The sequence below is a fragment of the Pteropus medius genome, unplaced genomic scaffold (genome assembly GCF_902729225.1).
Source record: "Pteropus medius unplaced genomic scaffold, Ma_sr-lr_union100, whole genome shotgun sequence".
NCBI classification, from domain to species: domain Eukaryota; kingdom Metazoa; phylum Chordata; class Mammalia; order Chiroptera; family Pteropodidae; genus Pteropus; species Pteropus medius.
The window spans coordinates 6,808,062-7,096,419 of record NW_024340696.1 but is presented as its reverse complement, the minus strand read 5'-3'; the positions used below and the strand labels follow the sequence as shown (position 1 = coordinate 7,096,419).

General features: G+C 34.4%; 1 long non-coding RNA gene and 2 pseudogenes across 2 annotated transcripts; 2 read left to right on the top strand and 1 right to left on the bottom strand.

Annotated features, from left to right (window-relative positions):
* The first annotated feature begins 3,641 nt into the window (after window positions 1-3,641).
* Window positions 3,642-4,493, top strand: LOC120609244 (glyceraldehyde-3-phosphate dehydrogenase-like; annotated as a pseudogene).
* An 80,369-nt stretch (window positions 4,494-84,862) lies between these two features.
* LOC120605273 (uncharacterized) lies at window positions 84,863-241,028 on the bottom strand. 2 transcript variants are annotated; one of them, XR_005653576.1, is made up of 3 exons: window positions 240,822-241,028; window positions 231,229-231,308; window positions 84,863-84,969 (listed from the first exon to the last, which is right to left on the bottom strand). It is a non-coding gene; the product is annotated as an uncharacterized LOC120605273 (long non-coding RNA). The 2 variants fall into 2 exon arrangements; XR_005653577.1 differs by lacking the exon at window positions 84,863-84,969 and adding an exon at window positions 215,660-215,737.
* Window positions 171,447-171,565, top strand: LOC120610312 (uncharacterized; annotated as a pseudogene).
* Window positions 241,029-288,358: the final 47,330 nt, after the last annotated feature.

Genomic DNA, 288,358 nt, shown 5'->3' with positions numbered 1-288,358 from the left:
GAAGAAAAATTTAATTTTAAATCTCTAAACTTAAGAATACAATTAGATACATTTATTCATTATTGTTGAACTTTTATCCTTGAAAATTTCCTTTTATCATTCTAATTTAAAGAGAGTTACAAATACCTACTTAAATTGAACTCTATATTCCCTCCTGAATATTGACTCTTAATTTTACTTTAGGGCCAATAATCCTAAATTTTTCTCAGCAGCTCCTAACTGGGAATTCTCTCTCCCTCCACTGTCCCTAGAAAATGGGATGGCCACCAACTCTCTTCACCCATGGACCTAAAACAAATTATTTAATCTCATTTTGTCTCAGTCTTCTGAACTAAAAATTATAGATGATAATAGTACTTCCCTTACAAATTGTGAGGATCAAATTAAATAATCCATGTAAAGAGCATACATGGTCTCTTATGTACAATATTTACTCAGTAAATATCAGCAATCAAAAAAATAATTTCACAGGTTGTGGCAGGTTGGGTTTCCAAGCAAGCAGATTCTGAGTTAGAGATTAACATGCAGTAAAATTGACTTGGAGACATTCTCAGGATCAGCACCTATGAAGGGGAAGGGACATGGAAGAAGCAGAACTGGGCACAGAAAGACATTGATTACTTCTCAGCAAATGCTGCAGCTGTCTCCATAGGGAAGCCCTCAAAAGTTACCCCACCTCGAATCCTGGCCTCTAGCTTCAGAGAGCCACCATTCATTGGATACAGTCTGTTCTTGCCTTGAAGCAGCTCTTTCTAGCTTAGAAATTTTTCTGGAGAGGATTCATAATTAAGAGATGCCCCAGTAGCTAGGGGCATGTGATTCCTTCGGTCTTGGAGAAGGATCAGTGTGGCTCACCACAGCATCCTTTACAATGTGGAAGAGAAAGACAATATGTTCTGTGTTTTTCCTTTCTCTGGATTCCTATCTGAACTCGTTTTACCTACAAGGGACTAAGTCTCTTACATTTTTTTTTTTAAAGGAGATTTTGTCACACTTTCACTGCATTTTCCTCTCTATTCATCTCAACTAATTTTTCTTCTCTATTCCTTCCATATATATTTTTCTGGACTTGGGTTGCTACCATAATTTACATATAATGCAGAGATTATTCATCTTTTTAAAAATGTGATTTTCTTAACAGCTTCTCACCTTTAAAACCAATTGTACAAACAGCCTCAGGATATTAAACAAGATTCATTCTTACTTGGAGAGAAATGTGTAAAATATAATTTAAATAAGTAGTTAACATGTTTCCCTGAAGGTTGATATTATTCAATAACTTGATATTTTAATATCAAATGTAAATTCTTGACATCACCTGCCCCTTCCCATGGAGACTCATAAAAATAACGAATGTCTCTGAACAATTTCCTAGTTAAAGTGGATTTTGTTTTGTGTCCCCTAATATAATTATCTTTGTTGTATTGTAAAGAATCAGTGCTGTACACCAAAATCTCTATTAACAATCACAACATGTACAAATTATCTTCATTCCAAAACATCCCAAGGGTCCAGGCTGTTTGTATGTGATAGCAACTCATTGAGATCCAAATTATGAAAAATTATAAGAAATGAATAGGAAAAATACTGCTGTTTCTCCATCAGTTTTTTTTAAAGGAATGTGTTGCAAACAAATGTAAGGATGGCTCTTTGGAAGCAAAAACCTCCCTAGTCAGATGAAGAAGCACAAGCAGAAGCAGAAATGGAGAAGGAGGAGGAAAGAAAGGATATACCCCAAGGGAGATCTTTTTCTTTTTACTCTCCATCTCAAAAAAAAAAAAGAGAGAGTAAGTAAAAATGTTTTAAAATAGGGACTCTTTGTCCAGAAATAAACCCCAGTACATATGGACATCTGAATTCAGATGCCCAAAAGTCCTTATCAAGACTAATACTTGCTCTTATCATCTCTTGGCTATGCTGTGCTATGTGTGGGTTTCCTTCTTAGACTACATTCTTCCTCTTGTTGGCCAAATAGATGTCCAGGGTTCCACCTTGCATTTTATTTTCTCAATAGCTACATGAGAAAGAATGTCTTTTTCTCAGTTCATTAAAAGCTCCCAGTACATCAGAAGTTTTAAACAGATCAGCTTGAGTCAAGTGTTATCCCTGCACCAATCTTTACAGCCAGAGGGAAGCCATTCCTGTGTCATCGTTCATCCAAATCCCACAGACAGAGAGAATGCAAAAGTGCTACTTTCTCAAGGGGAAATCGGGGTGCTACAACCAAAAAATGGAACCAAAAGAATACTTGTTCACTACCAAAGGTAAGAATAAAAGAATTCATCCTGATTTTAGTAGAGGGTATTGAAAAAGAAAAAGAAGTAAAAAATTAATTAACTTCCTTCCTAGTGTTGCCTCTTCATTCAATTTCACTCAAAAAACTAGATTCAGATTTTTTCAAGGGGAGAAGTATGCCTAGATAACATTTCTTCTTCTTTTTTCTTTTCTTTCTAAACAATTTACAGCTAAGTATTACATGTTGATACCTTACATTTTGTATTTTATGCTTTAGTTGAACTATATCAAAACTTTAAAGAAATGGAAACACATACAAAACAACAATAAACAAACCACACCATCTAATGTGCAAGAGAAAGTCATCATAACACTTCCTTGGATGACTTTAATAAATGGCTTTGTTGGATTGTTATTTTATTTTTTCCCAATTAGCTCTCTAATATGTGTTTATCTTGATGATAAACTTTGTGTGCTACACAATTAAATGCTTCTGTTACTGAGATGTATGAGGCACGAAGCCTAAGCATAAAGAGATTGACAATATCTCTCCCTGACTGCAATTTAATAAGGCTTGTTGAGTTAAAGATACACAAGGGAAACATTTTTGATTCAATTATTTTCAAAACAATAGTTTTTAAGGAGTACTAACAAAGTAAGAACTATTAATAAAAAAAGATTTATTGTCATAATTGACCATATCTTACTTTGTATGAATATAGGTACTTCTAAGATAAAGCCTCAACAAGCTAAGTTATAGTGGCTTCATAAGAGCAGAGAAGAACATTTGTCTAAACTCTGCCTGGTGCAATCAAATAATTAAACTGGATGTGGAAGAGAAAGAAAAAATACACAGATAAACCTGTGAAACCAATTGCTATTATGGAAGACCGCAGGTCTCTCTGATATGAAAACAAAGTGTAGGCAGTGTCCAGTGATTCAGTCTTAAAACCAATTGAGAATAAGCAGGAAATAGGATTTATAACCCTAGATGCATGTATGCCAATTTTTAGAGCATAGATAATAAAGTGAACTTGAGATTTTGACACTAAATAACATTATAGGAAAGCACTGGTTGAGTTAAATGAGGCTGAATTTCAGACTACTAAAAACTTGTATTTGAAATTACTGTGCTGTTTTCAATCATCTTGAACCCTCATAGAGAAATGGGCTTGGTGCCACAAGGCTGCAAATAAACAGCAGTAGTTCTTATTTTTTTTAAAAGGACACTAATTAGCTACATACAAACTTTAGACTTCTACGCCTGAGGTGCATCTTAAGCACAATTAGATAATTGTTAAAGAAATGGAGCTCTCTGCTCTTCTCTGTTCCACAGACAGCTGCATATTCTTTTGCAGTGCCAGCTGCATCCCTGAGACACCGTGATAAAGTTCTGAGTAAATGGATTTGGCCATGTTGGGCGTCCAGTCTCCAGGATTGCTTTTAACTCTGGCAAAATGGATATTGTCATCAATGACCCCTCAACTACATGGTCTACATATTTCAATACGATTCCACCTGTGGCAACTTATGGCGTGGTCAAAGCTGAGCATGGAAAGCTTTTTATCAATGGAAGGCCTATTTCCAGCTTTCAGGAATAAGTTCTTGCCCACATTAAATAGGGTAATGCTGTGCTAAATATATTATAAAGAGGCATAAACCATGAGCAGTATGAAAATATCCTCGAGACTGTCAGCAATGCCTCCTCCACCACCAACAGCTTTGCCCCTTTGGCTAAGGTTATTCACAACAAGTTTGGCATCATGGAGGGAACTCATAACCACAGTTCATGCCATCATGGCCACCCAGAAGACCATCGTGGTTCTTTTGGGAAGCTGTGGCATGGTGGCCATGTTGATACCCAGAACATCATCCCTTCTTTTACTTGGCACTGCCAAGACTATGAGCAAGGTCACCCCTGAGCTGAATGGAGAGCTCACTGGCATAGCCTCCTGGGTCCCAGCTCCAATGTGTCAGTCATGGCCTCCTGGGTCCCAGCTCTAATGTGTCAGTCACGGTCTGGAGAAGACTATCAAATATGATATTAAGAAGGTAGTAAAACAGACATCAGGGGGCCACTAAATGATATCTTGGGCTACACTGAGAACCAGGCTGTGTCCTGTGACTTTAACTATGACACCCATTCCTTTACTTTTGATGCTGGGGCTTGCATTGCTCTCATTAACTACTTCGTTAATCTCATTTCATGGTGTGATAATGAATTTGGCTATAGCAACAGGGCGGTGACAGCCCCCTGAAGTAATCAGCCTCAGTGAAAGCACAAAAAGGAAGAAAGATGCCCAGAGCTGCTAGAGAGTCCTTGCCCCAACTCAATCTCTCAATGCACTTAGAATCTACCATCCTCAACAGTTTCTATCCCAGACCTTCTGAAGAAAAGGAGGGGCTTAGGGAGCCCTACCTTATCATGTATTATTAATAAACATCACTGTACCCAGTGGGAAAAAATGAAGAAAGAAATAAATGGTTTCCAAACATTTAGAAATAGAAGTAGAGACCAGCAGGAGTTAGGATGAGTTCACAAAGAAAGGTTCAGGTCAGACTGGCTTTATTCTTCTCACAAGAATTCTTAAAAAATGGATTGTGTTCACCTGGATTTAGCAAGGCATTTGTCAGTCACAATGGAAACTCAACCTGAAGAATCATACAGAAAAATAGATTCATAAGTTCTTAAACAACTGTATCAAAGATCCTAGTTAATGGACTGTTTGAATCTTAGAGTGCAATTTTCTATTGTTTTTCAAATATCTTCTTTTCTTTCTTTTTAAAAACAGCTACCACATTTCAGCACCTACTTACTGTGCGCTAGGCTTGTGCTATTCCCTTGACATGAATCTTATACTCACAATGAACGAGATAAACGCTCTGCAAATTTTGCATCACCTAAATTGAAAATTTTACTGAAGATTATCAAACTATAAATAGAAAGCATATGTTTTTTTTTAAATTTGCAAATTACATGAAACTGGAGAAAGAAGAGATACTTTGAATTACAGAATCAGGCTGTAAAAGAATCTAACCTCATTAGTTTATCAAATGAATTCATAGATATTTTATTTGTTAACAATCTTGTTGTGAGTCAATAGTGTTGATTTGGCTGCTAAAAAAATTAAAAGATTCTTACATCATATTGTAGGATAACTATCTGAAGTGAGGGAGGTGGCATGCTTGCTTTTTCAGTATTCTTAGTTCTAAATTCTACAACTTAATATAGGATATATCTATCAGGATTTCTTCTTTTGTGAATACTAGAAACTGCATGCAAAAAGAAAAAAGGCATTTCTGTCTTACAGAGCGGTGAAGAGTTCTCAGGTAACCTACAAATCTGAAGAAAGAACTGGAATCTTTACTTTAGGAATGAAAAATAGGGTCTCGGAGCCATCAACTCTCTCTCTGTTCTCAATCTCTCATCTCTGTTTATTACTGCTTCATTTTACATGTTGGTCTCATCCTCACACAGGCCTATTTCACACAGGCCTTCACCACAGTCAGGAAGCATGACTACCACTGAGAGCTTAGCTGTTCCAGCTGAAAGAGAAAGCTTTTTTTTGGTCCAATAGTCGTATATCAATCTCTGAAAAGAATTCTGTTTGGCCATACTGTAGCCATTTAAAAACCTTTTCCCCAATTACTATTGTCAGGGAAATGGAGTAATATTGTTGGCTTGATTTTGTCATATGATCACTCCCAGGGCCTGTGGCTAAACAGAAAGTGGAGTTGAGCAGTATCTGTTATTAGAAGAAAGAAACTGGAAGACCTGGCTGAGCAAATCACACTCAATATATTAACCCTGGACTAGTGCAGAGAGGAACAGGGAAAGGAAAGATAATTGAAACTCTACACCATGAAGACCAGTTAAAGAATCAGAGGCAGTATTGCTGAAAAAGGCATGGCAAGTTCAGAGAAGGCAAAAGTATTGATTTAAAAAAAAAGTAAACAAGTTCTATATGGTCAAGGGATAGAATCTGAACCATCCTCATTGGAAGGAAAATTTACTTTAAGAAGAATTAAACTTTATATTTTAACTTTCAAAGCTCAGAGCAGTCCAAGGTGTCTCTAGATGAAATAAGAACCTGACCACTTCTATTCTGAAGGCATAACTGTTTTACCATCTGCCTGGGAAGTTGCAGACAGTTTATGAACATTAGGTGAATGGTTAGACTAAAATATCTTAAGCAAGAAAGAGGCAATGGCTAAAAACCTAGATTTTAAAGTAAGATATGAGTCTGACTATAATCTTTGGTGCTTATTGTCTGTGACTTGGAAAAACTGCCTACTCCCTCTTAGCCTCATTTTTAAAATGGAAATAATTATTTTTACCTTGCAGAATTGTTATGTATAGTAGAGATACCTAATGACTATGTGCAGAGACAGATGGGTGATAGGCTAATCGGGGGGATCATTTCATAAAATATATAAATGTCTAACCATTGTACTGTATACCTGAAACTAATAAAAATATAAAAATAAATTAGATTATGTGTATAAATATTCATGAGGGCACACAAATGCATGTACACACACATACACACACACATGCAAGTATATTCTGAGATTCTCTGACATCTTTGAACAATGGAAGCACACTATATCCAAGCCACAATAAACCCTTAGTTATGCACAGATCATGGCTGTATACATATCCGTGGATTTAGAATAAGAGAGAGACCAGGAGTGAAAGGGTAGCTGAGTGCATATAGTAAGAAAATTTCATGAAAATGTATCAAGACTGCTTAACATCGGCGAATTTACTGTCTTAGAAGGCTTGCATCTTTATGGAAGATTTCAGAAAATTTAGATTAGCACATAGTGTGTAAACATGTATTTCAGGAGGCTTGAATGAGGTAATAAATGTAAAATTGCTTAGAATAATTCCTAGTACCCAATTACTACTCAATAAAACTTTATTATTATTTTAATTAAAGGTTCATAATATGGTCTCCTACTAGATTGTGAGCTTCTCGAGACATGGATCATATCATACTAATATTTTTCCCTAGACTCCAATATAATGCCTGGTGCTTTATAGGCACTGACATAAATGACAGGGAAAAAAGATGTGGTATCATTAACTAAAAACACATGATGATGCCACAAAATAAAACTTATGACATAAATCAGTGTGTGGCTCATCTATCTGCAAGTTTGAAATAGAAGTGAGAGAAATGAACTCTAATAGGTAATAGAAAAGGTGAAGTAAGCTTGGTTAAAAAGATGAGGAACAAAAAGGATGAAGGGTCAAGGGATAAAACCAACAGGCAGAAGTATGGCATTCTAATTCTGAAAATTTCAGAGGCTGATATATGTGTAACTCAAAGCAAGGATACATAAGTAATTTCATGAAGATGTTCACTTTCTATACTATACATTCATGTCTGATGCCTTCAAGATTTAAGTTTCTGTGATCATTTCAGTTTGATATAATACTTTTTTGGTCACTGTATTTGCTTCCTAAATCAGGCCTCAAACTAGCCAGCTAGCCAGTACTTTCACCAAGCTTAATTAACTCAAATTACCTACAAAATGTCAACATTTTATGTTTATCACACTTATACCAAAGAATAGCTTTCCAACATTTTTCATGCTATGGCACACAGAGAAAATGAAAATACTTTATTAGTGTAGCCACCGAACTAATGAAAAAAGCTGCTAAGAGATTGCCTCAAGAGTTCCAGCTGCCCCAGGCCCTACCCTGTTGCCCTCAGGACTAAAGGGAATAATATTTCAGCAGACTCATAACCAAATGGAGCTTTCACTGGGATGGGTCACTCCAGTTGAGAAGTTCTGTTTGCCAATTCTCTCTGTGGAGAGACTGACAAAGCAGGTTTTACAGATTTGTTTATTCAACAAATATTTAGAATAGTCACTCTTCTAGGCACTGAGATGCAGCAGCAAACAGGACAGAATCCCTGCTCCCTGGATAACAGGCTGACAGTGGCTAAGTCAATTCCACAAGACTCATTGGGGCCAGGACTAGAATCTGTAACATCTGACTCAATCCACAGTTTTTGTCAAGGAAAGAAATGCTCAAAGCTCTATACTATATATTTGTTCTTTGATGAAGAAGCTGACTGCCAAGTTTTCTGACTTATGTTTTTCAATTTGTGCTCTACGAATTTGGAATGTGAGAGAATTTTTCTTGGGTTAAAGTTTTTCATTGGAATGTTTTGTCAATTAGCGGGTATGTTAAAAGAAAAAAGATCGTTGGGGTCAATACAACTCTGATGCAGGCTCATCTTTTTCTTATGGGAATGTCAACATCTGACAACACCTTTTGGGGTGGCTGACACTTCAGCTCACAGTGCATTCTAGAAGGGAGATGATAGACACATTGGCAACAGCATTGACCAGGTGAGAAAAGATACTACTATCACTAAGACAAGACAAGCTTAGCAGAAAGCACATTTAAACTGCTTAAGGAAATATAATTTTAATGCATGTGATTGCTAATTACGGAGGCATCTTTAGTTTTCATTAAAGCTGGTCTCTGAGGATCTCAACTCAGGAACACTTTGTTAATGATTAATTGAATCACTGTATATATCTGAATATAATAATCTTATGGCATTTACTTATTCAACAATTGAAACATTTCTAATTCTTATAATCAGAGGTAATGAAGGGTAAATTATAGAACTCTTTACATATCGAAGGACTTTTTATATATCTGTATTTAGGTCCATGCAGATGCCTGTCCAATTAAAAATCAGTTTTTAAGAATAATAATGGAGGGGCAAATGTAACTATTCTCACTGACCCTGGATTAGGTAGTTCATATTATTTCTATTACATTTTTATAAATGGTAGCAAGTAATGAGCTAGAAAGGGTCAAAGACAGAATTTGAATGTGACTCCAAAGGCCCTCAAACAATCCAGACTTTGTAAAAATTTGGAATTTACCCAAAACCTCCTCATTGTTCAATTTACTTTTCAAATATTTAATTGTAATTTTAGCATAAATATGCCATCTTAGATTTTCACGGTTTAGATTGGAATATAATGTGTTATAATACTTCCAAAAGCTAAGCAATTCAAATTAGTTAATGATGCATGTAATTTTACTAACTAAGCATACTTTGGAGTTAATGCTTGATTGAAGTGTTCAACTGCAAAACAACAACAACAAAAAGGACAGAACATCAACCCTGTGAAAATCTACAGTGACAAAGGGAGTTGGACAGCCATTTGGGTTTTTTATGTAGCCTTGAAAATAATGTCCAACTGTTTTGAAGTAAAGGTAGAGACCAATCTGTTCAATGGAAGGAAAACAGGGATGATCAATTTCTGAGAGTTTTCCATGAGCCAAGACATGGTGGTAGGATATCCACCAGTGTATCTCAAATTACATTGTGTATCTCAAATTACATTGTACATTTCAAATCGCCTGGGGACCTTGTTACAATGCAGATTATGATAAAAAAAATCTGGGGAACATGAGACAATTAGAGTAGGGTTAAAGCTGGCCAGTGCACTCGAAGGTTTTCTTAATAAGCTTCCATATAATACTGATACTAAGCCCTGTTTCTCTATAATATGTGATAGCGCTTTCATTGTACTCATGAGTAGATGTTGGTTCAGAAGGCACAGTGCTTCAACAAACATCTCTCAATTCTAGAATATTCACACTTATATTTGGGTGATTAAAAACCCCCAGCTGGTTCTACTATCTAATGCTTTTTCCAATTCTTAGAAGTCAATGAGCCGAAAAGAATAATGTGATGAGGAAACACCTAACAGGAATTTTTGGAGGAGGAGAATTTGAAACGTTGCTTATATCATCTCAATTAGTTTGCACTTTCTCCTTTGCTTTTAGGAAAACGTCTCCTGCTTCTTCTGCAGTTGCTTCTTTTGAGTTGTTGTGCCATTTTAAAAAATTAAAAGTAAAAATAATAATGACCAGAAAATGGTGTGACTAAAAAAATTATGTTATTCTAAAGCCATCTATAAAAGTCATAAGAATCTGATCTATACTTAACCTAACTTAATTTTCCCTGACTCCACTACAAAGCACAAGAGAGTAAAGTAACTGTTTTGTTTCCCACCTAGATGCTTAGTAGCTTAGAGGGTTGCCAAGGTAACCATAACTTTGGTTAGTATCATAGTAAATAAGAACCAAAAAATCACTGAAATTTCATTTTCTGTGTTACTATGTCGCTTAGGGGTAATAGTAATGCAGGCTTTCTCTTTTCTCTCTCATCTTCCAGCTGGTTTTTTTTCCCCAAATCACTACATCTAATGATTTATTTCTCAGGAAAGGATATTACAAGCAAGAAGCATCCAGAATTTTTTAACCTGGGCAGGCAACGGGTTCAAGAAAGGTGACACTCTGCCCACAAAAGTGCTTCAGCAAATAAATAATCTGCTCTGGCTGATTACCATGGCAAAATACCATGAGAAATATAAAAGGAAATACAAGACCTATCCACTGAATACCAGGCTTCAGGAGAACACATAATTAGGCAAATAAAATTCCAGATAAATAAAAGCCAATTATTTTAGTTTCTTATATTATGTGACAGGCAATAAGGTGCTAAAAATAAAATTTAAAAATAAAAAATAAAATTCAGGGCAATAAGTATAATCTCTTAGATAGGTGAACTATAACTTTTGGGGATTTGATTTGGTTTGGTTTAGTTTGAGTTTCATATTTATAAGCATTTGGTTTTTAGAACTATAATCCTGCCAACATAATAAATGAAAAGAATTTCTTAATAAGTTATACTAGATTTATTAAGTGTATGCTACTCTTTCATTAAAAAATCAATAATCTTATAAGAGAAAATTTAGAGAATATTGAATAGAAGTACCTAAACAAATCTAGATTGCCAAAATAATTACAATATTTTGATTTAAATCTTTTTATTTGTTTTCTTTCCAAAGAAAAGTTTACGAGCATTGTAAACTTTTAATGCATTTAAGTGCATTTAAGATCTATTATTTACATAATGTTGAAACATGCTTTTTACCTAAAAATATAATAAAGTATTTTTAATGTTAGAACTCTTCTCAGACATGCTTCATGGCAATCATATGCACTGATGTTAACTTATTTAACCATGTCCTTACTATTGAGTATTTACATTATTTCAAAATATTCTTATTTTAAGGAAACATTGTATTGAACATCTTCTGTTAAGAAACTTCCTCTGCCGTTTGTGCTCTTTTCTTTGTGTGTATTTCTAGAAGTAGAATTACTGAACCAAAGGTCACAGATGTTTGATAAGAGTTATTTTTTTCCAAAATAATTTGTCACTTTATATCCCATAAGTTTTGATAATATGCATAAGTATGTGTCGTAAAGTCGTTTTAAAAAATATGTGACTGAGGCACTGGAAAGTATAGTAGTAAATAAAGAGCAACAAATTCGCATTCAGATCAACTCAACATATGAATAGAAAGCTTGTAAACTTTCTTCCAGATCTTGCCACATATAAGTATGACAAGAGTCCATGATTCTAGGATCTAAAACTATCAGAATAAGGTCTATTAATTCCATTTTATAGAGGAAAAAATAAAAGTCAAAATAAAAAGGCTAAACGAGTGGTGAAACCTCCTACCTCCCAGGTCAGGTGCTATTTCCAACGCCCGGTGCTTGTTGAGATTGCACACGGACTTCAAATGTTGATTTTCTGATCTAACCTTCTTCAAACTATTTTGAAACGCATGCCTTATGTGATTTACCTTTTAAGTTCACCAAGCTTTGATGAGATAAATAATGCTTTCCTCTTGTCATGATGTCATTACCTACTCAATGTATTTTTTTCCCCCTTTTTTGGAATCATGTCATGCAATTCAATTCTCTAAATCCTATAATAGATGCCTATTCTTTTTAACCTCATGTGTGCTCTATTTCGACCTTTTATCATAAAAGCCTGTTTGTTCACCTTCTGACAGCTCTCCACAGCTCATCACCCTGCCGGCTGCAGCTAAACCATACAATTGTATGAATTTCAATATATAGAAAAAGATGAAAGATGGAAAAAAGAAGAATAGATAATAGATCTATGATAAGTCAAAGAATTAACAAAAAGGGTCAAATTACCCGAAGTTCAAACTAAAAGACATCAAAGAGAGAAAGCCAAGTACTAAAATAAGAGATAATAGAAGATGATTAGGGGAAAAATCATACTAAAAGGGAGATAATAGTTTGTAACTGGGAAGAGAAATTGTAAAGAACTAGAAATAAATGGGTAAGATAGAATTAAAGGTATACTAATGAGAACTGAAAAATAATAATGGAAGTAGTGAGGGATAAATCTGTCATATTATCCAGCAAAGACGGGAATGGAGAGAACTGTTCCTGTGGGAAGTTTCCAAAGCCTTGGTCTGAGTAGTTATATTCATATGTGGAGAAATGTCTTGGGGTTATGAAAGTAAAGTGGAATAACACTAAAACTGGGTATTTTTAATGGTGGCAAACCAGTCTTATGACTTAAAACAACAGGATTCTAAAAAAAAAAAAAAATCCTTAGGATTCTTCTTCCATAAAGAAAATGCATCCCTTTTACAAATCTGTATGATTTGCCCCTCGATTCATTTTATTAAAACCAGATATTCTATATTATAAATATGTTCATTGGGATATGTGTCATATGTGTACTTGTGTGCAGTTTTCTCTCAAAATATCTTTATTTTAGAACTCTGTGCCTTCAATTGTTTTGCTCACGTCTGCCTCCTTCACTATTCCCTCAATGCCACTACTCATGTGCTTTGCTATTTGAAAATTTCGTTCTGACTTGATCTGACTGATCATTTGGGTACACAGGTTTTACAGTACAATTATATTTACAAAATTACCAAAATACATCCAAAAAGTTATAACATAGCCTGCATTTGATTCTTTGTAAATCCTAGAGGTATACAAGGAATTGTATTTTCTTTACTCAAACTTGGACTGTTTCAAAAATAAAATGACTTTTAAATGTATCACTTTCTTATGCAGCTAGAGGCTTACTTGACCCATATGGTGAAATTAATCCAGTTGGAATGGGACAACTGCATTTGAACAAGAAACAAATGCAGTATCCTAGAGGTATTAAGCTCTGCTCAGAATAAAATATATCCTTGGTCACAATGTAATATACAAGTTGGGAACACAATACTATTAACTTAGTGAATAAATGGATGAAAAAATGAATTAGTTGTTACAATTTTTGCTCCTTCCAAGTCTGGACTCAGTATATAACAGAGATTGTCAATAACCTCAAATTCCTGAATTTCAGGAATATTATAGATAAGCACCCCCAGCAGTTGACATAGGAAATATATTCATCTACATTTTCTTATCTAACAATTTGATTACAGTTCACAAATCAAGGCCATTTTCATTAATGCATTAATTCGTAAGCATATGATATAAGTGGCATTACATTCAGCTACTGAAGTGTTATTATTCACAAAGTAATACCATCAGCTTTAGCATCTCTCCTTTTTATTTGGGCCAAAGACCCTGAAAGAGCCAGTTTTTCAGTTTGAGTTCAACAGCAGAAAATAAGCTAATGTACCAGTTAGAAGGCAGACAAGAAGGAAGAATACACCCTTCTTTGGGGGAGTGTCAGCCTTCAACTGATTAAACTGATTAGATGAGACTCATCTACATTAGGGAGGGCAATCTGCTTTTTTCTGTCTACAATTTAAGGATTAATCTCATCTAAAACACCCTCATAGAAACATCTAGAAACACCAAATATCTGGGCACCCCACGGCCCAAATAAGTTGACCTAAAAATGAACCATCACAAAGCACATTGTGTAATTTTCTTCATTTCTTGTGCTTTAGGTTCATTAAGCAGATTAGATCTCTGGATTTATAGCTTTCATGGCATTTGGAAGATTTTTGGTCATTTCTCTTCTAATATTTTTGTGCCCATACCTTTATAGACTCCAATTAAGTAAACATTAGATCACTTGTTGTCCCACAGTTTATTGGTATTTTCAATCTTTTAAATTTTTTTTTCCTGTGTGTGTGTCATTTTAGATAATTTCCATTGCATGTCTTCAAATTTACTAACTGTTATTCTTCACTGTCTAATATATTAATCCCATCCAGCATATTGTTCATCTTACACACTAGATATTTCATTTTGAAAAATTTGACTGGATCTTTTTTATATTTTACATGTCTCTACTTAAAATTTTAAACATGTGGGATATAGTTATAATAACTGTCTAATGTCCTTATCTGCTATATCTAACATCTAACTCAGATCTGGAATGGTTTCAATTGATATTTCTTCACATATGATTCATATTTACTTGCATGTCTGAGAATCTTTGATTGGATGCTAGACATTATTTGACTTTGTTAGATGCTAAATATTATCATATTCCTACAAACAATTTTGATCTTTCTTTTGAGATAGAATTAAGTTTCTTGGAAACTGTTTGATCTTTCTGGGTCTTGCTTTTTAAGATTTGTGAGGCAAGATCTGAGCAGCATTTAGTTTTAAATGAAATATCCTCCACTGCTAAGAAGGCAAGACCCATTTGGGTGTCTTTCCAATGCTCCATAAATCATGAAGTATTGTAGTCTGGCTGGGGGAAAGCTGACACTATTCTCAGTCTTGTTTGAGTGCTGAGAGCTCTTTAATGTTCTCAGCTAGTTCTTTTCTGGACTTGGATAATTTCCATACAAATATGTACTGGTAAGTACTCTGCTTCATGCTCAAGAAAAATCATTTTGTAAATTTCTGTGGTCCTCTCTCTCTGCATTTCTCTCCATTGAACTGTGCCCTGAGAATTTTAACTTCCTTTGTCTCCACAGACACTCAGATCCATTTCCTCAGCTTAAGAATCCTAAAGATTCTCCTGAGTTAGCCCTTCTTGTGCTGTGGAACAATCTCTGGACAGTGAGCTAGGGCCATCTCCTCATTTTTTTCCTACAACAAAGGGAGGACTATCATTCTTCTTTGTTGACTGACCTCCAGTGTCTTATAAATCAGTGTTTTATACATTCTCTCCCTTTCTTTCATTTTCCTTTCCTCCCTTCCCCCCTACTTCTTTTTTTGGAGGGAGAGAAGGGGCAAGCAGATAGGTAAATCCAATTCTTTTCCTCTATTTTTGCCTACAAGCAGAACTAATTTTTTTTTTTTTTTTTTTTAATGGCTTATAGAAGGGGTGATCATTGGGATTTTTCTAGTTTTTTTTTTTAATAAAATAAATCATCACATGCTAAAGTCTCCAAAAGAATATTATGGTTATTTTACTATGCAATTAAAAATGGGAAGATATTGAAGAAAATAATGTAGTACAGAGAAAAGGGCCTGGCCTAGGAAAGCTTCATGGAAATTCAGCTTTAAGACATAGCATAATAAATTTTCATCCTTTTTGGTGATAGGCACCATCAGGTCAATAGAATATCTTAAAATTAAGTGAGCGAGACTAGCCTTAGGTTTTTTCCTATCACATCCCAACCCCATAAAGTATTTGGGGCACACAAAGTAAAAATAACAGATCCAGCTGACAAGTATAAAAGGCAAGATAATAGGCAGGTACTATCATACCTGTATAGACACCACCCTATTTCTTTTGAAGGGTATTTACATCACACAAGATGCAGCAGAATTGTGCACATGCTTTGAAGTTTATTTTCTAGAAGTTTAAATGTACACCCCCTTCTCTACTCATTCGAACTTTTGAGGAAATTTATGAAAAGTGAAACTTAGGTCATATATTTTAGATGCAGAATAAGTGCCAAAAGCAACAGTAGAGAGAAGGGAATATATGTGCGTCTGTGTGCATGTGTGTGTGTGTGTATAGAAACTTGCTTGTGCCACACCTCAGTCTCAGTATTTATGCAACAATATCAGTATAAGTAATACTGTGTAGAGATGCAAAGTAACCAATTTTTGTTTATGCTTCTCTGTAAGAGCACAAAGAGCTCCCATTAAAATTACATAAATTTTTTGAATTCACTAAATTATCATGAGAACATAGAAGGAAGGCTTTTTACTATGTGACTTAGAGTAAAAATCAAAGTATCTCAGGCCAATGCCTTGATATGGGCACTAAAGCTATATGTTAAAGCCCAATGGGTTTGTGTATATTTTGCCTGAGTTTGGGCTCAGTTCACTTATCTGTGTATAAGTTGGACCAAATCAAGTAAAAAAAAAAAGCTTTCCTTCTTTCCTTTCTCCCTTCCTTCCTCCCTTCTATTTACTCTCTTTTATTTTATTTTATTTTTTTTTGGAGCAACAGTAGGAGCATAGGTTAGCAAGTCACTTGTTTGAAATATTTACTTATGAATCCACAATATAGGTATAAGAGCAACACAGGATTCTATTTTCTTAAATCTAATTTAATCAATACTGAACTTCATGTCATAAGCATAATAGCATATAACATTTAGTGTGTGTATATGTCCTGTGACATGAATGTGTTTTCCAAAAATTCATGTTGGAGCCCTAATTCCCAATGTGATGGTAATTTGAAGGTAATTGGGAGGTAATTAGGACATGAGGGCACTACCCACATGAATGGATTAGCGCCCTTATAAAAAGAGGCAATGAAGAGATGATCTCTCTTCACCATCAAGTGAGATTACAGCAATAAGGTGGTCATTTACAAACCAAAATAAGGGCTATCACCAGGCACCAAATCTGGCACCGTTATCTTAAACTTTCCTGTCTCCACAACTTTGAGAAACAAATGTTTGTTGTTTAAGCCCCGTATATGGTAATTTGTTATAGTAATCCAAGCCAACTCAGTCTGTGTTGTGTGTGTGTGTAAAAGTGGTGTGTGTGTGTGTGTGTGTGTGTGTGGAGAAGACCGGCTACAAAATTTTGAAGCCTAGTAAAATGAAAATGCAGACTCCATGTTCAATAATTTTAAGAATTTCAATACAGCAACAGCAGAGCATTAAACAAGCATTGGGCACTGTGAGATTATACAGAAAGCATGTCCAAGAATCTGGCCCCAGTGTGAGACAATAATGATCATGATGAATGTAACAAAGAGTATCTATACTAAAGTAGAGTACCTATATTAAAATAAATATATACTAAAATAAGTATATATAGACAATAATACCTCCCCCTGGTAAAATATTCAAAAAGATAATAATCTTGTAATCCTGTCATTACCAATCTCATAAACAAATTGATGAGAAAGAAAACCATTCAAAAATTAATATCAAGAAAATGATGAGCAGAGAAAATGATTCATTGAGTAGGGTAAAATGATATTGGGACATCTATTGTTTGGGGGTTTTTTTGTTTGTTTGTTCATTAGGTTTTTCCCTCTTTGAGCAATGGCTGTAAGATTAAATTGCAACAAAATAAGCCAAACAAGTGGAATTTAAAGAACATGTAGAATTATGTAATTACTTCTGTAGCTGATAAAATGTAAATGCTTAAAGCTTACAAAGTAATTACAAGGCAATTATGGAGAGAAGTACTGTTTTATTCACTTATTTCAGGTACCACGGAAAAAAAATAAAGTGTGTCAAACTATTAACTGTGAGTAAGTTAATTACCATTCTGAAAGCTAAAATAAGATATATTAGTGTCTTACCAAAAAAAAAAAAAAAAAAAAAAACTACAGCAACTATAGTTTAGATTTCTGTGTAGAGAACTATATTAATTTCTTGTTACAGTTATTTTCCTTGGTGTAATAGGACAAATAAATGTAAATTGGCAATGCAAGTAAGTAAATCTTTGTTTCTTTAGGCTGATTCTTAAGTAAATGCCTGCTTCATTGCTTAGGGAAATTCAGTAAAGGATAATATTTAAACCTGCTGAAGAAGATGCTGAAGAGAAGAAGATGAATAAACAATCACTTCATATTGTTTGAAATATTTATTTATGAATATTAATAAATTCATAATAATTGTAATGATCAAATTAATTTTATGATAATGCAAATCACTAGAATTAGTTTATGATGTATATTTATTTTTTAAATCTTCTATTAGAATGAATATGCCTTGGGAGTATGTTATTATGATTCTTCCACATATAAATAGTTCTATTAGAAGTTTCTAAACCATTAAGTTTTACAGTTCTCTCCCTAAAATACATATGCTATGCCTACAGGAAGGAGGTCATTTTGGCTTAGTGCTAGAACATGTCATCTATCATGTTCTGTTTTCTGATTACAGCAGATAATTAAGAATTTTTTTCCTATGAATTCAGTTTTTATTCCTTCTTATGAGAAAGGGTCTTATTATTTTTATCTTTGTGGCTATGTGTATGTTTTCATCTTACAACTATAGATACTATTTATAATAATATAAACCATTATTGATAACTTCAGCAAGTTGACATGTAATTTTTGCCAAAGACATGTGATTGCCTGTTTGATTTCCTCCAGGATGTTTCTTATATAAGGTGGCGTCTGAGTTACAATCAAAATCTTATTTAAATCCTGGTCATCAATTTCATAATCTGAATCATTATCAGAACAATCAGTAAATGTGTTTTTGTTTTGTTTTGTTTTGTTTTGTTTTGTCCTTCTATGTGTTCCACCTATTCATCAAATAAAAAAATCAAGTTTTTCTTGTTCTTGAGCATCTGGAAAATATAGTTAATTTGATAAGAATTTTTTAATGAGCATACAATCTTTCATGTTTTCTAATTGGCTTTAGTGCACTAAACATGGAGCTGTGTGACCTTACTAGACCTAAAAACAAATTTTTTCTTGACTTAGGTGTGTACTTGTATAGAAACTTTACTTCAGTTTCTTCATCCAATTGCATATCAACTATAGGATTTTTATGAAAATAAAATTATATAATAATGTCTTAAAATCTTCTTATAAGATATCATATAGTTCAAGTTTGTTATTGCTATTTCTATTTTCAGAAGTGTAATAAATTGCCTTTATTTCTTCTAATATGTAATTTATTAGTCATCTATCTGCCTTTATTATTATGCTGTAGACTACCTTTCTGAAGACCTGCAATACTGTCTTTTGATATATAGTATGTGTACATGCTATATATTTACATGTTGATCCTATGAGGATCATGAAATGTTTGAAAGAAAAAAATATTCTCATATCTTTGAGAGGACATACTGGCCTTCTATAACAAAAAAAATATTGGGTACTTTTACCAGCAAATATTATTTGAATTATATTATTTTTTACAAAGGCATATGCCCCCTTAGACATTTGACCTATATGATCTAATCGTGGCAAAATTAATTAATGCACATTATATTAATTTCAGCTGTTGTCATGGAACCTCCTGAGGAAACACAGTAGGAAAGAAAGTAGTAAATTCTGTTTTAAGACTAAAAGATTTTAGCTATGATTATGGTGTACAGTAAGTATACCACTTAACATCATTGATATGTTCTTGGAATTTCAGTGAAAGGATGTATAACGAAACCAATTTTGTCAGAGGCTAATAGATATAAATAAAAATTAAGTTCCTAAGGCATCTCATAAACATTATAATGAAACAATGATGAACAAAATGACATTATTTGAGGACCTGCTCTATGCTCCAAATCTTTACACTTAAAACAGTTAATGCATTTTACCTGACAGAATTGAACTGAAATATTAAAAATTTTAAAAGATTTGTAGCTTTTGAGAAAGTTGAATGATTTTAGGTGCACTGGAAGAAGCATTCTATATTTTCATTGGACTCAAGCAGAAACTTTCTGCAGGAACCAGTGATGGGTTAGGAAAACCTAGCAGTAATAGACAAACTGCCAGTAGTTAAGTATAGACAATTCATAGAGATTAAAAATGCAGGAGGACCCAGTCATTTGGGAGCTCTCATTCTCTTGTGAGTTCTGCCTATAGGAGCTAGTCCAGTTTCTTGTAGTGAATATCAGAGAAAAAATCCCTCCTGTTTCTGGCAGGTGGAGGGGAAAAGGTACCATTTTGCAGTACAACAGAGCATACTGTTCATCTTAACAAGGCCCACCTTAAGAGAAAACTAATTTACCAGAGCCTAATCTGCTGGGGTATTATCAGACCCCAACCGACTTTGAGAAAGGGAAATACCCAACTCCAGTTCCCTCTAGCCTTCCACGCAGGAGAAGGGAAATCTCCAGCTACAGCCAACTCTACTTATTCTGTTTCAAATAAGGGGTGAAAATAAATAAGAAGCACTTATGAAGTTCACAGTCTGGAAGCACAGGCTCACTGAAAAAATGAGACCTAATCATAAGACGGGAACACTGTCCCTTCCCTGACACTTTACCATCACATTACCAAAGGCCTATCTATCTACAGCAGTTCCTTGTACACAGCACATCATGTCTAGCTATTGAGAAAAAATTACAAGGTATACTAAAAAGAAAAAAAACACAGTTCAAAGAGCAAGCATCGGAATCAGACTCATATAACACAGAGATATAAAATTAGACCAGAAATTTAAAACAACTGTAATTAATAAGTTAGGAGCTCTAATGGATAAAGTAGATAGTATGCAACAGCAGATGGGCAATGTAAGTAGGAAGATGGAAATTCAAAGAAACAACCAAAAAGAAATGCTAAGGATCAATAACATTGTAACAAAAATGAAGAATGCCTTTTATGAGCTTATTAGTAGACTAAACACAGCTAAGAAAAGAATCTGTGCTTGAGGATATCCCAATAGAAACTGCCAAAACTTAAAAGCAAAGAGGAAAAAAGGCTAAAAAACAACCCAAACAATAAAATACCTAGGAATAAATTTATCCAAGTAGGTAAAAGACCTGTTTTCAAAAAATTATAAGACAATGAAGAAATCGAAAAGAATATAAATAAATGGAAGCATATACCATACTCATAGATAGGGAGAATTATTCTTAAAATGTCCATACTACCCAAAGCAATTTATAGATTCAGTGCAATCCTTATCAAAATACCAATGGCATTTTTCACAAAACTAGAACAAATAATCCTAAAATTTATATGGAACTACAAAAGACCCTGAATAACCACAGCAATTTTGAGAAAGAACAAAGTTAGAGGTGTCAGAATACCTGATATCAAACTATACTTCAAGGCTATAGTAGTCAAAGCAGCATGGGACTGGCATAAAAACAAACACATAGATAACTGGAATGGAATACAGAGTCCAGAAATAGACTCACACCTGTATGGTCAATTACTCTATGACAAAGGATGCAAGAATATACAATAAGGAAAAGACAGTCTATTCAATAAGTGAAGTTGGTAAAAAAACTAGATCACTTTCTTACATCACGTACAAGAATAAACTCAAAATGGATTAAAGACTTGAATGTAAATCCTAAAACTATAAAACTCCTAGAAGAAAATATAAGCAGTCAACTCTCTGATGTTGCTCTTAGTAATTTTTTTTTTTTTGGCTATGCATCTTCAGGCCAGGGAAACAAACAAACAAACAACAAAGAACAAATGGGACTATATCAAACTGAAAAGTTTTTGCACAACAAAGGAAACCTTCAACAAAACAAAAAGGTAATATAGTGAATGGGAGAAGGTATCTGCCAAGGACATATCCAAGAAATGGTTACTCTCCAAAATTTATAAAGAATTCATATAATGTCACACCAAAAAACAAACAATCCAATTTAAAAATGGGCAGAGGAAATGAATAGACATTTCTCCAAAGAGCATATACAGGTGGCCAATAGATACATGAAAAGATGCTCAATGTCACTAATCATCAGAGGAATACAAATTAAAACTACAGTGAGATAGCACCTCATACTTGTCAGAATGGCTATCATCAAAAATCAACAAACAATAAGTGTTAGCAAGGATGTGAAGAAAAGAGAATCCTCATACATTGTTGGTGGGATTGCAAATTGGTGCAACCACCATAGAAAACAGTATGGAGGTTCCTCAAAAAATTAAAAATAAACCTACTTTATGATCCAGCAATTCTACTTCTGGGTATTTATCTGAATAATCCAAAACACTAATTTAAAAAGATATATGCATCCCTATATTCATTGTCACATTATTTACAATAGCCAAGACATGGAAGCAATCTAAATGTCCATCAATAGACAACTGGATAAAGAAAAGGTGGTGCATTATACAGTGGATTATTACTCAGCCATAAAAAGGAATAAAATCTTACCATTTGCAACAACATAGATATACCTAGAGGGTATTATGCTAAGTGAAATAAACCAGACAAAGATAAATACCATATGATCTCACTTATATGTGGAATCTAAAAAAATAAAATAAATGAACAAACAAAATAGAAACAAACTCATAGATACAGAGAACATTCTGATGGTTGCCAGATGGGAAGGAGGCTGGGGGATGGATGAAAAAGGTGAAGGGGTTAAGAAGTACAAATCTGTAGTTACAAAATAGTCACAGAAATGCCAAATACAAAATAGAGAATATAGTAAATAATATTGTAATAACAATGTATGGTGCCAAGTGGATACAAGACTTACAGGGGAATCACTTTGTAAGTTATAACAGTGTCTAACCATTATGCTATTTACCTGAAAGTAATAACATATAATATTGAATGTCAACTGTAATTGAGAAAAAAGAAAAAAACAGGATAGACTATTCAAGGACTGGGACTACAAAAAGTGTACCATACATAAAATGGAAATATCAGAGGAAGGAGAAGGAGAAAAAGGAACAAAAAAATATTAGAAACAATATTGACTGAGAATTTCCCTCAAATTAATATCAGATAACAAATTACACATTCAAGGAAATTCAGAGACCCCCCCACCACCAAGCATGATAAATGCTGAAAAACAAACTATACTTAAGCATATAATTAAACTACAGAAAATCAAAAATAAAAAATAAAGTAACAAAGAGCATCAGATAAGGAATAATAAAGGTAAAATAAAAACTTCTATTTTTTTATATTTAATTGATAGTTTGTTGAAAATAATAGCAACAATGTAGTTTAATGAATTATACACACACACACACACACACACATATATATATGCTTATGTATAACTGAAATGTATGGCAGCAATGGTACAAAGGACAAGAGGGAGGAATTAGAATTATTTTGTTATCATAAAGTACTCACACTACACACAAACTGGTACAGTATTACTTTAAATTACTTGTAATTTAGACTTGAATTACTTGTAAATGTGTACTGCCCACTAAAAAAAGTAAAAGAAAAAAATATTTCTGTATATATATTTATATGTACATATATACATATACATATATCTGATATATATCTGATATGTTTCTTATATGCTAACAAAGGAGAGAAAATTGAATCATATACAATACTCAATTAAAACCAAAAATGGCAGAAAAAAAGAATACAAAAAATAGGAACGAAGAACAGTATAACAAATAGAAAACAATAACAAATATGGTAGATAGTAATCCAAGTACATCTATAATCACTTCAATTGTTAATAATTTAAATGCACCAATTAAACAACAAAGATTTTTAGAGAGGAGCCAAAAGCAAGACCCAACTACATGTTATCTACAAGAAACCCACTTTAAATATAGTCACATATAGATTAAAAGTAAATAGATGGAGACAGATATATCGTCCTAACAATAATAAAAAAAAGTGAGAGTAGTTATATTAATTTCAGATAGAGCAGATTTTAGAGCAAGGAAAGTTGTCAAAGATAAAGAGAGGCATTACATAATGGGTAAGGTCAATTCTACAAAAAGATATAATATTCTTTTACATATATGCTCCTAAAAACAGTGTCAAAATAACATGATACAAAAAATTGATTAAGCTGCATGGAGAAATAGATAATTTACTATTATAGTTGGAGAATTCAACAGTCTTCTATGAGAAATGAACGGTTTTAACAAGCAGAAAATCAATAAAAATATAGTTGTACTCAAAAAAATCATCAATCACCTAGATATAATTGACATGTATAGATGACTTCATAGAACAATAACAGAATATACATTCTTTTCAAGCTTATATGGAACATTCATGAAGACAGACCATATTCTGGGCCATAAAACACACTTAAACAAATTTCAAGATCATAAATTATACAATGTTTGCTCTCAAACCACAGTGAAATTAATCTTGAAATCAGTAACAGAAATATAGCTGAAAAATCCCCAAATACTTGGATATTAAACAACATACTTCTAAATAATCCATGGATCAAAAAACAAATCTCAATAGAAATTAAAAATACTTTGAATTAAATGAAAAAAATATACAATTGTCTAAAATTTGTGGGATTCAGCAAATGTGGCACTTAGAGAGAAATTTATAGCATTGAGTGCATATATTGAAAAAGAAAGAAGATATAAAATCAGTAATCCAAGTTTTCACTTTAAGAATCTAGAAAAAAATGAACAATTAGACCCAAAGAAAGCATAAGAAAAGAAATAATAAAAGTTCAAGCAGAAATCAATGAAATTGGAAGAAAATTGTCAGAGAGAATCAAGAAAACCAATAACTATGTTTTGAAAATTTCAATAAAATTGATAAGCCCATAGCCCGGCTAACTAAAAAAGTAAATAAGAGAGAGCATATATATGTCTAATACCAGAAATAAAAAGGAAGGCATCTCACAGATCCCATGGACATTAAAAGTATAATAAAGAAATACTATGAACAACTTTATGCCCACAAATTTTTTGCCATAGATGAAGTGAACCAATTACTTGAAAAACACAATCTACCAAAACTCAAATAAGAAGAAATAGATAATATGAATAGGTCTATATCTATTAAAGAAATTGAATCAATAGTTAATAACTTTTCAAAACAGAAAGCACCAGGCCCAGATGGGTTCACTGGAGAATTCTACTACTTTAGGAAGAAATTTTACCAATTCTCTATAATCTCTTTCAGAAAATAGAGCACAGAGAACACTCATTGTATAAGATCAGCATTACCCTAATACCAAAATCATGCAAAGATTTTACAAGAAAAGAAAATTACAGGCCAAATGATTATTGATTTCTTATAAGTAACCATGAGAAATAATACTAGAAAGAAAATAGAATCTATATGAAGAAATGAAGAATATAGGATATTATAAACAAGTAGGTAAATATAAAAGATGGAGATTTTATTTTTGTAATTTCTTTACAAGTAGATTGATTTCGTAAAGTTAAAAGAAAATTATTGGTAAGACAGGCTTTATATCAGATGGAGATGCAAAACATATCACTATGATACAAAAATAAAGGATAGTAGGTAAATAGTATTCTATTTTAAGTGAGAAGCTTCGTTAAGAATTAGGGAGCATACAGTGTCAGAAGTAAGATGTGTAAAGTGGTAGATAATATTACTCTGAATGGTCTTTGATAAGGTAAGAATATAAATTTTGAACCATAGAGCAAATAACAAAATGGTGGAAAGCCAAGAAAGAAATAGAGAAAATAATATAAAAGTCTCAAAAAATTGATTAATCCAGAAGAAGTCAGGAACAGGACAGCAAAAAAAACAAAAAACAAAAGGGACAAGTAGAAAACAAATACTAACATGGCCAACTCAAAACCAACCACATTGATAATTACATTAATTATAAACAGACTAAGGAATAATTAAAATGAATATCAGACTGAATAAAAAAGCAAGACTGAAATATATGTTATCTATGAGAGATATACTTGAAATATAAAGGTAAACATATATTAAAATAAAGAGCTGGTATGGTAGTTCTGTTAATACCAGAATTAAATTGTAAGGTAGAGTAATATAAGGTTAAAAACACATTATAAGAGATTAAAAGAAATCATTCATCAAGAAAACAAAGTAATCCAGAATATGTATATACTTGGTTATAACTATAAAGCAAATTTTACAGGATTAAAGGGAGAAATAAACAATCTACAAACATAATTGGAGATTTTAACTCTTTTCATAGTATCTAATGGAAAAAAGTAGATAAATCAGTAAAGATTTAAAATATTTGAACAACACTATCAATTAAACTGACTGATATTTATAAAACATAAAACACAAAAATGGAAAAATATACATTTCAATCTTGCATGAAATGTTCATCAAGATAAACCATATGGTAGGCCATAAAATAAATCTCCCAAAATGTCAAAATATTTTCATCTTACAGAGTATGTTCTTTGATCAAAATGGAATGAAATTAAAAATCAATACCTATAAATATCTAGAAAAATCATGAAATATTTATGACAAATAAAATAGAATAAAATAAGTAAATCATGGCACAACAAAAAATTTCTAAGTGAAATAAGAATTATTTTGAATTAAATGATAAACAAAATAACATATCAAAATATGTAGGCGTAAGCAAAAGCAGTGTTTAGAGGGAACATAGCTTTACATGTCTATATTAGGAAACAAAGCATACTGTGAAATCGTTTATTTAAGTTCTTACTTTAAAAAGTATAGAAAAAATGAAATAAACTCTCAGTAAACATATGGAATGAAATAATAAAAATAAGAACAGAAATAAATGAATGGGGAAAAAAGAAAAAATTAAAGACAAAAGTTAATACTTTAAAAATATTAATAAAATTGATAAACTCAACTAGAATAATTTTAAATCAGATGAAGAAAACAAATTAATAATAATAGTAATGAAAAAGGGATATTAATACATATCATACAAACACTGAAAAGGTTTACAAAGGAATATTTTTAATAACTTTGTGCTAATATATTTAATGACTAAGATAAAAAGGACAGATTCGTTAAAAAGCATAACTTATAAAAACATTATTAGGAAGAAATATAAATTCTGAATATCTCTAAATCTATTTTTTTAAATGTAATGCAAAATGAAACATTTTAAATTTTAGATCCTAATGGTTTTACTGACAATTTATAATACATATTTAGAAAAAATGATATAAATTTTATACAATTAATTCCTCAGCCATAAGAAAAAATAAAACACTGTCATTTGTGACAACATTAATGGAACTTGAGATAATCATGCTAAGGGAAATAAGTCAAACAGAAAAAGTTGAAAACCATATGATTTCACTCATGTGAGATATAAAACTGAAAGCAACAAATGAACATGACAAATACTCATAGACACGGACTGTGGATTATTGGTTACCAGAGAGGAGGTGGGGGGAGGTGGGAGAGAAGAGGTAGGTAGGGTTAAGACGGATCATATATTTGGTGAGATATGGAAATCTAACTTTGGGTGGTAAACACACAATGCAATATATATATGACATATTGTTGAATTGTACACTTGAAACGTATTTGATTGTATTAACCAAAGTCACTCCAATAATTTTAATTAAAAAAACTTCAATTTTAAAGAGAGTAAAAAATAATAATAATAATAATTTCTTTATAAATCAGAGTCAGAAAGAACATTTCCAACTAATTTTATAAGGCCAGCATAACTTAAACATAAAACCTGACAAAGCTATTACAAGAAGAGAAAATCATAGGGCATAGAAGTAAAAAGCCTCAGAATAATGTTGGCAATTGATTTTGTAGCAAAATATTAGCAAATTGAATCAACTAGAATTTTAAAATATTGAATCCAGCAATATGTAAGAGGATTACCTATCATTGCACCTAGTGCAATTGATCTCAGCAACACAAGGTTAGTTTAACATTTTAAAATCAATCAACATAATTCACTACCATAACAGAACTGCTGGGAATATTCAAATAATCATCTCAAATTCAACATCCATTCATGAGAAAAATTGTAATCAAAATAGGAATAGAAAGAAATTTTTTCAACTTGATAAACAGCATTTAAAGAGAAAATAACAGCTAATATCATACTTAATGGTTAAGGACTAAATGTTTTCCCCCTAAAAATGGGAACAAAGCAGCAATCCCCACTCCTGACACTTTTATTAAATTATGCACTGGTGGTATAATAACATATGTTAACCTATTTACAGATGACATGATTTACTCTGTAGAAAGTTGTGAGGTATCTAAGAAAAGCAGACTTCTAGATTGTATTAACAAATTTAGCAAGGCCTCTCATGAACTTCACAATAGCCAACACAATTTTGAAAAAGGAGGGAAAAAAGTGGAAGTTCTTAAGGTTTCTGATTTCCAGGCTACAGTTATCAAAACAGTGTTGCATAGGTACAAATCTAGATCAATGAGAAAAAAATAGAGAGTCGAGGCATAAATGACACATATAAGATCAACTGATTTTTGAAAAAGGTACCAACAAATTTCAGTGTTGAAAGTATAGTCTTTTCAACAAATAATACTGTCAAAATTAAATGTCTGTATGAATAAAATTTGACTCCTCCTTCACACTACACAGAAATTAATTTGAAATGTAATATAAACTTAAACATAAAAACTAAATATATATATATTAGAAGAGACATAGGAGAAAATCTTTTCAACCTTGTGTTAGGTAAAGGTTTCTTGGAGAATAAAAAACATTAACTATTAAAAAGAAACAATAAATTGAATTTCACTAAAGTTAATTGTCTGCTTTTCAAATGACATCACTAAGGAAAGAAAAAAACACTAGCCAACTAGAAGAAAAGATTTGTCACCTATTTTCAAATAATATATATAATAAATAGATATATATACATAAATGCATATATTTACATTAAGTGGTAAAACAATTGTATGAAAATATGTAAAGATCCTTTACAACTTAATAATTTGAAGACAGAAAATTCAATTGAAAAATCACAAAATATTTGAAAGAAGATAAGAATTACCATTAATTACATAAAAAGAAACTAAACATAGTTAATAACTGTGGATGTGCAAATTAAAACCACTGAGATATAAATTCAAACTCACTAGAATGACTAGAATTAAAAAGACTAGCAATACCAAATGTTAGTAATGATATAGAGCAAGCAAGACTCATACATGGCCAATAAAGGTGAACACATAATCACTTCAGAAAATAATCTGGCAGTTTCTTAGTTATATGGTTCCCATACAACCTAGCAATCTTACTCCTAGGTACCTACTATAGAGAAATTAACTTGTATTCATGCTAAGACTCATATGAAATTATTCATAACAATTTATTCATAATAGTCAAGAACTAGACACAGCTCAAATGTCAATTGACAAGTAAATGGGAAAAACAAATAGCGAGTTATTCATGCAACAGAATATACTCAGAAATTACAAAGAACAAACCACTGATATGTGCAATAACATGAATAAATAAAAAACAATCCCAATTGCAACCCAATCATATACACAGATAAATAGCTGTATTTATGTGTATCTCAAGTACATAGAGTCTAACACACAAAAAATGATATCTTAATTTATTTACATATATCAGGTATTTTCCATCATACAAACGACAGAGGCTTTGCTCACATGGTTACTGTGACACAACCAAAGTCCCTTAGTATCTATTCTTCTTTCTACTTCACAACTCACATCAATTATTAATGCCTCTTCATGTCATGCACCACCTACCTCTTCTTTTACGATGTTCTTACCCACTGTGTGTGTCTTAGGAAACTTCTCACAGTACGCATTTGGGAGTCAAACACTTCCTTTTCTATTCTATTTCACAAAGTCCAAAGGGAAGCACCCAAATTAGCCAAGATGCTCATTTCCCACCAACGCTGACAAAGGTGTCTGCCACTGAGAGACAGCTCAGCTACCCAGGTGGGAAATATTGCTACAGAGCAGACAGCTGCTCTCAATGCCAGAATAAACAGGTGCAGATTTTATTGATGCAACAGAAGTGAAATAAACAAGACAAAATACGGTTCCACTTACAAATATAGATTTCCCAGAGTAAAAGCAGGGAAGTGGACTTTCAGAGTAAATAATAGTGTCTTTTCTCAATCCTACTCAAAGTCATGCCCTCTGTCTCTCACCATATTCCACGGTCTTAGAGCTCTTATGACATTTTTGTTCCATAATAGTTTCATTAACATGAGGTTCTTTCCTGATAACAAAAAAAATGTTTACATAGAAAGAAGTACAAGTTTATAAAATCTATTCAATATTTTGGAATAAAGAGTTGATATAGTAAATTGAGAAAAAACATGGCTTCAGCATGTTATAGCATCTATTATCAAGTGATAGAATCTATATCTTTACCCTTTAAATCTGAATTTGGCCTTGTGATTTGCTTTAGTTAATGGGACATTAGCAAGCATGATTCATACAGAAGCTTAAAAAGTGCTTGCTTTTTCATTGGGACTTACTATTTTGGGAACCCAGTTGCCATGTGAAAAAGCTTGAATGATCCTACTGAAGACATGTAGCTTATGCACCCTAGCCAAAAGCCAGACATGGATAAGGCCAACCAGGCTCAATCAACTCTCCATATGATTCACAAACTGACTACAGTGGCTTGAATGAACCCAGACAAGATAAATAGAACAGCTCAACTGAGCCCAGGCCAAATTGTTTACTCACTGAGTCAGGAGCTAATAAATTATGTTTGCTGTGTTTGTTACACAGTAACATTTGACTGATACAGATGGCATAGCTAGCTCAAAGCTGCAAAGGTATTAGAGTGGGGATCATTTTCTGCTGAGTTCTGAGTCATAATGCAGATCATATTTCTTACCAGAGCAGTGACCTCATTCCTCATAGCATTGAGTCTTATTCTAAATGTAGGTAGAAGACAAAAGGAGTTTATAAAAATTGCCTAACATATTCATCATACCAAAAAAATTTATGTATTTTTTCATTTTCACTTCTTTGTATGTTTATGTGTGTATGCATGTGTATATAGCCCCAGATCTGATCTCAATTAGGTATTTGAAAAGAGTGAATCGATGAACTACAGAAGGCTAAAAGATCTATGTTCCCATTCATGCAGCTTACCTAAGACCCATCACATTTATAACTCAAAACGATTGCATTTTCTTGCCAAAAGACTCATTTTAAAAACTAGGGGGGGAAATCCACCTATGGTGGGAAAAACCCACATATATAATACAGAAACTTATAGAAAGAAAGGAAGGAAAGTAGAGATCATAACTGAGTCAGGTGCTCTATAAAAGTTCCTTTCAACCTCTCCTGTTCTCAATTAACCTGGGATCTAATTAAAATGCAGATTCTGATTCAGTGTATCTCAGGTCCGGCCTGTAAGTCTGCATTCCTAACAAGCTTCCAGGAAATACCACTGCTGTAGTTCCACAGATCACACTTTGAGTAGCAAGGCACTAGGAACTCTCCTGGTCTTTGGGCAGCATCAATAAGTTTGACAAGATTTATAATGTAATGCCTAGCCATTCATTACTGAATACTGAAAGTAACATTTTATTGGAAAAACATACTTAGTGCGTAAGCCTACCACTATCACCACCACCAAATATAAGACTCAGTGAAAGCTCCTGATTTCTTTACTTGAAATTTTTTCACTTTAAGTGACATCTTGTCTCAGGGCTTATTCCTATTAAAACCTAACATTCTATGCTTTCTTTCTGAAAATGTTAATAACTTGATAAAATGATTACATGTGTAATATTGACATCAGAGGGTGAGCTAGAAGCCATGAAAATGATTGATGTTGCTGTTCTCGTGTGTTTTTTCTATTGTTTTTCTTATTTTATTCTTACTTTAATTTTACCTTAAGACTATCTCTCCCTTAAGATTTATCAGGTAAAGGTTGATATTTGGGGAGAGAAAATACTTCTAGTGCTTGAATGTGAGGTCCACCTGCAAGTTTCCTTCCTCTGGAAGCACCTAATGCCAAAGCCATATCAATTTAAAATCTGTAATATATAGGGTTTTATTCCTACTTAGCTAACATCTGCTTAGTTTAGGATAAAAAAAAATGCTGATTTAAACTCATAAATTTCTATATTTTGTTTTTAGTATCTTGTCGGGAGGCTATTAAAATAGAAACACTAATAATTCCTATTTGTCTTCTAATTTTTCTTGGCGGCTTCTCAGAAAGCTCAATGTCTTCCTTGAAATCTTAATTACTGTGAAAGTCTTTCCTCACACTCTAAGAAGTACCATAGAAAAGAAGACCCATTCATAGGCATCAAACATTTGAACATAGTCATTGTGTATCTGCTCTCAAACCCTAACTTTCTACTTCCTATCTGTGAGACCATGAACAACTTAGTTTAGCCTTTCTTAAACTTGAGTTTTCTCATTTGTAGAAGAAATATAGTAACATATTCCTTATAGCTCTTGGTATCCAGTAATCGTTCTTTTAAAAATAAACTGTAGTTGCCTTCTTACTTTTCAATATTATGTCATCTATGGCAATAGAGAATGAATCAACTTCCTCTTCTATAGGACAGCATTTCTGGTGTTCATTCTTTTATTTTTTCATTCAAAAAATATCCCATGAATGGTTAGTTCTGGGCAATATACCATAGGTGGAGGTTAAATATATGAATAGGAACAGTTTTAGTTGCTATAACAAAATACTGTATACTGGGTGGCTTGAACAACAAACCTTTATTTCTCATGGTTCTGGAGGTTGGAAAGTCCAAGATAAAGGTGTCAGCAGATTCAGTATTTGGTGAAGGTCTTCTCACAGATTTTAGAGAGCTGCTTTCTTGCTGTATCTTCCCATGGTGGAAAGAGAAAGGCTCTGGTCCTTTCCTCTTCTTTTAAGGCCACAAATCTCATAATGGGAGCTCCATTCTCAGGAACTCTTTTAAACCTAATTACTTCCCAAAAGATTCATCTACAAATACCATTATAAGTGCAGTCTTTCTCAATGTAAACACATAGTGACCACTGCCTTCTTTCCTAAACTATACCAACCACACATTAATAAATTGAATATCAACAGGAAATGGCATCAAGCTTACAGAAATGTAATTTCAATAATTCATGTTCTTTCTTTCTTTGTCAACATATGCACATTTTTTTTTTTTTTATTTTTTATCCCCAACCTTTTGTACCACTTCTCTTCTCCAGAATCCTTTCAGAGATTACTGACAAGTTTCCTACAGGTCTTTCGCTAATCCTTACAAGGCCCTGGTCCTAAAATAGTTAACTGATAGACCTGACATTATTCCAACACCTTATTATCTTGAGCCTTATTCATTTCTTAATAAAATACTCTCTTCTCTTCTGGTTTCAAAGATCATTGTCAATTTGCTCTGCTTTCTTTTTGCCATTTTGTATTACTCTGTCATCTTCCCACAAGCAATATACCAATCCTATGCTTGTTCCTCTTCTCAGTTAAAGCATGAGTTCAAAATACTTTCTTGTTTGTATTATACTAAGAAAATGTCAAATCCTTCTGCCTTTGCTTTCTAGACACTCTTTTTTGAAGCCCCTTCTATATTTTTTAAACTGTATTTAACTCCTTCCAACTTTAGGTTATTTATTTTTTTTAAAAAAAATCTGATCTCAATAAAAACATTCCTCTGTATTAAAGTATGTGTACTTATATTGACAAGTAATTTTATCAAATCTCTAAATACTCTTGAAACAAATTTCCTTTTAAAAATTTCCCTCATCAGAATATAGTTATACTTTTATGCTTCATATTTTCACAATGTATTTTCAGAAAGATGAGCATGTCATCTAATAATGTTCAGTAGTTTCTTCTTTGCTGTTTGTTTCTCCAGTATAACATGATTCTTTTCTACTAAGAGATGTCTGACATTTACATGTCTAATCATTTTCTCTATGGTTGTCATAATTACTCCAAAGTAGCTGTTTTTTCCATGTTCTGGTTACTTTTCAAGAGAAGTTAAGCATTTGTCAAATCTTCTGCTATTAGTAGAGTGGTACATCCAGCATATGCTTAAGTCTTCCATTCTCACTACCTTACTTCTGTGATTAGAGAAGCCTGGATCATAGCACCAATCTGATTAGGCAGACCATATATCACTTCCTTAACGACTCCATATTTGTGTCTTTCTTGCCATCCTGATTTGTGTATGTGCATGTGTGTGTGTGTTATCTGCCATATTACTCTTAATTGCTCAGCTTTCCAAAGAGGATTATAACATTAATACTTAAATTGCTGGCCACAATCTATCTCTCATTTTATTTCTATAAGAATACGTTATTTCTTATATTTTGTGATTTTCTGAACCACTCTAGAAAATTTTCATTTGAAAGAGGAGGAGGAAGAGGAGGCAAAATAACCTCCCATGAATTGATTTATGATTATCCAGGTCATTCATGTGGACTAAAAATGCCTTCTAATGAGCCTACCACTGGCTTCCTTAATCTGTCTTTTCTTTCTTAATTTTCAGTTCTCTCCATTCTGTACCTTTATCCAATCTGCAGGGTCTCATGTTGATAGCTTACAGCGTGTACTTGAATATATTCCATTCACCACAAACACTCATACCAGTGAGGTACTCATAGCCCATACCACCTTGTATTTAGTTGTTTTACCTTATGTCTCCTACCAAGTCTAAGTTCTAAAGGGATAACCATCTAATTTTCACTTGAATACCCTAAATAGCACCCAGTACATATTCCAGGTGCTTTATAAATATAAACTAAAAGAATAAATAAGTCTATAACAGCAGCCATCACTTTTTCTGTCCAACTGTCAAATCAATTGCATTTGAAGTGAAAAATCAGTCATTCACTTCACAGTGGTCACTTACTAATTCACATGCACTGAATCCAGAAAACAACTATCAGAATAATTGATTAAAACATTGAATTGGAATCTATTACTGTAAAATATTAAGCAGAAATTTAAATTGTTTCCTGTATCGAACGTCAACACAAATCCAGACAGACGTAATCATGTTAACATCTTCAATGTATCTAGTCAGATGTAGAGAATAGCTTGAGTCATTTAGTTTAGTCAATACTTAAAGAGGAAACTGACTCCTTAAAATGCACTCTTTCAATTTTCTATTTGCATAATTAAAGTTATGGAAGAAGCTCATTTGCACTGTTTGTTTTCCCATGATAGGTAGTTACCATGACAATGGTTATTGTTTGAGGATGATCAGGATATTAGTATGAGTATTATTCAGTGCAGAATTATCAGAGAATGATCCCACTCAATAGTCAGTGCATCTGAAAAAAATATATATAATCATTCTGTGCTTTCTTTAAATGAGATTTTTAAAATTACATTTTAGAAAAGATGAAACTTTTTTTTTTCAGAATGCACAGTATTACTAATTTATTCAAATGTCACAAAACAAACAGGTAATGCACAAGCTCTGTTCCCTATAGAAGGACATTGTCTTCTGTTCCTGATAATTACGTGCTATGACAATGTCACAAAAAGAACATTTCAACAGATACTGCATCACTTCTAGAAAAATTCACTGCCAGAATTCTGATTATAGGATTAGGAACATGTTTCTTTTTCCATAGTTAAATAATTTAATTCTGTAGAATGAAATATATATATAATATGTAGCAGGTAACAGGATTAAAAACAATATAACAACCTGGGGGTTCTGAGCCTGGTTCTGATATCATTCTTCTTTGCAACTTTAAGCATGGTATATAGAGGCTTAAGATTTCTTCCTTCTAAATTGAGAGAAATTATTCTTAATCTATTCCACAGATGTTTGTGCTGCCCACAACATATGCTTAAAACTGTCAGTGACCACATCTTCTCTCATGTCTCTGATAGTAATTATATCCTCTCTTGTCAACCGGCAAGGTAGCCATGTATGGTTAGACAAGATGTTCACTTATAATTGCAAAAGATATATACATATAGAAAATAATGTGATAGCCCTGCAATTTGGCTACTCCTGTCCCATTGGGGTTCGTTACTAATTATATAATAGATCTTTATTCATCAGGATGTAAAATTGGGTCAAAATGAAAAAGAATATTGAATTCTAACTTATTTGCTCTTTGAAGTCCTTAGAATTTCCAGAAGACATCTTTCTGGTGTTTCTTGAATGGTTTGTATGATTTCTATATTTCAAAATAGCTGGTTATCTAGTCTCATGCCATCTGATGTTTTCAAACTGAATTACTTGCACTTTTTGAGTATAAATAATTTGAAGCAAAAGTATAATAAGAAAAACGTGAATCATTACTTTCAGATTACAAATATATGTAGTTCTGACACAAGATAGAAAGCAAATATCAAATAACTTTTAAAATAAAATTTGATTCACAAGAAATGTCTATTTTTAATGAGTTTCACTGCTCTTTGTACCACCTCTCACATCCCAAATGGACTCATTCTACCTCTCCCTCCAGTTAGGGATATTTTGTTGTAAAGTTAGAGACTTTGTCTTACCTATAACTGCTTAGAATTGAATGATTTTCCTATGACTTTCACATTACCTATCCCAAAGAAACCTAAAGCACTAGTTAAAAAACTTAACTTTCTCTTTTGAAAATGAGGTATGAGCTTTGCCTCAAACTAAAAACATTTTTTTAAATGATAGTATTCAAGTCTAGCAAAATTTACATAAGATCAGTTCCTATAGAAATAAAGGGTGCTCATTTTTAGAGGGTAATTGAGAAATGGATATCAAGAGTATTAAAATCATTCATCTTTCTTAGCCCACTAATTCCATATTTAAGAATCTCTCATATTTAACAATTGTATTATTAAGAATCTCTCTTATATCTCTCTTAGGGAAATAATCCTGAAATACAAAGAAAGACTTCTACACAAAGCATCATTTTTAACATTGATAATTATTAGAAAGACCAAAGAAATCTAATATTATTCTAATAATTAAATAAATTATGTTAATTTCATGTATCAGGACACTTTCCGTGTGACAGAAAACCCAACTCAAATAAAAAATACATACATCAAAGAGAAGAAATGTGTCTGTTTACATATATGCAAATCATCAGAGATATATCAGGAAGACATGTAGGTACTAGGGAGCAAAAAACTTCATTCAAGTGGCTCTCGGTCCCTTAAAGCATCAACATGGCTGCCATTAGCATTAGAACTAACAGTCATTCAAGTTGAGCATAAGATAAAAAGATCTCTTGGATTTTATATGGGTTCTAGAGTTTATTCTGATGATACCACCTGTTTCAGAGAAGCATTACTGAAGTAACTATCACAGCTAGCAAAATTATCCCAACTGGCGAAATGGTCAAGTGCCTTGAATGAATCATTATAACAAGAGAGATTCTGAGGATTATTTTTGTTTCTTTGTTTTTGTTTTGTTTTGTTTTGCTTTTGCTTCTCAAAGTTGTGTGACCTCGGAAAAGCACACTAACATCTTAGGAACTAGTTTCTCATCTATTAAATGAGAGAATTGGACTAGAGAGATTTGAATCATTTTGAAAACTTTTAACCATGACTATTACGATACTACAGTGTTGACTCTGGGCTGACTTGTGACATAAAAACATTTCCTGGGCAGGAACAAACATTTCAGGATAAACTGAAGGATGTGTTCTGTTATCCAGCAAATCTTGTAAAAAATATTGGTTACTTGAGAGAATTGTGCCGAGAAGGATAAGAACTATATTTTAAAAATAATAATAAAGTACTGTAAAATGTTGAGATTTGATCAGACTAGACTACAACCTTTTTGATGAAAGCATTAGAAGGATACCTATCAAAGCCTAAAATGGACCCAATCTGTGGATTTTTCTAGATGCTTACGAGGGTGCACCAAAGTGAAACAACCTTACTAACCGGCAAGCAGTGGGAATGACATAACAATTTGCACCTTATATAGATTTTCACTTGGATTTTACGCTACATTTTTATATCCATTCACGTTTCCATACTTTGTCATGCAACTGGGGAGCTGAGTATTCATAAGACTACTGGTCTAAGAGATTTCTCTGTCCCTCCTAACCTGATTCTGTTTCCTAAATAGGAAATGTTAATGCTAAGATACATTGTTAGGGTCCTATCCTTTGGATATACCAGCATGAATGAATTCTTGTATTGATATGAAAGTTTCATCCCAAGAAATTTTTTAAAAGATTGTTCTCATTGTGTTAATGATTGATTTTTCCCCTATTGTCAGTACACATCAGATTGTATAAATTTCCAAGAAATGGGGGTACAGGGGTAAAATGTGAGACAGCAGAGCAAAGGGTAAAGAAAATTAAAAATTTAATTTTCTTTATCCTGATATTCATTTACTAGTTTAATTTTTTTGGTGCATAGTGTACTGTGTTTGATGTAGTACAGTCGGCAACTTTATTCCCTTTTTTTTAGATTATGTGATATTTTATATAGTTATGTATCACGATTTACCAAAAGTGGAGTCAGAGATATAAAAGGAAATGTCTCAAGTGAAAAATTACAGCCGGTATCAAATCTACGAGGGCCCTATTTTTAGGAATGAGGATTTCTTCACAAGCCTTTGAATGACAAATGATTCATCACACGTATACTATGTATTCGGCAAATCTTTCTAGAAACTGTATTGGATAATTAGAAACCCTTATTAAAAAGTCACTGTAGTTTATAAAATATTTAAAATAATTACATATTATGAAATTACTTCATAAAGCACAAAGCAAAATCATAAAGTTCCTGTATGAGTCATTCAATCCTAGACTCATTTTTTTTTTAGGCAAATTATTCATATTCACTGATTATAAGTTTTGATTAAGTTGGATGAATAAAGAATATCTTGTTAGTCTATTGGGTTTGCCAAAGAAAGCTTTCTTTCTGACATAAAAACAAGGCTAGACACAAAAGCTTACAGATTTCATTCTACCGATGAGAATAATCATGACTAGTAGAGAAATATATGACTTAAGAAAAGATTTTAGTGCAGTATTTTAGAAAATTTATACTTCTATAAAGATGAATACTTCCCCCTGCCCTGTATATAATGAGATTTTATCAAATGTGTCTAATAGAATGCAGCTAACTTTACACCTACTTGTTCGTATTGACTTACCCAATTGAAGTTGGCCCCTCTGAAGTAGCCATCTTAGTAGGCTATGCATTGATTTCAACAATATTAAATAGTGCCACTGGGAGGAGGAGAGAGGAAGAGAGGAAGAGTAAGAAAAAGGGAGGGAGGAAGAGTGAAGGAAAAAGGAAAGAACATATTATTTCTTTTTTAAGAACCTGCCATATGCCTGGTACTGCCTGGCAGCACTAAGGTAAATAATATTAACCTTGTTTTATAGATGAAGAAACTGATCTTAAATAACTTCCTTTAAGTCATATGTATCTGTTATCTATTCACTGTGTAACAAACGTTTATCCCAAAATCAGGCGGCTTAAAACAAGTTTTATTTGCTCATAGTTCTCTGGATTAGCAATTTGGAATGGGCTCAGCAGGGCAGGTCTTCTGCTAGTCTTGACTGGGTTCATTCAAGTGGCTGCAATCAGTAGACAGCTTGCTTGGGCTAAATGGTCTAAAGGAGCTCACTCCCATGTTTGATTGTTGGTGATGGCTGTTCAGCAGGCTCTCTTAAACTTCTTGACACAGTGGCCACATTCCAAGAGAGTAAACTCTAATGTACAAATGTTTTTCAAGACTCCGCTTATGTTGTATTTGCTAAAAGAGTGTTATATTGTAAGTATTGTAAGTTTTGTATATTTAAAGAGTGATATGATTAAGATTCAAATACAGGTCTTTCTGATAACAATCCTTCTGCTCTTTCCATTGTCTTTGTTGGTGTGTGGTGAGATAAGCTTCCCCCTTTTCAGTAAATGCTGCAGAGAACAGTCAGGAGGAACAGCTCTGCATGGTATGGTAATAGTAAAAGCCTATCTTATTAAAGGTCTGCTGTTTTTAAAAATATTTTTAATATTCCTTGCATTAGTTAGCTTTTGCTATGGCAACAAACAACTCCCAATATCTCAGCAGAATACAGTTATTACAATTCTCAGACTGCTCTCAGACTACCATAGAAAGTTAAATGGTAAATTTACATTTCGAGAATCATGGTCTCCTTTAATTCATTCTGACAACACAGTTCTCTCAAAAACATTGTTGATTTGTGTGTGTGTGTGTGTGTGTGTGTGTGTGTGTGTGTGTGTGTGTTTTATTCTAGTTATTTCTTTTACAGGACTACATCAACAAATCTTTTTCTAGCATTCCTCACTCTAGAACTCTGTTATCCAGCCAGCCATTCATCACATATAGTTATTGAACGTTTGAAATGTGACTAGTCTGAATTGAGATGTGCTATAAACGGAAAAGGTCTCAATATTATTTTTATATTGATTACATGTGGAAACTGTGTTATTTTGTATATGTATGTTAGATTCCATAAAATACACTTACTAAAATTAATAAAATTGGTGAAATTAATTTCATCTGTTTCTTTTTACTTTTTAAAATAAGGTTATTAAATATACTGTGATTTGCAGTATATTTCTATTGGATAGTGCTGTTTACAATTAATTTTGGTTGCCTCTAGATTAATATTATTACTATGTAAGATCTTTTCTCTTGAGAACTTTAGTCCAGCTGAAAGGATTTTCAGGCTTTATGTTAATCCAATAAGAGGTCTTAACAAAGGGTGTGATAGCCAAAGCTTTGAATGTTTTTTTTTTCCTCCTGAGATTGTCTTAATTTGAGAGCATTTTACTGACAGGAGACAAGAAAGCATCACATCTTTCAATTGGCCATCTCTAGAATGTTGAAATTATCTCTCTTTTTTTATTCTTGGAAACAAGCCAATTATTCTCTTAGCTCATTCTTTCTTGTAATATCTAATCAAATTTAGCTAATAACAACCAAATGATGCTATGAAAGTTCTGCTAATATCTTTGTCCAAAGTTACAAATGTTTTAAATGCAGTTTTTGCTTCCAATTTATTGCAGGCAATCATTTGATCAAATATTTTACCAATTCATAACTTAGATTATTATCTTTCCTGCCTCTTATATCAGTTTACTTGATGTCTACTTCACATTCCTATATTTTAGGGTTATTTTTGGCATCATGCCACTTCTGGCACCATTTACTTTACCAGTCTGTCTTTGTAGTCATAAACAACTCCTGTATATTAGAGGCTTACAAAAATAATAATAATTTCTTGTTCATGTAGCATGAGAGCACCGGATGGATTATGGCTCTGATCCATTCTGCTGGGCATGACTGGACTCAATTAGATGTTATGTTTCTTATCATTCTGGAACCCACGACTGAAAGGGTAGCTATTATCTAAAAATGTCATTGTTTCATGGCAAAAGGCAGGAACGAAGAGACTCAGAGCCAAACCATGAAGGTATATTTAAAGCTTCTGCTTAGGTATGGCAAATGTCATTTCTGCTTACATGCCTTTAGCCAGTTCATGTTATATGACCAAGCCCAAAGCCAATGCCTACATAGAAGGATGAGGTAGGTAAAAAGGAAATAAATCCTTATGAATTTATAATTCAATCTACCATATTACTCTCTCAATATTATCTCCAAAACCAATTTTCATACAAAAGAAGAAAATCAATATTTTTAAAGTCCGCCAAACATTAATTTCTAAACTAGTATTTCCTAGCCTAGTCAATCTTTCTATATATTTGGGAAGAATTTATCAATATGCAAAATATAACTGTAGAAGATGGAAATTTGTTGTCAATGTCAATATTTCAAAGACTATACCACAGACTGTGAGGCCAACACCTTTCAAAAGCTATATCTAATATATTTCGTGCATTGTCAATACCATAAGAAAAAAAAATTTAGGTCTCTCTTAAAAATTTAGCTCTATTAAAACTTTCACTGTTTTGCCTTATACTTGCATGTTGTCTCACAAAACTACAGGCTAATTTTATTTTTCTGTACAGTTTTTGAATATATCCATTAACACAAACTTTTAATTTTCCTAATCTGCTTCTACTGTCTTTGCATTCACCTATTAATAAAAAAAAAGTTTGCTAACTTTTTAGTGTAGCATACTTTCACATAAAATATAATGCATTCTGGACTTTTCAATTTATTTCTGCATGTAATATGCTCTGATTTAATTATATTTGGTTTACATTTATACCACACACACACACACATACACATACACACACACTGATTTGTCTCTCTTTGAAATTATCTTCCACAATTGGGCACTGTAAAGGCCCCAATTTCTCAAATTGTACATGATCCAGGTAAAAGTCCCCCCTTGAAATTGGAGGTCCCAGGCACCTTTTGAACAGTCATTCTCCAAAGAGAAATGCCAACTATTCTTGGTTGCTAGATACTTTGAAGTTATTGTTCTTAAATGTAGTATAGAAGGTGTAGGCGAATAAGAGGAGATTTAAAAATCTATCTTAAACATCCAATCCTTCAAGCTCTGTTCTGGCTCCTCATCTTCTAACTGGGACTGTCCCCTGCAAGTGAAGCAGCCTTTCATCTAATTCTAGCTGAAACTTGACAGTCTCATTAGTTTTTTGATGACATTTCCTGTTCCTTCCATCACTGAGGCCTTTAGCATGACAGACACCGTCTGGCTGGGGCCCTGAAGTTTTCTTCAGAACTTCAACCCTCTGGTTTCCAGATGGGAATTCTTTTATATGCACATCAGCTCACTGCTCAATTGATCTGTTTGAGGTATTTCTTTTATCCTGTTTAACTATTTTCATGCTCAGTGTCATTATTAGTATTCCCTGGACATAATCTCTTCTATTGTCCTACATTCTGCACCGTTGGCTCTACAATGACTTACATAGAGGACACAAAGGAGGCAAAGCCTCCCTCCAGACTCACATGATTTTAGAAACATTTCTGGGAAAGCTCATCGAGTAAGAAAGAATTTCCATCCCTTTTTGCCTACTCCTTATCCGTGGTCTTGTGACTCTTCTCTGCAAGTGCTTTGGGGACTTATTCAAAGTTCTGAAAGAAGGAGTTAGGAACTCAGGAGCAACTTAGTCAGGCAGTTCTGATTCGAGGCATCTAAAACTATCAAAACATCATCTGGGGCTTAGTGATCTGAAAACTTGTTTGAGACTAGAGGATTTACCTCCAGGGTAGACTTCTCACATGGCCGGCAAGTTAGTGCTGGCTCTTGGTGGGAGGCTTCTTTCCATGTGGGTTTCTGCCTCAGGCTGCTTGAGAGTCCTCAAGACACAGTGGCCAGATTCTCCCTGAATGGATGATCCAAGAGACCAAGGAGGAAGCTACAGTGTCTTTTATAATACCGAGAGGAAGTTACAATTTAATTTATGACCTTACATCAAAAGTCTCATATTATTTCCATCATATTTTAGATCACATAAGCCAGATGTGATTCAGTGTGGGAAGGAACTACACAAGAGTGTAAGTACCAGCAGGTGGGATGGTTGGTGGCCATTTTGGAGCTGACTATACCATTGTTTAGCACTGGTCCTAGCATAAAGAAGTCTTATTTAATAATAGTTCATTCAATTAACATAAAATTATTTAATAACATATGAGTTTATTACACATTCTTAACAAGTTTCTTTAATTTTTTATTCTTATAAATGATCTATCCTTTATAATGCCACAAAATGAATGTTCCTTAAACATTACTTTCTTTTTATTTTTCTTTATCAAGGTCTAGCTTCAAACTCTCAATGACAAGTCACAGTTCTTAGTTGTCAGATGTCAAGTTTAGGAGGATTTCTATTAAGCTCCTTTTAAATGTAGGATAATAAGCCCTATATTATATTTAGTTACTGACAAAACTATTTTGAAGATAGTTGGCTCTTTAGTACAATATTATTTTTAGGAAAAAACTGAAACAAAAATGACTAAGTAAACAATGTAGTTACTCTCTATCCTAGTACATTTGACCCATCAGGTGTGTCAGAAGAGATCCAAACAATTGCTGTACAAGTCAAGGAGAGAAGAGGCCTATTTATGTAACAACAACAACAACGAAAAATTTATACATTTTTATCAGCTTTCAATTTACTCTCCATTTACTCAAATGTCTGTGAACTGACTGGAAAAATTAGAAGAACTGATTATCTAGACATGTACATTTATACGTACTTGTCTCATAACATGTATTTTTTATATTATAATATGTAATGCCAGATGTTCTGAGACTTTATTTTGTATCATTTGGTGAAGATATCTCTTGGAAGAAAAGAGATTCTCTCTTTTAGTTATTCCTAGGACTATTGCACTGTCAACTGCAGAGTTACTTCTGCCTCTTCACCCAAGTCAGTTCCATGGCTTCCCTCCTCCAGAAAGTCTCCTATGATCACTCCTGCCCAAGGTAATGTCTCCTTGCTGCAGGATCCTGTTGTCTCTGCTATTTGTACCAGTTGTGGTATGTAACATTCCATGTATTATGGTTCCAGCTATTTTTTTTTCATGTGCATTTGTGAGCTATTTCAAACACATTGTGAGATTCTTAATAGTTTTCTACTTATAAAGTAAGTTAAAGAGAGTAAAGGTCTTGGCACATACTAGGTGTTCAATTAATATCTTCTCCACTTTCCATATGCTTCTTGCCTAGACTACCAAACACACATTCACATTCAAAGACACGAATTAAATGTCTGTGAACTGACTGGAAATCACAACATGATAGCCTCAACATGGGCATATTATATTATACTCTGTATAAATGAAACCAGCATGTACAATATTCATAAGAACCCAAAGGTTCCAAATCAATCGTTCCTACCTCAGAAAGTTCGAGGGGTGTAAGGAAATTGAGCTTGCTCTCTCTCCAACTAGACAGATGTGTAATTTCTATATACAATTTGACTTGCACACAGTCCCACTAAGACTGTCTATAATGTGGCGCCATTAAGACAAATGTGGTTAGAAGAGCTGGTAAATATAGAAACCTATTCTCTAATCCATGGGTGGGAAGGTAGGCTTAAATATGTGTGGGAGTAGAAGCAGACAGTCACCATGCAGCCTTGGAAAGGAAGAGGAAGAATTGTTTGTTTATTCCTTTCTTATTTTTATAAACATAATGCTCTAAAACAAAGTTACAAAGTGAAAGCCCAGGCCCACCATCAGGCTACAGATTTATTTTAACCAGTAAAATGAAGATTTTTTAAAAAATTAAACCACCACTTAATAATGAAGAGAGACACATAAAAGCCTCCTTATCAGCTTCTCAAAAATCTCTGACAATCTGCCACCATGGTCACTAATGTTTATATGGTGACTATAGGGTAGGGCTGAGCAGCACTGTCCTTTACCAGAAGAAGATTCACATAAAAATAGCTGATAAATAAGGCAGCATCTTAAAAGTGGATGTCATAGGTGTTCTGTAAAGGAGGTTGTCACTTTGAAGCAAGAGAATCCATTAGAGTTTGTTAAAGAGACAGCATTGGGGTGGGATCTAAGATTTTGATTTGTATACATGGAGAGGTAATGTAGGTGGAGAATTGGCAAAAAGGGAAACATGAAACTTTTCTTGTGGCTAGTTAAGTAGCAGTTTTGGCTGGAGCAAAATCTTCTCATAGTGTCAAGAGAAAAATAGCTTGGGAAGGAAGGAACAAATTTTCAAGGTAATTTGAATACAAGATAAAAGAGTTTGCACGTAGTTTTGTAGGCCATCAGGAGTCATTCAGTTTTCTCTCTCTCTCTCTCTCTCTCTCTCTCTCTCTCTTCATTATTTCTTTCTAATTTTTTATTGCTCTCAGTTCTTTATATTGAAATATTTTGTTTATTTTTGTTACAAAATTTCTCTCAAACACAATCTCCTGCTAACTCCTTAAGAATGAATAGAATATGAATCTATGATATTTATAAGACTATTACTAACTCCACATAACCTATATTAAAATAACTTCTTGTTGGTTAAGCCTGCTTAATTTCTCTTTAGATTATAGCCCCAAATCAATAATATAAGATACCAATCTATCATAGGAAATTAGACTACACTTGGTGGAAACCCAGGGAGAAATGGAGACATGATATCAAAATTGTTAGTCATTTCTGTTATGTGACAACAACAACATAAATTTCATACTTTAGGACATGCATGTTTCTGTCTTTGAATGCTGAGATTCCTAAGTTCTGGATATCATAAACAAAATTCAAGCCAAGCAAATTTGCTAATTATAATAAAAAAAATGAATATGTGCCTCTACTTCCTGTTTTTATTTGGTTGTTATAAGTAATCTTAAGATTGTGTAGTATCCAATCAGGTTTTTATATGTTATTTATATGCATAACAATGTCACAACAATTTTGCTCTATTTCATTTTTCAAATAAATAGACAAGAATTATGTCTGCTCCTGTCCAGACTCTACCATGACAAGGAAAGATTTATTCCAGAGAGGACCAGCTGATATTCAACCACCTCTAGCCCCTCTGGTTGTGACTTAAATCTCAGTCTAAACAGTATTTTATAAACCTCCTTGCCATGTGCAGAACATTTTCTGCTTTGTGTAAGGACTGGGGTCTCTCCACCAGAAGCATACTAACAGGTCAAATATAGTGGTATTAAAATATGCCTCCCTCCCATTTTGTATACTTCTCCCATCAAAAAGCAGAGGCTATAGTCTCTTCCTCTTAATCTGAGTGATCTTGTGACTGCTGTTACCAACAGAATATAGTGTTGTTAAGTGGCTTCTGAGAGTAAGTCAGAAAAGGCCATGCAACTTGATGCTGTTGGGATGTTTGCTCTGAGTGAAGACAGTCACCATGTAGGAAATCCACCTATACTCTGAGACCACTATGCAAGAGAGACTACATTCGTAGGCTCAGGTTAACAGTTCAATTCATCCTCACTAATGTATGTGAGATGTAAATGATGCCATTGTGGTGCCTCGGACTACCCACCCACCACCTGGATAACTTTAGCCTCAGTAGATGCCACAGGAAACAAAAACATGCCCAATGAACACTCCTCAAATTCCTAACTCACAAAATTACATGCAAGAGGTAACATTTGCTTTACACAGCTAAGTTTTGGTGTGGTTTGTTATGCAGAATATACACTGACCGCTGTTTTTTGTACAGTTGCAAGGATAGAACTAAGATTAACTAATGCAAGTTATGAATAGGCATACAATAATTTAATATGAAGAAAAGTTTTCTAATATATTCTATAATGGAATGCATTGTTTTGAAAGGCAGAGATTTGACACTGGACATAGTGAAACAGAAGCCACATGACCACATGCTTAAGAGGTTGTTCTAGGAATTAAATTATCAAATAAAGAGAAAATAAGAAAGGATTCCAACTCTGAGAATAATTGGCATATGCAAAGCAATCTAAAAATGATACCTCATTTTACTTAGCCTTCAAAGTGTCTTAAATGTGCATTTATTTAATTTAAATCTCACACAACTGTAAAGTAAGTTTGGACATTTAGTGTCCCTATTTTATAATAGCTATAGCTAATATATTTATTAAGTACTTACTAAGTATCAGAATTAGATTAAACACCTTATAATTGAATTAAATCCCAAAATAACCCTATAAGATACATTCTATTGTTATTTTTATTTTACCCAACAGGCAATTCAGTCACAAAGAGGGTAAGTAACTGCCCAGGGACATACAGTAAGTATATGAGGGGAAGGCAGAAATCAAGCCCAAATAGTCTGACTCCAGAGACTATACCCTTAACCACTGTCATGAAGCATCTTAGGTTGGGTGCATAATGACAGATATTGCATTAGTAATAATGTTTAAAATAATTGGCTTGTTTTATAGACTCTTTGGGAATTTGTTTTGCTTTGTTTTGTGGTGTGTGTGTGTGCACATGAGCATATGTGTGTGTTTATGTTTGATTAGACAGTTGAAATATAGATTAATGAGAATTTAGATTGATTAAAGCCTTTATAATTTTTCATAATCATCACTTCTTGATGTTTAGAGTATGTATTTACTTAGTCCGCTTAACACAAACAGTCCGCTTAACTCAAAAGAAGGGGAAGATTCTCTTTCTCTCTTCTCGTTTATGATAACAAGCTAATATTTTCTTAAGTATTTATTCTATGCCGAGCACATTGCTGAGGGATTCAATTCTTTCAGTCATTCCAATGAGGTAGGATGATATTATCACGAGCAATTTCCCAGTGAGAGACTGAGGTTCACAGGTTACATGAACAGACCAAAGACAAAGAGCTTTAAAGTAACAGCTCATGATTTGAACCCAAGTCTTTCCAGAGGAAAGGACAATGCTTTTAACTACCCAATAGTATCACTATTGAACTAATTTATATAAAATCTAATCTTCTACTACTAATTCTTCTAGAAAGAGTCCACATTTTCCTTAATAGCCCATTCCAATGTAAACAAATCCTTCTATTAATAAATCTCCTTCACATTTTAATTTCCTATTACACCATAAGGTTCATCTCTTCTCTGATTTAAGTGGTGACAGAAATGCTAGCTTTCCTTGTCTATTAAACAATCTCTCATTCTTCACATTATTGATCTACACTAATTTATTACTTTGTTTAAATATGGTACCATATTTTGTTAGAAGAAGCATTCATGTAAGATTCAATGTAATAATTGTAATGCAGGCAATCCTAGGTTAAAATCCATCTCCAAAATGTTCTAATCTCCTCTCTCCTATCTAAAAAAAAAAAAAAAAAAAAAAAAAAAAAAAGGATATTACTGTCTGCCTCTGTATAGGATTGTATGAGAATTAAATGAGATAATGAAAATGATTGGCATGGTGTTATAACAAAGGTAGCTATCAGGTTCAATGCTTTATACACAGTAAATCACTTAATCCTCAAGTAAGCCTATGAAGTACATGTCATTATTTTCACTATTGCCATTTTACAAACAAGGAATGAAAGTACAGAGACACTAAGCATGTTGCATAATGTCATCAAACCAGTAAGGAGTAGAGCTAGGATTTAAACACAGGCAGTCTGGGTGCTCTTGATCACAATGGTATGGCTAGGTCTTGAGGAGGGAGATTAATCATAGCAGCTATTCTTTATCAGTAATAAGAGTAGGATTCAATAATCTGAATTCAAATGTAGTCCACTTGCAGGAACACCTATAAATGACTTATCTTCATTATCTGTAAATATGACATTCCTTATTTATAACATGAAAATCAGAGCATTTATATCTAACATGAAGGTCTTAAATAATGCAAGTTTATAAAAGAAATACTGAAATATATTATGGTAAACTAATATAATTATTTGAATTGGTAAATTCATATTTAATATTCTGGTCAATAACAATTTAAAATATTTTGATACCAATAAGTAAAATCAATACTCATTAAGCACTTAGTACTGAAACTTCTGAACACATCACAAGGCCTATCTTATTTAATCCTAACAACGCCACAATAAACTAGATACAGAGTAGTTCCATATGCACTTTTAATTTATTCAGAATCAAAAACATTTACTCAATAAGTAATAAATTGAAGTAAGAGAGATGGTAACAACATAAATGTAAAAACGACCTGCCCTTATTCCACTCAATGGACGTATGTCTTAGAGGAAACACAATTTTGAAGATAAAAATATACTTTCCCTTGTTTAGTTTCAGTTCCTCTCATAGTTTCAGTTAGTTTTGCTCATCTCATAACAATGGCATCTGACTATGCTCAGTATATTCCTAAAAATACATGTTTTTAATTTAACATTGTTTGTAACCATAAACCAGTTTATCTGTGGCTTAAATGAAGAATCGGTGTTCCATTCCAATATAGAAGAAAAAAATTGCTACATTGGAATTATTAAGGAACAGTATGTCTATATACTATATGTAGTATATTATAGATAGGTAGATGATAGATAGATAGATAGATAGATAGATAGATAGATAGATAGATGTATGACAATATATCAGACCAGTTGGAGTTTATCTTGTTTGCAAAGATGCTTTCACTTTCTAAAAAATCCATTAATATAATTAACAGAATAAGAAGAAAAAAAACATTTTCAAAAGAGTGATATACAGCTTTAAATAAGATACCATGTGTATTATAATGAAAAGATTTTAGTAAACCAGTATTTACCCCATAAATCTACTGAAATAATTAGAAGAGTTAACCTATATTTTAAAAACTTATAAAAGTGACTGGTATATAGTAGCACTATATTCCTAGTTATAAAATAAAATTTGGTCCAAGGTCTAAGCAAAATAATACTTACTAGTAAAAAAGAAAGAAAGAAAAAAGAAACACTTAATTTGAAAATGCAGATCAAGACAAAATGCCAAATTTCACCAATTCTATTTGATCTTGTACTACATAGGTACTAAATAGCATTTAAAAAAGAAAAAATAAAGTTGACTATATTAAAAATCTAGACAAGATTCATATTGGTAGCTATTAACAGACTTTTTTCTACTTGTATATTTAGAAAACTCAAAATAATCCAGAACGAATGAGTGTTTAGAAAAGTTGATAAACATAAAATCATTTTTCCAAGTCAGTGATATTTCCATATAGCAGCAAAAATGTAATTTTAAAACTGCAAAAAAGTACATATGAATGAATAAAACAAAATATTGTGTATATATGAATGAACATATGCAAGAGTCTTATGGAGAACATCATAAAATGTCAGAGCAATAACAGTGAAGATCTAGAAAACAGATTTATTACTTTCTTGGACAGATTGACTAAATATCATGAGACATTGATTCTCCTTCAAATGCTCTCTAGAGTAAATGAGGTTCTAATAAAAATTTCAATGCATTGTTTCATGAAAATTTAACAAGATAACCAATTATTTTATTTTTTAAAAAAAACATGGTCAATTTCAACAGTAATTGGCAAAAATTAAAAATTTTGACAGCACCACAGCTTGTAAAGTTATAGAACAATAGGAATACCCACAAACTGTTGATGGCACTATAAATTAGTAAATCTTAATCTGGTATTTTCTTGTAATGTTTAACATTTGCATACCTTGTTGCCTAGCAATTTTACCCTAGAGATGCTTACACATGGAAAAGAAACATGCATGCGGGAACACATACAAGATATTTCACAAAAGCACTGTCACTCAAAAAATAAATAAATAAATAAATAAATAAAGGCAAAACCTCAAAAATTTAAAAGTTTATTGACAGGAGAATAAATAAACCAACTGTGGAATCAGCCCCCACTCATTTGCCACCCGATATGATATTTTTGCATAAAATCCAAGACTCTTCCTTCTGGGTACACAATTACAAAAGCCATCCCTTCTTTGGGTTGGTTCTTGGACTTGGTGAGCAGTAATCTGGGCCAGATTTCAGTCTCTACTCCTACTGGCTACCTGTGACTAATAACCTTATAGGTTCAGAAAACGTAATTCCTCATATGAATGAAAAAAAAAAAAAACTATAGTCACATGTAGCAAAATGAACAGATCTTAAAAATATGTTTTGACTGAAGAAGTGTATTGCAGAATATGATAAAATACATTAATTTAAAAAGTTTAAAACTATGCCAAACTAAACAGTATAGTGTTTAGGAATATGTACTTCATAAAATTACAAAAAAAAAAATTTAGAAGTCATCCCATCTACAGGGAGAAAAGATGTGAACTAGACCCTAGAAAACTTCACCAGTATTGGTAATGGTTTAGTTTTTAAGTTTGGTCATAGATTATTATAATACTTCGAGCTTTACCTTTATATTGCATATAGTTTTGAATATATCAAATATTCATTTGATTGAAAGAATATATGAGAAAAAAAGAAGAAAAAGCATAAGAATATTCTTAAAAGATATAAAATAGAGAAATCTGAAGAGACAGAATCAACTGAAGACTCAAGGTCCATGCTAAAGGTATTTCACAAATAAAGAAAAGAAAATATGGAAAAGAGAAACTAATACAATAAAACAACCTAAAAAAATCCAATAGTTGAAATAAAAATAACCTTATATATTCAAAGCAATGGAATACATAGATGGCTAAGAGAGGCAAATGTAAAACACTCTAACCCATTGTTGTGAAATTTAAGTATACTCTGAATAAAGAGCAGCTACCAAAGATTTATAGTAGAGGAAGGAAACAGGAAAATAGGTGAAAATTACACGTAATGAGTGAGAATTAGCACTGAAAGTCTCATTAGTAATATGAATTCAAATGCGGTTAGAGAGTTCTGAGAGAAAATGGTTTTGATTTGGAAACATATATGGTCAGACTTTCAATCAAGTTGTGGGCAACAAAAACATTTATCTACAATTCATTTATTTTATTTTTACTCGAAGATATATTTAAGCGAATTGCAATGAATGTCAATAACATGAAATGTAAGGGACCAAAAAACAATGGGTTCACATTAGGACAGAAGAGAAAGAACTGCCCTGGATAAACACCTCTTCATCTATTATTAATGATCTTTCACTCTCTTTTCCCTAGTTGACGTTCTCTGGCTACCTGCTCATGTAACGCACTGCAATTTTCCTTCTCAGCAGTGATCATGATTATAAATAAAGTATGGTGAATGTAATTTTGGTAACTTACCTGTCTCTTGGACTAGATGTCAAGCTGCCTGAGAGAAGGATCATGCCTACAACGGTCACAACTGCATTTTTAATGCTTAGCCTAGAATAGATCAATAATAAACATCCAAAAACACTTAAATAATGAAAGAATGCCTACAAGCATGTTCATAAAAACTCCTTTCAACTAAGTCTCATCTTTAAACTTCTGCTAATTTAGTTTTCCTCCACTGCCTATATTCTGGAACCAATTATAATCCAAGTATCTGTGGGTATGAATAGACCACATTAATATCTCTACTTTCTTCCTCCAATGCTGATCAGTTATGGAATGCATTCTTGGGATATACCCAATTCCTCATGTCAAGGTAAGAAAATTTAGTCTCAATTTAGTTAACTATACAACTGCCAACCAATGCCTTAATTTCATTACCTCTCAGTAATGAAATCGTTTTACTCCCTGTACCTAAACCTGTTCTGTGAGTTTACTCATGAACTTCATAATAGACACTCCTTGTGCATCTGTGTCATCTTCCTTTAGCCCACATTTAAATTAAGTTTCAGTTGGATGTATAGCTTCTGTTCACCGTAATGACTTTCTGCCTCATGTGGATACTGTTTCTCAGCTGTCTGACTCAGGGCTTTCTCTGAATCTGTGACTGCTGCTTGGTCCCACCCAGAAGTTGCTGAGAGTTAACATCCCTTGGGACAAGGCAGTAGTAGCCCTCAATTGCCTGTCCTTTGCTGAGACTATTTCGAGGTGTCTGCCACCTGCTTCCTCAGTGGGCTGAAATGAGCCTTAGTGAGCCAGAGCAATAATCCTTATTGACTTGTCTTTGCCTGTTACGTGCTCTCTGTATATTTTACTTAGCTTCCTGAGATCAATTCTCAGTAATTTACCTGTAAATTAAGTCCTTATCGCAAGATTTGATTCAGAGGAACCCAAAGATGAATTCCTATTAACAATTTCAGTGAATATATTTCTGTTCATATCTTGCTCTTAGAGACCTTAGTGACCTACTCCTATAAAATTTTCTTACCTTGACTTTTCTCACAATGTTATCCTGGTCTTTTTATACTTTGTGGATTTCTCTTTTGTTGGCTTCTAGTCTTCTCTTTAAGCTAAATAACTCTTGCATCTGTTTTTAGGCTTCCCTGCTTTATGTCCCATGAACTCTTCCTGCATGATATCCACTCATGAACTCAGCAGTTATCTATAAATACATCGATGACTATCAAATCTACTTCTACAGTTCATGTCTCTCTAGAGTTGCAGACACGTGTTACTTATTGCGTACCCCTACTTAGGTAACCCCAAAGGCACCTTAATATTCTTATAGAAACATATACATGTTATAACTTTATTCGTTACATTTCTTTACCCTAAATACACTTCTCTTTCTATGATTTTGAGTCAATGTTCTCCCATTGTCCCATTCTCACCCATTATTTCTACTCTTGTATCTTTCTTTGTCCTCATTTCCTATAGAAATCAGCCCTACAATTCCATATGCTGTGTGTGTGTGTGTGTGTGTGTGTGTGTGTGTGTGTGTGTGTGTGTGTATTCTGTAATATTCTTACTGTGCCTCCTGGCTAATGCTTTCATCATCTCTTACCTGTACCATTACAACAGCAATTTACTAATTATACTGTTTAATGCATCCAGCTTACTTTCATCAGAACTGTCTTTCTAAAACAAAAGCAGAATATGAAACATTTCTGCTTAAAATTATTGCATCATACATTAGCATTTTTCATTTATTAAAATTATTCCCTATCCAGAAATCAGGAATCTGGGGAAATGGTGCAGACATGTAACATTTTATGATTGGTATAAATGAGGCTGTTTAGTAGGAATGGATAGAGTGTGATACTTGAATGGTGATCCAAGGAAATAAGCAGAAGCAGGCGCCTAGAATTTTAGGCAGAAAGAAGCTGATGCCTAAAGGCAAACTTTTATTCCGGAGTGAGCTATTTTTAACACAGCTGTCTCTAAAAAATGGTTTTTTAAAAAGATATCTAATAAATTCTACATATTAAAAAAAATAAATAAAATCATACCAAATAATTTCCAAGTACCTGGATGATTCAGCACGTGATATTTGCAGTCCACTCAAGAACAGATTATTTTACTTCATAATGATAAACCATGAAAGAGTAAAGACTGTAACTTTTCTTTCTTCTTTTATACTATAAATAGATTTGTTTGAAATACTTTCATTTCTTTTTATTTGGCTTATTTCTGATTACAATCCAAAGAAGTTAGTTAAAATAGGCCATTGACAGAGCGATGATTCTTATTTTCTCAACAATTATCTTTGGTAGGTGATAAAATGCTACTTCCCTTGTAAAAGGAAAGGGCAGCTACCTACAAAACAACAGTGATCTTCTAAGGTGTTAGCAAAATAAAATGTATTGTGCAATAAATCTATGAAGCAAGGAGTTATTTTGGGACTACTGGGTGACGTCAAATGTAATCTTTTGAAGGTCAGCAGTTTCGTGATCTATGTTATTAGAAATTTCAAGGAGTACTGCAATATCTTAATCTGAATGATTTTTATGCAAATTATTTTTTTGGTCTTTACAACTGAATTTTTAAAAAAAGTTTAGGCCCATATTTATTGTTCCTTATCTTTGGAAGTTCCAGAATTGACCATAGGACACAACAGAGAGAATCTGAAGAGAATTGCCATCATTATTTAAAAGATTTCCCTCTGATTAAAAGATAAAATTAAGATTTATTAAGGTGGCAAACAAAGCCAAACGTTTAAGAACTGACAGCTCACAACCTGTCCAGGCTCATTTCCAGTGCTCTCAAAACATCACCCAGCGTAGTATCCTGCAGGAACACACTTGAAGTACGCCATACTCAGAGCATCCTTAGGTACTTTTGCATCAATGTGCTACTGCATTGATGTCTTACTCATTCTGTGATAGAAAGCTCTCTTCAAAGTGTAAGTAACACATAAGTCCTGATGTAACTCTTCTCAGTGACTCTCCAGGCAGCATATAACTTTGCAAGTATCTACCTTCGAAGTAGTTATTAGTATACGATTCAGATATATTATATACAAAGGCATTCCATTTCTCCTAGGATCAGCTACATGATACCAGAAATAAATTCCAAGCCCTTCTCCAGCCCAAACTACCCTTATCCTGACCATCCATTTGGAATTGTTCAGTTCTTTGAATATGCCATGCTGGTTCTCAATTCTCTCTCACTTTATTTTACTCATCCCCACAGGGCTCAGCTTAAAGGTAAACCTGATAAGAAAGGTAAACCTTGATCCTTAAACTAGGTTAGGTCAATTTGCTCCCACATTTTCAAGAGTCCTCTCAGTCTCTATTATAATGCTATTTAGTTTTAATTGCTTGTTGGCTTTTGCCAGCAGGCTATAAACACCATGAGAACAAAAGTGATGTCTCTCTTACTCACTGCTGTCTTCCTAATGGTATGTTTCCTGGAACATTAGAGGTGGTTTATAAATATTAATTGAAAAAACAAATAATAAATTTACCACTTCATGGCACTATAAGTGTTTTTCAATCATGCATTTGGCTTTCATGAGTCCATGAACTCACTCATTCATCCCTTTGCCAGTTCAACATTTATTGAGAATCTTCTGTGCCTGCCATCATCATAATCTTCAAGGATGCATGAGAGCATGAAATGTAGCTCTGATATTGAAGAAATTTATAGAGTGGGTAGGTGGGTGTTTAAATAAGTTCACTGCTTAGTTAGACTGATTTGTTCAAGGGTAGACTCTCTTAATCCAACCCTAACTAGTGTGCATTCTTTCTCCCCACAGACCACAATAATTGCTTCAGGAATGGACATGTGATACAAATGGCTTTGATCAGAGTAAATCCAAGAACCTACGTAAGAGCTACAGAAAAGAAACACTCTGTGCTGGCCGTGAACTCAGCAGGTCTAGTGTTGTAGGCAGTCCTATTGCCACCCTATGAGACTAAGGGAATAAAGCAAATGAGGAAGAACAGAACTAAGAGACTAAGAAAGGCTACCTGAGCCCCCAGATACTGATGTATATGATGTACTCCTGAATATCTGTCAATAAATTCTCTCTTATTAATGTGTTTTTTGTTTGTTTATTGTATTGAGTCTGAGTTGGACATGCAATAGAATTTCTTACTGATATGTGGAATCACAAATAAGGCAATGTTAATTGAATTTTGAAAGTTAAGGAGCAGTTTACCAAAGGGAAAATAACAATATTAACAGTAATAACATGTTAGCTCTTATTTTGTCACAGCACTGTGTCACTGTTTTAAGTGATGTGCATATATTAAGAGATAGCATGTGCAAAAGCTCAAAGGTATAAAAGACAGTGCATTTGAGATATATATTGACCAGCTCAGTGTCTTATTAGGATATTTACTGGGAGAAGAAGGGGATCAAAAGGCAGAGATGAGAATGAAATACCCGGCTACACCAATAGCAGATAATTCCACTATTCCTAATAGCAAATCTGAGTCAATTTCTATTTAATAAATACATACAAATGTAGCCTGTCAAGTCAGTCACAATGTCTCATAACTAAAGTTCTTAAAAAATAAAACCGAATTATATCCAGATTTCATTTCATAAAAGCTCCAAATGGTGTGTTATAGTGGAATTCCAGGGAGGTTAAATGACACGTTCCAGGTAAAATTAGGCACCTTAAATCTGAGCTAAAATAAAATGCAACTGTCAGCTGCAAATCTGTAACTCTTTCCACAATATCCCACATATCCACCAGTTTTCTTAGTCTCCACAGATACAATTACATAGGGTCAGAGAAGTATAGACATTAGCATTAAGTAAAATTCTTCTTCTCAGTTTTATGACATAGGGTCAGAGAAGTATAGACATTAACATTAAGTAAAATTGTTCTTCTTCTCAGTTTTATGACTTAATAACTAGGTGACACCTAACACGTGGATTAATTTTACAAAAAGTGTCTGTTTCTCATCTATAACATCGGAATTCTATATCTTTTATTCTCTTATTTTGAAAATTAAATGAGAAAGTACTTAGCATAATGCCCAAAATGCACACATTTAGTCTTTACCTAGTAATAGCTACATAAATATTTTATAACTATAATAAATCTCTCTCCTATTCCATTCATATCCAAATGACATTGATATAATACCTTTTGAGCAATACCTAAGTATAAGTCTATTTTGTTCTAGAATGTGATCATGTTTTCTTTATTAGTGTTCATATGAGGGTTGGGATAATAGGGCTCAGATAAGTACTAAGGACAAAAACATACATTAGATAATGTGGCTTTCCCTAAGTGGAAATAAACACAAACTTGTATTTTATTATATTAAGTTCATTTGAGAACTATGAGAAATCTGATCATGATAAAACAAGTCAACACTTGCTATATGCAATAAATCATATGTGAGTGCTATAAAAATAGGATTCTTTGTTGATTCTAATGAGATCATCTCCAAAAGGCCTTTTGTTACCCCCAGTGAAGTAGCCACCTGTGGTTCTCAAGTCTCTTGATTAGAGGCTTGTTTGAAGTAATGAATCAGATATGTATGGATCAATTTCCAGAACCAGATTAGGGGGAAACAAATTGGTTAACACCATGTTAGTGTGAGCTTGCCAAGTGGCAGGCCAGCAGCTGGCCATAAAGAACAAATAAAAAGACTGCAGACATATAAGGCAAAGAGTAACTAACAGCTGATGCACATTTGCACTGTTGATTGTTCCTTGGGCCCAAGGCCAAAAGTTAATCCCCTGATAGAGAAGCTACCTTTGGACTCTAAACTTTGCTCCAGTAGAGTGATGAGAAACAAGAAACTTACTCTGCTGGGATGGTCATCAGATTGCTTCACTTCAGCTTTAGTCCATCTATATCATCTAGCTTGTGTTTTGGGATCCGGTAGAAAAATAAAGGAATAGAGCCATTTAAAGATCCAGAAACATTTGGTTGGGAAGGATAAAATGTAATAATTAAGATGCTGTGCAAGGATCTGAGCAAATAATGATGAATATGCAGAGAATCTTAAATATAGAGATATTAGGCTCCTTATAATAGGGTCAAAGATAGAGTTCAGACACTCTAGAAGTCTTTTATGATCCCAGGAAGATTTAAAAAGTGAAGAGTGATATGAGAAGAGAGAAAGATAGAGGAGAAACAATAGAGAAACATGAAGAAAAAGGGAGAGTCAGACACATCATAAAATGATGCATTTACTCAACAAATATTTTTGAAGAACCACTATGTTTAAGTCCTTAAATTAGGCACATGGGGTAGAAAGACAGTTAAAATTCACATCTTTGAAGAATTCACACTCTAGAAGGCAAGAAAAATGGAAAAAACTGGTAAATTCAATACAAAATGATGTGGGGTGAAGGAGTAAATAGCAAGAAACAGACTACTATTGGGAGTAATAGGACACACACACACACACACACACACACACACACACACACACACTAAGTAAAGTTACCAGAAAAATCTAAGTTATTTAAGGAAGTACAAGAAGAATAAAATTTGATAACTTGTGTATGATGATATATATGATTTGTGGCTTTTCGAAAGATATTATGGAAGGTCTACTAGTTTTTAGACTGCAAGGATGCATACTCAGACAATAAATTAAAGTCAGAATTTTTTTAACTATAGCTTATTTTTAAATGTAAACTAAAATGCATCCAAAATATCATTTAATTATCAGATATGCAAACGGCTCTTTATTATAGCATCCCTGCTAATATTACATCAGGTAATATCTATTACAAGGAAGAGCCAGTAATGATGCATTGTTTAAAAGTCTGCAGTTTACAGATAAATGTTTTGAAAACATTTATCAACATTTAAAAACATTGCTCCGGAAGCACACATAATTTTGTTTTCTTCTGGCTCTGGATTATAAGGATCTATGTTGACTTATTTTGGCTTGAACTGAAATCATTAGGATCAAAAGTATTTATTGGAAACGAAAAACACCTATAAAAGTTTGATTATTTAAGCTCAGATAACTCTTTAGCCAATGCTATTTAGTTTGACATACTACCAGGTGAGTCAGCAGCACCTTCCTTTAAAACAAGAGTCAGGATAGAGATCAGTTTGAGAGGAGAATTTTATGTAGAAAGATTGTTAAGCCCGATAAGAATCAGAAATTTGTAAGGTTTAAATTTTAACATTGATGCTAAGGTTTAAATTGTATTATTTAACTTGAACCACCTGACAGAAGAAGAAGATAAAAGAGGGCTTAAGAGGAAATGAAAAATCCAAGCAGGAAGAGAGAAAATTTCCCAAAAGTTGCATTGGTAAATTGGAGGTGAGTGGGCATGCTTTGATATCTGTCACAGGCTCTAAGTTATGGACCATGGATACAGCTCCTGAATTGTCCCTGGCACACTCTGCAGGGAGATCTGGGAATCTGGAATCACTCTATGAAGAGCTATAAGTGAATAAAGTAGGGTGTTCTTACGTCAATGCCCCAAGCGATCTAAGAATTATACAAGGGTTTCCATAGTTGGTTTGCTCCTTGAAACTTGGGCCTCTATTTCTGGAATACAATAGTATAGTAGTTCAGAACCCAGGTTCTGAACTCAGAAAAACCCAAATTAGAGGCTAAGTCCTGGAAGTTTCCTCACACAAAAAGTGGTGACAGTAACAGTGTCTATTTCATACGGTTGTTGAAAACTTTCCAAGAGCTAAAATGAACAAAATGCAATACATATCAATTCCAAATCCCTTGATTAATATAAGCTTTTATATTTTTTCTTATTAACAATAATAGAAATAATGATATTTGAGCCACCTGATGTTTTGCTGTGGGAAATACAGGAATGGCCTTACTGCATTGTATTGGATATCAGAACAGTATAAACTGGGTGAGAATTTTACCATATTAAATTGATATAGTTGCTTAATAGAGAACTTAGTTTAGAAAAAAAATAGAATTATAAAAGCAAAGCAATAACAGCTAATGTTTCAGAGCTTGTAAACTAATTTAACATTCATTATTACACTTCATCTGAAGAAGTATTCTACAGATAAAGAAAATGAAGTCAAACAGGTAAAGTTAATTATCCAAGGCCATACAGCCAGGATACAGTAGAGATGAGATCCAACCTAAGCCTTTGAAGTACAAGTGAAATATCCCCGACTTGCTAATTCATTTAATAGCCATCGTACCAGTTGACTTTTGCTCTATAACAAATCTCTTCAAAACTTAGAGGTTTAAAGGAACAAACATTTATTTTTTCTCATGATTGTGGGTTGGTTGGGATGTTCTTCTACTTTGGACAGCTTTGACTGGGGCTGGATGGTTTCGGATGACCTCACAGTTTGGAAGTGTGATTAGTTTAGATCTCAGCCAAGATGACTCATCTCTGCTCCATCATCCAGCAGGTTAGACTGGGCTTTTCCCCACTGCAATCTCAAGTATACAAAGAGCAGGAGTGAAAGAGCTCAAAGCACACTTATTGCGCCTATGTGTGTGCTATATTTCCCACTGTTTCATTGACTAAAACAGGTCATATGGCCAAATCCAGACTACCTAGGTACGGGAAGGCATGTATGTAAACTTGCCAACATTTTAATATACCTTAGCTCTGAGTGGTAGGGGCCCAGGTAATTTTTATTTTTATAGGTTTTTTACTTTTCTACACTTTCAAAATTTTCCAAAATGATAATTTATTACTCTTTGAATAAAATCAACATTTCTTAAATAGTTTAGAAAATGGAGCCATTTTCTGGAGAATCAGAAGTTCTGGTTGTGAGCTGATTTCTTTTTGAAACAGGAATTAGACTTCCATCTAACGCACAACAGATAATGTAACTGCTAGTGCTTCTCAGGGGTCACTTTTGTCCTTCTCATCTTACAGCTCTACATACTCTTCCAGTGTGATCACATGAATTCTTGTTCCTTCAATTATAATTTACATGCTGATAATTCCCAAATCCATATATGCAGCACAGTTCTCACATAAGCATTTCAACCTGTCTCTCTGCTTACCTGCAAGACATGTACCCTTGGAGGGGTGCCTGCTTACTCTTTGAAAAATGCAAATGTGATTGTCACTTGCAAATGTGATTGTCACTCTTGCCCTTTCCTGCTTAAACCCATGTACAGAATCTGACCTTGCCCCTCTCTTCCTCCTTCCACTCACTCATTCTGTATGCCTATAGGCAGTTTTCTTGCAGTTTATATTTGTATTTTTTTTCCAGTTTTTTCAGAGCTGCAAGTTCTTTTTTGCCATAAGCTATAGCACATGCAGTTTCTCTTGCTTGAAGCTCCAGAAGTACCTTCCTCTCCTCTTAATGGAAACTCATCTTTAGATCTCAGCAAAAAAGCATCACTTTTGTAATGCTAACCTCAATGTAGCTTACGTTCCCAAACTTCAGAACGTTTATCACAGAATATCATTAGAAGTTATCAATTCTTCCATATCTCAGCTTAAATGTCACTTGCTCTTGGAAGCCTTCCTTGACTATGAACATGGCTCATATAATCTTCTTAAGTGTTCTGAAAGGACGTCGGACTTCCTCTGCTGTGCAATTTACATCATATTATATTCTTCAGTTAAGTTTTCCGTGTTCCCCCCCATTAGACTATGAAACTGAACTGAAGTTAGGGACCGTATTGATTTCTTTCATCCTCATATTCCTGTTCCCTAGTACAAAGCCTGGTACATACATATGAGACATTCAATAACTATCCTTTAATTTGTCCAACTAAAATACATTCCTGAGTAGCTACTCCAATGGAGAGAAACACTGATAAGGAAATGATGACAAGCATATACCATATAAAAATATTTTGCTTTTAAATGCATTATATATTTTAGAGAATATTTTACTTCTTAGCTATGTTGATGTAGGGTATTGTGAAATTAGATTTCAACAAGTGATATTAGGAACACATGATCCAATACCTTCAGAGTGATCAAGCCTAGAAATGAAGACTGTATGAAGTTATGGAGAGAACTCACATTATTGATCGCAGAAGGCATAATCTCCCAGAGGACTCCAGAAACAAATATATCTGAATTCTTAAGCATTTTGTTCTTTATATTTATAGGGGGCAATAAAAATAACTTTATTGGAATATATCCTCTCTTCGTTCATGTCAAAGAGAAGAGGGATTGGTTTCCAGATAGTTTTATCCAAGAAACATTTCTAAAATAAATAAATAATTCTAAAATTAAATGTAATTATATGTACAGATTAAAAACTTATGCTTATTAAATATATCCAGTTATATGAACCTCCACATCTTAACAATGAAAATAATTTAAAGCATGTTTAAAAATATATTTTTTTAAAAAAGGCCAGAGTTAATCTGGAACAGTTGTGAAACATTGTAGATGCTTTTACTTAAGGAAAACTTCTTAGTAGGTTAGTGTTTCATGAAAGAATGAAGAATAATGTGTTAGTAGTAGGATCTTTTTTCCACAGAGAAATTAAATTGAAAGTTCTGTCCAAAAAAAGTTTACCTCTGATGAATATTTCCATCTAATTATAATGTAATTAAACCCATGGGCTTTGGAGTAAGTAAGGGTAAACTTCGGGAGTTTTCAATCTCTCTACATCTCATTTTTTCTCATTTGCATAATAAAAATAATTATGTCTTGAAAGGATATTATTCTTTCACTCAACTAATATTTATTGAACACCTGTTATATAACAGGCATTAACCAGTAATGAACAAGGTACCTGCAGTCTAATCTACTGAGCTTACCACTGAATGGAGAGTTTATTAGTGAACTTAGCATAGCACTTCGCACATAATAAACATTCAATAAATGTTAATAATTATTAATGTTGTTATTCCTTCTCAAAGAAGTAATAGAGCATGCCATCACAAACTAAAGGAAAAATGGTGACGCTTGTTAGTTTAGTTGCATTCATATGTTTACACATACATACACACACATTCACACAGAAATATTTATACATATACCAGGATTTGCAAATACATAAATATGCCAAGGATTCTTCAGTCCCCACTACAATTCTTCCTTTTAACGGTATGAAATCCAATACAGGTTCTTTTAACACAGAAGGCTTAGGATTCAAACTAATTTAATAAAGATTTTAAATGAAGTAGGAATAGTCAGTGACTCATAGGTCAGAAGTGGGTGGCAGGTGACAGAGGGAAAGGCCTCGGGCAGAAAAGAGACTCTCAGTACCAGTTTCCCATTCGGAATGTGAAGAGGTATTATTTATTCTGTTATTTTAACCTATGGCTGATGCATAGGTCACATTTTCCCACACTTCTACTCATGAAAGTATTTATGTATAGAGAATTTCTGAAAAAAATCTTGTAAGGCACCTCCCCACAAATCAACAAAACCAAAGGTTAAGTAATTTTTTTAAAAAAAGAGTCGTTTATGTTTAAAGATTCTTAAAAACTCTGCTGCCTCTTGCTTTATCAAGAATGATGTAATTTTTATAATTTAACTTAATATCCAAGATTATTGTAAAGAACAAAGATATTTTGTCTTAATTTTAAGATGTTTGTTGATTGTAATTTGGTATTCTATAGAGAATTCCAAACAAGAATTATATTTTAAATATACTTTTAAAACTGTACAATAGTAAATAAAAGATTTTCACAGTTTTCTTGTGCTTTTCTCAGGATTATACTCATGACTATATTAATATCTGAGTGAGAGTTCTCTGGACTATGATTTCAATACAGATGTACTGGCTGTCTTCCCATCTTTAATTCAACTGCTTTAAATTGTATAAAATGTTTTTGAGGGACACGAATTATCCCAATAATAAATCTAAGCCTAACAACCTACTTTGAAATTCTTCAGAAGCTATGTAATAAAAATAATAATAATAATAATAATAATAATCATCATCATCATCATCAAATACATAGCAAAATAAACCTTCTCATTTAATTTAAATATATTAAAAAGAAAAGCTTCACTTGTTTTCAAGCATAAAATCATAAATTAGCAATATAAGTATAGAATAGTATGCTTGGTCAATAACATGAGACTATATAAAATGTAGACAGAAACAATTAGGAAATATCTTTGCTGAACTCTAATAAGGGCAATGATGGAGAATAAAACAGCAAAGTAATATTGTTCCTCTTATAATCACCATAATACTTCCTTTTATATAAATCCATTGAAGGTAAACTCTTAATAAACTTTAATTACTAAATTTTTTTTTGGCAATTTGGTTGTACAGAAATGATATTATAGACATTTGGAAAAGAAATAAAAGCAAATATAAATGTGGGTGTGTTTAGTATAAATCTACTGGATGAAGTAGTACTAATAACAAATATCATTCAATATGATTAAAAAGGAAAGTCTGTACATTAATTAAACAGCCAGAATGAATGGAGAGCATAGTATGTGACACTCAGTTGACTAGATCCTGTATGTGATTCACAGCTAGGATATTTATCTTTCAATATATACTGAGAACTTGCTAAATGACAGACATAATACTAAGCAATGAGTATACAGCAGGAAACATAATAACAATGTCCTTATATACTATGAGTCTAGCAAGACTGATGAGTAAACAAGAAATTGAAATTTAATGAGATATGTACTATAGTACAGGAAATGTAGGATTACATGGGGAAAAATAAGCAAGATCTAGAAATCAGGAAGAGTTTGGTGTACATTTGAAAAGTTAAGGTAGAAAATGTGAGAACACAAATTTATTTGTGGCAGAGGTAGAAGTTAGTGTTTAAAGAGAAAATACTAACTAGGTAATGTGAGGTAAGCTTATCAGCATATTAATCTAAACCAGAAAGTATGAACTTGATATGTTAGGCAAGTTAATGATGGGAGTGACAGGTTAAAATTTTAATTTAATATTAGTGATATGGTAATAATCTAATGACAGAAAAACAGTGAAATAGACAATGAAATCAGTGTGACAGTATCTAGGTTGAGGTGTTAAAATCCTGGGCTCTTTACTTTAGTCAACAATGAGAAGGAGAAAAAAGAATCCCAGAGATTTTTCAAAAGAAAAATCGACACATAGTGACATATTGTGAATGACAGAAAGAGAAGACTGAAAGGCAAGTCTATGATTTGAGTTCGGGGGCTGAGAAATATGAAAAAGCTACTGCACACAATTTTATCTAGAAAGGAAGGGCCATTTGGAGACCAAAATTTTGTATTCATTTGGAATACACTGAATTTACATGCTAGCCACAATTCCATTCAGGCTAAGCTATTGCTAGTTGAGAAAAAGCACAGGAAGAATGCATGCAGGAGCCAAGGGCTGAAGATGTCATTTGGGAATTATCTGCCTAGAAATCAGAAATTAAGCCATGAATATGCTTTAAAAACAACAAAGGCTCAGGCAGAAAAGAGATTTAAGAAGGAGATGGTCTCAAATATCAAATATCTAAGTGAATCCAAGGAAAATAAAAGCAAAGGTACTGTTACTGGCTGTACGGACACAAATGTCGCTCATAACCTTTTGAAAGTATTTTCAGACATTTAAGGGGTTGGAAAATAGGAGAACCTTATTTCTCATAGTTAAAATGTGGAGTGATTAGATAAGAAGTGGAAGTGATAGTGAAAATTCTTTTTTTTTTTTTTAAGATTTTTATAATAAATGGAAAGATTAACCAGTATCTAGAAGTAATGGGGTTAAGGAAAGTGTTCATACCAGGAATACAAGAGTGGTTCAACATTTGCAAAAACAATTAATGTGACTCATCACATCAATAAAACCAAGGATTAAAACCATATGATTATCTCAATTGATGCATAAAAAACATTCAATAAAACCTGAATTCCATTTATGATAAAAACTCTCAACGAAGTGGGTATAAAAAGAACTTACCTCAACTTGATAAAGGCTATGTATGACAAGCTCACAGCTAACATCATATTCAATGGCAAAATGCTGAAAGCTTTTCGTGTAAGATCAAAAACAAGACAAGGATGCCTATTCTCACCATTATTATTCAACACAGTACTGGAATTCCTAGCCACAGCCATCAGACAAGAAAAGGAAATAAAAGGCATTTAAATAGAAGAGGAAGAAGTAAAACTGTTACTATTTGCAGATGACGTGATACTATATAGAATTTATAAAAGAATTCACTAAAGTATTGGGGAACAAAATTAATATACAGAAATCAGTCACATTCCTATACACTAATAATAAACAATCAGAAGGAGACATGGAGAAAACAATCCCATTCGAAACTGAATCAAAAAGAATAATATACCTAGGAATAAACTTAACCAAGGCAATAAAAGATCTGTAATCTGAAAACTATGACATTGAAGAGGACACAAATAAATGGAAGAATATTCTGTGCTTATGGTTTGGAAGGACTAATGTTAAAATAACCATACTACCCAAAGAAATTTACAGATTCAAAGTAATTCCTATCAAAATACCAATGTCATTCTTCTCAGAACTAGAACAAATAGTCTTAAAATTCATAAGGAACCACAAAAAACTCTGAATAGCCAAAGCAATCTTGAGAAAAAAGAACAAAGTTGGCAGTATCATGCTCCCTGATCTCAAACTATACTATAAAGCTACAATAATCAAAACAATATGGTACTAGCACAAAAACAGATACATAGATCAATGGAACAGAATAGAGAGTCCAGGAATAATCCATCACTTAAATGGTCAACTAATCTATGACAAAAAAGATAAAAATATACACTGGAGTAACAACAGTCTCTTCAACAAGTAGTACTGAGAAAACTAAACAGATGATACAAAAAATAAAGCTGGACTACTCTCTCATACCATATACAAAATACACAAAATGGATGAAAAACTTAAATGTAAGGCCTGAATCATTAAACTCCTACAAGAAAACATAAGAAGTAAACTATTTGGCATCATTCTGAGTACTATCTATTTTGATAAATCCTTTCGAGCAAGGAAATCAAAATCAATAATAAACAAATGGGACTACATCAAACTAAAAGGCTTCTGCACAGCGAGAGAAACTTTCAACAAAACAAAAAAGACAACCTACTGAATGGGAGAATATATTTGAAAATGATATATCAGATAAGGGGTTGTTATCCAAAACATATAAGAAACTCACACATCTCTATAACAAAAATAAATAAACAATCCCATCAAAAAATGGTCAGAGGACATGAAATTTGTCCAAAGAAGACATACAGATGGCCACCAGACATATAAAAAGATGCTTAATATAAGTAATCATTGGGAAAATGCAAATCAAAACCACAATGAGATATCACTTTACACCAATCAGAATGGCTATTATCAAAAAGTTAACAAATAATATGTGTTGGTGCGGATGTGGAGAAAAGTGACCCCTTGTGCACTGATGGTAAGACTGAAAACTGATACAGCCCCAGTGGAAAACAGTATGGAGATTCCTCGAAAAACTAAAAATGAATATACAACTCCTCAAATCAACTTCTGGTGAGTATTTATCCAAAGAAAACAAAAACACTAATTCAAAAAGATATATGCACCCCTATATTCATTGCAGCACTATTTATAATAGCCAAAATATAAAAGAAACCTAAGTGACCATTGATTGATAAAGAAGATGTGTGTGTGTATGTGTGTGTGTGTGTGTGTGTGTGTGTGTAAAATGGAATATTATGCAAAAATAAAAAAGAATGGAATATTGCCATTTGTGACAACGTAGATGGATCTAGAGGATGCTATGTTAAGTGAAATAAGTCAGGCAGAGAAAGAAAAAATACCAAATGGTTTCACTTATATGTGGAATCTAAAAACCAAACAAAACAAAAACAGACTCATAGAAACAGAAACCAAAGGTATGGTTACCAGAAGGGAGGGGATGGGAAGGTAGGTGAAAGGGGAAGGGAAATGTAATCAATAATGTTGTAATAAGTTTGCACGGTAATAGCTGGTTACTAGAATTAAGTGAGATAATTACATAGTAAGGTATAGAAATGTCGAATCACTGTATATTGTACACTTGAAACTAATATAACTAATATAAGCTTGTATACCACCTATACTTAAATAAAATGATAAATTTTAAAAAGAAAAGTGGTTTTGACATTTTAATTATGGATATACTTAGCAAGTTTGGAAGCAACCTTTACATTAAATAAAATTGGTTGGGCATCAAAGTAGAAGGTTGACTAAATTTCATGATTATCATCAAGGAGCTCTCAGCCCAATGGACTCCTCCAAAGAGCCTGAACAAAAACATGAGAATGTTATGTTGAAGATGAAAGAATATGAGAGGGTTTCAGCAAAATTCAATTTGCAGCATAAGAAAGAGGAAATATTTTCACTAAGAATCAGGGCAGGGGGAGAAAGTGTAAGATTGTTGGATGTTTTAAGGAGAAAAGAATAATAAGTGAGGGAATAGCTTTGTGACATTTGAGAGGTGAATAAAAGGGTTGATGTGATGATAGGCATGATCATGATGAAACTCCACAAAATGAATCTATAATTGTTACACCCTTGCGCATTTTCTTTCATCAGTATTTCATGGCCTGACAGCCAAAACAGAGTGAGTAAGCAATGAGGATACAATGTTTGAGGAATGATGTTTGAGGAATAAGAAGAATCTTTGAAGATTAAAAAGAGCATGTAGTGATCTAAAGTTGGATTATACATCTAAATAAAGCAAAGTGTGGCAACTTTAGTGCTGTACATGATGTTCCTTAAAGACTAATCACGTAGTAGGGCTATATTCATTATTGCTAATTGACAATAATAATATGTATGGAAGATATAATTGATAGATATCTCAATGGTTTATTTCTGGTATGAATCTTGCATGTTATTTAATATAGAACTTGGGAAATAATAAAAATAGCTTTCAATTATGCTTAAGAACTCATAACTATTCTTGTTAAATGTCTGCCTTATATCTCACAGGGAAACTGATTTCATGGCTAAAAATAGATGAAAATGACTTACCGAATATCAAAAACCTAAAATAAGCCTTGGTACCAGAATCCTCAATGACAAGATCAGAAACAAAAGCATTATCCTACTAACAGGGTCTCCTGATATTGAGAGCATAATTGTTACATCAGCTTTATTCACTTTACTCCTGAACCGTATACAAAGCTCTGTTCTGTGGGAATAAGAAATGACGAATCTGGAGGGCAGAAGACAGATTCCTGCTCTTGGTAGCTCTCTTAGCTAGAAGCCATGTTTGGTAGCAACAGAAAAAAGGACGAGAATAAGCTAAATTTAAAAATAGATGTTCTTATGGATGTGTAATAGTCAAACACATATTCACTTATAACCAAGAAATGAAGGGCGTTAGACGTCATAGAGACTGAGCAAGGGACCTGAAAATTCAGAAGTTTTCTTTCTTTCTCTCTGAATTATCTTTTATTCCTACTTCTTGCTGCTGTTTTTCTATTTTCCTCCAATCCTCCTTATCTCTCTGAAGGTCAGTTATTCTGTATCCTTGAATATGATCAATCATGAGTAGATCACTAGCTCCCCAGTTAACTAATTTACATTTCTCTCTGTAACTAGGAGAGATCAATTAATTGGTTGCCAGAGTTGTGAACAGGGAGTTTCCTCAGAGAGGTTGGGTGAGGAAACCATTTAACATCTGCAGTATGATAGCCCAGAACTTCACTAAGAATATGGAATCCAGACCATGCCTAAATAGAGCAGCTGACTCCAGTGTTTTGAACAAAAATTCATGAGTAGATAGTCCACACAGCATCAACTAAAAGGTTTCATATATACATTACAATATAGGCTGGGCTAGAGAAACCAACTTAGGATATTGGAATATGCTGTCCTGTGTTTTTATGAGTTCAGATATAAAAATCATAAGAATAAGTTGGGAATGCATGAACTTGCAGTACACATCCCTTCTTTAGATGACTAATAATCTACTTTTTTGAATATTTTAATTTTATATTTTTCAATCAAGTATTATTATTACACATTTTAGGAAAACCAAAATCAAGTCCCTTTGACTTTCAAGTGTGGCAAGTGGAAGTAATGGAAAATATTGATTGCCCTTCTATAGAAGGACAAATTATACCTATATTTTTAAGCTCCTACCTAAATCAGACTTATATTCAGCTGTCTTCAAAGAGGATATGACTTGTTTCATAAAAGTTATTTGTACTTAAGAAAGTTTAAAAACTTCTACAACTTCCTCCCCTTTCTCTATCTTGATCTAAGCAAGGAGCTGATTTTAAATTGAATCCTCACACTTGAGTCAGATCTTTATAGGAACACAGCAAGAGAGGAAACTTGTCCTGTGTGAATCATATCTTCACCAATTGTGTTAACCTGTGAAGATGGCGAAAAATGATTGAGTGCATCATGTTGAAAATACAGGTCAAATCCATTTAACTGATTTCCGAGAAATATATTTTATGTTCCTTAAGCACCCTTGATTTGTATAGAATATTGCTACAAGCAAGCAGCCCATTAACTATGGCAAGAAATCTTCCTACCACATGAACCTCTGGGATGTACCAGAACGTGTTACAAGTTTAAGACCATATTTTATGGATTAAATTATGTTTCCCCAAAATTTATATGTTGAGGCCCTAACCCCTAATGTGACTATATTTGGAGATAGGGCTTTTAAAATGTAATTAAGGTTAAATGAAGTCATAGTGGTTGTGTCTTAATTTGATAGGACTGGTGGCTTTATGCAAAGAGGAAGAAAAAGAGAGATCACTATCTTTCTGCATGCATGCACCATCTGGGAACACAGTTTAGAAGGTAGTCATCTGCAAGTCAGGAACGAGTTCCCACCAGAACCCAACATGCTGGCACCTTGATCTTAACCTCCATTCCTTCAAAATCCCCAAATTTGGCGCTAATCACCAAAGAAGAGAACGTAAGCATAAAGAAAATTGTGAACTTGCAAATTCTATGGTAGCCTTTAATTAATTAATCAATCAATCAATCAATCAATTATAAACGTGCTACATTTGGCTATGTTGTGAATACAGTTATTTTATTTTCTTGTAGTTGAAGAATAAATGCTAAAATATAACTTTAAAGATAATTACATCTTGAACTGACACTTTATGGAAATAGTTTTGATTCATGAGAAAACCCAACAGCTCTTAAGATAACCAAATTAATCATGAAGTGATTTTATTATAGTATAATTAAACATGAAGATGAAGTCATCATTATATCATTAATTTATATACTACAAAGATGTAACTAATGTTTGTGATTTTAAATTACAAGTTCCAAATACCAGTAAAGCCTGCTGCTAATTTGGGTCTTTGGTTTAGCACTTTAGTTGCCTCATTTTATATAATGCCACCTAACTTAATTCAGAGGAGAATTTCTAAATATTAACAGAGAAGGTATTTTAGAAATTTAATTAGTGATCCCTCCCACGCCATTGATTAAGTCTGGCTTTGGATAGTTGATTTTCCTTAAAAAAAAAAAAATCTCTAAAAAATCCTTGAGCTACAATGTATACGTAATAAATAAAATTAGTTATTATAACATCCCTATATACTACATACTTCTCTTACTATGTCAGATTTATTTCTGCTATTTGTTAATAAAAATAGATTTTTGTAGGTATAATATGGGTAGTTTTAAATGGAGTATTTCTTTCAAAGGCTGCATGGTATTTTATTGAGGACTTCTAATGTTACTTGTGTAATAGAAGAAGATGGGGAGAAAACATGAAAAATTTTATATTCTTTGGGATCTTGAGGAGCTATAAGTTTTTCATATTTTCCTGAGCTAGAAGTACTTTAAGAAGGTCACAACTCTATTTTTAAGTCTCTTTATTAAAAAGAAATACATGGAGCTTGGAAAGTTGGAAAATAATTACCCTATGGACATGTTAAGATATTGGAGATTATAATGTTGAACCTAGATTGCTATTCAAAAGACAAGAGAAAGAATAAACTATATTCTTCCTTTTATAGATTCAACAAAATATTTATTGAGTACGTACTGTTAGGCTATATGCCAGAAATTGGAGAGTCAATAATGATTAAAAATAGACTTGATTTCTACTCTTATGGAACATATGGTCTAGTGGGGAGAATGGCATTAATAATTATATAAGTCAACATGAGACTGCAGATGTGGTACATGCTGTAAAAGAAAAATTATATGTTACATTGAGAGTACTTTGAATTAAGGGAAAAGAATTGAAACATCCTAAACTAGAAAGCTCTGAGTGAGGAAGCTCCTTAAAGCTGGGAAAATGAGAGGGAGCTTGGTGAAAGATAGCATTTACCTTAATCCTAAATTTACTTTTATTCTAAAACTAATAATAATAAAAAAAACCTTTAAAGTATTTTAAGTAAGTGGAGATAGAGGATTAATATAATTAAATTTGTATTGTTATAATGTGTGTAGTCTGAAGAATATTAATGGAAGAAAGTTTGGACAGAGGTAGACCAGTCAGAAAGTTATTTTGGAAGCTCAAAAAAGAGGTCTTACTACATAGAGGTATTTATGATGAAGGTAGGAAGAAATAGCAGGAAATCAACAGAATTTGGTAGTGTATTGGATATATAGAAATCATAAAAGGTGAGTTTCCTGTTATAAGAGATTATATCAGTGTTAAAATAGGTAAAGAAAAAGAAAACTTCTCAGGTTATACTATGGAAACTTTTCCAGAGTTTGTGCCAATGAGATAAGCACCCTGAAATGTGGATAAACAATTCTTCAATATTGATATTTTCAAATCTATATGGACTCCAAATATCAATATTCTTTTTTTCTAGTTCATTACAATGCTGCTTTGGTGTCTATAGAAGTCTTGTCCTGGTCTGTATTATCCATCTGTAATTTTTGTCTCTGAATTCTCACTTAAGTCTAGTTTTATAGAAGCTATTTCGCTCCTTGAATGAAAAGTATTCCTAATTTGAAGGATATCACTTAGGGCTTATCATTCATAAGAAGACTGACATTCCACCAGGGAAAGATAACCCTTGAATGCTAAGGATTTCAGATTGCTTAGTAACCCAACAAAGTAGTCCAGAAACTCTTAGAAAATAGATTGTATGTTAACCTCCCCAAACAGTCACATTTCCAAGCATAACCTGAAAGCCCTACATGTTTTCAATGAAACATTCATTCTAACTTCATGTCTCCTTTTAGTTAATAATGAAGAATTCTAATATGAAGTCTGGATCTACTAACAAACACTATGAAGATAACACATCGAGTTAAATAATTTTTCCATTATTTGAATTAACTTAAGTTTATGATAGAGCTTCTCTTATCCTTTTAATAGAGTAATTGTTACCCAAATAATTTAAGGCATGATCTCAATTATTCACATCATCTGAATGATCTATTTTTTAACAGTCAAAAGTAGGCTCTCAACAATTTTTATATGAATAGTTCAACTACTGAAGAACTATCTATGAATTCACAAAGACAAATTCTTCCATTCGTTTTGAAGTTGTTTAGTTTGACTTTTCCTCTCACAACAAAGCTCTTACAAAATCAAAGGAAATAATAAAAATGTCAGATGTCAAATTGGTTTTCTTGTCAACCTATTCCCCAGTGACTTCTTTTTATTTCTTCTAAGGAAAATTTGAAACTTTATTTCAAAACAGAAAAGCTAAATTCTTATTGTAAGGTCTTCAACTATCAGTATATAGATATGTATGTAAAATTACATAGATAAATGCATAATTTATGTACAAGCATTTACCATTTGTTCTTCTTAAAAGAATAAGCAATTCTATTTACCCCAGCTTTATTATATCTATCTTCATCTGAGAGCACCCACCTCCTCACAGTGCTGCTGACAATGTCACCCCTAATATGATAATTCCATTATTTTATCCACTGTCTGTGGGTTGGAAAAATTAGACCTATTCTAAGTTTAAATAAACTTCAGATTAGAAACCTTAAGAGAAAACATCATTTCATAGTAAAAAAATTCAAATCAAAGATCTTAGACAAGATATAAAATCATAAGAAAGAAAAACAATATGACACTGAAAGCCTAACACCCCCTCTACTTCTATATCAGTTCTGACCCATATTTTGAATTGTACATGTATTTATTTCTTTTGCTTATATTTGTCTTTTGTAGTTTTTTGGGGGTTGGGGAGGTTGTTGGTTTATTTGTTTTAGTTTTTTAGCAGTTGTCTTCTTGCACTTCTTTCCTTCGTATTTCCGTGTTGGGTGTCTAATTATTTTGCTTTGTTTTGTTGCACTTTTAAACCAAATGCTGAACTTATATATGTAGTGTAACTAGATTTATAAGTTATGGATAGTAAATTTGTATATGAAAATATGGAAAAAAATAACTATTATCGTGACCACTAACTTACATGGTCTCCCTTTCTTCATCTCCTGTATCCTTTTTTCAAATTGACCTAGCAGCAGAGCCTGTGATATTCCACAGCCTAAACTGGAATATCTAAAATAAAGTGAAAATCCCTCCCAAGGCTATGCTTCACCCATCTCTAGATTCCCTCTGTGTCCGAAGTCATCAGTGTCTTGGGTTTGGAAAACCCTTTCTAACATATCCAAACAAGGGAGGAAACTGGATGAAGCAGAAGTTTCTCATGAAGTCCTAGACCTGCAGCTGAGGACATCAGTTTGCTGGTGCCCCAGGTTCAAACTTTGAATGCCCTTTCCCACATTATAAAGATGTATAATAGTGGAAGAAGAAGATTTCAAACTCAAGAGGAAGAAAAAATTCAACCACTTTATGGGGGGATAAAAATCAGAGAGAAATTTGGAGAGATCACTAATAAAAGGCCCAGTGTCCTGCCTATCCCCCTCCAGTTGAAGTCCTAAATGGGTTATATCTGTGTGTGTACAGGAGAGAAAGGGTGGATAGAAATCTTGGTGTCTTATGTGTGGTTGAAAATAGGAGGTGTGATCTAGGTAACTTACTGTTTTGATTGTTCTTTCTGCTCTTACAATTTCACAAGAGAATAGAGACATCCCAGAGGGAGAGTAGGAAAGAAGTTCATGAATTATCTATATTCTATTATATAAGTATTCATATGTTTTTAGAAAAAATACATATAGTAGCAAAAGGAAAATAAAAATTTAAATCCTCTATAAATACTAAGATAACTATTTTAGTATTATAATTATTCTATTTTCATATATTTAACATAGTTATAACAACTGTCTAAGCCATCCCTATATAGATCACATATCTATATATCACATATGTTTGTCTATAAATACGTTTATTTTTACAAACGTAGAGACACTAAAGTTTTCTGTAGCCTCTATTTCCCTCATAATGACATACTATAGAGAATTTTCATGCCAAACCCATAAATGTACATAATTTTAATTTTACATAATAGTTTATTGACAGATCACTAGAAACATATTTAAAGTCCTCCTGTAAAAATTTTCAGTTATTTAATTTTTCTATTGTAAATAATATTGTGATGAACATCCTTAGCATTTGTCTGATTAATTCCTGGAACAGACTTTTAGAATTAGACTCTAGTTCAAAGAGTATGTCATCTTTGATACACATTGCCCCCCAGGAAATGTTGTATGGGTTTAATCCCAAAAGTAGTATGTGAAGGTGTCCACTTTCCAACACCCTTTCCCACAATAGACCTGGTTAATTGTATATCTAAAAACTAACTTGTGGCATGATACTTATGTGTAGAAAGGAAACTTTAGTATTAAGAGTTAATGTTGAGATTATTGCCTGTTTGAGTGAAAAAAATAAGATAAGTTATCTATAGCTATTGTTTTATGAAGGATAGATTTACTAAGAAATATTAACAATTAAAGGTAGATTACATTAGTAGTAGGAATATTGGCAAATTTGGAAGATTACCATAAATGTTTGCTCTCTCACAGCATTCTTGGATTACAGTTTCTAATAGCATCAGAAACTTTAATTTTAATGACTTGAATGACATTTGTTAACTTTCCCATTATTAGTGAAAAATAAACCAGCATCATTTTATAGCCAAAAAAATAATTAATCTGCACCACAGTTCCTCTTTTGTGAGTCATCAAATGCCACCTACCTGTGATAAATTTCATGAGCCATTAGAAGGGATTTTCCATCCTCTGCAATGGTTTGCTGATGAAAAAAAATATATATTTATATAAAGTACAAATTAGTTTTATTTTCCCAGAAAAGGGATTACATTTATTTAAAAGGTGGTTTATACCTAAAAGAGCTATGTGAGAAATCTCTTTGCTTTTTTTTCACACATATGGACCTATTTCTATGATTGAAAGGCAAGCTAGATATTTTGCCTCAAACTTAGAAAAAGAAAAGGAAGAAAAGATCTATTTGACACAATGTGTTAAATGTAGTCATTGAACGTTTATCAGTTGCTCAAGGGCAGTGAAAGAGTAAAAATATTCTGTACAGTGCACAGGGCAAACTAATCTAATCTTAGTGTTCCTACATGTTCATGGATGATGCATATGCTGCCTCAGGTTCATCTACACAGAGATCAGCACCAATGTGTTCTTTGCCTAATTTGGCATTATGTCACCACCATGAGATTATCAAAATTTTAGGACAAAATGATTCTACTTTAGAATTCTGACTAATACTTTATTTTGTTTGATTGCATTTTTAGCATCCGTTGGAACACTTTTGCCTCAACTATTAAGAAAAGTTAAAGTCCTCAAACAATACCACAATGCCAAAAACCAATTTAATGTACAAAGTTAAATGGAAGTCCCATCTCTCTGCACAGCATGATTTTTTAGAGGTTTCTCATATCAACTCTGATTAAGATCCAGTATATAATTGTCTAAATCTGAAAAAGTGAGTGATATGTTTTATTTTGGTATATATTTCTGAAAATTTCTTTCTTTCTTTTTATTTTTTTGATCATAAGAATTCGATACTTAAGAATTTTTCTAATTCTTTCTAAAATAACATTTCAAAATATCAGATTGCATGAGATAGATCCTCCCATGAAGTCAGAACTTTGAGCTAGAATTACACTTAAATTTCGTGATCCAGTGAGCAAGCTCTCCAGGAAAAACTCAGAAAACTTTCCTCATGAGTATTTCACCTTTTTAAAATTAACTAATAATAAATACTTGAGAATCTACTAATAAGACATGAGGCTAATGTAAAATAATGTGAGACGACATCACATATATCATCTCAATGTGTAGTCAGTTATTAACTGGTTATTGAGTTGGGCAATTGGGTGGGTGTAGTCAAATATTAAGATCATTACAGGGATCTAGATCATTCCAAGTAGAAGGCCTTTGTTCCAATTGCAGAATTTACTAATTGTAGCATACTTGGCTAATTCCTGAACCCATTTGGGACTCTATTTTATAGTTTGCAAATGAAAAGGCTTTTTAGAGGTAAATATGACAATAGGCATTAAAGTAGGTAGCACAGCGCCTAGCACATAACAGGTACAGAATAATTATTGGTTGAGAAATGAGTAATCAAATCTCAGGAATTCAAGAATTGACCGAATCTTCTTGCAACTCTACTGAAGATGAATTGAACAGGACAGTTTTGTTCTCTTTGAAGTTACTTACATGATATTTTTCTTCTTTTCTTTCTTTCTTTTTTTTTTTTTGTTTAAGAAACTTTTAGTTTGGATCTCTACCTACTAAATGCTTCCAAAATTGATGCCTAAAATTATTTTTCCCACATCTATGCCAAACTATTAAAGAATAACAACCAAAAAAAAATTTGACCTCACCGTTATTATATGAACTCAGACACTTTTCTTTCTGCCTATGTAGTGAACTTCTTTATGGCTCTTTATTCTTGAAAATCATCATAACTTCAAGTATCGTTAGTATACCTTAAATCCTACTATACCTGAAGACATGGGAAACTTTCTGAGAATACGTGACCTTCCTTAAGCTAGAGGAAGTGGAAGGTGGCAACAAAATTTATGTTTACATCTAGTTTTTCTTTTGCATTGTAGTGTCCTCCCAAAACATATCTGGCAGACATATCTTTCAGGTGTAATGGCAAATCACATAGATTGTCTCATTAAATACCCATTTCAAAAGGCCCCTTCCCTTGCCTCCTGTTATTATCATTCCATACTTCCTCAAACCTAGGGTGGCACAGTTCTGGTCAACGAGGTAGAGGTATGAGATTGCTGGGCAACCTTTTCTACTTTTTTGCTGTCTATTCCTGTAACTCAGACTAAATTTCTAGAGAAGCAGCAGCCATCTTGCAGCCAAAGGAACAAAAAAACAAAAGAACAGCAAGAGTCGAGTTAGCCTCAGTTCTTGATGATGTTATTGAGACACACACATTCCTAGGTTGTTTTTCTTTCAATGAACATAAAACCATTTTTAAGCTACTAAAGAAAGGGATTTTCTGTACTTGCATTTGAATGCATCATGGTATAAGGTCTGACTTCAGATCCTCCCTCTGAGATGATTTCCTTGATGTCAGATATTTTGTCTCTGCTATTGCAACATAACTTTGTGCATGCAGTTCAACAATAAATAAAACTTTTTGATTGAAGTATAAATCAAAAAGTGTACAAATCAAAAGACAGATTGACGGCCTATTACAAAGTGAGCACCAACTTGGAAAGAAGAAATCAACCATTTGCAGAAACCCAGAGTGCCCCCTCGTGCCCTCTCCTAGTCACTATCCTCTCCGTTCCCCCAAATTAATCAGTAACTTCGGCCACTATAGAAGACTTTCTGTTTTCTAATTTGTACAAATATTATATACACAGTATGTATTTTTTTGTGTCTTGTGTCTTTAGGAAAATACATTTGTTAAATTCATCAAAGTTGTTTTATGTAGCAATAGTTCATTTTTCTTGTTGTTTCGCATTCCATTATATAAATATACCACAATTTATTGTTGATGGATACTGGACTGTTTCTAAACTTTAGTAATTAAGAATAATACGTTTATAAACACTCTTGTGAATGGATTTTGGTGCATATATGTACAGATTTCTGTAAACTATATACCTAGAAGAGAAATTGCTGGATCATAGGGTATGTATATGTCAACTTTGACAGCATTACCACTTTTCCAAAAAGTTTGTACAAATCAGGTTTCTATCAACAGAGCATGAGAATTCTAGCAGCTCCACATCCATACTAATAGTTTATATTTCAGTCAATTTTATTTTAGTCTTTTTTGTGGGTATGAAGTGAAATTTCATAGTGGTTTTACCTTTGCATTTCCTTGACTACAAATAGGAGTCAAAATATTTCATATATATATCATGGCTATTTAGATAATGTTTTTTGTGAAGTAACTTTTCAATTATCTTGATCATTTAAATTTTTTTAAAATTTTATTAAATGTATTGGGGTGACACTGGTTAATAAAATTATATAGTTTTCAAGTGTAAAATTTTATAACACATCATCTGTGTATTGCTTTGTGCATTCCCCACCCAAAGTCAAAGCTCTTCCATCACCATATATTTGACACCCTTTACCCTTTTCTACCTTTCCCCACCCCCTTTCCCTCTGGTAACCACCATAATGTTGTTTGTGTCTATGAGTTTTTATTTGTCTTGTTCATTTGTTGCTTTCAGTTTTATATTCCACATATTAGTAGAATACCGTGGTTGACTTTTTCTGTCTCACTCAATTAGCGTAGCATGATATTCTCAAGAGCCATCCATGTTATCACAAATGGCAAGTATTTCACCTTTTTATGGCTGAGTAGTATTCCATAGTGTATATGTACAGCATCTTCTTTTTCCAAGTATCAAAGGGTACTTCAGTTGTTTTCATGTCTTAGCCACTGTAAATAATGCTGCAAGGGTACATATATCTTTATGAATAAATGTTTTCAAATTTTTCAGGTAGACACCCTGAAGAAGGATTGCTGGGTCATATGGCAATGGTATTCTTAATTTTTTGAGAAATCTCCATACTATTTTCCATAGTGTCTGTACCAGTTTACATTCCCACAAGCAGTGTATGGGGGTTCCTTTTTCTCCACAACCTCTCCAACACTTGTTATAGATGTTTGTGTATAGTGTGAGGTATAATTCAAGATTTATTTTTTGAATGTAATATCCATATAGCATGGTTTCTTTCTATGTGACACAATATGTGGCATATTATGGAACAGAATTCAGAGCTCAGAAATAAACTTACATATATATGGGCAAAAAAAAAATTTGATGAAGGAGCCAAAAACACACAATGAAAAAAAGAAAGCCTCTTCAAAACACAGTGTTGGGAAAATTGGCAAGCCACATGCAAAAGAATGAAACTAGACTGCTCTTTGTCACCATACATAAAAATTAACTCAAAATGGATCAAAGAGCTACATATAAGACTTAAACAATAAAATACATAGAAGAAAACATAGATACTAAATTTATGAACCTTGGTCTTAGAAAGGATTTTATGAAGTTGAACTCAAAGGCAAGGGATGTAAAAGTAAAAAATGAATGAGACTATATTAAATTAAAAAGCTAACAGATATATGAAAAAGTGATCAACTTCACCAGCTATGAGGGAAATGCAAATGAAAACCACAATGAGATACCACCTCATATTTGACAGAATGGCTATTATCGACAAGTAATAAAAAAATATATAATTTTTCTTGTTGATTTGGAGAAATATAAATTCTAGATATAAACATTTTTCAGTTATACGTAATATAAATAATTTCTTATACTTTGTGTCCTATCTTTTCTTAAAAGTGATTTTAATTTTAAAGTAGTCCAATTTAGTAATGTTCATTTTTCAACTGTTTTTATATTCTACTTAAGAAATATTTTACCTTATCAAGATATGAAGGTTATTTTCTAGAAGCCATATTGTTTCACCTTTCACATTTAGAGCTACAACACACTTGAATTGATGTTTGTGTACAGTGAATTAGAAGTCAAGATTTATTTTTTTAATATAATATCATATAGCATGGTTTCTTTATTTATGACAGAATATGTGGCATATTCAAAATATTCAAAAGAATATGATAATATTCTAAGAACTGATGTTATTTGCAATGACAGAATACAGCATAGCATATTAAAATTAATAAAGATTTTGTGATAGAGATAATAAAAACTGACATTTACAACATAAAAATTGATTAACTTTTAAATTATTAGAGAAAAAAATGACTTTAAATAATTGGGATAATTTAATAAATTAGATCTAACAATATGAATTCATGATTTTCAATAAATGATCCCAGTTTGATTACCTAATTTATTTTATTTTTTAAAATAAATTTGGCTTTTTAAAAATTAAATTAAATTTATTTATTTATTTTTAATTGAAGAAATAATTTTAGATTTATTCTATATTGATATATAATAACATAAATATTAACATATATATTCAGAATTAACTCAAATATGCTTCTATTTTATCATTTGCAGGTATAATTTTATTAAAATTAATTGGGTATCCAAAGATTTAAAAGAATAGGAAGAAATAAAAGACAAAGGGAAATTTTTCTTAATGAATGAATATTATCTAAATCAGAGATTCTCAAAATGGACTCCCACAACAAGTAGCATCATCAACTGGAGATTTGTTAAAATGCAAATTCTCAGGCCTTTCTCAGACCTACTGAAGTGAAAACTTTGGAGACAAGGTTTGGCAATCAAGATTTTTAAAGCCCTCCCAACGATTTCTCTCCATTACAGTTTGAGAACCACTGATCCAGTGAGACTACAGTCATGTGCCAATTAATAACAGGGATCCGTTTTGAGAAATGTGTCCTTAGGTGATTCCATCATTGTGAGAATATCATAGTGTGCACTTATACAAACCTAAAAAGTATAGACTACTACACGCATAGGCTATACAGGATAGCCTATTACTCCTAGGCTGTGAGCCTGTATAGCATGTACTGTAGATAACATGAGATTAAAGAAGGCCAAGAGAAAATGATGCAATTGAGACACAGTAAACAAGAGATATCTGAGGCTGCTGCCAGCATAACATAGCATACTACTGTACAACAAGCATATTTTTAATAAGTAAAAGAGTACACTCTAAACTAATGATTAAAAATAATAATAATAAAATAAATAAAATAATGATAAAAAGTATAGTACAATAAATACATAAATCGGTAACATAATTTTTATATTATCATTATCAAATATTATGCACTATATATAATTGTATGTGCTATACTTTTATATAGCTGTCAGTGCAGCAGGTTTGTTTACACCAGCATCACCACAAACTTGTAAGTAATATATAGCACAATGAAGTTGCAAGGGCTATGATGTCACTAGATAATAGGGCTTTTTCAGCTCCATTGTACTCTCATGTGACCGTCATCATATACATGGTCCATCATTGACCAAAATGTCATAATGTGATGTATGACTATATTTAAATTATTGCACAGCCTGAGCTTTAAAGCTAAATTGTACTAGACATTTAACACAGACCCTCATATGTATCAGAGGTACTTGGCTGTTTATAAACCAAATAAAGAATCTACATTTTCTCTGCACCACTGAGGTAATACTAGTCCTTTTGAGATCCCACTAGACTCCAAAGTGCTAGAGTATGGATTCAAATACAGACATGTGCTAAGACAAGACTGCACCCCACATTATACCATTCTCTTTCTCTCCCAACATTCATTGTAACTCTTTCCAAAAAGAAATGGATAGAAGAAAAAAACTTGCCAAGAATAAGCTTCTACGATTATATTAGGCTGTATACACACTCATATCTCTAATTTTTATATCTGTAGATATGAAGATGAGATGTGAGGGAGCTGAGGTTCAACAAGTTTAAATAGGGTGTCCAAAGCCACATAGCCAGCAAGGGCAAAGGTAAAAGTCTACTCTAACTCTTTCTGAATCCATAGCCAGTGTTCTTTCTACTGGAACACTTGTTCTTCAATATTATATACTTCCAATATGTACACCACATGTGTTCAATAAAAGCTTATTGGGTGAATGGTGAGTGAAGGAATGACCTGAATTTCCCTGTTACTGCATTTTCAGGGGCTCTGCCAGTGGACAGGCTCCAGATAGCTTCCAGAAACTGTAAAGACACTTTGACCAACATGATGTTTTACTTAATGGGACAAAAGAAAAGAAAATACTGACATCACTGAAAAAAGATGACATCATTAAAATGTTTAGATCTTCATAGGAGAAACATTTTAGTCACTCCATAATCTCAAACTGTATGTTTCCTCAGTACTCCCTGAAAACACTTAAAATATACAAAAGATTTTAAAGTAAGTTTATAACTTTTTCAATGAAAATGTGAATTTCTATATCTTAAAAACATATTATACTACTGTGAAGTGTTCATGGTTCATTTAATTTAACTTACCTTCCAGATAACTTCATAGGAAAACTTAGAACTCAATTTAATTCTAAAATCACTTTTAAATTACATGAAATGATACAAGGAGATGAATGCAATAGTTGCTAATGTTTCTTGGAGGAGTCATGGGGCAAGGAAGAGAAAGACAGATTAAGACGCTGCAGATTTGTTACTTGCATAGCAGCAGGAATGGAAAACACATAGGGGTAACATTTTAAAGATGTGTGTGGGAGGCACTTGCACAAAATATTTTGTCAACATGATTTCTGTGTATACCTCTCACACACTGCTTAGGAAATTTACCCAGAAGAGAGATTTTCAACTTTTTTTTCCCCTTGCAAGCTGTCTAGCCTATGTAATTAAAGTCCGCCAGCAAAATAGTATTCAGGTGCTGACAAGATTGATCGTTTCCCAGCCTTTGCCATAGAGGGACAAAGCTAGGCATTTTCATTTCACTCAACAGTAGTTGTGAAAAATAATCTCTCTCATCTGCCTCCTAGAGCAATCTCCACTGCAGGTTTTCCACAAAGTTTCTCTGCCGGGTCTAGATGACGTGTCCCCTCTGTTTTGCTGGTAGACGTTAACTCTCTCCAAGCACATTTATTAATATTTGATCAAATGCATGGTAACATCTTGAACCTTTATCAATGGTAATAATGAAAAAGCAAGGTAAATTTCTCTAGAAGAACTACTGGTGAAGCAAATCCATTGTAAGATGCTAAGAGAGTTAGCCTCAGTCTCTATCATGGGTGTAACGAAGTGTGAACATTTTTGCTACTAAATATTATTGTGCATTCAGGAATGAATTTTTTCTTAGGTATAGTAATTTTTTGTTCTTCCTAGAACTGTGATTGTCATTTCTAATGAACATCTTTGGATCCCACTGGTAAAATGAGTCTACAGACAATATGTGGTAAGATCCTACAATGCTAAGTGGCTCTTGACCTATAGGATCTGTCACATAGATACTCTATAGTCCAGTTATCATAAACAGGCATGAAAATTTGTTAAACGTCTAAGCCATAGTAATTACTATCTGGAAGCTTTATAAATGTTACAATCTATATACTTTTTAATTTTTTTAGCTTTATAAACAAACACATAGGTATTTGACAAAAGTAATGGTATTCTCACAGAATGCTTCTATCAGAAACTATTCAAGAAAAAAAAAGCCCTTAATTATAAATATTGTCAAATATCATATTATATTTTCCTTAAGTTTATAGTCATTCTTCAACTATTCAGTAAATGTTCAGTAAAAAACTATTAGTGTCAGGTACTGGATTAAATAATGGGATGTAATTACAAATAATACACAGTCTACATCCTGTGTATTAGGATGTAGAAGGAGACTACAGTCCAGAGTAGGGATTAGATTCTTTGTGTAGATTCTTTAATCTTTAATTGCCAATATCCTTTGTATCTCACTTCAAGTGGATTTATGATCAAATTAAAATGACTCTGGGAACAATCAACTTCACTAACAGAGATTTCATCATATTCCAGGGATCTCCTTACCTCCAAATCCTCAGAGATGCTGAAATATGTCCACGATGAATTAGTCACTATTACTGCTCACCCTCAGTTGCTGATAGAAGAACAGATTCTGGGGTCTTCCTCTTTGGCTAAAGACAACAAATGCAGATCTTTGAATGTTTCTACTGACAGAAGAGCGAGATATCAGCAGTTGCTAATGGCTGTGCCAAAAGCCCTGGCAGTTCTACAGTAAAGTCACCATGACTGACCTTATTGTCCCTTTATAGCTGGAGCCTCACTCATGGCTCCTATATCTCTCTTGATTCATTCTAGGCTTCTGCCAATTAATCCAAGTAATTTCCTTATAATAAGAATGCATATTTTTTCTCCTCCAGCTAAAATTCAGTAAACAATTCCCCACAGCAAAACTGCTTGGATCCTCAGGATTGTGACTCTTTGGTGGTTCAGCTCCTACAGAGCAATGTTTCTTAAGGCACATTCATGATAACAAGACAACAAGGTCAATATGGATTCCTAAAACATCTGCCCCATACCACAGCCAAAAATCCCCCCACAACTGCCTTTTTCTCTGACTCCAATAATTGATAACTTTATAATAAATTCAAGTATGGCTCCAAAAACAACCATCTCTAAAGGAGGCTTCATCAGACATGCTTTATATTTTTGAATCTTAATTTAAAATCTCCTATATCTATGAACATTACAAATGAAAACACTGATATATGCAGTTTTGTTTCCTTCCAATCTTAAAAACTCAGTAGAACTATTTATTTTAGGGAAGTGTGAGTCTCTACTTCCTGAGAGTATGTTAACTCCCCAGATTCTTGTCCAGTTATAGTCAATTTACAACATTACATGACTGTCAGCATTCACTAGTTTCAGTCTAAGTCACTAAAGCAGAAGTTTCCACTTAGGATATAAAAAGCTCCAAAGAACATCCATAACCTAACAATGATGAAACACTGAACAATCTACAAAATCATAATTTTTCTTGAGCCTACCAGAGACGTAAGTTTGTGAAGCAATCAAGTAACCAGAATTCCATAAAGGAACAAGCTCTTTGCAAGGACACATAAAGAGTTGCACCTCTGGCAGAGCATGGAAAACATAGGGGCTACCATACAAGCAGGTAAGAAGCAATCAGTTAAGAACTGTAATGTATTGTAAAAGGCCAAGTGTAGGCTTACATGTTATTTTAGGATAGAAGTAGGCACCAGACCTAACTAAAATCTGTATCCACTCACAAGATATTTTCCATGGGCTTCTTTTAGGTACTCAGAAGAAAGACTGAGGACAGACTAGAAAGGGATTTCTACAGACATGCAGGAGTTGATTGGTGGCTTTTAGCAGGAAGACATGAAGAAACCACCTACTCTGCAGACATTTCTTTCCTACAAAGCAAAAATTTAAAACTACTCGGGGAAGGGCAGTACATTTGTCACATTCAAGGCACAGACAAAGATCTATTATGACTAGGGGAAAAGTAGTAGAAAAAAAAATCCTCTAACTAAGGGGCCATACAAAGCCTATGTCTGTAACTGCTGGAGGAAGAACAGGAATCTTCTGCCCAAGTCTGAGTATATATGCAAGGCGGAATTTGTTTGCTAAGTTGAAGGGAGCAGGAAAATCAAAAAAGACTCATTTCCAAGACCCATGTGTTGGGTCTGCTCAGACAAAGACAGGGGAGGAATAAGACCATAGAGACCGCCTCCTACTGTGGCACAGACATGCAGGGACTGCTGAAAGCTGAGGGGGAACAGAAATATTGATAAATACCCTCCAGCACTGCAGCCTATATTCTAAAAACAGGGCAAAAGCCACCCGCTACCAGAATTTGCAGAGCACTGAAGGTAACAATAAAAACAATACCAAAAATCACTTAGCTGCTGACAGATAGACTCGACTCCTCGTGCTGAGAGCTTGACAGGAGAGCTGTGCTCTTTCCAAGAATTACTTACTATTTATTGTCATATATACTATTCTACACATGAACAGAGACATTCAATCAAAAAGTATGACACACAAAAGAAAAAAAATCCAATCTACCAGCAAGAGATAAAGCAGACTCAAAGATGGCCCAGATGTTGAAACTATCAAATAAAAATTTCAAAATATCTATAAGGTTGACAAAATGTGTGAACACATGAGAAACATTGAAAGAGAGATGGGAACTATAAGAAAAAGTTAAATGAAACTGCTAGAAATAAAAATTGATACCAGGAATAAAGAATTCCTTTAATGGTCTCATTAGTAGACTCAACACAAGAGAAAAAGAAGCAGTGAATTTGAAGATAGGTCAATATAAATTACACAAGTAAAAAACAAAGACAAAACTGAATGAAGAAAATAAAATAAATCTCAAGAACTGTAAGACAATATTTGAAAGTCTAAGAAACATGTAATATTTAATCTCAGAGAGGTAAGAGAAAGTAAATAGGGCAAAAAAGTGCATTTGTAGGTAAAATGTGGAAAGTTATCTAAAAATGAGAAAGCCATCAAACCACAAATTCAGGAAACTCTGGGAACTCTAATTAAAATACATATTTCAAAAAAAAAAAAAAGAAGAAGAAGAAAAAAAAAAGACATGTCCTAGTCAAACCTATAAGCACCAAAGACATGAAGATACACATGCAGAAAAAAAATAAAAATAAAAATTACAGCAGACCTTTTGTCAGAAAACAAACAAGCTAGAAGAAAATAAAGTATTATTTTTAAAATATCAAAAGGAAAAGCTACCAACCCAGAATTCTATACCCAGCAAAAATATTTTTTCAAAATGTAGGCAAAGTCTTTATCAGAAAAACAAATCCTGAGATAATTCATTTACATAAGAATTATACTACAAGAAATATTAAAGGAAGCTTTTCAGGCAGAAGAAATATAATGCTAGACATAAATTCAATCTAAACAAAGAAATAAGGAGCATCTGAAATGGTAAAAAATAAAAGGAAATATATGACAAGTTTTCTATATTTTCAATGGCTTTCATACATTATTATCACTCATTTAGTTACTTATCTATTAAAGCTATTTATAACACATTTAAAAGTAAAATATATGAAAGTAGTTCAAAAGTGGAGGGATAATTGGAAGTATACTATTATAAAAGTATACTATTATAAGTTATACCATATATGAATTAGTATAATTTATACTCTATGAATAGAGGTCCATCTGCAAATATACTGCGAGAGAGTATATTTGATAAATATATGAGAGAGTGTATATTTGATAAATATATGAGAGAGTGAAATGGCTTTTTGTAAAGAAATTCTGGTATCTCAGTACAAAAGTTAGCTTTTCATTCATCTCCAAGGTGCATCCCCTTTATTGAAAAGATATAAATGTATTAAAGATGTGTATTATAAGCCTTAGAACAATAATTAAAAACTCTAAAGCAGGTATAACTAACAAGCTAATAGAGGAGATTAAATCATAAAAATACTTAAAACAGAAGGGAGAAAAGACGGGAAAATGGAACAAAGAATATTTAGGACAATTAGAAACTAGCTATCAAGATGGTAATTTAAACCCAACCATATCAATGACTATATTAAAGAAAATTGTATAAACATCCCTATTAAATAGCAGAAAATCTCAGAACAAAACAAAATTGAACTATATGCTCTTCTATAAAAAGCTACTTAAAACATAAAGACAGATAAATTAACAGCAAAGTAATTGAAAGGATTGACATACTATCAGTAATTTTTTAAAAAGCTGGAAAGCTAGATGTATATCAGATAAAGTAGACTTCAAAGCAAGAAATATTGCCAGGTATTTAGAGGTATATTAGACAATGGCAAAGGGGTCAATTCATCAAGAGGACCTAAAAATACTAAATCAGCATGCACCTAAACAAAACAAAACAAAACAAAACAGACTTTCAAATTACATAAAGTAAAAAACACAGAATTGACAGAAGAAATAGAAAAACCAAAATTATATTTAGAGATTTCAAAACTTCTTTCTCAGTAATTGACAGAACAAGTAGAAAATTAACAAAGATATAGAACTGAACACTATCAACCAGATTTACCCAGTTGACAGTTACAGAACACTACATTCACCAACAGCATGAGATACTATTTCGAAGTGCACAAGGAATGTTCACTGAGATAGACCATACTCTGGGCCATAAATCAAACATCAACAAATGTAAAAGATTTGAAATAATCAAAATTGAATTAAACTGGAAATCAAAAAGATAAAGTTAACCACAAATTAGCAAAAACCCACAGGTTAGAGAGGAAATCACAAGAGAAACTGGAAAATACTTTTCATGAAGTCACAACAAATCAAACATTGGTGAATGCAGCTAAAATAGGGCAACATATCAAAATATATAGTACTACATCAATAATACAGGTGTCCACCTAAAATAAGAGTGAATTAAACTCAAAATAAGTAAGAGAAAGGAAAATTACAAATGAGAAAAAAATGAAATTAAAACCAGAAAAACCATAAAACATTGAATAATATCAATAGTTTTACTATTAAAAATTAATAGAATTATTGAATCTCTATACTAAGAAAAAAGATTGAAGACACAAATTACTAATATTAGGTATGAAAGAACATAGAAATAGTGATGGGACATTAAGGGAGCTCAAGAACAATCTCACATAAATAAATTTTATAACTTAAATGACAAATATATTCATAAACACAAACTATTAAGCTCATTCAGAAAGAATATATACCCTTGAAAGCTTTATATTTATTTAAGAAACTGAATTTATAATTAAAAAGCCTTCCAACATAGAAAATCCCATGACACCTGGCTTCACTGGTGAATTCTACAAAACATTCAAGAAAAAGTAATACCAACTTTACACAAAATCTCTCAGAAAATATGAGAAGAAGACATTTCCCAATTCTTTCTGTGAGGCCAGCATACTCTGACAAGGATATTACAACATACTCCCACAAAAAAAAAAAATATACATATAGCAACAAAAGAAAATCACAGACCAATATCCTATTAACATAAGTGCATAGTCCTTAAAATATTAGTAAACTAAATCCAGCAATAGATACAAAGAATAATGCATCATGAGCAAATGGGGCTTATCCCAGAATGCAAGAGAAGTTTAACATTTGAAAATCACTAAATGTAATTCATCAGCATCAACAGACTAAAGGAGAAAATCATATAATTATTTCAGTAGATTAAAATAAAATCTTTTAACAAAATTCAGCATCCATTAATTATAAAAATCCACAGTACATTAGGAATAAAATTTCTTCAATCTGATAAAAGTGAATCTATGAAATACCTATGGCTGGTATCATCTATAATGGTATGCTTTATTACTCTCTCATTAAAATTGGAAACAATGAAAATTTGCTGACTCTCATTATTTCTACTTAGCCTCATAGTGGAAATCACTAGTCAGAGAAATAAGGCAAGAAAAATAAATTTTAAAAATGCAGATTGGAAAAGAAAAAATGAAACTGTTTCTATTTGCAGAAGATCTGATTGTATTGGTAGAAAATCCAAAACAATCTACAACAAGTTTTTAGAATTAATAAATGAGTTTCACTAATTCTCAGGAAACAAGGATCAGTTGTATTTCTAGACTGGCCATGAAGAACTGCAAATTAAAATTAAAACAAAATTACCATTTATACTCAGAAAAGGGATGAAATACTTAAGAGTATGTCGAATAAAACATGCAAAATTTGTATCCTGAAAATACTAAACATTGAAAAAAGAAATCAAAGAAGAGCTAAACAAGTTGGAAAGTTATATTGTGTTTATGAATTTAAATACTTAATATTATCAAGATATTAATTCCCTAACAATTAATTTATAGATTTAACACAATCCTCTTATAAATAATAGTAGATTTTTTACATATATTATTTTAAATATGATTATAATGGGAAATCAAATGACTTGGAATAGCTAGAATATTTTTGAGAAAAGGAACAAAGTTATCTTGTTCCCAACAGTAATGTATCGGAGTTCTAGTTGCTTTGAAATATTCACAAAGCCTGATTTCAAGATTATCTACAAAGCAACAATAGTCAAGATAGTATAACACTGGCAAAAAGATAAACATATAGATATATTAAAAAGAAGAAAAAAGCCAGACATAAACAAACTTAGATCAATCAAATTTTGATAAAGACGACAAAACAATTTAATGGAGAGGGGAATTATCTTCACCCATACCTTACATAACATACAAAATTTATCTTAAACTAAATCATATACCTACATGTAAAATCTAAAACTATAGAAGTTCTAAAAAAGAAAATTTTTGACCTTTCCTAAAGCGTAGACTTCTTACATATAAAGAAAAACATTAATTCTAAAAATGGCACTCCATCAAAATTGAATAATTTTATTCTTTGAAAGACATAGTTAAAATGAAAAGACAAAAGACATACTTTAAGATATTTACAAAATCCATATCCAATAAAGCACTTTAACAAGGATATGTAAAGAATCCTTTCAAGTCAATTACAAGGAACCAAATCACTTAACTAGGAAACAGGCAAAAGATTTGAAAAAATTTATCACATACACACACACACATAAAATATATATATATATATATACAAATAGTAAATAAGCACAAGAAAAAACTGACTATACTGGAATGGATATGCAGCAACTAGCACTTTGATGCATAACTGGTGGGAATGTGAAATGACACAGCCAATTTGAGACATGGTTCGGCAGTTTTCCTAAAATTTAAACATACAATTTCCATACAACCCAGCAATCTTGCTACTGGTATCTGTACAAGATAAATGAAAACATATTTAACCAATATCTGTACATGAATATTTATAGCAGATTTATTCATAATCACCAAAATCTTGGAACAGCCAAATATCTATCAACTGGTGAACAGATTAACAAATTGTCATACTCCTTACAAAGGAATACTACCTACTCACGCCAAGTGATGAACTACAGATATATTCAATGACATTTCAATGACATGACTGTATCTCTAATACATTATACTATTTGAAAGAATTCAGAGTTAAATGGCTATATATATATATATATATATATATATATATATATATATACACACACACACACACACACATATACACATGCATATATATACATATGTGTGTATATGCACATATATGATTCAATTTAAACGACATTCTAGAATAGGCAAAACTGTAAGTACAAGACAAAATCACAAGTTGACAGAGAATAGGGTTAAGAGATTGACATAAATGATCCATGGAGGAAATTTTCAGGGTGATAGGTATATTTTATATCTTGGTAGAGTGGAGTTACCTGGCAATATGTTTGTCAAACTCAATAACTATGCATATATAATGGATAATTATTTTACATAAATTATAGCTTAATAAATCTGATTTTTTAAAAACATCTTTAAAAAACTCTATAACAAGTCTTATTTCACTCTTTTTGATAATGTGAAGATAAGGAAATAATGTAGGCTTCATCTCTCAATGTTCATGAACTCCAAGGCAAATTTATGGCTGGACACTTGGAAAATACTTTGGTTATTCCTATTTTCCTCTGTAAATATTTTCCAAATGGACATGTCAAGAAAAAGTTTACTTTATTGGAAATATAAAATAAACGTAGAAAGAAAAATAAGAAACTTGAGAAGAAAAAATAATAAGGCTGTTCCAAGAAACCTCTCAGGAGAATTGCACAAACATATGTGCTAAAGGAACACAAGAGGTCTAGGATTAAGAACTTGGTAATGAACTTGGTAATGAATGGCATCCCCATTTAAGTGCAGAGCTTAGACACACAACACAGGTGAGTATAAACAAAAGCCACATGATACTTCTATTTGTACAAGAAAAAAGTGATCCACATCTCAAAATGTCTACTGGAAGTCTTAGCCTAAATTTCAAAGGTTATGCTGATAATGATATAAATAAAATTTCTATAAGAAAATGATTCACAGGAATTAAATCTTTTGTCTTCCAGATCCAGAAATGAATTCTCTTACCTCAAAATCTGAATGTCTAAAAAAATTTGGAATATATATATATATATATGATACCATTTTTCTCTAATTAGATAATATTGAAACCTATTTTATTCTTCCATACTTATTTAACAATTGTGATAAGTATACTCTAGGTATAGCAGTCTAGGTTATCAATGAAGTTCCTATGGACTATGATTTCAGGGTTAATGTTCAGGAGATCTTCTTTGTGACATTATCCAGAAATTTTATTTCATCTCTTAGAGATGCCAATAGTGGCATCTCTCTGAAGAAAGTATTGTATTGTAACATCAGGTTTTTCCTTCTTTTACATGAGGGGCAAAACTTTTCATAGAGTCAACCATTGATAGGGCAGCATCCATGCAGATACCAATTCAGTCTCCCAAAGATAAAACCTTTGTTTCTAGATATGAAGACGAAGTGCTTGGCACTTGTCGGCAATTCCTTGCAGCAGAAAAACCTTTTTCTTAAATTTCACCATCATTTACAAATTTTACAATGCTACATCATGACATTTACTGGCAAAATCTGTTGACTCATCAATCTGCAGAGAAACTGTTGTTTTTCAGTATATTACATAAAACCTATTCAGTATGATGTGACATGTCATCAATGTGTCAACTTACTGTACTGTAAGCCTTCAATTTCTCTTACTGCATCCTGTCCAAACATTTTACTTACTATAATTTTACATGCTGACATTATTAGTTTCTTACCAGCTGTATCATTTTTCCCTTTCTGTCAATATGTTCAGTTACTAAATAACTTGATTCCTGAGGTTTCTGACTGAATATGACTTTTTAAAAACAAAACTTTGTTTTGAGAATAGCTATTTAAAATAACCAGTAGCTTTATCTGTCAAATCGTTGTGAATTGTATATAAGTGACTTTTAAATTTTGTTGGAGCCTTTGCTGAATTTGCAACTTATGATTCTTTACCATTCATCGAATTATAATTGCCATCAGCCTAAAATTCTCTTCCATGTCTTACCTCATCTTTAAACATCACTATATTGGATAATCAGACATGTTTTAAACACACAAACACTAATAAAATATAAAATAGAAGGGTGTAATAAATAATTAAATTACAAAATTTTGCAATACAATTCAATTCTAATACAATCCTCATTCTGCTGACCTTATAATGATAAAATTCAAAAGGATGGCTGAGTCATTGTAGGTAAAATTTTCATTTTTATATTGAAAATTTCCTTCAAATTTTCTGATATATTGTTCAATCCTGTGAGTCAGTCGGCAGTGCACAGGGAAGGTTAAGTGAGGTAATTTAGAGAGAGAAGGTGACATCATCATCATACTGTCCCACCCTCCTTCTAATACACAACCACCAACGAAATAATCAATTTTCTCCCCTATCCTGTCAGAAACTGAGAATAGATTCAAATTAAATGGGGCTTCCTATTGTGTACTGTCATACAAGGCTGATAAACTTATAATAAAATGTCTAATGGTGCTGCTTAGTTAATATTCACTACTGACAAAGTTACTATTGCAAAGCATCCAAAATTTAAATAAGAACTGTTTAACTAAGTATGATCTCTCAGGAACCCTAGCAACATTTTGCAGGCTCTCAAATGAGAAACTTTATTATAAAACCATTGAAATAAAATCAGTATAATATTGCTTTATGGGTAACACACAGAAATTTTTAAATAAACTACGAACTTGGAATAGATGTCTATACTAATGGGACATTGATATATGACAAATAGGAAGTTTAATTCAGTGGGTAAAATAAAGATAATTTGATGAATAGTTATGGCAAAACTGGCTAACAATTTAGAAGTAAAGAAAAATAATTCCTAATGTCCTAAATATTCCAAATAATATAGAATAAATTTTAGATAGATTAAATATTTAACAACAATGACAAAAACCAAGACTTGCAAACCAAGACTTAGAGTATAGACTCTAAGAAACTATACTATATAGAAATTAGGGAGATTTTCCTAACTGAAACATAGAGGGTATGAAAAAAAAAGGATAAAAGTTTTTGTTTGGAAAAAGATACTATTAAAAAAGTTAAAAGAAGAGTAATTGTTCTAAAAATTATATAATATAGATGATAGACCATAGGTTAATGTGTATAGTATGCAAAAGCTCTCATGAGTTGATAAAAAAGTAAAAATTTAAATTAAAATATGCAAGTCATAAGAATAGATAATTCATAGAAGAGCAAATCCAAATAAACAACAAATATGTAAAAATGTGTTCAGTAACACTAATACTAAAATGCAGATTTAAGTGAGAATTATGTTATCTAAATTATAGTCTAGAGCTCTTTCTCATGGCAAATTATCTCATGTATTTTTATTGGGAATATGAATTACCACAACCCTTTTGGAAGAGAATTTAGTAATGTCTATCAAAAATAACTCTTGCAGTAATCTACCCCAGGTAAGGAAAAATATCAGCTCATAAAGACAATAAAGACATATGGATAAAAATGTTTATTCAGCCTTACTCACAGTGATCAACAACTGGAAACAAACAGACTGCCTATCAACAGAGGAATCACTAGCTTGATTGTGGTATTCTACACCATGCACTATTACACAACCATTAAAAAAATGTATTTAAATTGTAGTAGATAGAACTTGTCAAAATGTTTTGAAGATTAAGAAAATAAATATAAGTAACTAATAATATAGTTTTATTTTTATAAATCTAACATTTAAATTATCATCATTTAATATTGATCATAAAATAATATAATGTATGTGGATATAAAGTATGTGTGAGTATAAATGAGCATATAAATGAGAAAAATACAGGCATACATACTTTATGTTATTAAAATACTTATCTTGACAGTGGGAATTAAGTATCATGATTTTGTGATCACGAAGAAGTATAGAAAATATGCTGAAGATTAAAACAGCACTAAATAAATAAATACTAAATTTTAAAAAATAATATCAAGGGACATAAAGAATTAAATACAAGGAAAATGGTAATTATAAAAATATTTACTGCCTCTAAATTAATTTTCAACTTGTATGTGATTCTAACAAAATATAGTTAATACTGGAAATAAATTATATCATTTTAAAGTTCATATGTATATTTTAAAAACTTGCCAGAAAGAGCCAGTAGATTCTGAAAAGAAGTGTAATTAATAGAGCATTTGCTTTACCAAAACTTAAAATATAGTATGTATAAATATACAGTCATAAAAATGTGTGGAATTAGCACATGAGCAGAGGTAAATAAATGTAATAAGTGGGAATCTAGAAATAGGCCTAGGTACATGTGGGAATATAGTATATGTGAAATGTCATATTTCGAATCAGAGCCAAGAAAGCAATTTTTAAATATAGTGTTGAAAAAATTGTGAAACAATCTAAAAAATATGAACTTGGATTCTTATGTCATCTCCGCCATTAAAATAAGGTCCAGCTGTTTCAAATATTTAAATATATAAAATTAAGCCACAAAGTATAAGGAAAAAATATGAGTATTTATAATCTCATAGTAAAAATTATTTTTAAAATATAACATAGAAATTATTAAAATGATGGATAAATTTGGTTCATGAAAAGTAAAAATTTTATAGACAGCTGACCAAAAATACATATATACAGATAAACATGCATATAAAAAAATGCTCCATATCAGATGTCATTAGGGAAATGCAAATTAAAACAACAATGAAATACCATTACACACGTCTTAGTATGGCCAAAATTCAGAACACTGACAACATCAAATGCTGGTAAGCATGTGAATCAACAGGTGTTTTTATTTATTACTAGTGAGAATGCAAAATGGTACAGCCACTTTAGAAGAAAAATTTGTGGGTTTTCTCTTTTTTTATAAAACTAAATATACCATTATCATGTGGTCTAGCAATTGCACTCCTTGGTATTTACCCAAAGGTGTTGAAAACTTATGTCTATACAAAAATCTGCACACAGATGTTTAGAGCATCTTTATTCATAATTGCCAAAACTTGGAAGTAATCAAAATATTCTTCAGTAGATAAATAGATTGTGGTACATCCAGACAATGAAATATTATTCAATGTAAAAAGAAATGAGGTATCAAGACATGAAAAGACATGAAGAAAACTTAAATGCATATTACTAACTAAAAGGAGCCAATCTGAAAAGGCTTCATACTGTATGATTCCGACTATGTGACGTTCTAGAAAATGCAAAACTATAAAGACAATAAAAAGATCTGTGTTTTTGCCAGGGATAAAGGGATAAATAGGCAGAAAACAGATTTTTAAGTCAGTGAAACTATTCTGTATGATACTAATGGTAGATATATGTCTTTATAAATTTGTCTAAACCCATAGAATATACACCACCAAGAGACTCTGGGTAATAATATTGTATCAATATAACTTTATCGATTGTAACAATACCCCTTTGAAGGGGAATATTGATAGGAAGGCTATGTGTGTGTAGGGGTATGGAGTATATTGGAAATTTCTGCACCTTTCTCTTAATTTTTCTATGAACCTAAAATTGCTTTCAAAAATAAAGTCTAGTTTTTTAAAAATAATTTCTACAGTGTAAAGAGCACCATAAACTAAGTCAAAACACAAATTATAAAATGAGAGAAAATATTTGCCATGATAGAGCAAATTGGTATAATATATAAAGAATATTTGCAAATCAATAGAAAAATAGGATAAAGGATATGAACATGAAATTCTTAGAAAAAATAGGAATTTAAGCATATAAACAAATATCTAAACTCATTCATTTAAGAGAAACAATTAAAATAAATCTGAGTAAATTTTTTAACCTATTCATATGGTTAGATATAGCAATGTTAAATTTACTGCAGTCAACTCTATGGTTATAAAAAAGAAGATCCATATTCTTAGGAAATGAATACTGAAGTATTTTGGTATAAAAGGCTATGATGTATATAACTTTCATTTAAAATTGTGAAAGAGAAAGAGAAAGAGGATAAACAAATGAAGGAAAATTGTTAATGCTAAGTGAATCTGGATATCTTGATAAAGAGCATATAGATGTTATTTGTATTATTTTTACCTTTGTAACTTATCTGTAAGTTTGAAATTGTTTTTAAACAAAAATATAAGAAAAAGTTTAGGTTATAGTGTGGAGAAAACACTCATATACTATTTGCTGGAGTGTAAAATTTGTTAATAATCGTATTTTAAATGCACATATCATTTTACCCAATTATTTCTAGGATTTTTTTCCTATGAATGTAGTCCCATGTGCCAAAAATTTTATATACTTTATATATATATATATATTTATATATATATATATATAAATATAATCAATCAATAACAATAGCAAAGATTTAATAGCAATAAATATATATATATATATATATATATAACATCACTAGTAAAGGTACAAAAAGACTGGAAAAATACTGATCAATAGAAGATGGTCTAAGTGAATTACAGTATATGCATACAGTGGAATACAGTGAAGATGTTAAAAATGTGAATTAAATGTAAACATATTATCATGGACTAATCATCATATATTACTGATGAAAAAATATACTTTCACATACATATACAGAATTATTTGTTCGTGAAATATCTTTAAACGGATACATATAAATTGAAAATACTGTCTGCCTCTAGAGAAAGAAACTGGTAAATGATTACTAAATGTAGAAAGAGACTTTCCACAATATACAATTTTGTACTGTTGCAACATACATATTTTTAAATAAAATTAATAGACAAAAATAGAAAATAACATTTTAAAGAATTATTTGATTCTAATTGATTTAAAAAGCACGAATGTGATGTTTTGAAAAGATGAAAGTGAAAACGTTTACCCTGTATAAAAACATCATTTTTTAATAGACAAATTTATGCTTATACATCCAGATATCCTGCTATCAATAGTGTTTGTGTGAAAAGCTGGCTAAAAGTAGGCCTGTGGTTTGGGAAAATTTTTCTTCAACCTTCATTCAAAGCAGCGAAACACATGCAAAGGTGGCATGTTTGCCTACTCTCACCTTTGCCATGTCTATGAGAAATAGGCTAAGCGTAGATGCAGTGTTAGAATTCCTAATGCCCTTACTTATTGTTTGTAGTTAGTATGCTAATATAATTAGAATGAATTTTGAAATTCAACAGACCTCAGTTTGAATTTAGCTTTGCATTTTATAAGCTATATGATATTTACTTCTTGTGAAAAGTAAAATCACATGGAAAATGTTTACAGTAGCATTTGGCATATATATTCAATTAATAACACAAATTAACATTATTGTTATTAAATCTTTGCTATTGTCATTGTTATTGATTGACTGATTCTGATCTAAGACCCAGACTTTAATGCAAAATCCTAAAGTTACCTGACATTTTATAGCAGTCTTAATGAACTGATATGTGAGGATACTATTAAATAAAATGTTAATGTCCTGCCCAGAAGTACTAACAGCAGTTGGGTGAAAATAAATTGCAAACTACTTGAGGAATGGGAATGAATTCATATGATAACAACAGGTTAGTTTCCCTGTCTTTGTGTAATTTCTAACCAAAATCGAAAACTCAGTTGTCAGTAGTTTTGTGAGCATCTTCAAGCTTGAGAGAATTGACTGTTAACAACGTTCTCCATCATGCTATAATATTACAAGCAAATAATGTAATGGGGGGAAAAATGACCATTTTGGCCAAATGTCTATTTGTTTGTCTTAACCACTGGAGAGCTTTGCCACTACCTCTTGAAAGCATTTGACATTAAGTGTCTTGAGGGTAGACACGATGTGTATCTCTGCAATGTTAGATTTCTTGACAACTAACAAAACAAGTATTTCCTAAATATTGGTCAAATAAATAGATGAATTAGTGAGCCAAACTAGAGGAGATTTCCCATGATTCTCTAAAGGATGGAATACTGATCAATAAGTCTGTAGTAAATTAAATATAGGACTGAGTCCTGATGAGGCCCAGATTCATTCAGCTATACTTTTCTGCCTTTAAATTATGGTCAAATTAAAAACTATCTACTGTATGGTAAAATGAAATGTATGCTGTATGCTGATGTGAGAATCAATATTGCAACACTAAAATCTCATCATTTTGTTTTCTTTTTACTTTTTTGGAATCCTAAAGAGTAAAGTGCTATATCAAATCATGCAGAAAGCATCAGTAGATTATATATGCCTATGCATACTTTATCCCACACACACACACACACACAAAAGTCTCTGAGACTTGAGTAAAGAAGAGGAAAAAGCACTTGAAACACACCTAATCATTGGAGCTGTCCTACTGGTTTTATTCTGGTAAAGAAGTGAAAGCTTCTCTTATCTCCATTTTGTGTTTCCACAATAACATATTATTTGACACATTTTTCAGGGTTGCAATTCAGCATTCATTTGTTTAAATGATTGATTATTTGCTTCTTTCACCATGGTCAAAGACCCATGAAGGCAGAGGCTCTTGAAACCAAATAAATATTATTTTTATGGCATCCCCAGTGTCCAGCAGAGTATTTGGCATAGAATAGATATCAACAGATAATTTTAACGAATAAATAAATAAATGCATGGGTTTTTTCTGTTATATTTATAGGTATTAAGAATAGCCAGACCGAGCAATACTCTGATCAAAGTTAAAGATACAAGGTCCATTGTTATTAGTGGGGTGTGCTCTCTGACATGGAGCACAGACTGAGAAGCAGATATAATGTGGGTTCATTAGCTTCTGCTATTTCCAATTATTTTAGCTGATCCAATAGAAAATGCAATCAATGTGGGAAGAGGAATTTGAGACTTCAAACCATTGGATTTTCCCAATTGTCCAGCAGATATTCTTTATAGTCTTTGTGTTAAGTAACTTTTGCATTTGGTGTCTGTGCCTCAAAGTAGACCACCATTACTGTCCAGTCTTTTCTTTCAGTCTCATAGATTGAAATCCTTTGAGTCACCTGAATCTTACTTTAAAAGCTGTGATCTTTACTGAGGGCCTTCTCTGATCTCTTTTCTGACAAGTTTAATATACTAATAACCTACTTTTCTCAATCTACATGCAAGGAATTGAATACATTTGTTCAACAAAACTGAAAAATTCAAAATGAGGAAATGTTAAGAGGACTTGTAAGTGATTTAATTCCACTCTCATTTGTTAGAGAAGAGAAAACACAGTCTAAGTCCCAGAATAAGTTTAATGCAGAGCTTTCAAAAAAACAAATTTCCTGATATCCAGGAAAGAAACATCCTCACCCCAATTGCCTGCTTCTTACTCATAATTCCTAATCATAATACATGTTAAAACCAATTTAAAGCAAATACTTGCCATTAACTTAGGCAAAGAGACACCTTTCCTGAGCCACAGCTATTAGTCAGCAAAGCCTGATAAGCTCTGAACGGAGAAATCGCTGGTTTGAAGACACTGTTTCACATCTCATTGGCCCAATGTCCAAGCTGTTGACTGAGTTCCAAATTGAACAACTTCCTGAAGCTATTTTCATTTTCCATATCGTGTAGAATTGTGTTGGTTAATAGCCATTTTATTTGTTTTCCTAAGATTGTCACAGTCGAATCAAAAAGATATATAAAATATCCAAATACTTTACAGGTGTTCTGATCATTTCAAAAGGAAGATTCAAATGCACAGCACATCCTACCTGAACAACAAATACATTTCTATCTCAATGCTTATTTTTGCTAGAAGCTCACATTGGGAGGAGAATGGACAAATGGTCAGATATGAAGATATTGTTTTACTGATTAATTGCCTGGCATTTGAAAAGTCTCCCCGCCTTTTCATCTGGAAGTATCCATAAAGCAACTACTACTTTATAGTATGTTTGGAGTTCAAAAATGATTTATTTATTATTGTTTGAAATAATCTAAATGCCACAAAATAGGTGGAAAGTTAAATAGATTATGACACATTCACATGATGCAAAGTTTTCATAAAACATGTAATTACAAGATAACACTGAAAATAGCAAGCACGACAAACAGAGTCTATACTATGTACCAGGCAATGTGTCAAACACTAAATGAGAATTAAAACAGCCCAGTAAGAAAGGCACTACTTCATTATCACACACACACACACACACACACACACGCATCTATCACACACACACACACACACACACACACACACACACACCAATAACAACAACGAAAATCCCTAAAGAGGAGGAAATGCGTCAAATTTAAACAATAATTTATTTGGGGGACAAATGGTTATTTTACTGTGTAATATGTTTTCCAAAATGTCTATAATTATTCACTTTTTAAATTAGTTAAAATAGTTGTTTTCAAAATTGAATTAGTTAAATGAGATGTATCAATTTCCATAAAATTTTGAGTTGAGTGAGAGAAGTTCATTGTAAGTAAGATTATATATTTGGACAATCATGTTTAGTTGTTCATTTTTTTTTACATTTTTTAATGCCCACATCAACATCTGCCTTGTGATTGCTTAGGAAAAATATGTTTTTCAAGAGCATCAAGAAAATTCTCTTGCATCTACCCACACTTAAAACTAGCTTCCCTCTTGTCTGTGGAAATGCCTAAAATTTCCGTCAATATGAAATCAGTTCTTTGGAAATGCCTCTGGGAGAAATAAGTCTTCTATTCCTGAGAAGCTAACACTTTCCAAGATGTTAGCTCAGTGCCTCTCAATCAGGATGCTTTTGACCGCCAGGGAACATTTGGGAATGTCTAAAAACATTTATAGCTGCCACAACTAGGGAGGGGTACTACTGGCATTTGGACAGTAGAAGCCAGGGATACTGCTAAACAACCTATAATATAGATGACACCCCAAAAAAGCATTATCTAGTCCAAAACACCAAAAGTACAGATATAAGAAACCCTGAATTAGCTTAATTTATGGCTATGAGAAATACTCTTTCTTGGGACCCAGGAAATGGATCCAGGTTCCAGTTTGAGGCTGGTAAAAAAAACACTAAAATGTAGAGTAGAAAGAGAAAACAAGATTCAGAAAGGCAAACTTTGGTAAAATTTCAGCTTTCTCTTCCGCAAACCAGAAATGTGATTTTGCATGAGTTACCAAAGCCTCATTTTACATCTGGTAAGTAGGAATAATAATTATAATTTTTCTTATCAAGAAGCTTGTAAAAAAGTAAGGATCTGTAAAGATTCTGGAATTACAGTTTATGAGCCTACAATGATTAATGATGATGATAATGATGATGGTGGTGATGATGATGTCACTGACAGAGTCATGACGATAATGGTGATATTGATGATTTCCACTATGCCTTAACGGTCCTAATCTTTACACCAATATAGATTGCAGACCATCGAGAGAGATGATAAGACTGCTTAGTTTTTAATTTCTCAAAAATTGAATTCATTCAATTGGTTAATGTTTTGGTTATAAAACTATAAAGAGAATTAACTTATTACTCATGAGAATGATCGCCAAAAGAACTCTGTAAATGATAAAAAAAAAAAAAAAGAAAAAAATAGCTGTGAGGATACATCAGAACATAGATGCAAATGGAGCCTACGACTCAGCATCAGATAATTCCACTGGGAAATAATTCTACCGGAGAACACTGCTGAGGTAACTACAGCTATGGTGAATGTCCTTCTAAAATAGGAATTAAGTGGAGACAGAAACAAAGCTTCAGTGGAGTCTTAAAGGCAAATTATAATTAAAAATGAAAGTCAACTGCTCAGGACATAAGATGGTCACTGGAGTAACAAATTAGCTTCATGACTTTGCACGACCATTTAAGAACCTTGATTAAAAAAAAAAAAAAAGCACTGTCACTTTCATTTTCAGATTCCTTTGGTCTCTTCCAATATACTTTTTGATATGAGTTCATTTTTCTAATCCTGTGGATTCTCATGTGAAGTTCAATGAGCTTGTCACTTAATGATGACCCTTGAGAGGATTTCAAGAAAAGTAATAGATTGAGCCAACTCTACCTGTCAGTCATCCATGTTTTCTTTCAATATCTGCCCACTCAATTCCGCTGCCTACTTGAAGGCTCTTGGGATGCTTTGCTCAACAGTTCTGTCTTTCCAAGTTGGTGCTGCAGTGTTCAGATACTTTCATCAATAAGTGTACAGTTCTGTTTACTGTAATAGAATGGAAGTGTTTATACTGCCAATTCCACCATTTGACATTAGTCCACCTTCCTGAACTGTTCTCCTTGCTCTTTTTCATTTATCTAAATTTTCTCCTGTTTAAGATCTAGCACAAGCTCTTCTTCTCTTCCTCACCTAAATTGTCACCTATCCTTTTGTTGTTCCACACAGTGTACTGGACATAATGATATTTTTGTGCTGTAGCAGTGTGTGTGCTGATGGTTAGCACACAGTCTCTTAAACTATACTGCTTGAGTTAAAATTCCAGCTTTGAGATTATTAGGACACTTATTGGATGTATATATTGGGCGAATTACTTAAACTTTCTTTGCCTTGGTTACCTCGTCTGTAAATAGGGATAATGGTAACAACTATTGTATAGTGTTTAAAGGATTTTTAAAATGCCTGACACATAGAAAAAATCCAATTGATAGCTTCAGTGCCACTGAATTTATTATTCCACTGAGTTTTTGTTTATTTGTTTTTCTCTCCAATTGGGTTGTAAGCACTTTAGGGACAAGGACAGAAGTAGCTGCAGTGTGACAAGTCTTTGACCCTGAACCTACCATTTACATAAAGCCCTAGTTTCCTCTCTATTCTTGTCACCTCAAGATCTCAAGATTATTGATAGGACAAAGGAAGTTAACATTGTCCCATAGGATATTTAACATATTGTCTAGGCCATGATAAGAGCTCAATAAATTTACTTATAAAAACTTATAAATAAATTATTGCTTATTGAGTGCTCTTTGATATGGGATATATGTCACATGCATTTTATGATTAACCTCTTCGTTCTCACATTCATACTGTGGAATACATGCCATTTTATCCCCATTTTACAGAGAAGAAAACTGAGGCTCAGGGACATCTAGGACTTAAGATCACATAGCTCAAGTAGCAAAGCTGAGTTAAATCCATCAATGTCAAATTTCAAAGACTTGCTCTCTTAACTCCTCTATAATATTTCTTCGTCCTTCTTATATATCCTCATTGAGTATATCAGATGTAGAACAAGTGTTTCTGGATGATTATTATGCAAGTGGTATTTATTTATTCTAATATTCAATAATCCAGAGCAAATATATATATGCGTGTGTGTGTGAGTGTGTGTGTATATATATATATATATATATATATATATATATATTAGACGAATTACTTAAACACACATATACACACACACACACACACACACATATATACTATTTTGACATTTTTTAATATCTAAAAATTCATTGGAAACAAGATTCCTACTCAGAGGTTTAAAATAGGTTTCCTCAAGTATGGAAATGTTTTCTCACATAAATATTCTGATAGTACTTATAGATCTTATGGATTAAACCACTCATTTAAAGTGAACATCTGAGCAAACCTCAGTCTTACTGGAATAAGCCTTTTGAAAAAGACATAATATTTCAAGAACCATAAGGAAAATGCTAAAAGCAATGGTTGCTTTGCTTAATGGAGTAAGTTGAAAGTGTTTTTGACATTATCCTTAATAGTAATAAGTAAAAAAGTTTCCAGTAAAACTTAAATGAGGAAATTAATACCATAATAATAGCATTCAGGTCCAGCTCAAATAATAGCAGTATGACAACATGGAGAAAAGAGGCTATAATTTGTATTTTAGAATGTGTTGGTTGGATGAATCACACACACATTGAAAGTGAGTTATTTCTTAGTTAATTTTATTATTCAGTAAGAATTTTAAAAATATAATATTAAATGAGTCCTAAAAAATCAAATTATAGGTTTTTTTAGTCTAAATGCTACTGTAATCAATCATTCAATCCATATTTATTAAGCACCTACTACTTTGTACCAGGTACTTTGCTACTAGGCTCCAAGGATACCAAATTCTAAATCAATGTACTCTTTAACTTTAAAGAGCTCAAGAACAGTGGAAGGGATCAGCACCTAAATAATATTTAATTATAATATGATGTAAAAAAGTTCTGTGTGACATAGACTGCTGCATGAGCACAAAACCCACTTATTTTCTTGTGGGAATGTAGTTAGAGTATATTTCCTAGACTCCCATGCAGTTCAGCACGGTCATATGACTGAGTTCTTGCCAATGGAAAATGGAAAGGAATGATGTCTGAAACTTCAAGACTGGCCCATAGAAACCATTCCACATGTGATATTCTCTCTCATTTCTTCATCTGCTGAAGAGAGAACTCAGAACCTCAAGGATGGCAGAGCCACAAGATGGAAGGAATGTGCATCTCATAAACCTCGCTTCCCAGGATGCCTTTCAAATACCTACACTGAATGCTTACCCGAGTAAGAAACAAATATTTATGGTCTAAAACCATTGATATTTGGAGATTATTTGTTATAGCAGTTAGCCTACTCTGGCTAATACATTCTCTCTACAGAAAAGATGCATACATGTGCCAAAGGCACACAAAAAAGGGAGGAAGTACTTCTGTCTGGGCCACACTCTAGAGGTGGTAAAACTCAGTCTGGATCTTCAGGGCTACTTCCCTTATACAGCGGACAAGTTAAAACAGCTTAGTGATAGCCCTCTCCATCCTTTAAAGTCTTACCCCAAATGATTCTGTTTTGCTCTTTCTAGATCTGAACACTCCAGAAACAAGTACTTACACCCAAAATTGGCCAATCCGAGGCATGATCTAGTGAGCTGCTAACATTAAGAGAACTGATGAAATCATGGCTTGTGGGATGGCAGGCACCTCTCAGCAGTTGCTTACTTGAGATAATTAGAGCAGGTCACAGTTGTGATTTCCAGTAATTCTGTTTCTGATTTCCTAAGGAAAAAAAATACCTATGCTCATACAACTTAGGGTCTGTGTTAATGTGACTCTACTGTTCCATGGTCTTCATTGTTATAATTTATTATTCCAGGAATCTCTTCACAGAAATAATTTCAAAGAACTTTATTCTTCACTCTAGGAATTTTCTGAATGACACATCCACTCTTCATTAGGAAATTCAAATGACAGTTTACAGTCCAGGATTTTCTGACTTGTTATCTCAACTTTCTTGCCTTGCTATCCATCTATCCTAAACAATTATAGAATGACCTTTTCTCAATGTTAATCAACCCACTCACTGAAAAACCCACCTTCAAAAATCTCAATAAATATCCTAATGTTTCCCTTCCCCTCCCTAAGAAGCTATTAAAACTATGTTGAGGTATTTTCTCCCCACTGCAATAAGCAATAAACTCAATTCTGTCTTATCAACAGGTTAGTTTTCTAGGGCTGCTGTAATGAATCACCAGAAACTGGATGAAATTTATTATCTCACACTTCTGGAGGCTGAAACTCTGATATCAAAGTGTTAGCAGGGCCATGCTCTTTCTGAAGGCTTAAGAAGAATATCCTTTCTTGACTCTTCCTAGCTCCTGATAGCAGCCAGCAATCCTTGGCACTCCTTGGCTTGTGGCAGAATTCCCATCTCTGCCTCTGTCTTCATATGGCATCTTCTTTCTGTGTGTCTGTACGCAAATTTCTCTCTTCTTATAAGGACATTAGTCATTGAATTACAACCTAAGTCAGTATGAACTTATCTTATCATGATGGCATCTTTACAAAGATTCTATTTCTAAATAAGTTACATTTGCTGATTCCAGATAGTCATGAATTAAGGAGATATGGGGAAAATTATTAAAGCCAGATTTTGACTTCTCTCTTCCCCATTTTAGAATGACTAAAACATCTTTTACTTTAGGTAGAACCTCTTGTTTTTAAATTAGAGTTAAAATTCAAATGCCAATGGAGAGAAATACTGGTACTTAAATTTGCATTAAGTTGTAAATGACTGGCATTACAATCATTCCAGAAGGTAAGTTTTGTAGAAGAGGATGATGCAGAGAGAACAAGAGGATAAAGGAAGTGCCCAAAGGAATTCTGGAACTATCACTCACAGACACACACACACACACACACACACAATGTCTTACAAATTTGGCCAAAAGTAGTAATACTAATTCTAGGACCAAAATTATATCCCCTTTTGGCTTATTCTGATGACTAAATTATTACCACAAAGGTTAGTCATTTGCGACCAAAGCACTGTGTCTTTAGGAAGTCCAGCCATAACATATAAATACTTTGGAGAGAAATGACACATTAAGACATCTTATAATATTAATATTTTAGTGAGGTTTTTTTAACAGATTACTAGTTATCAGAACTATCGATGTAAAATGTCAGAGGTGTGCCGTAACAATATAGAACCCCCAGCATAGCTTCTTAGCTTCCTGGGGAAGAAGGTATTAGAAAAGAAAACCGATCACTGAGATACAGGCAGGTATTCTTTAGAGTTATAGCATCACAAGGCAAATCAATAATTTATCAATACTTTTTACATGTATCTATCTAACCAATGCCTAGTGTTATATTTATTTCAAATTTTTCAATATCTCCCAAACTTTGCCATGAGCAGCAGTGTTGCCTATTGAATATCTGAAATCTGATGATGCTTCAGTTATCTGCCAATTTACCTGAGAGATCAGCAAAACCCAATCTTACTGAATAGAGAAGCCCTGCCAAATTATCCTTGCAAACAGAGAATGAATCTTCACCAGCTCCTTGAAAAACACATTCTCTTACTCTACAATACAAAATTTCTGCTCAAAAATCTAATGCAAAATTTGCTAATGATTAATATCAACCGATATTTCTAATTTGTATGAAAACTGTCATTTTCCTTTTAAAATCTAAAATACATTATGTTTCCTGGAATTTTAAAAAGCCTGCTATTTGCCATAAGTTAATAAAGTTTGATATCTTTTTCTGAAAATATACATGCAAAGCTTTATTTATGTCAGATATTGTTTTATTTGTGTGGTTATGTCTCTGTATTATGTATTTCATATATTTAGGCTTGGATATGAATTTATTTCACATGACTAAAAAATTATAACTATCTTGGGTTTCAATTTTCTGTATGGTATATTTGCCTAACCCTCTCCAATTAAAAAGAAATTCTTATCTTGTAGGATTTGTAAAATAATATATGAGAACATACATATTTTATTAATATAACTAAAGTAATAGGTATGTGTACAGGTGTGCACAATTTATAATGCCTACAAAGATAGAAATCACCTATTTTGACTAAATAATTAGTGGTTAAGCATGTAAGGTCCATATTCAGACCACCTAATTTTAAATCACAAACTAACTGTGTTATTTTGGGCAAAGTACTTAACATCTCTATACCTCATATGAGTAAGGATTTACTGAATCAATTTGTGCAAAATTCTAGGAGCAGTGATTGAGACACAGTAAGTACCCACTAAATGTTATCTATTAATATCGTTGTTGTTATTCTCTGATGCAACAAAAAAAGACAAACAAAACGTTCCCACCCTCAATGTGTTTGAGGCCTGGTGGAGAAAGGCGAGACAAAAGGTAAGTAATCAATAATACAGGAACTGTTACGCTATCTGTCAAAAGATGTGAGAAGACAAGTGAATCAAGGCTTCATTTTGAACTTGTGACTGGAATGAAGCCTTGAAAAATGAATATGTTGGTATAGCTAAGTGATTAGAAGAATGAAAAGCACTCAAAGCAAGAGTATATAGCATAGAAGTCAGCATGAGGCGATGATATATAATGTTTTCATTTGATGAAGAGACATACTTTCCTAGACATTTCCAATTGAAGACAGTCAAAGGCTGAAAAAAGAGGAGCCTAATATAGGAGACCCCTGAAAACCAGGCTAAGGTGTTTGATTCTTGAAGATTTATATTCATGAGATATGAAAGCCTGAAATGGAGAGTCAAGGATGCTAACTGATAGCTGATCCCTATGTAAATTAAACTGCCAATCAAGTATTAATGTCTTTAAATTATATATTTAGTCATCTTGTATATCACTAATGAAATTATTTTTATAAAGTTAAATCCAGCCACTACACTAAAAGCGACACTTGATTAATAATGTATAAAGTTAATCATTCAAAAATTCATTCATTCATTCATTGCTTTGTTCTTTTGTTTGCTCAATAGCATTTATGTTCTAGAATAAACACGAAAAATAATAAAGTATCCATACTTCGGATTTTAGGACAGTGATTAAAACTGGGCTCTATCCTCAAAGACCCCAAGGTTCATAGAAAGTGATTAAACTGGCTTTTATTATTGTTCGATATAGAGAATAAGCAGTGCCATACGAGACATACACATAACATGCAATGGGAGTTCAGAAGAGGGAGGATCACAAACAGGATGGATGGCACATAGACTTAGTTTTAAAAGATATTTAAGAATGGTGGATGAGATATACCAGGATAAGAGACTGGATGGACATAAGAAACTGTTGTCCATCAGTTTAGAGTGGCTAAAGCAAGATTTTCCAGAACACATTTCATGGAATGGAACCTTTTCCTTAGGAAGTCAAAGAGTTATGTGAAAAAAGGAATCTATGATTTACTACATTTGGAAAACACTGGGTTAAACAAAATGGGACTAACTTCTTTATTAAAAGATTTCTCAGAGCTTTTAATATGCTAATTTGCATTATAAATCCTTAAGAGTATAAAGCCAGTAATAAACTTATTTTACCCTGGAACTTGCTTCCTTCCCAGAATATTTAAAAGGACTAATAGTCAATGAATATACATTATAAAGTTCTCGGGTAGAAAAAAGATGAAAAATGCTTAGCGGATCTGGTGGCAGAAGATTTAGAGTGTCAAGCAAATGATTCTGGCTTTTATTTGGTAGGTTTCAGCAAATCAAATCAGTAAAAGAAGCTAATGTTTGCCTGTGTAATCGATTCATTATAGTATGTATTCAAAACACAGCACTGGCCACTTGGGAGTCACTTTTATCCTAAAGCATACTAGCCAGAGGAAAATTAAGAGGAATTTACCAGTAACCCTTTGTGAGAGTCAAATGATCATGAACCAACATTTTAAATATGGGTGAGACAACAGCATGTTTTGGAGATTATAAACAGGAGAATAAACCTGGAGACCTGACTGAACAGTATTTTTTTTCTAATAACTCTGCATCTTCAACCAGTTTATTTTTACATTTATGTCATGTTGACAGAACAAATACAAATATAAAATAGTATATGAGAATTTTCAGTTCTGTAGTAAAAATGTGCTCTGTAGAAATCTAACTTATTGGGATCCATTTGCTTTTATTATTTTCCTAATATACTACTAATTTATTATACCACTGTCTACTAAAGAAGAACGAATGGATTCTAGCCTTTGATATACCTACCAAACCACAAAGAATTATGAAACATGGAAGCCAAAGTCAGTCATCTTAGGCTTTGAGAATGCTTTAAGAATAGAGACCAAATACTTGCAAAGAGGATTGAGCTCTTTAAAAGAAAGATGCAACATGCTTAGCTCACATTTCAAAAAACTTGGAAAATTAAATTGATTTAAAGAGGAATTTTCTCCCCAGGAGAATCTATTTACGCAGCATCTACTTTCATTGCTCTTACACTCCATGAGTCATCAGGAAGTAACACAAAGTCACACAAGAACACAGAGTCCTCCTGGGATTTTGAAACAAATGGATTTGAAACTGCTCAGTTGATCCTACCTAGAGGATGATATATACAGGAATTCAGCATAAGGAGAGTTTGATCAGTGCAATTAAATGTAAGCATTGCACCTGTGGAACTTGGAACACGATATTGCAGTGTGATTTATGAGGCAAGAGTGGGTGGATTTCATTAATTCAAAGCCTTACTATCTTGCATCTTTGCCATGTGGTTAATGTTACTACCATTTTAATAGTGCTCGCAAATAATGTACCAATGCAATAAGGAACATATCTTTGAACTTTCCACAAATGTACTGACTACCTACTATGTGCCAACTACAGTGTGAGTCACTGAGATGTCACCTGTGAGTGGGAATCAATTCAGTTTCCTTAAAAGATAACTAAAAATCAGTATGCTAAGTCCCTTTTCTGGAAGCAAGCACAGGGTCCGTATGAGCTCATAGGAGACACACTTTGCCATCTCAGTATTTGGAAGAGATGAATTTTAAGTGAGCTCTGAAGGGCTAGCAAGATTTAGCTAAGCATAGCTGGGAACAGGCCTAGGAGGCAGGAGAAGCCACAGTTCTTGAACCAGAGAAGGACATGACTTGTTAAAAGGGGTATCAGTAGTCTGACTGTTCTGCCGATTCTGATGATGTAGTATTCTATGAGGTGGAGGACATAAGAAGAGCTCAGGAAAAAGTTCACCTGTCTTGGTAGGAATATGGGATTTACCCTGGAGGACATGAAAAGATACTAAAATGTTTTTAAGCAATGTAATGAAAATATAGAAAGAGATTGTAAATTCTAGCTCTTTTGTTCTCAAAAACTGAAAGAGTCGTGGGAAGCTCCAATTGTCACATTCTTTCTTTCACTACTCAGTGACAATCACTCTGAACAAAAGAAATATCTAAGCCCAGTCAGTTAAAGGAAAAGAAATACACTTTTTTTTTTCATTTCAAGTACCTGTGCCTAGGCAAACCTATGGAGCAATTCCTATTGAGAGTTATTAGTTTATGTCTGTTCTGAGCCTGACTCTTTAAAATATCCTTCTATCTGTAAACTTCCACATAGCTCTACAATTCTTTCCAATATATAGGCTTTTTACTTTAGTTAGCTAGAGATGATTTCTCTAGCTTACCACCAAAGAACCCTATTTAACATGAGCAATCAGCCCAATAGCAGTGAGAAGAATAACTTGAATGAATACAAAATTGGGGATATGAAAAACAGTTAAAAGGAAGCTGTGGAAATCTAGGCACAAGATAATATGGACCTAAAATAACAAAGACTAGAATCAATGGAGTGAATGCAAATAAAATATATTCAGTCAAGACAAAGTCATTGGCATGACTTTGCAATTAATTAGATGTGAGAAGTAAGGGAGAAGGAAGAAGGTTCATGTCACCTAGATTCCTGGCCTGAGCAACTGGATATGTGATACTGCTATCCACTGAGCTAAGAAACACATGAAGTGGTACATATTTAAGAATGAAGATAAGGAATTTGTGTTTAGACAAATCCAGTGATGTATGCATGTTAAAGCACCCCATTGATGGTTAAATATTCTAGACCACAAGGAAGATCCCAGTAGAACATAGAGATCTGGACATTATAAACTGGTAGAAGAGAAGTCAAGGAGACTAATGTGTATATATAACCAAGCACAGTACACAAAGTAAAAAAAAAAAAAGATCAAAGTTAAGGGTGAACCTGAATTTAAGGAATAAGTCTAGAAGGAAATTCCATAAAGGACAGCTGAGAAAGAGCAACCATAAAAATAGGCAGGTAGAAAACAAGTGGGTCACGAAAATCAAGTTACAAGATGAAATGATCAAAATTGACAACTGTTACAGAGAGATTTAGATAAAGATTAAGAAATGCTTATTAAATTTAATAGATGAGAAAGCATTGGTGAATTTATCAAGTCACAATTGACATACCAAAGCAACATGACAAATAACCTCAAAATCAGTAGTTTAAAACAACAATCATTGATTCTCACTGATCTGCATGTTGTTGGAAGATCAGTCGATTAGTCTGAATTCAGGTGGAGTTGTTTGTATCTCCTCATCCACTTCCTGGAACCATGAAGGTAGTCCAGAAATATTATTTTCATGGCATTATCAGGAGTCAATGGATAAACCCAATCATATAAGCACGTTCAAGCATTTGGTCTTACAACACTCAGTAACATTTCATTGGTACAGACAAGTAACATGGTTGAATCGTAAGTCAAAGATCTGGACACAGAAAAGGGAGTAGCATTAGGGTCAATAATATAATCTATTATAGTCTGCATTTGTAGCCACAATTATTCACATCCCTCTCACATGCAAAATATGCGAAGCCCCATCTTAGGAACCACAAATTTTCCTTCTGTTATGCATTAAACTCTACCAGGATCTTGTGATCTGATATGTCAGGTTTAGATGTGACTTCTCTTGACCTGGAGACATTATCTAAAAAGATAAGTTACCTATTTACACAAATCAACATACGATGATGACACAGGGGCAAGATAAGAGCAATAAACACTTCCATTGAGAGAGAGAGAGAGAAAGAGAGAGAGAAGAGATAGCAGCCATTTGAGCACCACATTTCTAAAATCACACTGCAAAAATGATGTACCGTTCTTCTATTCTTGGGTCAAGGAATATTTATTAGACACTAGTTCTGCTCTCTGGGAACAACTTCCAAGACATCATTCTCTGACCAAGGTCTGTCCATGCCTCTGAATTGTGAAACACCTTTTTTTTCCATCACACTCCACTGGCTACTTATAAGGAGAACATTGAAAATATAACACTTCTTATGGCTGAGAAACTTCCTACATGACTTGAGAGTCCCGTGGTCTTACATTCTGAACAGTCTCAGTATCTTTCAGTCCAGAATGGTAGCAAATGTAGTAACTGAGTTCTTTAAAACATTTTTTTTTTGATAGCTCCACTAGAAGTGTCCAATAGCACTTCTTCCAATGATGAAAATATACTTTACCTGTACTGCCTAATAAAGTAGCCACTAGCCACATTTGGCTGTTGAGTCATTAAAACGTAGTATGTATGACTGTGAACCAAATATTTAATTACAATTAATTTTAATTTTAATAGACACATGTAGCTAGTAGCTACATGTGTCTATTAAAATTAAAACAGCTAAGATTCAATTATGTATGTTGGGAACATTAGGCTGCTGTGGGGTCATAGCCTTAAACTTTCTAAAAGCTCTTTGATCCAACCAGAAGAGTCTAAAAAGTAATATCCTAAATTTTTTTAGATGTCTTATCAAAGACCTGTAGTCTTTGACTATAGACCTATAAGACCTTTGTTTAGAGGACTTGTATATATCACCTTTACTCTAGATTTCATCTTCACTCTCAAAATTGATCAGAATTGAAGATTCTTTTGCTGTCTGGAGAGGCTGGAATTAAGAGCCTTTTTTAGTTTCTAACCCAATAGGTTACGGACTCTATATTCCCTCTAAATTTTGCTTACAATCTGCTCGGTATTTTCCTAAGCTTATGTTTTACTCTTTGAAAAGTACTGTATCAAACATAAGTTAAAAAAAATTACAATATAACCTCATTATTTTACCTATAGTTCTACTTGCTCAAGTACAAAAATTCATTTAAGCACATTTTCTATCTAAATTGTTATAGTAATAACAATTTTACTAATTTCATCACTACATAGTGTGCATTGCCATTTACTGAGCCTCCTCTAAATTGTTTCCTCACCTATGACTTGCTAGTCTCAAAACTCATCCCATGAATTTTAAGTATTTAATATGGCAGCATCCCATTTTTTAGGTACTGTTTTTATATCACTTAACTACTGGTTCAAAAAATCGACATAATGAACCATCCAAAAATTCAGCACCTTAAAACAACAATAATTTATTTTCAGGAAATTCGGTTGACTGTGGATTAACTGCTTCACATTCTTCCATCATCCTCCTGAGAGCAGCATGCTAACCCAGGTATGTTATTCTCATGGAAATATCAGGTAAACCCAATCACACAGAAGTTGTTAAAATGTTTTGCCACATCTCCTTCTTAATATCACATCATCCAAGCAAGCCACATAGCCAAATTCAAGTCAAAGGGCAGAGAAATAGATTCCCTTTAGTAGGAGAAACTGCAAAGTCACATGGCAAAGAGTATTGATTCAGACAGAGTAGGTGAAGGCTCAGGATCATAATGCAATCTAACATAATAACTTTAATGAAAGGAATAAAGTGAGTAATAATGAACACAGATTGCAAGAGGCTGAAGAATAAACAGGAAGAAATTAGAGACAAGGAATACAGATGACATATTTCATAGAACCATGGATTACTAGGGTTACAGAGAAATATGTGGGGCCACTTAGTAAAACCACCATTCTGAGGCTTAATTTATTTCTGCAAGAGCCTCAGAAAGTAATCTTCCTGTCACTTTTTGGATGACTGGATTGAAAGAAACTTAGTACCATTCTTGCTTATTATCCTTTTCATTCTGAGGAGTCTATATTCCTCATGTATCTTTTGAAATTCTTTATGAAACAAATCAGGATAAAGTGAAATAATTCTACTGACATGTGTTTGTCACTACTTGGGATTAGTTCTGCTCTTTATGGCAATGCAAAACAAACAACAACAACAACAACAATAACAACAACAAAAAAACATTTCTTCATTTGTTAGATAGCATTCCAAATGTTTGGAATCAACCATAAAGCCTGTACTGCCCTGTCCTTTCCAAAAGTCTCACCTTCAACATTACTGTTGACTGTTTCTCATACAACATAATATCTAATATATTTAGATATCTGATTTGACCTTTGGGGGTATTGCCAAATTAACGATAATAGCAAGGCTAATATCTAGTTTGATAAAAGAAGTTTTTTATTCTTATTGTCACATGCTATAATTTTAATGATCAGCATATCAGCTAGATGATCAGTTCATGAGGAACTTGATGAAAGTTGGTTAATTTGGTTTTGATAGTAAAATGTGGGTGCTGCATAAATGGATAATTGTGTATATAGAATTGTTCTCTGAATCTTCATTGGAAGAAAATACTCCAAGAACATAGATAATTATTTTATCCTTACCAGTGACCTCAGTAATAGCATTAAAAGTATGTTCCTACAATCAGTAGATGACATTAAATTGAATACAGTTGCCTATAACTCAGGATAACAGAAAGATAATTCAATTGATCATATTATTAATTAGAGAAATAGTCCATCAGAGAAAGGATAAAATGCACTAGGGAGAATTGCCAGTATTTGTACTGAAAGGCTTGAAGCCATTGGAGGAAGAAAAGTCAGAAGTCTGGTTAGGCATAAGCACAGAATAAAACATGGGGTATCAAAGTGGTAACAAGCCAAAAGAGAACCAGTGATATTTGATTGCTTCTTCATTATTATTAATTATTAATTGATTATAATGGATAATTAATAAGTAATAATGTTAATGACGTAAATACAAGAGGAACTTCAAATAATAAAGCTGACTTGTAGACTATCAGAGATTAGAGATGAAGTTAGCAAACAATATCATTTACACTGGCATTTATATTTGATGTTGACGCTTGCTTTCATTTATATTATAGCTGCCTATTCAGCTGGACAAGAAGGTTTTTAGGAAAACTGAGCTCTACTGTGCATTTTTTCATAAATTATCTAAATATGCTTATTCATATTCAAAAAATATAGAATAAATTCACAAAGAAGAAAGAGATGAGAACCAGATCCATATTTTTTAATAATGTGAAAAAGAAAAATATCACTCAAGATTGCTTACCAAAAGCAAGGCTCTTTTCAGATTCCCATTAGTGTCTGCATGGGATTCAGCCAATGGAATATTTAATATTAATTTTATTTCTTAAGAGGGCTATGGATTTTTTTCACAAGGAAATAGTATAAGCGTGAATACGCTGGGTACATTTGATACTTTTTTCCTGCAAGAAGGTATCTAGTGCCAGTAAATGGCTGACATGCGCTGTCCTTACTTCTGAGAAGCAGGAGAGATGCCCTAGCCCAATGCCTTCATATTCTGGATGTTGCTTACCTAATATAAATCCAACTGGGGCCTTATTATTAACACTCATCACGTTTTGGTTTCATTTACTTATGCTAATTTATTCCATGGCCTGTTGTTCATCTTTTCAAAATAGATTATTTCTAGTGACTGATAAGGATGGAAAAGCAAAGGAAGAAAAAGTCAGTTATCACATATGTCTTAGGCCACACAAAGTGGTGGTGAGGGAGAGCCCCTACTTAGAAGTATAACACAGTGAATGCTTTACTATTCACATGCACCTGCAAAGATCCCTGAAAGGTAATCTGTGATAACTTTTTCTGAGATGTGAATTTAAAAAATGGAGCTGTGAAGCTGGTAAGAAAAAAGCAAGACATTTACTAGTAGGTTCACTGTGTCACTACTCAGTATGTGCTCTATAGTATAAGTTTAATGGGGCAAAAGAATGCATATTTGTGAATTTATAAACATAGGCTATTAAAATGTATTTATTAATAGACTTATCTGACCTAATTACCAAGGACCTAGGTAAAGCTAATTTTACTATCATGTGCGAAACTGACATGATCTCTGGCATTCTCTTATTGATAATAATAGCTGATATCTACTCAATGTTCACAATATAACAGGCATAATTCTAATTATTTATAATAATTCATTTTATCCTCATAGCAATTCAGTGAGGCAGGTGGCCATTATTATCTCTATTTTAAAAAGGAAACTGAGGCCCAGAATAAATAATTCGCCCAAATCATTCATCTAGATATCTAGGTAAAAGATAAAGTCAAAAGGTGATGTAGGCCAGGTAACGAGATGTAAACAACATTATGAAGACTTTAGCTTTCATTTCTCTCACATGTCACTTCACTTTTCACAAAACATCATCCTAGCTACTTAGATGAGCCTAGCTTTAAATAGGAACAAGGATAGAAAAAGACTATTGGGGGAATGAAGCAACAGATGATGCTAGAATGGACTAAGACTAAAAGCAGTAAAGTTGGTGAGAAATTGTCAGATTTGGAGCATATTTTGAAGGTAGATATAAAAGTTTGTTGGCATATTCGATGTGAAGTTTTAAAGGAGTGGCAGCAAGGATCACTCCAAGCAATTGAGCTCCTATTAACTGGAATGAAAGGATGGAGGAAAGGAGGCTAATAATTTGGTTTTGAACATAATGAAGTTGACATGTCTGTTGGACATCTGAGTAATCAACTGGGATTTGGATTTATGAGTCTGGAGATCAGGGAAGAGGCCTGGAGTGTAGATTTAAATTTTGGAATCATCATCTTATAGATGATATTTAAATTTAAGAGACTGGATAACACATAAAAAAGAAGCAGCTCAAAGATTGATCTTAGAAAAGTTCACATTAAAAAGTAAGAAAGATGAGTAGGAAACACAAGAGTGTAAATAGTTTTTAAGTGTATAAGTTAGTTTTTGTTTTGAGGGAAGTATGAATAACAAAATTAATCAAGGAAGTTTAAAGGAAAAAATTATTATTAGGGATATTGCATAATTCCACAAAAAAGCTGAACAACTAGGTACCAGGAAAGATGAAGAGCTAGACACCCTCAGAGAATCCACTAAAAAATTTTAAGGCTTTCTTTCTATAACTCTACCACTTGTGCAACTCAACTGCCAACTGTTTTTCTTTAGAGACCAAATTTCCAAGATCCCAAAATACTATTTACCCAGTTTACCTCAAGTGTCTATCCCTTCTCCAATCAATAATAGATAGCAAAGGCCATCTGTGCAAGCACGGTTATCAGAAAAATGTCGTCGGTTCCCAAAGAAAGAGAATAGTAACTTGGTAAAAATTCTTATAAAAACACTTGAAAATAGGTTTTGACACCCAGATATGTTGGTTTAGATATTAAATTTATTAGCAAAATTTTTATGGTTCTTATTAGAATAAAATTCTCCATTACTGGTAGAAGGATAAATAATTCAGTGTGACTACATGAGATTTCTCTTCAATGCCCCCCTCTTGACAATTCATAGCAACATGACAATAACATGATGGTGCATTTTAGCCCCTTAAATACATGATTTTATTAAGATATATGGCTTATTGGATCCTCTCTCACTTAGTTCTTTCATTAAATATGTGAATTCCCTAGTTTGTTTGATTTTAAAGACAAAATTTTCTTGACTACACAGACCCATTAAATGTGAAAAAGTGGAAAATACTGGTCTAGGAATCTAAAGTTTGCACTTCATTCCAGGTTCTGCCACTAACCATACATGAGAACCTTCTCAAAATATTTAACATTTTATATCTCAGTTTTCTCATCTCTGTGGACAATACCAGATTTCAGAAATGGCAAATCGTTCCATCTTCATGCCAGCTCCAAGTGATTTTGTGTTGAGAAGAGCCCTGAGGCCATATATAAGATCTGCTGGAAAGAGAACATTAACTTGATCAGTTAATGAGGTCTGCTGTGCATGTTAGAGGGGTTAGACCTGACCTGGCAAGGTATTTTGCCAGGTACTAGCCATGCGAGAACTAGATGGTTTATTCATTCAGAATGCACTTCTTGAGTATGTGCCAATGCCTAGCACTGCACTGGGCAAGAAAAATGATACAGAGAGATTAAGAAGTCACGGTCTCTTATGTGGGTAAAATTCATTTTCTAGCAAGTGTGGTAAGGGATGTAAAAGATTGTTTCTAAAGTTTATTCAAGTTCTAAAACTGCATGAATTCCTGATTTCTCTACAGGTAAAATGTGTGGATATTGCAGAAAAATTCTTTCTCTCTTTACTTAATTTCACTATCTTCCATACAGTGAGGTATAACTACATACAGATAGACAGCCTCATGGCTGGGTGGTGGCTCGTGGGCAAGAATGACAGACAAAATCATACTGCAACACTAATCAAGTTAAGACAGCACTGCTGCCATTGCCTCATGGGAAAAAGCCTCAGCTCTCCCTGTTCACATCACTGATGCAGGAACCCTAAAATTGCTGCCTTTCTCTACTGGATGTGGCTCCCTCCAAACCAAACATTCTAGAATGGATTTTGTACAACTCCTGTTCCTGCACCTCTAGTTTTGTTTTTAAAGTTTGAAGTGGCCTGTCTGAGGGTGAGTGGGGTAATCACAAATAAAGTGTTTGTGGATTAGCAGCAGGAAAATGTTATCTTCAGTTTCCATAGTGGGCTTTCATTGTCTGGGAGAATCCCAAAACTTCCCTACCCTTTCCTCCTACCCAATCAGTATTTACCTCTCTGGGGTTGTGCTCTCAGCTATATTTTTCTTGTCAATTAAAGTGGTATTGTTTATGCATCAATTTTCTTTGAAATTAGTTAGCAAGATCAAGATCCTAAATCTGATCATTTCTTAGATACAAAAAAAAAAAAAGCGTTTATAAGTATTCAATGGTAAAACTCTGATGTAAAGCAACTTTATCAGGGAAAACTACTACCTTATTAGATCTCTTGGCAGTCATTCAGCTGGACTTCTAGTAATACCTCTGCATCACCACATGCTAGAGAATGTTTTCCTTTTCCTGACTTCAAAAATAGACAGGTGTCAGTGTCAGTGTTGTTGGAAAAAACCAGCTAGCGCCACTGACATACTTGCCATCTTCAAATTGGGCACACTTTGATAGCTTTGTCTACCAAAAATTACCTGTAGGCCATGAGTACTACTTTACTCCCTCCATAATAACATGATGTTATTATGTCTGTTTTCTCTGCCTCTAATTTAGTCAGCAGGTAATTGCCAGTATAATCTTTCAGAAGCACTGCTTCAAGCATACCAGTCTTCTACACTGAAACTTTCCTGTGGCGCCTTTTACACAGTGAATTAAGTAAAATCTTTCAGACTGGTATGTAAGGCCTTTTACAATCTGGCTCCCACTATTCTCAAAAATACCTCCCACTACTTCCTCTCCCCATACTCTTCCTTCTGCAAGTCCTCACTATTCTCTTACCTAGACTGCCCTCTCCACTTCTGTTTACCCCACACTCATTCTAGGTCCTCTGTGAACCTGTCAAACAGACTTTTCTTATCTCCCTAATTAGACTTAACTTCATCTTTTAAATCTTCACAAACATATGTACTTTAAAAAATTATTCTGACTAACATATACAAATGTATGGATTTTTAGGAGTTCAGCTTAGTGACTTTTGACCCAGGCAACTACCACCTCAATTGAGGCATAGATTGTTTCCATTACATCAGAAAATATCCTCATACTCCTTTCTAACAGGTGTCTCTGCCTCAGAGGTGGCCACTGTTATGGCTTCTATCACACTAGCTTTGCTCATCATAGAACTTCATATAAATTAAATCATACAGTATGTACTCTATTATGCCTAGTTTCTTTCACTCAGCATAATATTTTGAGATTCTTTTATGTTATTATTGGGTGTAACAATAGTTTCTTCATTTTTATTGCTGAGTAGTATCCCAGTATGTGAGTATATCACAATGTGTGTGTCCTTTTTATAATTTCAATTTTTCACTTATTTGTCCACTACCTCAATCCATCAAAACATGAGTCATGGCATTATTTATATCCTTCTTGTGAACCATTGCAAGGATTTTAGAGTTATCTTATTTACGTTCTGTACTGTATTCTCTGTAAAAAGAAGGAAATAAGAAGACAGACAGTTGTTTCATTCCTGCTATATTTTAGGTGCCATGCTAAGGTACCTCATTTATTTCTCATTACAACTCTAGGAGGTATATGTTACCCTATTTTACAAATGAGAAAATTGAGACTCTAAGGCATTAAGTATCCTGCCTTGGGTTAACATTAAGTAGAGGAAGCAGAATTTGAACTTGGATACTTCTGGCTCCAAAGCACATACATTTATTTCTGTGTATGCTCTGAATCTTGTGAAAATCCTGCTATTGTGCCTAGAACATAACTATTAATTGAATTGAGGGATATATTCTGTATTTTGTAAATGTTTTTAAGAAAATACAGTAAGATGCATTATATTAGGAAAATAATAATAAATACAACAAAAGTACATAGCAAACACATGTTAAAAATTGTCCTCACTAACTATCAAGTTCGTTGGCAGGCTACAAGGTGATGGGAATCAATTTTCTCAGAAGAGTTGATATCTGTCCTTTTCCCCATGATAGTCTTGGATGTTATCATTGATGTTATTGTTATTATAGCTATTTCCCAGATTCCATCTACTGGACCTTCTATAATTTCAAATCCTTCTTTAGAACTCTCTTTTTGAGACACTCCAGTCTAATATAGCAGAAATAATACAGATTTAGGATGCAAAAATTTTATGAAATTTGTACATATCTGTATACAAATTTCATTTGCATCAACTTATTATCTCTGTGAGCTTGGATAAATTACTTAACCTCTGTAAGTCTAGTTATTTTATTTTTAAAATGAATATAATAGCATTTACTTATCAGTATTATTGGAAGAATTTATACAGATTTGTGTGATATTCCCTGCAAAATATTTGACACATGGTCAATAAATATTTTCTAGGATTAACAAACACTGTGATCTAATAAACCAACCTTCTTTATTATTCTGATGATCATTGCCTTATAAATATCATCTGGATTCTCTGATCACAAAGAAAAATAAACCCACCAATGAACATAAAGGAAAAAAAATATATATGTAAGATATGAAGACATACCAGTCACAGACCCATATGAGAGAAGGTCTAGGACATCGCTAGAAGGAATGACATTGCAAGAGAGAATTCTGGAGTAGTTAAGTATGTAGACAGTGGTGTTGCCACGCATATTAAAATCCTGGCTCTCACATCACTAGTTGTGTTATGAGGGTCAAGTCACTTAAACTCTTTGTGTTCATGATGCTAATCTGCAAAATAGGGATGATAATAATTAAATCTCTTATAGCGTTGTTTGAGAATGAAATAAAATCGTGTTTGTAGCATACATAGCATGTTGCTTGGCACACTGTGAATTCTTAATAATTGATTTTAATTTTTGTAATGATAATAATGTTGTCAGTAAAATTAGATTATGAGCGAGGGTGTGTTTGAGTCAATAATTAAAATAATAACTGGGAAAACATCAGTATGGCTTTCCATGGAAAATCTGCTTTCATGTTCCTTACAGGAGCTAATCTTTCCTGCCGGAAATGCACAGGGCAAATGAATTGCCTATCTCAATAAAAAGGAAAATGGTTGTTTTCTACAGAGACATAAGCTGATCTCCCAATCAGAAAACCACAGTGGCTGGACAGCACCACAGTTAGAGAAACAAAGAGTAGTGAGTTGCCTGAGTATTTAGGGTAGAAAACATGGACTGCCACAACCAGGTAAATACATGCAAAGTCTAAGAGTGTTTGCAATTAGCAAGTATCTCTAAGGAACTCACAAAAGGAGTCATGAACATTAGAAGAAGCCATGGAAAAGAGAAGACTGCTACCTGAGGCCTCTAATGCCCTGTAGAATCAAGGTTGGACCACTCATCCTGAAGCCTTGATCAAATCGAGCCCGAACTCCACCTGACAGATATACATATAACTAACTGTAAGCGAGGACATGATTTATGGTTAATGAAACTCGTAAGTAGATTGCAAATGTGGTAAATGTTTTTTCTCAACTGATTTTTTTAAAATATAAATTCAAATAATGAATGCTATTTTAATGTTGAGCAGCAAATATCATTGTGTTAGCCAGGTAATTGTTAATACAAACCTACGATAAAGTTTTAACTCAGAAATAAACTGTTTCAGACTAGATAATGCCATTTTAGGATACAATGCAAACATTTCAGTCATAGGAATTTTAAAAGGAATGCCCCTGGACAGTGGTTTTCTAAAGCCCAAGAGTTCTCTTTATAACAACATGAATATGGATACTCTCAAAGTGTAGACATTGTTTTAGTTAAATTCTAGAGGGGAGAAGAGAGCATCCCCTCTCAATAACTAGATCATTCTCCATCTTAGCAGCAGCTTCTGAGATGTCTTCTTGACATTGTAATGTTCTATGGAATCACAAGATGAAGGTCATTACATCAAGCCACAAGGATTAGTGCCCAGCTAGCTCCCTGGGAGAGAGCAAACTTGGTGAAATGCCACCTAATAAAGGGTTTTTGTGGGAAAAGCTCCCAGATTGGAGTGAAACAGGAAAGCTGCTTATGGAGACCACCCACGACCATGTTAAAAGGGAGACTCTGAACCATGAAGTGCTAAGATTGTACCAGAAAAAGAAAAGTATCAAAGTCTTAATTAAAAAAAAAAAAAAAAGAAACAAGGAATGATGATGTCAAGACAGGGAGAGATAAAGTTAGCTGCAATGAGAATCAGACCTATAGCAAGGAAAGACTAGAGTGCTATTCATTCAAAAACTATTTTTGAGCCCTTACTATGTTCCATGGATAAACTGGTATACAAGACAGGCAAGAATCCTGTTTGCATGAAACTGGCATTCAACCGGATAAAAAATGACAATAAATGAGAAAATAAATATACAAGATTATCTTAGAAGACAAACATTAGAAGTAAAATTAAAAAGATGTTGTGATTCATATTGAAAATTGATAGGGAAGGAAGTCCTAGCCACAGCAATCAGACAAGAAAAAGAAATAAAAGGCATTCAAAATGAAAAGGAAGAAGTAAAACTGCCATTATTTGCAGATGATATACTATATACAGGGATCTCTTAAGATTTCACCAAAAAACTATAAGAACCAATAAATAAATTCAGTAAAGTAGCAGGATACAAAATTAATATTCAGAAATTGGCTACATTTCCATATATCAATAATGAATTATCAAAAAGAGAAATTAAGAAAACAATCCTATTTAAAATTGCATCAAAAAATACCTAGTAATACATTTAACCAAAGAGGTATAAGACTTATGCTCAGAAAATTGTAAGATATTGAAAAAAGAAACTGAAGAAGATACAAATAAATTAAAGCATATACCATGCTCATGAATAGGAATAATTAACATTGTTAAAATGTCTATACTACCAAAGCAATTTATAGAGTTAGTGCAATCCCTATCAAAATATCAATGGTATTTTTTCACAGAAACAGAACGAATAATCCTAAAATTTATATGGAGCCACAAAAGACTCCAAATAGCCACAACAGTATTAAGAAAGGAGAAAAAAGTTGGTGGTATCACAATACCTGCTATCAAACTATACTACAAGGCTATAGTAATTGAAAGAACGTGGTACGGGATAAAAACAGACACATAGATCAATGGAACAGAATAGAGAGCCCAGAAATAAATCCATGCCTATATGGTTGTTTAATCTATGACAAAGGAAGCAAGAATATACAATGGGGTTAAGACAGTCTATTCGATAAATGGTATTGGGAAAACAAAACAGATACATGCAAAAAAATGAAACTGGACCACCTTTTTACAACATACACAAGAATAAACAAAATAGATTAAAGACTTAAATGTAAGACATGAAACCATTATTAAGCTCTTAGAAGAAAACATAGGCAGCAAACTCTCTGACATTGTTCTTAGTAACATTTTTTTCTGATATATCTCCTCAGGCAAGGGAAACAAAAAAAAAGTAAACAAATGGGACTACATCAAAGTAAAAAGTTTTTGCATAGAAAAGGAAACCATCAACAGAACAAAAAGACAACTGAATGGGAAAAGATATCTGCCAATGAAAAGGGGTTACATCTGATAAGGGTTTAATATCCAAAATTTATAAAGAATTCATACAACTCAATACCAAAACAAAACAAAACAAACCAATTTTAAAATGGGCAGAGGACATGAAGATATTTCTCCAAAGAGGACATACAGATAGCCAATAGAGATATGAAAAGATGCTCAATGTCACTAATCATCAGAGGAATGCAAATTAAAACCATAATAAGATATCACCTCACACCTGTCAAGAGTGGCTATCTTAGAAACATCAATGAACAACAAGTGTTGGCGAGGCTGTAGAGGAACCCTTGTGTACTATTGGAGGGACTGCAAATTGGTGCAGCCGCTTTGGAAAACAAGTAATGGAGGTTCCTCAAAAAATTAAAAATAGATCTACCTTATGACACAGTAATTCCACTTCTGATATTTATCTGAAGAAATCCAAAACACTAATTCAAAAAGATATATGCACCTCTATGTTCACTGCAGCGTTATTTACAATAGCCGAGATAGAGAAGCAACCTAAGTGCCCATCAATAGATGATTAGATAAAGAAGAGGTGGTACATATAAATAATGGAATATGACTCAGCGATAAAAAAGAATGAAATCTTACCATTGGCAACAACATGAGTGGACCTGGAAGGTATTTTGCTAAGAGAAATAAATCGGACAAAGACAAATACCATATGATCTCACTTATACATGGCACCTAAAGAACAAAGTAAACACAAAACAGAAACAGACTCATAGATGCAGGAAACAAGCTGACTGTTGCCAGATAAGAGAAGGGTTGAGAGTGAGGTAAAGAAGGTGACAGGATTAAGAAATACACATTGGTAGATATGAAAGAGTCATGGGGATGTAAAGTACAGCATAGAGAATATAGTCAATAATATGTTAATAACTATGTATAATGCCAGGTAGGTACTAGACTAATCAGGTGATCACTTCGTAAATTATGTAAATGTATAACCACTATGCTCTACAACTGAAACTAATAATGAATGTCAACTGCAATGGAAAAATTTAAAAAGGGAGGAAAATAGATGAAGGGAAATAAGAGGTTCAAATTTCCAGTTATAAAACAAATAAGTCATGATGTGCTGTACGGCATAGGGAATATAGTCAATAATATTATAATAGCTTTGCATGGTGTCAGATAAGCTGGACATATCATGGTGATCAGTTCTTTAAGTATAAAAATGTTGAATAACTAAGATATACATCTAAAACTAATATAATATTGTATGTTAGCTATATTTTAATAAAAATCTTAAAAAAAGAAAAAAGGAAAAAGAAACTGAGCACGGGAACATCAGAACAGATGATCAGGGAAAGCTTCACTTAAAAAGTGCTGTTTGCGAACTAAATGATAAGCAATTGTCAAGCTATGTGATGATCAGTAAAGTGAGTACTCCAGACAGAGAAAAAAGCAAGTAGAAGAGTCATAAAGTGACAATGAGATTCCATATTGGAGAAAAAGAAAAATATGACCACATGCCTGAAGAAGAATCCAGGGAGGAAGGTTTAAAAAGTAAAGATGTTCACATTTTATTCTTATTGGGATGAGAATTCAGAGGAGCATTTTAAGAAGGGAAGTGACAAGTTAATTTGTATAAAAAATCTTTATGACCATTTAGGTGGCAATGGATTTTAATGGGACAAGTGTGAAAACAGGAATATCAGTTGAGAAGCTGTTCTAGGATTCTAGGCAGGTAAGAATACCTTGGTTACAAGTCCTAGAGATTCAGAGAAGTAGATTGTTTGAGGTTATAATTTGAAACATAGCATATGTTGAGAAGTTAGATATAGGTGTGAAAAAAAGGAAAATAAGATTATTTTGTTTGGGACTTGAATAACTAGGTGTTAACATTTGCTAAAATGGAGAAGACTTGAGGAAAAACAGGTAGGTTTATGTAGAGAGGAAAATGAAGAGTTTGTTTTGGCCATCCCAGTAGAAGTAACAAGTAAGTGGCTAATGCACATATTTTAACTAAGTAGACAGGCCAGAATAGGAAATTTTTTAATTGGGAAGTCAACAGCCCACAGAATGATAGTTAAATGTCTAACCACAAGTGAGATCACCTAGGAAAAAGAGTATAATTAAGGCAGAGTAAAAGAACCTAGTGCTAAGTCAAGAAGAAAACCAATAGTTAAAGATTGAACAGAAGAGAAGATTGCGAAGGAATCAGAGAAGGTGCCATTGGAAAGGCGCCTGGAAAACCAGGTAGTCGTGTATCACAGTAATAAGAAAAAGCAGTGTTTGAAGAAGAATGGCGTGCTCACTACGTCAAAACATGCCGAGAGATCCTGTAAAGCAGTATAAAAATGTCATTAACTTTGGCGATGTGGATTGGTGGCTTTGCAAAGATGACTCAGCAGGGAGTGGATAAAGAAGTAGGGAATGCAGCCCAATCGAAGTACATTAAGAAGAAAGTGGGACATGAGGAAGTAGAAATATAAATCATCTATAAATTTTGATGTGAAGGAGAACAGGGAAATGGAGTAGGATCTAGAGGAAGACTAGATCAAAAAAGTTTTTTGGTTTGTTCGTGTGTTATTTGAGATGGGAAATAAATCCTATTAGTTTCTACTACTTATTCTGTGATTACAATGTGTGAGATGCTCTTCTAAATGCATTCTCTTATTTTATTTACAATTCTCACAAAATCTCTATTAGGTGAGTACTATTACAATCCACATTTTACAGATGAGGGAAGTAAGACAGAGAAAGACAAAGTAATGTGCTTCACCTAGTGAACGCTGGAGCCAGTGTTTAAAACCAAGGCAGCTTGACTCTAGAGTTTACAATTTTAATCTCTACAATGAACTGTCTGTCTCTCACTATGCTAGTCTGCCTTTAATACATGTATTGTCATACTTAAACAATACATGTTGTTATCAGTCAGTAGACAGAAAAATTGATGTTGCCAGAGAAAGAATAACATTGCAGAAACAAAGTCCTTAAGAAAGCAAGATTGAAAGAGATCAAAAGCAAAACGGTGCAGATAAAGAAGGGGACACTTCTTGCACCCAAGAAAAAGGAAAAAGCATGGGAGAGGATGTAGATAGTTTGATAATAGTAATACGAAGGCATTATCGGATGCACATTTCTTTTCACCAAACTAAAAAATAAGATCTAGATCTTTCTCACTAAACTGTGAAGTAAGAGAAAGGGGTGCTGGTGTTTTGATACTGGAGGAGAAATAGAAAATGTAGGGAATCACATAGAGGAAATGTGATAAGATCAGCTGGCAGGGTTGAGTGCCCTTTGAGACTGATGATCATGAATTTAAAGTGAATCTGAATGGTTGTGATTTTCTCCAGACCGATTTATCTGCTTGGGGATGGATAAAAATTATCAGGTTTATCTGAATGAGGTTTAACCAGGCACGTAGGATGGAGGGATACAGGAATACATAAGTTAGGAATGTTAAATTCTGCAGGGACAGAGGCTGAGATGAAGTTTAGGCGGAAAGTTGTTTATTAGGAATCAGCATCTGTGAAAGGAAGAGGGACCATGCAAGATCCAGCAGAGAGAATCTGAAATGCAGACACAACAAAAAATGTGGTCAATCTTCTGGGGAGTTCCAAAGTAATATTTACCACTTGGGTTTTTCCATGTGATCACATCACGTAGAAATGTCTGGATATCTTTGATACACCTGCCTTGCTCATTCCATCGATATGGACTGCCCTGGCAGGAGTGAGACTTTAGGCATAGTTATTCTACAGTTGGGGCCAACCCTGAAAGCGCTGAGAGCAGGAACCTGTCTGAAGACAGCACTGCTTACGCTAGTCAGCAAGTCCTTCTGAGAGGAGGGATCTGGGCTGTCCATCTGTGTCTATCAGAGAATGCCTGGGTGAGAGAAAGAGTAACTGTAATAACAGTAAGGAAGAAAGGACAGCTATGAAAGAATGATTCCTTTTTTGTATTTTATGGAGTTTGATGTGGAAAGGATGGTGTAAAGGTATCAAATAGAACTGAGCAATCCCAACTGAGACAGATTAAGTCTGCTCTCAGCATTAATTTAGAAATAATCTCAGAGTCTATAACCCAGAGGCAGTCTTAGATCCTCAGACCCGCCTCTGCATATTATAACCTTCCTTTGCACACCTAATAGGTTTGTTATCTAAACTCCCACAAGATATTTTGAAGGTCACGATGTTCCCTGTGGAAGTTTTAAACTTTCCTTTATCACAAGAAATGAGAGCTATTTAAAAAAAGTGGCACACACCTGAGGTGACATAAATGTGATCCTGAAACAAATTAAGAAGACAAATTAGATAACCTCCTAAACCAGCAGTCCCCAACCTTTTTGGCACCAGGGACTGGTGCTTCTATGAGAATCTAATGCCTGATGATCTGGGGTGGAGCTGAGGCAGTGATGCTAGTGTTGGGGAGCAGCTGCAAATACAGATGAAGCTTTACTCGCTTGCTCACCACTCACTTCCTCCTATGTGGCCCGGTTCCTAACAGGCCATGGACCAGTACCAGTCTGCGGTCTGTCCTAAACTACCTCCCTTTCTGGTGATATTTACAATTGTACTTTTTATTTATTTTTTTTTTATGTACACAAGTTTAGGGAAGTTTGAGAAAGCATTCTATTTGAAGATGATTTAATCATAAATTTGGACTCACATTTAGAGGGCAGAGTAAGAAAAGAACATTAAGAAAGCCTTTAATTTCCTGCCACATTATGGCAGATGATAGAATATACGTGACATCACACCCTCCTCCCCACAAAAATATCAGTACTTTCAAGTACATGCAGAGACTCCTGCTAACAGACCCCATCACCTAAAGTAATTTCTGCCAACTCTACCTCCACTGTCCCTTTAATTGGGAATATTCATGCTACAGATTGCGACTGCGTCATCTATGAATAAGAGGTAAAACATGCTTTGCTGCCTTCTCTATTTTCTGGAAATTACATAGCTAAAAGCAATAGCTTTGGTTGCTAACAAAAGACTGTTTCATCTTACTCTGCGATCGTTTTGCACTTAGGAAAAAAAGAATTATCGTAATGACAAGTTTAACAGCCTAGGCTATTAGCAGCTAAGTTTAAACTAAGTCTTTACCCTAGTTACTATGTTTAGACTTGAAAATGAAAATATTATTTCAAGATGGAATAGAAATGCTCCCCAGGCTTCTCACATGGGAAAGAAACAGTTGCTGAAAAGAGTTCGAATTGGTTATGAATACAATGCAATTATCCTATTGAAAACATTGGCTGGAGGAGTATTTTTCTAAAGATAGAATCCAAATAGGCTGAAACTACTTCAGTGAGATATCTCCTCCCCCACATGGACTCTGACTAGCTCTCACACACACACAACCAAATAGAAGAAATTCAATATTCTTAATCGATCAATCATTGCGAGTACTTATCACTCAGCACCTGCTCACTGGGCAGAGAAAGAAAGCATGGTGAATCAGGAGTTGAGACTACTGCTACTACCGCATTTGTGACCTTGAAAAAGTCACTTTTTCCTCTTTGAACCTGTTTTCTTACCTGTAAATTAGATCCCTTTTCTTACCTGTAATTATATTCAAAATTTTGTAATACTCGCATTTGAATAAATAGTAGAACAGTCATCTCTGATATTTCTGTATGTAACTCTAAAAGCAGTCCCCACTTTGCAGAATGAACAAAGGGTCTAGTCAGCCAAGAAGGGAAAGAAGTCAGGCAGGCATGGAACCAACAATTTGGGTTGTTTGCTTTGTGCTAGACGTGATCCAAAGCACTTTACAAACCTTAGATCTCCTTTTATCTTCTCCAAACCCCGTGAGGTTGTATTCACTATCAGATGGACCGAAAAGAAAGGTCAGATTGTCAGAACACTAAACAAGGAATCTACTAGAGCATTGTAACACTGGGCAGGTCACACTGACTTTATGATTCAAAGCTTCCTCAAATGTTCTTTGTCATACATGCCAAACTTTCCTCTATTTACAGAGTAAATTAAGCCATGGGAATTTTATATGAGAAATTCATTTCTTTTTGTTTTAGTCTTTCCAGATATCTCCTTTAGAAATGAGACATTGCAAAATTTTAAATGTAACATACAGTTGAGTCAGCTTGAATTGGAATTCTAACTCTGTGTTAATTCATGTAAGTAACCTGAGCCTTACTGTCCTGTCTATAAAATGAAGAGAGCAATGCTGCCTTACATTTCTGTGAGAATTTAATGAGTTCGTGGGTGTGGAGTATTTTCTTCCTTTCTCCACCTCTTTCCTTATGGGCCAGCACATTAATTCTCAAACATAAATTAATTGTCAGTCCACAATATTTGAACATTGTGTGAGGAGGGATAAGTTTCTAGTCCTTGAAGATACAAAATGTGGGTTATAAAGCAGTCACGTAAACAAGAACACTAACTTGTTATGCTTGAAAAAGTAAAGCTTACCTAATAGTCTATTTATACTACTGAATCTCCCAGCCTCCTTGTAGTTAGATTGATGTCTTTCCTTAACTTGTCCTAACTTGTAGATATTATAGTTAGGTCAGAATTGATCCAGAATTTCTATCTGGATCAAAAACAGAAGTGGCTGTCACTTTGATCTAGGGCATTAAAAGTGGGTGTGGATTGTCCACACTTTCTCTTTCCCTATCAAGTTAATCCTAGAAACCAATTGTAAATATGGTACCATCATAAAATGATAGAGCCTCTTTCAGCCCTGGTCTCTGAGAGATAGACCTTGAGAAGGAATGTTCCTTACCAATTGCACCACGTATGCAAGAGAGTAAGAAATAAGCTTTGTGATGTGAAGACACCACACTAGAAGCCTGTATAGGATACAGAAGGAGTAGAGACGAGGGAATCCTGCCTAGTTTGTTTAATTCTACCTGGAGTGTCTGGTTGGAGGGTGGTGTCGTTTCAGTTTTTTAAAGATAAACAGTTATGTTTACAAGGGAGCCCTGGGAAGTTGTGGGGTTGGGGGCTATTCTAAGCAGAGGTAACAGCACAAAGAAAGGCACAAATTGAATTTGCATGACAGAGAATTACAAGTAATGATTAGATCTGGAGTGTGGTTAAGTCTGCAGTGTAGTATTGTGCTAGGGGAACCTCAGTGAGAAATTACATCTCACAGATATGTTGTATATTTCCATTCTCCCTGAGACTAGAGGGGAAAGAGGGAAGGAAAAAGCACTGATAGAGATGGAATCCCAGTAAAGACAATCTTTATCTCCTTTATAATTTTGTCTCAGGTTGGCCTTGATCAAAAACAGAAAGAAAAATTTCGGTTTCATCACTGGTCTTTATTTTTGCTGATGTCCATGTAAACACCCATTCATCTCCACTCCAAGCGGTTTTCAAGCTGAAGCTGCCAATTATCCAAAATGGCTTCCTATTATGGCATGTCCACATTCTATTTGGGGCTTCCTTATCACATAAAACTCATTTAGCGTATGACCTTAATTACATGGCGATAGATCAAGGGCCTCAGAGGTGAAAGGCCAACCAGAGCATTAAATCTTGAACCACTGAACGACTGCCCTATCACTTGGCAAAAGTGTATTTTAAAATAGTGTTTGAAATATATTTAAACTGAAATAAATAAAACATATTTTCCTGTAAATGATGCCAAGTCCTGCCAATTAAACTCAGATCTATTTAAAAAAAAAAAAAATCTTTAGCTCTCAACAAATGCTGGCTGCTTTTTCCCACTAAAAGCAATTCTGAGCATTCATGCTCGCACTTTTTCTCTGTATCATTATGCTGTATTCCTCTTGTTAATATTTAAAGCTTCTGAAACTGTTTTTCCCATATGCTTTCGGACTAGAATGCAAAACTTAAGTTATCCATTTTTGTGAAGCCTTGTAAAAAATAATCTCATATGATGCTTATTAAGGGACGATATCACTAATATCCACAGGCACGAAGTCTTTACTAAATAACAAGGAGAAAAAAAAAAGACTTGGTAGAAAGTCATTTATCTTTATCATACTGTACAATTCACCATTAAACTTGATTAATAATGATACAGCAATAATCAAAATCTTTAAATGTGCTATTCCAGGTGCTTTTCTAAGAGCTTTACATATATATACTATTTTACTGTGTACTCAACTACTGTAAAACTATTTTTCACATGACAACACTAAGTATCAGTGATTAAAGAAACTTGCCCAGAATTTCAGAGTTTTAGGCCCTGGGCTAGAATTTGTGCCCACATCTGTCTAATTCAGTCGAAATCACTGTTATTCTGCCTTTGAATTTTATAGTTGGTTTAGTTAACCAGATATTTTGAAACCACAAAACACATACAGTATCTTAGTTTAGCTGCTGTAGATCCAATGAAAAGATTATTGGAATCTATTATTTGAATCATGGATCCCAGTTCATGGAGTGAAATTATAAAGTAATAAAATCAGGAAAACTATCTTCTCTAACTAGGGAGACTGATACAGATTTTAAGGACAATGAAAACAGAGCACTGAAGAAGATGCATTTTCTTTATCCTGATAGAGTGGGAACCTCAGCTGGAATCTAATGTGTTGGGTTTCAGAAGTGGCTGGGCATCTATGGTAAATGTTGAGACAGTCCTAACCAAAGTTAATTTTCATAAGATGTTTCCTACCAAGCCAGGTACAAAAATGTGAACCCAATCAGGAATTCATAATTATCAGAGGAGAGACATAAATCTGACTATAATACAACTGTTTTTTAAATTTATCTCCAAGTATAGCTCTCCTCCTTAGACTCACTGCTCGGTCCTACTGAGAACGTGGGTGAGAAGGAAGGATTGGAGGTGGACTCCATATAAAACATGAAAGTTTTGTTTCACTTAATATAAATGTTGCCTCTCTAATCAATTCTCCACTGTGGAGAAGGACATCCCACTCAGTCCCAGTTTATAACAATTTACTCTTGGAATGAAGACATAAGACCTTACCAAGTCATGTTCTGGCTCTGATAAACTTCTCAGCACCGGGCTACGCCATTCTCTTTCTTACTCTCTGTACTTTAGTCACCTTGGACTTCTTCAGATCTTGAGAAGCTCTAAGCTCCAACTGCCACAGTCTTTGGACAGTTCCTTCTGCTGTGATAATTTATCCCTCATTCTCACTCCACCCGTCCCCACTTTAGTTTCTTTTTACTGATCCTTCCAATCTCATAGTAGCTTCTTCTTTCCCTTTAGAATCCTTTCCACAATTAGAGTTTTATAATTGTGTATATCGTTATTGAAATTTATTTAAGGTCTGTCTCCTCCACTAAGGTGGCTGTTTTTGCTCACTATTTCATATTCAACACTGAGCATCTTGCCTGGAATGAGTCAACAGACCAAATGGATCTTGGTACTCAAGGAATGCTGCTGTAGTACCCTATAACAGGATCTAATAATCTTGTATTATAATGCAAGACAGTCCTCCCTCTTTCACAAGAGAAAATCCTGCAGCCCAATGATCATTTTTTGTATACCATCAAAACATAAGACTGGCAAGAGTAGGCAGTGCCTTGGAGCCTCAGACTGCAAACCTCTGCAGAAGCCATGGAGGTTTCTGGCAGTATCCGGCAAACGTAGAAACATGGTGATGGAGGCCCAGGCAGGAGACAAGTAGAAAATCAGTAGCACCACAAGGTAACTAACCAAACTTATGACTGAGATATTTGCCTGAACATACTTGAAATATCTTCTGAGAATTCCCATAACATAATTCTCTAGGTTTTTAATAACTTAAATTTCCTGAGTGAGTAGACTGAGGTTCATTTATTTAAAATTTCAGGAGGAAGGGTATGTCACTTTCTCCACTAATCCAGACCAAGAACATGGCCCTGTTAAAGAAAAATAGTCAGTCATGGCTGACTCATGAGAGATTAGAGTGTAGGCGCTGGCTCTTTGCTCATAAATCATGTTATTCAGGAAAACCAGATAATAATGGTGCTTTGGGATTTCTACATTTGGCATTTGCTTTATATCTTGTTTTATTATTTCTTAATTACTTTCTATATTTTTAAATATGCTTCATTACTTACTGAGCCTCAATACTTAGAATAATATATTGTTGCTGATCTGGTTTATAGTCATAATCCTAAACCTTTCCATCTGTCTATTACTTGGAAATCACATTAATTAATATACCAATTTCATAAGAATCTAAAGTTTTAAGATATTGGGCATATTACCCTAATGTGCTTCTTAGAGTACTCTGGTATGATTTCTCCCCACATTGTTTTTGCAAACAACAATTTTACACGTTCTTGGCTGTGATTTGCTACCAAGGAGCCAGAGTGTGGTGCCGGTCCACAAGGATTCTCTTTGCTGAGCTAATGCAATGAGAAATCAAGTCTTTTCACTGTTTTCAGGCCTCAAGCCTTCCATTTCTTCACCTTATCCTTTAAATCATTACCAACTCCTGTTGTTCATTTTTCCAAAATGCTTTTATGGGCCCTTCACCCTGTGCTCTTCTCTTCTCCATGTCCTTAATCCCAGCAACATCTGCTGGTCATGAAAATCTTGCTGGCTAATATACCCGGAATGTTAATAATAGTTCTAACTGTCATATACTTGGTGACTCATGACCAATCAATTTACTTTCAGCTCTTGTTCTTTTAGTTTGAAACTCAAGAATTAAAAATGCATTACATGTGAGTTCTGGAGACAGGGATAGCCTTCTGTTAGGTGCAATCGAATTCCCCCGTAGTTTTATTTTTAGTGATGCTCCCAGCATTTTCATCCTCCAGCCCATTCCCTTAATCCCACAATTTTTGTCAGGGCCTTTGCCTTTTCTTGTCATTCTTTTGAGATATCTAATTCACACCCACGGGCCATATCTGAAACCTATCGTTTCTGTGTAGTCTCACGAATGCAGTATCTGTAGGTTCCATACTGGGCATCCTCCTCTGGATGTACCACAGCCATTCAAGATAACACCTTTAAAATTGAATCCATCATTTTTGAAACTACAACCAGCTCCTTACCCACAGTAGTATTTTAATGAGTACCACTAAGTGCCCTCAATTCTCCAAGATTCTTTTTCCTGCTATCGTCAATATCCAAACAATTGACTTTTACATCCTCCATTTTAACATTTGTATCTTTTTCTTCCATTCTATCTCCATTTCTCCCCTGCTTCATCCTATCTTCAGTCTTTCATCATCTCACTATAAAATTTTTACAAGACACTCAAAAGATTTCTCCCGACACCGACATGTACCTTGCTCATTCAATCCATTCTTCTCGATGCTTCTGAAATTTTTTTTCTAAAAGGAAAAATATAATTAGACAACTTCCATGCCTAAATTCATGTAGTAACCCTATATCATACTTGGGTGTAGGGAGAATTCAAACATGTTAACACAGCATTTAGTGTCCTTCTAAACCTGACCTTTGCCTACTTCCCTAGCTTCATGTCTGCCCAATTCTCTCCATTTCAGAAAGGACCCTACCACTCAGAACAACTTTCACTTTTCTGAATGCACCATATTCTCTCACTTCTTTTGTCTGGAAAACATCTACTCCTTTTTTGTCTAAGTAAATTCTGTTCAGTTCTCAATATCTATGCTTCTTCAAGAAAGATTTCTATATTACTGCACATTTCTTTCAGAGTATCCAGAGTATCCAGCATAAGTCATAATAATTTGTCACAAACATTACAATCATTTGTGTATGTATCTAAATTTAAATTGAACACTATCTATCACAGCAAATACCATGATTTATATTGCCTTTAAGTAAAATCTTTACCTATGATACTGATAAAAGATGTTAGTTTTTTTCAATCTAATTTATAAATTATCTGCTGTCAGTTGCTTATTAACTGGGAATGGCTTCTCTCTACTTTGGCAGTCCTGTGATTTCTTGCTTTTCCCAGCTGGCTCTATGTTCTGTGTTCTACCCGCTCAGTGGTGGTGGGTTTTGGTGGCAAAATAGCTTCCTAGCTATCTACAAAAAGAGTTTCTTCTTTCTTCAGAGAAAAAAAATGAATTTGAGTTCTGCTCTTTTGCATCTTTATTAAATATCATCCATGATTGCATCTGTTTGGTTACCTCCTGTTCATTAATCAGAGATGCTACTAGTACTGGCACATGTACCTTACCTCTAAGAAGAAGTCTTTTTAATTTGTATGTCTTTTACTATGAGCTGCCTCAAATTTTTTAAAAGTACTATTGAATTTAAAAAATATTAAATGATATAATTAACATAGGCATTTAATAAATAGTAACCAAAAATGAAGAATCTTATCCCGATTTTATTTAACACAGTTTTAAATAATTCTCCTCTATTACCCAATACTAATTAATAGTGTAAAAGAGGACTTTTATGCATTTTAATAGGTACGGAAACATCTAAGGCCTTTAGGCACCTTTCAAATGATGCTACCTGAGAGCAATATTTTTGCACTATAATACAGCTCAGTCTATTTAGGCATCACTTTGGTTCAGATCAATTTCATCCATGTGATAAAATCATCTTTAATTCTCCTTTTTGAATGCAAGTTATTAAAAGGTATGAATATCAGAGTTAGGATACATGGGTGTGTCTAACACATCTTTGGTTTATTTAAAGAGATTTTTGTTCCTTTCAGTGAATCTGTGATCCAATATGATCTTATAATAAATGTTTAAAATTGTACAGACTTTTGCTTGTGCTTGAGAACAACAAATTTTCAAGTGCCAATCATGTCCATTTCCTGTAATCTTAAGAAGAATTCTCATAAGCAGTGAGAGAACCTAAACATGGGATTCTTTCATTGTCCAGAGTATGTGACAACGAAAATCACTGAACGAAACCAAACAGAATAATTGTGATTCTAAAAATGGTATCCCAAAAACTTCTCTTTCAAAACATTTTTTTTCTTGTCTAAGCTGTAAGGAAAGCAAGCTTCCAGAGGACACTAACAATTAATTAATGAGCTAACGATTTTCCAAACCACCTATTATTTTTCGGGTGATATTATGTATACATTAATTGAAGGCAAATTCCTTTCTGAAGACTATAATATGACCACAGATTTTTATATAAAAGGAAAGAGAAATCTTCTCTTTCATAGTCATAAACAGTTTTCTGTGATCCACATAAAGACAGTGAAAGTGGACAGAAATTAAAGAAGGTGGTATCTTCTACTCTTGAGTGTGGGCTTTGGAGACAAGAAAAATAGATTTGAATCAGGGCATATTAGTTTTAAAACCTTTGACAAGTCATTTAACTTATCTGAATTTCATCTACAAAATGAAGATAACAGCACGTGTACAACCATTAAAATATTCTCTTTAATGATTACTGGAAACTATGTATATAAAGCACATAGCACAGTGCCTGGTATGCATCAAATGCTCATTAACTGATGGGTGGCACTCTTCAAGGAGAGAATTCTTTCAGACATCAACTGTGTTGGAATGTTGCTCTTATTCTTTCTACTACTGTAATTATCACAGTTGCATCAGTAAAATAGCCAAGGACATAAACCAGATCTAAAATGAAAAATATTTTTATCCAGATAAGCCTGGAACACACAAAATGACCAGAAGTTTATAATTCCAAAGTCATTCTTTGTCCCCCTTCTCCAAAAAATTTAGGCAAGAGAGGGCTATTAACCCTGATTTATACTAGATTTGCTGAAAGAATGATATTCACATCTCATTTTTTCAGTCAAACATTAAGTGGAGTAGGTTATATAAAGCTGAATTAAAAAGCAAAGTTTATAAAGCCTCCAGTGATTTCCTAAGAAACAAGATAGTATAACTTCATTAAGGATGGAAATGAGGCTCCTTAATCCCACTGCTTCAGAAAATGTTCTTTTAGTGCACAAAAAAAGAAAAGCAAGGGAGAAATAAACACTTAGACAAAGATAAAGGAGAAAGGGTGGGGAGAGGGAGGGAGGGAGAGAGAGAAGGAGAAAAGAAGGGAGACAGACAGACAGACAGACAGACACAAATAAGGTCTGTCATTCTCAATAGTGGCCTCTATTCTATGGCCAGAAGAATTCTGTTAACTTTTATTAAAATTTCAAAGAAATTTAAAATCATTACACAGAGGTATGTGCATATAGTAGCCTGTTAAATACATTTTTTGTTAATGTTTCACCGTTTCTCCTCTCTCTCTCACTCTCTCTGTCTCTCTCTTCCTCTCTCTAATTACAGATACTCACTTTTTTACAACCCTTTTTTGCCTTCTTCCCTTCCTCATCAAGAATAACCAATATTTAATAGGTTTTCAATCCCTTGCTCTCTTCTCTTTCTGGACTCCTCCCCTATAATGCAAATGTTGATATGCATGATGTTATCCCATAGGTCCCTTAAATTATTCTCATTAAAATTTTTTCTTCAAAAAAAAAAGACTAACCAATATTCTGATGTTACTTAATTGATTTACTCATTCAACAAATATTTAATAACTCTCTACTATGTGCTAGACATTTTTCCAGGTATTTGGAACATATCAATGAACTAAAGAGACAAAGATTGCTGATCTTTCACAGTTTACACTGGAAAGTATGAGGCAGATTGTAATCAACAAACAACTAATAAGTACATCTTATATTAAATGAGATAGTGACCAATGCTGTGAAAAAATGAAACAATGGAGCAGAATAAGAAAGACTGGGAGTTGGGACAGGGGCAATTATAAATTGAAAGGTAACATTAGAGCAAAATTTGAAGGAGAGTAAGGAAGTGAGCTTAATGGATACTTTACAGGATGAGGGAATAGGCAATATAAAGACCTTATGGAGGTTTCTTATTCATGATAGCAACATAGGAGCATCTTGAATCTACCTCCTGCCATGGATACAAGGAATCTATAACAACACACAGAGCAATTTCTACTAAATAAAATTCGGAAACTAATGAGCGACTCCTACAAATCAGACAAACATGAATACCCACATAACCCACATTGAAATGGGAAAGAAATGCTGAGACATAGTCTCAACATAAATCAAACCCCCACAGAGCACCATACTATTAGCAGGGAATTCCCAACTCCTAGCTTCTCCCTGAGGAGCAAAGGGTTTGCATCCACATTAAACACCCCATCTTTTAAGACTCCCGCATAAGGGACAGGCCTCAGAACACCTAGTTCTAAAAGCCAATAGGGCTTGTGTCCATGAGACCCACAGATTTTAACAAACAAGAAAGTTCTTATGGAGATCATGAGAACTTGCTGTGCCTGTCCTCCTCCAAACTCCCCCAATTTTGGAGATAAAGGGCAGGCGAAAAACTCTCATCTCAGTCTTTCCCTGAAAGAAGCCTATCTGCATACTGCTACTTGCAGGTGAGTCTCCTAATTTAATATGCACCTAGGGGCTGACTGCAATCCTCCCTGGATTAAAGGGAAGACAGCAGACATCATCTCCAACTTTTCTCTTCAGTTCACTCCAAATTACCAATACTTCCTTGGGAAGAAGCTTGTTTACATGTCTGGTGCTCCAGCTCTTGTGGCTGCTGCTCAAGGGACAGGCCCCAACCAATGGGTCAAAGAAGAAATCAAAAGGGAAATCAAAAACATTGAGGCAAATAAAAATGGAAATACCAAAACACCCAAACTTATAAAATGCAGCAAAAGAAATTCTGAGAAAAGTTTATAGTGATAAATACCCATGTTAAGAAAAAAGAAAGTTCTCAAATAAACTTTACCCTATAAAGAACTAGATGAAGAACAATTAAGCCCAAAGTTACTAGAAGGAAGGCAACAATAAACATCAGAGTGGAAATAAATAAAATAGAGAATAAATACAGACTAATAAAGGATTCCAGTAAACTTACAGGATATAAAATCAATATACAAAAATCAGTTGTATTTCTATACACTAACAATGAACTATCAGAAAGAGAAAATAAGAACACAATCCCATTTATGATTGTATCAAAAAGAATAAACTACTTAGGAAGAAATTTAAATGAAGAGGTGAAAGATCTATACATTGAAAACTATAAGACAATGAAAGAAATTGAAGAAGACAAATATTTAGGAAGATATTACGTGCTCATGGACTGGGAGAATTGATATTGTTAAAATGTCCATTCTATCCTCAAGCAATCTACAGATTCAATGCAATCCTTATCAAAATTCTAAGGCATTTTTCTCAGAAATAGAAAAACAATCCTAAAATTTGTATAGAACCACAAAAGACTCCTAATAGCAAAAGCAATCAAGATAGAAGAACAAGGCTGGAGGCATAAAACTTTCTGATTTCAAACTATACAACAAATTTGTAATAATTAAAACAATATAATATTGACATAAAAATAGACACATAGACCAAAGAAACAAAATAGAGAGACCAGAAATAAACTGACATATATATATATATGCTAAATTAATTTATGACAAAGGGCCAAGAATATACAATGGAGAAAAAAACATTCTCTTCAATAAACGGTATTGGAAAAACTAGACAGTCACATGCAAAAGAATAAACTGGACCTGTATCTTACACCATACACAAAAATGAACTAAGAATAGATTGAAGACAAATTTAAGACCTAAACCCATAAAACTCCTATAAGGAAACATGGAGGTAAGCTCCTTGACATTGGTCTTGGCAATTACTTTTTGGATTTGACACTAAAAGCAAAGGTAACAAGAGAAAAATAAACAATTGAGACTACATCAAACTAAAAAGCTTCTGCATAGCAAAGGAAACCATCGAAAAATGAAAAGGCAACTCATGGACTGGGATAAAACATGAAAATATTTGCATATATCTGATAAGGGGTAAATGTCCAAATATATTTTAAAAATTCTCATAACTCAATAGCCTAATAATAATAATAATAATAATAATAACAATAATAATAATAATAAATTATTTTTTAATGGGCAGAACAACTGAAAAGAGATTTTTCCAACAGGCACATGAAAGAGCTCAACTTCACTAATCATCAAGGAAATGCGAATTAACACCAAAATGAGATATCACCTCACACCTGTTAGAATGGCTATCATCAAAAAGACAAGAGACAAGTTTTGGTAAGGATGTGAAGAAAAGGAAACCCCTGTGTACTGTTGGTGGGAATATAAATTAGTACAGCCACTATAGAAAACAGTATGGAGATTTCTTCAAAATTTTTAAATAGAACTACCATATTATCCAGCAATCCTATTTCTGGGGTATACCAAAAGGAAATGGAAACACACTATTTAGGAAATATTTTCACTCCCGTGGTCATTGCAGCATTATTCACTATAGCTAGATATGAATATGACCTAAATATCCATCAACAAATGAATAGATAAAGATACAGTGTATATAAACTATGAGTATATTCAGCCATGAGAAAGAAGGAAATCCTGCTATTTGGAATAACATAGACCTTGAGAGCATTACTCTAGTTAAATAAGCCAGACAATGAAAGACAAATACTGCATGGTATCACTTATATGTGTAATCTAAAACAAACAAACAAACGAAAATTCTGAAAGTCAAACTCATAGACAGAAAAGTCATTACCAGGGGCTGACTAAGAGAAATAGGATGGTAAAAGGTATGCTACAAAATTTCAGTTGTAAGATGAATAAAGTCTGAGGATCTAATGCATAACATAATGACTAAAGTTATATACAAAACTCCGTATTGTATAACGGAAATTTGCTGAGTAGTGTTACACACACACACACACACACACACACACACACACACACACACTCATCCTAAGGCCAAAGTTTACCTTGCATGTTTTGAGAACAGCAAGCTGGGGCTATAGCAGAGGAAGCAAAGGCTATATATTAGAAAATTAAGTCAGAGAGATGATAGGAATTTAAACATATGAAGCCTTTCAGGTCATCGATAGAGAAATAGGGAGTCATTGGAGGGTTTTGAGCAGAAACAGGACATCACCTGACTTATGTTTTAAACAGAACATTCTGAAGTTAAGAATAGATTGAAAGAAAGTACGTGTGAAAGCTCAAAGACCTATTAGGTTGAATTTGAACTAATCAAGAGACAATGAGGATAGTAAAAGCTGTTGAATAATTAAATATATTTTGAAGCATAGCTAGAAGATTTCCCTACGGAAAGGGTGTCGGATATGAGGAAAAGAGGAAACAGAATGACTTCCAAGACGTAGACCCTAGTAATTGGAAACAGACATGAATTATTCCCATGATTGATTTTTTTTACTTTTACTAAAAATGTATGTTTTTTAAAATAACTTTTGTCATATTGTAAGACTTTAAAAATGTTTATAAATGGAATTTTATTGCCTTTTTTGACTTTACATTATATTTTTTAAATTTACCTACCTTGATCCATAAGATCTAGTTCATTGATATAATTGCTCTATAGTATTTCACCATATGACTAAACCACACTTTTTATATCATTCTCCTATAAGAGGTACTGTGGTTTTCTCTACTTTTTCACTGTTGCAAACACTGGCATAGCACCTCTTACATATATCTCCTTGTGCATATATGAAAGAATATGTCAATTAAGACATCAAAACTTAGAACTGCTGTGTATGCATGTCTTTCAGCTTTTTAATTCCAAAATAATTTCCACATTCAATAAACCAATATATACTCCCATCAGTAACATATATCAGTTCTCATTTTCCCACACCCCTATAAAAGCTTGCTGTCTTCAGGTCTTATTTCTTGCCAGTATTATGAGTTGGAAATATCTTGTTTTAATGTATATTTTTCTGATTATTTATGTGGTTGACCATATTTTTAATACATATATAACCCTTTTAGGTCCTCTCTTCTATAAACTACAGGTTTCTATCTTTTGCCAATTTTTCTATTGTAATGGTTAATCATTGTTCATATTGACTTCTAGAAGTTCTTTATGTAATCTATAAAACTATATTTGCTTTTCTGATTTAGGTCTTGAATCCTCACTCAAAATTTTTTTGTGTGTGTTGTAATGTAGATGTTTAATTTTATACTTTTCAATATTAACAAATTTAATTACTATTTATTAAAAAGCTTATTGCATTATTGATATTTATTGCCTCCTCTGACAAAATATAAAATTCTCTCACCACTTAAATGAAATCTTATGCATGTAGTCTTTTGTCTCTTTGTCTTTTGCTCGATATTATGTTAAGATTTATCCACGTTGTTAACTAAAGCAGTTGTTTGGGGTTTTTTTTTGTCACTGTTCTATGGTATTTTCATGTATGACTATACCACAATGTACTCATCTATCATATTTTGATGAGCTTTAGTGCTTTTTCCGGTTTATGTTTATTACAAATAATGCTACTGCTTTGAAGTTTCTTGTACATTTTCTATGTTGCATATATGTGTATATTTACCTAAGAGTAGAACTTCTAAGTTATAAGAAATGCAAATATTTAACTTTATTAGATGTTGCCAGTTTTTCAAAATGATGACATTTACACTCTTAAAAACAGTGTATCAGAGATTAAGATCTTCCATATTTTCATCAACACAGTATAGTTAGAATTATTTTTAAAACACTGTTGAAAAAAATTAAAGACCTTAATAAAAGGAAAAACATCCCATCTTCATGTATCAGAAGACAATATTAAGATAGCAATATTTCCAAAATTGATCTACAGACTCAATGCAATCCCTATTATAACTCTAGTTAACTTCTTTGTGGAAATTGACAGGCTGATCCTAAAATTTATTTGAAAACTCAAGGAAACTGGGAGAGACAAAACAATCTCAAAAAATAACAACAAAATAAGAAGATTCAAATGCTGTCAATTCAAAGGAATCTAAAAGAAAGGCACCATTTTTAGTCTTTGCTGCTGTTATTTGAGCATTTGTTTTAATTTGGTACATCCTGATTTCATTGCATAAATTATATTATAGTAAATGCAGTGTATCACATGTGCTTATTAACTATATGTGTACCTTTAGAAGATGATGAATTATATATTTTGAAACTGTGAAATTAAGATTCACGGAAGACAAGTTAGAGTAATTAATCACATTATCATGTGTCACTCAGACAGACTAAAACAAGACTGCAATAAAAGGAAAGATGGAATCTATTTACAAATTTGTAATTTAGGTAAAAATCTGATATCTGCTAAGCAACATTCAGATTTCAAATGTGACTCAGCATCACTTTACTCCCTTAATTGGACAACATCATTATAAAATTTTAAGCAAGCAAAGCTAGTTTTGAAGAAAATATATTGCCACTTAGCAGCTTGGTTGTCTTTATACCTAAAATATGTTAGCCCCGGGAACACAATCATTTCTGCCCTTCATAAATCTAGTAAATAACCAAATCCTATTTCATTTTTTCATCTTTTCTTTAGCAATTTTAAAGATCTTTTCTTTGTTTTTCACCCACCAAACATGGGCTTAGGGTGTTGCAACCAACTGATCAAGGCACTTTCTCACTAGAATAATAAGTCTATAAATACTTCTGAACATTTTGCCTCCCTCATTCATCATTAAGGCCACTGCCAGATTAATAGCAAAAAAAAAACTATTTATTCCTCCTTGATTCAATAACATCATATGAAATATATAAGTTGTTATCCTATAGTGCAATTATTTGTGTCTTTATGGAGATATTCACAAAGAATTTTTTAATTGGATATCAAACTTTCTGACTTTTTTATCTTAAATATCCTTACAAAATCTACTGCAATGTACTGTGGATAATCAAAGAATGTTTAATAAGTAAATACAGCATAATACATATGTTCATAATACATATGCCCAAGAATTCCAAACATAAGATTAAGATTAAACACATGGAAAACCAGGTCACAGAAATAGTAACTTAGAGCATTCAATTTGTGATATCAAGAATACATTTTGAGAGTTTAGTAAAGAAAACCCTCATGAAGATATATTACTTGACCCTCAATGGATAAGATGATGATGAGAACTTCAGAGGCCTCTCCCTTGGGGAAAGGTCAAAAGTAAAGCTTGCTCCCAATGTTCATGACTTCAAAACATATTACAAAGCTAATCAAAAAGGTATGGTCTGGCATAAAAACATAGAGCTCAATGGACTAGAATTGAGAACCTAGGAATATGGACAAAGGACACGAGTGAGAAGTCACACAGCACACCCTGCAGGCTCCAATTGCGCTGCTTGCCTCCTTGGGCAATCCCACACACCTGAACCAGGTCCCAGCTCCTGCCCATGGGCATCCCTGATAGCACGCAAAAGATAGAATATTTCCTGATAAAGGAGACTGGGCAACGGAGCCAGCTTCCACATCTTTGCTAGGTGGGTTGGGTGGGAAACAGAGTAAAGCTCAGAATAAAGCCTTTCAAGGAAAATGCTCCTGAGACAGGCAAAGATGGTCTCTTGGGACAAATTTTAAATACCTCAAAGTTCCTAGGGGGAACAACTGGACCTGTGTCCGAGCTGCTGCAGTCTTGGACCTTGACAGACGTTGGATTAGAGCTCTAGGGTTCTGCACCAGAAGTTGGCTGGCTTCCCCAGGCCTCTTGGGCTCCGGAAGAGTATAGATTTGCCGCCCGCATGCGCAGTTCACTGCCTCGATCTGGCTTCCGGAGGTTTTTCCCAGGCTAAGTATTTGGGCCCGAGCGGTTTCCTCATACCTGGCTGTGCCTCTGGGGTGCGGCACTGCCAGACTATGACTCTGAACCAGGAGGAAAGGTGGGTATCCAGGAGTCCACCAGCATTAGGCACTGCACGATAGGTGTTTTGCATTAAACCAGTGGTCCTCAACCTTTTTGGCACCAGGAACCAGTGCTCCTATGAGAATCTAATGCCTGATGATCTAAGGTGGAGATGAGGCGGTAATGCTAGCGCTTGGGGAGCAGCTGCAAATACAGATGAAACTTGGCTTACTGGTCTACCGCTCACCTCCTGCTGTGCCACAGATCTATACCGGTCAGCGGCCCAGAGGTTAGGGACCCCTGACAATTAAACTCCTTATGGATGAGTCTGGGAGAAAGGGCCTTCGGCGCTGGGGCACTCAAAGGTTTCTCATATTTGGACTCTCCTGCTGCCCGGTAGATAGATTAAAAAAAAAAAAAAAAGCAGAATTTTTGGTCAAGACTGCAAAGACTTCCCTGTTTGATTCACTCCTCAAGCCCTAATTCTACAAATAGAGCTCATCATTTCTCGTCTGCGATATCTCTGACTGCATCATTTAAAATAATTACTAGTAATAGAATTGTTGAGTGACTTATATATGCCAGACACTGTACTAAGAGCTTTGCATATGTTTTCTTATTTTGTTTTCATAATAATAATCTGAAATAAATTCTATCACTTCCTTTATTTTTTATCTAGGCGACCCTGTAGGATGAATTCATAATAAAGAAAGCATCTTTAAAAAAAAAAACAACTACATCACAGTATCTTTCTTCTAAAGGAAACCACCAGTAGAGATGAGCAGTAAGGTCACATACTTTTTGCAAGAGTTTTTGACAATAAGGAGGTCAGCGTGAAAAGCAGTGAGATTATTATTTTTCTAAACACCTACTAAAAGCCTTCTGGAAACAACAAGAAATCATGACGATTTGTGGTTGGACAGGATAAGGCTTAGAACTTTTAGTGGAGCACAGTTCCTGATCAGTGAGCCATCAATCTTTAGATTACTAATATTAAAATATTTGAAATCATACAAGCTGGTAGAGACAAGGAACGTTCATTTTACATTAGAAAATTTATCAAAGATTACATTTCAAAAATAAAAGGAAAAGAACACATTTTTCCCCTTCAGGTGTTGGGGAAAAAAAATTGATCAAAATTAAGTCCCTGCTCCTGGTTAAAATTTTTAGAAAGCAAAGAAAAACACTGTAGTCATTCCCAATGACATCAAGAGCAACACAATGAAATGGACTATTTCCACTATTATTTATCATTTTCCTGGAAGTTCTAACCAAATCTCATAAGATGTTAAAAAGAAAAGAGTGGAAAAATTACCATTAGTTGAAGAATATAATATTATGTTCCCAGAAACTTCAAGAAAATAAACTGAAAATTCCTAGAATCAGTGAGAGTTAAGTAAGAATATTCTTAAATTAACATATATCTAGTTTTATATAAAATCATGATAACCATTTGGAAATATGAAAAAAAAACTTTAGAGTTACAATAGATGTAAAAAAATAAAGCATCTAGAAACACCACATAGAACAGAAAAATATGTAAGACTTTCAAGTAGAAGGCTACAAATTTTCCAGAGATATATGAGAATTGTAAATTTAAATATGAAATGCAGTTATTCCATATCCTATGTGGGGAGACCCAATATTGCAAAGAGTGAAAATGAAATTTTTGGCTATTTGTTAATGTCAGTACTTTCCACTCTTTTCCACAGTAGGCAAAAACTTCTATAATAAAAGAAAGGTAATAAGTATACTGAAGGAAACTAGCTGAATGAGACACAGTTGTGATCCATTGCATACTTTTCCAAAAATAAATGATAAATAGAAACAGCTATGTAAAAAGATCACCCAAGGGTGTATATGAGGTGGATCTGAGGGGAAAGAGACTGGAATACAAAAGGCCAGCAAGAATACAACTGTGGCAAGAACTAAGAAAGAAGGTAGGAAGGAAAGAAGAGGAGAAGCATCTTTAAGAAAAAAAAAATTGACAGTATTTTATGAGAACAATATACAAAAAACTGAAAGGGATAAAAAACTAAGATGACCACAAGCATCTATAGTGTTCATGTAGATGTGTAATTTAACTACAATGATAGTGCTTGGAATGAAAACATGCAGCAAGTAAAAAAGCCTTCAAAGAAAGAGAGCAGTAGAGAAGAATGTGAGACAATGAGAAATGGAGAGTTGTACACTCACATATTGTAAGTTTCAAAAAAAGGAGGGAAGAAGGAATTGTGGTCTATAAGACGAATGTGAGGATTATTGCTTAATTTAACAAAATGATTCTCTTATTTCAAAGAATATGACAGCATTTTCTATAAAATGAACTTAATAGAAAGAAAATACATTTGGACTCTAGTTTAAAATGTAGTTGCCGTATGACCCTGAACAATCTTAAGTCTAAAAGTCAATCTGTTTTGTAACTCTATTAGATTAGAAGCTTCTTGTGGGATAAAGATAATTCTATTTGGACTTCATAAATTCTATAGTCTATGGAGCAGAATCATAATGAAGAAATCTGGCAATGCAAAGTCTCACATACTTATAAAATCTTCAAGTCATCATAGCAAATACACAAAAAAGTTATTTAGCACAGGTGTTTCTGAACTTGAGAAACATTTAGAGAGTTCAAAATACCTGTGGTTCTCATCTGTGCTAATGTTAGTACACAGAGACATAACATTAAATGTTCCATATTTCTAAGTGACTCATTAACTGCTAAGAATTTATTATAGGAAAGCCAAACTTTCAAACATCTGTATTTATTTGGTAGTTTCTATAATTATATTTCTTCATTTAAATAAAATTCTAGAGAATATGGAATTACATGGAAATTATATCAATGGATTAATATTTTACATACAAAATATTATGTTTATATATCTCTATCATCAAGAGTATTCTGTGTTCCTAAAATATATACCTATCTTTGCACTAAGATGATATTGTAACTATTAATATTCAAATCTAACTTCTTCACTATACTGAAAGACTCTTGGCACAGAGACCATCTTTTATTCATTTCTATATTATTGTTTACAAAACAGTATCTGGCTATAGTAAGCATTCATTTAATGTTTCTTAACAAAGTGGGTGAATTAATTAAGTTAATAATTTAAAAGTTGCATTCTCAAGAAGTAATTACAAAAAATTCAGTAAGAACCTCCAAGGTAAACTATATTAATTATTCAATTTACTAAATTATGGGAGTTCGATTAAAGAGTTTTCTGGTTACCTCATCATTTTAATTTACAAATATTACTTAGTTTGAACCTTAGTTTAGAAATTCCTTCTGTATACTGTTTTCTTGCCTTCAACACTTTGAGCAAAATCAATATGTTAACGGTATATACTAAATTATTTTAGAGATACAAATTTTGTTGACTTTCAGAATTCATTATTTTGTACATTACTTTTAGTTAGAAAGCATGTGAGAGAGATAAAAATTTTGAAGATTTGAGTTATTCTACACTATAAGCCAAAGATTTTATGGATGTCAGTGTACAGAATGAGTTAAAGTGCAGAATAAGGTTTCTTGGTATTTATATTGCTCTGAATAAATTTGCCTGTCTATATGCACAGGATAGAGAACTTGAGGTTGAAATTCAGTTCAATTTAATAAACATTTATTCAGCACCCATATGGAAAGGTTCTGTGTTGGGTATCATAATCTGCAAAAATGCAAGCCCTCTTGAAGCTCAAAGTCCATTGGGGAAATCAGGCATGTGAATTACAATTAAAGATAATGAGTATGACACAAAATGTTCTATCTCCTTGACTATAAATGAGTTGTTTAATATCTATAATCCTCGATTTCCGCATCTGCAAAATAAGGGAAGTGATAGATTCTGTTTTCTGACCTGTAAAATAAAAATTATAATATATACCTCATAGGGCCGTAAAGAGGATTAAATAAGACAATGTATGTGAAAATATTACCTGACAGATAGCAAGCACTAACAAGAAAAAAAACAATAAGAAAGAAGGAAGGGAGGGAGGGAAAAAACAAATAAGACTGCGAAAGGGTTGAATCTGTTATCTATTACTGTGTAGAAGAGTACTGCAAAACTTAGTGACTTAAAATATCTATTATTTCACAGTTTGTGTGGGTCAGGAATCCAGCTACAGCATAAGTGGGTTCTCTGCCTTTAAAGTATTGACTGAGTCTGCAGTCCTCACAAAGCCAACTGGGAAGGATCTACTTCCAAACCCACTCACATGGTTATTGGCAAGATTTAGTTCTTCACTAGATATTGGACCGAAAACCTCAGTTCCTTGATGGCTGTTGGCTGTAAGCCACTCTTAGTTCTTTGCCAAGTGGGCTTCTCCATAGGACAGCTCACAACATGACAACTTGCTTCATAAGAAGGAAGAGCCAGGAAAAGACAGTGAGAAAAAGAGAGAGAACAAGATAGAAGTCACAGACTTTTATAACCTGATCTCAGAAGTGACATCTTATTACTTTTGCTGTAATCTATCTATTTAAAGCAAGTCGTTAGATCCAGCCTTCATACAAGGGGAAGAGAAGGAAATTACTTTAGGATTGAATACCAGACCTCAAGGATTATTGCAGGCCATTTTAGAAGTTGCTCATCACAGGTGTTCGCACCCATGGCAGACATTTATAAATAGAGTGGTTAGAAGCATAGACTGAAGCCATACTGCCTGCATTCAAATCTTGGCTCTTACTATTTAATAACACTATTCAGAACAAGTTATTTAACCTCTTTATTCTTCTTTAAAACGTAGAAGAAAATAATTCGTACATTAGGAATAAATAAATTAAATATAAAGTATTTAAACAGTGCCCCAAACAAAGCAAAACCTAGTAATTGTTAGCTTTTGCTGTTGTCACCATCACTGTTGTTTTATTTGCAGAAAATGGCGGCAAAATGCACCAAGTCACAGAATGACAGAAAATAAAAGAGAAAAATGACTCAAGTGAGTCTGTCTTTTCTTGCAACACATTTTCCTGAGGCATCTTGGGAAGACCTGTTGTCTGGATCAGGTTGGCAATTTGAAACGAGCCCTGCAAATCAGTGAGTGCATTATATTCTGTTGCAACAGGAAGTTACATGGGGGCAAGGAGACAAAATGTCTCCACGGCTTGGTATTGGGATGAGCCCTGTCATCATGGGCAAAGGAGAGTTTTCTTGATAATTTTTCTGAGGCAAACCTGAAATTTTGATTAAATATAACAAATCAGAATATCGCTTCCTCCCAACTCCCTCCCTCAGAATAGAAAATCTAGAAATATGGAAGAAGTAGTTGCAGTTTTTATAAGTGATAAAAACTGTTAATTTTGCAGTGAATTTTATACATGTTTTATCACAGCAGAGAAATTGTGTTATCTCCAGTTCCTCTTTTTATTGCTGGTAAGCCTCACAGAATTACAATCAGTGAAATAGGCCCCTTTTCTCTTGAGCAGTAACGAATTTCCCAGAAAAAAAAATAATAATAATTTCATGTTATCACTACATATTAACTCAAATATTTGGGTGTGTTATAGAATAACATTTTTAATTGTCTAATCAAGAAGGTGTCTTACATGCTTATAGTTTTTTTCTTTGCTAACAGGGAAGTACACAGGTAAAGGACTCTTCAAATGAAATAGCCTAATGCTCTCATTTTAAAGATGAGGTAAGTGAGGCCAGAGGGCTAAGAAACTTGCCCAATTTACACAACCATTGAACTATAATGGAATAATAATGCCCATACTTATAATGATAAAGTCAATGCTAGGTCAGGCACTCTGCCGAATCCTTCTCAATTTTATCTTTCTTAAATCTCACACTAAGTAATTATGATCCCCTTTACATATGAAGAAACTGAAGCTGGAAAATTTATTTAATCAGTGCTTTAATTAATATTTTTGAACGCCTTCTCTATGCCTCCCTGTGATGCACTGGATTTAAAATATTGAGACAACAGACTTCGTTTCTGCCCTCAAGGAGTCTGTCTTAGTATAGGGACTGGGAGAGTAAATAAACAAGTAAACAAATAAATATGTTCATTAAAATTGTAATAGGTGAAGAAAGCAACTAGACAATTGTGATTAAGACTAAGGGAGGGAGGACGATCAACCTGAAACAGGTCTCTTTGAAACAGTAAACTTAAGTGGGCCTGGAAGGATGAGATGTAGTCAGAACAGGGTCCATGGGTATTATAAGAGAGGAAACAGAGGGGATAAAGGACGTAAGAGAGGAAAGAATCTGTTAAAAAAAAAAATGCAAAAAGTGAAAAGCATTTTAAAGGATCATACTCCTAAACCTCTGAGTCTACCTAAAAATCATGAGATAATAGTAATCTTAACAACAATCTTCACCTTCAAAATTTACCATGAAGAGATGAAGAGCTATTCATGTTGTTTTCTCATGATCACAAATTCCTAAGATGAAAGGGATCTTAAAGGAGAAAGGGGATTCCTTCCTTCTACAACTCTCAAAGTGAGACTACAGGCGAGCTGAAAAGAGCAGCAGAGCCACCTCCCACTCTCTTCCTGAAGCACTGCCAGTTGAAGGTAATGCTGGCTCCCAAAACCCAAAGCTGGAACAATTGCTGTAGTGTGTGTGTGTGTGTCGTGTGTGTGTGTGTGTCTGTGTGTGTGTCTGTGTGTGTCTGTGTGTGTGTGTGATGCTCCAGTGGCAGTTCTAGGTATAAGAGTAACAAATAAGTCTTATCTCAGGGTTGAAGAGAGAAGAGAATTAACAGTTCTTGGGCACCTCTCCCATGCCAAGGAAGGTTGTAGGCCCTATGCTTATATTATCTCATTTTTTTCCTCATAGCAAAAACTAAGACATAGGTCTTTTAAAAATGTAGCTTAGAAAATGGCTCAGAAAAAATAAGACTTTTTACTCAAACTGCAAAAATTAAAATTTAAACGCATGCCTAATTTACTCCAGGGTATAGTTTTTATATTTTCTTAATACAACTACATTTTCTGAGGTAAAATTTTGGAGTAGAGTGGCAGAGTTCATAGCATAGATGGAGGAGGATTTCACTGCATATTGTGATATACAAGCCGTCTTTGGCTTAGCAGGTCCTCGTTGAGTACATTACCAGGAGCAGGTTAGTGACAGATGATATTCTACCCAGTTGGTTGACAACTGGATACATTTTGATATATCCTGATCATTGGTGGGTGATTATTCCCGGGCAGCCATAGATAAAATGTAGAGAAACCTTGAGCTATAATTTAGCATTTAAATAAAGGCTCCCTAAACTGCAATCTGTAACCAAAGGCAGATACAACAAATCTCTTAGGATAGCCTCTGGTATAGGCAAACAATCTGGCACTGAATGCAAACACCCCCATACATCCCACATATGTGTGCTGAGTTGAGATGCTAAAGGAGTATAAATTCTTGCCCAGTAGACTCTGGGGCTCCGTGCTTGCTTTTAGAAATCATTTTGTGAGGTGCTGTCCCAATTCTCCTTTTCTACACTAATGGGCAGATTGCCTTACAAGTACAAATCATTATCAAAATAGATCACGGATTTGACAGTACCTTTCATCAGCAATTTCAAATGCACTAGCTGGATGCGAAGGTGAAATGAATCAACCTGTTCCTAAATGCAGGTGAGCAGAGCTACATGTTAGCTTCTGGAAAAGGCAAGTGTAAATGAGGCCCACAGTCCCTTGAACTAAAGAAAAAAATATTTCAATGCAGAAAGGTGTTACTTTTCTACATTCTCCCAAGCAGTTCTTACATTTTAGATTGGCTTCTTTTTCCCTTTTAGCTTTCTCACTCATTTAAAAAAAAAAAAAATGCCAGAATATGTGCGTTAGATTTAAATACCTCTTAAAAAGTTATATAAGTAGGCAGCATTACAGAAATGCCCAATTGAAACTTTGCAAGTAAAAATAATAATAATTCAAAAAAAAAATGAAGAAGAAGAACTAACATTTCTGAGCCTCATAATGTGGCAGGCACTCTGCTATAAAATTTACATATAAGCCTGGATATAAAATGAAACTTTACAGTTGTCTGAGAATTTGGGCTAAAATTATACATCTATAGACCATGGGAGATAAGTACCTCTGCATTCTAAAGGCAGCAGTAAAGAAACTTTATTAAACAGTCACCTCGGGTGCCCTAAAAGTGGCCACACCAGCCCTTAAACCTTCAGTTTATCACTCCATCCAACTCATAAGGTCAGGTGGAGGAGAGTTGCCAGCGTACGGGGGAGTGTGCCCACTTCCTCTCCCTAGTGAGAGAGAAGAGGTACCTGGTTCTATAATCCCCATAAACCAAGAGACTCATCACCAAGATAAAAACCCACAGACATCTAGAATGCCTGAAAGAAAAAGAAAAGATGGACATCTTTCTCCAAAGCTGGATGTTTGATGACCTATAATAACCCATAGGCCCATCTTGGTGTTGTTTTGAGGGGACAATGTAGGGAGAAACATCTTAGTATTTTGGCATGTGTCTTCTAGAATTTTTTCCTAAGTCAAGATTGTACCTATTTTCCATCAGAAAATTCTGAAGGTGGAAAGATGACTAGAGATGGTTTGGAGAACAAAAAGGGAGGGCAGCAATAGAATTATGGTGCATATTCATATTTGTTATTGAAAGGATAAAGCAATCTCTTTGGGTCAGATGGATACCATAGAGTATAACCAGCTTTGAGCCATATTATTGAGATTACCCAAGTCAAAGGGATACTATAAGTATTCTCGGGTAAACTGCTAAGGCAAGAGATAGACTGGTTAGTGGGTTTGACAGGCTAGATAAAATTCATCATTTATATCTGCAACTTCCCAGTGTGAAAGTCTGTAATAGGCATTCAACCAACCCACATATTTATGTCTTACAAAAATATGAGCATTTACCACAACACAGGAAATGGCAGATAATGTAAACAAAGATGGAATTTCATATAGGACAAGATAAATAAAACTAACTTTGATCATTTTCCTCCCTTTTTTAACCCCAAAGCAGTTGAAGGGTGAAAAAGGAGGGAGAAGGAGTAGAAAAATATTGAGGAATACTAAAAGGAGAAATCATGCTTTCTCCAATATAGATGAAATAGAATTGAAACTAAAGTTTAGAATTTAGATTTATCTAGAGGAAACCTTTTATAATCACATAAAATTTAATCAAAATGGAATTTATTCTTATTAAAATGATCTAAGGCTATAAAGTCTTCCACAAAATTTTGTTGAAATAAGGGAAGTACAATAGAGCATGTTTCAAGGCAATCGAATAATAAAATAGTTTCCAGATTGAACCACACCATGCTGAGCCTACTCAATAAATCAGTCATATGTTACTTTATGTTAACTTACGACATCCCTGCTACATAGGGCTGAGAGCAATAAAGCAATTCATTCAAGGTCACGTGCATTGTCAATGATCACTCTAGAGTTCACACTAAAGTCCTTCTGATTTCTAAGTCTCTTCTCTTCCCATTACACAGTGAAATATAGAATTTAGGTTTATGTGGGCAAGTGGTTAAGAGATCGTTTTGGAGAAGTAAGCAAGAAAAGTCATAAAGAGCTTATGCATCACATAATAAGACTATTCTGTCCTCGTCTTCTTCTTTCAGTAAAACAGGTATGGAGATTTGACAGGAAGCCTGAGAATGGGGACAGGAATAGAGAAGGATCAGATGTGGCAGACTGTGGAGGGCACATCTGATCTGATTCCAAGAAGAACAAGCAGCAAGAGCAAAAGAGACAAATAGCTCTCTCTCTCTCTCAATGTAGTCTTCCTTTTTAACCCAAATGCTATCACCCCTGCCCTCATCCATTACATCAGAAGTTCATAGTTATAGTGAAGATTTTCTGACCTTACCAACCAGAGTTAGGACTTCTCTCTCTGGTTTCATAGTCCATAGCACTTTACTTTAAACCAAATCGTTTTTCTTTAATTTTATGTCCCCTTCTCTGTCTTTACTTTAGATCTTGTTTCAACTGTAGTAACTATGTGTTCTATTCATCTTTGAATATTCTATACCTAGCAGAGTATCTGACACATAGTGGATTTGTTAAATATGAGAATGAACAGATAAGGATGGGGTAAGAGGAAGGGTAAAGACATGAACTTAAAATTACTAGGTAATCAAATTCATCTGTGAGAAGCAAAATCTCCTTTAAGAAAGAATTCAGTACTAATAAATGCAGACTCTTATAGGCAAAGTAGGCATATTTTTGGAAAAAAAAAAAAGGTAGATGAGGTTTAGTCTTTAACTGATTGGTAGATTAAGGTTTTTGAATCATTGGGCAACACACACTCTGAAGCTTGGATAATGTGGTCTCCTCTGTCAAGGTAAATTTAAATTGAAAATACTCTGCATGTAAATATGTTAACTTAATATTAAGAGTTGGAGTAGGCAGAATAATGTCCTTCCCCAAAGATGTTCATGCCTTCATCTCTAAGACCTATGAATATGCTATGCTACATAGCAAGGGTAACTAAATTTGTAGGTGGAATTAAGGTTGTTAATCAACTGACTTTAGTATAAGGAGAATATCCTGAATCATCTGGGTATACACAATATAATCACAAGGATCCTTTAAAGTAAAAGAAGGCAATAGAAAAGGAAGTCAGAGTCAGAGAGAAATTTGAAGGTGCTATACTGCTGGCTTTGAAGCTTGGGGGTGGGTCTATGAATTAAGAAGTTCGGTCAACTTCTAGAAGCTTAAAAGAGTGAAGAAGCAGAATTTCCCCTTGAGCCTTTAGAAAGAAGGCAGCCCTGATGACACCATCATTTTAGCTCAGAGTTCCAGGTCAGACTTCTACCCTCTAGAACAGAAAGATAATAAATTTGTGTTGTATTAAGCCAATTCGCAGTAATTTGTTACAGCAGCAGTAAAAAACTAATACAGATATAAAGTCCACATTAATGTAATTGAATGGTAATGTTCAGTAGAAACCTAAAGACAAAAAAAATAGTCATCTCCCATAATACTAATTGATTTGCAAAATTAATCATGTAGAAGAATCTCAATTTTTAAAAAGTGCTTGCATCTCGTGTAGCCATTTATGTGCATGTGTGCATGTGTGTGTGTGTGTATTCTCTTCATCAATGGTTGGCCATTGCCTATCCAGAATTCTCCCTTGTTCCTTATCTATTGCACTGAATCTGAACTTAAGAATCTGGTTATGCTGATTCCAGATAATGGTATCCTTTTCCTTGCTATAATGCAGTCACTAATTTTGGAATAATGCTTTTATTATTTCTAAATCAAAATCCATATTTTTAGCCAAACATCAAAGCCATTTTCCATGGTTAGAACTTTTCCTTGTTTTTTTTTTTTTTCCTAGGAAATAATTCTTGGAATAATTGGAATCCACCGTGTACATAAAAAATATCAAGATATGTCCACAAATTAGGTCATGCTTTATTACTATGTGTATGAAGATAAATTTATTGGCCTACTCCTTTTCCATTCTAAGAAAACGTGTCCAAAGAAACTTGAAGAAAAACAGCAAAATAAAGCACATCTTGGTACAGAGCACAACTCATCCAGGGTCTCTATAGGATATGAAAAGGGAACATTAGGAGAGCTAAAGGGACTCATTTCTTCTGCAACATCTAGGCACCTAATAAATGTTTCTATTTGTTTTGATAACTGAAAATTTAAACTATCACAGCACAAAGAGGATATCCTGAAAAAAGCATGCTGACGTGTTTCTTTTTCTTCTGCTCAGTATCTCACTGATATCATTGTAAGCCCTCTGTGATATTTCTTTTTATCATTATAGCCCTCTGAAGACATTTGCTCTTACTCTAGACAGTAACCTGTAACATTCTGTCATGGTTCAGGTTGGTTTGTGGTCCTTTTGGGAAGCCTTATTAATCATTTAGTTTCCACAAAGTACCATCCCCTGAGTTGAGTTGCATAAAAAGGTTGGCAGGAAATGACCTGAACAAACCATTTTGTCCCATTCCTGCCTCTCACTTTCCATGCGTGGCCGTTCTATTTTCCCTTAAACATCTAGAATGTGCAAGTTACAACTCTCCATCTTTTTCTACCAATAAGAAATGCATCAAATTTAAAACGTTAGTATCTTCTATAACCAAGTGCCCAAATTCATTCTATAAATAAATAGAATGCAATAAATGGTGAACCGTCATTGAGTAACTGTTCTAGAGTTTGTGGTAAGAGAACAATTTTGTGACAGCTAAATATATGAGCATTTTCTCCAATATGCCTCTGACCTTTACACTGAGACAGGCATTTTGGTGGTAATGAAATCCTTAGTCTCTATTGGCAGGAAAAACATCTACAAATGACATTTTTTCTATCACATAGTAAATTGTCCCAAATGCAGCTAAGCTAGTAGTACTTTTGTCAAGTAGAAGTCTTAGAATTGGGCTTAAGCTGCCAATAAAACCTTTAAAAATAAAACAAATAAAATAAAAACACAAAAGCCATCCTTGGCACATATTTAGCTTTATGCCATCTCCTCTGAGGTTCAAATACTAAAATATGCTTTCTGCCAAAAGAAATCACTCCCTTGCTATGAATGGAAGCTCAGCGTAACAAATCTTATTGCCTTCATAAAGGCCTCTATAAGTTTCTATTGAAAAGAAGTCCATTTAATAAATATCATTCTATCTGTATCTCTCACATGGCACTTCATAGTATGATTACTTATATGCGTGCGTGCTTTATCTCCCCTGTTAAACATCACTTTTCTTTTTGGAATATGGACCTACAGTGATGGCAATGATATGAAAAATAAGTTTGGGCAGTATGCTTAAGAGGCTCACTTTCAAGACTAGGCTGAACAATTTATTGAGCACCAAACCTTTGGGAAATCATTATGCCTTCTGAGCCTCTCTTTATCTATTTCTATTGTAGGTCACTTTAGTCAGGATTGGTGGAGGTACTCTGGTGTCCCTTATCATTTAATGATAAATTGCATTCAAATGATCATTTTCATTAGACAATTTTTATTATAATATCTAGCCTTATCCAAATAGGAAATGAAGAAGTCATACTGTCACTATTTGCGGATGACATGATTCTCTATGTAGAAAACCCTAAAGACTCCACAAGAACACTACTAGAAATAATAAGCCAATATAGTCAAGTTTCTGGACACAATATCAACATTCAAAAATCCATAGTGTTCCTATACTCTAAGTATAGTGTCAGAAAAAAAGTAGAAAAAATAATTCCTTTTGAAATTGCAACAAAAAGAATAAAATACCTAGGAATAAATCTAATGAAACATATGAAGGATTTATATGATGAAAACTACATGACCCTACTCAAAGAAATCAAAGAAGATACAAAGAAATGGAAAGATATTCTGTTTTCCTGGATTGGAAGAATCAATATAGTTAAAATGACCATATTACCTAAAGCATTATACAGATTTAATACAATCTCCATCAAAATCCCATCGGCTTTTCTTAAAGAAATAGAACAAAAACATCATCAGATTTGTATGGAAACACAAAAAACCTCAAATTGCCAAAGCCATCCTGAGAAAAAAGAATGAGACTGGAGGTATCACTCTGCCTGACTTCAAATTATACTACAAAGCGACAGTATTCAAAACAGCATGGTATTGGCAGCAAAAGACACACGGACCAGTGGAACAGAATTGAGAGTCCAGAAGTAAACCCACATTTATATGGGCAAATAATTTTTTACAAAAAAGCCAAAAACATATTGTGGAGAAAGGAAAGCCTCTTCAATAAATGGTGCTGGGAAAACTGGAAAGCAACCTGCAAAAAATGAAACTAGACTGTTGTCTATCACCACACGCTAAAATTAACTCGAAATGAATAAATGACCTGAATATAAGACTTGAAACAATAAAATGAATAGAAGAAAACAGGAACTAAACTCAAGGACCTTGGACTTAAAGATTTTATGAATTTGACCTGAAAAGTAAGGGAAGTAAAAGCTAAAATAAATGAATGGGACTACACCAAACTAAAAAGCTGCTGTTCAGCAAAAGAAATTGTCAACAAGATAAAGAGATAACCATTTAAATGTGAAAATATATTTACAAGCAACGCCTCTGAAAAGGGCCTAATATCTAAAGTATACAAAGAGCTCATACAACTCAATAACAACAAAAAAAAACAAACGATCCAATCAAAAAATGGTCAGAGGACCTGAACAGACACTTCTTCCTAGAAGACATACAAATGGCCAACAAATATTTGAAAATATGCTCAACATTGCTATCTATTAGGAAAATGCAAATCAAAACCACAACAAGATACCATCTCACATCTGTTAGAATAGCTATAATCAACAGGACAAGTAATAACAAATGCTGGAGAGGATATGGAGAAAAAAAGAACCCTCATACACTGCTGGTGGGAGTGCAAATTGGTACAGCCACTATGGAAAACAGTATGGAGTTTCCTCAAAAAACTAAGAATTGATCTATACCATATGATCCAGCAATCCTTCTACTGGGTATTTACCCCAAAGACTTGAAAACCCATATCCGAAAAGATAGTTGCACACTGATGTTCATAGCAGCAGTATTCACAGTGGCCAGGAAATGGAAGCAACCAAAGTGTCCTACAATAGATGATTGGCTAAAGAAGCTGTGGTACATATATACAATGGAATATTACTCAGCCTTAAGAAGAGATGAAATACTACCATTCATGGCAACACGGATGGACCTCGAGATAATCATGCTAAGCGAAATAAGCCAGACAGAAAAAGTTGAAAATCACATGATATTCCAGTTATATGTGGGATATAAACCTAAAAGCAACAAAGGAACAGGACAAACAGAGACTCATGGACATGGACAATGGACTAGTGGTTACCAGTGAGTAGGGGGTGGGGAGGGAGGAGAGGACATTGTAGGGGTCAAATATAGGGGGTTAGGGGGAGGTTGAAGTAAGTAAAAGGAATCAAATTATGGTAGCTGAAGGAAACTGGACTTTGGGTGGTAAACACACAACAGAATATACAGATGTCGAATTATCATGTACACCTGAAAATTATATAATCGTATTAACCAATGTTACTCCAATAAACTTAATAAAAAAATAAAATTAAAAATAAAAAGAATATCTAGCCTCACCTGTTTTTTTAATAGTTGGTGTATATAATACATACTGTTCTGTTACTCTGGACATGGGGGAAAATCCAATTATAGCTTTTATATGAAATAATTCAATGTCAATTAAAACCTGAATTCCTCAGTGCTTTGGGTTTATGCTGGTGGCCACAAGATGCAGGATCTCCAAGGACAGAGTATCAGGATCTCAGTTGTCTGAAGACAAATGTCTCTGAATGAGCAGAGACATCCTAGTGCCAGGCCTTTAGTCCTATTATTTCTGGTTGTACTAGTGATAGGACAGGCCTAAAACTTGGAGAAGACAAACAAATTTTATAATGAGAGAAGTTGTTGCTATTGTTCTTGCAGTTAATTTAATTATTTTTGCTATATTCAAAATTGAGCCTATTGAGCTCGTCAAGGGAATCCTTAAATTAGTTCTTGTAGTTCAATTGATTGATAATAAAATTGCTTTTGCCTTCATAAGCCAGAGAGGTCTCTGTTTTTACTACCAGCCTTCTAGTTCTCCAAAAGGCCCTTTTTCCTGTTAGGAGGGTCCAGGTAATATCATCCATGTACAATATGTTTAAGGGTATCTATTTATAGAATCTTGTTTTGTGCAGTAGTTAAACTAATGTTTGATTTAAAAATATGGCTTGTAAACTATTAAGTGTAAAATGAATTTATAGAAGTGCTACATTAGTTGTTCCTGTTTTTCTCATAGTGCTTCATATCTAAGTAGTACTTTGATATGTTGGATAAACAGACATATTCAAATGCCATTTACTTTTTCCTTATAAAACGAGCATTTCCTTATAAAATGGACATTTCCTTATAAAACAGAACATTTATCATCATTTGACCTAGTTACCTTAATTATCACTTCCTTGACCTCCCTGACTAGGTTAAGCCCCCTGTTTTAAATGTTGTCATAGTAACCTGAATTTTTCCTTTCTAGCACTTTCCAGAAATTAAATTAATTACTTTGTTGAATTAATCAGTTTCATAATTATCTTTCCTACTAGATTATTGGTACCCTAAGTAAAATAATCATGTTTATCTTCTTATGCCTAATAAGGCCATGATATATTGTTAAATATTTATCGAATGAATAAATACATATACAATTTGATCCTCTGCAAAGTAGTAAAAAAAAAATATAGTATATTGATTCCATTTTTGTTCCGGGATTTTATTAGTCTTTTAAATCCAATTAATGCATTTGTACTTAACAACATGTTCTGTCGATCTGCATGAAATCTTAGTAGGAGAAAAGTTAACCTCCCAGCATGGCATGTAAACGTTCATGAACATATCATGAACTAGCTTCCTCACACTTTGACTTCCCATCAGCCTTCCAAGTTTTTGGCCACACTAGACCGTTATTTATTCTCAAAACATTTCATACTATTTTGTACTTCTGTGAACTACTTTATATTCTTTGTGAAATGAGGAGTGTAAATAAACAAGTGAAGTTATTTAGAGAAATCCTTGGTGCCCTCGTTAGATGCTTTGTCTCCCTCTCTCCCTTCCTCCCTCTCTTTAATAATCACAAAGGTCTAACTCAGATACCCTCTTCTCTGTGAAAGCTTTTCTTGACATTTAGCCCACATTTCCTCTGGAAAACCAAGCAGAATGAATCACTCACTTTTCCATGTTTCCATGGCACTGAGATGCTTCTACGTTTTATCACATTATGTTATGGCCCATTGTTTCTCTCTCTCTCTCTCTCTCTCTCTCTCTCTCTTCTCTCTCTCTGCTCTCTCTCTCTGTCTCTCTCATGTCTCTCTGTCTCTTTCAGTAGAGGAAGCCTATCAAACAGGAGGGCGTTGTATCCACCACCACAGTATGCACAGGGCCTAGCACAGTGTTTGGCAGCACATAATGGATACTCAATAAATTATTGGGGCACCATCATCCATCCAGGACTAAAACCAGAGAGGTGTTGTTCATTTTAAACGCCTCCCTTTTTATTATCCTTAGCTGCTTAAGCAAATCCCATCATTCTTCCTCGAGAAAAGACCTTTAGCCTCTCTATCTCTCTGTTCTCTGTCTCTGCCCTGACCCAGGCCATCATTGTCTTTCACTCGGATTACTGCAGTTGTCTATTCATTGGTCTCTTCGTGTCCATGTCTATCCCTTCCAAACCATTCTCTGCACAGCAGCCAATTCACTTCCTTGTGTAAGACATCTCTTTATTTCACTTAGAATAAAGTAAAACTTTTTGCATAAACCAACCTTTACATTCTGCTTCAATATCATCAGTACTCAATGAAGTCTGGTAGCACTGGCCTTCTGTTGGCTTTAAGAATATGTCAGATTTTTCTCTCTTAATGACTTTTTCCCTTTTCTTCCAGAATTTTTCTTTCCTTGGCTATTTGCATCAATAGATACTTCTCATCCATTACATACTAACTAAAGGTCATCTCTGAGGAATTCCTGACCACCCCACCTCAAGTAGCTACCCCTGATTAAGAACATAAACTCTGGAGCAAGACAACCAAAGTTTAAGTCTCAGGTCTGGCACTGACTCATTGGGAAACCTGTGACAAGCTACTTAGTCTGTCAGCCCCTTAATTTCTTTATCTATATAATGATATGCTAATAGAAATATTATAAAAAAGATGTATTGATTTACTTAAAATGCTTAGAAATTCACTTACATCAAGGGCTCCCAACCCCCAGGCTGCAGACCAGTCAGTACCAGTCCATGGCCCCTTAGGAACTGGGCTGCACAGCAAGGAGTGAGCAAAGCTTCATCTGTATTTGCAGCCACTCCCCAGCACTAGCATCACAGCCTCAGCTCCGCCTTAGATCATCAGGCATTAAATACTCATAGGAGCAATGTCCCTGGTGCCAAAAAGGTTGGGGACCACTGAATTGTGAAAACAAAGTACAGCTTAATAAATTTTTTGAAAAAAGCACTTGACGTATTATAAATACTCAATAATTATTAACTATTATTATTATTTACCACCATGTTCTATGTATGTCCTTTATAATATTTATCATAGGCTATAATTATTAGATTTGGTTATTATTAGCATTAATCACAGCCTATAATTATTTTTTTCTTACTGAATTGGACAAACTGAAAAGACCATTTTTTTCTTTGTGTTTCTACTGGACATGTCCAAACTTTGGTCACAGTACTTATAGTATTTCTCTCATCTTTTAGACCAGGACATCTTGCAGCCTTATGTATCATAGAGGCTTATAAACATTTGTGAAATAAATGACTAAACAAATGAACTCTGATATACGGAACAAACATTCTAGCATAGGCTTCTATTTTAGGGATCTATTGCTGAGTAGCAATATTACCACAAACTTACCAGTTTAAAGTAATATATTTATAATACATTTTCTATGGGTCAGGAGTTTGGGTACAGCTTATTTGGAACTTCTGCTTCAGAGTCTCACAAAACTACGGTCACAGTATCAGCCAGGGTCATGGTCTCATTTGAGGCTCAAATGGGAAAGTTCTTCCAAGTTCACATGGTTGTTAGCAGAATTCAGTTCCTTGCAGGTTGTTGGATAGACTCCCTCAAGATTCTTGCCGGATGTCAGCTGAAGGTCCTTGCCATGTGACCCCCTCCATTCAGCTGCTCAGAGTGTGGCAGCTTGCTTCTTCAAAGCCAGCAAGAAACAGAAATACGTCTCTGCTAGATGGGCATTACAACCTTACATACACATAATCATATACATCTTTCACCTTTGTCATATTCTATTGGTTAGAAGCAAGTCATATACTGCACACACTCGAGAGGAAGGATTATGCAAGAATTTGAACATGAGAAGGTAGGAGTTGTGGGTACTGCCTTATAAACTATCACAGCCTCCCTTTGAAAGCATGGGACAGGGGAGACGATTCTGGAGTCTGAATAATGAATCTAAACCAGGCCAAAACAAAGATATCCAAAACCAAACAAGCTAAAAGTTTTTCAAGTTCATTATATAACGTCCATATTTGTATAGATAATCATGCTTATTTTAGATACAAAGGATATGCAATTTTCATGTCTTGTTGTGTTGGGGAAATCATTATTATTTAATCATTGTTTTCTTCATAAAATTCTGTATTAATTTATGATGAGTTCATATTTATGTTTTATATTTACATTCGTTATTATTAATTTAATTAAAAAACACATTTCTAGTTCCAGGAGTAAAGCTATTTTCTACTTTAAATAAGTGAGTTTTCTATAGAGAGCACAGACCAAGTTTATATCCAAGAAAAATAATTATTTGGCTCCTCCTTAAGAAGTCCGAAGAGTTCAGAAGTGACTTAGCATTTTAGAAATGGACCACCCAGACACAAGAAAGTCACAACCCCTTGCAAGTATTCAGGTATATGCTAATCTCAGTCATACATTTTAAAAAAATCTTTTGTGCCTAAATGCAAACTTTTGTGTGATAATCATTGCAACTGCCAGTTTTTTACATTAAAGTTCAGAATTTCTGAATAATTCAGGAGGGAATCCGATGACCAAATAAAGCAAACTTTGGTTAAGATGAAGTATTTTCATAGGAGAGAATATTTTGAATTTAAGACCTCTAAAAAGATATTTGTTCCCAGGAACCTCTTACCAAGGCAAGTACAAGGTTAAATATCTCTCCAGGTATTACTAAAAATAGAAACAAACTCCAAGAAGTCCCTAAATAATGACTGCAGTTTAGAGTATATGCTGAAGATGAACAACACCAATGTGTCTATACATATTTATTTGTGTATGTTTTAATGGTAATTTAAAACTATGAATTTTATCTGGAGCTATGTTAAAATTAATAAACTTCATGATGTGCAGGCCAATTTAAGCATTAAAGATTTCTTCCCTTGGTCTCCTGGATATTCAAATGTTTATATTATAAAGAACGGTTGGAACATAAAAATGTATAGTTGAAAATACACTGGGCTTAGAATTAGGAGCCCGGGATTTGAATTCCAACTCTTCTTCAAACTAGACTGATTTTATCAAACTCCTCTGAAAAGAAGAAAGAAAGGAAGGAACTTGAAAAATCTCAAAGGCCATTTTCTGCTCTGAAAGGCCATTAATACATTTTACACCAAAAGCCAGGTTGGAAATACTCCACCCTCACTTGTTAAATATGTAAATATTTATGAGACTTCAAAAAATGCCCCACGCAGGCATTTAAAACCTCCTTATTTGATGACTTCTATGACTCACACTTGTATAACGACATGGTGATAAGAACTCTTTTTACTTATTTATTTACTTTTACTTCTGTCCCAAGTAAATTTTCTTTCCTTATTGCTGGCTCACCCTTTCATATAAAGCATCCTAAAAGGAGTTTTCCTCATAATCAGCTCAGAAATAATTTTGGCTTTAAATTCCTTGGAGCCCATGTGGGATTATTATGGTTAGTCTTCTTCCCCACAAAGCCCTTCTAGGATAATTCAGCAGAGAATAACCAGCAATGCCCATGTGAGTGGTTGCCTTTCTGGCATCTCCACTGTGGGATATAAAAATGTGCTTGCTTAAAACTGCCATTTTAGTAATAAAGGTACACAAAAGACTTATTGTCAATGTATTGAAAATCATTCTATTTCATCCCCTAAAAAAAGAAAAAGTTGTTTTGTTTTTTTTTATTATTTTGTATTTATTTATTTTTTTATTTACTTGTCATCTGCTTTGGAACCCAAAGCCAAATAGGAAAACTTGACATAAAGCCAGAGAAAATTAGTTTTACTAATTGAATGGCCTTTGACATACAAAAAAAAGAGCAATGCTTGATGCTCAATTTATAAAGGAAAAATTATATGCACTACCTGTGAAGAGACACAACCTAATTATTTTTTCCTATTCTAAGGTTACTTAGATAGTATATTCCTAAACAAAAGAAACCACTAATTGATACACAGTAAAACTGCTCTTGCTTCAAATAAATTACATGACTAATGAGTGAGACTTAAAAATACTGAAATGCTCATGGTCTACCCTCAAGATAAACATGAAAGATTAAGTAATTTTGAGAAAATGAGTCCCACTTAAGAACCTGAATTCACAGGCTCTAAATAAAATATAAATAGCTCAACACTGGTAATATGCATTTATATTTAGGGTGATCAAGCATCTCATTTTACACCTCCTGAGAGTACCCTTTTTCACCCCAATTGTGCCCATATCTGAATGCTAAAGTATATAATCAGTGCGTTTATAGATGTCAAGGTCTTGTGTAGTGGTAACTAGCAAAGGCTACAAAACATTCTTAGGCATTGATTAGAATATCTCTGTTTTCATGAGCTACTTCTTAATTTTTCCAGTTGTCAATTTTTAGATAGAGCAGCACCAATTGTCAAAATTATTTATCCAGGCATTTATGAGGAGAACCTACTCATGAATGTGTTAGTAGAAGATCACAATAGTGGGTCCAACTGGATGTCTTCCTGGCCCAGAATTGTTTCTGTCATGGACACTAAGGTAGATGTTGCAAACTGGCAGCCATATGCTGAAAAAGTCCCATAGATGCATTTTGTGAGGTTTTGAACCTCACAATTTTAAAATTGGCAGATTTCATATAAAAATATAGTTTCAGCTTTTCTTGAAAAAGCCAAATATCTGGCAACATTGACCCAAATTCCCACAGGGCAATTATAGGCAGTACCTAGATAACGATTCCTACCTGTGTACAAGGTAGTTTCTGGTCTGTGACATTCCCTAGTCATTATCCTACATTCAAGCTTCCCTACTCGTTAAATTACCTGTCTGGCTCCCATAGGCAATTGGATTTGCTACTTTGGGGTTAGAAAATGAGAGTAACGGTTGCCACAACGTTTGCCTCATATCCTAAAAATATTCCTCTGTTTATTGCTATTTATGAGACTTTAGAACTTTTAGTGGCATCTCTTTTATTTATAATGTTTTTCCTTTAAAGGCAGTGTTTTGTCAGCCTTCATCCTATACTATTTTACTCTTCTCACTTTCCCTGGAGAAAATTAATCATACTTATGACTTCGATTCTTTATGGATATCATATATTTATATATCATAGACTTCTCTTTTAAACTCTGGGACAATATATACAACTATTTAGATGACATTTTTATTGGAACATTCTATGGGTACACCAACTAACCAGGTCCAAAAACTTATTTATCTTTTTTTACAAAATCTATCTTTTTTATATATATTCCCCATTTTAGTGACTATATTATCTTCTACCTAAAATAAATCCCTGATTCCTCTCTTTTATTTTTTATGTTTTGCTGAATCTACATCCATATACTTATTTTGCCATTGCTAGTCATCCCTATTTCTATTTTGTCAATATTCTTATTGACAATATTCTTACCTGTCAATTGGATTACTGAAATAGTATTTTAGTTAGTTGTTTTCTCTGTATGTCATCTCTCTGCCATCTAAATCAGCCTTGACATTCTACCAGATTGATTTTTTCAAATCACAGATATGATTGTTTTATTCTTCAGCTTTAACTTAATGAAAAAAATCAAATTCTCTAATACAGCAGAAAGAATTATTCCCAACCTAATGCCACTCAGCCTCATAGCCCATCACTCATCTATCTTGCCATATAAAATAGTTCTCTAGAAAAATCATGCCATTCTATGCCATTGATTGTGATATGGACTCTTTCCTTCTCCGTAGAGACTCCCTTGAAGTTTCAACTCAAGCAGTAGCTCCAGGAAGCCCTATCCCCTTGTCCATTTAGAAGTTAATTGTTTTCATACTATGTGTATTTCTCCACCATAGTACATATCGTTATCATGGCATACTCTGAGATTTGTTTGTTTACATATATGACTTCTCAAAAATGTGCTCTAAAAGTCTTAGAACACAAGAATATTACCTTGTTTATATTGGCATTCAAAACATTTACCACAGTGCTTAGCACATTGTAAAAACTCAATACTGATCAATATTTTTGTCTGATTGATCAATCAGTATTTTAATATTAAATATTAAGTTCAATGGTCTTTGAAAACTGGTGAAACTTAATTGATTATGCTAGTTAATTAAGTCAATTAGTCTATTACCTGAAAATGCTAGTTTACTGAGGGTTCTATTTTTAGAAATTTTGCTAAGATTCTTTCTTTTAAATTTTAAGAGGGGATGATGGAATGGTACCTTTGCTAATGTAGTAAGATCTGGCAATAATATTTATGGGCTCCCTATATACACCAAAAGTGATTTTTATGGAGATAAATCTTATACCCATGCTTGGCTCTTATCTTTATTGACCAAATAGCCCTAACTAGTTTATGTTCAACTGTGTAAGCTGATCTCTTTATGGTCCTCTTAGGTTCTCAATTCTGGCCTTATGGTGATTATAACACCTGAAACTTTGGATTATGAACTTAACCTGATGTACTTATTTTCTTTATCCAAAAGACCTAATTATATAAAATTGAGCCGCAGCAAAATTTCTTTTTGTTCTCATTGTTTTGTAAAATAAAAACCTTACATATGGGAATGGGGATAAGTGGTCATCTGAGCACATTTTTCGGAAAAACACTTTGAAAAATATAGCTCAAATTTGATTTGGTCAAAAACTTAAAGGAATGTTTATTCTTCTCTTTAAATTAAAGTTATTATCATGATTTTCCTTTAACCTTGTAATATTTATAGTCAAACATTTGTTGTCTTGAATGCCTTGCTATATTTAGACAACTACTGTAGCCTAAATAGGCAATAAAATTGATAATTAACAAACATCAGATCTTATAGTAGCCTCAGTGAGTAAATATGCGGGTGGAGGGAATGAAAGATGAAAGAGTGTCAAGAATTTTATTCAAATTTTCTCCATTCTTTAAAGTGATGTTATTTGGAAGATTTACAAAATAACATGAAATAAATGTCTCTTAACCAAATCTGGTATTGCAGGCTGAATAATGCCCCTCTCCCTGAAAATGTCTATATACTAATCCCCAGAAACTATAACTATGTTATTTTACATGGCAAAAAGAACTTTGCAGATGTGATAAAGGAAGATTATCTTGTCCATGTCCATGCTACCCTGAACAAGCCCAATCCCGTCTGATCTCGGAAGCTAAGCAGGGTCGAGCCTGGTTAGTACTTGGATGGGAGACCACCTAGGAAGACCAGGGACTGTAGGCATGTTAAAAAAAAAAAAAAAAAAAAGGAAAGTAAAAAAGAGAGATTATTTTTTATTATTTTTAATTATTTAGGTGGATCCAGTGTAATTATAGGATTATTATAAGAAAGAGGCAGACAGGTCAGAAGGAGTGAAAAAAATGTGACGATAAAAGCAAAGATCTGAGTGACATACTTTGAGGATGGAAGAATGGGACATAAGCCCAGGAATGCAAAAGACTTCTAGAAGCTGGAAAAGGCAAGGAAACAGATTCCCCCTAGGGCTTCCAGCCTACCTTGTCTTTACCTAGTGAAACTGATTTCAGACTTCTGGGCTCTGGAATCATAAGAGAAATAAATCTGTGCTGTGTGAAGCCACTAAGTTTGTGGTAATATTTGCGGCAGCAGTAAAAAATTTATATATCCTGTTTTTCCTTAAAAAGTGTACTGAAATAAAATTTGTCTGACTTGAAATTTGGTATAAGAAATATAAATAAACTACTTAGAATGGTACTATGATCCTATTTTATTTAAAATTTGAATATTAACTAAAGTGGCATTCGATGGATAACATAAGTGACACATGATGACAAATAGAAAAATTTAAAGTAATATCATGTAGAATATATATTTCAAAGTGAAAATCGTTGTGCTCTTTGCCTAGCTACACCACTTACTTAATAAATGACATTTTGTATAAGTTATTTTCTTTCTGTAAGCCTCAATTTTCCCATCTATAAAATTAAAACATTAACCACCCCCTAATAATTGACAATTCAAGAATCGTCATAATAATTAGAGCTTAAACGTACATAGTATATTTTATGTGCCAAGAAATGTTCTAAACAGTTTCTATCAACACGTTCACAAAAACTTTAATCAAGTACTACTATTGTTGTTCTTATTTTACAGAAAATGAAACTGAGGTGTATAGTTACTTGTCCAAGGTCACACAACTAGTAAGTGGCACAAAGAAAATTCTAAACCAGTTTGGTGCCATATTCTGTGCTATTAACCACTGCATTAAATGGAGGCTAGTGACCACACAAAGGGTTTAACTAGTTACATTATTAAAGTTCCTTGTGTTTGAACTTAAGAGTTCTTTACCTTTTTTTTTTTTTAACCTAAATTTACTTTAAGGAAAATATTTCCAGAATTACAGAGGCCTTTGAATAATCCCTACTAGGTTAATCTCCAAGGTCTTTACAGGTTCAATGAGTCTGCAAAATGGTTACTGTTAGCCCCCAAAGAAATTGGTTGGTTAAAGTTATTGCTCTAAGAAGATAAAATGAACCTCCTGTACAGCTAAATGTTTTAATTAACGGACCACTTCTATCCCTTCCAGACCATTGCATCTATAATTAAACTACCCAGGAGAAACAGTTTTTAAAAAGAAACTTCATTAAAAATATCATTGTTTCAAAGGATGAAAATGATTGTCATTGAAAAACTATTTGGTCATGAATTAATTCCAACTTGTTATTTCTGGAAATATTTTTATTTTAACACAATTTAAAGGTTTCACTTCAGTATAAGATGTAGAAGGAAGAATACAACTACCCCTAAAAGGTCTTAATGGGAATTCTAGCATTTTATTTTTATCTTCAGATGAACTGAGAATATTTCTAAAGCAAGCCATAAAATGTTTCCCATTCTACCCAAAGCATTTGCATTTTCAGAGTGGCACTTTATTTAGCCTGTGGTGTTCGTGTTAATTTTCAGTGCTGTGAGCAAGCATATCAGTGTATATTAACACCTGATCTAAAAAGGGAATACTGAGGCCTTACTCAAAATATTAGTCACCGCACCTTGGGAATGCTATTGTGCTTCTGCTTTTGGCTTCAGTGCAGAAGGAAGCACATGCTTTAATTCCTAATGAAACATGCATATGATAAAATTCACCATCTAGAACCCTGAAATGTCAAGAACTTTTCCAAAGCTCAGAAGGATTTTCTAGGCATCTTGTGTTTTTTTAACCACCAGTGGCCTGTGATTCTAATTCCCAAACAGACTGTTGAAAAGAGAAATATAATGTAAAGTAGAGAGGTCTTCTGTAAAGGTTTTTTATGTTTAACACTTTTATCAAGACTTTCAAACCTGACAGTCCCTAAGGTCTAGGTTTCACAAATCAGAACTTAAAACCTGAGTTCAACTTATTTGTCTCTCCTACCTTCCAGGTCGTAAGTTATTGAGGGTAAATATTGTACCATATTTACCTTTGTATCCTAAGCACTAAGTATTGATGATAGTAACATCATAAAGTTACTCAACAAACACTGTCAGAGTGAAAATAAGAAAGAAACCAGAAATCAAATCAAAGTTATTTCCTTAGGTACCTGCTATCTGTTAGACATTGATTTATATTTTTTTCTGCCTGAATAAATGTTCAGCTGTCTCCAGCCTAAAATATATTTATAAGTTTTTCTCAACACTGATACCTTTGGAATTTACTTGGTTCCTTTTTTCTTTTCACTATCAAATTCCTAAAAAGGATAGTCCGTATTCTTTGTTTTTTTCTTTTCTTCAAAATATGTTCACTTTTTAGCTCCTGCCAACTGTTTCCCCCTCTCAATTTTCTACTAAATTTTTTCTGCCCAAGTTTATCAATGACCTCCTGGTTACCATTTGTTCATTTCCACTCTTTAATAACCACTTCATAACATTTCACATGGTTACGTGCACACATTTCCCTTGGTACTATTTCCTCTTGGCTCGTCATCTTTGTTCTCTCAGGCCCCTCCTCAAATTTTATAAAAATGTGATCTTTCTCCTGATGTCATTAAGGCTTCTGCTTCAGTCCTTTGTTCTTCTTACTCCATAATCTCTCCCTAAACAATCTCATTTATTGTTGTTGATCCACTGACTTTTTCTACCAAGCTTCAATACCATTTTGTGGCAGAGACCATAAACTGGCTACTTTTTTGCCTCTTTCAGTTATAAAGACCAAAACATTAAAATATTCATCTTGTATAGTTCCAATTCTGATTTTATAAGCAGAAGTAATTAGAAGGGAATTTCTAAAAATATTTTCTAAAGTGAGAATCTTTGAGTATTCACCTTTTTAGGTTTTCCTTTCATCTTTCTCTATCTTTTCTGTCCTAGATATGGATATGATATCTGAAGACATAGCAGTCATTTTGTGGAGTTGGGGACAAAGTTTTCATTCTAGGAATGGTGAAAAGGAAGTTATACAATACTCAGATTCCTTATTGTATCAGAGGGCAACTATACGGCCTGTGAGGTTTATCCTCAGATTCTTGCTGGAGTAGTTTTATGTTGTTTTCAGGTTATATAATCAAGTAACTGCTAATTTAACATCCACATGAACGTCTGAATGTTTCACTTTCACCTCAAGTATACCTTCCATTTTCTTCTGCGCGTGCCTTATCTCTGTTTATCCCTTTGCAAATTTGGATCTTTGAAATCTCCACTTTTCAGTCATTGTTTTCTCAATTTGTCCCTATGTATGTTGAACGTTCCTTACTATCTTGTTATAGCAAATCTCTTCTTATTTTTAAGCTTATAATGCCCTGTTCCTAGTAAGGGTTGCTTCAATCAGCCTGATAGTCACCTTACTCCTAATTGTGTATTTTTTTGTCATTTTGTTTTAGGCGAGCGGACCTCTTTCAGTATTTCCTGGAGTGCAGGCCTCGTAGTGGAGAATTCCCTCAATTTTTATATGTCTGGAAAGGTCTTTATTTCTCCTTCATATCTAAAGGAGAGCTTAGCTGGATACATTATTTTTGGCTGGTAGTTCTTTTCATTTAACACTTTGAATATGTGATTCCACTCCTTTTTGGCTTGTAAGGTTTGTGCTAAATCTGATGATAATCTAATGGGTTTTCCTTTATACGTTACCGTCTTTCCCTGGCTGCCCTGAGAATTCTTTCTGTCACTGATTTTTATAATTTTAATACAATGTGTCTTGGTGAAGGCCTTTATGGGTCGAGATAATTGGGTGTTCTATTGACTTCCTGAATTTCAAGCTCTAGCTCATTCCTTAGATTTGGGAAATTCTCATCAACTATTTGTCTGAAAATACTTTCTAATCCCTGCTCCTTTTCCTCCCCTTCGGGAATTCCCATTATTCTTATGTTTCCTCTCCTGATAGTATCAGCTAGTTCTTATATTTCTCTTTCATTATTTTTCATTCTTCGGTTTCTCTCTTCTTTCTTCTGATTTATTTCTAGATTTCAGTCTTCGATATCACTGATCCATTCCTCTATTTGGTCGACTCTATTTCTCAAGCTTGTTATTTCATTTTTCAACTCTTGCAGTGTGTTATCTTCAGAAGTTCTATTTAGTTCTTTTTGAGGGTTTCAATCTCCTTGCTAAAGAACTCATTCTGCTCATCTAGTTGTTTTTTCAAGTCCTGAAATTGTTGATATGACTCGTTTCAGATCTCATTGTTTTTTTCAGAAGTACCATCCTGAATTCTGTCATTTAAGTCGCATATTTCTGTGTCTGTAAGCTTATTTTCTGGTGATTTTTCTCTTTCTTTCTGAGATGCCTTGTCACCTTGGTTGTTCACGGACTTTTTCTCTGCATGGGCATTAATGGAAGTATATTCTGATTTTTTTTCCAGAAAGATTAATTATATAATGGTCCCTAGCCTGTTGTAAAGTAGGTATTTTTCTTTTGGTTTCCAGTAGGTAGCATCTAAGCCTCTTGGATCTCTGCTTTATATAAAGTCTTTTTTTTTTCTTATAAATGTTTAATCACGCTCACTACCCTCAGTCTCTGTTCCTGTCAGTGTTAGCAACAGTTTTGGTAGCATTTGCTCAGATTCCCCTGGGGCTCCATGGCACTTATCTCGGAGGATAATCGGGGGAGGGGCCCTCTGGGTTGGGGGATGGGGGCTGTGGCTCAGCCTTGGTTTTGCAACTGAGGCTGGTAAAAATAAACTTGTTTGCTGTTTCTCTGCCATCCCAGCTTTTCTGCCATCCCCTTTCTCTGCCTTCTGCCCTGATGACTGGGTCCTGCCGCCAGCCGCGTTGAACTCACAGCTCTCCCAGGCAGAGCTGTTCAGGGAAGTCGCTGCTCCTTCTCCCCTCCTCATCCTCCTACAGGGAGCTCCGTCTGAGAGAGGCATCTTCTTTGTTTCCCCTAATCCATTGCCTGACACCTGGGATTCTGACCTATGGTAGTTCTTATACTCAGATCCCACACTCAGATGTGCTGGTGTGCAGTCTGGGTGTTTTTTGTTGAATTTTAGATATTCAGCTTATTGTTATTTCAAGAGGAGCGATCCGGGGATGTCTCTCACTCCGCCATGTTTCTGACATCACTCTCAAGTATACCTTCCAAATTTAACTAATTATGTTTAACACCAGAGCCAATTTTCCATTCCAGATATCACTATTTCTGGCAATGCTGTCAGCATTTTCACAATCGCCCCGCTTTGAATTCCTCTCCTTTTCCCTCTTAATTGTCTGTCTCTGGGCCTTATACATATTTCTTCACACAAAATATTCCACAAATCTATTGCTCTCTTTTGTTGCATTGTCACCACTTAATCCAGTGTCCTGAACACTTCACAACACCACAATTTCAGACTATATCATTGCCTTCCATCTCTCTCCTTTTCTCTTGTCAAATCTATATTTAAGACCCAGAGTGAGTTCTTTTCTTCTTTATATACCAACTTAATACAGAGTTGTACACACAGAATCACCCAAATATAATCCAATTATGGTAATTACAATGATGAACATGTACCCAGAATTCTTTGAGTCTTTGGAATTCATTCTATCAGATACCACTTTCTAACAATCCATTAAAGAATGTTCCACTTTTCTGTTTGTTTCTTTATTATCTTGAACAGCACAGGATTTCAGATACACAGTTCAAAATCTCCAGATATAACTGAGTTTCATTGCTTTATTTTAATTTCATAAATCTGGCTGTTTGGATCTTTAAATTATCGGGTCTTCTCCTAAGCAATAAGGAGGACATCGAAGTAGAATACTGGCACATTTGAACAACTTATAACTTCAACCCTAACTCTCCTAATCTGTCTCAAATTTTAATTCCTGTTCAACTCTAAACTTTAGGAGATGCAAATATCATGAGATATCTATATTCAATTGCATTCCAATCTGATATAGCTTGATCATTTTTCAATAGCTTTAACCTTTTGCTTCCTGCTTCGTCTGTAATTTATAAACTCTGTTTAGTTGTGTTTCTTATATATGGCCTCAAGTAAACATTTCTCCTCTCTAATCAAGTATCTAGGATTTTGATTATCCCTAAATCCCTGCAAATACTGATGGACCTGTGGACATGAATTGAAACAGCACTTTCTAGACAATTTCAGATTGCCCCATTCATCCTCAGAGCTATATAACAATCATACCAATAACAAAACAAAAGACAGTATAGATGACACAGAATAAATCTATTACCATCATCAGAAAAAGAAATCTAAAAACAAATCTTATAGTCTATGCTTGAAATCTGTAATGTGAGGAATGTTGGAGAAGAAATAATTTCCATATAGTCCTTTAAAACACTCAAGATCAGAGGTTATGTTAGGTGAGGATCACTCACTTTTTAAGCCAAATCATGTAATTTAAAGCTTTTCAACATATAAGGCTAAAGCAAAGGCTTGAAAAGCAAAATCAGATCAAGGTTGAGGCACTGACACCAACTGAAAAGAATTTTTCACACAAAGAATACAAAAGGCAATGAGCTTCCTGTTTTGAATTGGCTACCAAAGCTGGTGACTGTGTACTGCAGAAGAGACTCATGTCATTAGTCCAGTATCCATACAGAACAAGTGAAATTTTATGTATGAAGAATTACTTGTTGTGACTACAGATTACAGCCATATCTAAGCTTGTTTTCTTGAACAGTTGTGTCATTGACTACGATGAATGCTAATAATTATTTGTATGTCTCTGAATTATTAGTTCATAAATTTCTTCAACAAACATTGAACACATACTTATCCAGGAGATATGCTAAGTGGTAAGAATACAGAGATGAGTAAAGCATGGTCTCTTCACCACAGTGGACAACCACATTAGCATATGCAATATACTGATAAAGTGGTGAAAAGGTATTATTGACTGATACTTGTGTTTGTGTGAGGTCTGAGTTTAGTGGATGTGTAACACAGTACTGTTAAGGAACTCATGTTTCCCCACATGACACTGATATAGCCCAGTGGTTTAAATTGACTATTTTTATTTACTTGTTTTATGGGAACATTAAGTTCACATACCAATAAAAATAAAGAGGTGGATCTGAACACATTTGGATGGGAGGAGAAAAAGTACTTGTTAATTATGAAGGTTGCTCTTTCATCTATCATCTATCTGTCTTTCTTGGGGGCAATGTTTTTTTTTTTACTCAGAATATAAAGAATCTCATTTTCTTCATCTCTATATCAAATAGACTTGCTGTCTCCACTGGGTTATTAGATTCTGTAGATGAGTTCACTCAAAATATGTCCAGAGAGATGAACTTGAATATACCATAAACTCTGCATATATATATACATATACACACACACACATATTTATGTGTGTGTGTGTATGTATGTATGTATGTATGTATGTATGTATGTATATATGTATGTATGTATGTAGTGGACTATATTCTAGAGAGAAAAATGGCCAAATTAATGTTATCTTTCTTACAAAGTTGTCTGTGTGTGAATTTACTTATCTCTCTTCAAGTAGTAGATATCTTGAATCAAAACAAAAATGAGTATTAAATAGTAATTAGCATTTGCAGGTGAAACTTTATTTTTGATAATGGTAGTGGCAATGATAGTTATCACTAAAACAAAAGCCTTATAAATTTTGATTATATAACAACTCTTTTGTTCACCTCTTCCATAAAGCTTGCCAAATTATTTCAGTTCCAAGTATTATTTCTATTTCTCTCTTCTGACTTTGTAGCACAGATTGTTTATAATTCATCATTGACAACTGTAGTTAGTAGCAACTTTCTTTGGTTCACTTCAAACTACTAAATATATATTCATTGTCGGTTTTAAACAAGGGAATTTGCTAGGCATTGTGGGGAATGTGTGTTGACCAATTAAGGACTAAAGTGACATATTTACAAAAAATTAACATAAAATAGATTATAAAATATGCTATAAAATATACAAAAGAAACAGTCACCTTTATAGGGAAAAAGAAAGCTACTGAGAAATCAAATTATACTTACAAAATATAGTTACTACAGGTACAAGATTCCATTTTCTGAGAGCTTTACTCAAAGCATATTTAGCCTTAAGTTAAACATAGTCATAGGTAGTTGGATCACATGGAATTTGGACTGGCCACAATTCATAATATCTAAGAATGTTCAAATGCTGTCTCTTTCTAAGGGGTTTTATTTCAATAAACAGCTAAGTTAGTACCAAATATATCTGACCTTAAAAGCAGCCAATTCATAGGCTGGCAAGGGACCTCTAAAATGATTGGGAATAAAAATCCACTTAAGTCATAGCAACTAAGTGAACTAATTGAAACTTTTATGCATGGTTGATAGAAATATTAAGATAAGAGGAGAGAGTAGGTGGTGGGTCAAATTGGTCAAGTTCTTTGTAGGAGTTTTATGGACGAGAAGGTGATGAAATAGTCTAGTCTCCAGAATTTCTTTGTAGCTTGACTTTCTAGTTCCCAAACCACTTTCTATTCTTTCATTATTTCTAGATTCCTTCAGGCATGATTATCTGAGAGATATTTCTGCCTTTATTTCTACATTCATCATAATGAAAAATCCTCTAACACTTTAGGTATAACAACTATTTTTGTTCCCTGAATTAAAAGAATCCAACATACACAAACAGACATACACACACTCACACATTCATATGTACAAATCCTCTCTCCCACCGTACCTTATTTCCTAATCCAAAGAAGAACAAGTAGAAAATTCTCAAGGAGCACATCAGAAGACAGAGAAACATTGAGGAAAGACAATTAAAAAAAAGACACAACCACTAAAACTTTTTTCATTAGAAACTACTGGATTTAAAAAACATACCTCTTCCTGTTTAATAAAAATTGACATTTACAACACAATTTTGAATCACCAAGGAAAACATAATTTATGGTCATTAACATGGTTACAAAGTAAGGGAAAGGTACATGCATAACACTTCAGCTACAATGCTATTAAACTATTATAAAATTAAGAATATTTCAAGACTTAAAATAATTAACATTAGTTGTAATTTTTAGAAGGACATCCCCAAAATTTTCCAGAAAAAAAAAAAAAGGTTTTAATGTATTTCCTTGGAACTTATCTTATAATATCATTTTGAATTTTTACTCATCTCTCACATAGTTATTCAGTGGGCACTATTTGTCTCTTGGCTCTCTGAAATGCATTTTAAGCTCTCTGGGCAGGAACTAATAAATGTTTGCATCATTCCTTTTGAGGAGGAAGTATAGAGACATTTATTTTTTTTTAATATTCTCCTACAGAGATATAAAACCATAAAATACTTATATTATTTTAAAGCATACAACGCTGAAATAAACTTCAGTTCAAATATAACAGAGAACACTTTTTAATCATTAGATTATGCCTATTCATTGACAGTGACATGAGGATGAGATTGGGAAGTAGAATATCATTAAGTCAATGATTTAGATGAGGGATAATAATTTGCATTTGTAGTGCAGAGCACATTTCATTCACGAAGGGAATGAGTAACTAGATTTGTTTTCCTTCTCTATAAATTACTAGAATTCAAGTGGCATAGTAATTATGAGTGGACTGATTGCTTTCCATGTTTGTAGCCTTGATATTCAAAGATACAGCATTTAATCTAGCACTTATGCAAGCTCCCCAATTTGAGTTTAAATTATGTTTTCTATGCTTTGAAAAATACAGCTTTAAGTCAATCGTACAGTAAACTATTTGGTCCAAAGGCATCAACTAGGTGCTTTGTTTATGAGTAGTTTAGTCTGGGCTTTTGCAGGCCTCAGTGTTTAAAGAATCACAATTTATAAGATGAGGTCCTCTCTGCCTCCTTAGTACTGTAAGAAATGAGTGAAATTAGAATACCAAAAGGGAGAAGAATTGGGTCCTCTATGCATAGGTAACCTCTTTTGTAATTCAAAAACGTTTTCCAAAAGTAATCAGAACATCTATAAATTTTGAATTGAAATCAAATGCGCTGGTTTTCTAAGATGAGTTAGATGTTTAAAAGATATCTGTGAACTTCTGCGGAAGATTTCTCCCTATACATTTTACCAAAACTTCACTTTGTGTGCCAAAAATTACAAGAACTTTTTTAATTTTAGGTTCTCTGGGGTCAGTCAGATGGCATTACAAAACATATCAGCAAATGTGGTATAAAGCGAGGTTTGCCCACAAAAGGAGGTAATCATCTCTTGATGTTCTTGTTTCTCAAATTATTTCTTAGCATCTCTGAAAAATAAAGAGCAGCTATGTAAAGGTTTGTTTTAATTTGCACTCTAGTTTCCACCAGATTTCCTTCATTATAATGTTACTTAACCTATGATATACCACGCATTATAGTAGAAAAATTAATACGAAATTCTTGTTTCACTAAAATAGAGCTTCATGACATGCGCACTTCTCGTTATTTTTTTCTCTCTCTCCAAATATGTTACACATAATTGGTCCCTTTTTTAGAAACATTATTTTCCTTCTTGAAGTTTGAGGCAGTGGTTTTCATAGCTCTGTGATCTGCTGTTAGTTAAAATCATGATTAAAATAAATCTAAAGATGGAGACCTAAATGTGAATTTTAAAAAATCATTACAAAAGAGTCTATTTTCTTAACTTCATGTTAAAAAAATGCAAACTTTACATTTTCCCATCCTTTAATGTTCAATGAAAAGACTACTTAGTACGGGGGGAAAAAAATCTAGAAAATATAATTCAAACCAGTAAGACAATAGTTTGAATTGAGTAGCATAACATTACTACGAGGTGATAATTAAAGGTTAGTTTTTTAAAATGTGATATAAAGATTATGCTGTATAATTCCTACAGAAATCATCCAAAACAAAATAAGAGAAAGAAGTAGAATTGCAATTTTTATCTTTAATAAAACTAAATTTGTGATTCCCAATATATAAAAAAGGTTGTAAATACAGTGAAAGTCAAACAGATAAGAAAAACACCTGTAGCTGCAGATTTCAGTCGGGGGTTGGGGAAAGGCATCAGAGCATAATTTTCAGAAATAGATGACATACTATGAAGAGACAAAACTAATGACTCTGTTTTACACAAGAGAAAGGAAGTTTACCAGTAAGCAGTGGAATCCTCATAAGACCCAATCTGGCATCAACATGAACCACAGGGAGATGTCCTAAAAGAAAACTCACAGATCCTCTCACTATTTGCCCAAAATAGTGTCAATAGCGTGCAGGTTAGATACTCTGTGAGCATAGCTGCCAATATCTTTGGACACAGATGAAATAAAGGCTTAGAGAAGTCACTCACAGTCAGTGTTCTATCATGGGAAAATAATTTGAGAAATAAGAGAATTAAGAGATAATTATCTCCTTCTACATGTAAACCTCATCTTTTACCACTTTTGCAGATATGTTTTATAATGCCACTTGACTGACCGCAGAGAATCCAAAATCCATAAGATCTTGCAAATTTTGGCACATAAAGTCAAGTTTTCATAGAATATACATTACATTTAATATCGGTAATGCAAGAGTTCGTAGGAGATGACTGTGAACAATAATATGTCAACCAGTTGGATAACCTAGAAGAAATGTATAAATTCCTAGAAACACACAACCTGCCTAGATCGAATAATAAATAAATAGAAAACTGAACAGATAAATAATGAGTAAGAATGTTAAATCAGTCATCAAAAAACCTTCCAACAAAGAATAGTTCAGAACCAGATGGCTTCAGGTGAATTCCACCAAACTTTTAAGAAGAATTTATGCTAATTCTTCTCAAAGTCTCCTCAAAAATTTAAGAGGAAGGAACACTCCTAAAATTGTTTCACAAGGCCACCATTACCTTGATATCAAAGCCAGATAAGGACACTACAAGAAAAAAATATATTTATATATCAATAAATATAAAATCACCAAACGATACCAAGAGTTTTTGGAACTATATAGATTCTAAAATTCATACGAAAAATAAGCCAATACATTTGATCAAAATAATTCTAATAATGAAAATGTTAGATCTATTAGCTATAAACATATTTTAGAGCTACATTAATTAAAATAGTAGAATAATGATACATAAATAAACACACAGATCAATGGAACATAATAAAGGTCCAAATATAAACTCAAATTTAGAAATTTTGTTTATGATAAAGATGGCACTTCACATAAGGAGATAAAAATTGGGCTATTCAAAAAATGATGTTTCATCAAAGTCATATTAAGAAAAATAACTTGGATTTGGATATCAATTATAGAAAATATATCTTTATATCACATATTTTCATGTGAAACAACCCATAAACTCTCTAGAATAAAACATGGGACTTTTTTTATAACCTTAGAGTGGAAAAGGTCCTTCTACATAATATACATAAATACAGAGGCGATAAAAGACAAGAGTGATAAGTTTTACTACACTTTTAAAATATGCACAGTAAAAACAAAAAACCTTAACCAAAGATAAAAGTAAATTGCAAATAGGGGAAAATGCAACTCATGTCATAAGGGTTTCAATTATCTAATACATAAATAATGCCTATAAATCAATTAAAAAAACAATAATCTGATTAAAAAATAGTCAAATGTTATTAACAGTTCTCGGAAAAGGGTATGCAAATAAATCTTATATTTATAAAAATATATTCATCTTTTTCTTTAAAAAGAGAAATGTAAACTAAAACAACAGTAAATTACTATTTTGGTGTATGGCAAAAATCAAATAATTTAATACGGCATTGTGTTAAAGAGGATGTGGGAAAACCAGCACTCTCATTAATTGCTAATGGAAATATACAGCATTTTATAGATTAGTTGTCAATATTTATTAAAATTTTCAAAATTTACATACTCTTTGAATCAGTACTTCCATATTTAGGAGTACCCTGTAGGTAGAATCCCACATGGTAAAAATGATATTCTATAAATAACATTTATTAAAATTTTTTATCATGAAAATATTTGGAAAAAATAAAATCTTTTAGACAGTGGGTTAATTAAATTAATCAGGCTATACCGTGCAATGGAATACTAGCTATTAAAAAAAATTAGACAGCTTTCTGTATATCCATATAGAATGATCTCAAAAATATATTGTTCAGTCATAAAGCAAGCTGAGAAAAACATGTAAAGAATGCTAAAATTTCTGTCTTATAGTATGTATACACATATTGCTTATATGTTTGCATATACATAAAACATATCTGGACAGAATACATAAAAATAGTATCAAGGGAGAGAAATAGTGTGGCCTAAGAAAAGATATGAAAGAAATATTTAATTGAATACTTTTCTACAACTTTTGAATTTTTGCACCACATATTTATATTAACATATTTTTAAAAGTAATTTATTAAAATACATGAAACATAAAAATCATATGAACATATGGGTAAATTTTGTCAAATAATATAAATTAAATGATTGCCTTAAGTGGGCAGTTTCCTCCTCTGTATAATATTGATCCCTGTGGATCCTTTCAACTATAAAAGTTCATGTGTATGTCTATGGAATATTATTGAGAATGCTACATGTATATTATATTTTTGGAAAATAAATAATATGTAATATGCCAAGAGAGCTAACAATTATTTTTTTGTGTTTTGGAAATGTAAAGCAAGGCAGTCAGATTCAGTAAATGCCCAAGTGAGTTAAAATTAAGATCAAAATTGCAGTCCTGAGCTTTGTACTGTTCACCCAGAATTTTTAGCTGGCCTCTAGTTATTTAAGTTCTAAGAGAAACATGACACATCTTTTCAGACATGAGAATTAAAAGGATTTATTTGGACATGAGCAGAATGATCAATATTATATATCTGTTGAAGAAATAAATGAATAAATGAATTAACATATGGGTCACAGATAAATGTGCTTTAAAATTGAAAAGAAAACTAATTAGTTAAATCAAAGAACAGAGTTAAGAGCCCATTCAAGATCAGGATGCTGAATGAACAGAACACCATCCTGCCTCCCTAGAGGCCCTTGGGAACAAACCTTAAGTCTTATCCAAACCTTTAAATTCTTTTCATTGTTTCTATTCGTTGTCAGGATAAAGTCCAAATTTCTTAACACAGCATTCAATGCCTTTGCGGTAGGACCAGTGCTTACTTCTGGAGAGTCATTTCTTAGCACTTTCCTTCTCCAATCCATACTTCAGTCATTTTAAATTTTCACTTCCTTGAATGTACTGCTCTCACTTTCTTCTGGATCTTTAAACTTAGTTTTTCCTGTGCTGAGCCTCAACCCAGTTCACTTTTCCTGTGGCTCATTCTACATTTTGGTCTCAATTTTAATGTCAATTCACCCATGAAAACTTTCTTGATTCCCTAGACTACTGAAGGTCTCCTTGCCTAATGTCACCATCTATAGTACTATATAAACCTCTTATCCTAATACCACAGTTTAATAAAGTTATCTTTATAATTGCCTTTCATCTCCACTAGCCTATAAATACCATGAGCATGTCAGTCTCATTTATTACTTTTTCTACAAAATTTAATGCAGACACACATACACCATCCCACCTTCTTTCCTGAATTTTTTTCCATAGCTTTTTTTCCCATTTAACTTATCATATTTTAACTTTTTTCATTTTATCACCTGTCTTCTTCTAGTACTTATGAAAACTCCATAGGGCAGGATTTTTCTTCATTTTTGTTATTATTCTATCCCAGAGACTAGTACAGAGTCTGGCGCATAATAGACACCCAGTAAACATTTCTTAAACAAATAAGTGAATGAATAATGGTAGGTGCTCAATAAAAATAATTATGTTGAGAATGAATGCATCATGCCAATAGGCAGGTTTATAACGTAAGATGCGTTGGTTTGGATCCTCAAGGCTAACAAGTACCATACTCTCACTTAATTAATATTTAGTCCTTCCTTGAGAGCTAAAAGGTGGTGCCACTTCATATTTCATCTTATTCTACTTTAAAGTCAAAGCTTTGGTCTTATTCTTTTAGAACTTCCATTTGCACCAGTATAGTGCTTTGCATATACTACACAAGATGCTTAGTAAACACTTGTGATAAAGTATTGAATAACCAATACACTTTGGGCACTGTTGTTAACTCTAGGAGATGCTAAAATAGAATGATCACTTATAGGGCAATTGGGTGGGTGGAGGGCGGGGGTGGGGGGGGAGAAGGAGGGATGAGATAATTCTAAACTTTGGCCCTGGCTGAAAGATTCCTTAAGGGCAGTTTATGACTTCATAATTCCCACACAAACATTGGAGAGGGTTAATGATAATGTAAGACTAATTTTGATTCTATACAGTTAGGGATACACATAAGCAAACATCTCAGTGGGGATTACAAATTACATTGAAATTCAAGTGTGTTTTCTTTGGTGAAAAAAGAATTAGAGAAGAAAATTTGATCCTGAACTACCACACGAGGCACAGTAAAGATTCTCGTTTGATGTTTTAACCAGCTTTTATTAGATAGTGAAAAGATAACATTCATCACTAGAACCCGGGTTTGGAGTGTCTTCTTAGCAAAAGGAAGAAAAGGAGTTACTTTTCTCCCATATCTTATTTGCTCATCTAGTCTCATTCCAAGATTCCAGATACCTTGTTCCCTTTTGTTTGTTGTCCTTCTGAGAAGCAGAAGAGTCGAAGTTACTAATTACAAGTCACAATTTGCTTTATCCACTGTAAACATAGAATATCTTTCTCTTAGTGTTTTCCCCTATCGATGTTTTCCCCAACTGGGAAGGAGTTAAGAGCATGTTTCTGTGAGACACCTCTGCCTTCTGTTGCTTCTGTTTTAGAAGTCAATGAATTTCATACGACCTTGCCCAGAGACAACAGACAGCACTTTCAATATATGCTTGGTATACTTATTTTGCAAGAAAAAATTTGAAGAGAATTTGAACTGAATTATTTGACTAAGAGTATTCACAAAGTTTACGGACTTCTAAAGAAAACACTGCATGTTTTGTGGCACAACCAAAGGGTATTGAAGTAAAAATGATGAGACATTTTGCATGACTCTTATTCTTGATCATTTAAATTTTTTAATCTAAAGAGGATTCTTACCAGTAATTATTCAAAACCAGCTGCCGTAGGAACTGCTGTGACCCTATTTCTACTTTTGCAGGGAACACTGTGGTTCTATGTTGAATCCAGTTATTTGATTCGAATGCAGTACCAATACTACCATATTCCTAGTCACAAAACCAGCACTTTCTGTCAACTTCTCCATGTTTTCTAAAATATAGCAATTGAAATAATTGACATCATGCAAGACTACAGAACTCCATAAACAGCATATTTGTGTACCCCAAAACACTATCACATTACTGAAATATGATGATAAAAACAAAAAGGCATTTTTGTAAGTACAGATAAGGTATATAATTTAGGTACAATCTCTCTGACCATAGATTTCCATGCTTTGCCATTCTTCCCAAACATTTCACTGGCCAATTTTCCCCAGAAAACTATTTCCAAGGCACAAAGAGAAATAACAGAGAAGTAGAACAAATACATCCATGCATAAGTACATACATAAACTATCTAACTTTGAAAATGAACTAAGTAACACAGTCAAAACAAATGAAAATTCTAGAAGGAACTCTGTTTGTGAGGACAATTCCCAGGAAAAGTAGATAGTATGTTGTTAGAAATAGCCTGAAGGTGGAGGAAAGAAAAACGAATCAATTGGTACTGGGATACAGGATAAGATACAGCTTGGAATGTTAGGATGAAAGGCAAAATGTCTCAGAGAACTTAATGAATTCTAAAAGTAAATCAACCTCTATCTCCCCATTGGGAAGACATTATGTAGTTTAAATGTTATAAGGCCCGTTTTCTCTCTAAGACAATCTTGGTCTCTTTTGTTTTTTTGTTCTTCAAATGCCACACCAAATCCACATAGCAGATTTTCCCCGAACAAGTTGAGAACTTACTATTTTTTCTTTTGCAAAAGTTTTACAATTCACCGATGTTACGAAGCTCTCACTATATGTATTAAGGTGTTTGGCACTGTATCATTGCTGTATCTCAAAAAGAATTTCAACACAGATATTTTAATGTTAAAAATAATGCCTGAAGAAAATTAAAAAAAAAAAAGTCCAAAGTTAGCTTTCTTTTAAAAACTGTGGAAAGGCTATCAGGAGTCTTTTCCAGTGCATCTAGGATGCATTCTATTCACTGCGAATAAGTAGGCAGAGCTAAGGAATTTCTAGAGATTAACCTATGTGAGTAGACAAACCGATCCTGGGTCAATGATGAGGAGACTAAAAGAAAATTCTAGGGCTATATTTTACTACTTAAAAATTCACCCCAAGATTTAATATATTAAAACAACAAAGATTATTTCTTATGATTCTGAAGTAGCTGGGAAGTTCATAATGGGCCAGCTCAGATAGGGCTGATTAGTTGGAAGGCCTCACTGACATTATTGATGACTGACTTTATGTTAACTACAGTGACGGAAATAACATGTCTGTCTCTCTCATCATCCAGAAGGCTACTGCAAGCTAATTCGCATGATGGTGAGTTCAGTGCTCCCCAGAGCAGTAAGAAGACAAACTCCAAAGTTCAAGCACTTTTCAAGCCTCTGATTGTCACACAGTTGCTAAGAACCCTTTGGCCAAAGCAAGACACGTGGCCAACCCAGACTCAAGGAATAGAGAAATGGACACTACCTCTCTTAATAAAATGTGCTACAAAACTGCATTGTTAAAGGGCATGCATACATGAGGAGAAAAGTCTGTGGTCCTTTTGTAATCTACCACAGATACCAGAGAAGAAAGTTAGTTTGTGAAACTGAGCTTGTTCTAGGTACCTCACAGAGAGCTAGTGACCCATAGTTTTAGAAGACTTTTTGTGGTTTCATGGAACCAGATATTTCCCTTGAATTAGAAAGATATTTTCCTGGCATGATTCATGGACATATTATAATTTCTTATAATTCCAAAGGGAAACTTTGATGTGTAGATGAATACAAACACAGCCCAAAGTTATAGGAAAGGCAATGGAAACCTACTGGGTAGAAAAGGGATGCTACTGGCCATTGGAGACTAGCAATTTCTGGGTAATATAATCATTCTGTCTGGTGTTACTTGTGCTAACTCGTACATCCATCTAGTTTGAATAGTGGCTTGAGATGTTAAAAAAAAAAGCTCACTATTAAAATAGACTCATTATTAAAATAAATTAGTAAACAAAAACAGTACTAAATATGTTTACTTGGTCGTGATACCTAAACTTGCTTTTATGTTTAGTAACTTAGATCCTAGTGAATTCTAGGATAGATTTTTTTGAGCCATTTTAGATCCTTTATTCTGTAAACTTTAAAAGACTACTTAAATAGTAGTTTCTTTACCATCAACAATATAATTCATGGTTAATAATAATTTATTTACCATCAATAATATACTGTTACAAGTAATTACATCAATGATATAATTCATAATTTAAGCCTCAGACCAATATTTCATTTTTATATTGTTTAAAGGATAGTCTTTGTGAGCTGAAGACTTTCTCAGATTAAAGGCAGAGGATGAATAGCACATTCCACAATGGAACAAAGTGTTCCTTTAACATTTCAACATTCATAATAAAAGCCAGTCAACTTAAAAATATTTTCTTTCTCTTCAATCAGATATTGCAGGATTAGCTACTTTATGAGTCTATTCCCATCTGATATAGTTCCTTTCTAATTATATAAATTAATTCAATTAATAATACTTCTTAGTCTTGGAACTTCAAAGAACATTAACACTTTAAGGAAAGATAATTAACCTCTAGTTTAGAGATATTTGCAAGATTTTATCTCATTTGTCAACTCTAATAATTTAGTGGTTGCTGCCAGAACACTGTACTGAAAAGGCTTCTGAGATCATGCCTGGGCTTAGGAGCAACAAATACAATGTTTGATTAGTGATGTCTGCTATGGAAACTAGAGTAATGACAAAGTAAATACCATTTACTTCTCATTCTTTCTCTAAGTCAAATTTGTCATTTTAAAGACTGAGAAAAAGACAGCTCAAGGGACTTATCCAAGGTCTCACAGAATTTAATGATAAAGTCCAATCTAAAAACCAATCATTACTTCTAAGGCAACACTTATGTGCCGTGGACATTTGCCATTTTTTGGCTATCATCACTTCCCACTACTTTTATTAGTTCTTCATTGTGTGCCAACAGAGTTGGGAGACAATTCACAGTATTTGCCTCTTATTGCTGCTCCTATCTCAAACTATGGAATCAGGGACCTTCCTTTACCACTCCTGGCTGTACACAGAACAGGCCAATGAGTAGCTTTGTTGATAAGGCATTTATTGTGGAACTCTGACTCTTAGACAGCAATGCAAAGGATGAGAAAATATTGGAGAGTCAAATGATCCCCACTAAAGCAAGAGCCCGTAGATTGGATGATTGCTGTAGCGTGACTGTGACTGCACTTCTTGCAGCCTGGCCTGCGACTCTATTTTCTAAGCCTTAGACTTCCATTCAGTTGTCAATTATGATCTTTCCAATGCATCTCTTTTTGTTTGCGACCAGAGATGTTTCTATTGCTTCAAACCAGGGAAACTGCCTATTGTTTTATTCACCTCCACAGTTGTGCAAGTATTAGTGATGTAATTCTTTCCTCAGTCAAGTCATACATTTACATTCCTAACCCCAAAATTGAATAAAATGAGTTTTGCTGGAAAAAATGTGAAAAATATGGTCATTTGACAATTAAAAACATTTATTACCATGTCATCTCAAATGGTGGAATCAACACAATTATTCCATCATATTAGTCTTTAAATCCCATCAACATTATTATTCTTCTAACAATAATAATGAAAAAAGCAAAAAATAAATACCTGAATTAAAACAAAAATTTTTACATTTCATGAGAACTGCCTGGGGAAAATTCTCTCACTTTTCTCAATTCCGTCCATGTTCAGAATATATCACATCTGCTAACTATACGTTGTAAAAAACATTTCTAAGATTAAAGACTGGTTTATAGACCTTTGTTCATGTAAGATGCAGCAAACTCATAAAAGTCTTGCTACATACAAAGTCTGCACTAATGCATATTTGGCAAATATTCTACTCTTAAGCCCTGGTTTACTTATCTGCTGTCAGGAAGAAAAGGTAAGAGGACATACTGTCCTGGAAACTCGTAATGTACTTCCATCACACTAGTATCACTTTGAGGCCAACTCGTGCAGTATATATTACTTTTCTTGGCTATTTACATTAAGACTCCATTAAAAAAAATTCCTTTAGTCTTTCTGTCCTTGTTAATGAAAAATGCTATATTAAGAAATTTCTGCTTGCTTTTCTTTTGTTTCATATAGAGACCCATGTGTAATCTGCAAAGCAGTCTGAAAAGAATGGCACAAGCAGTCAAAATATTTACATATTTCTTTGTAAAATATTTCATAGAAAGCTTTAACAGGCATAGGAAGCTATGACAAGCATGTTCACTTATCTGAAGAAAAATACTTTAAGCTAATTTCCTGGCACTGAGAGGAAAGCTAGTTAAGTGACATCTCCCTTTATGGAATGCAATGATTAAACCAATGAGTTGTGCTTTACCTTCTCCAGGAAGGTCAGTTTGATATGGAGCTGTTTACAGTAATGCTCAATATACTATACCTGAAATTACAGAACCTGTCACTAATATCAGTAAGTTGATCAAGGCTTAACATTAAAGTTAAAACAAAAACAGAAAGAGAAGAAACCAAAACAAACAAACAAAAAAAGGAAACCACCAATAATGACGAAATGCTATTGTATGAGAATATAATGGTATATATAAATAATTTCACACAAAACTGAGAAAACAGTCAGTGCTTAAATATGAAGAATTTCTTTACATTTGAAGATAAGAAATGAGATCTCTCAAAACAGGATCTTATCAATAATTTACCTATAAACTAAATGCAGTTTTGTTTTTTGGTTATTTTCCTCCTCTTGAATTGTGAGAGAAACGTAACTGGAGAATGCTGCCTTGATTTCTTGCAGGATCTTTCTTCAAGAAAGAGAAGAATGAATGAAGGAATTTATTGATCCCAGGTGATAAATGCCCAAGCTAAGAAACCTCTGTCTACTCCCCAGAGGAGCAAGCTCTAATTTTACAAGCTATGGAGAAGCCTCATGGATTCTCCTATGCTGAAATCATCAGCAATTCACATCAGAGTACACTGACTGCTTTCTCAAGTTTTGTGTGAAATTATTCATATATATCATTACTACATTCTCATGTTGAAGGGTATAAAATGAATACTGGGCACTCAGAACAGCACATTCCAACACAAATTCCTAACCCATCACAATGACCTGAACTTAACCTCAACTTCCCACTATTCCTTAGCTGGCAGTTGAAGAAAATTCCTTTCCCTCAACATGATTTCAGAAGTAGAATGAGTAAAAAGTTGATTGCATATGCAAAGTTCCCAACTTTGGAGCGAAGTGGAAACTTAGAATGACAGTACTGGATCCACTTTCAATTGTGTCAGAAAAGGCTGGCTACCACAACCTCCTCACGAAGACTACCACAATATATTGCTTATTGGTGAGAGGTCTCCTTGTTAGCAGCTCTGATCAGAGACTCCATTCTAATCTATCTTAAATTGCTCATCTTGGAAATATGTAGGCAATAATTCTCAACTAACAGAATTTCAATAGCCTCATAAATTCTACCTTTGGAAAATATCCAAACCAGGACATTAGTTCATATTCTTCAACAACTTATACTCAATTATACAGAATAAGATGTCAAATTAGGTCCCTTACAAGACTCAGTCCTGACTGTTCAGCATCTAGGATTGATTCTCCATCAGTAAAAAAGAGTGTGGTCAAGTGAGGCAAGGTTTAAAAAAAAAAAAGAAAAAACTGAGAGAAAAGAGAAAATCATATTTCTCTGAACTTATCTTGCCTGTACTCCTCCATTCTGCCCCAGAAATAATATGATGGATGGGCTATCCTGGGCTGCAAAAGAGATTTGACCATTGGAAAACATCTCAACTTTGAACAAAATAAAATATTTTTATTAAAAAAATTTATATTTATCAATGTGAAAAGCAGTGTGTGTATAGAAGCAATTTAAAACATGGAGAATAGAGTTTGACGTCAGAGGTCAGGGCTCTAATCCCAGCTTTAGCAAGTCAAAGCTATGTTACTTAATTCCCTGAGCTTATTTCCTCATTAGTATAAAATGGGGCTAATAAAAGTATGTACTGCACACATTTGTTGTAAATACTAAATAAGAGGTCAAATATAAAGTGCCTATTAGGTGTTTCTGGATAAGGTACTTTAAAGTATTAACGTTATTACATAGCTAGATGACAGAGAGTAACATGGGCCAATAACTATCGCTTATGAGCCTTTGTCATAGCTGCATACTGGTACCTTCCACTTCCCTGGGTCCCTAGGCCTTTTTTTACTTCATCTCCCCTGGATTGCTGTCTTTCTAGTGGTAAGTTCACTTATTCTTTGATATTTACTGACAGCCCTCTGTGTACCACACACTGTGATATGTGCTTAGAAGGCAAAAAGAAACATATTATAGTCCCTGTCCTCAAAAAGTGAACTGTCAGCTGTGCATGTGAGATGGGAAAGTTCAAGAAGGTGGTATAAGTATAGAAATGGGGTATCATCTTTTAGAATCACTGAATTATAAAGCTAGAATAAACTTAACAAATAATAATAAAAGCAATAATAATAGCAATAATTATATTCCATTTGTTATGTACCAGGACTTTTACATATTAACTCCTTTAATGCTTAGAAGCACTCTATGATACTGTTCTTATCCTCATTTTAGAGAAGAAAAAATCTGAGGTATAGAGAGGTTAAGCAATTTGCCCAAGGATATCTCACCTAGTAAGTAGCAGAGTTAAGATTCAAACCCAATCAGTCTGGGTCCTGAGCTGGAGTCTCGCCCATAACGGTATTCTGTCTCTTTGTTTTTGTGTTTTCAGTTAAGGAAGCTTGCGCCCAATATGATAAATGATCAGAGCCCTTGGCAAGTGAGTGATCTGCTACAGTGGCTTTATCAGCACTACCCTAACAAGCTGCCACTAGACAAACAAAATTACCTAATTGCCTAGCCATCTGTAGTTAAAAGTGACATTAAATCCTCATGGCTAAAATTAGTCCACAGAGTGTGCTCATGATGGTTATGGAGCAAAGACAGGAAACGAAGCCAAAAACAAAAACCAATGAAGAAACAAGGTGTGGAGGCTTTGGAGTAACTTCATGCTCAGTGTATTAATGATCCTTTGAAATCAAACATTTCTTCTATGGGCAACACGCAGGTATATGTCTACAAAATGGGGGAAATTCCTACCTCTTAGTACTGTGAGGATCCACTATCATGTGTTAGCCCTTTGACCAAGACGTAGTAAAAAAGTGGTTATTAGTTTCTTTCTTTCCTTCATTCCTTTTTTACTTCTTTTTATTTTCACCACTTTCCTTTTTTCTTCCTTTGTTCCTTTCCTTCTTTCCTTCCTGCTTTTTTTCCCTTTTTTCCTTCTTCCTTTCCTTCCTCTTTGCCTCTCTTTCCCTCTACCACTCCTTCCCTCTCTTCTTTCTTACCTTCTTTACTTTTATTTTTTATTCCAAATCATCATCTAGTAACCCTTCTACTTTCCCGAATAGTTTTTTGTTATTGCATCTAGTAATGAAGCTTTAGTGACAAAAAATGAGAAATCACTAATTCTAAGAACTGTTGGTAACTATTCACAGGACTACTAGATGATCTTGGAAAAATTGTGATGCTCTGATCTCATTTTAAATTTCAGAATCATGGTCAACATTGAACTATATTCATTCATGGTTCCCACTATAAAATATCTCAGGCTCTCAATATATCAGTATTTGTAATTCCACATCCCCACCCCACTACTAAAAGACATTATTCAGTAAATAAAATAATTCAATAAATTTAGTATTTAAGAAATAATTTTAACGGTGTTATAATTGTAACCTTAAAGTCTAAAGGCATCACAAAAGGAATATATTCTCAAAACTTGGACCAACAAAATAGCATGTCAGAGCTAGAAAAAATATATATTCAGTCTGAGAGGTCCTCTTTACCTTAATTTTGTGTAGGCATTCTATGCAGGAAAAAAACCCACTTTTTATAATATGCCATTTTCCTAGTTTTATACATACTTATTTAATGACCCATGAATGTATATAATATTCATGTTTTCATTTACACAAACACACATGAGATCATTAGTAAAAATTTTCACAAAATTAATTTGTATAAGTTTGAAATAGTTTTGATTCCTAAAGAAGAGGTAATTTACCTGTTTTTATCTTTGCATTCTATCCATTAGCTGTTTGTCTTATGAATAAAGGTATGAAGCAAATAAGTAATGTATTCATGCATCATTTCTTTGGGTGTATAAAGGTTAAGAAAAATTGATTACAAACAAATGAGATCTCTGACAAAGGCAGAGGAGTAAGGTGACCAGCCCCCCAAGTTAATCAGCATATAAATTAATATTGCTTCCAAACAAATAGTAGAACAAGAAGCATTGTCATCAATGATCTACTATGATTGCATATGCAAAGTTCCCAACTTTGGAGAGAAGTTGGGATGAATACTAATGAGTACAAGCAAATAGTAGCTGGATGAGTAATATAAAGTCTTAAAATGTTAAAAGAAAAAGTCTAAACATTCTCTAGATTGTAAATCATACATATTTTAAATATCATATTATTATTATTAATAATAGTGCTATCAGTGATTGACTACAATTTACAAAGTGCCCCACACTATGCAAAGAACTTCCCATATCTTTTCTCTAGCTTTTACATTCATTTTGCAAGGTGAGTATTGTTACTTCCATATCACCATTGCAGCAACTGAATCTCAGAGAGTTTAAAGACTATACTTGTAAATCCATAACAATGAACATTGGTCTCTCTTATTTCAAAGGCTAGACACTTTCCACAGTATAGAGAGAGACTAAAAATATTTTTTCAAAGATATATAATTTTAATGACATAGTCTATGTGTTTATAATCTTGGTGCTTATTGATAATTGATATCTTTGATTTATTTCAGGAGTTACATGTATTTTTTTAGAAAGTTTCATATTGTCTTTTAACCACCTAACTTTTGATGTGTTCTAGAAACAACTTTCCATAAAAAGGTCTGGACAAGTGAAGGACAGAAATAATCATCTGAGGTAAAGACAAATTCTAAGAGAATGAACTCTTCTAAGGAGGAAAGATTCTTTGATGGTGACCTCACCCTATTTCACTTCACGCAAAGTGTGTTTTCCATAGTCCTTCTTATTCTTCCTCTCTAACTGTCTTTCAATTCATTTTTGTTAAGGACAAGAATACATGGAAATCCTATCATTTCAAGCCCAACCAACATGTATGATTATAAAATGTTCTAAGGAAAAAAGTAGCTATGCATGACTAGTAGTTCTTAATTAGACTATCCTGGATGAGGGATACATAGGAAATTTGCAAAGTTTGGAAATATTGACAATAAAAGTGTATATGCTGTGATTGAGAAAAAAAGAAATTAAATATTTCTGTGACTGAATAAGCTTTCCCTTCAAATCAGTTAAATCATACTTTGTATACTTCAGGTTGCAAGACTGTTTACTACATTCTTGAATAATATCTTAAAAATGTATTTAATAGTTAAAAACAAATAACTTAAATGTCCAACTTGATACATTATGGTATTTATCCATATAATACTGTATTTTGTAGCCACCTGTATGGTAATATAGTAATATAATCATAAGTGAGAAAGAGATCTACCTTAAATTGTTAAATAAAAAAGTAGATTATAAAAGTGCTAAACACAGTATGAGTCTATTTAAAAAGCATATTTAAAATCATGTATTTTTTTTTCACTAAAAGAACATTACTTTTATACATTTTGGATGTATGAATTGTTTCGATAGTTTTATAAGTCAAAATGTATTGAATTTACATATTAAAAGAAAAACAACGTGATTATATTAAAATGTACTTAAGGGACATTTCATAAAATTCAGTAGACATTTTCAATACAAACTTTATTTTAATAACAGAAAAGTATGTTGGCCAATATTTACCATAGTAAAACAGGCAATGAACAGTATATTGACTATTGAAATGCCAAGATCATTCCCATTATTATGAGAGTAAATACTGGAATGACCACCATCCTCACAATTATTCAGCATTGTGAATAAACTAATGCAATAAGAAAACCAACCGGCCGTAAACAAAAAGACAAAATCTCTATTTGCATAACATACTATAGTCAATATGAACTCTAAAAACTATATAATAAATACTAGAAAAATCAATGAGATAACTGGATAAAATAAAATTACTTTTATATATTTTTCTTTATTCTAAAAACCAATGAGATATATATATTTCAAATATGAAATACGTTTATATATAATGCCCTGTTGACAACCATGATAAAACTATAATGTACCTTGTAATAAATTTAAAAAGTAAACTCATTGATGAAATACTGCCATTTGCGATAACATGGATGGACCTCAAGATAATCATGCTAAGCAAAATAAGCCAGACAGAAAAAGTTGAAAACCACATGATATCACTTATATATGGGATATAAACCTAAAAGCAACAAATGAACAGGACAAACAAACAGACCCATGGACATGGACAATAGACTAGTGGTTACCAGAGGGTAGAGGGGAGAAGGGAAGGGGAGGTAGATGGGGTAAAAAGGGTTGAATATGTGGGAACGGAAATAAATCTAACTATGGGTGGTGAACACACAATGCATTGTATATATATGCCTTACTGGTGAATTGCACACCTGAAACTTACTGGATTTCATTAACCAATGTCACCCTAGTAAAAATAAAATAAATAAATAAATAAAATGTTAATATATTTTGCGTCATTCAGATGCAATCTGGACCACCGTTTGAGAGCAAAAACTAGCAATGATGGCAGTGAAAGGAATACAGTCAAAAACTTAATTAAATGTTAAGGAATATACTAATTAATATATTGCTATATTTTCCATATATGTCATAATGGCTGAATAATATTAACAAATCTCAAATGTTTTTCTAATCAAGTAAATTGAACATTTAAAAAATTAAAAATAAAATAAATTAAAAGTAAACTCATTAAATATTTTTTAAAGTTATAAATAAATGACTCGAAAAATAGAAAGACTAACTGACGTCTGTACAATATTAATGAATTTTTTAAAAAATCATGAAAATATAAACATTTTTTCAAGTTAACATGTATTAATGTTAATTAATATGGATTAACATTAAATTTGGGGTTAAGAAACCCCAAAATCTGCATTCGTATCTCCTTTCCGAACTTCTTACTGATTCCTAAGCTACATTTATAATATAATACAATTAATATAATATAATATAATTAATATAATATGACATTATATATAGGGTGAGTGTTCAAATAATCTAGAATAAAACAGCAATTGAGAGGCTTAATTTAATGTGATTCCATTAAGTATTTATTTAAAAAAAAAACTGGGGTGATTATCTTAAAACATATATGGAAACAAAAATATGCAACATTTTTTTGAAATTTTTTACAAAAGAAATGAGAGTAAATGCTATATCATAGATAAAATTTACTATGCTGGTCATCGAAATCAAAACTGTATGTCATTAGCTTAAGCAAAGACCAAAACGAAGCAAAAGAACATGAAGTAAGTTGAAGATAGATACATAAATCCAAGTATTTGTGGAAAATTCATAGCTTATTAATCAATGGTCTTGGCATAACTGTTATACATCTTAAAATGAAAGAATTCAGCCCAACATTGCAGCACAAAAACATTAAATTTCAGAAGGATAATAATATAAAATATAAAAATCCAAACAAAAGAATTATAATAAATTTAGGAAAATATTTATATAATATAAAAGGTAAGGAGACCTTTATCAAACAGTAAATCCGAATGTCATAAAAAACAGCACTAATACATAACTGCATTAAAATTTTGAACAGAAAAATCATTAAAGTTAAAATAAAAATGAGAGACTATAAGAAATTGTTTGGAAAAGGCTTAGCATTCCTTTCTTCATGAAAAGACCATAAAAATCAATGTTAAACAATATTATTTAGTGTAGAAAAAGAATGTAAAAAAATTCATGAAGAAAAGAGAAGAAAAATGGCAAAGAAACTTCAGAAAGATGCTCAACTCAAGAGTAAACTGAAAATACCAAATCAACATTGAGATTCCAATATTAACCCTCTTTAGTCTACTGAAATTTTAAAATGTTGAAAATATTTAATTCTGGAGAGGACTGGGAAAACAGTAATTACATATTGCTGGTGGGAGGGGAAAAAAAAGTATTGGCTAAAGCAATACAGCAGTAGCGAATAACATTTAAAACATGTGCCTTGACTTAGAATTTCTATTTTGGCAAAGCTATACTATAAATAAAAGCATATAATCATTATAAGAAACAAATCATTGTGGCATGTGATCATCGTTATATATATCTACATATATTAGTTTTCACAGCTATTGTTATTTTTATAAAAGTTTTAATAAAGTCAAGTTTTTTATAAAGAAAAATGGCATAATGTTGCTGCTTAGCAGACAGAAGTTGGAGTTCAGGGCTGCCAAAGGAGTTAGCATTAGAAGGGCAAAAGGCTGGAGAGTAGGGAAAGTTCAAAGAAGAACTTTATATATATAAATATATATATATATATGTATTTATATATATAAATATATATATGTATTTATATATATAAATATATATGTATTTATATATATAAATAGATATATATACATGTATATACATATACATATACATATACATATACATATACATATACATATACATATATAAATATATATATACATATACATATATATATAAATATATATATTTATATATATATAAATTCAGGGCTAACAAGGGGATACAAGAGATAAAGAGGACCTAAGGGTGACTCCAAATTTATTGCCTGATCAACTGAAGAGATTATATTGACATTGAGTGAATGGAGAAAACTGAGTATAAAAAGTATGTGGATAGAGGAAGATCGGGAGTTGAGTTTTGATTATATAGACAGAAGATGACTAGTAGATATCTAAGTAGAGCTATCAAGGGCAGAGTAGAGAGTCAGGTACATGAAACAGGGATTTGGGGGAAAGATCCAGAAAGGATCCAATTTCCAGGAATTTGGGAGTTACTGACATATAAATTATATTTAAAATAATGAGACTGGATGAGATCCCCAAGGTACAATAAGTAGAGCATGTGAAATTTTTAAATTATTGTTCTCTGAAAAAGAAGACAAATGAGAATAAAATTTTTGTTTATAGAAAATAAAATAGTTTGCTGTTAGAATTCTTTTTTAAAATACATTCTCTCAATTTATCTGATAGTAAAAAATCACTTACCCATAATTTTTTATACTAAATAATCTTTTTTAAGAGATGGTCATCTTTGTAAGATGCTAGTGAATCAACTAATTATTTGACCAGAGATAAGTAAAGAGGGAAATACAAATCAGACATGTATCATGCCTTTCCTATCAAATTTTACCAAATATAAGTGAGGGAAAAGTTTTCCTTAATAGAAGTATTCCAATTAATAATATTGAGCAAAATAGAATTAGAATATTACTATTTGTCATCTCCTGATTATTAATGGACCTAAAGGCATTGAGAATCAATGGTTACTAATTACATAAAAAGAAAGACAATATATGTCTCTTAATTGAAGCAGCCTAGTCAAAAAAAAAAAAGAAGAAAAAAATACACAAACATATATATATATATATATAAGTTATATATATATATATGTTTGTGTATTTTTTCTTCTTTTTTTTATATATATGAGTCTTATCAAGTAGAGATCCAACTACAAATTTATAGGAAATTCAAAAGTCTGAGGGATGAATTAAATTGACTATGTAGGGGGAGGGAGAAAAGATTAGGTTCATTTGAAATGACATGAGTAGTTTTGATAAAGAAGATAGCATTTGAATCGGATTCTGAATAGTAACTATGATTTTTAAAAAGAGGATATTTAAAAGGGTTTTTCTTGTCAAGAGAACAGTCTGAGCAAAGATAGGAAGAATCTGATATTTGTGAGATGGCCAATTATGTGTATGGCTGAGGAAGAAGTTTAGCGGAATAATAAAACTTCACTAGACAGTATGGTTGGAAGTGTGTGTGTGTGTCTGTTTTCCTTATCTCTATTTTCTATTTTTAAGAATTAATTAGTTAATTTTTAAATTAGAGTTGACATACAATATTATATTAGTTCCAGGTGTACAGCATAGCAATTTGGTATGCATATACCTTAAGAAATGGTCTCTAAGATTAGTCTAGTAAGCATCTGCCACCATACACTTACTACGATATTATTGACTAAATTCCCTATGCTGTAGATAATTTTCCAAAATTGACATGGAATTGTTATACAATAAACATATTTCTATAGTCATATAAATTCAACTTTTTAAATATAATTAAATAAAGGGAATTTTGAGCCAACTAATGGAAGACTTCCAATACCATGATCAAGTTGTTTTCCTTTTTGCCCCCGTCACCAGCCTTGGTTGTGCAACTAGAGATATACTTGGCTGCAACTCTGTTCCATTAAAGTCGATGCTAAGGGTGGCATCAGTCATAAATTTTAGAAAAAATTAGGTAGCTTTTTCAGGAATCTAAAATCATTACCATTACTGATATGTTCAATATGAAGCCCAGTTAAAGAAATACAAAACTCCTACTTTATCTTCAGGGAAGTCTTCCAAGTACACTTAATGTTGATGTCAATAAATTTTAAACTACACTGTGAATGTAAGCAGAGTCAGTATAGTTTGGTATAGGCTCCAATTAAGACAGATATTAGAGCTATTGCTTGATTTCCAAACTGTTTTTCAGCCTGAAGATTAGAGACAATTTAAAACCAGACAATTGATAAAATACAGCCAGTCAAATGGAAGCAGGAAAAGATGCAGAATAGAGGATAAAACTGGAAGAAATGGAGCTAAGATCTATTTAGAGAAATGTTAGAGTAGCGTTTAAATCAAGATATCTGGGTCTAAGGATATTCAGACTAGATGAAGTAAGAAGGTAGCATTGTCAGGAGACAAAAGAGATCATCACAGCATTTAAAACCAGTAAGGGTGCTGAGAATTCATTTCTATTGTTTTTTTTTTTTCGATAAGGAAATCAGTTTTGCTAATTTAAAGAGGCAGTATCAGGCTAAACCCTTATATCTTGTCTTAATATGTTTTATTTTAGGAAAATATCCAGCCCAACTTTGTTCTGTCTCAACCATTCTTTACCATTATTAATCAATATAAATTTGATGCCAAGTAATTAATACTTGTCTATATTTCTCCATGCACATGTTATATGTATAACATGAAATTATCCATGGACATTTGCAATGTATTTCCTGTCAAAGGCACCGTACATTCATTCATACAACAGATATTAATGGGGTACATACTATTTATAAGCTCTGTTTTAACTGCTGGGTGTGTATAGGTGAATAAAGCAGACTTGACCTCTGTTCTCATAGAATACATTCCAGTTGAGAAATGTGAACATTAAATAAATGAACAAGGTGGTAGCAAATCCTAGGTGGAGACTTGGAACAATGGGATGTGATAGTGACCAAGTGGTTACTTTAGATTGGGGTGGTCAGGAAAGATCTTTGAAGAGATGGCATTCAATCTACATCCTGAATTATAAGAAACAGCTAGATGGAATGAGTGGGACTCAGTGTCTAGTTGAAGAACAGGAAATAGAGACAAAACACGGGCTTGGTGATCTGGTACCTTGGAAATTGCTTGGGAAAACTACAGGTGTTTGAGTCTAATCTCATGTGTACTTTGAGCCCCTTGTTTCAGAAGCATCTCTAAAAAAGAAATATCCAGAGGGAGATTTTTTAAAAATTTGGAATCTTCTCTAACAGAGAAGCATAAAGAACTACTACCAACTTGAAAGGGAAATATAGATTTCTGCAGAGGAAGAGAGATGAAGCCATCAGGTTTTTATTGTACAAACTGAGCTGCAGAGGTGAATTTGATACTTGCTACATCCCCCACATGCCTGAATGAAATAAATGAGAAATGTAGGAGATGAAGGTACAAATCCAATTTCCTTTTTGCAACAAGAAAGAGTCAGTAAGTCTTTGCCGCTTTCTTCATTTGAAAACTCATCCATATTTTATCTTCCTTCATAAACAATGTTTAGATAAACCCAGTGAATAATGGGCTTGAAAGGAAAGTTTTAAAGGTCATCTTGTGTACACCCCTTGCTTCAGGCAAGAGTGCATTCATGCCCACCCAAGAAGCAATCTTCTCTTATGTCAGGTTTTGTTTTGGATAATGTTTATTTTTTTCCAGGAGAAAGTAGGGTAGGGAGGAAAGTAATGAAGAGCGTGTTTGCCTTAAAAGCGCAAGCAGAGTTATTTTTAATGTAGGCGCCCTCCCCTCCCTGTAATGCCAGGGGCAGAGTATTCTCCACACGCCTTATACACTTACTTTCAACTCTAAATGTATTTGTGCAAATCTCATGAATCATCAAGGCTTTTGAAAATATTTATAGGGAGAGAAACTCTACCCTTTTCATTAGAGTGAGTAAAACTCACATTTGTATCTCGCTATTGTTTAAGGAGAACAATGGATGGGTGGATGAAAAAGAATGTCAGCTGGATCAACAAACAGCTGTTCCAACAGAAGTCCTGCTATCCTATACAGTAGAGCAGTATTAATTGCTGCTTTTTTGGAGTCTCTAAAGATGCTTGATCAGTACACTGCACCCTGTTTAACTAAAATCAAAAGTTAGAGCTGAAATGAGACGTTCATCACGTTGGCTGCCTCATCTCCAGAAGGAAAGCTGTAGGTTTTTAAAGCTTTCTTTATGTCATCTCCCGAGAAGACTCTACCACCTGCCAAGACGATATATTCTAATGTCTTCTTCAAATGATCTAATTGAAATTTCTGCAGCTGCAACATAATCTAATGTCCTCATATCCAGACTTTGATGGAAATAGGGACTCTCATTTTGCCTATAAAAACGTATCCCTTAGCCTCTTGCAGTATTATTTTTTCTAAGCCAAAGAAATCAGATTTCTTCTGAAGGCAGCATGGTATTCAGTAAAGGTTAAAGAAGTTAGTTATGGATGAAAATTTTGGCTCTACCATTGACTAGTCATATGGGCAATTTATTTATGTAATTGTGAGACCCAGTTTACTCAACTTCCTCAAAGGGTTGTTGTGAGGATCAAATGTGACAACATATAAAAATTATTTATAACAAACATGCCTAATACACATTAGATGACAATTTTTTTATCACTGACTATCTACCTTTTTTCTCTTATCAGTGGATGTTTTCCAAGTTTATATAGAGAGTATATATATTCAGTTATCAAAGAACCATAAATGATCCAAGTAATGGAAAGATAATTTTATATTTTATAACCAATTCACACAACTAAATATTTCGTTAACAATCAAGTGTGAATATTGTAAATTCATATTTGCTTATGATCCTAAATCCTTTTTAAGAATCTTCTTAAAGCTTGTCCTGTGTAACATATATGTAGAGATTATTTTTTTCTCTACATAGTAATTTAACGGTATTAAAACATGCCTTCATATTTCTTAAATTTAAAAGGAATTTTAAACATAAATCTTTTTCTTTTGGATTCAGGGAAAATACTATTGGCTACAACAATACTAATCACCATCGTCTCATCCAAATTATAATAAGTAGGGCCATTATAAATACCAATTTGGGGGGTAGAATATGACATATCCTATGCACACAATGCCTGAAAAATGTAGTTTTAAACCAAGTTTTCTTGTACTTATACCACAGCTTTTTTTCTTTTCTTCTTCTTCTTTTTTTTTAATCTCACCTATAATATGCCAGATATTATGTCATATAACTTGAATGACATATTCTGGGAACTTCAACTTAAAGAGGAACTAAAAAATGCAAGCAAATAAGTTATAACACAACTTGGCAAATGTTAAAGCAGATGTACAAGCAAAGTGTCAAGGAACAGCTGAGATGGGAGATTAGAGATAGTCTAGATGCAGCATAGTATGATGAATTTACTAGCCACAAGATTCTAGGTTATCAATTCGTATCCATGTGGTTCTGTCTCTTCATTTGTAAAATGGTGACCTTATGTGAGAAAAATTATAGAATTGAGGTTTCAAGATCTGTTATGAAGTCCTTTTCTTTCCAGAGATCCCAGATCCCTGATAGTTTAAGGGAATTTCAGACATTTCTCACCCTAAGTATTTTGATTCAAGATGATCCGAGCCTAGTTTCTGACTTTAAGATAAAGTGCAAAGTCTCTACTATGATTTCACAGCAATTTACTACCCTCTTCCATATATCTTTCCTGTCTCATTTTTCACTACCTTTCCCAAATGAAGGAGGCAAGAGCATTTTAATCAAGAGAAGAACATGTGCAAATAAAGTCTCAGAGACATAAAAAAAATCACAGCATATTAAGAAATATTTGAAAGTTTGAGTTGTCTGGGAAGATAGCAGCCATTGAAGAGCAGTAGGAGGTGGCTCAAGAAGGTAGGTTGAGGTGAGATTAAATATCAAGATGAAGAATAATACTGAATTTTATAGGCAACAGAAAACTAAAAGAGGGATTCAATACTTCAGTTTTTGTTTCGTTTTGTTTTGGACGGGAGCAATAATCCATAAGAATTTTTTTTTTTTTTTGGAAGATCACTCTGATGGTCATGAGGAAGATAGGCTGGAAGGGTTAACAGGTGGAGGCTGAGGTCAAACAATCAACTACAGAAGAGTTCCAGACAGTAATGGAAAAGGCCTGATAATCATCTAAGTTAAATTAATCTCCTTATCATGGGCTCAAATAATAAAGTGTTTTGGCAGTTACAGGCAACCACAAAATTAATTTTAGAATCTGTCATAAGAACATGTCTTAGAGACACAAGACTGGGAGGAACCAGAGAACACAATTCCTCCAACTTCCCATGTAATGTTTTAATTCTCTCTACTATGAGAAGTCAGGTTTCACAACACAATTCTTGGGTTCGATGATGACTGCTTGTCACTATCCAAATTTCCAAAGATGGTACATAATCTGCTTAAATATTATTTAAAGAATTTCCTTAACTATGACATTAGCTGGAAGAGCCCTACTTCATCCACCTCTTGACAATGAGATGGAATCTCATTACTCTATACACTGCAGCTCAATTTTAAGTGCCCCACACTTGGCTAGCAAATTGCAAAGTGGAGACTCTGAAACCAACACCAGTTTTAACCCCATTACAGCCTATTGTGGAGGCTCTGTTATCTTCGCTTGGTTTAGAGAGGATGATTATTACATACCACAGGACTCTAGAACCTGGGGCTCTTCTCAGATAAAGAAATATAACCTAAAGTCTGCCACATTCAAGGCTCTGTCAGTTGCTGATAAAGCTAAGAGGATATAAAGATCATCACGGCCATTTCACTGCCCCTGAAGTAATAGTCAAACATTATCTAACAATAGGCTACTGAGATTAGACAGTAGATGGCTCACTGAGATGGTCCATTTTAGCCCTGGCCCAGTCAGTATCTCTTTTGGCAGCCAGACTCTAGTGTCAGAACAGTGCGTGATGAGTCTATTAAGATTTACCAAGATATTTACTCTTCGCTATCTTTTAAAATAAAAGCCTTCTTTTTTAAACTTTCCCTCTATTTACCAGACATTCTCTCCCAATAAAGCACCTACATACTCCTCAGGCACAAATGTTTATTTAACATTTTCTATTACTAACCTTCACGACAAGTATAGATGTTTGACAGCATGTAACTGAAAGATTTCAGCAGAGCTTAGCATATTTTCTCAAGAAGCAATTGGTGGAAGTGGAAAGGAAACAATATACTTTTCAGTAATCAATCTACCTAACTGCCTGCATCTCTTGCTCTCTTTTCTCCTTCTTCTTCTGGGATGTTGCCATGGTACCAAATTACATGTGGTGTGAGTGCTGCTGTTTACAATTTAAAATGAAGTAAATAGCTATTATAGAAAATTTGGGGGAAAGTACAGAAAAGTAGAAAGAGCACAAGAGAAAAATTAATCTCTAATAAGTCAATAATCACCATTTTTCATACACATTTTTTTCCTATGAATACAATTTTGGAATGTTGCTGGATTTTTAAAATTTGGGGTTTTTTTTTTAGTATGTTTACATCAGTCAGATCCATATTAACTTGTTATATATACTCAGGAATCTTTTGGTTGCAAGTGACAAAAATCCAAATTGAATTAGCTTAAGAAAGAAAATTAGAAAAAAGAAGAAAGTTTATTCATGTAATTTGGAAGAACAGGGGTAGATAAGTATTTTTCTCAATTATTACAAATAGGAAACATTCATATAATGTGACAAGAAGAGGGAGAGTGTTTTGATGCCTGCCTAGCTTAACACCTCTGAGTAATGAGGGACATCCTGGTTCCCAGGGAAGGACTTTGCATCCATTGCTATTTTGGGGTAGAACTTTCCTCTCCCTTAGAACTATAAGCAATTGAGGAAGAGCAATTTCCTCCCATCCCCTCAAAAAAGGGAGCTGTTGTTTCTAAAAGCACAGCTAGGAGGAATAGTGGATAGTCAAAACAAAAGATGAGTATTTTCTAATGTCATGAATCCTTAATTTTCCACAAAGTAAGAATATTTCTTATCTTAGGAAAAGGGAGTAGCAAGACTTCAAGAAGTTCATTTCAAAGTATACCACTGTCTGTAAAAGATTTCATGTATCTCTTCTTATATGACTTGTTATACAACTTCTGCTGTGAGTCTCTATATTTAGTGAACCAATGCTACAGATAAAGATGATGCATTTCTCAAGTGTGTTAGGGTAGAAAAAAATTAAAGGTCAATTTTTCATCCACAAGTAATTAACTAAAATTTACGTACCACTTGGCCTGTTGCTGGAGGTTTAGGTTGTCTCCATTCTTTTACCATTTTAAATAATGCTACTCGGAACATAAAGAATTTTCTAGATTTAGAATTATATAAGACCAATTTCTAGAAGTAGAATTACCAGTTCACAGGCAATAGTTCTTTTTTAAGACTAATAGTACATACTTCATGGCATCACTGAAACTGTATTTTAATGGTTGCAGTCTTCTGATGCTGGCCGAAGCAGCTGGTTTACTTTGGTATCAATTGTCCAATGGTCTGCTTGTATCAGCTCATGTATTTACAATTGTTAGCACTAAGCACAGTGCCTTGCATATGAAATGCATTCGACAAATGTTTCTCAAGAAGAGGCTGATGCTGAGAGTCCAGAGATTTTCTTAATTAATCTGTGTTTAGGATGAAAGCATGAAGAGGAAATTCCTTTTATATACAAGCAGGACATTGAAGACAAATGACTGAGAGAGTAAACTAACTCACCTCATTCATTAAAGTATAAAGGGTAATTTAAATTTCACCTGCCTGTCTGCCCCTTGCAGAAGCTTAAAGTACTTTACATGTCCAAAGAAGATTAAGCAAACTAGTATTTATGAGAAGAACCACTTGGTTCATATAATGGAAATAGCTCCAGCTTTGGAGTCATAAGACTTAAGACTGTAGTTTCAATGGAAGTTCTTAACCTTCCGAAGTGCTGGTTTCATTATTTGATCCATAGAGCTAAGAATGCCTGCCATGGCTGCTTCTTGGAGCTGCTATGAGGCATGAATAGCCTAATGCATGAGGAATTTCTTTGTAAATTATAAAATTATCCACAAACAAATTATTCTTACCATTATTATTGCAAGTTCATAAGAGTTTCTCTTAAATAATTTGACATTGTCAATCTTTTTGTGTAGCTTATGAAAGGCTCTCTCTCCAAAAAAAGGCACATACTTTAAAAAATTATATACAATTTTAGGAAGTATATATGAAATTCTCAAATTCAGGGGTGCATGGATCTCAGCTTGAGAATTCTGGATTTAACATATTATAATATTTTAACATTATAAGCTATTTTAAGTGTCAAAAAAGTTCAGAAAATTATATATATAACAAATTTCTGTATATCTATCACTGACATTTTAAATGTTAACTTTGTGACATATTTACCACAGATATTTTGTTAAGAAACATATCATTAAGACATCATCAAATCTAAATGTGCCACTGCATTCTAGAGTGTTTTATGCAAATACAGTCTAAAGTGTTCTCCTTACTCAAAATCCACTTGCCCTCTAGTCACGCAGACATACGTGAGAGAAAAAGAAGAAAAAAAGAAGCAAACAGGATGTTGGTAATTATGGATGATGATAAAGAAGAGAGATCACTGGAAGAGCTAAAGCCATTCAGAAAATCCTCATAGAGGGCTTCATTTCAGGTGGCTTTTAACAAAGGGCAAAGGTGTATGGGTAAAAGAAATCTGCACACAGCAGGAGTCAGGAAGAGTACGTTTGCTGGCACTAGGCTGAGTCTTGGACATATAGTATAAATAAATTAGGCATGTTTGTTAATCTTCAGAAACTCCTGCTATAGAGGAAAAACATAAATAAAGAACAAATAAAGAGACTAGGATAAAATAAACTCTGGTACTTCTTCTGGGAGTGAGCAAAAAAAAAGGTTTTCTAGGGAAAGAGTCATTTGAGGTTGGTTTTAAAGTGTGAATAGAATTTAAGTAGAGATAATAGCATTTGGAAAGAAACAGCAATCTGAAACAATATGCTACTACTACTAGCATATAGATTTTTCAAACAAAAATAGGGGTACACGGCAAATGAGGCCAGAGCCAGAAAGTAAACCCACAGTGCTTTTCTAAGGAAAAAGCACTTCATCCTGAAGATAAATCCAAACTTCCTTGAGGATAAGAATAACCAAATGTTTTAGTAAATATACAGATTCCCAGCCCCCACTTCCCAAGATTCTCATTTAGAAGATGGGTAGGAATCTCTACTGTCTACCATTGTCCTGGGGGATTATTACTTTCAGGCAAGTTTAGAAAATAATTCTAGAAGCGACAAATATTCAGCAAGGGATTTCAAGCTGTGAAAAGGTATAATCAGTCCCGGAATTGGGAATCATTCCTTTGCTGGCAGTGTAGGCTCTTATTAGTTGAAGTTTGAAGCAGGAACATATTACGATGCCACATAGAAACTCATCCCAAGATGCAACAGCTTCATCATTGTTTCATTTATTCTTTATCCCAGTGGAGATAACCAATAGATGGTCATCACACTCATCAAAACTCATCGGCTCACATCTCAGTTCTCTTTCTGATTTCCTTTGGCCATCGGAGTTTTGGACTCTGTTTTCTAAAGTCTTGATGTTAAGCACTATTTGCTTTTGCTTAGGTCTCCTCAGGTCTTCTCCATATACACCAAGTTCTGGAGCCACAATAGGAGACCCAAGAGCTTATTTACAACACTAGCACAATTTATTATTAATTTCTGCACTATTTTGGTGGCTCGGCATTCTGCTTACATTCACTTCTTAAACAGCTAAACAAAAATGATGACACATAGCCAATTCTGTCATTTATTCATGCAATAAATGTTGCTCACTTGCCTATTATATGCTAGGCACTATACTGGGTAGTTGGAACACAACAATGAGTAAAAGTAAAAGTTTATGCCTTTCTAGAGTTCAGAGTGTAGGTGTGTGGCAAGGGGAAGCATGAAATAAACACAATTGCCAAAAAAAAAAAAATGTACTTACTTTTAGAATAGATGGAATTAAAATATTTGGGGAGTACAGAAGACAGAATTATCTGTTGATTTGTGGGGTCAGTGGAAGTTTCACACAGAAGGTGACATTTAAACTGAAGTAATGACTGCAAAGAAAGTCTGCAAGCATAAGGGGACGTGGTAGGGGAGGGAAGCCATGCCCACACTCAGTGTTCTCTGGCATACTTGGGTTTACCGGCTTCTTTTATTTTAGTTTATGTCTGATCCCTATTAAACTTTTCCCTCGACATTTACAATCTTTTATCCTTTTGGTTTCACAGTTTTAAGTCACAGCTCAGTAGGACTACAAACATTTCACTGAGTTTAAATTTTAAACCAGGAGAATTATACAAACTTGCTCAGGTTCATGTGAACATTCTGTAACTATTGTCTGAGTCTCGCTTTGGAAACCAAACCTGATGCCAGATAATTTTCACATAGTTTCAAGTTTCATCATCAACAATTCACATGATACCAGACCCAATTCATGTATAATATAAGCAGGTGTAAAATTTCAGCCACAAGTCACTATAGACATATGTTGGACGGGCCTTGAACCTGGCTTCACCAAAATGATTTGAGCTTCCATAGAGAAAATATTTCCATTTGTCATCCCTGCAAGTATTCTCTCTTCTAACACATACACCAATAGCCACTGATCTAATTGTGAAAATAACACTTCCTGATTTGCAAAGCTCAGGCAACAGATGCACCATCTCCAAACTGACAGCCTGGTATGTTGAGGCATAACAGTGGCCAGCCACAAAGCTTAGTGAAAACTAACACAACGTTTTAGAATAATGGGAGATGATGAAATGGATCTGCGATGAAGACTTAATATGTGATTTTAAAAACCACTAACATATGAGGAAACTTTCCAACTTACAACAGTGTGGAAAGTAATGCAATAATATGTTTGATTAGAAAGTACTTCAGGATGTATTAATGTAAGCACTTAGCAAGTCTCTCAAACATACCATTCTGCACGGAGCATATAGATTTTTCAAACATATCCATTTCCACTTAGGTTGTGCTCTAGCTGATTGCTCTAAATGCAAGGGAAGCTCTATAAGCGCTTTTATTTTATGTACACTAAATTCAAATCCCTTGATCGCATTTTGTTTTGATATTGTTAAATAGAAAAAAAAAAAACACTTGAATCTCTATATTTCTTCGTAAGCTGTGCACATTAGCCTGTTTCTGAAAGTATCTCTCAGTTTTGAATCATTGTAAAACAGTCATTTAACACTATATTCTTTCCCTCTGATTCTCTGAGGGGTCTTGATTTATTTTAAATACGAAAGGTCAAAAGACTCCATCAGATAACAAATCAATCTATAGTTAACCTGGAAAGACTTATTTTAACTAGTCTTTTTGGCAATGTTTGAGTAGAGCTGTTCTGATATCGGAAGCAATATTTGAGAGCCAGGTAGAGAAAAGGAATGCAAGATCCAGGGGGGAAAAGGCAGGGAAGGGAGAGGAGAGGAGAGGAAAAAAAAGAGAAAAAAAATTTTGTTTTCTTAAATAAAAATAATAAGAAAGTATAGTAAACTTCAGAAGTTGTATCAAGACTAAGTACCACAGGTGAGGTTGGGAAAACAGAAACATAAGCAAACAAAAATAAAAAAGGAAAACTTTGCAATTTAAAAAGTAAACATAGGTTTATTACCAATGAGCAGGGGCTCATTAGGAAATGAACCAAGAGGGCTGGCTCCCTTCCACTGCAATCTGACCCTTAGCAGAATCCTCACTGAGAGGAGAAGGCTGCCCGGAAGGAGGCAGCACAACCCTGCAGGAGCCTGCCTGCAGCCGCAAAAGGCAAGGCCTTTACTGCACAGTTTCTAACCTCAGTGCACACCCACATCACCTGAGGAGTTTTCTACAGAAATACACATGCCCGATCACTGATCTGAAAAGCTAATCCTCAATTGCAAAGTGCGGATTGCTCCCAATACTCTTACCACAAGAATCCGTTGCTTTTGTTCGTTTTTTCTTTTTTTTTTTTATGACACCTACAGTAATTCTCTCACTAGCCATAGTTAAAAATAATTCTTTACCTTCTGCCTTCGTTATATTCATAATTTTCCTCAGTGCCACTGCAGTCGTCCTGCTGATATATACCAGTCTCTGGATGCGATGAAATATTCAAATCTTTGTCCCCAAGTGTATCAGTTTCCTAGGGCTGCTGTAACAAAGTACCACAAACTGAGTGGCTTGGAGCAACAGAAATTTATTCTCACAGTGCTGGGAATCTAGAAACCCTAGGTCACGGTATTGGCAAGGTTGGATCCTTCTGACAGTGATGAGAAAGAATATGCTCCATGGCTCTCTCTTAGCTTCGGTTGGTTTGCGGGCAATCTTTGCATTCCTTGGCTTGTGGCAGCATAACTCCAACCTTCACATTTTCTCTCTGTGTCTCTCTCTGTGTTCAAGTTTCCCCTTTTTATAAAGACTCAGTCATAGTGGATTAGGGCCCACCCTAATAACATCATCTTAAGTTGATAATTTGCAAAGACCCTATTTCCAAATAATGTCACCTTCGCAGATACTGGGGGTTAGGACTTCAATATTTTGGGAGATGGGCACGATTCAACCCATGATGGTAGTTTCTTTATTTGTTCAGGCAACAAATATTTATGGGTATTTACGGTTCAAAATCCATGAGCTAGGAACTCTCCTAGGCAATAGTGTGCCAAAATTAACAGGACAACTTCAAGATAACTTTCAATAAGATGTTAATACCAGTATCTATAAGAATAATGAACACACTGTATTCCAAAGAAGAAGTAGCTTATTCATTAATTCATTCATTGATGATTTCTATTACATAGAATATTGCGCTAAGAGCCATATATGAAGAGATAAAGCATAGTTACTGCCCTTGGATGCTTATACTCTAGTAGGGAAAACACACACATAGAATTGACTATTGCTGAGTAATTCATGCTAGAAGAGAGAAATACAAAAATGAGGAAGACACATCTAACTGAAGCAGGAGGAGTCAATAACTGCTTCCAAGAGGAAAGGGTACTTGAAATGTGTCTTGAAAGTTGGGCTAGGGGACCAGGGGTTAAAGATGGTCTAGACATTAAAAAAATTAAAAAGTATATGTAAATGCAAGGAGACAAAGAAAAGCATGAATCTTTGAAGAATTTTGACTGAATTTGTTGGGAGAAGGATGAGTGTGGATGTGGAGATGTGACAGGAGGGGCTCTTGGAGTCTGCCCTTCCTCCACGACTTAATGGAGTCAAAGAGGGAAATGATGGGATTGGATGTGTAGTGCAGAAAACTCATTTTATTTTTTTTGGAACGGTGTGAATAATGAGATGGATGAAGGCAAGGCTGGGTACGTGAAGGCTACTGTGACAGCCCAGAGAAGAAAAATGAGAACCTCAACTAAGGCAATGGCAGCAAGGCAGATAAGAGAGAAAGGCAGAGCTTCAGTAGATATTAGGGATATCAAATATATAGTGACCAATTAAACATGAGAAAACTTTCCAACGGAGTCAGAGATGAGGGAAAAGAACTAAACTAGAACATATATATTATCAGAGAGGTTATATTTTGTTCCCTATTTATGAGTGCTTTGAATACGCGCTCTCTGCCTGAAGTGTGTTTTATTCCATGAACAAGAAAGAACTCATCTCTTAAAATTCAGCCCAACATCATGTCTAGAAAGCTTCCCCGTTCATCTCTCCCTACTCTGTTCCCATAGTACCTTTATGCTCGTATTCTTGTGACATTTGTGTATATATATTTTTAAAACAGTACACTCTTACCTCCAGAACAGTAATTTAATCACTGTAGATACTCAAAAAATGTTGATGGAATGAATTTATATGTTTGATACTTTCCACCCAGGCAATATGTTTGTCAATTTAGACAGTTTTCCATTAAAATGCATACATACATACATACATACATACATACATACATACATGTAAACTCTGTATTATTAAAGCTACAATTATCTGGAGACTTGAGTAATTCTAGCTAAATGTAGCATCAGTTTCTCTTGTATTTGATAGAATATAATTAGCGTTAATACTTAGTGTTAACACTGGAAACAGAGCAAGACTTCTTTCTCCCAGTCCTTTAATCTTTATACTTTGTCGAGCTGGAATACAGGACTAGGAATACTTGTATTATTAAGGAAAGTGGGTTAGACATACTGTCTCAAAATATAGCAGTAGCACCATTATCCCTTTTTAATTTTTTTCCTAGGATACTATCCACAGAAACTGGCTTCATGCAAGCCCCCACAGTTCCACATTAGTCGGACTCTTAATGTTGCTAATGAAGTTAGTTGTCGAAGAAACTAAAACATTTTCCCAATGATTAATGCTGGAAGCACATCAAATCCAGTTTCTTTAAACTTTGGTTCCGAAGGCATTACAGGAATCTATGAATGAAATGAAAATGTTTTTAAACCCACGTCTCTTTAATAGCTCAAGCAATCATCAGTAAATTGCAGACTTTACAGGTATAATTTTCAGGAAGGGTCAGGGAAATTCATTCATTAGAATTACGGAAGATAAAAATTTAAACGTCTTTGTAATATTTATAGGAAAAGTGTCATCAGTATAAAGCGGCCTTAAATCACATTCATTCATTATTAAACACTCCTCTACATTTCTGAGTGAAGTTTCTAATGGGATGAAATCTCTTCTGCTGCAATAACATCATGACTGTCTATTTATAGCCAAGTTGTTTTTGGTTATGGAAGTGCCTTTTTAGATTGGGTATTAAAGAAGGTTTTCCCTTTGAAGGAAGACATCTAACTTTAAATGAAAGTAATCTATTACTTAGTAAACAGTAGAGTTCACTAAAATTGGAAACACCAACTAATTATAATTATATAATGCCTGGCATGCAAGCCCAGTACTACAGTTTGTCTAAAGTCCAGTCTTTGGTTGAGTTTTATTTTGTTTTGTTTTTAAGAGCTAAAATTCCACTTCCTATTTTAAAATGAAACAAAACAGAACAAAACAAAAGCAGAGATCAGAAAGATTATTGCTTGTATGAGAAAATCAGCTTCAATGTTTCCCCTTTACCAGAAAGCACTCTGGAGGTCAAGTAGACCATGCTCTCTTTATATCATTAAAGATCAATTATCATCCTATTAATGTTAATTTCCTTCCCACACATACCTGAGCTTTTGACAGTAATAGCTCTCTCATAACTATCACTAATAAATTGAGAACATACTGTTAAAATACACAAACCCAATGGATCTGTTCATTTCCTATTCAGAAATGATATCACCTATGTAATTATTTGCAATTTAATTTGCAAAATTCTGCCTTTTGCTAAGAAAGCCTCAGGGTGCATCCAAGTCATTAATTATGATATGTAAAATATTTAAAGCCAGTGACAGCACTAGTGAAACATAAGAAGAACAATGCAGTAGGAGCAGGGCTTAAAAATAGCGATAGGCAGCATCTTTGCCCGCACTTCCCTGTCCCAATTACACAGATAATTCAGGCATGAACAAGAATAATTGAGTCATTCCTCCACTTTGTTCTGAAGTTGTAGATCTGGCCAAATACCAGCATCCATCAGGGCTGATGGGAATCTTCTTTAAAACATGCCCAGAGGCTAATGAATGATAAGTGAAAAGAGTAATGAAATGTACCCTCAACAATTGGTAGGAAACATTCAATTTCGTACTATAGATATTTATTCAAGGTATAACTTCATTTATCAGACCAATTTAGCAGTATCTGCTAAAATTTTTTATCTCATGGAAGAGGATAAGAACCAGCAGTCCAAAGAAATTGCAAAAAGTGCAACTATAAAACAGAGGGAGAAAGGCACAATGAGACAGGTTAGATATGATGGGGGGAAAAAATGAGAACCAGAGGATCTAAACTATAAACTTTAGAGAAACAAGATCAATAGAGGTTAGACAAAAGTGTAATGAAGCTGTTGGATGTGGCTAAGCAATTTGAATTCTAATGATTTTATTCCAAATGACCTGGTGATGCGAAACATGAGTATTATGGACCCTCTGCTAGAGGGTATCTGTACAATGGCCTGGTCAAGTTGTCCAGAAATAAAGCCTATAGTGGGTGATCTAACGAACAAAGATTGAAAGTCAAAGAAGCGCAAATAAAATGACTTTTTGCATGTATATGCTTTTCTGAGAACCAAAATGTGTGGGTGATGCAACTACTCTGTGGTAATTCTTTACCTTTTACCCTGTAAAGGTGCTTAAAACTAAGTCAGCAGGAGTTTTTGTAAAACCAGCAAAAATTATGGCAAAGTAAGAATTACAAAAATTACACTTTTAATATATATATTAGGTATGTACTGGGCCTAAAGAGCAGAATCTTACCTAATCCTCACACTCACAAAAAAAATCTGTGAGGTGGGTCTTACACTTGAGTAGCTCTTACGGTACTGAGATTTAGATCAACATTGGATTCCAGAGCCCTCTGTGTTCAAAGTAAGAACTTTTATTAAAAAAAAAATTATCTCTCTTTTCCTACCTAATATCTGATACCATATTTTTATTGGCAGTTATTCCACTGGCAGAGGATCACGCAAACATACTAAATCAGTACTGAAAACTCAGAACTCGGTGTGTTCATGTTCACTGCATTTAACGCTGGTTTTATACCACAGCTGCCATCTCCCCATGTGAACAGGCATAACCAGGAACACAGACTCTCAGGCCTCCACGCCCACCTTGCTCAGCCCCGTCTGTGCATTCAGCTGTCAGCATCCCTCCCTCATCTAAATATTCTAATACAGCATCCTGATACCGACATGTGTTTGTTGGTTTATCTTAATTCAGGTCTATAATGTTGTTATCCTTTTTAAAAGCTCTTTCTCTAGAATGAGCTTTACTGTAACGTTGCCTCTTTTGCTATCTATTCTTCTGTTTCCTTAAGAGATTCTTCACACTCACTGTTCAAGTTTCACTCATCAGTTTGGCACAATAGTGAATATTTCCCACCACTCTGAAGCCGGTGGCTTTGCTGGAGAATTAGGGAATTATGGATGATGTGTGCATGTGACAGGCCCTGCAGTCCCATTTTATGTAGTCCATGAAGACTGAGGACTCTCTATACTACACCATTATTTATGCTTTACCCAGAGGAAATTTTTATAAATTTAAGTAAAATAGAAAGTCCCAGAATTATATCTCTATACCAATGTGAAACTATAGACTAATTAATATGCCACCTCCCTTACCATATTTTAGTCTCTATCTGGAGTTAGTCCCTCACCTGAACACTTCTCTACATTAACATTACTAAGTTAGTGCAATCTGCAGTTTTCGTTATTGTTTTTGTTGTTGTTTCATTTAAAAATCAAATCATAGCACACGGTAAGTCTGGGAACCATGTGCTTTAGAGAACAAACACTTCTATCTCAGGGTACACGAAGTCACAGCTACGGCTGACCCAAAATACACAATTGTCAAATGTGTTCAACAAAAACAATTCTTGTTCACTATGTTGTATTATGTATGAGCAATAAATCCTGAAAACATTTTGAGCCCTCATTTTTTCATTTAATGTTGGGAACGTTTAGATGGAAACCAAATATTCACTACAGAGATCTTAGGTACTCCAGCCAAGTATAATTTGGGCCTTTCATTCTTCTCTAGTGGTTATGCTGTTGGTCAAGCTGATTCGGAGGAAGTTATTTCTCAGCTCTCACATTAGCACTTAAGATGTCTTCATTCTCAGGTTACAGAGCTTGGCTCCACCACTGGCAGCTAAGATCATACTACAGAAGGGCATGCTCCTTCTACCAGCTCTTTTGAATCTCTGTTAGAGATGAAGTGGATCAGCCAGGGGCAGGCATATTTAACTCGGGCCCTGAAGGTATGCTAAAATGTCTTTGGTTGAAAATCCCTGCAGGTTTTATAAGGTGGGCCTCAGGTTCTTGTTACACAGTGGCTTCCTTGGTAAAACTACAGTCAGAAAGTACGGGCAGCAGTGCCTAACAAGAAATACAAAAAGGGTTCAGTGGCAGCTAGAGTCAAACACACGACAGGCACACCAGAAAGAGAACTGATCCTGACACTCAGCCCAGAAAGCAAAGGGCTCTGAAAAAAGCCTGGAGAGGGTGAGACAGGGCTTATGGTGAGCTGTACTGTGACTGCAAGTGTATCAGGAGGGTGGGTGCTTTTGACGGTAGGAGCATCAAAAGACCAACAATCCAGGGTGTGCAGAGAGATATTCAGGAAGGCCATCTATTCAGAAATGTTGCTCAGAAACAATTTCCATCTTCCACGAGTAAGAAAATGCCTTAAAAGTTGGCACCGATTGAATACTTTTCAAAAAGCTAAGCCAGTTTAGCCAAAATCAATTAGAATTAACAATTTCTCTCAAGGCAAAGATAATTTGACAAGGGAAGTGTAGAAGAATCTAGGCAAGACAGGAATTAATATATTGAAACCTTTTTCTGCACATTTACACACACGTACATACACATACATACCCACATGTAAATATTTATGAGACTTGAGACCTAGAAAGTCAATTGACATTTATTTTTTCTATGAATATTTTAGGCAAAGAAATAGTCTTTATTCTGATTCACCTTTTACATCTTTTGAAAACCATCCTATACTTTTCACTACATGATAACAAAATTTCTGCCATTCCTTCAAAAGAGACCTGAAGTAAAGTCCTGTTAATACAATTTTTAAAAATTTTCCACTTAGTCCACTTGTTTTAATCAAAAGAAGTGATTATAAAGTCTACTATGTAAATAGAGTATTCTCCCTAAAGTGCCCTATGTATATAATATCTTCAAAGAACTTTTAAAATTTGTAAATTCACATCTCCAAATGAAAGAGCAGTACACTCAGTCTTCCTCATAACTCTCACTTCTGGTTTATTAAAAAAAAAAGAAGAAATATGTCAGGCAGATGTCTGCAATCATAACTTTTACCACTGTGAAACGTCATGTTGACCCTTGATCATTTTCTTCTAGCCTGCTCTTTTCCAATATATCCAAAAATAAAAAAATCCCCAAGGCCCTCAAGTAAACTTTTGGCTTGGATGTCATAAAGAACCATTACTGCCTTTCATAACCCATTCTTTCATATCTGAGGAGGCAATGCCAATTTTCTAATATTGTAATTTCTAACATTGTAAAATTATAGACCTAGCGTGCTTTCATCAGTTTTCTGGTTTCTACATTGGCATAGTAAAGAAATACATTGAAGTCAGAGAAAAAGTAAGTAAATAATAAATGTGAAGATAGGTATCCCCAAGGTAATGGGGATGAAATAGAATAACTTATGAAAACACCTTCTATAATGTTGAGTATATTGAAGATATTCCATAATTTCACCTCCCCCATTATTTGCTTTTCATGATACTTTCTATATGCATGTTGCCTGAGGCAGCATACTCTAGAATAGTGGTTAAGAATATTTACTTTGGAATTAGAGAATACTAGATTCATATCTTGATTCTGTCAAATAACCTTGGGCGAGCACTTAATCTCTTTGACACTAACCTTTATTTTACCTAATCTGTGAAATGGGAACAATAATGCTTACTGCCCAGAGATTTAGTGATTATTGAATAGAATAACACACTTAAAGTCCCTAACCCAGACCCGGCCCATGGTAGATATTCCACAAGCTATACCAACTATTTTTATCTTTGTTTTTTTTTCCTCCCAATACCCCTGCATTTTATACCTAAGAAAACTAAGGGCAAAGAAGTTAAAGGATTCCCCAGTTGCTAGAGAAAGGATGAGAAAGACAAGAATAGCATCTTTTGACTCCTGGCAATGCCACTTCTTTCTCAGTGGAGAGATGCAAACATGTGTAGTCTAGATACATAGAAATCATCTGGACTGCATTCTCCATCCGTAGCCAAAACCAATAGACTCTAGGACATTAAATAAAGAGCCTGAAATATGTTTACTACATTAAGACATTTTATTCAATAGGTGAATCATCCATTACTCAGCAAGGTAGATGCTAAAGGGAAAACATTCACTATAATATTAGTCTGTTGTGAGTTTAAAGACTTAGAGAAGAGCAATGTTGACTCTCAGGCAAACTTTATAGTCAACTGATAGGATAATCTCCTCAATGTCATTCAGGCTGATTGTTTGACATTATTATGGGGTTGAACATTTAGATTTTACATCATTTTTCTTTTGGTGTGCTTTTTCTCAGAGTTTCTCTCTCATATATTTCTCACCCTAAATAATATGGATATAAGAATCTGTATCTGAATTATTTCCAATACAGCTTAAATGGGGACAAGCAAATATCACTCTTTAGGAACCTACTATGAGCTGGTTCTATGTCTGGCTTAATAATAATAGTATTAAGTTTAACAAAGTAGATATGTAAAATGCCGATTTTTCTCATCATTTCAAATCTGGGATTAGCTGTGAGTTCACTGATTAAGCAGATAGTAAATTTCTCCAATGAACATGTCAAATAATTTATGTAATGGCAAAATCCAAGTATTTACTATTGATTCGAAAACCTATCCAAGCACATCTACACATCATTCTTTAACACAATCTTATCACTTTTATCGCAAGCCCATAAACTACCTTAACATGTGCTATGGTCAGATAAATCTTTTTTTAATGGCTTCAAAAAACTATCAAACACACAGACTGAAGTTAAAAATATATACATATATTCATTCCTACTAAATTGCACCACAAGCATCTAACTCCCAAGAGCTAATCGGGCATGTTTGGCTATTTTTAAACCCAGCTTGATAACTATTTTAAATTGTGTTTGTGTCATCCTACCAACAGATTCTTTTCTTTCTTTTTTCTGTTTTTCTTTCTAGAGAAGTGAACACACTGGGCTAGCTCTGCCACAACTTACCTGGATGACCTTAGGAAAGTCATATTATTGCTCATACCCCATTTTCATCATGCCAAAAATGGAGGCATTGAACAAGATGACTTTAAAACACATTTTCCAGCTCTAATGCTTTTGAATTTTGCCTCAATTCTTCAATTACTTGATTCCTTATGCTGTGAAAACCAAGCATCTGATGTGGAGGTTACTGGAAACTCTAAATCTACTTTTGGCCCCCTATGTCCTCTTAAGGTCAAACCACTCTCTTTCTCCAAGGCTTTATGGAATCAAATAACTTCTTTTAGGTGTCATATAATATAGAGCACAAACTAGCCAATACTCTGAGTAGCACTGATGAGAAAGATAGGTTTGTCGGTCAGACAGACTTAAATGAGAATCCAGACTCTCATTCAGTTGGCCTATGATCATGGGCGAGTCACTTAATCTCTCTGAATATGAATTTCCTCAAGTGGAATTAAAAATAATATCTATTTAGGGTTTGAGTATTAAATGAGAAATTTAGCATAAATTTCTAAATATGGTACCTGGAACAAGACCCAATTAAGTATAATTTTAATGTCTTTTTTTATTACAAAAAGGGATTTTTTAATTTCAAGTGTTTTTTGTTTGTTTGTTTGTTTGTTTGTTTTACTCAAACGAGTCAACATATTCCTTTCCCCTGGAAGCCCTTACAATTTACCCCAATAAGTAAAGTTCTGGTGTCTCCAGTGTTATGCTTTTACATGGAGTCTTGTAATATGGAAAATGTTGGGAGAAGGCTCACCTTTATAAATGATTCTAAAGCTGACAGAGAATGATCCCATAGGACCTTGAATTTAGGCTAGAAAAAGACATCATTATTTGAGCTGATTAGGGCTTAGAAGACCCTCCTCTCATTTTAGAAATCCTTTCATATTTATTCAGCAAATTTTTAATGAGCTTCTACTCTGTACTAGCAATCCTGGTTCCCATACTCACAGAACATATATTCTAGGAAGTAATCAAGAAAATTCAGAGGAGGAGGATGCAGTTACCAGGGTGAGTATTACTATAATAAGAAAGTGCACGGAATGAACACCTGTTTCCTACTTCAAAGATCAGGTAAATTCTCTTGGAGACCTAAAAGATGCACAGAAGGAATCAAGAAAATTGAGGAGGAGTGTTCCTGGGAGAAGAATTAAGGTATTTTATATTTTCTCTATACGATGTCCCCCTTTCTGCAAGAACTAAACTATTTTTTTTTACTTTATCATCTAATCAGATGATTGTTTATTTATTTAACATTTATTTTATCAAGAATATCCTACCTTCCAGAATCTGCACTGAGTGAACAGAGCAAAACAGTAGTGAACAAAGTAACCAATGTCCTGCTTTCTTGAAACCCAATTTCTAAAGCAGAAAACATACAATAATGAAAATAATTAGACATATAGCACAAGGTTAGTTATCGAAAGTGTTATAAAGGAAAATATAGTAGGGAAGGAAAAAATAACCGTTTTTGATAGTAAGGGCAGAAAAGACCTCAGAGGTAGCAGTTTAGTAGAGATGTGAAGGAAGTCTGTTGACCCTGAAAATATATAGAGAAAGAGTATTATAAACATAGGGATTTCAAGTGCAAAGGCCCCGAAGCAGGAATATGCTTGGTGTTGAAGGAAGAAGGCCATGTAATGGGATCACCTCTTATGTACCATGTATTGTGCTGAGCAGTGAGCAACAAGGGCAAAATATAAAGCTCTGGTAATCACAGAGCCTAGAGATTAGACAGACTCTAGAGTCCATTTTCAATTGAATAATAACAAATAATAATGTAAGTAAAAAACAATACAAGGGAGGTAGGTACTTAGGGCAATGACCACACATGGTAGGTAAAAATGACAAAGTCAGAGGATTCAGAGTAGACCTCTCTAAGGAAGGTAAAAATGAACTTTGCCTATTTCCACTGAATTATGAGATTGCAAAAGCACAGAATACAGGGACCAAATTTGCTTCAAATCACTACTTCTTTGCCTATTATATATACGTATTATGGAATGAATTGTATCTCTTCAAAATTTATATATTGAATCTGTAACCCCCAAAGTGACTGTTATTTGAAGATAGAGCTTTTGGGGAGGTAATTAAGATTAAATGAGGTCATAAAGGTGGGATCTTAAGTAAGTAGAACTGTTGTCCTTATAAAAAGAGGAAGAGGCACAACAGAGCTCTCTCTTCCCGGGCATGCACAGTGGAAAGGCCAGGTGAGAATACAATGAGAAGGCAGTCGCTCACAAGCCAGGAAGAGAGTCCTAACCAGACACTGACTCTCACAACACCTTGGTCTTAGATGTCCAGTCTCCGGAACTGTGAGAAAATAAATTTTTGTTGTTCAAACCACCCAACCCATGGTGTTTTGCTATGGCAGCCCAAGCTGACTAATATACTATGTATGTAACTATCTTTACATGTAATTTGTCTCCTGTTACCACCACCCCCCCCCCGCCCATGCCTTTGCTTAACTTCTCCCATTAGCTATTTCAAGGAGTTGGTGTGCCTGGGGGTAGAGTGATGTATTCTCTGCTCTTGCATTCATGTGAGCAGCAAACAACCTCTTCACAGCGAGGACCACTGCCAATGCAGCCTTCAGCAGCCACAGGAAGTTGTCTTCAGATTGAAGTCATCTGAACCTCTGTTTACTTACTGCCTGAGGCAGCATAAAGATGGTGGGTGGAGTAGCAGAGGAAGAACAATGTGTCCAGGTCAAAGTGTGAACACCAAAAATTTATTAGAAGAATACCTTTCTGAAGTCAGCACATTCTCTCTACTAACGCAAGAGGCAGGCAGGAGAAACTCCTTCATGTTTAGACACCTCCAGAGGTATGAAGTAAAATAATTTTCTTTAAACCAAAAATAGTGTTGAAGAGTTTAAAAATAAAACCTTACCTTCCTGCACTTGACAATCATAAACGATTAATGTTTATTAAATCCTTTCTATGTGCAGGCACTGTACTGTCCTTAACACATATTATCTCATTAAAAAACCAGCTAACATTTATTTAACATTTAAAATGTTTCAGAAACTCTTCTAAGGATTTCTCACATGATCTCATTTCATCACACATCGCTTCTATGAGGTAGGTGAATTACTACCATTTCATAAGGAAACTGAAGTTTAGAGAGTTACTTGTTGAAAATGCAACAGCTGGCAACCTACAGAGCCAGAATTCAGACTAACATGTGGCCTCCGTGACTTCATAGAAAGTGGGAAGGCAGAGAGAAACTCAGAACATGGCCACAACACTTATTGTCGGAGGATAGATTCAGAAAGGACAACCAAGAACATCTCTTCTGAACTCCTCATTCTACAAGAGGACAAACTAAGAGCCAAAGTTGAGAAAGGCCCTTCCCAGCCAAGGACACAGAGCTAGAAAGTGACAAAGCTAGGCCTGGTCCAGGTCACTTGAGTTACTCATTGTCCATATGAAGCACAGAGCTCCTTGCAAGACAGAAGATGACTGAAATCACAGTCCACAGAAGGAAAGGAGGCATTGCTCAGTGAGATGCAGGGGCCTGAAAAAGTGTAATGCTCCATCACTTTCTCTTCTCTTTCTATCCCAAATAAAACAGCATTCCCAGTCATATTATCTAGGGTCTAAATACTGTGACATGATCCCAATTTCTGTGTGTGTTTATTAACATGAAAAGATGGGGAATTAGACCAGACTGCTGGTGAGATTTGGGGTAAAGTAAATCAAAGACAAGCCCATTTTTACTATTTAGGAGCAGATGCCCCTGTAGCAATTAATTATTCTCCCCTTTTTAAACCTTTGAGTTCCTTGGGTACAAAGACGTTATCAGGTTTTGCTATCTGTTCAGGTGTTATGTGGTCCAGGGTCAAGGAAAGTGAAACTCTAGGGAGAATTCTACACTTTGTTTTTGAGTATTTATTTGTTTCGTTAGGGGTTTCTTCACAAGCCCAAGGGCTGGGTATTCAAACCAGAATACCCGCCCTTTGCTGCTCCCAGCTCTGGCTTTCTAATTTGCCAGTAATTCATCCCACAGTTTAGCGGATTAAACCAAGAAGCATTGGAGCTCAGAGATGCTCCTGACACTCACCTTTGGGAAATGGTTTTCCTGCCCTTGTCAGAGAGTTTCTGGATAGTGCACAAATACATCAGTATCACTAGGAATTTGCTATTTTTGATCATAAGAATCATAAAATATTCTTCTATGTGTTGATTCTGAAGGCAGCTTCAGGAGTACATTAAGAAATATATATGTCGCTTTTTATCTGTCTCAAAACTGGGAGCAAAATATGATTTCCTTTCATACTTGGCCAGATATAAAATGATAGAAACAGCTGAAAATACTTTTGGGAATTATATGAGTCCCCTGAGGATGGATGTCAGAGTTTGCCATTAATTGTGTCAAATTTTCTATTGCTTCTGCAAAAAGAGCATTTTCAAAATAATGAGCATGTATATTGAGGGTTAGCTGGAAGAATAGTTTGTTGTTGTCAATGATGATCTTTTATTGTGTTTTGTGCTTTTCATAACCAGAAAGTTGTGTATATCCAGATCATTAAAAGACCGTTACTGACCTCAGTATATCTTTCAAAGGAGACACATCAGCCCCTTTCAGAAATATCCCTGTTTACTTTTCTTAGTAATCCACTCAACACTAGTAATGCTATGGAAAAACGTTTTAGAGAAAATAAACTAAGAACAGTGAATCAAATTGATAAAAGCCTGCAAAATGTAACTTCAGAAGCCAGAATGACGGTTTGAAACTACATCCTCTAAGACTATAAACAATAAAGAGAGAGTTTTCTTTGCACAAGAAAACAAATTTATTTACATAATTAAATGGTGTGTTAGGTTCCAGATACAGATATTCTCTGCCCTCCATCGTCTGGGAACGAAATATTATATGAAATATAAAAGCAGTCTGGTAAGTTTAATACATTTTAACATCTTATTTGCAATAAAGAACACTCCCTAAATCCAGAACATTTGGTGGAATTTGGTGTGTTAACAGCTGTGCTTGAGTTCTTGTTTTGCCTTGTAATGCCGTGCAATTCCATATGTTGTATATGTCAAAACTGAAGATAATTTTTTCTTTTGATCGAATAAACAAACAAACCCTTCTTCCTAAGGAGAGAGTTTACAGAAATGGGCAGACTGAAGCTTCGTGTGTGTTGAGAAGTATTAATAATCTGATAAAACACACCTGTGGATTGTGAGGGGCAGCATATGGCACGCATATGTATGAAGCTCCACCTCCTGAGGGATGTTTTATTGGCTTCGAAGAGCAAAGGAGATGCTGCCTCACCCTGAGTGTGGAGGCAGAGAATGCAAGATCTCACAAATCATGACAACAAAAGCAACTTCGAATGTGCATGTAGACATTACAATGAATATCAAACTGTCCCATGGCCTCTGAGTCTGAGCTCATGGAAAATAGTGTGGAGAAAAAGAATGTAAACTGGGGTGCCTGGTCCACCAGTGGTTGAGAATGCAGGTTTGGTTTTCTAAGGCCTTGTCCTAGCCCTGCCCTTACCATCTGTGTCCTCATATTAGGTGCCTACCTTCCTGTACTAAGGAGTACAGACAATATAGTGCTTATTTACTGAATCTACAAGAAGATTAAATAATATCTTTATTTAGAAATGTCCATCACATTATCTACCCTGTTAAATATTGAAAATTTTAAATGTCCAACGATAGGGGATCTTTCAAATACACTATGATTTATCCATGCAATATTGTATTGTAATTCAATCAGTGCTTTCGTCTTATAGATCACGGTACAATTTGCAACCATATATTTGAAAGCTTATACATATAATAAAAATCATGAGGAAGAATATCAAAATGTTCACTGAGTTTGTGTCTGGGTAGTGGAGTTTGATTTTTCTTGTTATTTGTCATACTTTCTATAATGATCTTATAATATTTTTAAAATCAGAAAAAAATATTACCTTATAAAGTGAATGAATGGCATTTGTTTGCCAGAGACAAAAGAGTGAAATTTGCAGAAATAATCCTTGAGCATTGTAGGTAGTACTGTACTATGTTAGTTAAAATTCAGACCTTGTATCTGAATCTTGACTCTACTAATTACTAGCTCTGTTACCTCATGCAACTCACTAACCTCTTATCCCTATTTCCTCTTCTAAAAGGGAAAAAAATAATACTTATACCATGATGTTGTTGTGAAGGTAAAATAAAACTATACATGAAATCTCTTTATATACTGCTTGTCACAAAGTGGATATTCAATAAATATTTAATAAATATTCTGCATTCAACTATATTGCAGCATTTTAAGAGCTTGGAAAGATATTCCCCCAAGCATCCCTATCCACAATTTTGTTGCTAATTTAAGAAAAGTAATTCAAATTCATAAATCCAGCAAAAAGATGACTGCGTTCCCTTTCAAAGCCATTCAGAAATATCATTGAACAAGCCCACATAAGGGTCCATTTTTGCTCTAGAGAAAAGAAACTGTTTTTAGTTTGTAATGGTCTCAATTAGGGCCTGGACTTGGTAAAGTTATATCCTAACTTGTGCAAGATGGATAAGCTACAAATTACTTTTGTCCAGTAGGAATGCAAATGTTTTCTGTCCAGTAAAAAATATAGCTCCAAAGGTCAAGATTTTATTATACTGCAGGACATTAATCAGTTTGGAATCTAATTTTACAGCCTTATTTCAGCATTCTTTTTCCTAGGGACTATATATATGCAATTTTTTCCCCTCATTTTATCCTTTGAACTAGGTCGACCATCCTACTGTTTCCTTTATGTATGAGGTAAATAAATATTTGACACATGCATACTATGTATTTGTATGAGATCCATGTTTTTAACTTATTGAAATTTATACTTTAACACTGATATTGGATTTTTTTCATTATAGATTCAAAATATATTAACAGATGTTCACCTTTGTAAGCATAACATATAAAGTTTTATCAGTGATGAATATAGCAGTCGAAAAGGATAATGCTACATCCAAATATTTCCTGGGGAGTTGTATCCCTGACAATGAAATATATTTTGAAATGGGGAAATGAGAGGAAGTAACTGATGACTGATGACTTCAAAGGTAAAATTCACCTCGGGGATCCCACCTGAGACACCGTGCCTCTTGGCCTGTTAAGAGTGCTGTGGAGTAGGAAATAGGCAGGGAGGAGAGGGGAGTTGGGGGAGGATATTTGGGGATGAGCATGCACAGTGAGAGAGTTTGAGCACCAACGCCAATCCTTACTAACTTCAGAATTTCGCTTGGATCTAGTCATGCCTCAGATACAGAGGTTCTCAAAGTATGGTCTGCAGAACTTTTCAGGCACAAAGTCAAAATTATTTTCATAACAACACTATTTGCTTTTTCATTGTGTTGATGTTTTCACTGATGGTATAAAACTAATGGTTAGTAACTCTGTACCTTAATGTGATACTAAACTAAACACCAAAGCAGTAACTATTATATTCTTCATCAAGTGAAGTCAAAAATAGAAAGCCAGTTTCACTTAATAATGTCTTTGATGAAGCATTAAAAATCTTGTTAAACCTCAAACCTTAAATATATGCTTTTGAATATTCTGTGACAAAATGGAAAGTATGCATAAAGCATTTCTACTATATACCGTAGTTGTCTCAAGAAAAAGGACTTGTGTGATTGAGTTGCAAGCTGAATTAGCTGCTTTTTTTATGTACCACCATTTTTAACTAAAGAATGACTGACAAAGTATGATTATTCAGACTTGGGAATCTGGCAGACATCTTCTCAAAAATGAATGAAGCAAGCCTGTCACTCCAAGGAAAATAACCACAGTACCTTTTGTCATTGAAAATTTCAGCTTGCGAGCAAATATTACAATGTTAGAAAAGTTGTATCCGCCACTGTGAGCTTAACAGTGTCCCCAAACTTAAAGACTTTCAGCCGAAATAAGTGGTAATATTTATAGGTACAATTTTTTATGCTGTGTAATGGAATGAGTCAACATTTAGAAGAGCTACATAACTCAGTGAACAAATATTTTCCAAATGACCATTGAATGGCATTACAAAATTATTCATGGGTAAAGAAAAGGATTCATTCAAAGATATACCAGTAAATTTTAATATACAAAGTACCAGCTGTCAAGTTTTGGTGTTGTAGCAAAGAATGTCCTCAATTATATATGTAAAATAGTTGAAGCCAGTCATAGCACTAGAGGAACAGAAGAATGATACAGCAGGAGCAGAGCTTAAAAAATAACATTAGACATTAGATAAGAATATCTGCAGTAATCTGAAAAGGCTATTAAAGTACTCTTCCCTCACATATCTGTGTGATGCTGAATCTTCCTATATTGCAACCAAAACCACATATTGCAGTAGAGTACAGAAGGAGATAAGAGAACCAAACTGTCTTCTATTAAGCCGGACACTAAAGAGAATTGGAAGAATTTTAAATGATGGTATTCTTCTCAGTAAATATTTTTTTTTGTTTTGGGAAATATGTCTATATTTCATTTTTAAATGTTATTTATGTTCACATGTAATGCATTTATTACTGTTTTATAAAGAATCATTTAAAAATGAATAAATATGTACATTATTAGTTTCTAATATAGAAAATGTCAATGCATAGGACCCATGTAACAAAAATTCTTTGCAGTCTTCAGCATTTTTTAAGAGTGTAAAGGGGGTCCTGAGAATACAAAGCCTGAGGAACGCTGCTCTAATCTACTGAGGCACTAAAAATCTGTCCATTCTCAATTACGTTCTTCATGAAAAGAACAAAATAATCTTTTAATTGACTTAGCATAAAAGAATAAGGAGTTTAGAAACTTGGGATACATAGTTTGGGAATTATTTCAAGCACAAAAGTTCTGTGATTTTCAAAACAGGTTAGAAGACAAACAATGAAACTATGGTTTGATGAATAATTTGTGTTAAATGTCTGGAAACAGCTCATGTTAAGACTTACATTTAAATAGACACAATACTTATTTTATGAATATCTACATAAAATATTTTCTTTTACAATACTATTGATATTAATTCTATTTGTGCATGTTAATCTATGACCAAACATACAAATGTACCCAAAACTTACACAGACATCTGGAATGAGAGGCTGAGGGGCTGTGTTGGATTTTCATTTGGTTCCAAAATGGAGGCAACATCTCTATCAATCTGGCGATAAAGTTTTCAGAAATTCTGTCATTAAAGCTCCTTTACTCAATTTATTTTTTTATCACATAAAATTCCCATCTCAATCAAGAACCATAATGTCTCATTTAGGTGCCAGGTAAAGTTCTGGAGAGCTACAGACAAAGTCTCTTCCTCAGGTTAGGTCATGTTGGCTATCACTTTTTAAAACCGATTATTATGTGTTCTTCAAAAGCCAAGAACTAAAACCTGGGGATCTGAATTCAATGTATTGACCCATGCTGGTTAACAAAAAAAGTGAGGAAAAAGTTCAAGGGTACCCAATCTTACATTGTTTGAAATGTCTTTTTTTCAGTAGCACAGTTCAGTTTTCATGGTCAAGTAAAAGACAAAAACTGATATGATTATGATGATTATTATGGTGGAGGAGGAGAAAGTGGAGGTGGTAAAAGGAAGAAGATTATGGGATGATGAAGGAGGAAAATATAGAATTTCCTACTTTTAATTTTGCCAAGTAAGGACATTGTATAAAAACTAATTTCTTCTATCTCCACTATTTAGTTTTCTATTTTTTAGAAAAAAAAAAGGCATTTCAACATCAAGAAGAATGTGAATGATACAATTTCAGAAAAAAGGACAGTCTTTTCTAAGGTAAGCTAACTAACAACCTTGTACTGATCAGACAGAAAGATAGATAGATAGATAGATAGATAGATAGATAGATAGATAGATAGATAGACAGACAGACAGACAAGAAGATAGAGATCGAATTTATATGTATAATTATGTACTTTACATATATAAGTACACACCGGAGCAAGGCACAGCGAATGTTTGATAAAATTAAAATTATTTTAATTAGGTTTTGCAGTTAGCTTTTTAGAAGAGAAGACTAGCTAGCAGGTATAACAGTAATAGGCAAAGTGGTTGTTATTTAAAAATATGTCTGCCTTCCTGGATTTTTTCCTCATTCTATATTCTTCCACTGCAGAAAAAGTTTAAAATCACCAATGATAAGTCCCCATGTTTCCCATGAAATCTAAATGGGCCTCCAAAAGTACAGAGTAAGGAATCTAAAACAATATTATATGATATTTCCAGATATGTCCACTACTACTTAAGAGATTTTGGACTTACACATTAAAACAAGAGTTGATTGTATTTTCTTTAGAAAAATTCCCTTTCAAGAGATTATAAGTCAAGCAGAAAAACTTGCTTAACAATAAAATTACCAATAGGTCCTCAGCTTAATCACAGTAGTAACCCTGTATATAAATAAGTCGATAGTAGGCATTTAAACTTTCCATACAAGTCCTTAGAGTTACATGAATTTAGTCAGCCCAATTTTCTAGCCCAGAGAGTCAAATAACTTCAAATGAGTGCCTTCACTTCTCTCTCCCATATCCATCCCAGGCATCACATTCACATGCCTCTCTCTTCCAACCCGGTGCAGACAAAAAAGAGTCTCAGAATGCCCTTTTATTTTACACTCTAGGCTGATACTATCAACTGATGAGATTTGGCAAAAAGGGATAAAATGCATTTGCTATTTCTATTCTTAATGTTCTATTTCAACATCTATAGATATTGTCCTTGAGGACTTTTACACACACACACACACACACAAACTTTACTCATTTATTTAATACATTTTTATTGAATTCCTTATATATGGTGAACACTTGACTTAGATGCCTAGAATATGGAGACATTTAGAATGAATTGACCTCAAAAAGCTTACAGATTAATGGAAAAAAATAGAAAATAAAAAACTAATTGGAGTACAGGATGCTAAGAGCTAAGTGAGGTATATTAAAGGTGCTGTGAGGACAGAAAGGAGAGATACCAGGCCCTCTTTGGAGAAATAGTTTTGAAAGACTTTTTAGAAGACACAGCCCTTGTCTGTGTCTTGAAGGATGAGCAGAACTTCACTGAAGTTAATGAAGGTTAGGGAAAACACATTTTAAAGAAAGAGAAGAGCATCTGTGAGTCTATGAAGTAGCAAACCAGAATGGAAAATCCTGGGATGAGAAGAATTGCTACAACTGGAGAAGGAATGTCATTGAGACAACTTTAGACAGAAGGGAGCAGTTCAGGTCATACAAGCTTTAAAGGTTGAACTAAGGGCAACACTAAGAAACAACAAGTTCCTCCATAATTTAATAGAATTCAATTGTGTCCAGGATCTTTCAATAGGTTAAAATAATAGGTTTTATACTGTGTATGTATGGAGATATATATACACATATATACATAGGTATAGATATATTTCTATATTTATATAGAAAACACATAATGATATAGATACATAGCTTTCTAATATAGGTTTACTATATTTAAATGAAACTCAATCCATTCCACTGATCTGGCTGCATGCCCTGACTAGGTATACAGATATACATTACCTATTTTTTGGAGGACAATGGTGCTGGTGGTAATTCTATATTAATAGTACATTTGATAGGAGCTTAAAGTTCTTTTGTGGTTTTACACCAACTCCCTTAAAAATTTTACATTGAGATTTTTATTCATTGCTAAAGTAATTTAGCCTTCATGATATAACATTTACGAATATATCAGAACGTAGTTAAGCACCAAACCAGAATAGAAGAAATGTGCTTTTTAATTATCAGTGTATCTTTGGAGAGAGAACCAAAGGATCTGGAGCTATGTCCCTGGATAAGCCACTTAACACTATTGAGAATCAGCTCTGCCTTTTTAAAGTGAGGCTGGAAAAATGTTCTTAATAGAGCTACTATAAAGGTTAAATAATTATGATACCTATGACAACATTCTATGAGCTCTCGCAAAGTTTCTACCTCTTTGTAAATTACAACTTCATCCTTACAGTTTCTCACACTAAGAACTTTGGATTTGCCCTTGACTCTTTCCTCTCTGTCTTTAGAGCCCCACATTTGATCAGTAACCAAATAGTCTTGACTCTCTACTTTCAAAATATATCTATAATCTCACTTTTTCACTTTCTCCACTGCTATTACTTTGATCCAAACCAGCATCATCTCTCATCCGTATAATTCAAAAGCCCCCTTCCATACAAAGTAGCCGGGGTGATTCCATTAACATGTACATTAAATGACACCTCTCTTATCAAAATGGCAGTCCTACTCAGCACTAAAGCCGAAGTCTTCACGATGACCCACGAGGCTCTTGATCTGGCTTCCTGCTCTCTCCTTGACTTTCCCTCACTTTCTCCCTCATTCCCTTCATTTCAATCATCCAGCCCTTCTTGCTATTTTGTGAACTTGTCAAGACTACCCCTGTCTCAGGACCTTTACCCTGGTTATCTTCTTGGACTAGAAAACTGATCTCCCAGAGAACTAAAAGACTTACCCCCTTCCTTCCTTCTTTTCTTCACTTAAATGTCACCCTATCATTGAGACCCTTCCTGACTGCCCTGTATAAAGAAGCATCCTCCCCCTCAACCACTCCTTTTTACCCAGTGTTCCCTAGTCCTGGTTACCCTGCTTTTTTCTCTTCCAGGCCTCCTCTCACTGTATGTGATCACCTTCAGGGCAGTTCTGAACTCCTTCCTACAATGCTTCAGCATTGTACTCCCTATTCCCTTTGACATATGACTTGCCTTTGCCAATGAACTATGGCCTGTGTCTTCTTGGTAAGAGCATTAAGAGTCAGTGTACAATTATGTTTCTGTTGAAGATCATGGCATTGAGTTGAGATGGAACCTCAAACCTGAATCCCTATATAACTGAATTGCAGAGCTCCTCTGCTAACTTGCATTAAACATGTAGCATGAATGAAAAATAAACTTTTAGTGGGTTAAGCCAGTGATATTTGGGGTTATTTTTCACTGCAGCACAACCTAGACAATCCTGACTAATATATTACCTGACATATATTTACTTTTTTATTCATGTTTTATCTGATTCCCTCACCAAAATGTAAATTTCATGAGGGCAGGACCTTCATTTATTCTGTTCACAGATATATATATCCCTGGCACACAGAATGATGTGTGGCACATAGTGCATGCCCAATAACTATTGGTTGAATAAATGAAATATAGATGAATGTCATCTTGATATGAAGCAAGCACTGTCCGAAGTGCTTTGCGGCTCATTTGACTCCCACACTGCCACTCTATAAGATCAGTACTGTTATTATAAACATTTTGTAGATAAATGAGCTAAGACAGAGAAGGTCATAGTGTCTGGCACAAAGTAGAAAATCAGGAAATATAATTTCTCTTTCTTAAGAAGAAGGAATAGGGGTAATTAGTTTTCAATTACCTTACCTAATAAGTGCTCTATTAATGATAGCTAAAGAATCTGGATAAATGTAGTATCATCGAATTTATTGATACAACTTAAAAGATGATCAATTTCTACCCTTATTGTTCTCTAAAAATGTATTATTAAGAGAAAATTTTATGAATTATTCTAATGGTACTATCTAGTCACATAATATTTAGGGCCTTTGTTCATGTGTAAGTATTCCTTTTTTCAGCTAAGCTCGTGTCAGACACAGAGTCGACAAGTTTAAAAAAAGCAATTGGGTGAAGAGGGCATGTTTTCCTGTGTTAAATTCCAGCTTGGAATCTTACTAGATGTGTGACCATAGATAAGTTATTTAATAGCTCTAAGTATTCATTTCTTTACTATAAAGATATTAATATCTATTAATAATGCCACTGTGAGTAAATGAAATTATCTATATAAAGTGCTTGACAGAAAGTTAATCAATAAAATGTAGTAAAAAGATAAATAATTAAATAAATATGAGTTTCTTCCCACCCACCCACCCACCCACCACCTTTCCTCTGGCAGCATTTCCTAAAATGTATTCTGAGAAACATTAATTTCATAAAACTTAAATAGCTGTTAAAAGAAAAGATAGTTAACTGCGATCACTTACTTAGGGGAAGTATAGCATTGTTTCCAACTGTGTGGGTCCTGGAAGTTCACTGCCGTGAGAGGGTCCACCCCATTTATGGGGTATGTATCATGGACCACTTTCTTACCCTCTTGGTGACTCAAATTTGTCATTTGTACAATGTAGATAATAATTGCATCTAACTTAAAAGGTGATTTTAGGTATTAAATTAGATCATCTACATATTGGATAACCATAAAATTTGCCATCCAAACCAGGATATTTTTTCCCAACATTTTATTTTGATAAATTTAAAGAACTTTATTTATCGTCATATGTATCTACTACTTAAATTCTATAATTAACATTTTCCCTAAATTTCTTAATTGTATGTATATCCATCTACGTATCTTTTTTTTTTCCCTTCTAGGACATTTTTTAAAATGAAAGGAGACAATGTTAATATTTATGCAAGGACAGTTAAGTAACATTGGGACTCTCCCAGGCACACCTGTATATATGGTCTCCCAATGTATAATTTACTTAGCATAGTAATTGGCAATGGTAAACACACAATAAATGTTAGAAATTCAGCTTCTAGTTAAGTTTTAAAAGTTCTGGATTAAACAAAAGATGCACAGCATTTTGTCCTACAAGAATAATTCTGAATAACTTCCTGATTACTCAGCGTAAAGATTGTCTGGGATCACTTCTGAATGACTGTGATTTTTATTTTATAGCAACCAAAGATTCATTGATTTTTAGTGGCTACTGTGGCATCTCTGCTCCACCCCTGCAATCTTGAGAAAATTCATAAAATTGAACAACCATCTTCTCTAAGAAGCATAAAAAATCTGCCCAGTTCTCTACACTGTAAAATAAAGTCCACTTCTGCTTGTAAAGTTTCTCAACTTAACTATCTAATAATCGTCCTAGTCAAATTCAGCTTCCAGCAACTAGACACTTTTTGATTGTTTGCAGCTGAATGGTTTATCAGGAGGATTAAAAAATGGCTCACTATCTGGGTTAATAGATATCAGCCAACTTGGCCAAGGAGAGGTATACTTACAAATCAGTTGAATGTACAGAATAACAATAAAACTAATAACAAAATACAGATATCATCTATTAAGCACTTAGCATACAACAAATGATGTGTTCAGCACACCACATGGAGGAACTCTGGACTTCACATCTAAAACCAGGTTTATGTCTCTTCTCTGACGATCTGTGATACGACTTTTACCAACTCGCTTGACCATCTTATCCATAAAATCTAGATGAGAATAACTGATCACTCTGCTTCTCAGGATTGTTGGGAAGATTGACTATAATACTACAGATAAATGTACTCTGTCAATCATACATTGTTATACAGAATATATTGTTTTATTTTGGTTGTCAGTTCTCTACCAGTATCCGGAAGAACCATTTATAGATTCTACTAGTTCAGTAATAGATGCTAATTAAAAAAAAAAAAAGTTATAAGTCCTGAGAAATTTTTACTTGAAAAGGGAAAAATTTGCTTCTTTATCATAATAAATAATATAATAAATGTTCGATAATATAACAAAGAAACACACTTTTCCCACCATGTGGAGAACTTATGACACATCAGCTTAAGGTTCTTTGACCCTGGATAAGTCCTATGATCACTAAATTCCTCATACTTCAAAACAGGGGATACTATCACGTATAATACAGGGTTGTTATGAGAAGTTAATAAGACAGGATATGTAAAAGCAAGTTATAAAACTGAAAAGCATTACCCAGATATCACATAATTGTTCTTTCCATGTACACGAATATTCACAATTTCTATAATATACAGAATTTAGATCCTAGAACTTAAAATTAGCACTTATGAAGCTTCCAGAATGGATGTATTTCATATTCCATTCAAGAACGCATTTCACTTAATTTTTAATAGTCTGCAGCATTTCTAGACAAATACAAATTGGGCTACAAACAAATAAAGTATGTCATACAATGTTCTTCAATGTGTACTAAATATCCTAAAGACCCTTTCAAAGTAATATTTGTAGCCTGATCCCATTTAACACGACTAAGTAACACTAGTTGAATATATCCCGCATCCCACATAAGATATGTAAAATTCTACTGGCTGAGAGATCATATTCGCAAGATAAATTAAAAATGAGAAAGAGTGATGTTGTCTTTTATCCCCACCCAATAATTTTTTTAAGTTTATGAAATATGCTTTCAACAGAAATCAATTCTACAATGCAAAATTAGCTTCCGGCCTGTGACTCTGTATTCCTTTGCTAATAAATATCTTCAAAAGTGTCTTGAACTGACATTGTAACTGGCACAACACAAAGAGAGAGAGAGAAGAGAAATAGAAGAGATAACAGTTGTATAAGTTTTTGATGCATAAATTCAAAATATCCTCTGAATGTATTTCCTTATTTCTATTTAGTTTCTTTTTTCTACTCCAGGAGTCTGACATAGCAGACAAAACGCAAGCTTCAGTATTAGAGTTTTGAATATGGGTTTGAACCTCACTCTTGAAATCCATATTGTTATAAACAACTGCTTACTTAACATTTCTAATAAGCATCTCAAACTTGAGTGCTTCAAACATATTTCTTTAACAAAATGGCAACCTTATTTTTTCAGCTGCTTAGGGAAAAATCTTCCAGTCATCTTTGAATATACTTCTTTTCTCACACCCATGTTCAATCAATCAGCAAATTTTCTTGGCACTACCTTCTAAATATATGTAAGACCCAGATACTTCTCACAACATACACCTCTCCAACTCTGGTTCAAGCTGCCACCATCTCTCATGCAGGTTACTGTAATAGCTTCCTAATTGGTCTCCTTACTTCTCCACCTGCCTTTTTAGAGTCTGTCTCAGTATGGCAGCCAGAGTAATTCTGTTCAAACATAAGTTAAATCATGTTTTTTCCTCTTCTCAAAATGCTCTGATGGCTGCACATCTCATCTGGCCTAAAAGCCAAACTCCTCACAGTGGTCTTCGGGCCCTTGCCTGTTTGGCTTCTGTTCCCAAATCTCCAGGTCCCTGTCTACCTTTCTCACTCTCACCTCAGAGTTTTTGCTATCAACCGCTCACGCTCCCTGGAATGTTCTTCCACCAAATAACCATACAACTTATTCCTCACCCTTTTTAAGTCTTTATGCAAAGATTACCTTTTTTTTATTATCTACTTAAAATTGTACCCATCACTCCCAGCATTTCTTATCTGCATTTACAGCTTTATTTTTCTCCAGGGCTCTTAATCTGCCAGTCTTCTCTTCTTCTTTATGTTTATTTGTTTTATGTATACTCTGACTTTATACTAGAAAGTAGGTTTAATGAAGGCAGAATTAGGTCTGTTTTGTTTGCTCCTGTGTCCTGGTGCCTAGAACAGTGACCATCGTAAGAACTCAAACTCAACAAATACTTGTTCGATGAATAAACTTTTTTAAGCTGATAAGGATTTGACTATGGTGGCAATAGTGGTTTCAAAGAAAGGAAAGAAAAAAAAAAGCAAGAGATAAAGAAAAAAAATCAGAAATTCTAGGTGGCCTGCTGTTAACAGGTGAAAATGAAGACGAAAGACTTGAGGTTGTAACACTACCAACTCATTTTCACTCATACTTCCTATTGTAGGTACATGAAACTACCATTCACATAGGTGACTCCATCTCTGAAAGTAAAAACGACATAAATAAAGAGAAGAAAGCCTCCTATATTCAAGAAAAGATTACTTTTCATAAACTAGATCCTCCCAATGAGTTAAGAAAGATAAAAAGTAACTCTGCACTTTTCAAATTTAAAAAGTTTTACATAGTTTTTTGAGATAGAGTTATTGTTCCCATTGTTTGGTAAGAAAATAAATCTGAATATGAAATGACTTGTTCAAAGATAGAGTAACCATTACTTGAGCACATGGAGCCTGATGATTTTCTTGGTGATTTTGGTACCTAAGATAGTGCCTGGTATTTAGTCAGCACTTAATACATGCTTGGAGAACTAAGTAGGACTAAAATACATAAAGAAAGGTAAGAATTCATTCTAAATCACATCATCAAAATGTTATGATCTCCATTACTTTGGCAGTTTAACAGTTAAGAGTTATAGTTTTAAGGTGATGTCATATGCTACTCAAATTAGTTGTTAACAAAGGGCTTTGATAACACCTAAAATTTATGCCAAGTGCAGTACAATAGATAGAAATAAATTATAATATGTGCCATAAATGTAAAAAAAATGCTCAAGGAATATATATCTATTAATTTAAAAGCATGTGATCTCTTGCCCTCAAGAAACCTCCAGTCTGTTTGGAAAGGCAGGAGTTGCATACTAGGGAAAAACATCTAAAAATCTGATACATTACCCAACCAAATTATTTAAAAGATGAGAAAGAAAATAAGTTGTATAGACATTTATGTTAGGGGAAAAAAATAATAATAATGTAGGCAGAAAGCCTTTAGTTTATGAAATAAACTAGTTCCCTTTGGAAAAATGAAAGGAAAGAGTTAGGAATTGATAAAGTAACAGATGGGGTTCGAGGGTAGGATAAGAACATTCCAGATGGGAGGATCATCAAGAAACAGCACTCCAGAACATGTCAACAACAACAAAATGAAAAAATATGACTCTTGCCCTATCCCAGAAGAAGACACAATCTCCCAGAAGATACAATGACCATCACTTACTTGAGAAACAGCCTCTTGATCCTCAAGACTTGCTAGTCCCCCTGGGAGAGTAGATGGTAGTCAACTCAATTTTTAACTTCTCCACCTTACAGGGAAGAACCAGAGCTACAAAGAGAGAGAGAGAGAAGGAGCAGCTCTCAGGGAGCCCTCCTGCAAACTAAAGGAAATGAAATCATTGAGAAGGGAGAAAAGGAGGACTGAATACTTCTTGACTTTGCTCAGCAAAGCACCTTGCTTTAATAAAAATGAAATCTTCACAAGTTATACATATTTAATTTACTGATTCAAAGATGAGTCAGAAGAGGAAAACAATAGTTGTGAACCTTTCAGTGGTAGAGAAAGATGTTTTCTAAAGTGTCCCCAAAGCCTTTCCGAGGTCAGACTCATCATGAGGTTGCAATAACACAAAGGATTTGTATTCATAGATGTGGCTTGATGAGATCAGAGTAATCATAATTCTTATGTAAGAGATGTCATTAATCAATGAGGGGATATAAAAAGTCACACTCTTCCCTCCCCGTGCCAGGAAAGAGGATGGCAGTCCATTTCCGGATGTATGCCACAGCCGGCAGTGACTCATCCTATGCCAAAATACCACAGGGACGTGAGGGGAAAAGGAAGAAATGAGCACTGTGACAGGCCAGCAAAGCAGTGGCCACCACAATCAATCTGAAACAAACCTTTTCTAACACCTACAATAATAAGGGATTTTGCTGAATCAGAGGCCTTTTGAGCTCAAAGGGGCTTTAGTCCAAACCCTTCATTTATAGTTGAGCAAACTGAGTCCCAGAGGAGGGTATGACTGGTCCAAAGTTAGAAAACAAGTAAGGGGCAGAACTCAACAGAGAGCCAACATCCACAGAACCAGTCTTCTGTACCGCGCTGTCTTTCATAACGCTTGCATGAATGATGAAAACATCCCAACCAGCTGCGGTCCAGAAACCATTCATACGTTGGCTGTTGGAGCTAGAGAAATCGTGGTGTGTGTGGTAACACTATGGGGAGCAGTCATGGGGTTTTAAAGGGACTGGAGCTGGGGATGATGATAGTTTCCAGGTTAGCCTCAAAGTTGACTTAATTCGTAATCTATTGGAAGAACAGTTCTACAAATACTCATTACGGTCAACACCTTTCCATCATATTTCTAAGGAATAATGCAACTGGAATACTGGTGCAAGAGGCAAGCATATATATCATACCTTGAGAGCAATGGCAACCACTCTTCCTAGAGCATCTTGGGAGACTGAGGCTCTAAATGGAAGAAGCCATGTGCTCCAGTAGCATATTCACTCCTCATATCAACAGGAAAGGCAAGTCTGTCACTCCCCAGTTCCCATAGAGGGTAAAAGAGAAGCCCAGAAAAGGGTAGTGCCAGGCTATCTCAAGATGTAGCCTTTATTAATGATGTTGGTTCTCCAAATCCAGGTGTGTGACTGACCTGCCACATGAGCTTTCTACTGAGCTGGATTCTTTTATATAGTTCAACTTACAAACAAAAGCTGGGAGCTGTTAAATGGCTAGAGAAAATTGGGTATAATAGCATTAACAACAACAATAAAAATAACAAATAGCTAAAGATTATTGTTTACCTTCTATGTGCGAGGCAGTATGCTAACCATTTTATATGCATTATAAATAATCTTTATGATACCTTTTAGGTTAATAATATTATCCCCATTTTGTAGAAGATGAAACTGTGGCTCAGGGCAGTAAAACAACTTATTCAACATCAATAATAAATAAGAGATCTAGGAGTCTAAGTCAGGGCCATCTGACTCCAAAATCTAGTCTTTCAAAAATGCCATAAAGTAAAGCCACCGTATTGGATTCCACCTCTGACATAACTAGTACTGGATACCAGCCAAATGCCATAGCCTCCATTTATACTCCAGGTGTCACTGAGCTAGAATGTGGTAAGGCTAGGATGTGAAATATTTCATTCATCAAATACATTCATCAAGTGACTATCCATAAGGAACCACACATTGCGGAAGGTGCTAGAATGACAAGATAGACAAAGACCCTGCCCTCATAAAATTTCAGAACCATATCTTTTCTAATTTACCCCATCAATACTTTCAATAAGACCCTAGGCCACATGTTTTTTATTTCCAGCAATCATATATCCTGGATTTTCCAGGCCAGTTTTTATTTAAAAACCTACCAATTTGTCAAAGTATTCAGTCAATATTCTAACTTATACTTTTATAATATTTTTATCCTCTAGTTTCTGAACTCATCTCTTCACCAGCAGTTTCTCTTACCCAGAGAGTCTCTTGTCCCTGGAGTTCATCATATGTACTTCTGCCAAATTTATTCCCCTAAAGTCATAGCTCCTTGTTATCTTGTATTTATAGATGAAAGAACCAAGGCTTAGAACGTTTAAGAAATTTGGCAAGCATATCACAGCTAAGAAACGGTAGAGAATGATGCAGAGCTGGGTTCACTTGACTTTGAGCTCATGCTCTTTTTCCCACGCCTCATCCCCATTCCTGAAGCTGAACCTGAATGGTCATAAAATTACTGTGTCATATCTCATAGAGGAGTAGAGTGCATGAGGGAGTCTATTTTTAGCTGATCGGAGAATATGCATCTTTAACTTCCAAACAGGATTACCATTCAGGGAAGGTGAGGCAAGCACCAAGCTACAAAATGGAAAGACAGAAGCTTCTTGAAGCGAAAGAGAAGGGACAGGGAAACAAGCACTCTCAGAGAAGAGAGGGCACAAGATGGCAGCTAAAATCCATCTCTAAAGAAACAGTGAACACATCTCTGTTAACAAGATGACAACTATGTGTCAGAACTTTCCACCCAATGGCCTGGACGGAAAGCTTCTTGACCAAAGAGATCCATTGTAGCCTCTGAAGTCAAGGCATTAAATCTCTGCACTATGTACTTGACTGATAGACACGCACTAACTGTGGCATCCAATAGTGTGTGTCTATCAGTCAAGTGCATAGTGCAGAGATTTAATGTCTTGACTTCGATTCGGTACTTATTTTTTTAACTTAGGTGCGGTACTATTATTTGTGCTATATCTTCCTGAGATTAAAGGCTCTGTCTTTCATTGCTTTGGATCTCCATGATGAATAGCTTACACACAGTGAAGGGAAATTCTTGCTAAATATTTGTTCACTGATTTATGCACTGATCTATTCACAAATCGGTCAACATATGAGCCAGATTATATTCCAAATAGAAACAGAGGTGGCCTATCAGTGATTATATAATAATGCACCCTATTTATTTAAAGATTTATAGAAATATCATCTATCTGAAACACAGCCACAAAGCAGAACTTGAGAGTGAGGGGGCATGGAAGAGAAAGAAAAATAATTCTCATAAAGGCCATGTGTTTTATGTCACAAGATGAACTGGAGCCAACTTCAGATCATCATAAAAGGTCAAAGGGCTTCAGGATTTTAAATATTTTTGTGTAGTACTATGACAAATAAGCTTTGATATTGGTTCTCCAGACACAGAAGTTTAGTATCAGCAAATAAGAAGTGGAAGAGAGGTGATCAGTACTGGAATAGACATAATAGAGAGCTAACAGCCTATCGCCTGCATAGGAGACAGAAGTAATAAAATTATTAAAACAAACAAACAAAAAGATAACTCTAAAAAATATCACTCAAGGTTGAGATCATTTAGCATCGGTACAATGAGTTCAGCCTCATTCAGCATTATCTGAGAAGATTATACCTTCGTACAGTAAATTTTAGTAGAGATCTGATTAAACCAGTTCATTATTCAGGTGATAAAAAGGAAGGACAGAGAAATAAGTGTCTTGTCCAATATCATCCTGCTAGTTACTAAAATTCAATAAGCTTTTAGCACAAATATAATACTACAAACTGGTATATATGTTATAGAAATTGAAGCGCACACACAAAAATTGAAAAAATAAAATTCCATAAATGTTCTCAAGGGACTCAGATTTGTTCAGTTTAGCATTGATACTATTATCCAACCCCTGGCTAACATTTCTCCATTTCAGCATGGATAAAGAAGAGACCAATGCCCCAGCAAAAAAACACTTTGAAGAAAAGGAAAGGGGTCATGAAGATAACAATGCAGTCTAAATTCCTTTCAAAACCAATGTGATCGTCATCTGCATTATTCCACTAATCCCGGTGAGTAATTCTAACCTAAAAGAAGATGGAGTTCGTGGGTTTAATATGTTTCATGTGTATTTAGTGATCCGTTATTCCACATGACCATTAGTTATTTTTGAGTGTTCTCAACCGTACATTGATAATCCACTTTAAAATTTTGCTGAGAATTAATGTGACATTGTTTAAATTATACTCTCTGGAATTTATTTTCTCTTCTGTAGAGAGAACTAGGATAAAATTTGAATATAAGAGATTCATGCGGCCAACAAAGGGTTAAAGAAGGCACCCTCCCCCTCCCCCCTCCCACACAGAGCAAAAGTAGAAAGGTACTGTCAGTAGGTGCCGCCAGGGGGCAGCAAATAGCAGTTGAGGATGGGAACTTAGCATGTATTCTTTAATGAAGGATGAATAGATATTTGGGGTACCCAGAACACAGTAGTTATCTCATTGAAGAGAATAAAATGTAAAAAAATAAATAAACCCAGAGTTTAAAGATTACCCCAAACTCATAATCTAGGTAGTGGTGTAACCAGAAAGTTTTAATTATATTTATCACCCTTTAAGAGGGCATAGAAGTATGCCAAACATTGTAGAAACATTTTCACTAAAAGTAGTTAGGCTTTGTATTAAAGTTAATGAGTGTGAAGAACTAACTTTCTGTTATCCAGAAAAGTCACTTTTCTAGAATATACCAATTGCCAAGTTTACTATTTAAATGAGGTTTCACTGAACTAAGATTCTACATGTGTGTATACAAGTATTATCAGTGCGTGTGCCTGCATAGTAGGGGAGAGGAGGGGAGAAGAATAGAAAGAGAGAGGAGGAGTAAGATAGAGACAGAGAGAGAGTGATGCGTGTGTGTGCACGTGGAAGAGAGAGAGAGAGAGAGAGAGAGAGAGAGAGAAAAGAGAGAAAGAGAGAGAAAGAATGATCCACACCAAACCTATTTTCCAAAATTTCCCGGTCTCCTTAAAAATAAGTTCTTTTCAACCTAAAGGTAGCTAGACTTCATCTGAACTCTAAGTTGAATTTCTTTTAAAAGTTTTATATGAATTCATTTAGCTCTTTTTTTTTTTCAGCTACATCAGGATGAATAAAGTAAAAATTTCCGTTCTAAAAAAAGCCTGCAATAATTTCTCTCTCCACTCTTCTAAGTTAACAAATAGTCAAGGCTAGAAAGTTCAAGGCTGGCAGGATCTTAGCTCTCCTAGAAGAAGGAAAGCCATGCCAAATGTTCAGGAAAACAATGGTTAAGTATTTTTAAAATTTTTAAAGTTTGAAATTATAGGTCTCTGCACAGGTAGAACACTTTCTTCTTGGTATTGTGGGGGCCTTTTGTAAAGTCAGTTCTGCTGAGGTGTTCCATGCTTAGGGTGTCAACTCTTCCAGTAAGGCCAAAGCACTGCTAAAAGAAAAGGGCGGAGATATTAAAGACAAATAATTTTAGGGAGGGTTGTCAACTGTGGATCTCCCGTGATGAATTGCCCTCGGTTGGTTTCCTGAAATCATGAAAGCAGAAGTATCTCAGTCATTAAAGATTTAGGGGGTTGTGGGAAAGCAGCAGAGGCGAAAGGGAATGCGATGCTGTAGAACATAAATGCTTGACTTACCCTTCGATCTTGTCTCCCACCGCCCACCCCTACACTACGTTCTAACCACATTGCTTTTTCTTCCCAGACTATGCCAAGCCTTCCTGCCTCCTGGATTTTCCTCTTCCATTGGTATATAATGCTCCCGCCCTCAACTCTCTCTGCCAAACTCTGGAAAGTCCTATTATATTTCCAAGGCCAGTCTATATGTCACCTTTACTGGAAGAATTTCTTGATAGTTATGAGATGGAAATAATTGTAGAACTCTCGACATAAGTTTATTATAATACCTTAAATATGTTATTAAAATTATCTGGATCTGTTGTCTCCCCAATTAATCATGACGTCTTTGACATCAGGGATTTTGTCTCATGAATCTTCGTGTCATCAGCACTGTACCATGTCCTGTGACAACTTTTAAAATTAACAGATAAATAATGCCCTACTAATTATTTCATACAAATATACAAAAATGCACAATCTATAAACCAATATTTCTCAAACATAATAGATAGTATATTTTAATATAATGAAAATTAATACTCAAATATTTTAAGCAGACATTATCGCATCTCCTGAGGTGCTGGGAGGCATCTCAGAGAAGATTCTGTTGTGTTCTTGAAAATTTTTGTATTCTAGTATTTAGAAGACTGAGGTGGTCACATCCAGCCAAGATAGAAAACTTACCCAAATATGAGGAGAATCACTAAAGAAGTAAAATAGAAACTCATTTGCAGAGATGGCCTTAAATCTATATTCATCTAAAAACATGAACTCTTATGTCACCCCGACTCCCCTCTCTCTAGCTGTATTGACTATTTCCTTGATATACCATAATCACTTTCTTCTATCTTTGCACCTTCAATGCTCTTTACTCCACAAACCAGTGTGCCTCTCTGGAACCTCACCTAGACAAATAATAAGGGAATGAATAAATGACTAGAGAAGAATCTGGGAAGGGGACAGTGTCTTCTCTCTCTTTATCCTAGTTAATAATCTAGGGGGGAAAAAGTTATTATTGTAATCTTTGAACAAAAAGGCAGTGAGTGGGGCTTTGACAAATGCTTTAAACATTTGTCAGCAAAGCTTTAAAACTCACCAGTAAGACTGGCTCTACCAACTGGAATGTTTTCAATGTACAAGAGGTATGTTAATGGAAATATGGGATTATCAAAAATGAACTGTGCAAGAATCAAGAAGGGTGATAGAGCATTTCATGATAAAAGGTGAACTTGGGAAAGTCATTCACATCTCTAAGCCTCAATGTTCTCACATATTAAGAGAGAGCTAACGATGCCTTTTAATAAGGCTTACTGTGAATTATCTGAGCTAATCCATGTAAAGTAAATAACACAGTACCTGAAATACAGTGAGCACTCAATATTAGCTGAGTTTTAATAACAATAATAATAAACCTCAGCTATGAGAATACCTCTAATAACTGGACTGTCCTACAGAATGAGGTACAATTGTTCTAATTTGGTAGCCCTCAATGATCTAATTTCCATTTCCCACATAGCCTGTTATTCTGGGCCCTGCTGCATTTCCTCTCTTTATTTATTTTTTTTTTCATTGATATGAATCTGAGTTCATTGACATGAACCAGAAGATTGAGACCGATCAAGGAGCTTCAAGGTCTTTTATTCCTTATCAAATGTGATTTGAAGTGCCACTCTCTAATTCATCCCACTGGTAGAAGGTAAGACTCTTCATTAGGCAGCATTACTCACCTGGTGGTGGTTGGGGGAACAGTAGACAATACAAACACAGGTGTTGCCTGCAGCTTACAGCTGAGTCAGCTAGAAAGACCTTCCCAGCAAAAAGGAGGCTGTTTTTAACCCTTTTCAAAACTTTCCTTGGGACAAGGATTTTAGATCCATAAATTGGATGTGGTTTTCAGTGATTATCACCTCCTATGGTGAAATTTTGTTACAATTTATTTGCTTCATGTATTTTTGATTTGAGGAAACCAATTCTTCCTTCATCTATTTAAGGAAATATACATACTAAGAAGAGGCTAAACAAAGGAACCTCAAGCCAGAAATGTAATACATTATACATTTTCCATTAGTGTAGTTATAAGCCTATGGTACAGGAAAAGATGCAGCAAGCAAGGCCTGTCTAGCTGACCGTATCAGTTAAATACTATTTAATTGCATGTAACAGAGACCAGATTATAGCAGTTTAACCAAAAAGGACTTTGTTTATTTCCTGTAATAAGAAGTATGAGATGGGCAGCTTAGTGCTTGTGTGGCTCTTCAAGGATGTCATCAAAAATTGAGATTCATTCTAGCACCTAGCTCCACCATCCTTAGTGTATGGCTTTCATCCTCACTGGGCAAGATGGCTTTCCTAACATCATTTCTGTGAGCAGTGCAGAAGCAAAGAAAGATTGGGAGGGAGGGAGGGCAAAAGTTGCTTGCCAGATTCCTTTTTGTCAGGATTATAATTGCTTGCCCAGAAGCTTCCCCATACCCATTGGAATTTTGCTTGAATTTTATTGGCTGGAAAACAATCACATGACTTGTGTAGCTGCAAAGGATCAGGGGAGATGAACATTTTTTAAATGGGCACCTTGATATTCTTTACCAAAACAGAGCTCTAGTGGCAAGGAAGGAGAAAGAAAGAGAGTGATTTTAAATTAGGTAGGTAGCTAATAGTATCGGACACACTTAAGAAAAATAATAATCCATTTGTTCCTGAAGGAAGAAAAATTTTTACAGTAGAAGTTCTACTTGTGAAGTTTTCCTAGGATCTCCAACAGCACCAACCTTCTCTTCACAACAGACTGTCTAAATGATGCATTGTCCTTATCTTGACATTCATAATTCTGCACCTGTCCTCCTGGGAAGGCTGACCCCACCCCCCATGGTTTCCACTGAATTCTTTTTCGTGCTTTATAAGCCTATAAAGCAACTCTGAAGCCTCCTGCAAACACCCTACCCAACTCCATTCACGGGGTCAGTCAATATAAAACTTTCCATCCCCTCCAGTCTCTACAGAAGAATAACTAACATGTTGGCTTTTATTACAATCACTTGCTCATAATTAATCAATATTAATAACTAATATTTATTGAATGTGCTATTCCAGTGCTATATGCTTTCATACTCATTATTTTATCTACACGCTTAATCTATTATTATCTCCATTTTGCTAATGAGTGAGGGACCTAAGTTTTGTACACAAGTCACACTGACTCCAATGTCTGACCTCTTCATCTCCTCATAAAGTATCGTCCTTTTTGAAGACAAAGATAAGTTCTTAAACTTGAATTCCTTCACTTTGTCTTTCATAGCACTGAGCTTTGTTCACTGTAGGGGATCAATTAATGTTTCATTTAATAGATAAACAAATTGAGAATGAGGGAAGTTATTAGTCACAGAGCCTGGTCAATTTTTTCCCCTACTTTCAGTCTACTTGTCTGTACACTCCACCATAACATACTATCCAATCTTTCAATAAAAAGTTATTGAGCACCTATCATGGGATAGGCAGATGCTCTGTTTGGCCTAGGTTGAGGGTCCTAGCCTTAAGAATTACAATCTTGTTTACTGGAAGGAAATAAAATATCTTCTGGAAAGGATGAGATAAAATGTTTCCATCTTTCAACCTGGGGCTGTGTAAAAGTGTTGCTAGTTTTCCGTCCAAGGGAATGCTGGGATGCAACCCAACAGCTCTGGGGTCATTTATCATTTTGTGGGTTTTTCTGCCCTTGGTTTCTCCTCTGCTCCCTACAGATTGTTTTTTATGTTATAACAGCAAAGGGGGCTCTACAGAAGACACATGCCTAGAAATCTTTTGTTTTTTGCTCTCCTGGGCTCTGAATCACACCTCCTTTCCCACCAGCCTCAGGATAAGTGTATCAGAAGACCTCATAAGACTCTAAGTATGTCAGAATTATCATTATTTGCTATGCAATCTTTTTTTTCCCTAGACTCTGCAGTCATTGAAATCATTTGCAAAAAGAACTTTAGACTACTCAAGCTTTTATGTCAATGAAAGAGTAACGAAAAGCCTTTGTTCCTTGCCTTTGGGTAAGCCAGGTCCCCTCTGACATCCCCGAGTGCCCAATCAGAGGGCAGCTTGCACTGAACTCTACCTATAAAAAACTCTTTACTGAGGAGTATCTTGCTGACATTGAAGTAAGCAGTGAGGTTATCTACTTCTTCACATCTGAAGTAAATGTCCAGGTATGTACGGATGTCCTCAGTGGGTAGAAGGGAGGAGGAGGAAGTCAGCCATGGCCATTGGCTGCTTGTGGCCCTCATTAAACTTCCTGCAGAAAAAAAAAGGAGACGACTTGGGCTGGTGTGCTAAATCATTATGAAGATGGTCTCCAAAGCTCCTGTTGTGGCTGTTAACGTAAGTGATACAAATACACTTCCTACCTCCGCAACATGGACAAACACTTCTTTTTCCTGGTCTTTATTGAGAGAAGCTGAGGTGATAAAAATACTCTCTGATGCAGACATATTGAATTATACATGCTCCTAGAAACTCATTTTAACACTAATTCTTTTCTTCGAATCTTCATATCTTCTGAGAATACAGGGGTATTTATGCAAGGCCAACAAAGATGATTTTTTCTAAGAGATCTGGTTCCTCTAAAGAGGAAAGGCCATGTGTATCTACAGAAGATGCCTCTGGTGCCTCTCTTCACATCCCCTTGGCCCACCCCTGATTTCAGCTGCAGCTGTAGTGGAGCTGAGACTCACCTCCATCTCCTAGCATCCTCCTAATTTAGCTCTGTCTGATGGCCTACTCTGAGGTAACAGGAGTCATTCAACAGAAGCTTATAAATGCAGAAAATTAATGCTTCTAGTGGTAATATTCAACCAATGGGGGCAGGAGCTGGTGGGTAAATGCATGCACCAGTTTCTTTCTTTCAAATGTTCGATTATGAGGGATGTTCTCAGACTCTTGGATGCCCCAGCAGTGGCCTCAATTATTTATCCTCAATTGAGGCCCCAGCAGTGGCCTCAATTACTTAGATAACACTTATAATCAAAACAACTTGTCAGTAGATTCAGATCAGTCAACCAGATAGACTTACGAGAGAAGAAAAAAAAATAAAGTTATACTAATTATTTGGCATTATAGGCTTAAAAAAAAAAAGTTTGATTAATTTTTCAGTAATCATGTTGGCTACACGTGAAAGAAAACTATAAGTGATTTTATACTTGAAACAACTAACCTAGTGTAACAAAGGATTATGTAAAATTTATTAGCACGAAGAGTGCATACACTAAATCTTCCTGGCTCTTTTCTACTCTTACCCAACACAGACCTTTCTACCAGGCAAAAGGTGCTCCAATTGGGTGGTCAGGAATAACAAAACCAAGTGTCTTGAAATCTAACTAATTTCTATAGTGTTGACATGTCCTAGACTATTTGTAATTCTAACAAGAAAATGCAGTAAGCCTCACTTTGTCATAATCAGGCCTTTGTCACATGCTGGTGTCATGCTTTAGGGCTCTGATTTAGCTACAGCCTGTCTGCCAACCTATAATAACAGACCACTTATATGCAATTCAGTTGTACATTGATAATTATCCTCATCTGTTCTGGTTTGGCATGGTACAGAAACATTGTAATTATCTTATTTGTCTTATTTTGAAGAGTCAGAATAAATTGAAAATTGAATAGATTAAAAATATGTCATTAAGTTTTTTGTTTTTCCCAGGTTAGTACCTTCCCTCCAGTTCCACTGAGAATGACATCCCATAACATTTAGCACAATAAAGTTTGATAATTTTATTTACTTATCCTATATAACTAGCTGCATGTTGAAGGATAACATACTTCATATGGAGTTGGTGCTCAACAAATATATGTTGGATGATATATACTCATTCATTAAATATTCAATAACTCAAAACAGAATTAGGTTTACTTCTGACTTTTATTATAATAAAAAAGTAAAAGAGTTCGCTTCATTGAAGACTTGTAAAATCCCAACCAAATTCTGAACAACAAAAAGACTCAAAATTGTTATTACCTATGTATTTTTCCTCCTCAGAGTAGGAGGCAAAGTCCCCAGAACTGATGACTTTTCTCAATTAAAGTCCCATTTCCTTCTGTCCAGAGCTGTAAATGCATGTTCTCTTTAGTCAGAATCTGCTCCCAGGCTGCTGGGTGATCCCGACCCCAGCCCTTGGAGACTGTCTGTCTGGGACCAAGAGTTAAGTTAAATGAAGCAGTTGGCAATCCATTTCACTACCAGCATGAACAGCTTTGTTTTGTCAAAATGGTTGCTCTGCTTATTTCTCCTGAAAATTTATTTCCTAAGATTTTGCCAGTCTGGCCAAATTTGCTGAGCTGGGAAATGCCTGGAAAAGATCAGAAGGAATGTTTGAACTCTGCCAGTGTTGAATTTTGTCTCCACTTAGAGAATCAAGTGGTACACCCCAAAGTGCAATGTGTTCATGAGCTTCTTATAGCCACAGTGTAAAATCTGCTCTTAGAACCAAGCTACCGAATCCCAAAGAGGAGTACAAGGGCCGAATGGCTCAATATCATGTTTTGTCTTCTTGCTATTTGTGCTCACCACAGCTCGGAGCCAAATCAACTTGGCTTGGCTTATTTCATTTAATCTTCACAACAACCTTATAAATTCATTCTATTCTTATTATGTCCCTTTAGGTAAACCAGACTAAAAAAAAAAAAATTAAGGGATTTAATTATTTTTTCCCAAGTGATATAGTTAGAAAGATAAAGTTGTGACCATAAAGCCAGATTTTCTGTTTTATTGTAAAATATCACCAAAATACCCTATTGATCAAGCAAAACTGAATTTATTGCTTATGGCTAAAAGAGATCACTACCCAACAGAAATAAAGTAATGTCCAAGACAGAAGGGCAAAGCTGGGATACTTATGAGGTTCGGGGGGGTCTGGTTTAAGGTAGTTCTTTTGATTTGATTGGGTGCTGTAGAATACAGTTGAAGAAAAAGTCCTGTTAATGTAGAACAGTAAAGTGCATGAGTACGGATGGTTTTGGTTCTCATCGATGTCAGACAATTGGTCTCGACTTGTTATTTGGAAAATATGGATACAAGACTTATCCTCAAAGAATCAAAGATCATATAGAGATGGACACTTCCCAGGCTGAAGTCCCCACAAATGAAAATTGAATTGTGATTAGGATCTACTTGAATAGCTTCCAAGTTCACACCTACAACTCTGCCGAAACTTATCTATAAACCTTTAGAAGGAAGCTACTTCAAAAGAGAACAATGCATCCTAGACCTCAAAATCAGAAAGGAGTTGATGCCTTCCCATTAAATTCATTCACTCCATTATATTCGCTGAGGATTTTCAGACCCTACAACTTTGCTTGCCTTATAAGATGTGCTCAATAAAGGAACAGTAAGATGATAATAATAAATAAAATTAATATTAATATTTAATGAGTTCTTACTCTGTTCCAGGTATCAAGCTAAGCTTTGATATGGATTATTATATTTACTTCAGCCAGCCACCCCAGAAATGAGTACTATTTAATTTCTATTTTCCAGAGGACAAAGTAAGCTGAAGACAAAGTTAAAACACCGAACACCCGCAAACAAAGATGCAGAGCCAGGATTGGAACCTAGATATGCCCCACTATGGAGATGAGAATGCTGCTCCGAACGTCTTACTTGCCATGCTATGAAAAGGAGAGAGCAAATAATATTAGATTATGAGTTGGGACACAGAAAATTATAGAGTGGAAACCTTGACTCTAGGGTTTCTGTAAGTGTTCGGAGTGTGTGTAAATTCCCAGCCTTGCTGTTTCTCCAATGACACATTTGTTTTTGTTTTTTAAATTTCCATCACACTTTGTACAAACTCTTATTGTTATAACAAACATCGCAGTGCAAGGCAATTCCTGTTTTCATGGGGTCCCTCCTACTGGACCTTAAATTCTTTCAGGGAAAAAATTTTATCTTTGTATCTATAGGACCAGGCAAATCCTGGGCACAGATTTGACGCTCAGCAAACATATCTGTTAAATAAATAACGTGTAACTTTTTCATATTAAATAGCAATAAACACTTTAGGTGAAAAGGCGTGGGGCATTTCTCTTTGTTGGGTCTTGAAAGAGTCCAATAAATGATACCATAAACTCTTCCCCACCCAAGTTCTGAACACATTGAGAAATAAGACAGAATAATAAAGCAGACACCATCCTTACAAATGAGAAAGCTGCATTTGGAGACTATAGCTTATACCTGTTGGTGAGTGGGCTTCTTTATACCAAACTCCAAAATTAGCAGACATCTACTCAGTCATAGATAGTTCCAGAAAGCTGTAGGCTTCTGCATACAGGAACAGAGCCTTTCTTATTAAACTCTACCCTCCACAAAATGTGGGCTCCCCAGAAAAAAAAAGGAGGAAGATGGGCTGAATTATTCAAACACACCCATCAGATTAAGTCTCTCCTCCACCCTGGGAAGGAGTAAGAGGCAGAAGGAAATTGCTAGTGAAGCTGGATACACATGGAAGAAAACACTAGAAAGAGTATTTGCAGTTTCTTCTGTCTGTATTTCGAAACAGCAAAAATAGAGGGTATCTTAAGACTGTCACAAACTGTGCAACTACTCTGATACACAATAAGAAAGGGTGACAAGTTTCTGAAGACAAAAAAGAAATAGCTACCGAAGTCCTATAAATTTGAGAAGGAAAGAAAATAACAATAAGGGAGCCCGCAGAAATTAGGATGCACTTTATCACCAATAGAAGACCAACTTATTTTCCTAATAAAACTAATATCTATTGGTACAGTTTCTGACACCATGAGGCTGACACTAAAAGGTTCCCCCTTCAGTTTTTTACATAAAATACATAGAGGTTATCAAAAATGCTCCCTCAAGACTATATTCTCCCAAGGTTAGAGATGGTTTCCTATTCATCCTTATTTTAGGCTAAAGGAATACAAGAGCCGATCAAGCTATCAGTGTGTCTATCATTTACAAGGCCTTACTTGTGACACAAATGATTGCAGACTAGCCTACAGCTGGTATTTTCTCAGTTCTGATGCTAGACACAGAATTTGGCCTCCATGGTAGATGAGTCCTCCATGTTTTCACAGCAATGGCTTTCGTTTGGGAAAAGCACTGGTACTATTTACTGGAATTTCAGCAAATAAATGAGTGAAGGAGAAAAAAGCAATATTAAGTTAGAAAAGCCTGAAACCAGCATCACAGGGAAACTTCGACTTCAACTGTTTCCTTTACTGGAAACCATCTCTTAAATAATGCAAAGAGAAAGCTGCATGTACATCCTCAAAGAGTGAGTATTATGCAAAGGCAAGAAAGCAGGCCGACCGGATCCCGTAAAATCCCAGCGCAACTCTGGGGCGCACCCAGGCTGTGGCTGTGCGTTCTGGCGGAGCAGAGGTTGTGCAAGTAAGAGGAGCCCAGTGCTCAGGCCTGGAAGTAAAAGGATCAGCTTGTGCATTCGTATCACCTGGAGGGGCAAGAGATGCATGGGATTAGGACTGGATTCTGAACACATCGGCCTCTGTTCTTGGGGCTACTTTCTTTTTTCAGAAACTGGCTATAACACTTTGAGAAGGGAAACACAAGAAGTCAGCACAGAGAGGGGAAAAAAGAGAATATGAAGTTGGAGAACACAAGATCTAAGTTCTCAGTCTTCACTGACTATCTTTTTGAACTTGGGCAAACCCCTGAACCTCTTTGGGCCTCAGTTTACAAATCCACTAAATGGAAATATGAGTAGCTAACCCCTGCCATGCAGGTTTATTAAGATGAACAAGTGAGATAATTATGTGGCTTCACACTGCAAATTGGAAGGTGTATTAAGATTGTCCGCAGTCGGTGTTCGGGGAAGGCTTATAAAAGCAACTGCCTAAGAAATAGCCTGGAAACAGATCTGAAGTCACGTCCAGGTCTGTTTTTGACAACACATGTGTCTGCTGAGTTTTGATTTTGATCTTCCTCCCTTTCCCTTCTTGTGATCCACCCACTTGTCTTGGCATTCCCATACTGCCCCTCTCTCAGGATCTACTGCCCCTACAGTTTCTCCTTGGAGCTTGTTTTTGGTGATAGCATCTTAATTGAGTGAGTAGTTTTACCTTCTTCCTTTTCTTCCTGAATCAAAACTTAATTGGACCAACAATGTCAACACACCTCCTGGGAAATTCTCAGATCTTATTCTTGAGCTGCAGAATTAAAAATTCTGGAATGGGGTCAGCACTTAATGTTTTAACAAGTATTTCAGGTGATTCTGTGGACCCTCAAATTTGAAAACCACTAACCTAATGCAATTCTCCCAACAAGCCAGCCAGATAAGCACAATTAGCATTATATACATAAGAAAATTGAATTTGAGAGGTTAAGCAACTTGCCTGAAATGGCGATGCTTATAAATAGCAAGGCTGAAATTCAAATTCAAACCAGTCTGGACCCAAAGCCTGGCTCAAGTCCAAGCTGCCTCCTATAATACCATAATGATCATGACTGAAAATGGCATCTTATTCCTCAGAGATATAGATATATTCCAGCAGCCACCTGGTACAAGGGCTAGAACACAGGGTGTGAAATCAGTGGGGCTAACATTCAAACCCTCATCACGCATTTCCTAGCTCTGTGACTGTGGGGAAATTCATTCAACACCTGAGCCTTAATTTCTTCATCTGTATAGCTTTAATTTGATTTTATTTTCACAAATTTTAGCAACAAAATTTCCAAGTAGCTCTCTGGTCATTTATGAAAGAGTACATGATATTTAGGCATAGAAATTCTCTTAGTCCCACTCTTGCAGATAATTTTTTGTGTTTTGAAGCTCTTAAGAGGCATTCAAGTTTGATTGTCCAAAATGGAAAACAGAATTAGCTGTTTTGTGTAAAGAAAGAAGAGAAACTATAAAATAGATGTGTTATTCAACCCAGCCCCCCACAGCTAGAGTTATGAATAAACAAACTCAGCTCCTAAATGATCCTAGCTCAATTGGAGAAGACAAGATCTCTTATCTAAGACAGGAGGAAGTAGAATGAACGCTTGTGTTTGGAAACTAAAAGCAAAATAGTTGAACTATTAGCTGACAAAAAAAAATTGTATTTGTTTCTGCAGTGGACAGACAGCAGAATGGAGTCTGACTTGTCATTTCCCAGATGGGAGCATGGAGCTTGACCCCTGTCTAGGACTGACAGACTCAAGGACTTGAAGTTGTTACCTTGGGAGAATCAGAGGGAGCATGTTTTTCTTAGCTCAGGTCTAAATGGAAGAAATATAACCTATCTTATTCAGGGAACCTCAATTTCCTCATCTGTAAAATAGGGATAAAAATAAAATAATGTTTCTAGAATTGCACTGAGAACAATAACATTTATAAAAGCAACTTCATTGCCAATTGCTATTAATTTTTACTGGTTACCTAGAGAGCTGTGTTAAAAAGGAATCTGAAGCTCATTGTCATGGATGATTGATAATGAATGGCACAGACATGGTAGGAGGGGATATGGAGTTGCTTTTAAAATAAAATCCGAACTCCTCAACATGACTTAAAATAAAGACCTTTGTGATTTGGCTGTTGTAGATTTCTCCAGTCTCATTTCATCTCTCAATTACTCACTTTATTCTCAACCACCCAATCTGCTCTAACCAAAATGAATAATTTTCACTGCCTCAGAGATAGCATTTAGTATTGTTTCTTCAGCCTGGAATGTTCTTGTTCTCCATCTGTTCTTTTCCCAACCTTTACTATATTCTTACTCCCCATGTACACATGGCAATACAGACAGAAGATAGACAGACACACACACACACACACACACACACACACACACACACACCACCACCACCACCACCACCACCATCACTTTACATGGCTAGTACCAAGGTTATGTCCTCCTGTGATGTGTTCCTTAGCATCCCTTCTTAGCCCTGAAGTATGATTATCGGCTTGATTGTCTTTCACTTTCACTGGTTACAATCTTGTGGTCACTAATCGTGTGTCTGTTGTCACCCACTATGGAGCATGATGCCCCACTCAGCAAGCTCTGAGTAAATATTGTTAAATTAACCAAATTGATTAATCATTGATATATGTCCAAGATAGTCAAATACAAAAAGGAAGAAACTAGAATCTTTGAATTCTCCCTACTCGTGCCTGAATCTACATGCAATTAAGTTATTACTCTGTGCCTTGGTTTCCTCAACCTAAAATAACAGCACCAAACTAGGAGTGTTGTGAGTAAATATACTGAGAATACTTAGAAAGTGCTTGATTCTTAGTAAATACAACATAAATGTCAGAGCTTTTAGTGTTATTACTTATGATCAACCAGTTGTTTTGAAATCACCAATATCTGGACAATTTCTTAATTCTAATATAACAAAATAATGAGATCGAATATGAAAGTGTTTTAAGTTAAGTAGTAAATCCAGGAATAGTAACTTTAGCACTTAATTTTTAAGTCTGATCTCTCTCCGTTGATGTTACATCTACAATAACCAGAACACCTCATTCTTAAGCACATAAACATTATGCAGAGATTACACAGTAAACTGAAACTAATTGCAGTATAAAGTATAAACTAATTACAGTATAATAAAACCAGTGCATACAATTTTATTGATATTGGAACATCGTTGTTTTCTACCATTGCCTACTCTAAGCTGGTACACAAAACCAGTGCCTCCTATAACATATACCACACACTAATACATTAAAATATTAAATAATCGTGATTGCCTAGGGCCAATAAATCATTTCTCACATCGTTTGTTATCATCTATTATCACTCGTAGTGTTTTGATGTTCTTGAAACACAATTACTTAACAATATTAAGTATGTATACGGTTCTGAACTATGAGAAAAATAGGTATTGAGGTCATGACTAAAATCTTAATTCTCTAGGACTCTCCTTGCTTTGATGCTCAAATTCAGAATAAATTGAAACTCTGAACTAATGACATGCTTTCATTTTATACAATGTATGTAAAATCACATCAACTGAGAAGTACTGAACCAAAGTCTCTAATAAACTTAAATTCAGATTAAAATTCTCATTCCCCCTCCCCCTGTGAAAATGACACAAAATCCAAGTTCACTGCAGAACCATGTCAGTAATATCTCATATCCTAACAATAAGTGAAAAATGTAAATGTAGATTCATTATTGTAAATCCACAAAGATTGTAGATTGTAAAGAGAGTAGTACAAAAACTCACTTTGGCCATGTATAGCTGAAAAAGCTATAAATTTATGCACTTTTTGCTTTAAGTTTCTTTAGAAATAAAAACTGTTGTCAATCATATAAGTCAAGGTGTGGGAAAGAAGTTACCAGTTTCAAAACTTTGATGGACCAGCCTCATAATCCTTGAGCAGAAATATTGATCTTTTTGGTGTCATGCCTAGCAAAGGGAGAGGCACATAGTAGGCCCTCAGGAAATAGCTGTTGAGTTGATCTGAGCGAAAGCAGAGTTATTATAATGAAGAATATATGCTTCTTTATAGGATTTGTCAGTTCTAATTGGATATGCAATTTATTTCAAAATATTTCTGAAGTGGTGCTTACTGCCTTAAACTGCTGTTTTCTATTTGAAAATCCAACAAGTCTAAATCTAAAGTCCATGATTTCAGGTGAGTTTTCCTTAAACAGCACAAAATAATTCAGAACTCATTGGCAAATAAGCAACATCAACAAAATTAAACTCTCAGAATATTTCATTTCCTCCAGAAAAAAAATGCCTGTGCACCTTGCAATAGTTAAAGCAAATACTGTCAGATAAATAAGTAATGAATAGGGAGCGAATACTGATATCATTCATGGCACCCCAGGAAGAAAGAATATAGAAGGGGAAATGACTAGATAACTTCACTCCCTCAGAACCCTGCAAATGATATTGACACCAGCTCAGAGAACAGAAGGACAAAAAATAAAAAGAAAAAGACTTCGTTATTAGAAAGGATCTGTGAGCCTATAGAACCCTGCAGATCCTACAGAATCCGCTTGAAAAGGTACCGAGTAGTGAGTCTGTCACCACACACATTCCAATGACATATGGCCAATAGGTTGTTGGTAAATATTTAATATACTGAAATACAAGACTCCGACACTAACCCGCTAGTGTTACAAAGTAGAAACATTCTGACAAAGCCAGGGCCTGCTGGTGACAGTGGTGCTATGTTACAAAGCTCATATCTGCAAACTAAAATTAAAACTTACTCCATTCATATAACAACATTCCCTGCAGGAGACCTCAGTAGATTGCCTCTTTAGTTAAAGCTTTCTTCTATGGTTCAGCAGCTTTAGAAAGAGGGAAAGCATATTGTTGTACCTTCACATCTGTCTTACATACTCCACAGTAACTTGAGTTGCTGTTTGGTCTTGGAATTCCCAAGTCACCCACCCAATAATAGTCTTTACTTTTTGTCGAATTTTTCACACTCTCTTTATTCTAGTAATGTGGGAGAGATTCTGTGCTAGCTGGCCCCACATGAGGGAAGACAACTGTCTGATTAGAGATGAATTTAAAACAATTTATCAAAGGTCTGATTTTGGATGATTACAACTACGTTTTAGAATATTCGACAATCTACTAAATTAGAGCATTCTACTGTTTCCTACCACCCTATACTGTTGACTCATACCAAAAATTCAGGTCATAAGAAAGAAACCAGGAAAGAAGAGAAATGTTAATAATATTATTAGTTACTATTTTGACTGCCTTTTTCACCAGCCTGTGCTAAATGTAGCAGGTACATTATGTCCTTTAATTTTCATAATAACTTCATGCAGTAGGTATTATTATCTACATTTTATAGAGAAGAAACTGAGACTCAGAAAGTCATCTGTCCCAGTGGAAAAAAGTCCAGAATTAGAATGCAGGTTTATCTGATGTAAAGCCTATGCTCTTGGCCCCCAAACTGTGATGACAGTCTCTGAAAAGTTCCCTGAGGGGAAGGGTCCTCTGGGACCAGGCAGGTAATACAGACATGAGACACAGGCTGAGAGTAAGATAGAGACATAGATAGAAGAACTATTTTTTTCTCTTTTTTAACTCTAAAGGAAAAAAAAATTAATTGCTATCGAAACTTTGTCTTAATGTCAGGGATACAATTGAGGGGAAAGGGGACTGTGGTAAAGCCAGAACTGGCAAAGAAAACTTGAGTCTCATGAGAGACTAGATCCCCTCCGAATGCTGACCATGTGCTGAGAGAGATCCCAGAACAAGGTCCCAAGACCAAGGAAAAGAAGTCTTTTTGTGCTTGGAATCAGCACATGCCAGGCAGCTGGGCTAAAGTTTGGAACAAGGAATAGAAGATAAGAGCAGCAAGAAGCAAAACCGAAGGGGGAGAAATGTGGAGAAGTTGGAGCAAGGGCTACGTCTGGCCAGTAATGAATTTTGGCTATGTTGGGGGGCTGGTCTTGCACTTGAAGCTGGACGCTTATGGTCTCTATATAGGGAACATCTTCCAAGAAGATCACCGGAGAGGGGTGGCCACATAGTACATGATATTTCTCTTTAGATTCAGTCTTCCCTTGTTTCCTGGGTACAGGAAACAGGAAACAGTATGTGGCTGCTAGTGGATGCAAGCCTTTACTAATTATTGATGCCTCTTCTGGAGCCTGGCCTTGACATCTCTTCCCATCCCACATGAGGCAAACCACCTCCACACACACACACAAACACACAAACACACACACTCACACCTGAACTGGTCACCCTAGTCAATGCAGTAGTCTTTAGGGCACAATCTGACTCACAGTCTCAAGGTTTTCTCTGGGATCTTAGCTCCTGGCCAACTAGCACGGCTGCCTAGAGGTCAGGTGACCAAGTCTGTGTTGCATTACTCATTGTCAAAATTTCAGCCAAACAAGGAACATATGTAAAACTTATAGGCATTCTGGCATCATTCTTAATTAGTAACCACGATCTGAGCATTTGTTATTTAAGCTCATTTAATTCCAGCCAGATTACAGTGTGTTGCAATGCAAGCTGCCTTCTGCATCATCATGCGAGGAGGTTCCATTAGCAGGCTTCAGGGAAGCATGAAAAGTCACATTCAATCAGTTCTCAGAGCATACTGTCCTGAGAGGGAGGTAATGCGAGCTACCAGGGACTGCAGCTCTGTCAGTGGCAGACCACTAGGCGGCGCCATCAGTGAGGGTCTGCTGGCCAGTTCACCGAAGTACTGCAGCAGGCCTTTTTAATTTTCCACCATATGTTACATAATATACGTCATTTAGGAATCATGCTCGTGTGAGTGTGTATACTCATTCACCCAAGGGATCAGAGAAAAAAATACATATATTTTTTTTCCAATAAAGATGGTGGGGTCAGGAAATCCCTTTGTTGACTGGAGTGGAGAGTGGGATGCCTAATGAAGATTAATGAATTTTTAAAAATAAAAACAAGTCTCAAATCATGGGTTCAAAGGCTCTTAGTTGGCCATGTGGTTGCATGTCAGAGGGCTTGATGTACTGTGGTCAACATGTTACAGCTCTTTCTAATAAAACCTAAAACTTTCTAATGCAAAATCTGGCAGAGGTTGTCTCTCCACAGACATGCGGGGCGGTCTGTGCCAGAGTGTGCGGAACATCGGGAAGGACCAAAGGGATCAGGAAAGAGGAAGGCGTTCGATCAACTCTTCTCTTCCTCAGGAGGGAAAGAGGTTACTTCTGGACCTTTGGAGGATGACTTGGCTGTGAGGTCTACATTTTGGACTAAAAGAAATAAATGGAGAACTGGGGAAGTGTAGGGTGGACCCCAAGGGGAGGGAAGGACTCATCTAACTGTGACTAAGAACAGTAGGGTGCCATCTGGTCCTCTTCTGCTCCCACTTGGAAAGTGTGGGTCCTGGGTTCTAGTCCTAATTCTATTCCTGTATAACTTGGGCCAAGTACTGCATTTCACTGGGTCTCATTTTCCTAAGTGGTCAAATAAGGAGTTGAGCTGCATGATCCTAAAGATCTTTTCCAATTCAAATATTCTGTTATTATTTTAAGTGAAGTCTAACTTCTCTATAATTCTGAATGTTTGAAATAAAGCCCTGTTTGTTTATACAAATGTCCTCTATTTTAAAGCAAAAGCAACAAATATGTGTGCGTGTGTGTGTATAATACATATACAGCAAAAATGAGCCTTTAAAGAAAGGTTTGTTATTGAATTTAAAATTTGTTTTAATGAATTGTGTATTTAGAGCCTCCTTTGTGTTCAATCCTCTGACAAGAACTACTAGATAGATAAGAGATATATAAAGTAACTCCTATCTTTAAGAAACATGCAGTCCAATTGAGAGAATATACAAATACGCATGAAGCAATGAGTAAATGAGACAGTATGGATAGCATGAAAAATTGTGAGGTGTCATCTATTAGTGTAATGGATGTCAGAGAACTGAGTGGTCAGCATGAGCTGGAGCAGTCTTAGATCTTGGAAAAGGTAGAACCTATACTAGGCCTTGAAAAATATCTATAGAATATTTTGAGCAAGGGATAGCCTAAGCAAAAGTGAAGTCATTTATAATTTACATGATGTATGTAGGCAGGGAGAGGGGAAGAAAAACAACCTAGATTGCAGAGAGTCATGTAATGAAGCAATGGGAAATATGAGAATGATATGAAATAAAAAAGAAGGCCTTATATAAAAACAGATACGTTGATCAATGGAATAGAATAGAGAGCCCAAAAATAAATCCGCACATGACATATCACATACAGCAAAGGAGATAAGAATATACAATGGGGTAAAGACAATCTCTTCAATAAATGATGTTGGGAAAATTGAACAGATACATGCAAAAAAAAAGAAGCTGGACCATCTTCTTACACCGTATACAAGAACAGACTCAAAATGGATTAAAGACTTAAATGTAAGACCCAAAACCATAAAAATTCTAGGAGAAAACATAGGCAGTAAACTCTCTGATATTACTAACAGAAATTTCTTTTCAGATACATCTCCTCAGGCAAGGGAAACAAAAGAAAAAATAAACAAATGGGATTACATCAGACTAAAATGTTTTTGTACAGCAAAGGAAACCATCAACAAAACAAAAAGACAAACAACTATTTGGGAGAAGATATTCGCTAATGATACATCTGATAAGGGGTTAATATCCAAAATTTATGAAGAACTTATGCAACTCAACAACAACAAAAAACAAACAATCCAATTAAAAAATGGGCAGAAGACCTGAACAGATACTTCTCCAAAGAGGAAATACAGATGACTAATAGACATATGAAAAGATGCTCAAGGTCGCTAACCATCAGAGAAATGTAAATTAAAACCACAATGAGATATCACCTCACACCTGTCAGAATGGCTATTATCAATAAATCAAAAAACAAGTGTTGTTAAGGATGCGGAGAAAAGGAAACCCTCATACATTGTTGGCAGGAACTGCAAATTGGTACAGCCACAATGGAAAACAGTATGGAGGTTTCTCAAAAAATTAAAAATGGATATACCTTTTGACCTAGCAATTGCACTTCTGGATATTTATCCAAAGAAAACCAAAACAATAATTCGTAAAGATCTATGCACTCCAATATTCATGGCAGCACAATTTACAATAGCCAAGATATGGAAGCAACCTCAGTGCCTATCAACAGACAATTGGATAAAAAAATTATGGTTCATATATATACAATGGTATATTACTCAGTCATCAAAAAGAAATGAAATCCTACCATTTGCAATGACATGGATGGACCTAGAAGTTCTTATGCTGAGTGAAATAAGTCAGACAGGGAAAGATAAATACCATATGATTTCACTTATATGAAGAATCTAAGGAACAAAAAGAACAAACTAATCAAAAACAGACTCACAAATATAGTGGACAATTTGGGGATGGACAGAGGGGCAGGGGTGGGGGACTAGAAGGATGGAGTGAAGGGTTAAAGAAGTACAAATTAGTTGTTGATGTTGGTCACAGATATGGGAAGCATGATAAAGGGAATGTCGTTAGCATTAATATGATGGCTTGGTGGAGGGCAAGGGGAGAGAGGGAGCAATTACGGGGATCGTTTTATGAACTATATAGATGTCTAACCAATGTACTGTACACTTGAAACTAATTAAAATGAATTTAAAAATAAATAAATAAATAAATAAAAGGCCTTAAAATCCAGCAAAATTTGAAATATGTATCTATATCTACCTAATATATGTATTCTGTTTGTTTTATTAAATACAAACGTCTATTAAAATACAAACATATATTTTATGATATATAATAAAAACACACATATATGATATATCTGTTTTGAACATAGCTTTGAATCATACTATAGTCTTACATTGTATTTGGCTATTTTAATGTAATATTTTCACAAGTATTTTTTCATGTATGCTGGATAAGCTTATTATTAAATATCTGTAAAATATGCCATTACTCTAGGGCCACCTAAATTTGAATCCCTACCTTGTCACATTCTACCTGGGTGACCTTGGGCAAGTTATTTATCCTCTCTATGCCTCAGTTTCCTCATTTATAAAATTAGAATAATAATAAAGTTTCTATGAAATTTAAATGCATTAAGACACCGAAAATATCTAAAACAGAATTTGGAACAGTGTAAGAACTCAATAAATGGTAGCTCTTAAATAGATTTACTATAATTTACTTACTATTTCCCACATTCAGGAATTTATGTTGTTTTTTAATTTTCGCCATTAAAAAAGGCACTGCTGCCCACCTCAAAAAGCTTTTTTTGTTATTTGGAATTAGCTATTTCTTTATGGTAGAGGTTCCCAGAATTGGAATTACCAGATTCAGAGTGTGAATATTTGAAGATGCTTGTTACATCTTGTTAAGTAACTCTCCAATGAGCTGCGCAGCCTTGTCTGAATGAGATGTTGTCTTCTTTATAAAGAGAAACAGAAGTTGCCAAGTTGATAGAGGGGTTTAGTATATCACATTGTTGGTTTGATTTGCATTCCTTTGATCCCTAGTAAAATTGAACATTGTCCCATCTTTGTAAATGAACAATATTTCCACTTGTGTGAATTATCTGTTCCTTATGAATCTGTTGAGGTCTTGATCACCTTAACACTGCTTTCTCTTAGCATTATATAGTCAGTTTGTACTTGAATGATATTGAGTAGGCACTGATGCATTCCTCCATAATGATCTTCACACCATTTAGTCCACGTTTCTTCTTCTGTATGAACAAGAACATTATCTCATAATTCCTTAACATCAATTCCTGACAATTCTTAGTATCTGAACAATGTTCTGTATAAAGTGGATATTCAATAGATACTTGATAAACCACCTAAAGAATGCCATTTTCTTCACTACTCTGATAGGTTTCCAAAATTTGAAATGTATAATCTTTGTAACCCTCAATGCATGACTCTCAACTAGAGTCAAATGCTTTTATCACTATAAATGCCAAGCTCATACCTTATTACAAAGAGTGGATCATTGAGACTTTGTTAGGGAAGAATAGTGTCTTTCTTAGTCAATTGATGCTGTTATAACAACTATACCATAGACTGGGTAGCTTAAACAACAATCATTTATTTCTCACAGTTCTAGAGGCTGGGATGTCCAAGATAAAGGCAGTGGCAGATCTGGTGCTTAGTGAGGGCCTGCCCCCTGGTTGTAGATAGCCACCTTCTTGCTGTACCCCCACATGGCCAAGAGAGCAAGCTCTCATCTCTTTCTCTTTTAATAAGGACATGAAAACCATCCTGGGAGTTTTCCTCTCATGACCTCATCTAAACCTAATTACCTGCCAAAGGCCCCGCATTCTATTACTATCTCATTGGGGATTAGGGTTTCAACATACACATTTAGAGGGGGGACATAAACCTGAAATATTCTTTGATAAATCCAAAGAGTAGAATCAGACTACCTGGTCCCAAGGAACCACTTCCTCAGTCTAAAATCTTAACTCCATAATTCGACAAGCTCTCTAGCCTGAAAAAATGGGAAAGAGAGAAGGCATTAGTCTCTCCACTTGCCCCCACCTGCCCCCCAATACCTTTTTGTTTGAAGAGATTCTGATGGATAGCGAAGAATAATGTGCATATTCTCAGGACAATCTGACGTAAGCAGGGGAAGCGAAGTGGCCTATATTTCATGAAGCAAAACGTTGACAAGGGCCAAACTGCATACTCTCAGCACTCGGGTCGTTTCATTAGCATTTGTTATTTTTATACATTGGTAGTTATGGATGTCAATGGTATTTTAATATCCCAGAGTGGTCATAGCACCAATGCACTCCCTCCCCCTAATATTTCATGGCTCATGGATCATTTCCAAATCAAGAACCCAGCTGATATGTTTTAACACTTTCCATAAGAGAGCTAGAAGGAAGAAAAAATGATACTCTCTCTTAGGTACACAATATACTCTCCCATTTAGTTTATGATAACCAACATTATTTTTCATTTATTTTTATGAGACTTACAGGATGCATTTCCTCCAGAGAATTCCATTCAGAATTGCAAGTACTTAGGTCATTTGCTTTCAACCTGTTAATTTTTACTTACTCTGTTATAGGTTTAAAGTATTTTAGACTCAAGGCTTGCTGTACCATAACTTTCTTTAAGACCCCAACCAAATATGAAGCCCCTCTGTAAGGTCTTTCTTGTATGGCCAACACCTCCAGGCCATGTACCTTTAAAGCTGAATTAATATAAAGTAAGCTTTATTTCTCACTTGCATCATAATACTGCACAATGTATTACACCTTGTTCTGTACAAGGCACCTATTGAATTGTCTGCCCAACTCTTTACTATGACAAACAACATCTTGGAGAGTAACAGATCACAAACTGAGATTCCCAAATCCACCTTTTACAATGTAAGTGGCCTTGTCTAAAACTGTTTGGCTCACAAGTAGCTGCCTGACAAGTTGGGCCAAGCAGAGTCTTCTCTAAGAAGTTAAAATTAGGAGCAAGACAAACTGAGAGAAGAGTGAAAAAGTATTTAAAAGATGGAGAGGTAGAAGACCGAAGAAGGGAAGGATAGAGAGATTCAGTGACTATGATAAATAAGCAAAAATGGCCTGGCAGAGCCACCAGTTTTCTGTCACACTATCAGAGAAGCACAGGTGCCTGTGTCCAGGAAGAGCAGAAGCAGGAGATAGGGCGGAGCAGAATCCAGGGTTAGGACAGATCTGATGGCATTCTAGGCCCTGTGTTAAGTCTTCCCTAGTTCCAGTTACATTCTAATCTTTGGCCTTAGTAAGATAATCTCTTCTTTTAATAAAGTTTCTCTCTTTAACTTAGACCAGGTCAAACTGGTTTCCACTGGTTGTAATCAAAAGCATCTCAGTATACATAATTGTAAATGTCTGTTTACTCAGTTGGAACATGAGTTTCTTGAAGTCAAGGACTCAATTTTATCTAACTCAATTTTACCCTAAAATGTCTAAGGCAGTCAGTCCCTAACAATAGAATGTGCTCAATTAATATTGGTTAAAAGGTTGTTTGTTGAATCACCAAGTTATTCAATATATAACCAAGAATATCACATCAAAGATTCCTCATTGTGAACTTTTGGGGATAAATTTGGCAAATATTTAAGAATTGCCACTTCAGCTTGGAAGCTAATACACTCCATTCACCTTTAGATGAGAAAGAGGTCAGATAATTTCAAATTATTTCAAAATTCCTTTCTGGCAAAAAACTTTTAAAAAGCCACAGTAGTACAGTTTTTACATTTTTCAAAATGTTCCTGTCAAATGTAAAATAAGCCCTTACCTCATACTAGGTACTACTTCAGTGGCAAAAATTGAAAGAAAAGAGATTAAGAAAGAGTCTCTGATCTTGATTTATTCTCTGTTTAGAGGGAAAGAGACTTACATAAACACATCATCATAATGTCAGATAAGGTTCTAGTTTGGAGGTTCCTATGAACCATGGAAAGCAAAACTCAGTGGAAAGAAGGATAGAGAAGCCCATCCAAAGGAGATAAGTTTTGAACTGAACATTGAATGATACATAGTTTACTCATTCCAGCAAAATAAAAAAAAAAAAAAATTGCATTAAGTTGTACAAAGTAGAAGATAAAATATCAAGGGTGGGTAGGTTGTCTGGGCCAATTCTGAAGGTCCTTATTATAAGTCACACTTAGGAGTTCACACATCAACTTGCAAGTTGTTGCAATAAAATGATGGCTTAAAAAAAAATTGAAGGTATGAGATAATCACATATGAATTTAAGTAATTATTTAATAGGTCAATTATTGAGAATTTACTAAGTGCCAAGCAGTGGAATACATGCTTTTTAGATGTAATACTATAAATCTATAGGGAAAATAAATAATTCTCTTAAAGAGCTGTAAGAGGTATTATATGAAGTTATATACATAACTAGCATATGCTATCCCCAAAATATTAATTTCTCATTCCTTGATATTAGCCTTAAAACCAATTTATTAGATAGCAAGCTCTTTGAGGGTGAGCACTGTGGTTTATTCTTCTTGGAACTAGAGGCACAGAGTAAGAGAGTAACAGAAGTTTTGAAGAATAAATTGATTAACAAATTAATCTCTAGTGAGGGATAGAGGCACAATGGAGAATGATCTTACAGCCAGAAAACTCTCACATCCAACTTGAAGCTTTCTCCTGCATCTTCTGCACTCATCCCTTTATTCTTCTTCAAAGACACTGCTACCATCATGACAGCAATTAAGCATAAAAGAAGGGACAGCAGTGGCACAAGACCAAGATACCAGGTTTCTGGTCCCGTGTTGCTATTCATGAGAACATATTACCTTGGACATGTTATTAGTCTCTTTAGAAGTGTCCCTTCACTTGTAGGAGTCCACTTTCTACAGTAGTGGAAAAATGTAATAGTATATAATGTAAGTGAAATAGTAAGTACTGTATACATGAAAATAACTATATGAAATGGAAAAGAATGTGTTAAAATAGATTGAGCCATTATTAAAGCAGCATTTTGAATGAAATAGATATTAAGAGGAAATAATCACAATCTGAAGGAACATTTTTCAGGCACTTTCCCAAAACCTCTACTACCTATATCATTTCATTCTTCTTCAACCAACAGATTTTAACCATCTCACACACGTACGAGAATGAATATTTCTACATGATGTGTACAGTGAGTCTTTGAGGGGAAAAGTCAAGATTAAAATAGCATGGCTGACCTGCCTCTTTGACCCAGTCATCCTCAATCGATACCTACACCTTGGGGCTTAGGAACAAACAACCACTGGCTGTGGGCAGAAGTGTCTTACCCCCAGAGGTCTGGCATATTGGGCCAGGTGCACTGGAGGAGGAGAGGGTTCATCTTCTTTAGAAATATCCAAAACAGGCACTTGCCAAAGGCAGGACAGCAGGCTGCAAGTCCCAACGGCCTGCGAAATATTTTGAGAACTGATAGAAATTATATTTACAAATGTGACATTATCAGAGAAAGAGGTGTTTCATGTTCCTATTGTCCTGGCTTCCAAAAGAATCTAGAAAGTCACACCAAGGTTAAACAGAATACTGAGGAACCACTTGACAAAGGCAAACCAATATTCACTGATTATCCCTGGAATCAAGAGATACAGATTCCAGGTCCAATGCCACCACTTATTAACCTGGTATCTTAGGCAAGTCACTTAGGGTCTATGCGTCTCTGCTACTTGCGTAAAATAAAGGCATTAGATTAGAAAGATGGATTTTGGGATAAGTAACAGAACTAGATTCTGGCTAACTTCAAAGAAATTTGTTGAAAAAATCCAGCTGGCTCACAGATTTGAGAGAAGGCCTGGAGAACCGGGCCAGGAAAAGAGAGGACCAGAGGAGCTCTGAGGACCTCAAGACCTAGAGTAGGAACCCCTGCACAGCCCAGCCAGGAAGCCCGACCAGAACAAATGAGCACGAACCCTTCTTTTTCTTCCTCATTTTTTTTTTTTGTTGTTGTTTTCTATCACTTCATATATTTCTGAGAGAAAATACACTGACTTCATTTATCACTCTGCCTTCCCACCTTCCCATTGGCTAAGTGAGAGCAAAAATAGGACATTGTAAATTCAATTAAATCTGCCTGTGATGGGGAGAGAGCATTTGCTAAAATGAAACATGGCTGCTATAACCAAAAGAAGGTAGGATAAGAGTCAAAAATCATAAGTGTCTACTTCAATGAGCATTGTTTCTTTACAGCAGTAATATCCTGGGAATTCATTTAGACTTTATTGTGCCACAAAATAATTCCTATAGAGGTAACCAACAACAAGGGGATGTATACTTAAAGGTACATAGTGGCTCCCCTGACAGTCTTATTTAGTAAGTCTTGGATGAGCCCATGACTGTGTATTTTCAGAATATTCCCAAAGAAGTTCTGATACTAAGTCAAGTTTGGGATCCACCACTCTCCTTCTATTTGTTTAACAGGAGCAAAAATAAAATACATATATTTTTTCCCAGTCATTATGTCATTAGATAACATGTGAAAGCACTATGGAGATCAATCGATCTATCTATCATCTATCTATCTATCTATCTATCTATCTATCTATCTATCTATCTATCTATCATCTATCATCTATCTCTCCAGATGTGACAACCAGACATTCTAATATCATTCTAACCTTCTTTTCAACCTTACTCCCCAGGCATGGAGGGCAAGAGAGAGTATTATACAATACAATCTGACCCAAGCAAAAGCAGCAAATACTCTCCCACTCTCCTTTATTAGAAACGCTCAGTTTAGCAATCCTCCTCTCTCCTGCTGCGCTCACTGCTCCCCCTCCCCACCTCATACACCATATGCTTTTAATCATGCCCCCACGATTTCTCTTCCTGTAACTTCCCGGGCAAATTGAACTTGAAAAACAGAAATCTGAGAACTTGGAGCAAACAGAGAAACTCGTGACAGTGGTGGTAATCAGCAAGCGGGCTGAATTCTTCAGCCTACAGGTCGGCGAGGAGATTGTTTTGACCCTCAATATAACTAAACCCATAGTATACAGACACTTAGGGTGAAAGGAATTAAAAGCATTTCTTGCAACTTTTCTTAAAGAATTTCTTCATGGGCTTCTGAAAGTCCAGTCTAGAAGGTGTTCTTAGAAAGAATCTAGCTCAGATTTGAGGCTTTCTTTCTTTTTATTTCTGAGATTCCAATTGTTACATTTTAGGAAATTGATGAAATCTTTGACACTGGCTCCAAAAAAAAAAATGAGTGATATAATCATATTTATTTTCCTAGGGAAAGCACACCATAACTTTCATCAGATTTCCACAAAGAATTGTGTACTTCAAAAAACACAAAATTGAGTCCAAATCACTCATTTCAAAAGCTATAAATGTAATGGCTAAAAGTCTTTAAATCTACAGATCAGAGAAACCTGCTTCCATCCCTTTCCACATCATTTCCAAGATGTGAGACCTGCGGCAAATTACTTCTAACTCTCTGTTTTCTTGTTTTGTTTGTTTTGTTCTGAGAGGGGAATAAAAATGTCTGGTTTATAACATTGTCTTACAAATTAGATGAATTAAAAATATCAAGTGATTGCATTATACCTGGCTATCAGTCTGCTCAGGCTGCAGTAACAAAGTATTATAGACTGAATCATTTATGAACAACAGAAATTTATTTCTTACAGTTCTAGAGGCTGGAAAGTCCAAGATCAGAACCTTGGTAGATTCAGTGTCTGATTAGAGCCCACTTCCTAGTTTTTAGATGGCCATCTTTTTACTGTATCCACACAAGGCAGAAGAAAAAAAGGAATTCTCTGGGATCTCTTTAATAAGGGTGGTAATCCCATTCACAAGGGCTCTGCCCTTATGACTTAATTACCTCCCAAAGGCTCCAGTTCTAAATACCACCACATAGGGCATTAGGTTTTAACATATGAGTTTGAGGAGGACACACACGTTCATTCTGTAGCACTGGCACTCCATGAACCTTAGACATTATTCTTGTTCTTATTATTACTATTATGCATTATTATTATTATCGACGGATAGAGAATTTGAAAGCCAAAACTGCCCAGTACCATCAAGGAATCACAGAATCAGAACATGAAGGCAGATTTCATTTCCAGCAAAGTCCACCAATGAGAACAGATGCCTAGTTTTACTGGATTTATTGAGATTCCCTGTCCAAGAAGGAAAAAAAAAAAATCATAATTTTAGAAGAAGCACGTTTGTGGTATGGTCAATACCACACAGATAGGCTTTGCTTCTCCTAAAGATGAGTTCAAGTGAAATTCTAGTGACATTCATAAATTCATAGCTTCACAAAGATTCATGGACCCTCGAGAGTCATTAATCCCCAGAACTTCATTTCATAGATGGGAAATTGAGGTTCAGATTGGTTAGGCCACTAATATCAAAGTCAATTGGGAAATAAGCTAATGGTCCAGTTTATCGTGTCTAAATGATCATCCTGGGTCTGTTGCATTGTCTAAAACTTTACCTGAGAGTCAGAAGAACTGAGTTTGAATCTGGGGCTGCAATATACATTCTCAGTGTTCATGCTTAGTATATTTATTAAGCACCTATTAGGTATAAGTCACATGGACATCAGAGATTTGAGCAGTAAGAGAGATCAAGTCTGTACCCTGATAGAACTTATATTCTAGAAAAAGAGATAGACACTAAAAAACAAATTACAAATCCATCATTTAATCACAACTATGCTGTAACAACTGGGCGGGTCTAAACACACCCGCCTCACACACAGGGTTAGTGTGATTGCTACATGAGCTAATGCATGGTGGGCACATAATAGAGTTAGGGGTTTGACTCATTAGCTGTTACATCATCCTACCAGCTTCCCCATTCCCTACATTGCTTGCCAGTTACTATTTTATGTGTAAAATGCTTCAAGTCAAAAAATTTTATGTCACAAAGTGAGTTGGTTTTGACTCCAGTTTGGCAAAGGTCACCAGGATTTTCTTTTTTTTTTTCTCACAGATACCACTGAAACACTTTCATGTTTTAGAGTTCTTTACTGATCTTCTCTAGGTTTTATTCATTTTTTTCTCTAGTTCTGAGAAAGCTTGTCCTTTGCCAGATGAAATCATGAGTGACTTAAAATGAAATAGCTTTTTAAAAAATTTAAACACAGAGGGATGTTTCTTTTTCTTCACTATTTAAAGAGGTGGGGCAGAGAGCAATGATCCAGGAGGTTCTTTTTTTTTTTTTGCAGCGCTGACCTAAAAGGCCAGGACTCTATGAAGTTAAATTGTATCTACACTGTATCTCTTGCAGCCTGGTTGAAGCACAGACATCCATGGCTCTATTCATCTTTCAACCATCTCCGTTCATCTTCGTTCTCCACATATTCCTTCAATGCTTCTTTTGTGAAATCCCTTCCCTGCTCAAGCCCTCCCCCCACTCCTTATCTCCCAATTATTGAAGGATCATGTTGAACTTCTGCTGACTTTCTAATCCCAGCTCTGCCATGCACTCACTGTGTGGCCTCAGGCTAACTCCTAATTGTTCTAAGCCTATTTTCTTTGCCTGTAAAAGGTGCAAATACCTACCTCAAAGGGTGATTGCAGGATTAAATGAAATGCTATGAAATAGCTTGCAAGCCCGCTATCAGTAGGTGTTTAAAGATGCTATTCCCTTTCTTTCTGCTAACAGAATTTTAGCAGTGAGGGGGTTTCCTAAGTGTGCTCTGCATAGCACCAGGCCTCAGGACAACCAGGGCAAGTGAGAGAAAGAACAGCCATGAGGTGTGTGGCCTGTGGCCCTGCGGCAACTACAGCAACTCTGTACATCTGCTCTGGATAATGAGGACCCACGGATAATTTTGTTTTAAAAAATAATTTATCTAAACTGAGTTAGAAAGTGGGAAAATTAGCCAACTGCAAAGCTAGAGAGAAGAGTGCACCCAAGACTTCTCTCACTTTCTACACCAACTGCAAGCTCAGATGGTGCTCAAAGTCACCCTCAGGTACGATAATTCAGTAGAAGGACTTATAAAACACACTGAAAACAGTTATAGCCACAGTTATAGTTTGTTATAGCTAAAGGATGAGATTAAAAACCAGCCAAGGTAAAAGACACATAGGACAGAGTCCAGGAAGGTTTCAAACATGTAGCTTGAAATTGTCCTCTTCCTGTGGAATCAGGGCCGCATTATTCTCCTGGAGCCAACACATGACAAAACTTGAGGAGTATTGCCAACTAAGGGAGTTCGCCTGAGCCTCAGCATCCAGTTTAATTGCAGATACATCACTTGTAGTCATGATCGATTGCCCATGTGGCTGAGCTCGGTCTATGGTCCTTCTGGAGGTGGACTGATACCATTTGACCCAAAGCCCACACCTTATAACTCATTGTTAGACTATCCAGTGAGTCCCAAGGCTCCCAGGCAAATGAAGACATTCCCAGAATTCATGAGATTCCAAGTTCCCAGATACTACCTATCAGAAGCCAAGAGCAAAGGCCAGGTGTCTCTGAGCAAGGTTAAATTCTGGACTACACAAAAGCTACTCCCAAATACACAGGACCCACTCTAGCTGAGTCAGTCATGATCTGCCCTACCTTTTCCTTTTATTTATTCCCTCACCTGGAATTCTCTATCTCCTTCTCTTCCTTTACACTTAGTTCAAGACCCATACGGAGTCACTCCACCTCCACTACAGCCACAGTCCCATACTGCTCCTTCACTTTTCTTATTTCCAGTGATGTATTTTATCTACTTTCTAGAACCTCACTTCAACAAACATTTATTATGTATACAAGGTTCTATAGGAGGAAAAAAGATAGGGAGAAATGACCATCATATTGATCCCTGATTTAAGGGAGATTAACATCTACTAGGAAAGATAGGTTATTTTCATTCACTTATTTAATGAATATTTACTGAATATCTATTCTGCTCCAGGACCTAAACTAGTTGTAGAAATATAGAATTGTCTAGAATTATGGACACAAAAAAGTAAGATTCAGTGAGAGAGAATGTGAACAATAGGGTCAGATGCTAAGGAGCCTTGGTAGCACACTAAGGAGCTAAGCTGTTATTCTAGAGCCCTATATATTACCTGAAGGGTGAAACACTTACTCTAAGATAATTTTAGGTGGTATGTGGCTATCTCTTTTTAAAAGTTGGCAATGATATATTTATTTTAATTAGTCTTATATAGAAACATTATGTGACCAGCATATTCCAACCTGTGATTTTAATTATTATTGCTTAGAACAAGGCAAATTATAAAGAGTGAGTCATTTTACATTATTTAAAACTGTGGCCATATCGCTGAATCATCTTTGGGCATAAATAATCTGCAGTTACGACTAAAATTATATAATCAAGATTAGAATAGTTGGAGTTTGGGAATTACTGGTATGGTAAAGGGGATGGTATGCTCAGATGTGGTTTTAAAGAAAGTCTCCGAAGGATCAGGACAGAAAATTAATCAGATTGGGATTGAGTTAGAGAGACCAGTGAAGAAGATGCTATTGAAACAGCTCTGGTGAGAGATGAGGAATATCTGAATTAGAGCACAGGAGTGGGGTTGGACAGGAGAGGATAGATCTTCGGCAGTCTTCAGGATTTGGATGATGGACCAGAAGTAAGAGTGAGAAAGAAGAGAAAGTCTAGGATGACTCTCAGGTTTCTAGCTTGTTGATTCAAATGATTATTGGGGCAACCAACATAGGAAATATGGAAAAATAAAGGTTTGGAAGAAAAGAAAATGAATTTGCTTAGAAAGTACTAGGAGTCCTCAATATATTTAAATTTATGGAATATTATCTCATTGTCTCATGTATGTAAATTTTCTCTATAATTAAAATGTAATCAAAACGTGAAATAAGTGGCATCTCTTTTTTATGTGCCAGAAAATGTTTAGTGGAAGAGCATTAGCCTTTTATTGGAAGGCTTTGAGTGTCCCAGTACCAATGGATCTGTGTGATCCAGACCAAGTTGCTTAACTCAAGTATCAGTTTCCACATCTCCAAAATGGAATAATAATAATAATAATAATAATAATAATAATAATAATAATATTGATATCTGCCACACACATGATAAAGAGCTAAACAATTTTTAGTTGTGATATTTGTTTTAATTAGTCTTTAATTAGTGGGGATTGGGAGGTGGTCTTATGGTGAATAAAAATTTCTTCTTAAATTGTTTTGAATCGCTTGTCAAAATACTACTAGTGAGAAACTGTCTGCCTGTGAGGAGACTAAGTTCAATAACAAAATGAATAATATTTCTCTCCCAATCTAATTTTCAAAAAGCAAAGCTGCCTGGTGACTGTATCTAGACATCACAAGGGAAACAGATGCTTCTCTACTTAACTCCACATTGTCTTCATCTTTGAGGAAAACAAGGCTCCATACCTCAAATTCACTTGCATTGTCAAGGCTTTCTCTGAACCTTCTCCTCCCTCACCCCCTAGCCTCCATTCTTTAAGCCTATGCCCAAGCCTGATTGTGATTTATACTGTATATCTTAATGCCTAACTGATGGGTAATTCTCTAATATAGATAGATGATGATGATGATAGATAGATAGATAGATAGATAGATAGATAGATAGATAGACAGACAGACAGATAGATAGATAGATAGTCAGGCTTTCCAAATATAAACTGAGATCTACTCAGGCAAACTAAAACAGTGTGTTTCCTACATGAGAAAAATGTCAGTAAAAGCCTTCCAAAGCCTCGTTGCAAGAAAATAGAAGGAAGAGATCAGACTACCCAGAGAGAAGAGCAAGGATTCTATTTGTATCTTCCCTCAATAGGTCAAAGACCTCAGTGCCAGAGAACACAAGTCACTTCTAGTTGCCAGGGAACTTGTGCTGGAGATCTTCCCTGCATGTCCGTGGTCCATCCTTCTATACCTGACCTTAGTGGATTTCATTAACAAGCTCTCTCACACTCTGGCTTCCTTTTCAGTTCAGCCAATGGAAACCTATTATTAAACGCTCTTCATATTTTTCAGTCTGTGTTTAAGTGTCTATTTCTTGCCGTGGCCTGACCAATAATCCACTGACCTCAGGAATAAAATAAAGCTCAGGATATAAAAGCTGTATCTAAAATCCTAGTTTCTTTGTTGCCAAGGTGTCTGATAACCCCACACCACTTACTCCTTTGGATCATGAAAAGCAGCACTGTCCAATAGAACTCTCTGAAATGATGGAAATATTTAATTCGCTGCTGTCCAATATGCTAGCCACGTATGGCCATTGAAAACTTGAAATAAGGCTAGTGCGGCCAAGAAACCGAATTTTAAGTTGTATTTAATTTTCATCAAGTCAAATCTAAATTTTACTAGCCAATTGTGACTATTGGCTACTATGTTGGACAGCGCAGCTCTAGGAAAAATGCAAATGTCATCTGGAAAGAGTCATATCTTAACTCTTTGCTGATTTTTAAGTATTTGTTTCTAGTATTTCGGGTCACCTCTAAATCCTAAAGTCATGGGTAGGGGCAAAAGGATTCTTATTTCTCTTCATCTATTTTTTCATCTCTACCTCCCTGGATTAAAATCCACTTCAAACCCACTGCTCAAAGCAGACTAGGCTGCTCTGTTTGCTGTCCTGGTTTTCCAGTTACTTCATCAGAACCACCATTTCCACCTCAGTCTCTTTCATAAAATCACTTTCTTCTTTCAGCTAGTAGGCATGAGTAGCATTTCCCAAGTCAAGATCTTTATTTCTCAACTTTCTTTGCTGTACCCTTCAGTCACTCACCCACTTCACCTGCCATTGGTCTGTAGGTGGCCTCCTAATCTTTGTCTCTAGGCAAGAACTCTCTCTCCAGATGCATTCACCATTCCTGAACTTTTCTCTCAACAAATGCTTTTGAGAATTAACTACAGCTTGATAACATAACAACATTAACAATAATAATAGCTAACATTTATTTAGTGTTTTTATGTGTCAGGAATCCTTCATGAACTTTACCTGTATAATTCATTTAATCCTCTTACAACACTGTATATTAGAGGCTATTATCCCCCATTTAAAGATAAAGAAACAGGCACACAGAAATTTAGTAATTGCCAGAAGCTACACAGCCTATAGGTAATGGAGCCAGCATTTGAATACAGGTAGTCAGGATCTAGAATCTAGGCTCTTAACTACTGCACTGTAATGTAGACAGTCACCCCTCTGGGAAGGACAGACTGGGAGAGGGTCCATTATCTGTCCTAGAAACCATGGTTTTAGCCCTGTGCTAGGCACATCACAATGTATCAAAAATCAGAGGTTAGTATCTTTTTTACAATTTTCTAGAAGCCAGAATATTTGAATTTAGCTTACATGTAAGAGTTTTGTTTGGTTTCCTTTCCTAAAGTCATTGGTGGTAAATAACGCTAATGTGGATCAAACCTATTCCCTTAAACTCAGAAAATAGTATTTGGACAGGGAAATCAGACATTATTAAGACAGAGTGTTGTGACTGAAAGAATATCACCCCCTCCAATCCTGGAAGGCAATTTGCCACAATGTATAAAAAGTTGTAAAAATATGCATGCTCTGTGACTTGGCAATTCAATTCTAGAAAGACAGTCTGAGGAAATAATCGGAGAAATGTGCAAATATCTATAAACACGGATGTCCATCTGCGATGTGACTTCTAATAATGTCAAACTTGAAACAACTAAAATGTAGAGCAGAAGCAAGTTGAATACTTTTGTATCTATAAATGTATATTAAGCACTGATTTAAAATGAATCTATATATATATTCATATAGAAAATTCTCATTCCTTATTTTTAACATAGAGTCCATATAGTATAATAGCATTTTTTGTTTAAAAAATTACACATATGTGTAAGAAAATTTAAAAATCTGAAAGCTTATAGACCAAATGTTATCTCCAGTTTGTAGAGTCATAGATGGGTATTTTTATATTCTTCCTTTTTCTTATCCATATTTCTAATGTTATGTCGATTATATTATTATTTTTCAATAAAAAGTTACCAGTTTCCTTAATAAAAGCATGTTATTTTTTCTACAGAAACCAAACCAGAAGTGGATATATTAGTATTTATTTACTAGGATATGTTTATTTCTAAAATTCATGGTTCTGTAGAAATCGAATACAAGTCTGTTTAATATAAATTTAAAGCCACCAGTTTCAACATACAGTTTTTTTCTGTTTTAATTGTCAGGGTCTAATTTATGGATACCTTTCCTTGCCTTTTCCCTTAATTAAAATTTGATAAAGAAAGGCAGATCATTCCTGATTGGATGGATGACAAGGGAAATAAACAAACACAAATAAATAAAAACAAATGGAATACAGATCTCTGTTCTACTAGTTCCTTGAGATGTGATCTCAGAAAGAGTCACTTAATTTTTTCTAACCTCAAATTAGTTTCCCTGTATATGGAGATAAATTATTCAAATAAATTTAATGAATGTTAAATAAAACACGTATGGAAGAGGCATTCTGTAAATTTAAAGTGTTATGTAAATGTTAATCAGGGATACGTGATGACATTCTGGGTTTATTTTTCTGTCACTAACTCATTGTGAGACCTTGAGCGAGTCACTTAACCTCAAGGATCACCAAGTTCTTCATCCTTAAAACAAAAGGTTGAATGGGGCAGGTGGCTTCTGAGGTTTCTTCCAACTCATCATTCTATTATTTTGTGATTCTCCTAGTCTGTTTGTGGGTCGTGACAGCTTCTTCCAGAGCCTTAGAAAATGATATGGAAATTGAGCTCATCGAGTTTGGCAGGAAACACAAAGCTAACTTCAGAGCTGATGTGATGATGGGTAGGATGGCTTTAGAAGAAATGCTCTGTCACAGCGTCCTCTGAATCATTTCCTCTGCAAGTGAGGGCAACGATGAGAGTAAAGAAACTCTGCAGTGACTGTACACATGGAAACTGACCCAGGGTTGATTCCCAAGGAGGCTCTTGGAGAAAGCTGTGCCTGGAGGGTGAGCTCTGTCACCCTCGAAAGCTGCTTCTGCCTTCCCAAAAGGCTCTGGCTGACTCTCCTGCATCGCTTACCTTGGAAAGCCCTATGATGAAACTGAACAGTAATGACTCTTTAAATGTATTCACAGTAGCAAAAAAAAAAAAAAAGTGTGTAAGAACACTAAGCAGAAGAGTTTGTCTGACCAGAGGATATGTTACTTATAGAAAATAACTTCTAGAAAAAAATATGCCATTTTTCTCACTTGTAAAAGGTATTAAAATATTTTTAAAAATAGAATGTCAGAGGATAAAAGGTATTTAGTGATCAGTTAATTCAGCCAAGTCTTCTATAAGGTGGAAACTAAGACCGAATGGGGAGGAGGGGGAACGATAAGAAAATTGATTTACTCAATACCGACTGTGTTCCATTGTTGAACAGAACCTCAATATATATTCTCTCATACATATAAACACATACACAAATAATAGATACATATATATTATATTTAAGTAAGTATGATACTGAGATATATAGATAGATTTTGTGACAACAACCCATAAAATAAATATAATTTACTATCTCTTTAATAAGGAAGCAGAGATTAAGCTAGATTGAGTAACTTCTCAAGGTCACAAATCTAATTAGTGGCAGAGTTTAGGCCTTTTGTCCTTGACAATCAGAATCAGAGAAAAGGAAAACTTTTTTTTTTTCCTAGCATAGAACATCCGGCCCAGGGATGAGTAAGCAGATACTAAGGTACTTTTTTAACTTCCTAAAGATATAACAACTTGGATGCCTCTAAGTATCAGACAGTTATTCCTTTATAGTCTTGCTTTCTATCCTGGCCACTAGCAAAGTGGCATTATTATCCTGTGAGTCATCATGCTAATAAATAAATCTAATTTGAAGATACCCCTTCTTCACTTTCTGGCACTATGTAACCCTCCTTACTTCTTCCCAACTTTTCCACTCTCATCAACAGTCCCTGGTATCTAAGAAAAAAATGTCACTGAATCAGTTGCATGAAATACAGAGAGGACAATAAGATCCTAAAATATTGCAAAACCATGACTTTGGAAAGTAAATTTAATGCTATTTGAGATGACTTAAAGAGCATTTTGATGGCAGAAAGAATGCAAAAAGAAATATGCTCGAGGATACACTAGAATTTGCCAAGAGACTGCCATCTGAAAATTATTGGTAGTGGTCAAGGAGGAATATAGAGGGGAAGTGGTCAGATAAAATGTTCACGTTTTGTCTGCTCTTCTTCCAAACTCCCAAAGCAATTTTTGCCTTGGTTTGTGATTCTATTTATCTTTCTCCATGTTGGCCATTTCTTTTCATATTTGTATCTTCAAGGGCAAAGATTATTTATTAAAAAGATAATACCCAGGGCCTATGCCAGAGCGCATCATAGAGAACAGTTTCACAAATATTTGCTTACTGTAAAAATAAGATTCACAGGAGTGGGAAGAATTAGGTAAGGCAGTTGAATAGTTTCTGTCTGCATAGCATTCCTTCCTTTAAGGAGCATCTCTCTCCAATACTATAATAATTCACACTTCAAAAGATTCATGCCCAATAATGGCCCCAGGGATGTGAACTCTACAAGAGCGTATCTTGCTGCCATCCTATAAACACTTGAATACCACTATACATGAATATATACTTTTTGTTTTTCCAGTTAAATGAAATAATAAAATAGCTTACAATTCGAGTCGGGGTTCTCTCACTGGCAACAGAAAGAGACCTGATCAAGATAATACATCATGTGACTTTGTATGATCCCTTTCCACATTGTAGAATCTTTCATTCCATCTAGAGATAAATGGAAAGGATGAGCTATAGGCTCATAAAAATGCCATATAAAGGAACCAACTAAAGGACTCATGGGTAATCTATGTTAAAGAAAAATCCATATTGATGAGTTTCCTAGGCCATGAGAAAGCCTCAGCAAAAGCAATAACAAAATATTTTCTTCCAAGAGTTCAAGTGATGGAGCTTATATATTTAACTTCTCACCTGCTCTCCTAGTTGCAGGACAGTAGACTCAGAAAACCTAGGTTCTATCATCTACTGTGCTATAATCTTACTGGAACCTCAGATAAAGTCCACATTAATCTTTTCATGACTTGCATTCCTTATTGCTAATAAGGAGATAACAGCTACTTCATGTGTGGTTGTGGACGTTAAATGACATTATATGAAAATATAAAAGCCTGGTCCAGTGTCAGACGCAAAACATTTTACACATATCTCTATCACAGCAACTGAATCATGCAAAAAATATTTACTTAATGTCTACTATGAACCAGGGTCTGTTTTAGATGCTGGTATAAAGTAATGATCAAATCAAGACTATGGCACTTGGGATGCTTGCATACTAATGAAGAGAAAGACAATAAGAAAAAATTAAATAAATAAATATATAACATAACACATCATATAACAATATAATTAATATAGTTTAATTAATATAATTTTAGGAATTGATAAGTACCACAAAGGAAAACAAAGCAGGGCAAAAGATACCATTTTACATTGGGTTGTCATGGAAGGCATCACTAAAGAAGTGATTTAAGCAGAGACCTAAACGAAGTAGTGATAAGCCACATGACTACCTGGGGTGGAACATTCCAGGCAGAGGAAACAGCCACTGACATGGTTAAGGACCAGGAAGGAGGCAGTCATGACTTCTGTGTCTGTTTCAGCTATGTTGAGAGCATGAGTGATAACACTGTGGGAGAAGGGCAGAGCAGAGGGATGAGAATTGACAAGGTCCTTGTTATCACCATTGAGTAATTGAACTAGGCCAGCAGCTGCCTATCTCCAAACTATTTTTTTTTTTTGTAATGGGAGAAAAATATTGCTTTTGGTTAAGCTACTATCAATAGGTACTCTGTTATCTAAAGTGGAAAACATTGCCAACTGAAAAAAAAATTAATAAAAACTTGGCAGATATAGTTCCTACTTCCATGGAGATCAGAGTAGTGAGAAATATTAAAATACAGTGTCAAAAATCTGTTCCAATTTTGTTACTGACCACTGTTTAGAATTGATCTTTTATTGACCAGTTTTTAAAAACTATTCTTCACTGATTTGTTTTAACTTATATAAATTCCACAAATGAGCTAAATGTGGACTCTTGCATGCGTGTGTGTGTGCACGCATGCATGTGCGTGCACTAGTGCTATGCACACCAAATTCAAAGGATGAGTAAAGAATTGAATTGATGTCTGTGCTCTATTTGAAAATAGATCATCTCTCTTAGGTTCTGAAGGATGAACTTCAAATGGCGTAACTATACCAGTGAGTTAGTGAGTAACTGGAGTGGTCACCATTGAATTCTCAGGAGGAAAAGACATGGGCCACCTTACTTTTATACTTCATGCCCTTCATTTAAAAGACATGAGTTCCAACTTCAAGCTGGCTTGCCTTCATTTGTGACCTGGGGCCCCAACTCAGAGGCTATAGTTTTTACAATTCACACTGGACAAGAGGATTTACCTCCAAGGTTACAACAATAATCATTCACACTTGTGGACAAAGCCAACCATATTTTCTCCATGAAAAAATATCTTCATCATCCTCTGTCAAACTTATTAATCACCCTTCCACCAGCTGGAAGACAGAGGGCCCCCAACAATGCCACGCTGGCTGAGGTAGGCACCCCATTCATCACTGGACAACTGGCAAAGGCTGACATAATGTATACAGATCTGATTCCAGACAGAGATAACCCTCCATGGCAAAGGCTCACAGCCGTGCGGTTTCCAAGACACCCAGTGCTTTAAAGACAGGTTGACTTTTTCAAATTTAGCTTCCCAAGAAACATGTTCACCTCACCAAGAAAAAGAAAAAAAAACATTCTGCTTATGAGTTCAACACAGAAATCCCTGCCTCACCTGAGAATATGCCATCTATTTTCAGATTTCTAGTATGAACTGGAACCAGCAAGACACAGCCCTGTGTATAGTTCAAGGTGTAATCTAGTCCCTTGCTAAAGTACATATCAAATGAGATCATATATTTGAGAAAAACTTTGAAAGCACTAAAACACTGTATTGACATATGGTATGAGTGCTGTGAATTCTAACACAAACCAATGATGGTGCTATGCCCTTGTTCAAAAAACCTCAAAGACTCCCCTTTCCTACAGAATTAAATCCTAACCCTTTATCATTAAGAGGGACTATTTGTCCCCCTTCCCATAAGTCTCTATAAAAAACATGGGGATACTTCAGTTCCACTTTCCAAAAGGCAGTGACATTGGAGGCGCACTTCCTGCCCTTCTCTGGTAAAGTGATTAATACAGTCATGCATCACTTAATGATGGGACGGGAATACATGCGTCGTTAGGTGATTTTATAGTTGTGCGAACATCATAGAGTGCACTTACACAAACCTGGATGTTCTAGCTTAATACACACCTAGGCTATATGAGACAGCCTATAGCTCCTTAGCTATAAGCCTGTACAACATGTTACTGTACTGAATACTGTAGGAAATTGTAACATAGTGGTAAATACTTCTGTATCTAAACATATCCAAACATAAGAGAGGTTCAGTTAAAAAATGATTTAAAAGATAAAAAATGATACACCTATGTAGGGCTCTTCCTGTGACTGGAGCTTATGGGACTAGAAGTTGCTCTGGGTGAGTCAGTGAGTGGTGAGTAAATGTGAAAGCCTAGGACATTACTGTGCACTGCTGTAGACTTTATAAACACTGGCCCACAAAGCCTCCCCCTACTTCCTTCTGAGAGAGTCAGAAATAGGATATCAAAGTTGTCAATGCTGTTCCCTAAACAGAGATCTGGGCTAAATTGATTGGAAATACCAAAGACAAATTGGCCAGGTAAAGCATAGATCACCATAATAGTGACTGTCGGGAGGGAGTGAAAGGTGCCGTAGATCAATAGGAATACTAAATCAAGATGGAGAGATAAAGGAACATAAGAGATCGTGGTTTCGGCTATTGTATGTTGGAGCAGGGGTCAGATTAAAGAACTTTGTTGTCTTCGTTAAAAAAGAGGGTGCTTAACATGGAGAGGATAGAGAACCAAGGACTCAATATTTTGACTTTGGAAATTTATTTTTGGTTCCATTGCTCTAGTTGGCACAAAGGGCTCTCTCTGGCATTGAACTGATCTAAGAAATAAAACACATGTATGCTTTACATTATTACAGCCTGAAATTATTTCTAAAGTACAGCAACAGGCTGGCTCCACACTACCACAGAAAGCTTTTACTAAAGTGGCAGTGGCACTTACTGCTTGTTAAGGTAGCTCCTGTGTACCTGTGTCCTTACACAGGATCTTAGGTCCTCAACAAATAATTTATAGCAAACTACCTTGAAGACTACCAAGCTAGAACAAGAAGGGCTGTAGCAACCTCTAAATATGCAGTTCTGGGAGAACAGGCACCTTTGAACTGAGACAGGTCAGTGGGTGACTGATTAGAATGCAATCTGTGCACTCAGAATTGAGGCGCTGTGAGTGAGAGGGAATCTTTTGCCAAGCCCCACAGATATTGCTCCCATCAGAGAAAAAAAATAGTTCTCCTGAGCCACATATCCTTCCATTTGTTACAAGACATATAGCTTCATTATAATCTGGTAGGATCATTGTCACATACGTGGTCCGTCATTGACCAAAACATTATGTAGCTCATGACTGTAATATTGTTGAAAACCATAACCAGAGAGTGAGGCACTACACTGACCTTCTGTTGGCTGCTGGGCACCTGGACTGAATGGCAGATATCTATTTTCTGTCCTAATTTTATCCCCTAAAAACAGATGGGGGATGGGAAATCTAGGTTGTGTGGTCTCATGATTTAGGCTTAACTCTTTCCTAGTATAATTATTTCCAGAAAGTCTTATCTAATGGTGATTACTTGCCTCATGTGTCCCTTAAACAAGAAACCTGGAAGTGAAAAGGGTGAGTAGCACAATTCAAGTACAAACCTACTCTGAGGCCCCAACACCATCAAGGCCTCCCAAAGATAGGGAAGGGACATTCTAGTTTGAGGCAGTAGGCAGGAAAGAAGAGAAAAATTTTGAAAATGTTGACTAATTTAGTGTGGGTATAGCATTCAAAAACCCCTGGAGATGCAGTGAGAGATGAGACTGAAAACATAAATCTCCGTGGGTTCTAGAACAGAACCTGGCATAAAGTGCTCTGGAATGGTTTGTCAAAGAAACAACTTATCTCATTTAAAATTCACAACAATTCTATGATACTGGTGTTACTGACCCAATTTTACGGCTGAAGAAACTGAGGCAGTCTAACTTCAGAAACTGTGTTCTTAACCATAATTAAACTACCCCATAAATAATCAGTGGAAGTCCATGCCGGGGACCAAAAGAGAAAAGAAGAGTATGGAAAGGAGGAAAGAATAGAAGAAAGAAGAAAAAGTGGGAAAGAAGAAACAAAAAATCTAAGATAAAAATCAGGAGAATGTGTGATCAGTTAGTTACTCAGTTAAGTTCTCGAGAGAAGGTAGAAAGATGTGAGAATGGCTAGGTTTCTACTGTAGACAACATATGGATAACAATGGTGTAAATCAAATGGCTTAGATCTCCCCAAGCCCCCCGATCCCCACTTCTCCAATAGTGCAGGGACTATAATGGATTGAGGACTCTCTTGAAAGCAAAGTCCTTCTCCCAGTACAGAGTAGGTTAGTTTGGGGGCTTTAAACTTCCTGCTTCCTCTCTACCTGAGTATAAAGGAGCTAAAACACATTTGACATCTTTTCCAAAGAGAGATGCAAGATGGGCCAGGAAGCCCAGAAGACTGCCACTGGAAACTGTAGTGTTTGAGAAGAGATGCCGTCTCCTGTCTTTTGGGGGGTGGAGGGGAAGAGTGCTTCACTGGCTCCCTTCCTGAAGGTACCTCAGCAGGAGAAGGGCCCTAAAAAAATTATTCATAGAAGCTGAAGTGTAGGTCAGAAGAGGAGTCTGACACTTCACTTCTAGTTGGATGTTCAGTAGCTGTTAGCCTGTTTTTCCTAGTCTGTTTTCTCAAGGGCTGGATGAAATGATAAGAGAGTA